The sequence below is a fragment of the Mus caroli genome, unplaced genomic scaffold (assembly GCF_978045245.1).
Source record: "Mus caroli unplaced genomic scaffold, Mus_caroli_1 scaffold_4, whole genome shotgun sequence".
Taxonomy (NCBI): domain Eukaryota; kingdom Metazoa; phylum Chordata; class Mammalia; order Rodentia; family Muridae; genus Mus; species Mus caroli.
This window is the reverse complement of record NW_028227259.1, coordinates 129,167,897-129,443,182: the sequence shown is the minus strand read 5'-3', so window position 1 is coordinate 129,443,182 and position 275,286 is coordinate 129,167,897. Positions and strand designations below refer to the sequence as shown.

At 53.5% G+C, this 275,286-nt stretch overlaps 2 protein-coding genes across 19 annotated transcripts in view; one reads left to right on the top strand and one right to left on the bottom strand.

The window, feature by feature from the left end:
- The first annotated feature begins 99,429 nt into the window (after positions 1–99,429).
- On the top strand, positions 99,430–262,336 carry Ncor2 (nuclear receptor corepressor 2). 18 transcript variants are annotated; one of them, XM_085837191.1, is made up of 49 exons: positions 99,430–99,642; positions 125,049–125,094; positions 153,878–154,088; positions 159,164–159,291; positions 159,977–160,154; positions 168,976–169,155; positions 172,751–172,858; positions 176,508–176,564; positions 181,364–181,416; positions 187,745–187,811; positions 191,533–191,705; positions 192,503–192,596; positions 194,369–194,547; positions 198,288–198,342; positions 200,150–200,248; positions 210,233–210,378; positions 211,365–211,537; positions 213,348–213,410; positions 223,464–223,606; positions 228,261–228,408; positions 229,927–229,980; positions 230,790–231,384; positions 236,502–236,622; positions 237,375–237,546; positions 240,316–240,480; positions 241,373–241,509; positions 241,949–242,054; positions 242,163–242,267; positions 242,411–242,508; positions 243,202–243,352; positions 244,825–244,965; positions 245,200–245,280; positions 245,643–245,938; positions 246,896–247,250; positions 248,360–248,581; positions 249,023–249,277; positions 249,985–250,134; positions 250,241–250,372; positions 250,456–250,642; positions 252,224–252,753; positions 253,658–253,810; positions 253,899–254,044; positions 254,256–254,449; positions 255,221–255,370; positions 255,906–256,051; positions 256,624–256,677; positions 259,433–259,660; positions 260,494–260,673; positions 261,142–262,336. In XM_085837191.1, the coding sequence occupies exons 3-49, from the start codon at positions 153,984–153,986 to the stop codon at positions 261,321–261,323; spliced, it is 7,635 nt and encodes a 2,544-aa protein (XP_085693317.1). In that variant the 5' UTR covers positions 99,430–99,642; positions 125,049–125,094; positions 153,878–153,983; the 3' UTR covers positions 261,324–262,336. The 18 variants fall into 18 exon arrangements, with proteins under 18 accessions (XP_085693317.1, XP_085693320.1, XP_085693313.1 ...); XM_085837194.1 differs by having other exon boundaries at positions 172,745–172,858; positions 237,378–237,546; positions 252,224–252,639; XM_085837187.1 differs by having other exon boundaries at positions 172,745–172,858; positions 237,378–237,546.
- A 4,545-nt stretch (positions 262,337–266,881) lies between these two features.
- Rflna (refilin A) overlaps positions 266,882–275,286 on the bottom strand; it is an 8,997-nt gene continuing 592 nt past the window's right edge. Inside the window, exons 2-3 of the mRNA XM_021163980.2 lie at positions 268,935–269,044; positions 266,882–268,136 (exon numbers count right to left, since the gene is read on the bottom strand). Coding sequence (XP_021019639.1) covers positions 267,803–268,136; positions 268,935–269,044 — 444 coding nt within the window. The 3' untranslated portion in view covers positions 266,882–267,802. The remainder of the gene's footprint in view (positions 268,137–268,934; positions 269,045–275,286) is intronic.

Genomic DNA, 275,286 nt, shown 5'->3' with positions numbered 1-275,286 from the left:
CTAATGCTGGGGTGACGGGCACACCCCCACCATAGCCAGATTTCTTTTTTCCAAGACAGGATTTCTCTGTGTATCCTTAGCTGTCTTGGAACTCACTCTGTAGGCCAGGCTGGCCTTGAACTCACAAACCCACCTGCCTCTGCCTCTGCCTCTGCCTCCTTAAGTGCTGGGATTAAAGGCATGCACCACTAGGCTCAGATTGTATTATTTCTAGGACTGAGAATAACCAGCCTTTCTGGGCTACCCAGGTTGGTTGTAAACTTCTGGGCTCAAGGAATCCTCTGGTCTTAGCCTTCTGCATGGCTGGGACCAGAGACCTCTGTGCCTGTGACTTTCCTGAGCTAGTGTCTGCCCTTGCTTCTACTGCACCACAGACAGAGGACAGGGGGACTCAGAGGCAGACATTCCTGATCCAGAGTCTGGAGGCTCAAGAGGGTTGGGGCAGGCTGGCTAGGGTTCTGGGGACATTCCTCCCCTGTCCTGCAGATGCCTGTGCCCTACTTGGCTTTTATGGGTGTGTGGAAACTCAACCCTGGCCTGGGGCCTCCCTCCACCTTAGTCATTTCTTAGTGTTTCCCCGCAAACAGAGCCCCATGGAATCGGATCAGGTCTTTCACTGGGTATGAGACTAAACACACTCAGCCCGTAACAGTGACGGGCTCTCACTCTTGTCACTAAGTCCCGTGCAACTTCATCAGCCCATCATGTTTTGCTGACAGCAGACACTGTCTCAGCTGACCTTTTCTACCACACATATTTTTTTAAAGATAAATATTTATTTATTATTAGTAAGTACACTGTAGCTGTCTTCAGACACACCAGAAGAGGGCGTCAGATCTCATTACAGATGGTTGTGAGCCACCATGAGGTTGCTGGGATTTGAACTCAGGACCTTCAGAAGAGCAGTCAGTGCTCTTACCCACTGAGCCATCTCTCCAGTCCCTGCCACATGTATTTTACATAGTTTCCTTGCACTCAGAGTTGGCGAATGCATGCGCTTCTGTGAGTTTGAATGCATGGTCCTATCTGAGCACCCGCTGCTCCAAGTGTGTACACAGAACAGGGACTGGAGCTGGGGTCAATGGCAGACTAAAGTGCACCTAAAGTGCAAGGAGCTTTGGGTTGGATCCCCAGCATCAAATGAACTGGGGGCAAAAGTGTGAGGGAGAGGCAGGAAGATCAGAAGTTCAAGGTCATCTTGCTCTACACAGTGAGTTCAAAACCAGCCTGGAGCTACATAAGACATAAGGAGGAGGGGAAGGAGGAGGAGGCGGAGGCGGATTTGGTAGCAAAAAACCTTTAATCCCACCCCTCAGAAGGCAGAGGATCTCTGAGTTTGAGGCTAACCTGGTTTATACAGTAAGGTACAGGCCAGCTAGGACTATGTAGTGGGATTCTGTGGAAGGAGGAGGAGGCAGAGGCAGCAGCCCGATGGTGGTGGTGCTCTTTTAATCTCAGTCTTGGGAGGCAGAGGTAGGTGGATCTCTTGAGTTCAAGGCCAGCCTGACCTACAGAGTTCCAGGATGGCCAGGGTTACACAGAGAAACCCTGTCTCAGAAACAAAACAACAGGGGCTGGCAAGATGGCTCGGCGGTTAAGAGCTGAGGTCCTGAGTTCAAAGCAAGCAGAGGTCCTAAATTGAATTCCCAGCAACCACATGATGGCTCACAACCACCTGAACAGCTACAGTGTACTCATATACATTAAATAAATTAATTTAATCAAATAAACAAAACAACAACAAGAAGCTAAACTTGGGGTTCAGATTCCACTTCCCCAGCGCTACCTCCCAGCTTTATCTACACACTGACCTTCCTCTCAGTGTGTAACATTTGGCAGCCGGCAAGCTTTGTCTGTTCCAAATATTCTCAGAAAGAACCAGGCAGTGGGGAGCCTGTCCAGTTGGCTGCAGGGGCTCCTCCCCTGCCGAGCAGCGTGCAGGGATCGGATGGCTGCCACTGGTTGTCAGCCGTCAGTCATCCGGGATATTTTTACCCTGTGGGCTGACACGCCCACTGATCTCTCCACATTTATAGTAACCCAATTGCAAAAGCTGGTTGCCCAATCTGCAGCCTTCTGGGGACCAGTGTGGGAAGGTTCCCCGACCCGGGGTGTGTGTGTGTGTGTGTGTGTGTAAGAGAGGTCTGTGCTGTGCGGAGGCCCCAAAGCCCCAAAAGTCTAGACCTAGGAAACAGCTGCTTACAGCGCCCCCTGCTGGATCTTGGGGAAGGATCCTTTTTGGTTTGGTATGGCCTGCCTCAGTGTGTGTGTGTGTGTGTGTGTGTGTGTGTGTGTGTGTCCAGAGATCCTCCTCTTCACCCTTCCTCTCCTTCTCTCCAGGCTGGGATTACAAGCACAAATTATCATGCCTGGCTTTCTTATGATATTAGGACTTGAACTCAGGTCTTTCTGCCCATTTTCCCGTTATTAACTGAGCTATTTCTTCAGCCCCTCCTTTTTTGTTTTTTTGTTTTTGTTGTTGTTTGTTTGTTTTGTTTTGTTTTGTTTTGTTTTGTTTTGTTTTGTTTTTGAGGCAGGATTCCTCTGTGTAGCCTGGCCATCTTGGAACTCACACTGTAGACCAGGCTGGCCTTGAAATCAGAGATCTGCCTCCTGAGTGCAGGAATTCAAGGCATGCGCCCACATCTGACTTCAAGAATTAAATTATCAAAGAGGAAGCCATGTGTCTGTGAGATTCTGGACTTGTCTGGCCAGCGATATTCTATGAAAACCATGTGACACATGGCCCTTAGACCTGCAGGCCCTTCAGTGTCCCATCACTCCTAGTTCTTGGAGGATGCTCTCTGTACCCTGTCACCACCTCCTATGCAGCCAGTGGAGGGTGTGTCACCTCTGATCATCTCCAACCTCAACTAGGCCTCACTCTCATCAGCCCCTCTACCATAGCTCAATCCTAGCCTCCTCTGGGAAGCACCCCCTATGATGGTAAATTATAACTGTCAACTTGACACAGCATGGACTCAAGAAGAAAGGCTGAGGGAGAGAATCCCTCAGAGAGAGATTACACGTGGGGGCCCCTGTGTGGGTATTTGCCTTGATCATTAATTGAAGTGGGAAGACTCACCCTCAGTGTGGGGCAGCACCATTTCCTAGGCCCCGTCCTGACCTGTGTACGAGTGAAGAAAGCTAGCTAAGCATGAGCCAGCAGGCAGCATGCGTGTGTCTGTTTCCTCTCTGCTCCTGACTGTGGATGCGATGTGACTCACTACCTGAGTTCCTGTCAGGAATGGTGACCTCAAACTGTAAGTGAAATGTCCCTTGTTTCTCTGTGGTGCTGTCACCACAGCAATAGAAATGACACTAGGACCACCCCCCCATAACTGCTCCCTCAAGCTTCCCTCCTCAACACCCCTGGAGAGCTTTTGTACCCCAGTCAATGCCAGGTCGCTTTGAATAGTTGAGATCCTAACTCTGGTTGTTGGAGCATGCACACACACACACACACACACACACACACACACACACCAGCCTGGCATTGTGATGGAAACTCTGGTCTGTGGCCCAGAAGCATGTCCAACTTCTCAGGAAATATCTGCCCAACACCTGCTGCGTGCTTGGCACCAGGGTCCTGGGGTGGGGTGCAGGTGGAGGCGCCCAACCGACACCCTTCCTCTCAGATGGCTTTGCTATCCTGCTGCTTCTTGCAAGGGGCATGGCTGAGTCACAGACCTTAGCATCCTCCACCCATTTAAGACAGTACACCTGAGAGAGGCAGAGACAGGGGCTTCAGGAATTCAAGGAATAAATGAGCTATATAGCAAGGTAGAGGCCAGCCTGGGCTACATGAGACTCTTGTCAGATAAACCAAAATGAAGCCAGAGATTATAAGTTCTAGGACAGCCTGGGCTGAAGGTGAAGCCCTAACTCAAAAAAAAAAAAAAAAAAAAAAAGCAATGAGCAAAAGCCAGAATCTCTGCAGGGGGCAGAGCAGCCAAGGAGGTGGGTGGAACCTCTATATTCATGTTCACTTCACTGTCCTGCTTTGATGTCCCTGGGACATTTGGACTGTCTAACAGGCCGTTCCTGGCTCTCACATATAGCCTGAGCCTTCTGTTCTTCCCGTAACTACCCAGGAGTCTTTCTGGGATATCATCTGCCACAGCTTGTCCTTTAAGCACGCCCTTCAAGCTTTTCACAACGCCCTCAATCCTCATCCTGGGCCTACAGGACCGACTTCTGGGTAATTCCAGGATTGACCACTAGAGGGCGATTTGCACACGTCGGATGCCCAGTGGCGCCTGTAAGGGCTGGCCAGTGTCCCGTTATTCTTGGGATGTGTCAAATCCGATTTTAACTGTCCACGGGCTGGTTTGGGAATGGCTAAACTTGAGCAATTTTATTTTGTGAGTGTTCCAGAGAGCCTCTCCCACGCCAGAAAAATGTCTTTCTTAATCTTTAGCATTTGAGAAGGTCTTAACACTAAGTGGCTTGCTAAGGAGCCCTAAGCTAAAACCCAGGGCTCATGATTAAGACTCTGAACTATGAACAACAGGCATCTGTGTTGCTAACCTCTGTCCCACTTGCTGGGCTGCCTTGGAGCAATTCCCTACATCTCTGAGCTTGCCTTGCTATTGGCAGCTCATGGAAGGGAGCGAATATTAGATTACTGCCATGCAAAACCTCTGGCAGCCTCTGTGAAGCTAGAACAGGAGATGCATGGCGGTGCAGAACTCAACAGGGTGAGGCAGGACAACCATGAAATTGAGGCCAACCTGGATTACATAGCAATTATTTATTTACAAAATAAATAAGAAATAAAAATGGGTGTGTGTGCAATCTCTCCGGAGATGGGACTACAATAAAAACGCTTGGATGCCCAGCTCCCAGAAAGCAACTATTAGGCACCTGCTGTATGCGGAGCACTTTTCACCCTGAGAAGGTGCTTAGGTTCTCTCATTCAGCAAGTGTCCGGGTGGCCACCATGTGCCCAATGCTTTTCTGTGTGTTGGGATCGTGTTGGGCTGGGTTCCCTAGAAGGAGAATGGGAGGCAGAGGCTGGTGGCTAAGGGATGTCCCTGGGTAGAGAGAATAAGCCCAATAACTAAGGGCAGCTGTGCAGTAAAGGCTGTCTATGGGACAGAAGAATAACAACCGGGAGCGGGGAGTAGCTTGAAGCAGCTGCAGGTACAGACAATGGCCACCAGGGGTCGCTGTGGTTCCAGTCACTAGAGTGCCTGGAAGCAGACAGAACCCGCAGCTACTCCAGGCTTCTGTGGCAGTTTTAAGACCAAGGAACATCTACTTTTTGAGTCTTTAGACATGTTAAGCGTGAAAAGCAAGCAAACAAACAAACAAAAATGTAACAAACCCGGGCTGCTTAAGATACACTGTTGAATATGTTTGTATTTAAAAGGCTATCCCCACTTTTCCTCTCTCTGACTCTTTTCTCTCCCCTCTCCCCACCCCACTCTCTCTACATGTTCCCGCCGGCCTCTTCCCTTCCCCCTCCTCCCTTCTCAATCCCCCTTCCCATGCCCCTCTTCCCATGCCCCCAAATAAACTCTATATTATACATTTTTAAAGGCTATCTCCAGTTCCCATATACAAATGCTGTATCATGTTGCCAAGTCATGGGGCTTGCAGACAATGTCTATGGAAATAACAACAGTTCTTTAGCCCAGGAAGCCAGGCACAGGGTTGGGGCATTCATATGCATCTCCAAAGTAGGTCCGGGGCTCAGGTTGCACAGCTGTCTTTGGGATAATTATGAAATAACGGTTATTGGGTTATTGGGATCTATGTCCTTGGGAAATATGAAATGGCAGATCCTGGGGGCCGGAGAAACAGCTCAGAAGTGAAGACCACTTTGGTGTTCTTGCAGAAGACTGCAGTTCAGTTCCCAGTACACATATCGGCTCACAACCACCCGTAACTGCAGAGCCAGGGTGGTCTGGCGCTCTCTCCTGGCCTTTGTGGGTATTGCACACATGTGTGCACACATTCACAGACAGACAGACACATACGCATACACATAATTTTTAAAATAAAATCAAAATGGCAGGTTCCAGCCATTACCTACCCAGCAAAGACCAAAGCTGGGCTCTGGCTTCTACATCCCTGAGATGTTGTCATTACTTGAATATTTGCTGTGTACTAGACAAATGGTACCACGTTGACCATTTGTGTTCAGTATTTGTGACCTGAGAAAGCGCTGATGTCATCATTCCCCTCGTTTTTACAATGAGGAAGCTGAGGCACAGAGAGATGACGTCATAGCCCACGACCTCCTGGTTGATAGGGAAACAGGTTTGCACCTCAGCGGCTAGGCCAGCTCATGAGTGCTGCCCACTGTTCCTCTCTGTGCAGCACCCAAGGACTGCCCACTGTGCTGGTGACTCCAAAAAGAGCATCTCAACCCAGGTCAGGAAGTGTGACCAGTGCCAAGGGGCCCTGGGAGGCCTGGGGAGGAAGGGAGGTCACGGGCTCAGGCCCCAAACTGCATCTGTGTAGAACAGGGGCTCTGAACCTTCCTAGTGCTATGACCCTTTAATACAGTTCCTTAAGTTGTAGCGACCCCCAGCCACAAAGTTATCTTAGGTGGTACTTCATAACTGTAATTTTGCTGCTGTTATGAACCACAATGGAAATACTTTCGGAGATAGAGGTTTGCCAAAGGGGTCTCAACCCACAGGTTGAGAACTGCTGGTCTAGAAGGAGCTCCATGTATCTAGCCAGGCTGCTTTGGTGAGGGCTCCAGTTCAGGATTGTCCCCAGACAGGTGGTACACGCTGGGTGAAACGAGGAAGAGTCACATGTCTAAAAATAGTGCCTGTCTCCCAGAGCCTGTCTGTCACAGGACAGAGTGGAGCAGCAAGGAGGTGGGAAGGATTCTTTGGAATTTGGGGGTTAGGTATACAGGTATACAGGGGAGCTGCCCCACTCTGAGGTTTGGCAGCAAAGCTGGGCTGGAGAGCTGAGGTACTGGGGCTACACGTGGCACCATCCTGGAGTCAGGTTTGCGCCATCCAGTGCTGTGCTTTTGCAGGAAGCATCTTCTATGTAGGAAGTGGAAGGAGCTTTGCAACGTGATACCCATTTCTCTCATTTACTACCTTAGGACATGGGTCTCTGCCCCTCTTCCACCACCCTGCTTTTACCCTATCCATACCCCTGCCCTGAGACCACATCACCCTCCACAGACGGATAGGAAAGACTTAGTGTGGAGAAGGACTTGTAAGCTGATACACACAGCACACACAGTGCTCCCTCTGGTCTCCTTCTGTGGCTATGGCTACCATCTGCCCTCTGCTGGGCCACAGGAATGTCTTCTGTTGGAGGGGCAGGGACTCCGTCACGGGCCTCTCTGACCCAGCTTTGTATGGCTCTTGGCCCTGTGGTCTCAGACTGTGGGCAGCAGCTGTTTGGGGGCAGGACATGGTTTCCTCCTGACATCAGCTTTGGCAAGGGAGCAGGCAGGGGTGGGAGGCCAGCCCTGTGGCAGCAGGCTGGATGCATTGTAGCTCTATGACCATACCGTGCCCACGTATAATTCACAGGAAAGCCACTTCCTGCCCCACCCACCCCAAGGTCCAGATGAGGGTGGGCGAGAGGGATTTTGGATGGACATTTCGCTCATGGCAATTGGAAATGGTTTTCAGATGTATCACGGAATGTGGAACAAACCCAGGCAAACTTCCCTGCAATCCCATAAATCACCAGCAGATGGCGCTATTGGCCACACGCCAGGATTCTGGCATCCTGGATTGCTCAATGGTTAGAACTTGAACCTGGGACTGAAGTAGAAACTCTCAGGCCAAAGGCTACACACTGCAGGTGGTTTACAGCAGGCAGATGGGAAAGGCATGCCTGGGCCAGATGCTGGCCAGAGAGGGTAGCTGCAAGAAGCAAATGAGGTTCTAGGTAATGGTACCTCCTTCCTACCAGTACCTAATTCAGAGAAGCATGTTGGTCTCTGAGTTCAAGCCTGGACTACGATCCCTCACAGAATTAATTTCCTGGAAGAAAAAAAAAATCAATGCTTGTCCCTCGGTGCCAGACATTAAAGTCCTCAGGATTGGTGGTGGCGGGCTGTTTTGACAGGGATGAGAATGGAGACACCCAAGAGACTGCTGGAAGCTCAGTCAAGATGCCTCATTTCCTGACACCCGCGTCGCTGAGCACACTGTCATTGAGTCAGGACACGCAGCCACCCGCCCCTGCAGCCATTCATCCCTCCCCACCCCCACCCTCCCACAATTCATTTGCGAGCCCCACGGTGCGCAGCTCGGCTCGTGGCGGCTGCGGCGGCAGAGCAGAAACCCCAAATGATCTATTTATGGGGCCGTCCTTCCGTGTTGCTTGCATATTGTAATTAAGAGATAATGTCAGTGGAATAGAACGTTGTCACCCAGTAACGGCCTCCCGCCGCCTCGGAAATGTCACGGCAAAGTCACAGATATATCAAGCGTAAAACTGACGTTTGTTTTCAGAGCAGGGAACGCGGATCCTGGGACAGCGATACAGCTGCGGCTTCATTTCTGTCTTGGGGGTGATGAATGCTAGTGGATGGTCGGGCCCACAGGAGGAGGGGTTCTTGTCTGCTGCGGAGACCAACTGGGGCTGTGCTTTGCTTGACAGATGGAGGATAAGGCTGCCCTCTGGGTCCCATAATCTGCTGTAGCCACCAAGGTGGCCCGGGTGCCCTGGCTCCCGGCTGGGCAGTGTGTTTTCTGCAGCCCAAGCTGGCTGCCAGCTGGCCGGGTTCCCCTTCCTGTCACCATGTTGTCTCTGGAGAGCTAAGCTGCTGCTGGGGTGGCTTGTCCTTGGACAACCTCAGTTTCCGAGTCACTCCCCCAGAGCCACAAGGGCCTTAGGAGAAGGACAGCAGTGACTTTGTGACTGTGGAGTGGCCTGGTGGGACCACTCCCCTGGCTGATGGTGTATCTGACATAGCCCAGACCCCAACACATCTTTTTGTTTGTTTATTTATTTATTTATTTATTATATGTGAGTACACTGTAACTGTTGTTAGACACTCCAGAAGAGGGCGTCAGATCTCCTGATGGATGGTTGTGAGCCACCATGTGGTTACTGGGATTTGAACTCAGGACCTTTGGAAGAACAGTCAGTGCTCTTAACCGCTGAACCATCTCTCCAGCCTTCCCCATTGTCCACACCCTTGCACATCAACCTGCTAGCTCTGTCCCCACAGCCCCTGCCAGTCAGACCTTCAACCCATCCCTTATTCTTGGGACTTCCATCCATTTCCCCATACACCCCCTCCAGGCTGGCCTCCCTGATTCTACTGTGGCCACTCCTCTTAAGCACCCATGAAAAGTCTCTCCAAAAGACTCAACCCCCATAGTCATCGTCGTGACTCCCCCTACCCCCACTCCCACTCCTCTCCCTCCTTTTTTGCACTGCTGGGTATGGAACCCAGGGCCTTGTGCACGCTAGGTAACCACTCTGCCGGTGATGGACCCATGGGGACCAGGGTGGTGGCGGAGCAGAGTGCAGAGTGATTGCTTCCTGGGTGTCGGAATAGCTGAATGAAGGAACGGCGGACAGTGACAACTGTATCATCTGTGTCTGTCACTGACTGGCAAGCGGCACCATAGAACAAGTTGCCTCAGATCCCAGTGACCGAGATATATTTAGCTCCTGCTTCTGCAGGCCAGCAAGGGAGGCTGGGATTGCCCAGAGGGTTCTCTGTCTCAGATGGGATCAAGCATAGGTCTTCAGAGTGCTCTGAGGCCAGATGCACCTTATTAAAGGGGGACTGAGCGTTTTCCAGCCTGAGGGCTTTTAACGGTCATGAGCCTGATACACACCGGGCTGGGGGGTGGGGGTCAGCTCTGTAGTGCGAGCAGACTTAAACTGTAAGCATTAAGTGGCTCCTGCCACTGAGTCTCCAGTATGGTACTTACCAAGCAGCTGCCCTGGGCCCTGCCATGGGTACTGGGAAGAGCATGCAGTGTACGGAGCAGCCATGTTCCCATGAGGTCACATTTGAGCAAGGAGGACCGCCTTATGGTGTAGTCTAGGTGTGTGGCATGCATGCCCAGTGGCTACATTCTTGCCCAGTTCAGGTATTGACTGAGTCAACATAAGAGTGGTTACAGGGCTTGGGGGGTGGCTCAGCAGTGGCAGCCTGCTACGGACCCAACTCTTTTCCCATAACATGGTGAGCTTCCCACCCCATTATCTAGGGGTACAGTCTGGATACAGGAGCAATGAGTGCTATGTTTGTGTGGCCCTTAAGAGACCCTGTATAGTTTCACCTGTGTCACAGTATGCAATATACACACCATGGGCCCATGCACATATCCTTGGGGGATGAGAGGCAAGTGACAAAGCCAGCCTGGCCAGAGAGAGATGGTGATGGTGATGGTGATGATGATGAGGGATGGTTCGGGCCACTATTTGTGGGGCTCTTTTGTTACGCAGCACTTTGAGGGAGTAGCTGACTGATACAACCTGTGGCTTGGTAAATGCTCTCAGTGGTCCCATTTTACAGTGAAGAGATCTGTGGCCTAAATCCATGAGAAAGGTGACCAAAAGCCCTCAGGTGGAACCCAGCCACACTGACAGGGCTCTGACCCAGGCAAGGCCTCATACTTACTCCATGGCTGGATACAGGGTGCCACCACCTCACACCCATGCACTAAAAGTGGAAGAGAGAGGCCGTCCAGCCTTGTTTTAGGGGTGCTGAAACTGCTGTGTTCATCTGCCCAGCCTCTAAGGGACCTCATAGAGTCCCCACCTGCATCACAGCTCACAGGACACACACACCCCGGCCTCAGCGTCTGTCTGAGGGATAAGAAGCTGGTAGAGATGGGGGGGATTGGGGGGGAAGAAGAGAACTGTCACCAGCAACAGACCTCAGCCCGAGGCACACCACAGAAGCTCTGTAATCCTCTGCAAAGTCCCCCTGGCCATGCAGAGCTCCCGGCCTCCCACGCTCGCTCCACGGCTTGGAGAAGATCATATGTGATTTATTCCTGGCGCCGGCGCCGTGAGGTACTCTGCCGGAACAATGAGTTACGAGGCCATTTATCTTGTTGGCAGCTTCTGATAAAACGGGCAGTCTGGACAGACGGGGCCGTTAACGCACGCGGCAGCCGAGCTGATCATTTAGAGAGCTGGAGACCTTGAAACTGACGTTGATTGAAGGGGTTTGCAAGCCAGGAGTTTGCGGGCTTGGGTTGAGGGGAGACCCCCCACCTCTGGGGGAGAAATGTGGTGTCACATTGCATGGCTCTAGTTGTCCCCGCAGACTTTCTGAGTGTGACTTCATACAAGCTAGGTCTCAGCCTTGCATCCTACCCTGTGTATTAGTCAGCGCCAGTGGGAGAAAGGCTGTGGTAACAAAGAGTTCCACGGTTAATGGCTAGAAAGCAGCAAGGTCACAGTTCACTTGAGTTCTCCGTGTGCTGTGGTCACCTGGGGTTGACTTGAATCATGTCCCTCTCTCTACAACCCAGACTGACTTTGGCATTATTCTGTGGGCTGCTGGCTGAGCCTAGAGAGAGGCTGTGTCTTCAGCAGCTCACACTCATAATTGTGTGTGTGTGTGTGTGTGTATGTCCATGTATGTGTGTGTGCATGTGCTATGTGTGGGATATGTATGTATGTGTACCTGTGTTTAGGTGTATGTATGTTAGTGTGTGTGTATGTGTGTATGTATGTGTATACATATGTGTATGGTATATATGGTATATATGTGTATGATATGTGTATCTATGTGTATGCACTAGTCTGTATATTTGTGTATGTATGTATATATGTATGTATATGTATATATGTGTATGTATGTGAGTGTGTATATGTGTGCATATCTGTATGTTTGTATATGTATATATGTACATGTATGTGTGTGAGTGTATATATGCATGTGAATATGTGTCTATGTGTGTATATCTGTGTATTTATAAATGTATATGCATATATGTATGTGTATGTACATATGTGATTCTGTATATGTGTATATGCATATGTGTGTATGTTGTATGTAATGTGAGGGTGTGTAAGTATCTGTGTATGTGTATATGTATGTGTATGTGTATATGTATGTATATGCATATGTATGTGTTTGTGTCTGTATATATGTGTGCATATATGTGAATATGTATGTACATGTATATATATATATGAGTATGTATGTGTATGTGCATATGTATGTGCACATGAATGTGTACGTATGTGTATGTACATATGTATATATGTATGTTGTGTATGTGCATGTATACATGTGTGTGTGGTGTGAATGGAGACACTGTGTGTCTTTCTCAATCACGCTCCACCTTTTTTTTTAAGATTTATTTATTATTATACATAAGTACACTGTAACTGTCTTCAGACACACCAGAAGAGGGCGTTAGATCTCATTACAGATGGTGGTGAGCCATCATGTGATTGCTGGGATTTAAACTCAGGACCTTTGGAAGAGCAGTCAATGCTCTTACCCACTGAGCCATCTCGCCAGCCCACCACTTTATTTTTTTGAGACAGGGTCTCTCATTGAACCTGGAGCTTGCTGATTCAGCTAGACTGGCAGCCAGCAAATCCCAAGAGCCACCTGTCTCTGTCCCCAGCACTGGAGCTGCACATACACGCCTGGCTCTTTACATGGGTTCTAGAGATCCGAACTTAGGTCCTCAGGGTTGCATGAGACACTTCATTACTGACTGAAAGGTGTCCCCAGCCCTCCTCACAATTTTCCTGAGCACCTACTGTGTGCTGGAACTCTATTAGGTCCAGTCTGATCAATGGCTCAGCCCAAGTCTGATGGGGCAAACAGTGGTATCACTCTTTCTGGTTTTGTGTCTGTGTGTCTGTGTGTGTTGCTAGGGTGAAGCCCATGGCTTTGTGCTTACCAGGCCAGCACTGTGCCACTAAGCTAGCCATGTCTCTAAGCACATGGTGCCAGTGTTCTTGTGGGGCTCCTTTCGCCAACTCCTATCTATAAGTCTTTGCTGGTCAGTCTCATGGCCATGCCTGACCTGTGCCAGTGTGGGCCAGGGGAAGTCCTAGTAGGTGGCTGTCAGCTGGCAAACCAACAGTTGCTAAGAGAGAACCCATCTCTCCCGAGCTGCCTCCCAGCCAGGGCTAATCCATTCATCTGGCTTTGTCACGTCCCTCCATCTGCTGGGGAGAGAGCCAAGCCAGGCATGAAGAGCTGAGAGCCTGGGGCTTCTTATCCAGCTGTACACCCAGCATCGTCCCCAGTGCCTGGCACACAGCAAGGCTCGATATAAGGTGCTGTGACTGTCAATGACTCACATTTGCCTGGAGACCTTCGGCAGTGTGATACTGAGCCAGACAGGACTCCTGACAAAGTGCTCACTGACTGTCAGGCTCCGTGTCAGACTCCTCCCACTACAGACCATGCTTGGGAAGATGCTTACACCTTTACCCAAAGGCCCCTCCCCTCCCTCTCCCCCGTCCTGCTTCTGCATCCGGTCCTCTCTCTCTCCTCTCCTCACAGATGGCACTCAACCATATCTTGAGTTTTGTTTCTTTTCGCCAGACAGAGATTTGAAGTTTCTAAAAGACAACATCCCTATATCTGCATCCTGTTTCTTTGACAGGTTCAGTGGCTGGGGCAAAGAACCCCTGGTTAAAGCAAACAAGTTTATTTCCCTATGGGGCAGCTAGACCAGGGACAGTGGCAGATCTGTCCTGCTGTTGTTTGGGGACCTGGGTGCCTCTAGGTGACACTTCTGTCATCTCTGGGATGAAGTCATTCCCCATAGAGTGGAAGCAACCTAGGATGGGGGAGATGAGGTAACAGGGTTTGTTCGTGGAGGAGGTTGCACCCAGCAGGGGCTAGAGACAGGTCTGTCTGTGTCTGGGTGTCACCAGTGTCCCCCACCCCACCCTGATGGCCAGCATAGCTGGGCTCCCAAGGAACTGGGACTGATTCCAGGTTGGATCCAAAAAGCAGGAAAGATTGCCACATCCCAGGGATAGAGGAGGGGCTGGGTGGGAGGCAGGCCTGGAGACTCATGTGCTGGGGGTGGGGGTGGGGGAGAGAACTAGAATATGTCCCCAAGGCTACTGGACAGGCAATTGGTTCTATGGTTCGGACCCCAGGCATCTCAGGGAACCCAGAGACCAACAGTGTTCCTGGGATATTTGATGTGGACTTCTGATGTGTAGGAATGCCCAAACCAAGGCTGAAGCCGAATTGTCCTCCACTCTAGAGGACGCAGGTCTGTGATTGGTGCTGTCAGTGGGAAAAAATGCAAATCAGGCCTGGGTTTGTGGTCTACAAGTATACCTAAAGCCTTGATAGCCAGCTTTATTGTATGAGGCATCAGGGGTTCAGAGAGGTCAAGTCACTGCCCTGTAGGCACACAGTATGGTCGTTCTAAATAAAACTGGGATTTGGAACAGGCCTGTGTGTTCAGCTGACTGATGCCAGGGAAATGCTGCTGGATGTGTGGTCCTTGCTTTGTGCACGTATATGGAGAGGCTGGACACAAGGTCAGAAGGAGAACCAGGGTGATGGAGAGTTCTGGATGGCCAAGGAGACGGATGACTGTGAGTATCAATTACATAGGCCTGCCAGCCAGTTTACGAGGTCTGTCAGAGCAGGTCAGCAGAATTTTCTGGAAAGTTCTAGATGTCTCTTAAGGGCTTCTCTAGAAGTCTCTAGAAGGGCTCTCGTCTGCCCATGGGTATTTCAGAAGCAAGGATCTTGTTTCCTAAATCCGACGGTCTACACAGGGCTGGGCTGGAAGCAGCAGCTGAGTTCCTGGAGATACCTGCCTGGGACACAGAGGGTAAAGGGACACAGGGAAGCCATTTAGCCCATGTGAGCCACGTGGGCCAGGCCAGTCATTTACCTCCCTGAGCCTTGGCACCCTCCCTCGACTTGAGGGTAGTGGGGACCACAGTACTGCAGGGTTACTTCAGAGAGAGATAGAGGAGGGAAGGGGGGAGGAGGAGGAAGAGGAGGAGGAGGAAGAGGAGGACGACGACGACCATCATCAAGACTCAGTCTGGCCGGGCAGTGGTAGCGCATGCCTTTAATCCCAGCCCTTGGGAGACAGAGGCAGGCAGATTTCTGGGTTCAAGGCCAGCCTGGTCTACAGAGTGAGTTCCAGAACAGCCTGGGCTGCACAGAGAAACCCTGTCTCAAAAAACAACAACAACAACAAAAAAAAAAAACAAAAAAAAAAACAAAAGACTCAGCCTGACCTGCATGCATTTTCCTGCAAAAGTCAATTTGAAGTCACCCTCAAAGAGAAGCCAGTGGCTCCCTGCCATGTGCCCCCTGTTCATGGTAGCACCGGTCCTCCGCTGTCCCCATGGAGCCTCACAAAGGGCTAGTTCACACATCTCTGGCTTGTGCAACATGGGATGTGCACCCTTCACTTCCCACCGTGGTAGAGTTTACCCATTCAGTAGCAGCCGTTGTACTCCGAGGGTGGCACCCAGCCATTCATTCTGCAGGAGCAGGACTTGAGGCTGTTTGGACTTTGGGCTCTCGTGTACTGCGTGGCTGTATTTCTCTAGAGACCACCGACTTATAGGTTTGGATCATTCTTCCTTTGCGACACTACCCTGCCCAGCTCTGGTGTCCCCAGCAATCCCTGGTGGGAATGTTGTCTCTGGCTGAGCCTCAGTGGCCCAGAGTGAAACCTAGGGGCTTTGGAGGACACTGCACAGAGAACCCTGCTAGAGAGGCAGGGAACACACAGCTCCGTGCTAAAGTTAGCGTCCCCAGATGGGCAGCAGCGTCCCCTGGGGACATGTTAGCGGTGCTCGTGGGCCCTGCATGACTCTGACCCTGGGATTCCCTCAGCCCTCCAAGGGGCTCTGAACACACTCAGCGTGAAGCTGTGCACTCACACTTAGCACGGCCTGAGGTCAAAGCGGCAATGGGGAGCCATGCCTCTGCCCCAGAGGAGAGATCAGTCATGTTAAACCAAGGAAAATGCACTGCAGTGGTGGGGCACGCCTTTAATCTCAGCATTTGGAAGGCAGAGGTAGGTGGATCTATGAGTTTGAGGCCAGCCTGATCTACAGAGTAAGTTCCAGGACAAGCAGGGCTACTCAGAGAAACCCTGTCTTAAGGGGAAAAATGCAAAGAGGGAGAGGAGAAGAAGAAAGAACAAAAGGAAAACCCACAAAACCCCGGGCTCCCGTCCATAAGCTTCCCACCCTCAGCTGACTCCCTTTAATCTTGAAATTTAGGGTTGGAGGAGGAAGGGGTGTCTGATGAGCTGGACAGACTGCCTGCTGACTCTGCCACTGACACCCATCCTACAGATGGGCAAACTGAGTCTGTGGATGCTAGGAAACCATTCAAGTTTCTCAGGGAGTAGAGTGGAGTCCCGCGTCTGGGCCCTCCTTTCCTTGCTCCCTGTAAGGCTGGCACAGAGCCGTCAGCTGTTAAGTTCAAAGCTTCCCACTTTACCCCTCCATGACTGTAGTCATGTATGTTGTGGTTCTGGCTGGTACAGGATTCTTGTCTTGAGGAGTCCCCATTTGTCCCTTCACCCTGCGATGGCCAATGGTACCCGGCAGGTAAGGCTGAGCCCTGCACAGGTATTCCTCCCCCTTATCCACCCTCCCTCCCAGCTACCAGCCAGGAGCCCGATACCCAGGGTGTGTCCTGCAATCTGGGTACAAGATCTCTACCTTTTTCTGGGGACAGGACAGGGAGACCAACTCTGCTCAGCAAAAGGAGGCCAGGATCTAACTCTAAAAGAGGTTAGCGCTTGCTCCATGCCCACCACAGCCTACCCTGGCCCCTTCACCCTAGATTCTTATAGATGAGGAAGATAACGTACAGAGAAGTCTGGAGATTGACCCGGGGTCACACAGCTTAAAAGACAGGGAGCCAGACTCTAACCCCTCTTCCTCTAGGCTGAGCTTTCAAGTCACCAGGCTCTACTTCCCATGGGTGTGGCTGAATCTGGGCTGCACCAAGCACCTCAAGGTGGTTTCAGGTGTTTCTCATGGTCCCTCGGGCCAGCCAACTGGGGCGGGTGACTCTCAGCCACACCTAGCCTGGGCCAAGGAATGCCAAGGCCCCGTAGCTCTTGGTCGTTCTGAAAAAACAGCAGATTGTGTTTTGCCTCCTGGGGAGGAGACAGGAGCCCAGTCACCCATATACAATGGCCGCTCTATCTGGGCAAGCGAGGCCAGGCAGAGCTGCGGGTCATGGTGTCCCTGGCACATCCAGGAGCTGGCCTGGGCTGACCTGCCTTTCTCTTACTGTGGCCCCGCCTCCCTAGGGTCTGGGAGTTCCTTTCCCAAGGTATCACTCTAAAGTATCCTGGAGCCTCTTGGTTCACAGAACTGTGCCCTCCACTGAAAGCTGGGGTCTTGAAAAGAGTCAGCCACCCATCCGGCTGCCTACCCACCCCATCTATCCATCCATCCCTCCACCCATCCACCAATCCACCCATCCATCTATTCATGCATCCATCCACCCACCTATTCATCCATTCATTTATCTATTCATCTATCTATCCATCCACCTATCCATCCACCTATCCACCCACCCATCCATCTACCTATCTATCTACTCATCATTTACCTATCCATCCATGCATCATCCATCCATCCATCCATCCATCCATCTATCCATCCATACATACATACATACATACATACATCTATCCATCCATCCATCCATACATACATACATACATACATACATCTACCCATCCACTCACCCACCCATCCATCCATTCATTCATCTATCCATCTACCCACCCACCCACCCATCCACCCATCCATCCAGCCAGCCAGCCAGCCAGCCAGCTATCCATCCATCTACCTTTCCTTCCCTCCATCCTTCCTTTCACCTACCTGAGAATCAAAACAAGCCAGAACTAAGCACGGAGACCCATGTCTGTAGTCCTGGCATGCACGAGGCTAAGGCGGGAGGATTATCCATCAAGATACTGTCTCAGAAAAACCAAAATATAAATAAAACAAACAACAAAGCAGAGGAGATGGAGAGAGGGAGTCCTACTGGTACCTGTGACCTGCTGACTGCCTGGATCCAGACAGACCCCAAACTGGAGAACGCCATCCAGGCGCTCAGGGACATGAGCCAGCGAAGAGATCTTGTCAATGGGGAGGAGGCCTTCCCTCTCCTTCGTTCCATAAGACAGTTTGCACACTCTCCCGGTGGACGCTGTGCCTGTGGACACTGCCCATGAACACTCTGCATGTAGACCGGGCAAGATGAATTTTTTGCTTTCATAATTGCTGGTAAGGAGTTGGGACTGAGAGGGTCCATCCTGGGCTTCCTTCTGTCTGTGTGGGGACATTTGTCTTTCTGCTGACTGGGGAGTTCTTCTGTGGAGAGGAGAGACAGTCACTGGGTTCCTGACTGCTTCCTCCCATTCAGAAAGTAGAAGTGAGCTGGAATCAGCACACTTCTCCTGTGGAGGCCCTGTCGAGACAGCGGGTGCTTGAGGTCGGGTCACAAGGTATCTGTTGTATGTTCTGCATTTATGGTTTGTTTTTTCTGTATTGGGTTTTGAAACAGGCTCTCGGGCTGGCGAGATGGCTCAGTGGGTAAGGGCACTGACTGCTCTTCCGGAGGTGCTGAGTTCAAATCCCAACAACCACATGGTGGCTCACAACCACTCGTAATGAGATCTGATGCCCTCTTCTGGTGTGTCTGAAGACAGCTACAGTGTACTCGTGTATAATAATAAATAAATCTTTTGGCTGGAGCGAGCAGGAAGTGGTGAGCAGAGTTGACTGGGGTGAGCAGAGGTCCTAAAAAATTCAATTTCCAGCAACCACAGGAAGGCTCACAACCAACTGTACAGCTACAGTGTACTCACATACATAAAATAAATAAATAAATCTAAAACAAAACAAAACAAAAAAACAGGTTCTCGCTGTGACCCGGGCTGGTCTTGAGTTCCCAATCCTCCTGCCTCAGCACTTCACCAGGCTGTTTGTGTGTTTTGTTTTAACATCTCTTCTGTAAGGTAAACAGTCTTAGTTTGCATTTCTGCTCCTGCCATGCCCTCCCCCCCTGCCCCCCAAGATCTGGCCCTTACTGGGCTGCCCATCCTTTGATGGTTGTTGTGTTTTTTCTATCACTGGAATGAAGTCACCTGCCTGGGCTATCCTGGGGATAGAGGGAATGAAAAGATCCCATCTAAGGGCCTTCCTTTTTTGCTGTCCCCCATATCACAGTTATTGACAACCATGACTGCTTTGACTACATCCATGCATCTGTCTCCCTACTTCAGAATACAGCTACTCAAAGAAGGTGTGTGTGTGTGTGTGTGTGTGTGTGTGTGTGTCTGTGTATCTGTGTGTCTGTGTGTCTGTGTGTGTCTGTATGTTTCAATGGAACCTGGGGTTCTATGGGAGATCTGATGACAGCCACCTGGGGCCAAGCACAGATGTGCAGGCAGGCCTTGGCACAGGGCAGATGCCAGCACCCAGCTGGGCGAGCAGAGTCACTCTCAGGCTGTGACTTGAATCACACACCAGGGAGGAGGGAGGTCCCTGTCCCCAGAGGTATAGAAGCAGAAGCCACCCACCGACCCCTGGGATCAGCTTGCTGTTCTGGAACCTTCTGCTGAGGGCAGGTCTTCCCCCAGTAGGGTCCAGCTTCCTTGGCTATCCTGAGCCTACCCTTGTACTCACTGACTGAACCCTGAGACCCAATTCCAAGAGCTATAGACTGTGTGTGAGAGCCAGGATCCTCCAAGAGCCTGGGCTACCCATGTTTGTATGTTTGTTTTATTTTGTTTTTCTGAGTCAGGGTTTTTCTGTAGTAGAGTCTTGGCAATCCTAGAACTTTCTTTCTGTAGACAAAGCTAGCCTCAAACTCAGACATCCATCTGCCTCTGCCTCCTAAGTGCTGGAATTAAAGGTATGTGCCATTACCACCTGGCTACCGCCCACATTCAGTATAGCATAGGACCGTCTGGAAGACAGGGGCCACTTAGCCATCTATCCACTTCCAACCCATGCATCTACCTACCACCCATCAACAAATGTATGTTTCAGCCGGGCGTGGTGGCGCACGTCTTTAATCCCAGCACTTGGGAGGCAGAGGCAGGCGGATTTCTGAGTTCGAGGCCAGCCTGGTCTACAAAGTGAGCTCCAGGACAGCCAGAGCTATAAAGAGAAACCCTGTCTCGAAAAACCAAAAAAAAAAAAAAAAAAAAAAAAAAAAAAAACAAAAAACAAAACAAAACAAAAAAAAACAAATGTATGTTTCAAATATTTTTTATTACAATGTTGTTTTTATGTATATTTTTATGTGTATTTTATGTGTATGGGTATTTTACCTTCAAATCTAAGAACTATGTGCTTGCAGAGTTCATGGAAGCCAGAAGTGGTTGTTGGATCCCCTGGGAAAGGAGTTACACAGATGGTCGTGAGTCACTGTGTGGGTGGGTACAGGGAACTGAACTTGAGTTCTCTGCAAGACCAGCCAGTGAGTTCTCTTAACTGCAGAGCCATCTTTCCAACCTCTAAGGTATGTGCATGTGTGTGGTTGTGTGTGTGTGTGTGTGTGTGTGTGTGTGTGTGTACATGTGAGTGCAGTACCAATAGAGGCCAAAAGGGGGCGATAGATTCCCTTGAGCTAGGCTACAGGCAGTTTCGAGCTGCTCATCATGGGTGCGAGGAACCAGACTCAGATCCTCTGCAAGATCAGTACCCATAATTAACTGAAAAGCTACTTCTCCAGCCCTCTGTGTTTTCTTGCTGTTTTGTTTTTCTACTTTCAAAGCAGGGTCTGGCTATGTACACAAGACTGGCCTCAAACTTGTGATCCCCCTGCCTTGACTCCTGAGTGCTGGGATGACAAGGGTGTGCCACTTCACCTGACTTGGAAGGAGGCTACTAGAATCCCATGTCATCTGAGCTGCTGTCAGAGAGGCTTGAGGATCTGGGAGGGGGAGTCTGCTATTCTATTCCAATAAGGAGAAACTGAGGCACAAGAAATATTCAGCGCCTGAGGTTGCCTACACAGCTATTTGTTTCCGTGTTGAGGATGATGGCAGATGGAGGTGACCACACCCGCAGGAGCCTGGACACGGGAGGGAAGGCCACTGGGGCTGGAGCATCTTAGGATGAGTATGTGGCCCTTGGGGACAGCTCTGTCGTGTCACTGCTGCCTAAGTTTCTCCTTTATGAAACCTAAGGCTTTTGGTGACAGTGAAATAGACATCGAAGTAGCCCATGGTAAAGAATGAAGTGTCTGCCCATGATGCCCGAAGCTCCACCCACAATACTCGAAGCTCCGCCCACACCCTCAGGATTCCTCTGCAGAATTACCATAGGACTGGCTTGCCATTTCTGCCCAGTTTCCCTCCATGACGGGAGGAAAGGCACGCGCAGAGGACGCCTATGCATCGCGCCAGTGCCTCCGGGGTGGGATGGTGCCATCTTGCCACTATAGAGTGCTGCTCCTGTGTGTTCACAGATGACAAAGGAGGTGTGAGAACAGTGGGTGACCAGTCTCTGCTTGTCTCAGGTGGCAGGTGGCAGGTGGTGGCAGGTGACAAAAGCAAAGCCTGCTGCGGGCTGTGTCTACACCAGCCCTACAGGAGTCTTGTTGACTGAGGTAACAAGCAGGCTGTGTCGGGAGGGGTCTCCCCTCTGTCTCCTCCCACTGCGAAGCCCTCCCCACAGCCCGCAGCTGTGGGAAAACGCAGATTCTGCCTTTTCCTGAGCAAGACCCCAGTGACTTTCTACAGAGGATCTGCTTCCTGCCCTGAGATGACTCAGACAGATTCACTGGGGTGGAGGGAGGTGTGTGTGGAGAGGGGGGAGCCGCAGCTGCCGTCCTGAATTAATCTGGAAGTGCTGGCTCAGGATGTAGAGTTGTTGCTCTTCTTCAAGGTCATGACCTGTCCACTCTCTCCTGGGCTTCTCTTCTCCTTTGAGGAACCTCTACCTGAAGAAGCCAACCACCCCCCCACCCCCTCCCCCGCCCCAGAGGTGTCTGTAGTGGCCTCTGTCCCCCTGTCCTGGTAACAGCAGTTAGAGGGAATGGGGAGGGGAGGGGTGTCTCTTCAGTTGTTCAACAGTAAATTATTCAATCAACAAACTTCCCCACTCATCTGTTCCTAAGGGAGGGGTCAAGTTGGTGCTTGTGGGAAGAAGTAAAATAAAGACATTGACTTCTCCATCAAGAGAATTCCAGCCTCCCAGGAGACCTGCTTACAGATAAAGAAAGCAAAACCCTTTAGCCAGTTCTGGCCAAAGGGAATTGTATAATCATCATGTCATGTGACTCAAAAATTGAAGTCCATACTTTCAGGTAAGGCTTGATCCAGGCACTCAAAACATTTTCCGGGAACTGGGGAGGAGACAGCCCGATCCAATAAAGCTCTTGCTATGCACGCATAGGCCTTGAGTTCAGTAGCCAGTGTCTACCTAAGAAGCCAGGAGTGGCAACACATGTGGGGTGCGGGGCGGAGACAGAAGGGTCCGTGGGACTCACAAGCATGGAGACAATCGGTGAGAGACACCGCCTCAAAAGATAAGGTGAAAATAGCACATGATGGCGCACGCCTTTAATCTCAGCACTGGGGAGGCAGAGGCAGGCGGATCTCTGTGAGTTCAAGGCCAGTCTGGTCTACAAAGCAAGTTCCAGAAAGCATCAGATCTTTAGCAGGGAGGGAGGTCCATGGGGAGTACCCCAGTCCTTATCTAGCCTCTTGGCTTTGAGCTGTGTGACCTTTGGTGGATGGAGCAACCTCTCTGGTCGTCCTTTTCTCACCAGTGTGTGTGTGTGTGTGGGGGGGGAGGGGAATCAGTCAGTAGTCCCCGCCGTTACCTCTTCCTGGACTGGGACCATCCTTGACTGTGGCAAGCGCTGACTTTGAACTGGTCCTGACCTGTTTCCCCTGCTCTAAGCTGAGGAGCCTGGTGGGGCTGGCAGAACTCCCTGCCTTGAGTTGGTTCAGAGAAAGGCTCTCCCTTCTCTGGGTGTGAAATGAAATCTTTCCTGATGACTCCTCTGACTTCAAAGGACAGGGTGTGACCTTCTGGGCTGGGACCTTCTGGGCTGGGCTTCCCACAGTCAGAAAGCCTTGATAGCGGGCCAAGGAGGCTGGCTTCTCCCTTCCGCTTGGCTTGGAGGAGGCCAGGCAGCCTTCTTGCACCAGAGGCTTCTATCGGAGCCCCTCTGTCAGGTCCCAGAAACAAAACTTGCTGTCAACCCCCACCCTCACCCCAGCCCACCCGTCCTCAGCACATCCTCCTGTCTTCCCAGAGACAGCCCGCTTCTGTGTTCGATGCATTTAGTTCTCATTGTATATAAACGTGTGGTCAGAAGTAAGCAAGAGGGTGTCCACCATGGTCCTCCCCTCTCCTGCCTGTAAGTATCCTGGAGTGCCAGGATGTTGGGTGTTCTAGGCCAACTGGCCACGCCCAGCTCCAGCCCTGGATGCCCCCCGGGTGCTAGTGCTCCTCCATCGTTGGCTATCTCGGTCTGCCAGCACCGCTGGAGAGGCACAGCATACTGTGAGGAGCAGTGTACACACTTGGCTGGTCCCTAGGAAGAGCCCGCCTCCTCCTGCTCCATTTGACTCGGAATTCAAGCCCTCGAGCCCTGAAGGTGTGTACCACAAATCCCCAGATAATATTCTTGCTGGCCTGGCCCCTGCTTGTAGACTTGGCCCACTGTCCAGCTCATTCTAATACTTACTGGGATGTTCCCACAGAAGGAAACAGGAAAACGCTTTTTCTTCAAGGTTTGTTTTTATTTTGTGTGGGAGTGATTTGTTTGCGGTCTGTGCACCACGTGATGCATTACGGGCAAAGGCCAGCAGAGGGCGCTGTATCCACCCCCCCACCCCACCCCCTCCCGCCCCAGAACTGGAGTTACACATGGTTGTGAGCCAGCATGTGGGTGCTCAGAATTAAGCCTGGACCTCCTGAAAGGCAGCCAGTGTTCTTAACCACTGAACCATTTCTCCAGCTCCACAGTAACAGACTAAGTAACTGAAGCCAGCTGCAAAGAGAACATGCTGAATCACGAATGCACAGGGTCGCCGGGAAGTGGTGGCGCACGCCTTTAATCCCAGCACTCGGGAGGCAGAGGCAGGTAGATTTCTGAGTTCGAGGCTAGCCTGGTCTACAGAGTGAGTTCCAGGACAACCAAGGCTATACAGAGAAACCCTGTCTCGAAAAACCAAAACCAAAACCAAAAAAAAAAAAAAAAGAATGCACAGGGTCAGGATAGGAGGCTTGGAGCAGAACTGAAAACCCTGCAGTGTACCATGGTCACCTGATCCGTCTCCAAGACCTTACAGGTCTCCCTCCTGCTTCCCCTGCCCTGCTTCCTGAAGCTAACACAGAGTCCTGCTTCAGGTTCTTTGCACTGACTGTGCCTTCTGCCTAGGGACTCACATCCTTAAAACCAGATGTGACTCCAGAATGCATTGCTGCCTTCCAGCCTTGGCCCAAATGTTACTTTTCCAAGAGACCTAAGAAGACCCCTTCCATACCCTTCACACTATGTGCATGTGGGGTATATCTGAACATATCCCCAAGATGGGTGAGCCTCAACTATTACACAGGACTGAGGGTGTCACTGAAAGGAAGAGAGGGTTTTTTTTAAAGAATGTTTGAGGCCCTGAGTTCACACCCTAGCCTTAGGAGAGAGAGAGAGAGAGAGAGAGAGAGAGAGAGAGAGAAATGATGAAGATCAAATAAAGACCTGCATGGTTCCATTGACATGAATAATTATATATAATCATATAAATTGTCTGCTTGCAACTGTATCAATAAAGGTCCCAGCCACCAACCACATGTGGATAGAACCCTTGAACTCCGGCTACAAAACAGAGTAAAAGAATTTTAGGTGTTGCATTGTTTTAATGAACTTCAGTCAAAGAGGCTGAGTGTGATGGCTCATATAGCGTCTCAGAACGCTGAGGCAGGAGGATGGCCATGAATTCAAGGGCAGTCAGGACTACGGAGCAAGATGCTATTACCTACCAACCGCCTCTCCCCATTAAGATTAAATCAAAAGATGTTTTTGGTGATGTGGACGGGAATACTGACAGTAAAGGATGTTTGGGATCTGGGTCCCAGGGAAGTGTCCATCTCTGTAGGATAGTTCGGCACTATGTTAAGTTGTGTGTGTGCACATGGGTATAGAGATCAGAGCTGAAGCCGGTGTCTTCCTCTGTATCATTCATTCATTCATTCATTTACTGTATGCATGTACCATGGGACACACGGAAAGATCTAAGGACAACTCTTAGACAATCGTTCTCTTCCTCCATCACGTGGATCTCAAAGGATTACCAAGCTCTTCTGCAAGCACCTTCACCCAGAGAGCCATCTCTCCAGCCCTGACCTTATTTTTTGAGATAGTGTCTCTCGCAGAACCTAGAACTCACCAGCTCTGCTAGGCTGGCTGGCGAGCAAGCTGCTGAGGTCTGCCATCCACCACCTCCTGGCACTGGGTTCATAATCCTATAAACACCTGATGATTCTGGGCCCATCAGGGCTGTGGGACCTGGGACCTGCGGTTTCTGTTGGCTATGAGGGTAGCTATGGGCAGCTTTTACATACAGATCCCAAAATCTCAATATGGATAAACGCTTGTGAATATCCCAGGGACAGACAGGTTTGTTTGTTTATTTATTTATAATGATTTCTTTCTTTCTTTTTCTTTTTTTTTTTTTTTTTGGTTTTTTTTTTTTCGAGACAGGGTTTCTCTGTATAGCCCTGGCTATCCTGGAACTCACTTTGTAGACCAGGCTGGCCTCGAACTCAGAAATCCGCCTGCCTCTGCCTCCCGAGTGCTGGGATTAAAGGCGTGCGCCACCAACGCCCGGCTCTTTCTTCTTTTTAAGTATAGAATAGAGTTTATTAAGTGCATGGGGAAGAGACTTAAGAGGGTAGTAGAAGCAGAGACGTAGAGGAGTAGAGGCCGGCCATGAGCACATGGAGAGAGAAGGGGGGAAGGTGGAGGGGACAGAGCAAGTGCAAGAAGGCAAGAGGGCAAGAGTGATTTATTTCTTTTTATTTTATGCGCATTGGTGTTTTGCCTGCGTGTGTTTCTATCTGCACGAGGGTGTTAGGTACACTGGAACTCGGTTTACAGACAGTTTTGAGCTGCCATTCGGATGCTGGGAATTGAACTTGGGTCCTCTGGACGAGCAGCCAGGGTCTTAACTACTGAGTCATCTCTCCAGCCCCCAGGGGACAGTTCATGGGCGGATCCGACTCAGACAGTAACTAATGGGGTTGAATTGGATTATAATGAATTTGAAATTATTTACACCTGCTGTCTGTCTAGTCCTATGTCTTGACAAGGCAGCTGGTTTGTTTTAATCCTGCCCAGGTCTGTGATATGACCTCTGCGAACACGGCTCACAGGCAGATCTACCTGGCAGCCTTTCTCTATCACCTCCCCCTCCGACCTCGCCGGATTCTTTGTGTGCTGAGCCTGTTATCCAAAGTCCCCAGCCACAGGAGGTCACCGACAGCCAAGTTACGTCCACTCTTTGCTCTTTAACTGCTCATAGCTGACTGGGCATGTGTCCTCCTGCCGGCTGAGGGCAACTGAAGGTCAGATGCACCAGGAGGGACCTGCAGTGTTCTTGCTTAGGAAACATGATCAATAAAGCATGAACCAGCCAGCTTCCCTGGTGCAGATGCCACCCAATGGGACAAAGAATCGAACTAGGATGTTGGTGACATCTCTGGGCTCCATGGCTGCTTAAATTTGTTTAAAAAACAAATAAACAAACAAACTGTGGTTTGCCACAATAGAGACAACAGGAAATGGCCACTTGAGTTGTCTGTAAACACCCAGTTCTATGGATGGTGTGTGCCTCGCCATTGAGGTACAGCTGTCTCTGCAGGCTGCTTCCAGAATCTTCATCCTCCTAGTTCAATGGCTTAAAGCCTCAGGCAAGGGGGTTCCTGGAGAAAGAAGTTAAGAGAGGAGCATGGGAGAGGCCAGGAGCCCAGTATGGATCAAAACCTAGAAGCTGAGACTGAAGAGATGGCCCAGTGGTTCAGAGCACTGGATGCTCTTCCAGAGGTCCTGGGGTCAGTTTCCAGCACCCACATCGCCCTCTTCTGTCTGCATTGGGAAATGCATGCACATGGTGCACATACCTACATGCAAGCAAACACTCATATACACAAAATACAAGTCTTCAGAGAAGCTAGAGTCAGATGGGCAGCTCCTGGAGGAGCTGGAGGAGCTGGGCTGGCAGTGCAGGATGCACAGGACAGGGTTTCTCTGTGTATCCCTAGCTATCCTGGAACCCACTCTGTAGACTAGGCTGGTTTCGAACTTAGAGATCTCCTTGCCTCTGCCTCCCAAGTGCTGGGATTAAAGGCGTGCACCACCACCATCCAACAACCATGCTAGAGCCACCGACCAGGGACCAAACAAAGCAGCAATCTGCTCCTTCTGGGTCCAGCCTGGTTTTAGATGGCCGGTCATGACTGGCCGGGGACTTTGCAGACACACTGACATTCTCAGAGATTTTTTTTTTTTTTTAAAGTTCAACAGGAACACTGAGTAAGCTGAAGATGGAGAACAGCGAGCTGTCTTCTGTCTCTGGTCTGTGTTAGCATTGTATCTACACCGAGCCAGGCAGTGTGTTTGTTTGGGGAAAGACACGAGACACTCTCCCCACCCAAGGACTGGTCCTGCTCATCTGCCAAGAACCACAAGGCCTTGTGAGTCAACCAAGTATTTTGACTTCAACCTGAGCCAGGTTCCTGTCTATAGAATGGGTCAAGCATGATCCTCAGTCTTTGGGGCTCTCCTAGGTCAGGGGAGCCCCCTGTGCACATGGACTCAGTGGGTACAAAGGCATCTTTAGGGAAGCAGGGATGGTTTTGGTGAACCAGGGCTTAGCTGAGGCTTCCATGAGGTATCTGACTCTAAGCCTGGACATCTCCTGGGCTCCCACGTCTAGGAACCTCTTATGGCTCCAACCCCAGGACATCAAAATGTGGCTGTTGAGAGATGGGTCTGTTATGGTTTGGGCCTGCTTCCTACAGGCTTGTGCGTTGGACTCTCCCCACCCCCACTCCCTCAGTTGGGGGTACTACTGTGAGAGGCTGTGGAACCTTGGGGACCTGTGGTCTAGTTGACTCAGTGGTTCTCTGTGGGCAGGTCTTGGTTTTCTTCCCTTCTGGTTACAGCCAGAGCTCTGTGTCATGATTCACTAAGGTGAGAGAAGCCGTATACACTCCTGCCACTCCAGACAAAGCCACTCGCTGTAGCAGTCCCTTCCATGATGGGCATGAGCCAAAAACAAAACTCCCCCTCCTGCTATGCTGTGCACCCGGCTGCAGACCACACAGCTTCTCCCTCATCTTGAGCTCAGTCAGAAGGTATGTTTTGCTTCCATAACAAATGACCCCTAAATCTTAGCTCTTGATAGACAGAGCAGTGACTGTTGTTAAGGGACGCATCGGGGCGAGAAGACAGCTCCTCGGGCAGCATGTCATTGTGAGGCAGGTAGTTCAGATCCCCGGGACCCAGGTAAAAGCCTGACATGTGTGCTGGCAGCTCCCCTGTATAATCCCAGCAGTCAGAGGTAGAGCTGCGTGTTTTTCAGAGCAAGCTCTGGGATCCGTGAGCTCTGGGTTCAAATTGGAGATCCTATCTCAACATATTCAATACAGAGCAATGGAAGAAGGCGCCCGTGTCAGCATCTGTATATCACATGCTTATACACACGCACACTATACACCCAATCACACACACACACAAACACACATACACACACACACACACACGTACAGCATGTGAACCTGACTAAATCTTATACTGCCTCTCCCCCACCCCCACCCCACCCCTAACTCCAGTCTTGCTTCATAGCTCAGACTAGCCTCAAACCTACAACCTTCCTGCCTTCGCCTCCCAAGTGCTGGGATTATAGGCATGACTCACCATACCCAACCATACCCATTCTTTTCTTTTCTTTCTTCTTTTTTTTTCTTTCTTTTTTTTTTTTTTTTTTTGGTTTTTTTGAGACAGGGTTTCTCTGCATAGCCCTGGCTGTCCTGGAACTCACTTTGTAGACCAGGCTGGCCTCAAACTCAGAAATCCGCCTGCCTCTGCCTCCCGAGTGCAGGGATTAAAGGCGTGCGCCACCACGCCAGGCTCATACCCATTCTTAAAATGGTAACCACCTCTGTTCTGAGAATCAGAAGGGAGTGGTTCATCTCAGCATCTTTAGTAATTGTTATCCTTACCTACTGTGGGATAAAGAAAGAAACCCAGAGAGGCCAGGTACTTTGCTCCAGGGACCTGCAACAATGACATCTTCCTCATGTCCTCAAGAAAACCTTCACTTGCTGACTGTGGTGGCACATACCTTTAAGCCCAGGATTCAGGAAGCAGAGATAGGAGATGGAACTCAGAGTTCCAAGCCTGGTGTGCAGAGCAAGTTCCAAGTCAGCCAGGGCTACATGTTTCAAAATAAAACAGAAACAACCTTCATCTCTCCTTTTACTCTAAATAAATTTGGGACACACACACACACACACAACCCACATGAACACAAGCCAGTATGCTCGCGCCCTGAGTGCACCACCCTGCTTGCACACAAGATGGTAATTTGGGGCAGGAGGGGCCTAGGGGCCTCTCTTATTCCCTCTTAGGGACTGAGATCACTGTGGCTTCCTGTCCCGTGTTGTGATTCATGGCGCGTCTAAGGTGCCCGCCACAGCATGAGCTCATCCAAATCCTGTCTATTGTCTGAGCCGCTCCAGGAGACACATCTGAGGCTGGGGATCACAGTGGCTGATTTATGACGCCAGCCTCCCCACGGCGTAAGGCAGAGGCAGAGCTGCTGAGCTCAGAGAAAGATCGGGTTGGCTTGCCTAATCCCCAGAGGAGCCGGAGCGCCCGAGGCGAGCTGAGATGAGCAAAGGTTCTGGATTCTCCAGGCAGACAGCGCATCCTGTTTCCTGCAGCGGGGGTCCCAGGAGGGAACTGAACGCTGCCGCCGTGGGGTGGCAGATGGCTCACGGCATCTTGAACTTGCCGCTGCTGGAGATGGGCCTCAGGCCCCCTTCTTGGCATCTCACATCTCTGCCAAGCTGAACCATCTGTCTATGCCGGACTAAGGACTCAGGGTCACCCCTGGCTGCTTCTCCCTCCCCGCTCCCCTCCAGCCTGTTCTGTAACCATTTCATTAGCGAAGACCACAGTTCCTGGTTCCAGCAACCTTTGTTGCCTGGACCCCGTGCACTAATCCAGTCCTCTGGGTTTCCAGTGGCCACGCCTCCCCCTACCAGCTTCATCTCTCAAGCAGCAGCAGTCTGTTAAATCTGTTACAGCCCAAAGCATCTACTCTCCTGGGACTCCCACCTTCCTTAGAGCGAAGATCCCGGTTGCCCTCCCCTCATGCCAGTGGCGCCCTTCCTCGCACACCAGTGACACCCCACCCCACCCCACACACACGGGTGACCCCTTTTGCCCTTCACATCTGCCTTCCTGATGGCTTCCACCGGTATTTGGAGACAGCCCTGCCTCCAGACCTCTGCCTAGGCTGCTCCACTCCCCGAGCTGCTCCTGGCTGGTGCTCACCTCTTTGCAAGTGCAGGCAAAATCAGATCTGCTGCTGCTGGCAGCTGGAGGTCCCTGGGTGCCCCCCTCCAGCCCCTGACTCTGCATTTTTCCAGGCTGGTTCAGGATTGTGGCCTGTCACCAGCTCAGAACTGACACACAGCAGGGTCTCTCTGACTGTACCAAATGTGGGCACTTACATCCATAGTGGGCCAGGCACCGGGAGAGACTCAGATCCCAGCAGACAGCAGATACAAGGTACAATTGAGCACTGGGGTCAGGAAGGCGGCTGGCCCCCTGGTGTGGCCTTCTATTTGGCCAAGACTGGGATCCAGGAAGTGGAACCAGAATGCTTCCTAACTGGCTCCAAATCAGCTCCCCAGCCAGGGCTCAGGAGATGCTCAGTCAGCTTCCGAACTTACCTGAGCCTCAGATCACACAGGACTGTCATATTTTGCTCTGAGGATGGAGATGAGGCCAGGCTGGGAGTAGAGAAGACCCACTTGTCTTCTATTCCCCTGTGAGGCCTCTGTGCCCAGGGCTGATAGCTGCTATGACTGAGTTGAGGCTCAGCCTGAGAGCCCTGGCCTTCCTGCTTCCTAGCCTTCTGTCTCTATGAGCAAGTCTCTGACCACAGGACCTTTGCACCTGCTGGACTTGATTTGTAGCCTTCTTCCTTTCCCCTCTCCCCCCCACCGCCCGCACACATACCTCCCCACCCCTGCTGCCACACATATTGGGTCCCTTGGGAGCCTCCCGCTCCCTCGGCTTGGCTGCCTCCCTGCTGTGGGTCCCCGATGCTCTGAAAAAAGAAAATCTATTTAAGACACGAAGAAACGGGGGAGAGAAGGGAGTTGTGCCACAAGCTGTGACACACAGAGACTCAGCTAAGAAGCAGCCAGCCCCCCAGATGGCAAGAGGCCCCGTGGGAGGCAGCTGCAGCTGTCACATGCAGATGGGAGGCGGGACACTGGGTGCCAGGGCTGAGGGAGGGGTGGAGCAGGGACTCAGCAGTAGAGCTGCTGATGAGGGAGATGAAACCCTCCTGGCAGGGGGTGGCAGGGGTGATTTCACAGAACAATGGCTGTCCCATAAACAGCACATGCACACACACATACACGTGCACACATAGGTACACACACATACATAAACATGCACACGTGCACATGTGAACACACATAAACACACACACACACAAACGCGCTCGCACATGCATGCACAAACACTCCAGCCAGTCTGACTTCTGATGGGCAGGCTCAGGTGCAGGGCAGGCTCTAGAGCAAGAGAGGACCAGCCTGGGGCTTCATTCTATTCCTTTTTCCCAGAAAGTCTGTCCTGGGAAAACCACTCTCTCGGTGCTGCCTCTAGAGCTGTGGATCTGTCAGAGGTTATCTTTTTTCCTGGTGCTGAAGATCAAAGGCTTAGGCTAAGCAGAGGCCCTACCACTGAGCTATGGTTTCTTCTTCTTCTTCTTCTTCTTCTTCTTCTTCTTCTTCTTCTTCTTCTTCTTCTTCTTCTTCTTCTTCTTCTTCTTCTTCTTTTCTTCTCCTTCTCCTTCTCCTTCTCCTTCTCCTTCTCCTTCTCCTCCTCCTCCTCCTCCTCCTCCTCCTCCTCCTCCTCCTCCTCCTCCTCCTCCTCCTCCTCCTCCTCCTCCTCCTCCTCCTCCTCCTCCTCCTCCTCCTTCTTCTTCTTCTTCTTCTTCTTCTTCTTCTTCTTCTTCTTCTTCTCCTTCCTTGTGTATAGGTGTTTTGCCTGAATGAATCTTTTGCTATGAGTATGTAGTGCCCACAGGTCAAGAGAGGGAGTCTGACCCCTTGGGTTTAGAATTACAGATGGTTGTGAGCTATCAGGTGGATGCTGGGACTCAAACCCAGGCCGTCTGTGAGAGCATCCAGGGGTCCTCATCACTAAGCCGTCTCTCCAATCTTTGGTTGTTTTACTTATTTTTTTTTTATTTTTTTGGTTTTTCGAGACTGGGTTTCTCTGTGTAGCCCTGGCTGTCTTGGAACTCACTCTGTAGACCAGGCTGGCCTTGAACTCAGAAATCTGCCTGCCTCTGCCTCCCAAGTGCTGGGATTAAAGGCATGCGCCACCACTGCCCGGCTACTACACTTTATTTTAAGGAAAGGTCTCACTAAGTTGACCAGGCTGCCCTGAACTCACTGTGTAGCCTAGGCTGGCCTAGAATTGGTCCTCCTGCCTCAGTCTCCCAAGCAGCTAGAATGTTGTCCTACGTCACTAGGGTGGGCCCTGGCTATTTCTCCTGATTGTGTGCATATGATGTGTATATGGGGGTGGGTTGCATGTATGCCATGTGGAGGTCAGATGACAACTTTGTGTGGGGAGATTCTCTTCCTCCACCTACTCATGGGTTCTAAGGATCAAACTGAGGTCTCGGGGCTCTCCTGGCAGGTGCTTTCACCCAGCACCCATCGGCTGTGATTTTTAAAGCATGCAGCAGGGACGTCCCTTCAAGGTAGAATGTAGGAGCTTTGAGAGTTGCTAACATCTCAGGTCGAGGCCGAAAACTGACATGGTCCTTAAGAAAACATACAGCTCGGGCTGGTGAGATGGCTCAGTGGGTAAGAGCACCCGACTGCTCTTCCGAAGGTCCAGAGTTCAAATCCCAGCAACCACATGGTGGCTCACAACCATCCGTAACGAGATCTGGCGCCCTCTTCTGGAGTGTCTGAAGACAGCTACAGTGTACTTACATATAATAAATAAATCTTTAAAAAAAAAAAAAAAGAAAAGAAAAATAAAACATACAGCTCTTACTGAGGGCCTGAGTTCAGGTCCCAGCAACCACATTGGACTTCAGCTCCAGGGGATCTGATTCGTTTGAGGTTTTGCACACACACACACACACACACACACACACACAAATACACACATATACACATACACATATATGCACACACATAATTCTTATACACATACATATACATGTACACATATATGCACACACACATACATACTTACACACATATGTACACATGCACATATACCCACATATGTACACATAGACACATATACATACACACACTTCCTTTTTTTTTTTTTTTTTTTTTGGTTTTTCAAGACTGGGTTTCTCTGTATAGCCCTGGCTGTCCTGGAACTCACTTTGTAGACCAGGCTTGCCTTGAACTCAGAAATCCGCCTGCCTCTGCCTCCCAAGTGCCAGGATTAAAGGCATGCGCCACCACATCCGGTTCCTTAAATCTTTAATTTAAAAAATCCTGTGCCACAGAGAGTTCACCAGACCCACATTCTGCTGGGTGAAGATGTGGGGGTGAGGCACAGGACACTGCCCTCATTTTTCCTCCTTGTATCCCCTCTGCACTGGTTTAACATCCATGGTGGCTCACTGCGGCCTGACTCTTTTTTTTGTTTGTTTGTTTGTTTTGTTTTTCAAGACAGGGTTTCTTTTTTTTTTTTTTTTGGTTTTTCGAGTCAGGGTTTCTCTGTGTAGCCCTGGCTGTCCTGGAACTCACTCTGTAGACCAGGCTGGCCTCGAACTCAGAAATCCGCCTACTTCTGCCTCCCAAGTGCTGGGATTAAAGGTGTGCACCACCACCGCCCGGCGCGGCCTGACTCTTGTTGGCCCAGCCTGGCATAGTATGGCTCACCAGGGCCTGGCTCTAGGCCACCAGGTGTCCTTGCCAGGAGAACATCCGATCTGGGAGCAAATGGTGGGAGAGTCAGGCCTAGCACATTCCTGCCCTGGGGCCCCAGTCACCGCAGATGAACCTCACCCTTTTAATGCTAAACATCACCTGTCCCAGAGGGACGCTTGACCCCAAGAGCCACTTACCAGCCACTTGGTCAAAAGGCCACACACAGATGCTGTCAGGCTAAGGTGGGAGGACCAGGAAGGTGTGGGTGAAAGAAAGCCCAGGGTCCTGGTGGTGGCAGCAGACAGAAATGTCTGAAGCAGTGGCCCCCCCAGATTCCATGCACCAACCACCCTCTCTACTGAGGACAGTACTGGACCCAAACTTGAAACCTCAATGGGCCTGGCCGGCTCAGCGTGAACCAGTTTTTGGATCCCTGTGTGGCCTTTGCCTCTGTCTGGAGTGGAGCCTGCCAGGCAGGCTTCAGAGGCGCACAGCCCCAGAGCTCCCCTCCCCCTCCCCTGCAGTCAGACTCCACCGTGTCATCCAGCAGGAGGCAGGGCACACCAGAGAGAGAGAGAGAGAGAGAGAGAGAGAGAGAGAGAGAGAGAGAGAGAGAGAGAGAGAGAGAGAGCACGAGCGTGAGAGAGAGCTAGCTTGTGTGGGGTCACTCACCTCTCCACAGGGAACTTCTGGGGCCTTTCCTCCTGTCCTGTGTTATTCCCTTCCCTCTCCATCTCAGCCCTGCCACTGCAACCCAGGGGAGTGGGACTCAGAGAGGGCAGCAGCTGGACCGAGATCACACAGCAAGGTGAGGTGACACACTGAGTCCTTGAGGGGCAGGGCATAGGACCCTGGGTGATGACAAGATGGGTCAGGCAAGGCCAATGGCCAGGCAGACATCTCTGGGCTCAGGCCAAGAGAATGGTCACCATGAGCCCTTCAGCTGTGCCCACGTGGGAGACATGGGTCTGACTAGCATGGTGGGGTTGATTGAAGTCCCTTCCAGTGTCCCATGGACAAGGGGCCCTGGAGGAGGGGTCCTAGAGAGGTCTGTAGCAGTCTCACCCGGCAGTGTCTGTGTTACACACTACACAAACACAACTTCTGTTTCTTTCCTTTCTTTTCTTTTCTTCTTCTTTCCTCTCTTTCTCTCTCTCTCTCTCTCTCTCTCTCTCCATTTCTTCCTTCCTTCCTTTCTTTCTTTCTTTTTTTTTTTGGGTTTTCGAGACAGGGTTTCTCTGTGTAGCCCTGGCTGTCCTGGAACTCACTCTGTAGCCCAGGCTGGCCTTGAACTCAGAAATCCGCCTGCCTCTGCCTCCCGAGTGCTGGGATTAAAGGTGTGCGCCACCATGTCCGGCTCCTTCCTTCCTTTCTTTTTCTTTCTTTCTTTCTCTCCCTTTCTTCCTTCCTTTCTCTTTTCTTTCCTTTCCTTCTTTCTTTCTTTCTTTCTTTCTTTCTTTCTTTCTTTCTTTCTTTCTTTCTTTCTTTCTTCCTTCCTTTCTTTCTCTTTTCTTTCTTTCTTTCTTTCTTTCTTTCTTTCTTTCCTTCTTTCTTTCTCTTTCTTTCTTTCTTTCTTTCTTTCTTTCTTTCTTTCTTTCTTTCTTTCTTTCTTTCTTTCTTTCTTTCTTTCTTTCTTTCTTTCTGAGACAGAGTTTCTCTGTGTAACCCTGGCTGTCCTGGAACTTGCTTCTTAGACCAGGCTGATCTCAAACTCCCAGATCTGCCTGCCTCTGCCTCCTGAATACTGGGATTCAAGGCATGCGCCGCCACCACCAGGCTTACAAAAGCAGCTTCTAAAGAGGCCACCAGAGGAGACCCCACTCCTTTGCTTGCCCACTCACTTTGCAAGAAGAATGTCTTCAGGTGGGAGTAGGGCCCGGCACGTGGTGATACTCCCCTCCCCCAGGAAGCTGGTGTCATAGTGACACACTGAATACCCCAGGGGGCCGCCTGCATTGGGATGGCCACAGTAGCTGTTCCAGAGAAGAGATGCTCTCAGAGCTCACCTGGCCCAGCATGCCCCTGCAGGTCCTGTTGCCATGGTAGCTAGCAGTCCCAGCTTGAGAATCCTATAGTCTCTGCCTGTGTTGAGGACAACCTGCTGAGGTTTGGTCTTTTGCTTGGATCGTAATGCTAAATACTGGGCCCCAAGGTCCAACTGCCCCTGGGGACAAGAGAGTCAGTATGGTATGTACCCAAGTGACATACCTAAGGGACACTATGTAACCTTGCTCCCCTCAAGTTACTCCTCATTGGTAAATAAAGATGCCTACAGCCAATAGCTGGGCAGAAGAGAGGTAGGCGGGGCTCTTGGGTTGCTAGGCTTGGGGTCTGAGGAGAACCAGAAGGGGGAGGAGAGGGGGAGAGAGGAGGAGATGCCATGGGTTAGGTGAGTTGTGAATACATGGCCATGAGGGCTGGCCAGTTGGAGCTAAGAGCTGCCCAGATGGAACGTGGCAAATTATAACTTGGGGTGTTTGATGGGGAAATAGATTCTAGTAGCTTGGAGGGTGGCTATCTGCCCAGCTCTAGTGCTGATTAAGGCTTATTAAAAATATAAAGGTTGTGTGTCTTTTATCTGGGAACCGAATGATCAAAGGCGGGGTAGGAAACCCTGTTTGAGATTAAATATTTACAACAACAATCCCTTCACTCCTCTTTCTCTTCCAGCTCTGGCTCTCTCCATCCACCCGCTCCTGTCAGAGCATCCTTCCCCCGGGGGGGATCAAGGACCGGCCAAGGTGAGCTGGCCACTGGGTACCACTCGACCTGAGGTCAGTCAGTGATGAAAGCTGAGCTACAGTGGGAGAGAGGCAGCTGCTGTTTGCCGCCTGAAGTAGGAAGACAACCTTTTGCCACTGACAGAAACCTCAACGTGCAGGAGCAGAGATCAGATCATAGTAACTAGTAAGTAATAACTTAGGGTTATCGAAAGTAGATACTAGGGCTGGTGAGATGGCTCAGTGGGTAAGAGCACCCGACTGCTCTTCCGAAGGTCCAGAGTTCAAATTCCAGCAACCACATGGTGGCTCACAACCATCCGCAACGAGATCTGGCGCCCTCTTCTGGAGTGTCTGAAGACAGCTACAGTGTACTTACATATAATAAATAAATAAATCTTTAAAAAAAAAAAAAGAAAGTAGATACTAATAGCAAGGAGGGTAGGCAGCTGCCCAGCTATGGTGCTGCCTAAGGCATATTTAAAAAGATAAAGGCTGCATGTGTCTTTCATCTGGGAACATAAATGGTCTAGGGTAGGAAGAAGCCCTAGGCCGGGATTTTTAATATTCGTGATGACAGTGCGGTCTCAGCATCCCTTGCTCTTCCCACATTCTACAGTTGTCTGGCTTTAGGCACTTCTTGAACCACTATTTCATTGGCATCAGTGTCTGCCTGTATCGACCTTGTGTTACTCCAGGGTCATCTGGGGCTACTGTGTGGTGGTGCTTTGGAGCCCAAGTCAACCCTTAGCAACACAGATGTGCCAAGCTAGGGACAGCATGTAGAGGCCAATTTCTTCTTTACAATACGGAGGTTGCCGAATACACAATATGAAACTGTCCGTGTCTGTCCTTCATTTCCCTCATCAGGAAGACCATGCATGGAAGCCAACTTTACACAGGAGGAAATGCAGCCTGACACATCCGAAAAAAGCTAGCTCCCATGAGTACCCGAGGCTACCCGAGGCTAGCCATTCCTTCCTATCCTCAGATTCTGAGAAAATAAGCTTCTGGCTGTGCATAGAGTGGGGAACCCATGCTCCCCTAACCCCTCCTGTTGTGATAGCCCAACCCAGGACTCCAGTACGAACAGTTCTCTGTAGACAGTGAGCCATCTGGCTCGCTGGTTCTCCTTCATCCCCACTGGTCCCCCACCTGCCAGCTGTGCTATTGGCCACTCGGTGGTGATGTATATTTAACAAGGGCTCAGAATCAAATTAATTCAGATTCGTTAATAAACGGCAACCCCCATCTTCCTCTCGGGCATGCTAAATCCGTGCCTGTTGGCTTTCATTTGTTGCTGCTGTGGTCCTTTACCACTGATGAAATTATGAAAAGGTTACTAGTGAAATTTCCCAGATTAGATTAGGCTTGAATGTATTAATACAGTTCTTTCCCACTGTCCCTGGAGAGAGCCGGGCAGAGAGGGCCTGTGGGATTTGAGCAACAGGGGGCCACCCAGAGCCCAGGTTCACCCTGCCACTCTTCAAATAAGTTCTTTTGGGGGATGGGGTATGCGCTGATTGAGCACTAACTGTATGTACAACCCTGGTTGTGAAAGTTCGTATTGAGTCAACAGGGCCAGGCTGGGTCATAGGAGGAAGTAACGTCCAAGTTTAGCATCAATAGCGTTTGGATGTCCTAGTAAACCCAGAGCCTGGTCTGAAGGAGGGGTCTTATGCAAATCAGTTTGACCTTTGATGGTGTTCCTGAGGGAGAGGCCCATCTCCAAGCCTCACAGGAAGTTGGTAATGGATGGCCTAAGGCCAGGCAGAAGACAGAAGCCTAGTCAAAGCCCACCCTGGGGCCAGCCAAGGGACACCAGTAGCCGAGGGGGCTCTCCTCTCTGCTGAGGTCACTCCATGGCTGCCAACACCATCATTCTGAAACCCGTGGCCTTCCCCCTGACACTCCTTAGCAGTAGATGAGGATTCCACAGGGGTCTCTGCCCCTCCTTCAGAGCCCAGCACTGCGCTAGACCGAGACCTGAGCCTGGGCTAGTGTAAATGGTTCTTCCACTATGACCGGTCAGAGTGTGGGGTGCAGGCTCCAGTGTCTCTGAGAGGGACTCCTGGGGTTTGTTCCCCAGCCTTTGTGACCACCCAGAGAATGTCACACAAGTGACCCCAGATGGGGAGCATCTTTGCCTTGTGAAGCCCTACTCAGATCAGCTGGGCTCAGCAGAGTCAGGTTGCCAGACTAGCTTCGCCATGGCCTGGCCTGGAGGGCATGACAGTCCCCATGGGTAACCTCTCTGTTAGGACTCACCACACACAGCCATTCCCTCCTCAAACCCTGCTCCCCCACCCCCAGCCCCTGACTGAGAAGACAGGGACATCAGGAACGAACCTGTGTTGTTTCCTACTTTCAGAATTAAGCCCAGTGGTAGTTGCCACGCCTGGGAAGCTCACACAAGAGGACTTGACCCTGGCCTAAGGAGATCTCTCAGTTGGTGAAGGACCTGAGTTCAACCCCCAGAACCTGTGTAAGAAGAGCAGGGTTTGGCAATGCACCCCAGAATCTCAGCATCTGGGGAGGCAGAGACAGGAGGATCCCTGAAGCTGGCTAAATGTGAGAGTACCAGGCCAGTGAGAAGAGACCCTGCCTCAATAAGGAGCATGCGTAGTACACACCTTATCCCAGCACACCGGAAGCAGGGGCAGGGGCAGAGAGGCAGAGGAGGCAGAGGAGGCAGAGGAGGCAGAGAGGCAGAGAGGCAGAGAGAGAGGTAGAGAGGCAGAAAGGCCGAGAGAGAGGTAAAGAGGCAGAGACAAAGAGGCAGAGGCAGAGGCAAAGAGGTAGAGGCAAAGAGGTAGAGGCAGAGGCAGAGGCAGAGGCAGAGGCAGAGGCAGAGGCAGAGGCAGAGGCAGAGGCAGAGGCAGAGGCAGAGGCAGAGGCAGAGGCAGAGGCAGAGGCAGAGGCAGAGGCAGAGGAAGCAGGCAGAGCTTCCTGTGTTCAAGACCAGCCTGGTCTACATAGCAAGTTCCAGGCCAGCTAGTGATACTCTGTTTCAAAATCAAAGGTGACCTGGGCTCAATTCCTGGAGTCCACAAAAGGGGTAGGAGAAAACCTCTTCAGTAGATTTGCCCTCTGACTTCACACACACAGTTCAGGGAAGGAGCCAAAGGAGAAACCCACTTTTGATATCTGTGATCGCCTCAAAACAAAACAAAAACCCGATGGTGGTAGAGCATACCTTTAATATCAGCACTGAAGAGACAGAAGCACGCAGATCTCTGTGAGTTTGTGGCCAGCCTGGTCTACAGAGGCAGTTCCAGGACAACCAGAACTATACAGAGAAATCCTATCTCAAAGAGAGAGAAACAGAGACAAAGACAGAGAGACAGAGAGAGAGAGACAGAGACACAGAGAGAGAAAGAAGAAAAAGATAGAAACAAAAAAGAGGAAGGGCCAACAGCGGGGAGGAGCAGGAGGAGGATAGGTAAGGTAGCCGTAGGGACAAGGGACAATTGAACCCTAGCCAGGTAAACTTCTGTGAGATGTTTGGATGAAGGAAAGCTGAGGTGATGCAGACACAGGATGTCCAAGTTTGCCAGGTGTCCCCCACTTGTCCCTACCCATGCCTGCCCTCCAGCCCACTCTGACTGTCCCGGAACTCCTCCCGGGAGGAGGAGGAGAGAGTGTTTACCCTGCCCACGCAGAGTGGTTTTCTCCTTTTCATCATCGACTACGGATCCTGGAGAGCGTCAAGTCCTGGTAGTGTGAGGGCTGTACTGGCTCCAAACCTGCCAGGGGTTCCACAATCCCAGGCCTGTGTGAAAACAGCCTGGTAGGGCTCCCAGGGTGGGTGGGGCTCTCAGGGTGGGTGGGGCTCCCAGGGTGGGTGTGGCTCCCAGGGTGGGCGGGGATATGGCAGCTCCCAGAAAGTTTCACTGTATCCCATCTCAGCCCCGATAACCTCCATTCCCCAGCCTCTCAGTTAGCTTAGGGACAGGGATCTGTGACGGCTGGGCTTTCCCACTGTTTACCCATGGTTAACCTTTTAATTTCTTTTTTAAATTTTATAAGCATTGATTGGTGTTTTGCCTGCTTTTATGTCTGTATGAGGGAGTCAGATCCCCTGGAACTGGAGTTACAGACAGTTGTCAGCTACTGTGTGGGTGCTCCGAATTGAACCTAGGTCCTTTGGAAGAGCAGCCAGTGCTCTTAACCACTGAGCTATCTCTACAGCCCCAGTTAAACTTTCATCTTTATTTTATATGTATGAGTATTTGCCTGCATGTATATATGTGTACCACATGCCTGCCTTACCTTCAGAGGCCAGAAGAGGGCATCATATTCCCAGAAACTGGACTTACAGACAGCTGTGAGCTGCCATGTGAGTGCTGGGAATTGAACCCCAGACTCTCTGTAAAAGCAACCACTGTTCTTAATGGCTGAGCCATCACTCCAGCCCTATAGGTGAACTTCAAATAAAACCAAGGTTGTAGTTTGTGAGAGACAACTGATCTCGGGGGGGGGGCATCAAACAGTTTGGGGCTGTGACAGGGTCTACAAGTCACCAGCACACCTGTGTCTGCCTTCATCTGTACTTACAGGGTCAGCAGAACACAGTGAGGGAAAGAGTTGCAGGTTAGCTCACTTGTTGCTTCTGGTACAAGGTCCCGTTGCTGTCTGTGTGGGAAGTTCCAATCCAATCTCCAAAGTCTCGTTAACCTCTTTCTACTTTGTAAAATCTGGGGGACCCCTGTGAGTCTCCTTGAACCCTGCAGGGGAAACTTCAAGTGGGCATAGAAAGAGAATTTATCCTTGGGCTCTCTGGGTCTGGTGGCTGGTGGGGTTACTGTGATGAAGTCCTTGATTTGGCCTCTTGGCTGCAGTCCCTGGCTCGAAGGCTGGCCTGGAACCTGGGGTCCTCTTTCCCCAGCTTCCTGAATGGCTAGGTAGGTAGATCTCTGTTCACTGCCTAGCAGTTCCCTACAGGGGATGAGGCTGTGACAAATAGTGGCTGAGTAGCTGGTATGATGTCACATGTCTCTACTCCTGGCACTAAGGAGGCACAGACTGGTGATCTCTGTGAGTTTGAGGCCAGTGTGGACTATATAGTGAGTTCCAGGACAGCCAGAGCTATGTAGAAAGACCCTGCCTCAAAACAAACAAACAACCTCCCCCCTGCCCCACCCCCCAAAAATTGCTGAGTGAACGGTGTTCTCAATGTGCACCAGCCTCCCTGGATAGCCCTGCAAGTTACTAGGGCCTCTCATCCTGTTAAGGCCACTTCCTGTCTTCCTGCTTATCTCTGCTTTGGAGTGGCTGCAGGCTAGGCGTCCTCACGGTGGTACACTGCAGGAGTACCTCGGTATCAGCTAGTCAGAAACACTGAGTCCAGCTGACTGGTCTGGCAGGCACCGGCTTGCGTTGACACAGTTCCTTCTCTGAAGAAACCTACTGTCTAGCCACAGCCATAGTGTGAGGTCAACCCAGTACGGACAATGGCTTTTCCATTCCTGTGTAGATAGAGTCCCCTGGGCAAACTTCCCCACCCTGTATGGAGAAGACAGCAGGGAATTGGGACAGGATTGCATGCAATGTCTGAGAGGAGTAGCAAGAATCCCGTGCTCCTCCATGCCTCCTCCCCACCATGCCTCCTCTTCCTTACCCAGGCTGTCCTGGAACTCACTCTGTAGACCAGGCTGGCCTCGAACTCAGAAATCCACCTGCTTCTGCCTCCCAAGAGCTGGGATTAAAGGTGTGCACCACCATCGCCCGGCTTCTGACACCCTTTTATGGCTCCCATGGGGAGTGCACATAAATGGTGTATAGACATACATGTATCATATACATAAAACATTGTTTTTCTTAAAAAGGAGGCTAGCAATATAACTCATTTGGTAGAGCACTTGCCTAGGATGTGTGACAACTTGGGTTCTGTTCCTAGTTCTGGAAGAGGGAGGGGGAGGGGGAAGAGGGAGAGGGAAAGGGAGGAGAGGGAGGAGAGGGAGGGAGAGGGGGTGGGGGAGGGGAGGGGTGGGGGAGAGGGAGAGGGAGGAGAGGGAGAGGGAGGAGAGGGAGAGGGAGGAGAGGGAGAGGGAGGGGGGGAGAGGGAGAGGGGGAGGGGGAGAGAGAGGGAGAGGGAGAGGGAGAGGGAGGAGAGGGAGGAGGGAGGAGGGGGAGAGGGAGAGGGAGAGGGAGAGGGAGAGGGAGCAGAGGGAGAGGGAGGGAGAGGGGGAGGGGAGGGGGAGGGGAGGGGGAGGGGAGGGGGAGGGGAGGGGGAGGGGAGGGGGAGGGGGAGAGGGAGAGGGAGATGGAAAGGGAAAGGGAGGAGAGGGAGGGAGAGGAGGTGGGGGAGGGGAGGGGAAGAGGGAGGAGAGGGAGGAGAGGGAGGGGAGAGGGAGAGGGAGAGGGAGAGGGAGAGGGAGAGGGAGAGGGAGAGGGAGAGGGAGAGGGAGAGGGAGAGGGAGAGGGAGAGGGAGAGGGAGAGGGAGAGGGAGAGGGAGAGGGAGAGGGAGAGGGAGAGAGACACTAAGACAACCGGAGAAGATCCTCAGGCCCAGCCAGCTGCCTTGTCAGGTCTAATAAGAAGAGTGGCTGGTTCTGACACAAGGACCTTGGACTCACTCATTTATAAGAACTACCAGCTCAAGTAGGAATTCCTGAGCCTGGAGAGTTGGCTCAGAAGTTAAGAGCACTGGTTGTTCTTGTAGAAGCTCTGGGTTTGGTTCCTAGCTCACTGCCAGCTGTGACTCCAGCTCCAGGGGGATCTGGCTCCCTCTTATGGCCTCTGAGGACACTGCACTCACAGATGCATATTAACTCAGGCCGAGGCACAGCCATAAAACGAATGAAGAAAACAAATTCTATGTGGGGATTCCTGTGAACAAGAAGGTTGGTGTGCCTGGTCCACTGTGATCCCACCTCACCCACACATCCTTCCTGAATCCTAAACTCCTAATTCTGTTGACACTTCACAGGGCCCTATGTAAGCTCTTTCCTCAGCCTCTGTAAGTAGGGGCTGACCTGTGGCACTGCTCCTGCTAGGATGAAAAAGACAGTATTGGGGCTGGAGAGATGGCTCAGTAGTTAAGAGCACCGACTGCTCTTCCAGAGGTCCTGAGTTCAATTCCCAGCAACCACATGGTTGCTCACAACCATCTGTAATGGAATCGATGCCCTATTCTGATGTGTCAGAAGACAGCTATAGTGTATTCATATATGTATTTTTTTTCTTTAAAAAAATATAAAGAAGCCAGGCGTGGTGGCACACGCCTTTAATCCCAGGACTCGGGAGGCAGAGGCAGGCAGATTTCTGAGTTCGAGGCCAACCTGGTCTACAAAGTGAGTTCCAGGACAGCCAGAGTTATACAGAGAAACCCTGTCTCAAAAAAAAAAAAAAGAAAAGAAAAGAAAAGAAAGAAAGAAAAAGAAAAAGAAAAAGAAAAAGAAAAAGAAAAAGAAAAAGAAAAAGGAAAAGGAAAAGGAAAAGGAAAAGAAAGAAAAAGAAAAAGAAAAAGAAAAAGAAAAAGAAAGAGAAAGAGAAAAAGAAAAAGAAAAAGAAAAAGAAAAAGAAAAAGAAAAAGAAAAAGAAAAAGAAAAAGAAAAAGAAAAAGAAAAAGAAAAAGAAAAAGAAAAAGAAAAAGAAAAAGAAAAAGAAAAAGAAAGAGGGTGTTACTGGGTGGAGCTCTGGAGAAAGTGCCTTGCCTGGGATATCCATGCATTGCTAGTTAGTGTAGCAACCTTGTAACAGTAGGGAGTTAGAAGAATGAAAATGGGTAGGGTCGGAGGTGGGGGCTGGGTGCCTACATTTTTCACTCCACCCCGTGAAGGGAGACCTGATCAGTCCTTGGTGGTTGCCAGCTGCCTCTGCTCGTGACTGTGGGTGACCTCGTGGAAGGCCCTGTATAAAACGGCCACCAAGTCCCTCCTTGATTTCTAGACCCAGAAAATAGTAAGCAGTGATCGCTTTGACAGCTGCTGGAGAAGGGGATTTCTGTTTCCTTCTTCTTGCCTGTAGGGCAAGAGTGGAGATGGTTTGCCAGCAATGGGCTGTCAATGACTCACATGGTCAAGAATAGTAGTCTGGTCTCCCTGCTTGGGAGTGTGGCTGTCGTGGATCAGGCAGAGTCACCTGTGAGCTGTGTTATACCTCCTATAAGAAGCCTAGGCCCAGCAGGGCATGGTGGTGCACACCTTTAGTTCCGGCACTTGAGAGGCAGAGGCAGAGGCAGGTGGATCTCTGTGGATTTGAGGCCAGCTTGCCATGTAGAAAGACCTTGTCTCGGATTTAAAAAGAAGAAGAGGAAGAGGAAGAGAAGGAGAAGAAGAAAGAAGGAAGGAAGGAAGGAAGGAAGGAAGGAAGGAAGGAAGGAAGGAAGGAAGAAAGAGTCTGACTTTTCCCACTAAGTACCTTTCTGTCCCCTTGTGCCTACTTTATTGCTGTGGAACTGAGCTGCCTGGGTTCAAATCTCAGACGGGGTGTTTCCTAGCCATGTGCGCTGGCTAGTTTTATGTCAGCTCAGCCCAAGCTAGGGTGCTTTGGAAAGAGGTAACCTCAATTGCGGAAATGCCCCCCCCACACACACACACCAGACTAGCCTGGGGCAAACCTGTGGTGCATTTTCTTAATTAGTAATTGATGCACGAGTGCCCAGTCCACTGTGGGTGGTACTTCCCCTACGAAGGTGGTCTTGGGATATATAAGCAAACAGACTGAGCAAGTCAGGAGAGAGACAGAGACAGAGACAGGGACAGGGACAGGGACATACAGAGAGACAGAGACAGAGACCACACTAGCACTAATAAGCAGCATCCCTCCTTGGCTTCTGAATCGGCTTCTGCCTCCAGGTTCCTGCCCTGACTTCCCTCAGTGACAAGAGTGTGTGACCCAAGGGATTAAGGCACTGCATGGCCTTGGAGAAGTTACTGAAGCACCCTGTTGCCCACAGCAAGCCTATCCGCATCCCTTTACAGATGGATGGATGTGGACTGGCAAGGCAGGAGGCCAACCGCCAGCTGGACCTCGGTAAGCCACAGCTTACGCCTCCCTCTTCTCTCTCCTCTGCTGAAACTGACCACAGTCACATTGCCCTGGCTTTGGTGGACCTCAGGTCCCTGGGGGGGGGATGGGATGGGGATGGGGAGTTCAGCCCTCTGAGGTGGCACCTGTGCCTCCTGGAGCCGGGGCCATGGGAGGACAGTATGGAGGCTGACTATGGAAGGGAAACTCCACCCACATCCACACGTGGCTCTGCTCAGCAGTGAAGGGAGCTGCAGACCCCTTTAAGGGGGCAGAGGCTGTTCTATCAATGGAGATACCCTTTCTCATGAGAGTCACTTAGGAAACGGCACAGCTTGGTTCATGTTGACTTTGCGCCCAGCTAAGTGAGCCTCCGCCACCGAATAGACAGGCTGTGTCCCCTGATTCACCCTGGACAAGGCTCTGGGTGGGACTGGCCTTAGCGATGTAGGCACACCACGGGGGTACTAAGGGCTGCCCTGTGAATTTCCATCTCGTGGTTCAGGGAGGGGTCACAGGGCTGTAAGAGGTTGCATGTTCAGAGCCCTTGTGTGTGAAGCAGACCCACTCCACCATGCCACTGGTAGGGGACTTTTGGAGTTAGAATGCTCTGAACTTCAGGGCTAGGACATGATGCACTCTCTGGGCCACACAGTGTAGGGTTTATCCCTGGGCTTGTGGATGTCAGGGCACTAGAGGCCTCTCTGCCCAGAACTAGGTGTGCCCAGCTTTCCCAGGTGTGCTCAGACAACACACACACAGACTGGACTGTACGCAGAAAGGAATTGTCCGCTGAGAATTTGGGATGTTGGGAATGGACCGTTCTGCCTCAGTGGGTGCTCCGGACTTCAACCAGAACAAACAGCAAAGAATAAAGTCGCCATGTTCACCTGGCTCAACGGGTGACCCAGGAGAAAACTGGGCCGAGGAACAAAATACAGAAAGAGAGGAAAACACAACAAAACAAAATAACAACAAAACTCAAACAAACAAAAACAACTTGTAAATGAGACAGAGCCAGGGATGGTGGCACATGCCTTTGATTTCAACAGAAACAGGTGAATTTCTGCGAGTTGAAGGCTAGCCTCATCTATGTATAGTGAGTTCCAGGTTAGCCAGGGCTACAGAGTGAAACCCTGTTTGAAAACCAACTGTTGAGACAGAAATTCCCCCCACCTATGGTTGCCTGTGGTGTAGAGGTGACTGGCTGTGACCCTGTGCCACCATTGGCTGGCTCTGTTCCCCTAGCAGCCTCAGTTTGTCAGTCTGTGTGATGGGCACAGAGGGTGACGGTCTTGGAGGTATGTGGGCTATCCCTAGGACTTGGTTCCTTGATGATTGCAGCCTTGTTGGCTGTGGCTGAGTGGGAGGTGGGAACAGAACCTTTGAGATTTTTCTGGAATTTTCCTCAGCCACTCATATGGGTATCATGACACATTTTTCTTTTTTTTTTTTTTAACAAGGAGGAAAACGAAAATGAATCTTATCCTGTTTGTGGGCTAATGCCCAGGGAGTTTGGAAGGCCTGGCTTATGACTCCCTGGGGACCACGTGGTGACTGTAGTAAGTTCAGGTGGGCAGAACAATGCCAAGGCTACCAGGTGAAGGCCCAGGCCTGGCAGGGGACACAGAAGGCCAGGAAGGGCAGCCTGCTTCCATTCCCAGCCCTCCTCTCCCCCACTGTCTGTCCATCTTAGGATAGGGGCTTCTAGACTAGCCGGCAAGATGTGAGGCCCGAGAGGCTCTAGGGATGCTCCGGAAACAGGTTCATCTGGACAATTCCACAGCAGGGCAGAGCTGACCCGGGAGGCCTCTGGCCTTGAGCGTAGCTGGGTAGGAGTGGGGACGTTTGTTGACCATCTACAGTCCTCAGGGCTCAGGCCGTGAGGGCAGGTAGTAGAGAAACAAGTGAGTCCTTGGTAATCCAGTCACTTGGGAGTTAGGTGGCCACAAGCCCCATGTGCCTAGTGTCCCCATGAGACAGAAAGAGACAAGAAGAGATGCCACAGAGGGCAGAGGCAGAGAGTGGCTTGACGAAGCTGTCAGCCAAGAGCTGTCTGAGCAACTAGAGTTTCCTCTCGGCCACTTCTTACCCATGAACCTCTGCTAGATTCTACTCTCCCAGCATGCAACACTCTAAACCAAAAGACAAGGCACAGACATACTCAGTGGTAAAGCCAGGGCGAGGGCAGTGTCTTGCTGAGACCCTGATTAGGAATCTCTTCAGGTGTACTCAGCCTCCACTTCACCAGCAACGAAGGTTTAAGAGACAGTCTCCTAATGGCCCAGCCCATCCTTCATTGATCATCCTGGCTCACCCTATTCCCAATCTCTCAGTACCACCCAGGTCAAGCTGGTTAGGAGAACAGCCAGCTTAGCTAAAGTTGTGGGCTAGGCAAGCCACGGTCTCCTGTGAAAACTGTGTAGCTCTGCCTTTGGGCCTGGAAGAAGCCAATGACAATATGTAAAAAGGATATGACTGTGTATCATAAATTTTTATGAACAGACCCAGGCTTGGGGCCAATTTTAGCCAGCAAACTTTTAACTTGTTGAGCCTTGGTCTCAGCCAAGGTGACTCAAGTCTAGCCAATGAGAAAAGCTTCCCTAGGAAGTTGTGGGGTATTTACTCCCTCTTAAAAAGAAGCAGGTGCTGGAGAGATGGCTCAGGGGTTAAGAGCACTAGCTGCTCTTACAGAGGATTCAGGTTTAGTTCTCAGCATGCTCACAGCTGCCTGCAACTCTGGCTTCCGAGGATCTAGTGCCCTCTTCTGGACTCTGTGGGTACTACATACACATGGTGCACAACCTCATGTAAGTATACACATACACATAAAAATAATTAACACTTTTAAAGAGAGAAAAACAGTACTGGGGAGTTGGCGCAGAGGGTTAGTGCCTGCCATACTAGCGTGAAGACCTGAGTTCAACCCTCAGAACCTATGTAAGAAGGCAGGCATGGTCACATACCTGTGATCTCAGCACTGGACAGGAGAAAACGACTCCTGGCCAGCTACATGAGTGATCTCCAGGCCAATGAGAGAGCCTGTCAAAGGAGGTGAAAAATCTCCTGAGGATGGCATCCGAGGTTGTCCTCTGACCTCCACACACCTGCATACAAGCCAGCGTGCATATAGACATGCATTGTGCGTACAATGTCCTTGTGAACCCCAGCTTCCAGTAATAATTTAAGAAGAAATTTGAGGAAGTGGCTGTCCTACGTTGGGCTATATTTTTGTCCTGTAGAAATGAGTTGACCAGATGAAAGACCCTGGTCCTAAACCCACTGTTCAGCTGTGCCCCCCAGCAACTCCACTGTGGGCTTATTATCATAGGAGTGAAGATGCTTGATGGGCTAGTGGAATGGCTCAGCAGATGAAGGGGCTTGCCACCAAGCCTGATGACCTGAGTTCAGTTCCTAGGACCCATATAGTGGAAAGAAAAAACTGACACCTACAACTTGTACACACACACACACACACACACACACACACACACACACACGTGCTAAGCACCCCACACCCCAGCTGTTTCAGGAGCACAATGATTTAGAAATCAACTTCTTGCCCCGAGTCTCAGGGGGACTCTGGTCAAACCGCTAGCGCTCCATGGGCAGAAACAAGGTCCAGCGCACTGGCTAGGCAAGTTGGCTGTGAACTTCAAAGCAGGTAAGGCTTGGGCCAGGCTGTGCTTTGCACCTCTCCTGTCCCCCTGATACCAAGATGTTACCTCCTTCTGCAATGCTCTTACATGGCAAACATCTGATCTTATGCTCAGGCTGCGAAAGTTTTGGGCACGTGTGCATGTGTGCGTGCCCACGCACGCACGCATGCACACATGCACACACCCATCAGTTCCTGGGGTCAGGGCAATTGATTCTCTCCCTTTTGGCTGAGAGATCAAGTGTTGATCTTCCAAGGTTCCAAGAAACTGACACTCCTAGCTCCCTAGCCTGATGCAGAATCTACAGCCAGGGGTTGAGTAAGTCCTTTTTCCTTCCTTCCCCAAATCCCAGCCTCATGATGCGAGGCAAGCCGTTCAGCTTCCTGAACTTCAGCCTTTCCACCTCTGTCATGAATCTGCGTGAGTGTTAGCAGTCCACCACTCCGCCAGTTGAGTACCTCACACACCAGCTGGTTAGGCAAGGGGTCTTGACCTGGTTTTGCCCTGGGCTTGGCCGGGTATCCATGGGGACCCCCAGATGACCCCTGGAACGGGGAAAAAGGGAGAGGTTTCTCCAGAGCCCTGACCCTGCCGTCCCCAGAGAGGAAGGATGTGGCCCACGCACAGGGAGCCGGCCTAGCCCCGTCACCATGGCAGCAGTCTCCCGAGTGTGTGCCAGCTGCCCATGGAACTGCAGCTCCACCCGCTTCCCCGTGAGAGCCGCCACGGTGGCTGGGCGTTATGCCCATGTCAGCCTCCTGCCTCACAGCTGGGAATGCTTGCTGGCCTCAGGCACACAGTGGGCCATTAAAATCTAGATGGTACCATTCAACGGCATTCAGAGCTGCCCTGGCAGGTTATCATGCAAGCTCCCACAGGCTGACCCTCTTTCCTGGGTCCTTTGTCCCTTCCGGGTGCAGGCCTCAGTTAGCCCTGCCATCTTCTAGCTGATAGAGCCTTGGGCATGGGGTTTTCTTTCTTAGAAGGTGTTTTAAATTTTTATTTATTATTTATGTTTATGGGTCTTTTGCCTGCATGTATATTGTGTGCCATTTGCATGTTTTACCTTGATGCATGTATGTGCACCAAATAAATACGTGGAAGAGGCCATTGGGTCCCCTGGAACTGGAGTTACAGATGACAGTGAGACAGGTGTGGGTGCTGGGAACTGAACTCAGATCCCCTGCAAGAACAGCCAAGTGCTCTTAACCACTGAGCCACCTCCTCAGCCTCCTTGGGGGAATGTGGTAACCATGAGATGGGGTGGTAGGGTTGCCAAGAACACTGTAGGATGTCTAGGCCTCTGCCTGTCTTTGGGACACGTGGTAGCCCAGGCTGGACCACCTGCTATGTACCAGAGCTGATGTTAAACGGTTTGGAGAATCTCCTCAGTGTGGTTCTCCTGCCTCAATCTGGGTCACAGGTAAGGAAGGTGAGGCCCAGGCAGTTACATTCCCACTCTGAGCAAGGCACCTATCTGCTCTCCAATCCTGTTCTCTGTTGTTTCACAGAGGCCCGTGAATAACAGCCAGCTTTTCTAAGCAGGCCTTGATTAGGTGCCTACTGAATTCAGGCATCATACTGACCACTTAGGTACAGGGGGTTACATCAAGGCAGAGGCAGGTCCCCAGGAAGCAGGAGAAAGCTGAGATCCCAGAGGCTACCCCATGGCCAACTCTATGGAGAATCCTGGTTCTGGAATGGGGTGACAGGGGCTTGAGCTCATTTGCAATCCTCTTCCCTGTGACAAACAGGACACAAGCAGCCTCTGCCTAAGGCTGGGAGCTATGTTCCCCTGGCTTCTCCTTCCAGCCCATTGATGGATACTGGGTCAAGTTCACACAAGTTCAGCTTCACCCTCTGTGACCTCCTTTATATGCCCCTCTCCAGATGGTGCAGGCCCCTCCCAGAGAGAATCCTAGCAATGCCTAAGATCAGAGGTCATCCTTGGATCTCTGCCGACTTCCAGTTTCCACAGGCCTTGGATCTTGCTGGCCTTCAGGCCCTGCTGACCTCAGGCTGCCACTACTGGCCTGGGGGCCCTGCAGCTCTTCAGCCTCCCGATGGCCTTGGGTTCCCACTGACCTCAGGTCCCTGCTGACCACAGGTCCCTGCTGACCTTGGGGTTCCACTGGCCTCTAGTCCTCACAGTCCTGTTCTGTGTACTGTGTTGTGGGTTCTGCAGGCTCCAGTGCCATTGAGCTGGGGCTTGTCTTCCCAAAGAGACAGCCCAGATCTGTGTTTAGGGTCGTGAACACAGGTAAACAGACAGATATAGATAGATAAAGATATATAGATTTATAGGCTTGTGTGCACATATGCATACACATATATATGCAGATACTCAGTCACCACCACTGACCCTTGCAGCCAGGCAGTGCCACCATGCACCTGATTTGTGTCCCTCTGACCTCATTCTCATGTGTCTCTGCTCGGATGCTCCTGTCTCTAAGACTTGGGGACTCCTGGGAAGAGGGCACTCTGTGAGCTACCAGCTTCCTTCCTAACCTACAGTGGAGCAGAGCCACTGAAGAATACCTCCAAAGAACAAAAAGATTCCTCCTTCGTTGTCTCTGCCTTCCTCACCCAGGCCCCTCCCCCACCCCTAGAAATGGGGACCCTGGCTCACCATCACTGCCATCAGAACTGCAGGCACCCCACCGCCACCACCCCGCCCTGGCTCTGTGAAGTTGGAGCATCCCCTCAGAACGTTCCACTTTCAAAGTGCTTCCTTGGTGCTAAATAATTAATTCTCACCACGTTCCCAGGTGAGGGAATAAATAAATGTCGTTCGTGTGGGGTGACTAGAGGCACCAGAAATCGAGGCTGGCAGCTCCAGGTGCCTGCAGAGGGGTCAACCAGGGACACAGCTGAATAAGAAGATGAAGCCCCTGTCACCCCCCCTCCCTTCCCCCATCAGGGTGTCAGAGACAGAGGCAGAGCAAGGCTAAGGGACAACCCAGGGCTGAATGGATACCAAGCCAAGTGGGGACAGATGGGTCAGGTCCCTTCCCCTCATATGAGAGCCCCCTCCAGGTCTGGGAGCCATTGTCATGAGAAGCTGCTCACGGCTCCTGGCCACCAGGCCCCTCTCCCTGGCTCCCTCAGGAGCTGCCCAGCTCTTGTTTCTGCCCAGCTTTTCTCCCTCAGCCCAGGTAGGCCCTGGGTATGTCCTTTGCTAGAAAGTTCTTCCTCAGCCAACTCCATAGTGGGTTCCCCACTCCTTCTGGGACCTGCTTCCTTATCGCCCCTTGGGGTGTCCTCCTTGCCTTCCCCTCTGAGAGGACCACACAGTGAGGCTTCCCACACCCTCCACAGGTCCTTTTACCTCTGATCACCTGACCTGGGTCACGTATCTGTTGCCACCCCCACCTGACATTAGTTCTCTGTGAAGGTTTAACCAGGACTGGTATCTGGCATCCAGGAGGTATGTAGAAAATGGTTGTTTCCGTCTCTTCTCCATCTCTAGCAGCCAGAAATGTATCTGGTACATAGTAGGTGATCAGTCACCATGTGCCTGACAGATGTCGCCATAACCTAGAACTTGAAATACAGTTTGCATCTAACATATTTACTTTGGGTGTAACCCAGTCCTCAGCTCCTAGAGCAGTGCTGGCATACAGTTGGCACTCAATAGGTGCATTTATTTATTCTTGTTGCACCTCTCATACCCAGCACTTAATAGGCAATGGCTGCTTACTGAATGAACATTCAATAGAGGAATAGCCTGCCCACCCCATCTCACCCCCAAGCCCAGAACGGTTCAGAATGGAGGTGCTACAATGTGGCAAGAAGTGGGTCTGTCAAGAAAACCAGACCCAGCCTGACTGGCCGTGTCTTGCTGTCTCTCTGGAGAACTGTCCCCTCCTGCCATGGCTAGTTTGCCTGCTATTCAACACCTGATTCCAGCATGCACTCGAGCCTGGAGCAGCCTTGCTTACTCTGTGGGGATCAAGGGTGGAGGTGAGGAGAGAGGAGGAGGAAGAGGAGGGGGAGGAAGAAGGAGGGTATAGAGGGAGGAGCAGGGAGGGAAGGAAGGAGAGCGCAGATGGTCAGCCATCTGGCTACTCAGGAGTGGGCCGGCAGCAGTCGCCACCAGTCCACACCATGCTGATGTCATTTGCTCAGCTGGGCCAAACAGGGGTTACAGGGAGAGGATGATCCTGAGGCTCCACTGAGACCTGTGGTTGCTGGCTCCCAAGGCTCCATTGAGACCTGTGGTTGCTGGCTCCCCGGGGGTCTGCATTTGGAATGATGCCTGGTAGCACGTGATAAGGTATCAATGCTCCAAGGTCATCCCAGAGTTAAGGGTACCAATTGGCATCCCAGAATTCAATGGAGCTATGGTGCACAGCTGGAGGCTGGGCAAGGGAGGACACAAGCCTGTCTGCGCACACAGGCACATGAACATTGGAGCGGGAGGCCAAGAGGGTACAGAGGGGACAAAGGGTTTCAGCTTCCTCAAGTTCAGTTGATACCATTTTCTATTTATTGCTGCAGACACAGATCATATGGGGACATGTGTGTCCAAGGGGGGTCACGGGATTTCACATGGATATCTAAGTGTCTGTGTGTAGACATGGAATGTGCATGGGTGTGTTAGATCCCAGACTGGTGGTATAGACCTGAGTCCCGGCATGTTATACCTACTTATGAACCACCATTCAGTTGCTGGGAATTGAACTCAGAACCCCCGAGCCATCTCTCCAGCAGCCCAAGGAACTGTATTAAAGGATCGAAGCATTGGGAAGGTTGAAAGCCCGCTGCTTTGTGGGGAGAGAGAAGGCAGGAATTTGTAAAGCTGAGCACGGGGTCACAGGGACAAGGTCAGATCTGTCTGCACAGCTAGCAGGGGCTTGGGGGTGGAGCTCTATGCTGATGTCCCAAGGCTGAGTGTGGGCACCGTGAGCTTAGCACCCCTAGCTAGCTGTGTGTTTCATTACCCCTTCAGAGGACCCCATTACCTGCACCCTCTCCCCATTCACATGACACCATCTCCTCTCCAGGCAGCTCGCTCTGAGCAGCTGGCCTACAGGGTTTAGGGGGCCCTAGCCTGAGTCAGGGATGCTGGACAGGGCTGAGAATGGTGACTGCCCTCTATCTTTCCCCAGTCTCCTTTGGAAGTACCTATGGGCCTCTGGCTAGTAGATTCTACTCCCAAGGTAATGGCCACATCGCAGATGACAAGTTCCCTCCGTCTGGCAGCAGGAGCTGAGATGGCTCAGTAAGGAATGTCTGTCCCCCAACCCCCACCCCAGCATGCGGGCCACACTGTCCCTGGACAGTGCTAGCCACAGAGCACAACGGGTTGGGGGGGGGGAGGGCAGCGGGTTGGCAGGGAATGGTTAGCTGGGTAACAGTCATGCTGGGTGATGTCATGCTGGGTGACGGCAAGCTGGGTGGTGTCAGAGGACTTGCCTAGCTAGGGCTCTTCTTTCCTGCCATGTCAGCAGTTGCTTTGGAGTTGGTCTTCTCCATCTCCCCTCTTCTGTTGCTGAAAGTGAGCCTCTGGAAAGCTGATGGTAGCTGGTGTTGAATGGCTGACCTGTCAGACTGGCTTCAGCCAGCCAGTTCTTGAACTGTAGTGGCAGGCTGTCTTAAGAGTTTCATGAGTGCCAGGCGTGGTGGTCTCGAAAAAACCTTAAAAAAAAAAAAAAAAAGGAAAAACTAAAAAAAAAAAAAAAAAGAAAAAAGAAAAAGAAAGAAAAGAAAATGAGTTTCACGAGTAAAGCAACTTTTTTTAAATATTTATTTATTTATTTATTTATTTATTTATTTATTTATTTATTTATTTATTTTGGTTTTTCGAGACAGGGTTTCTCTGTGTAGCCCTGGCTGTCCTGGAACTCACTCTGTAGACCAGGCTGGCCTCAAAGTCAGAAATCCGCCTGCCTCTGCCTCCCAAGTGCTGGGATTAAAGGCGTGCGCCACCACCCCCCGGCTTAAAAAAAATCTTTTAAAGATTTATTTATTCATATGTGTAGTATATTTTTTATATGTGAGTACACTGTCACTGTCTTCAGACACACCAGAAGAGGGCATCTGATCCATTACAGATGGTTATGGGCCACCATGTGGTTGCTGAGAATTGAACTCAGGAGCTCTGGAAGAGCAATCAGTGCTTATTAGTGCTGAGCCATCTCTCCAGCCCCCAAGGCAACTCTTACAAACATTGAATTGGGGCTGGCTTACAGTTTCAGAGGTCCAGTGCATGATCATCATGGTGGGAAACATGACATCATGCAGCCAGATTTGGCGAGGGAGGAGCCAAGAGTCCTCCATCTCGATCTCAGGCACCCAGGAGGAGGCTCTGGTTCCTGGGCAGAGCTTGAGCATAGGAGACCTCAAAGCCTGCCTACACAGTGTCACACTCCAACAAGGCCACACTTGCTCCAATAAGGCCACCCCTTCTAATGGTGACACTCCCTATAGCCAAGCATTTAAACACAGGAATCTATGGGGGCCATTCCTATTCAGACATCCCCACGGGCCTACGTTTGCTAGAGCTGGGGTCACTCAACCCACACATCTCTGGTGGATAGTGCTAGCTGCCAGAGAGAACCTCACCTGGGCAGAGGCCACCACATGTGACTTGAGCTTCAAAAGCCAATGTCCCAAGAGGTAGGCAAGCTATGTCATCTCTGCAAGGGAGATCTAGGAGTGACAGGGCACCTCTCTTGATGTGGCCTCAGTCCTCTTCTGTCATCTCCCCCTGCTGGGCTTCTGTCCTGGTGGGGTTGAAGAGACCACTTGCAAAGTGAGGTCCAAGTAGACTTGGAATAATGGTCTGTTAGGTGTGCCTGAGGACACCGTTGAGACATTGGACCTGATAAAGAAATGGCAGGGTGCAATGCCTAGCATAGCAGCAATTTGCACATGCACACACACACAGGCACACACACACACACACACACACACACACACACACAGAGGCTTAATTTTAATATGTCCTAAGCAGCTCAATGCAATGGCTGGCCACTTCCAAACCTCCCCACGGCTAACGCACTCTCCCCTCTGATATTCCTGAATTATTTCTTACTATAATTTATATTTCATCTCTGCTACACCAGACACAGTCAGGGGAGTGGCCTCTGGGGCCACACTTCCCTGATTCTCGAATGGCTGGTTCTCTGACTTCCACAGTCCTCATGCTTGCATCCTGTTCCTTTCCTGGCATGGCGATTCTAAAAACTCTTCCTCTCTCCTGCTCCTTTGCCCAGGAAATCTAAAGTCTCCCCTCTGTCTTCCTGCCCAGCTATTATTGCTGGCAACTTTATTTAAACAATCAAAGCCAACGAGCGGCAGGGACCCTCAGTGTCTTACAGGCAGACATGCCAGGTCCTGTGTAATTTAGGGAGCGAAATGAACACAAATAGCATTAGAACCAATCCACAACAGCCTAGAGGGGTGGCACCTTAGCATCTGTACTGGGCCCTGTGTTTAATGAGCCTGCTACTCTGTCCTTTAAACTGTTAGAAAGCAGAGGCAGGCAGATCTCTGTTGAGTTGGAGACCAGCCTGTTCTACACAGCGAGTTCCAGGCCAGCTGAGGCTACAAAGAGAGACCACCCCCCCACCCCCCCACCCCCCCACCCCCCCACCCCCCCACCCCCCCACCCCCCCACCCCCCCACCCCCCACCCCGGCTCATAAAACAAAGAAGCAGGTTGGACACCCAGTGAGAATTATGCTGGAGTGTGACTGTGATGGTTTGAATAAGAATGGCTCATAGGTTTGAATACTTGGTTTCCAGTTGGTGGAACTGTTTGGGAAGGATTAGGAGGTGTGGCCTTGGTGGAGGAGGTGTGTCCCTGGCAGTGTATTTCAAAAGCCCAAGTCATTCTTAGATTCGTTCTCTCTCTCTCTCCCCTGCCCTCCCTGTTTCCCTCTCTCCCTCTGGATGAAGACATAGAACTCTCAGCTCCTCCTGCGCCATGCTTGCCTGGATACTGCCATGCTCCCACCTTGATGATAATGGACTGAACCTCTGAACCTGTAAGCCAGCCCCAATTAAATGTTGTTTTTTTATAAGACTTGCCTTGGTCATAGTGTCTGTTCACAGCAGTAAAACCCTAACTAATACACCCTCCTTCTTTCCCTCCCTGCCTGTGGTTGTCTCAAAATGTAAGCTCTCAGCCACTGCTCCAGCACCATGCCTGCCTGCTGTCATCTTCCTTGCAATGATGATTTTGGATTCTAACCTTCTGGAACTGTGAGCATTTTTTAATTGTTTTTTTGTTTTTTGTTTTTTCTGTTTTTGTTTTTGCTTTTTGAAACTTTGAGTCAAAACCTCCCTATCCTCTAGTTCCAACTGTCCTAGAAATTACTGTGTAGACTCATGGAGATCCATCTGCCTCTGCCTCCCGAGTGCTAATATTAGAGACAAGCACCACCTCACCTGGCAAATGCTTTCTTGGATAAATTGCCTTGGTCATGGAGTTGTGTTATGGCAATAGAGAAGAAGTTAAACAGAGGCTAGGGATGGGCTATCTTTGTTGCTGTGTCATTTTCACTATGTCGATATACCACAGTGTACCTGTGACCAGACATGGTGACCTTTCCCAGCATCCCCTTGTTAAAATTTTAATGGATGCCACTTTGTTCTAACTAACATGATCTGGGGTTGGAGAGACAGCTCAGTGGTTCAGGGTGCCTACTGCTCTCCCAGAGGTCCCAAAAAAACCACATGGTGGCTAACAACCATCTATAATGAGATCTGATGTTCCCTCTGGCATGCAGGCATACATGCATGCAGACAGAGCACTTATATCCATTAAATAAATGAATGAATGAATGAATGAATGAATGAATGAATAAATAAATAAATAAATAAATAGCATGAACTGACATAGCATTCATGAGCTGAGTGGTTAAAATTTGTCTAGCACACATTAAAAGAAATACACAATTATTAAACAATGCAAATATGCGACAAGACCAGTTCCGGTCCTCTCACCCCTACACAAGGCTCACTTTGCCCTCCATCCCAACCCTGTGGTGATCAGATGAGAAAGTCAGAATGTTGCTTAGGGTTGTCCATGGGCAGAGAGGACCAGACTGCCTTCCTGTCCCTCCTTGGCTTCAAGAGCCCCCGCCCTTGCCTGGCCCAGCCCCAACCACTGGAAGAGACACTGGGCTCAATTCATCCAGTCTTCAGAGCACTTCTGTGTGCAGCAGGGCCCCAGAGCCTCAGCCAAGACCTTGACAGGAACACACTGGGCCCTTGTGAAGGCCACTACTGCTTGGGCCAAGGTGGCCATCTGCCAGGGAAGAAGGCTCAGTTTGGCTGCTGAATATGGCATATGGGGGCTGCTTCACTCCTGGAAGTAAAGTGGGAGGAGACCTCACATCAGGACCTCAGTGAAGGTAGAAGCTACCAAGATACCATCCAGCACCATGGTCAGTCTCTCAGACACTACACACTACAGCTGATTTTCCTTTCTTCATGGGCCCTCTGTGGCTTCTTCCCACCCAGCGTTTGGCTGTTGCCCGGCCCCTCAAGACCTATTTCGGCTTCTAGTGAGCCCATGTTCACGCCCACATCACTGTGCAGAAGAGAAATCTCTGTCTGATAATCCTGATGTCCTCCTAAAAATAGGAAGCTTTAACCTAGTCACACACACAGACAGAGTGCATCAAGAACATGAAGGTAGAAAGCAGGATGCTGTGTCTACAAGCCAAGGGATACTTAACACGGCCAGCGCTCTCCAGAAGTCAAGAAGAGGTCCAGAGCACATTCATATGAGGAGTTCACCCTGCTGACCCCCTGACCACGGACACCTGGCTCCAGAGCTGTGAAAGTAAATTCACCCAGTTTAACCCACCCAGCCTGTGGGACTTTATGATGGTGGTCAGAGGAAACAAACACATCCAACTTCCAAGTCTTAGGGGCACTTACAGAAAAGACAGTCTAGCACTGTGGTCTCCGTGTCTGTCACAGAGTGTCTCACGTCATCAAGGGGGGCTCACTGGCTCCTAGTTGCAGGGTTGCCAATCAGTGGCTTAAACAGAGAGAAAGAAACTCAGCTAAAAAAACCATATGCTCTGGGCTGGAGAGATGGCTCATTGGTTAAGAGTACTGACTGCTCTTCCAGAGGTCCGCAGTTCAATTATGAGCCACATCATGGTGGCCCACAACCATCTGTGATGGGATTCAGATGCCCTCTTCTGGTGTGCATTAAGACAGCTACAGTGTACTCGTATATATAAAAAGAAATAATTCTTTAGAAAAAAAACCATATGCTCATATTAATAGGAATGGGGAAATCAGATGACAAACTACAGTGCTTTTGTTATGGAAAATATATTCAGCTAACTTCCTTAGCTCGATAAAGAAGATCTACAAAGATCTCCTGGTTGGTACCTCACTCATGATGAAGTGATCTTGCTCCCTAAAGATCATGAAAGAGACATAAAGGACATTGTCTTAGTTGGGGTTTCTATTCCTGTACAAACATCATGACCAAGAAGCAAGTTGGAGAGGAAAGGGTTTATTCAGCTTATACTTTCCACATTGCTGTTCATCACCAAAGGAAGTCAGGACTGGAATTCAAGCAGGTCAGGAAGCAGGAACGGATGCAGAAGCCATGAAGGGATGTTACTTACTGGCTTGCTTCCCCTGGCTTGCTCAGCTTGCTTTCTTGATGCATTTTTTTTTAATTTATTTATTATATGTAAGTACACTGTAGCTGTCTTCAGACACTCCAGAAGAGGGCGCCAGATCTCGTTGCGGATGGTTGTGAGCCACCATGTGGTTGCTGGGATTTGAACTCTGGACCTTCAGAAGAGCAGTCGGGTGCTCTTACCCTCTGAGCCATCTCACCAGCCCTCAGCTTGCTTTCTTATAGAACCCAAGACTACCAACCCAGGGATGGCACCTCCCACAATGGGCCCTCCCTTTTTGATCACCAACTGAGAAAATGCCCCACGGCTTGATCTCATGGAGGCATTTCCTCAACTGAAGCTCCTTCCTCAGTGATAACTCCAGTCTGTGTCAAGTTGACACACAAAACCAGCCAGTATAGATACTCTCTATCCCTATCAGAGTCACCATAGAAGTCCCAGCTAATGCAGTGTGACCAGTGAGAAGACACCCAACAACTGACAAAAGCCACAGTTAAAGAAGGGTTTGTTCTGGCTCAGAGTTGAGGGTGCAGTGGGAAGGCATAGTGGACAGGAATGTCTGGGGGTGGTCACATTGTGGCCACAGTCAGGGACAGAGAGGTGAATGCCAGCATAGGGCGTGCACCACCGTGCCCGGCTTATAGGGTATTTTTAAAGATGATTTACTTTATGTATGTGGGTATACTGTCACTGTCTTCAGACCAGAAGAGGGCATCGGATCCTGTTACAGATGGTTGTGAGCCACCATGTGGTTGCTGGGATTTGAACTGAGGACCTTTGGAAGAGCAGTCAGTGCTCTTAACCGCTGAGCCATCTCGCCAGTGCCTCATAGGCTGTTTTTCTTGCTAGAACTTTCTCTATCCACCCCTGGCCCAGTTGCCATTGGCCAACCTGTGCTTCTCCTGGGTGTTGGGTCTTTGGAGTGTCTCCTGATCCCTGTGTTTCCACCAGCATGTCTTTTCTAGGCTTGTGTAGGGCCACACACTGTCTCCATCATAGCCCAGGGCTTGCAAGACACCCAGCCCTTTGTCCCCTCCTGGGTCTTAGCCACATTCATGAGCAGAGAGATCCCACCTTAGCCTCTGCTGCATCAAGCTCCTACCACATCACGGGTGCTGAGAAAATAGACTCAAATGAGAACATGAGAACAGTGAAACTCAACACAGGGCAAGGGAGGGACCATGGTCTTGGGACCTTTGGGCATCGGCAGGACCATCCGCAGGGGAGGGGCACAGTACGGACACATGATCCAGTGTCCACTCTGGGAAAGGTCTCCTCCCAGGCAGGTGTCAGAGAAGTCACACTCCCCAGAGCTGGTGATGTGGACCTGGAGTCCAGATAGGAGGTGGTTGAGGATATGCTGGGTGCCATTTGACATGACTGGGTGCAGTGGTGAGGCATTGTGGGTAATCCGCCTGAAGGCTGAGGTACATTTTTGGAGGGTGTTGATACGTGTGGGTGGCGTTGGAGCAGTCAATGTGGGGGACAAAAAGCAAATGAAGGGATGGGGTCCTGAGAACTACAGGGATGGAGCTGGAGGGACCCAGGGGTCATGGAGGAATGCAGGTTGCAGGAAGGCCACTAGATGTTGAAGGACCAAGCTTGAAATGGGGCTCTGGCCCTGGCTTATCCTGATTTCTGTTTGGCTTCCCAGAATGCCCTGGGCCTCCTGCAAGGGCCACTGGTAACTGTCACTTACCACTGGGACACCCCTGTCCTTACAAGATCATGGACATTGTAAACCTACTGGTAGATGGCATGTAAAAGATGGCCAGAAGCCTTTTGTGGGCTTGAGACACGGGAAGGTGTGACTGGCAAGTGTAGACATCACTCCAGGCCCTTCTAAGCTCCCCAGCCACCCATGGGTCACAGCACACAGTCAGCCTCTTAGCCAGGTATCTATCACACTTGACAGGACATGAGAATGCTGGAGCCCATAGAGCGCCATTCCATTTTGGCTGTGTGTCCCTGGGGCAAGTGCTTGCTCACTCTGTGCCTCTGTATTTCCTGGTCAATGAAGTGGGTTCTGTAAGAGCCCTTGGCTCTGAGGGTTGTTTGTGCCCTAAGAACCCAGCCTTTTATTTGACAATTAAGGAGCTTGCTGTAGCCAACTCCCTGTACCCAATACTGAAATGACATGTGGTAGTCGGTTTCCTAAGCCTAGGTAACTCTTGGCCTTGGACCCGCAGCCTCATCTCTCACACTTGTCCTGTCTATCTATGTCGTCTTGCATAGCAGTATGGGAGGTTTTCAGCTAGCTGCGAGCAAAGGCATTTCCAGTTGAGTGGACTGAATATGTCTGCTCCCTGCCATCAGGATAGAAACTGGCTCTCCCCCACAAGCACTGGAGAGGCCCAGGAGGCTGCCTCTCAGGAGGGGGGACCAGCTGACTCCAAAGGCACAGGCAGGTCACCTCCCCACAGGCACAGAGGACACGTCCCAGTGTCTTGTCACAGTGCTAGGGGGCCCATTAATTACAGGGCCATTAAGCGCCCGCTCCTTGTAGACTCCCATCGCTGCAGCTGTCTGAGGCCCAGCACCAGGGTGGGGGAACCCTGTGTCCTTGTTATTAGCCGCTGCAGCCAGCCACCAGGTTATAGAGACTTTTAATTTCATCGTGGCCATTCATCCGTGTTCCCTTCTAAATCATGTTAATGGAGGATTAAAAATATGTAAGCTTAAATTAGTGAGACTCTTATCGCCTTCATAAATATCTTAAATCAATAGTCAGGCTTAATTGTAGTTGGGCACCCGGACTGGGCTGGGGGAGGGGCAGGAGAAGATGAGGCTACCCACCAGCCAGCCATTCTTCCCTTGTGGTCCAGGTCTGGCCTGGTTCCCTAGGTGCATCCCCATAGCAACAGACATTACTGACACATATTCGGTGTCCGGCACAGTTCTGGGTGCTTGGTATACATGATCTCACTTAACTCTCACAAATCCTGTGATATAGTTGTGAGAGCCACTTTATAAATGATGCTTGGGGCTCAGGGGAGATGGCCGGGTCAGGAAAGTGTCACACAAACAGGAGGAACTGAGTTTGATACCTCAGACCCTAGGTAAGAAGTTCCAGGTGTCGATATACCCATTTATAATCCCAGCACTGGGGAGGCAGAGACTGGTAGATCAGATCCCTAGGGGCCAGCCAGCCTAGCCTAACTGGGGAGCCCCAGGTCCCAGTGAAAGACCCTATCTCTCAAAAAGCAAGGTACAAGAGCAGTAGTGTCAAGAGAGAGGGATCAGTGGTTAAGTGCATTTATTGTTCTTTCAGAGGACGTGGGTTCAGTTCCCAGCTCCCACATGGCAGCTCACAATCTTCTGTAACTCCAGTCCCTGGGGACACCTGTTGTCCTCTTTTGGCCTCTATGGCCTCTGTATTCACGTGGTGCACATACAAGCAAGCAAAACACCCATACACAGAAAGTATTAAAATAATTTTTAAGCTGTTCCTACCCCAGGACCTTTGCTCTCGCTGTATGAGTATTCCTGCCTGCTGGACCCCTCAATGTCCTCTCTTTCTCTCTCGCTCTCCCTCCCCCTACCCCTTCTTCTCCCTCTTTCCCTTCTCTAAAGTTCTACTATATAGCCCAGGCTGGCCTGGAACTCAACTATGGATAGACCAGGTTAGCCTCAAATTCAGAAAGTGCTAGGATTAAAGGTAGCCTTGGGGTAGCCACACCCTCTCCAAAGCCACTGCCTTTCCCCATCAATATCTGGAATCATCCTTAATAAAAGGTTAAGGGGCTGGTGAGATGGTTCAGTGGGTAAGAGCACAGACTGCTCTTCCAAAGATACTGAGTTCAAATCCCAGAAACCACATGGTGGCTCACAACCACCCATAATGAGATCTGATACCCTCTTCTGGTGCGTTTGAAGACAGCTACAGTGAACTTATACTAATAAATAAATCTTTGAAAAAAAATAAAAGGCTAAGATCTGTGAGGGGATGGTCCTCAAATTACCACAGAATCCTACTTTAAAAGAGAGACCCAAGTAAGGTGTCTGCCCTACAAACTCCAGTTGGGAAGAGTTCAACTCAGGACCTTGATACAGAAGCTGCAATCCCAGAGGGCTCCATGGAGGAGAAGCCATGATCCTCTCAGTTCACCTCTTTGGGGCTCCAAGTGATCCCTTTATTCCCAAACTCTCCTGAGAGCCCCAGTCCCCCTTCTCCAAGCCCAAACTGTGTCTCCAAGCTCATGGTCTCCGCCCAGTGCGGACTAGAACAATCTCTTCAAGAATGCCCATGGTCGGGGCTGGTGAGATGGCTCAGTGGGTAAGAGCACCCGACTGCTCTTCCAAAGGTCCAGAGTTCAAATCCCAGCAACCACATGGTGGCTCACAACCATCCGCAACGAGACCTGGCGCCCTCTTCTGGAGTGTCTGAAGATAGCTACAGTGTACTTACATATAATAAATAAATAAAATCTTTAAAAAAAAAAAAAAAAAAAAAGAATGCCCATGGTCAAGGTCAGGGCCCCTCGCCTGGGGAAGGTAAGAGTCTGGGCCAAGCCATCTGTCTGAGAACAATTAGAGATAACTGAGCCAGCTCATCGGGCTCAGGTCACAGGGGGATGGAGCTGTGGGGGTGAGAAGTCCCAGAAGGTTCCCGGTTGAATAAGCCTTCCTGTGTGGGGGCCAAGAAAAACCTGCCGAGTGGGAGCAGGATCCCGGAGCAGGAGGAAGCTTGCCCAGAGGCTCCACCAGGCAGGCAGGCAGGCCTGGCAAAGACGGGGTGGGGGTGGGGGGCTCTGACGCAGGCAGGCGGGCGGGCGAGCCTCACAAAGCAGTCTCAGCTGCCGAAGCGTGGGACCATCTGGCGAGGGCTGGCGGCGGAGCAGCGTGTTTGCGCAGTGTTGGGCTTCCTTTCTACAAACACGCCACACACTGTGAGGGGGTGGCTGGCGGCCACCTGGGTGAGGGGAGTTGGTGGGCGAGGGCCCTTCCCAAGCTGGGGAGGAAAGAGGCCCCATGGGATGCGGACCTCTTTGAACAGACATCTTCTCCCGCCAGGCTTTGCTGTGAGCCTCCTGCTCCGATCTGTGCCCCTGTGCTTCGGAGTCCTCTCTCCCCTCCAAGGGAGCAGTAGCTTTCTGGCCAACCTTGACTACTTATCCACATAAGGTTCAGCTCTCTGACTCGTTTTTTCTTTGTGTTAATTTGAATAAGTTACATGTATTGAATAAGTACAGCTAGAGCTGTGTACTCTGTGTCTTTTAGAAAAAGAACTATCCAGAAGGTCTGGGCAGCAGCCCAGCAGGCCAGGGCCAAGGTCAGCTGGAGCTGGGCGGAAGTGGCTGCCCCTGCAGCCAGGTGATGGCTTTGTGCCCGTTTTTCTGCTCACTGGTTCGACATTCAAGGGAGAGCTACCCACTACCCCACTGGTTCCCGTCAGCCTGAGGTATTCTAGGGATATGGGGCTCCTGATGCAAAATTGGGACAGTCCCAGGCATGCATGGGTAGACCTGTCCAGTGGCCCTATTTGAGATAGTAAGGGTAAATACGATTCATATCAGATTCCCAGCATCCCACAAGAGGGGCGACTGGTGACAGACAGGCGGGAACAGGTATGGTTGGATCAAACTGCATGGTGAGATTATGGCTTATCCCAGGAAGACCATCTTCACCCTCAGAGTGGGGGAGGTAGCACAGTCCAAGGTCAGAGTGTGGCCAGGCAGGGACATCCCACATCCTGTGGGGACAGAGCTGACAGAGTAACCCATGGCCCAGGACAACAAATGCACCTCAGCCTTCTAACAGGGACAGCAGGTGGTACACCTGGATGTGAAATCTCAAGCCAGGACCCTCTGATGACAGCCAAAAAGCCACACGGTGGATGACATTCCCCATTAGAGAGCCAGGATGAGGACCGGCAAAGAGGCTAGCCTCTGGGGAAGTCTGTGTTCTTGAGAAGCTGGTAGAGGCCAGAAGAGGACATCTGATCCCCTGGAACTGCAGTTACAGATGGTTGTGAGCCATCCATCATGTGGGTTGCTGAGAACCGAATCTGGATCCTCTGCAAGAGCAAGTGCTTTTAACTTGTGAGGCATCTCACTGACCCATGGGTAGCTAGCTATTTTGGAGTTTCTAAGCATAGTATGATAGCAGTCAACTAGAGAGGATAGGAAGTTCAAGGCCAGCCTGGTCTACATAGCGAGACTCTTGAAACAACTCTGTATCCAGAACAAAGCTCTACTCAGATCTGCCATCTCCCTGAGTAGAACGGACACCTCACTCACCCTGCCTACATCTGTTAGTGCCAAGGGCCGGTGAAGCCAAGCATGGTCTGGTATCTGTCTTACTCCTCTGTAACTCAGACACGGCTCACAGGCAGTTCTGGGCCAGCATCTGAGCCTCGGGGCTTGGTTTCCTCATCGGTAAGATAAAGACTGTCACAGCTCCCAAGATGTCTGGGAGAACATCAGGCACCTTCCCAGGATAGATTAGAACACAGCGGGCAGCAGCCAGAGGGAGAGGCCAGAACAAACAGAGTCAGACATCCGGCCCTGTGGATCTAGGGACATTGATTTGTCCTCCTGCAACCCTGGGTGACCAGAAGTACAGTGACCTGACAGCTGCCAACGTGAAACTAAGATCTGGCCTCCCAGCCTCTCCTTAGGGATCAGTCACAGAGGCATAGAGTGTTTATATGGCTGGATTTAGTCACCTGGATCCTCTTGGTCTCAGAGTCTGCTCTGGAGGTCAAACCCATAAAAGTGCCACCAGGGTCCCCAGGCAAACAGAAGCAGGTCTTCAGCTGTAAACTGTCTGGTGAGGCCACATCTCAGGCAGAAAAAAGACATCCTAACAACTTGATGTCATCACCCAGAACTGGTCAGGAGCCATCTTTCCTTTAGCCTATGTGGGCTGTGGCAGCCTGGGCCTGTATAGTGAGCCCTTGGCATGTCCACTAAAGGATGATCCTGCAATTGCCCCAGGATCACCTAGTGTTGGGTTCCATGGTTACAACATCAGCCGGTGCTTCCAAGGTACAGAGCCTCAAGGATGACGACTGTACTTCCCTGGCTTCTGTAAATCTCCTGGAAACCCAGAGGGGACACTGCAGTAGTTGAGATGACACGGAATTCTGTAACATGTCTTGTGATAGCCTCCAGGACGTGGAGACACGTTAGTGTGAGATTTTTTTCCATCTGCTCTTAGAGCCTAACAGGTAGGGAGCAGTAATGTTTGTTGAGTGAATAATCAATTGTAAATCCTTTCTTGACCCCTTAGGCTAGTAGATGGTGAGAGTAAGATAAAGCATGTGGTTCCTGACTGACAAGAAGGAGGGACACAGAAATATCTAGGACATGTCCAGCATCTCTGCCAGCTAGCACCGGGCCAAGTGAGTGATCCCCCTTAGGCCTCAGGGCCATTTTTTTTTTTAAAACAATTATTTATTTTATGTATATAAGTACACTGTAGCTGTCTTCAGACAGACCAGAAGAGGGCGTCAGATCTCATTACGGATGGTTGTGAGCCACCATGTGGTTGCTGGGATTTGAACTCTGGACCTTCGGAAGAGCAGTCGGGTACTCTTAGCCACTGAGCCATCTCACCAGCCCCTCAGGGCCATTTTTGTCTGCGCTTGTGGCCTCTGGTGGCAACAGATGATAGGAGGGCTGGTGAGGTGACAAGAAGCTTTGGTGACAGTGATGAATGATAATGGCAGGCATCAAGGGTGATTGTCACCAGGGGTGGCTCATGCCTGCAATCACAGCACTGAAGGAACTGAGGCCAAAGGATCATTGGTTCAATGTCATCTTTGGCTACATAGTGAGTTCAAGGCCAGCCTGGGCTATATGACTTTCTCCCTAGCCCATCCCCACCCCACCCTCACTCTCTCTCTCTCTTTGGGTTTTCAAGACAGTTTTTGGGTTTTCTCTGTGTAGCCTTGACTGTCCTGGAACTCCCTCTGTAAACCAGGCTGGTCTCAAACTCAGAGACCCACCAGCCTCTGCTTCCCCAGTGCTGAGATTAAAGGCATGCACCACCACCCAACACTATATGTGCCTGACTTAAAAATAATAATAACAGCTGGACACACGCCTTTAATTCCAGCACTGGCAGGCGGATTTCTGAGTTCGAGGCCAGCCTGGTCTATAAAGTGAGTTCCAGGACAGCCAGGGCTATACAGAGAAATAATAATAATTATAACAACAACAACAACAAAGATCTGGGGAGGGATGAAATGATGGTGTGCCCAGCTTTGGGAAAGGAGAAGGGGTAGGGGAGGGGGGAACAGTGCTGAATCCGGTAGTTGAGGAGGGGTAGACACAATCTTCCAGGTACTTCCAGAAGAAGCCAGCTCTGTCCTTGAATTGGCCCCCACAGGACCTCCACGAGATTTCAGATCTCTGGGACTGTAAAGTCCACTGTCCTGAGCCCTCGAGCTATGGTGGTCATTCTGAAGCCTACAGAGTCTACTGTGGCAGGTGGGATCAAAGCTACCTGCAGAAAGCCCTGAGTAGCCCCAGAGGGCAGAGCCTCCAACCTCAGTCCAGGAGGGTGGGTACCAGGGATGAGGCTGCTAGCCTGTCCTGTACCCAAAATCCACTCTACCAGAGGCCAGAGTGGAACCTCAGACACATCCCTGTCACCACCTCAGGGGATACAGAGCAGGCACAATGAGGGATGGGTATGGACTCTGGGCGTTTTCCAAAGGAACCCTGTCCACCTTGCCCTTGAGCACTGTTTCTAACTCAAGGCTGTGGGACAGGTTAGGAAGGTGATGCTGGCCTGCAGTCAGTGAGCTGGGTTGGGGTTCCCCTGGCCAGCTGGGCCTGCCCCTGTCCCCATGACCAGAAGGCACCAAAGGAGAAGTGCTATAGGCAGGCTCTACCTAATGAGCCTCCTGTGAGCCATAGAGTCCCACACACAGGTAGTGGGTTCCTCAGGGTTGAAGCAAAGGATGAGGGGATGTCAGTAAAACAGAGACACACAGGGCTCCAATCCCTGTCATCAGACACCGGGATCTCTCCTCCCACCACTAGAGGTTGAGGCAGCCATTGAGTTCTACCTTGGCTCTTCCCAATCTTCTCCATCAGCTACTATGGTCTAGCCCATGCTAATCCCACGGTAGAAGATTCTGTTCTGCCGGGCAGTGGTGGCGCACACCTTTAATCCCAGCACTTGGGAGGCAGAGGCAGGCGGATCTCTGAGTTTGAGGCCAGCCTGGTCTACAGAGTGAGTTCCAGAACAGACAGGGCTACACAGAGAAACCCTGCAAAAAAAACAAAAACAAAAACAAAAACAAAACCCCTGTCTCAAAAACAAACAAAAAAAGAAGATTCTGTTCCTTGCTTTCCTGGCTGCCTTGTCTCTTTCTGTTGTAATAAAACTCCATCTACTGAGTGACATTTCCCAAAGTCTAGAGCATGAACTCCTGGGATCAAGGTATGGTACAAGGAATTCCCTCCCTCCCTTCCTTCCTTCCTTTCTTCCTTCCTTCCTTCCTTCCTTCCTTCCTTCCTTCCTTCCTTTCTTTCTTTCTTTCTTTCTTTCTTTCTTTCTTTCTTTCTTTCTTTCTTTCTTTCTTTCTTGTTGTTGTTGTTGTTTGGTTTTTGGGGTTTTTTGGGATTAAAGGCATGCGCCACAACTGCCCAGCTTTCCTCCTCTTCTTCTTTTTCTTCTTCTTCTTCTTCTTCTTCTTCTTCTTCTTCTTCTTCTTCTTCTTCTTCTTCCTCTTCCTCTTCCTCTTCCTCTTCCTCTTCTTTTTCCTCCTCCCCCTCCCCCCCTCCTCCTCCTTACTATTATTATTTTAAGACAGAGTCTCACCAGCCCTGACAGATCTGGAACGCTCGATGTAGACCAGACTCAAAATCCCAGGGATCCACCAGCCGCTGCCTCCTGAGCTCCAGGATTAAGGGTAATTTATTTGGTGAGGAGCCTCTTCCTGCCTTGGGGATGGCTCCCCCTCCATTCGTGTTTCCTGGAGAGTGAAGGGGCTCTGTCTTTTTCTCTTCCTGGGCTTGCGGGAGTGTGTGTTGTGGGGGACGACATGGCCCCTTCATGAGACTTGCTGGCTTGTACAGTTCTAGACCTAGCCCCTAGTGCTCCACGCCGGCTTCTTTGCTTTCTACCTTGGAACTTCCGGCCTGGTAGGTGGACTTCAGGACACACCCTAAGAGTCAGCCAGGTTCAAATCCCAGTTTAACCGGGTTCACAAGGTAACAGATACATCAGTCATCGCCGAGGATGGCACCATCTTGGATGCTTCCTCCCCGTGGAGCATTCACGGACTCCCTAATTGCATCTGACTAGGAACACCAAACAGAAACCTCCAGCTAAGCTGCCCGCAGCCACAAGTTGATACAGAATTCACTGCTGCAGGAAGAACTGGAGGCCAGGAGGCACCCAGGTGAAGTTGTGGTTCTGGGATTCAGATGCTCCAGGCCGTGCCACATGGTTTACAAGCCACCAAGTCCTACCAGTGCCAGGAGCTGTTGGAGCTGTGCAGACAGTCTCCAGGCTACTGTTAGTGCGGCCACCCCCTCTCCCTCCATCTCACCGCCCCGAGCCTGTGCCTGCTCGACCAGTCTTCACAGGAGAGCTTGCCTCGCTGTGACCCATCTCCCTCCAGGACTGCCAATCAAGGAGCCACCCTCCAATCAGAGATGAGCACAAGCCAGCCACACTGTCCTATGCCAGACTTTGAATGTTAAAGGGAATGAAGAAACAGATAGGAGATGCTGCACAGGGTTTGGTACCTTTGTATGTCCTATACCCCCTTCCCAAATCTTATCTATTTATGTATTTTTAAATTATTATTATTATATTTTTATTTTTCACGACATTATTGATTCAGTGCGCGCACACACACACATGCTTGTAGAGGTCAAAGAGCAAAGAGGGGATCGGCCTCTCTGGCCATGTGGGTCCCAGAATTCAGGTGGTCAGGTTTGGTGGCAGGAAGGTTTCCCCCATAAGCCTGCTTGCCACCCCACCCCACCCCCTAGCTTGCATTTTGGACCCAGTTTCTTTACCTCTCAGTTTCCCACCTCTGATTGGCACGAGCAGTTTCTGACAGTTTTTTTTTTAATTACAAGGCTATCTAAAACTCCCTTTTTTTCTTATTTAATTTATGAATATACTGTAGCTGACAGACACACCAGAAGAGGGCATCGAATCCCATTCCAGATGGTTGTGAGCCACCATGTGGTTGCTGGGGATTGAACTCAGAACCTCTGGAAGAGCAGTCAGTGCTCTTAACTGCTGAGCCATCTCTCCAGCCCTTCTGACAGGTTTTGCGTTGTAATCCCACAGATTGATTTCTGCTAGGCATACACTCGGTGCTCAATATATAGATGTTGAAGAGCAGTAGAGAAAAGGTGCTGAGGGAGGAATCAGGCACTGAGCACAGGGTAGGGCTGTGGGCAAGAGCAGATTTCTAGAGTTCTACAAGGCAAAACTAGAAACCTTGGCACCCTATGGAGCACCTGGAAGCCTTGGTGGTGGACTGCCTTCCTCACACCCAATCGCTGGGCGCTGGCTGCTGAGAAATGCTCTTTTCCCCTTAGATTTTGCTGGCGCCAATACTGCTGATCGCTGTATAGACTGCTGTGCCCACCTCTGCGACAGTGGGGACTTTGATTTTAATCCCTTCCATACTGGACCTCAGTTTCCATACAGTAAATGAAGAGGATCCATAGGTCTGGGTGTGTACCCAGGCTCTGGGGAGTGTATAGTATAAGTGTGTGTAAGTAGGTCTGGGTGTGTACACAGGTCTATGTATCTTAGTGTGTGCATGGGTCTGTGTGTGTTCATGAGTCTGTGTGTGCACAAGTCTAGAGTGGGTACCTAGACTCTGGGGAGTGTATAGTATAGGCGTCAAGTGTACAGGGTCAAGTGTGTACATAGGTCTGGGTGTGTGCACAGGTCTGTGTATGTTTGTCCATATTAATGTGTGCATGGGTCTATGCGTGTGCACGAGTCTGTGTGTGCACAGGTCTAGAGTGGGTACACAGGTTTATATGGAAGGTGTTTGCCATGAAAGAGCATCTTGGCAGTAGGGGCCAAAGAATGCCACAAAAATCACACCACCCTACAGACCTCATGCGAGAGATTCATTGGGGGAAGGAGGGATGCAAAATGGCTGCCTCTTAGCCAGGACAGAAACAGAAATGGCAGGCCAGTCCTTGATGGCAGGCTTTATAGGGGATATGAACATGTGCATATGGGAAATACAGCATGGGTTGCTGTGTGCACAGGTCTGAGTGTGTGCACAGGTCTGAGTGTGTGCACAGGTCTGGGTGTGTGCACAGGTCTGGGTGTGTGCACAGGTCTGGGTGTGTGTACAGGTCTGGGTGTGTGCACAGGTCTGAGTGTGTGCACAGATCTGAGTGTGTGCACAGGTCTGGGTATGTGCACAGGTCTGAGTGTGTGCACAGATCTGTAGTATATACACAGGCCTGTGTGTATGTACAGGTTCAGATATGTGCACAGGTGTGGAGTGTGTGCACACATCTAGGTGTGTGAATGGGCCTGAGTGTATATACAGGTTTGGGTGTGTACACTGGTCTGAGTATGTATATATAGGTCTGGAGTGTATGCACAGGCCTGGTATCTATGGATGTATGTGTGTGTGTACCCGGGTGTGGATGTGTGTGTGTATCCTGTGGTCACATTGGTGTGACCCCTGGGCCTCCCCACCCCCTGCTTCTCTGCTGATACACACAGACCAACCTGTCCGTTCCTAAGATCTCTCAGGTACGATGAACATACCAGCTTCTGCCTTCCTCTCCAGGAGGTGACTGCTTGGTGAACTCTCAATCCCACTGGCAGAAATACGGAGTCTTGTCAAATAAGGGACCTTTGTGGGTATGGACATATCAGTGCTGGAGAAGAGATGGACAGGCACATACTGGAAAGGTGCCCTGCCTGTCTACACTCCAGCATGCTCAGGGAGGGAGAATCCTTTCGTTTATTCACATCTGAGAGGCCATTGGCTGGGCAATCTCTCATAAGAAATCATTACAAATGCACATTTATGGGTGTCAGCTGTCTCATTTGCCTCCTGTGCTAGATGAGGAAATGGGCAAACAGAGAGGGGAAGCCACCATGCTGAAGACACACAGCAGGCAGCAGGTCTAGCACCAGGCTGACCAAAGCTGAGTTAGATTTCATGGGGGAGGGAGGCATAGGCATAGGTGGAGGACCTCCGTGGGAAGATGGTTGTTACATGCTAAGCTCTTGGTTAGGCAAGCACTCCTGTGGTCCCCAGCTACCTCCTGGTGGGCAGCCAGCCCTGGGCAGGCAAGGGGCGGAGCTGTGGGTGGGCACCCCTCCCCCTGGCTGCCTGTTCATCTAATCTTGCTTGTTCCAGTTCCGTCAAGTAAGTCATTATAATTTTATGCTTTTTAGATGAATATTTTTACGCAAGGGCGCAGTAATTATCTTGGCTGGGAGTTTAATGATTCCAGACTCCGTTGAAAGAAAGTTTCCTCATAAATCAATTCTCTCTCTTCTCTCTCTCTCTCCTCTCTCTCTCCTCTCCACCCCCCTCCCCTTTTTCTGTATACAGAGTCCCACTCAGCTTCTCAGACTGGCTTTGAACTCACTCTGCAGCTTGTAATTGAACTGTACCTTGAACTTGTAATCCTCTTGCCTCAACCACCAAATGTCTGGGATCCTTGTGGTCATTTGGAAAGGCTGATCCAGCCATCTACACACCTTCTGCCAGAAGCAGAAGCCAGCACCAGCAGCCCCAGGGTCCCCCAGTCAGACCATGCTTCCTAGAGCCTGAGCCTCACTCTGTCCACCCTGGGGGTCTCTCCAGAATGTGCCTGTCTTTCAGGCTGAGCCCCACCCCCACCCCACCCCACACTGGTTATTCCACGGTTGATGTGCTGAGTGGACGGAAGGAACTGGCTGGTGACCCACGGGTCATGGGCGTCAGGTGCTCTAGCCAAGTACATGACTGCCATTTGATGAGAGGATGTTTAATACAGCCATATTTGCAGCTGGAAGAGTCAGGATTTCTGGCCTCATCCGATGGCAGATTTGTTTTTTGGTTTGTTTGTTTGTTTTGTTTTTTGTTTTTCGAGACAGGGATTCTCTGTGTAGCCCTGGCTGTCCTGGAACTCACTTTGTAGACCAGTCTGGCCTCGAACTCAGAAATCTACCTGCCTCTGCCTCCTGAGTGCTGGGATTATGCGCACACGCGCGCATGCTTGCAATACGACAACATTCATATGGAGGTCAGGGGACAACCTGCAGGAGTCTATTCTCCCCTTTCACTGTGTAGGTCCCAGGGATCAAACTCAGATCTTCAGGCTTAGCCGAAAGCCCCTTTACCCTCTGAGCCATCTCGCCAGCCCCAGGTGCTTGTAGTTCAGAAACAAATGTCACGCCAGTCTCTGCCCCACATGGCAGGCAAGTGCCAAGTGGAGAGACTCCATTCCTCATGGTCATTGAGGCTTCCGGCTGCTGCTGGCCTCTGGCCTCACCAGGCCCTAGGGGTTCACTGCAGCTGGTGGAAAGAAAGGGATATTATGGAAGGCCAGAAAAATGATTGGCTGTACCATCTAACGTATTTTTTGCTGGCTTTTAAGATGGAGTAATGTTCTGGTTGCTTCTCTGGTCATCCTTCCACCCTGAGGAACAGCTGTCTCAGGCTCGGATTGGCCATGGCTGGGGGGTAAAGGAATTCTAGGGTTAAAGGGCTTTGGTAAGAAACGATGTCCAGGGCTGGTGAGATGGCTCAGCAGGTAAGAGCACCCAACTGCTCTTCCAAAGGTCCTTAGTTCAAATCCCAGCAACCACATGGTGGCTCACAACCATCCGTAACAAGATCTGACGCCCTCTTCTGGTGTGTATGAGGACAGCTACAGTGTACTTACATGTAATAAATAAATAAATCTTTAAAAAAAAAAAAAAAGAAAGAAACGATGTCCAGCCGTGCAGTATGATGGGAATGTAAGAGAATGTAACAGAGCGCACCTTAACTCTAAGTGCTCACCCTTTGATGTACACCCAGGATAAACAGAGCTGCTTCATCACAACAGAAAACTAAACACAGGCAAAGGTCCATCAGAGGATGACCAAATAAACACACTGTTGGGTAACCACACCGTGGAATACCACTCACCAGGGAAAAAGAATGAAGGAGTACACCCGTGAAAAGGAATACTATTCATCCATGAGAAAGAATAAAGGAAGAAATCTATAAGGCATTATGTTGGTGAGTGGGGTGATGTACACCCGTGATTGCCACACTCAGGAGGCTGAGGCAGGAGGATTGCCAAGTTGGAGGACAGACAGGGTGACATAGTGATCCCCTGTCACAAAATACCAAAAATAGGAGTGTGCCAAGATGGCTCAGTTGTTAAGAGCATTTGTTGCTCTATCAGAGGGCTGTGTTTCTGCTCCCAGCGCCTTTAAGTCAGGTTCCAGGGGATCTGATGCCCTCTTCTGGTCTTCTTGGGTAATGCATACATGTGGTGCACATACAGACAGGCAAAACACTCATCCACATCAAATAAAAATAAATGCACTTTGGTGGGACACACTTTTAATCCTAGCACTCTGGAGGCAGAGGCAGGCAGATCTCTGAGTTTAAGGGCAGCCTGGTCTACAGAGTGAGTTCTAGGACATCCAGGGCTACACAGAGAAACCCTATCTATAAAAAAAAATTTTTTTTTTAAAATAAGAATTAACTAATCTTTAAAGTAAATACTCAGAATATGCTATTATGCTAAATTGGGAGCTGGTCAGTCCTCCAGTAAATGGGACAGGCTGCTGAGAGCTTTGTGGACCTGCGTTCTTTTAACTGTTCTTCTCATTATGTCAAAGACTCCAGCATCACTAAGAGCAGCCCCGAAGGAGGCTGCAGCCATCAGAACACCATGACAGTGCGCTCACCCGCTGCAGTGAGGCCAGGAACGTGAGTCACCCTCAAAGAGGAAGGGCAAGGTTGAAGGGAAGATGATACATTCCCTAGCAGACTGTGGTGTCAGCTCTAAGAGGTACCATCTGCTAGGAGCCAAGACACTCCCGAACCTTCTTCCCAGAAAGCCTACATCTCCCCCCTTGAGACTTAGGACCAGCAGGTGGCTCAGGGATGCCTCTGCCAAATAACTGCCCTTGGATGGTCCAGCAAATTACCACTTCCCAGGAGGAGCGGCAGCGCTTCAGCACTAACCATTGCTCTAGCCTGCCCTCCAGCATGTCTGGGGCTTGATGGTCAGTCAGCCTCGCTGAACCTGTGACTCCAGGCCAATGAGAGAAGAGACTCTCTCACGAAGCAAAACAAAAACAACGTGGAAATCTCCTGAGGAACAACTCCCAAGGTTGATCTCTAGGCTGCGTGTGTGTATGTATACACAAACATCTCTGTGACACGCACACACACAAAGAAATTCGCACATACACACAAAAAATGGATGTTACCCAGTGTCCAGCAATTGGAGACTGCCAGTTGTGACAGAGACTCAGCTGTGAAATGGACTGGCGTGCCAATGTGAGCCACGACCTGAGTCAGCCTCGGAGACCTCGTGCTTTGTGACTGACAAAGGCAGAAGGCCGCGTGCCCAGAACTGGCAGATCCACAGAGAAGACACGGGAGAGTGGCTCTCAGAGGCTGCGGAACTGGCAACAGGATGGTCTGAAAGACACGTCACTTCCCTGCCGAGTGGAGAGAACGTTCTGGCGATGCGGGGAAGCTCTAAGAACTCTGCGTCACTAGCTGAAGAAGGTGGGAAGCCGGCAGAAGTGGTGCTAGCCTCTTTTGATCCCGGCACTTGGGAGGTGGATGCAGGGGGAGCAAGAGTTCAAGGTCATCCTTGGCTGCAGAGTGAGTTCAAGGCTAGCCTGGGCTACGGGAGACCCTGTCTCAGTAGCAACAGACAAATCAAAGAACCACGGTACAAAGGATGCCTCTGACACTTACAGACCACAATGACCTGCCCTCAATGGCTCCCAACTCCTAGGTTCTGAGGGGACTACCTTGCTCCTCTTGTCCCTTCATTGATGCCAGGCTCACTTCAGAGGGGCTGGGAGGAGGCTGGGCACTTGTGGGCTCTAGCGTCTCCTCCACCAGCCCCCCACCTGCTGCCGGAAGAACAGAGCACAGGCTGCCTCCCTGCAGCTGTCTCCCCCCCACCCCGCCCCCCAGCAAACTGAGGGCTGCGACACCACATTCCTGCTGAAGCCTGTGGGTGTCTCCTGACTCCCCCCTTTTGTGCACAGACACTTCTCCGGGTAATGTCCCGTTGCCATGGCGAGAGGTGCCCTGTTCTATCAGAGCGACAGTCACCACCTAGCTGGGACTGGAGCCAGCTCAGCCCAAGGGCAGATTAATTCTGCCGCCACAGTCTGGCTCTGAGCCTCAGGGGACTCAGCTGCCAGCCACCTAGCTGCTCCTGAGGAGGAGCTGTGCAGAGTGGGGGCATGTGGGGTCCCCTTGGAGCCATCCCTGGAGTATTCTGGGTTGGAGGCGGTCCAGCTGACATTTTTTCCTCCTGTGCTCTGTGTATGAGCTACTACGTAACCTTGAGCCGCCTTGCCGTTATTTTAAATAGGAACACCTGAAACGTGCCTTTCACCTTTGTGTCAGGGGCCAGGGCCAGGGGCAAGCTCCTTGTTCTGGACATCAAAGGAAGGGACATGGGAACTTTGTTGTGGAGCCAGGACAGGACGTCCTGGTGAGGGGTGAGGATGATGGACAGCCTCAGGGATGCTGGGGAAGATTCTGTGGAGATAACCTGGAGAAGCCCTGAGGACAAGCCAGCCAGCAAGGAAGCAGGTGTGTGCAAACGCCCTGGGACAGGACTTGCTCAGTGTGTTCAGGGAGTTGGAAGGCAGATGTGAGCAGCTGGCCCTGCAAGTCCCGGAGGTCAGTGACCCCCATGGGTCTTAGAAGAGCAAAGGGTAAAAGAGGAAAGTATTCTGGAAGCTCTGCCTTGCATTTAGCAGGTAGCTCTTGCCCCTGGTGTGACACCCTCCAGTTGTCAAGAACTAGGTGACAGAGGGTACCACACCCCAGCCTGAGGCTTCCGCCTAGGAAACACTGGAAGCAAACTCTCTTGCTTACAGAAAAGCTTTTGGCTGTGAGTCTTAGGCCAGAGGACTGGACACAGCTCTGTGTGCTGGCACGGGCTCTCTGACAATCGCATGCGTCCATTTCTGTCTTTGCCAAATGGGGACCATAACGGGCCTAGGTTCCAAGATGGTGGGGCTTACAGTGGACAGCTTGCACGAATCCTTGGCTCTACCCACAGCCACACTAGCCATCCCAATATGATCTCCGTGACTGAAGAATGTGAAAGTGGGGACCTGGCCAAGTGACCAGTGGGAGCCCCGAGACCTGGACACAGTGTTGAAGTGGAACATAGCCAGGGCTCCATCACCATAATAGAATTTCCTAGGAGAAAGGAGGTCCCCAAGGCAGCCCCCTTGTGCCCTGTCACCTGCCAGACCGTATTCTGATTCAAGAAAGCTGGTGGCCACCGGGTGGTGGTGGTACACGCCTTTAATCCCAGCACTTGGGAGGCAGAGACAGGTGGATTTCTGAGTTCGAAACTAGCCTGTTCTACACAGTGAGTTCCAGGACAGCCAGGACTATACAGAGAAACCCTGTCTCGAAAAAAAACAAAAAAAAAAAAAAAAAAGAAAGAAAGAAAGAAAGAAAGCTGGTGGCCAAGTGTCCCTTGTGGAGGATCTTGCACCAGCCAGCCTGAGTAGCTACCAGTGGTGACTGAAGCAATATGGAAGCCAAAAGAGAGTGAGTGGGAAGGAGATGACATTCAGGGGGCAGAGACGCTCTGGGGTCCCATGAGCCTTATTTTCTGGAGCCCAGGCAGGCTCCACAGTCACATGGCATGGGGGGTGACACCACCTGGCATATGTCCCAACAGCCTGCCCCTTGCTCTATTTATGCAGGGGTGGGTCTCCCTGCTCTCCAGCAGGAAGTTGACTTGGCTGAGGTGACCTTTCTTGACCCTTTCAAGTGGCAACCTGTGGAGCCACTGGGCAAAATATTTCCCCAGTTGTACCCCACCAAAAAGGGGTGCAGAGGGCCACCCTTGGTCCCCCCCTCTCTCTCACACACACACACATTGATCCCACCAGAACCAGTTACCTCTGCCCACTCCCACCCCCAGGGCCACCAGAAACAAGGAAGGCCACATTGTAGGATTGCCCAAGGCAAAATGGAGGCTAAATAGCCCAAGGACACCTGGGATTGAGAAATCTAGGGGAACTGGAGTAAGGAGTCCTGTCCTTTGGTGTGAAGCCCTCCACTGATTCATGGAAATGGTGGGAACTGGGTCTAAGGCATGAACAGGCTGGTGCTGGGAGGTGTCTAGGGTCCCCATGGACAATCCTGTAAGTTCTCTATGTCTGAAACTTCTCAAACACAAATGTTACACACAAATGCAACGTAAATGATAAACATAAAATGCAATGAATAAACTAATAAAAGGTTTTTGGAGCTGGAGGAATGGCTCAGTGGTTGCGGGCATATTGCTCTTCCAGAGGACCCAAGTTCAGTTCCCAGCACCACGGCAAGGAGCTTATAGTTCCTATAACTCCAGCTCCAGGGGACCTGGCGCCCTCTCCTGACCTCCAATGGGCATTGCACTCATGTGGAACACATGCCCATATCCAGACATACATATACTTTGTTGTTGTTGTTGTTGTTGTTCAAGACAGAGTTTCTCTGTGTAGCCCTGGCTGTGCTGGAACTCACTCTGTAGTCCAAGCTGGCCTCTAACTCAGAGATCCGCCTGCCTCTGCCTCCCAAGTGCTGGGATTAAAGGTGTGTGCCCCCACTGCTCCCACTAAAAGGTTCTATTTTAAAGAAACACAGTTTTAGGGCTGGGACTGTGGCTCAGTTGGTACGAGGCTTACCTAGCACACTTGAAGCTCTGGGAGCCATCCCCAGTGTTGCATAAACTGGATGTGGTGACTTGTGTCTGTAATCCTAGTACGCAGGAAACAGAAGTTCAAAGTCACCCTCAGATGAAGTATGAATTTGAGACTATCCTGGTATAGGAGACCCAGTCTCTAAATGATTGAAAAGGACATCCTTTAAAAATTATTATCACTGTTTTTAATCAAGACAGGGTCTCACTATGTAGTACTGGCTATCCTGGAACTCACTATGTAGACCAGGCTGCTCACAAACTGGAGGGTTTGTACCGCTGCTGGGAAGTGGCTGGCACAGCGGTCTAAGGGAGACCAGTGACAGAGTGCTATATTAGTCCCCAGCAAGAGAGGGCAGCATAGGTACCAAGGTGCACTGTGATAAGCTGAAGTCCAAGGTTACTGGCTGGGCCACAGTCTAAGAGGCAGGGAACCCTCGGTGTTATCAAAGCACCACCCTAACCTAACCCTGATTCCTCTGCAGAACGGCTGCTGGGCACAGCTTCTTGGGGGCTTCCGTCAGGAGGAGGGCAGGCTGTAGTCACAACATCAGGGCCTTGGCCGGCCAGTGGTGGCGCACGCCTTTAATCCCAGCCCTTGGGAGGCAGGGGCAGGCAGATTTCTGAGTCCGAGGTCAGTCTGGTCTACAGAGTGAGTTCCAAGACAGCTAGGGCTACACAGAGAACCTATCTTAAAAAAACCAAAACTAACCAACCAACCAAACAAACAAACAAAAATCCATCAGGACCTTGTGTGGAGACCCATCCCTGGGCCCTCCGGAAGCGTCAGGAACCCCACTCCGTATTTCACACAGTATGCAGGGCCCAGTGGGACCTGATAAATGGACTGTGTCCAAAAAGCCAATCAAGTGGCAGGATGGCAGTAAGAGAGCACTAAGGAGAAAGGCTCTCAACCTGTCCCCTTAGCTCCCATGCCCAGGAGCCAAAACAAAGCAGAACAAAGAAATCAAAGCAGGGGCTGGAGGGATGGGCCAGTGGCTTAAAGGGTGCTTGATGCTCTATTAGAGAAGAGTTCAGGTCTCAGGGACAATGTCAGGCAGCTTCAGCCGCAAGTGCCGGGGTGACAGGTGTGCCTCATCAAAGCCCACCGTAGCTTTTTTTTTGAGTTGCATGTTTTTGTCGGACCAACAGGCAACAAAATGTTTTGGATGTTGTTTAAGCCTGTTGAATGTGGAATCCGGGAAGGAGGAAGAATCCCACCCCCACCCCGCACCTCCATCAACCCATGCCTTGGGTCAGGTCGGCCTGCTGGATGGCTCTGTAATGGAATTAGGGAAAACAGCAAAAAAAAAAAAAAAAAAAAAAAAAAAAAAAAAAGACAAGCCTTAACGATACCATGTCTTGGAGAACATCGAGGCAGTGAACTGTCACCAACGGGGTTATTTCTTATCCCAGGGAATAATAATGCCTATAGCGGGAAGAAAAGGCAAAGACAGAAGCTCAGCGGTGGAGAGAAAGCTCAGATGGGAACTCCAGCTGCCTCGGTTTCCCCAAATGGCTTCTGCTGGATTAGTGTGAATCCTTGATTTGATGATATATTCCTTTTAAAAAAATACTATTTTTCTATTTTATGTATATGGTTTGGTTTTTTTTGTTTGTTTGTTTGTTTTTTGTTTTTTTTTTGCATGTATATATGTGTACCTGCCTGTATGTCTGGGTACCAGGTGCTCAGGAAGGCCAGAGGAGAGCATCAGATCCCCTGGAACTGGAATTATAGATGGTTGTGAGCTGCCATGTGGGTGCTGGGGACTGAACCTGGGTCCTTTGCAAGAGTAGCCTGTGCCTCTAACCACTGAGCCACCTCTCCAGCCCCTGGGGATGATTTTCTGTCTCCTTCTGTCTGCTCCTTGATACTTGGTCTTTGCTTGCTAGGCACTTAATAAACTCACTCAGCCTCACACAAAACACAGCTGTTGTAGATCATTCTCAGAAGCGTGCAGAGCGCGCCTGTGCGCACGTATTCTGTGATATGCCCAGCATGTCCTAGCCAAAGCGAGCCGACCTGTGCCTGCTGCTGGAGACAGAAACCAGGGCTGGGGAATCGGGAAGGAAGGCCTTTGGATCTGTGGGGTGTTTGATCTCATGCACATGTCGCTGCAAGGAAGCAGACAGCTCCCAGGTGAATTGAAAAGGAATCCGAGAGAGACAGGGAATACAGCGAGCTGGCAGGCAGTCCTTGGGGAATGAGGAGGTTGTGTTCAGTTGTTGAGGTAGAGTGCCAGGCTCAGCCTTTGCACGGAGGACAAATACCCTTTCTGTCCCAGGAGAGGGTCTGTTCAGAAGGAGGACTGAACCCAGGAGCAGTCCGGAAACTTCACTAGGACACAGTGGAGTCCAAAATGGGTCAGGACTCGATTTTATTTTATTTTATTTTACTTTTGTTTTCTGTGTGGGGTGTGTGCCCCACATGCATGCCTGGTGCCCACAGAGGATGTTTGCTTCCCTGCAACTGTTAAGGATGGTCATGAGCCATCATATGGGTGCTGGGAACTAAACTCAGGTCCTTTGCAAAAGCAGCCGGTGCTCTTAGCCTCTGAACCACCTCTCCAGCCCCTAAAAAAATAAAAAATAAAAAAATAAAAAATTTTTTTTTTGAGGCAGGATCTCCTGTAACCCAGGCTGGCCTCCAACTCACATTGTAAACAAGGATGATATTGAATTGCAAATCCTCTCCAACCCTTGAGATTATAGGTATGCCCCACCATGCCCAGTTTGGTACTGGGCATGGAACTCAATGCTTCATACATGATAGGCAAAGCACTCTACCAAATGAACCAACTCCTAGCCCCCTTTATTTACAAAAGAGTAAACAGTGTGAATCCTGGGAGCCCAGCAGGGAGGGAGTGGCTGATGGCAGGAACAGGGTGTGGCCAGATGGCTCCTGGCTCTTTAGAAGAAAATACAGATGGTTCAGGACTAGCTTTCTGGTGACTCTATTTCCTGTCTTACTGGAGACCACCCTGATGGCCCAGATGGCTGCTGAGGACCCAGGCTGAACTGTTCTCCATTGTTGCTACGGAAACTGTCACCTAACCTTTAGTGAGATGCCCTGGGTTTCCTGTACCAGCCCATTCTGGCCAAGTCATTCCCCCACACACAGGTTTTTAGGTAATTTCCATTTGTAAAATTACTCAGCGTTATCTTAATAATCTGCATTAGTCAACAGACTTCTGGCCAGAGAAAGAAACTCCATTCCAGTAGCCGTCAGCTAAGGGGACAGTTTCAGGAATGGCTGGATCTGGGTGTTTGCTTGCACTCTGGAGAGAGAAAGGGAAGGACAGGGAGAACAACTGTGACTGATGCAGGATTTCCTCAGGGTGAGCAGAGATGGAGCTACTGGCTCTAAGACAATCTCCTGCCGCTGTGGCAACCTGAGCTTGAAGGGAGCTCTAACCTCTGGGTTGATGGCTGATTGGTACCGTCACTCAACCAGAGTTATCCTCTCTAGAGAGCATACTTTGAGATTGTGCAGGGGCTGAGGCATCTTGGGGACAACGAGATGCTCTTTATTAGGCAAGGAGAGGTGGTCCTAGACAGGACAAGCCATGACTCTAATCCACTTATGGTTAGTTATGCAAATATATTGGGAGAGAGAGTAGGTCCTGATGAGTCGGGGAGTTAACCAGAATGCTTTGTATATATATTGTTATCTCCCCACAACTGACTCCAAAAACCAAGTAAAACAGCAGTTCTCAACCTATGGATGGAGACCCCTTTGGGAGCCCACGCATCAGATATTTACATTACAATGCATAATGGTAGCAAAATTATAGTTACGGCTATGAGGTAGCAACGAAATAACTTTACGGTTGGAGGCTTCATCACAAGAGGAACTGTATTAAAGGGCCACAGCGTTAGTTAGGAAGGTTGAGGACCACTGGGCAGGGAAGGGTGCTCTGGACAATCCGCTGGTGGTGTGACGTCACTTCTGGACCACCCAAGGGGATCCTATGAGGAGGCCCCATATGTCCTGAGACTCTGGTATCCATCCGTACAAGGTTCAAAGTAGCAGCTGTGAGGGGTTGGGGGAGGGGAAACACGTTGTGGGAGATGGTTTCTGGAAGTTTACTATGTAGCTCCTGACAGAAGCCTCTGGCCTTTTGTCTGCAAGCCGAGAGGTCTCCTGGGCGCAGTAGAGGCCGGAGCAGGCATTTATATCTGCAACTTTAGAATAGCCAACTCCCGGGTGTAACTCCTTTGACAAGATTGCAAGGAATTAAAGATAGATTTGGAATCCCTGGACGACGGTGCTTGAATCGATTAGTGATGCCTGCTCCGGGAGTGGCGGATGATAAGCGTACACCTTATGCCAATATTTGCTGAGATGTTTCCACATCCTATCAAAGCTTTCAAGAAGGAGACATCAGAGCCCACCCAGTGACTGAGGACACAGGCGCTATCAGGAACTGGAGGAAACCAAAGGTAGCCTCTGTCCCAGCTCCTCCCTCTGCACATGAGCATTAACTGTGCTCAGTTTTCCAGCCCCCACCTCGGGAGTGATAACGATGGGGATGCTGAGTTTTCCCGGTGCCTCAAACACCTTCAATACGCCTCCCACGCCCACGCCCACACATAGTGGCTCCCGGGCAGCGGATGTTTCTCTTTCAAGTTGCTACATTTTGAAAGCTTTCTGTTGAAATCCAGTAGGGATTCAGAAAAAAAATGCGCAGGCCTTCCTTCCTAAGGAAAATTTTGATTGTGTGCATACACGGGGAAGTCAGAGGACAAGCGGCTGGTTCTCCTTTTACCTCGTGGGCTCTGCGGATCAAACTCAGGTGGTCAGGCCTGGCAGCAAGCACCTTTACCCATTGAGCCATCTTACACGCCTCCAGTTTTTGGTTCTCTTTTTGTTGAGACCGACTCTCACATGGCAGCCAGGGCTGGCGTTGAACTCAGTATGTACCCCAAGCTGGTGTCGAACTTGCCATCCTTCTGCCTCAGTACTGGGGATACAGGTATGGACCACCACCCCTAGATGGGAATTTTAATAAAACAACCACATCCAGGGTAGCCAACCCAACTTCAACCAGTTGTACCAGTCCAGCCCCAGTTTTCACCCCAGAATCCCCCTATTTAATCACTGGCCTCCCAAAACCCTTTGATACTCAGTTCCCACTGGGGTCCGTTGTACCTGACTTGGGACTTTAACAGAACCCTCTGAGCTGTGTGCCTCTGCGTCTGGTCGCAAGCACGTCCCTATGACTTGTTCTGTTGTCTTGCTGTATAGGATGCCTTGGCAAATGATGACAGCAGGCTTCTGGGTGCCTGGGTCCATTGTGGACAGGCATCTGAGAAGGATCTACACGTGGGTAACCTAAACTTTCTGTGGCTTTTTCCTCTGTCTGCTTTTCTTTCTCTTCTCTTCTTTGCTTTTTGGTTTATTGAGACAGGGTTTCTCTTTGTGTCGCCCCGGCTGTCCTGGAACTTGTTCTGTAGACCAGGCTGACCCCACACTGGGAGATTTGGGCCTGCATCACCACCACCCAGCTCTCCCTGCTTTTTTTTTCTTCTAAGCAAAGGAACCTATTTCTCAAGGGATTCTACCAGAATGGAGATTGTGGTCACAGAGTAGACGTGAGGTCACGCAGAATGAATGGAACTTTTCTCTTCTCTTCTCTTCTCTTCTCTTCTCTTCTCTTCTCTTCTCTTCTCTTCTCTTCTCTTCTTTTTTTCTTTTCTTTTTCTTCTTCTTCTTCTTCTTCTTCTTCTTCTTCTTCTTCTTCTTCTTCTTCTTCTTCTTCTTCTTCTTCTTCTTCTTCTTCTTCTTCTTCTTCTTCTTTTTTTTTTCCTGAGACAGGGTTTCTCTGTGTAGCCCTGGCTGTCCTGGAACTCACTCTGTAGACCAGGCTGGCCTCAAACTCAGAAATCCACCTGCCTCCGCCTCCCAAGTGCTGGGATTAGAGGCATGTGCCACCACTGCCAGGAGGATGGAATTTTCTAAGGTGGCCCAAAGACCTTATACTGTGACTTGTATGAATGACCCTGTGAGTATACATGCATGTGTGTGTATGTGTACATGTGTGTAGCATGTGTGCATGCATGTATGGGGCACATGATGCTGGGGATTCACCAGGCTTCACAGGTACTAAATGAGTGTTCTATCTCTGAGTTGAGATGCCTCAGAGGTTAAAAGCAACTCTAGAATTCTGCTTCCTACTCCTACCACAGCTGAAGGTTTCACAGGAACAAATGGGCCCCGCTCCATCTGGCCCAGGCTTCTCTCACTGCTGCATCTCAGCAGGCTCTCGTCTCAGAGTGCAGCGCAGGGCGCAGAGTGGTAGCGGTGATGGTGGTGGTGGAGGCTGTGTCTCCTGTCACCTTCCCACCCCCACCCACATGCACAGCCACCTCCTCGCCATCCTGAGACCTTTAGTTCTCACGGTAGTGGCCTCCCTCCAACCTTCCCCACTAGGTGATCTGCAGGGACAATGGACCGGACCGCAGAGCCTGCTGGGATGGAAACCTGCCAGCTCCCTGCTGCACACAGGGAGAGGCAGGCTGGCAGTATACACTCAATACCCCGAAGCTCCTGGCTCTGCCTCAAGACCCTTGCACTTTCCCCTTTACCTGAAATGCCTTTTTGTGGCTCTCCCGGGGCTGCTGCTTTCTTCATTGAAGGTTTGTGTGTCCTTGGCATCTCCCCAAAGAGGGAAGGTGTTCTTGGATGGGTCTCATTCTTTCCTGTGTGCACACGTGTGTGCAGGCCTGACCTGAGGATCACTTCCGGCGTGCTTCTTCATGTGCCTTGAACTTAGTTTGGAGACAGAGCCTCCCACCGGCTTGGAACTTGCCAGAGTAACTTGGTTGTGGGAGGGGTGCCCGTGGGCCTCGGGGGTCTGTTTGTCTCTCACAGGGGATCAATGTGCCAACACGCACAGCATCTGATTGCATGAGACCTGGGGATCAAACTTAGGGCCTTATGCTTATACACAGCAAGCGCTTTACATACAAGGCCATCTCCCACACCCGCCATTGCACACTAATTTCTTCATGTAACACCCCTTACTAGATAGGAGGTCCCATAAGTGCTCTCAGCAGAGCCCTAAGTCTGCTTGGCCTCTGCTCTGTCCTCCACATGAGGATCTCTGAGCCTCAGTTTCTCCCTTTACATCCTACACGCCTTGTAATCCCCATTAAGAGCTACGGATGAACCTTAGTGCTAGGTGGAGCTGAGCCTAATGTAACAGTCAGCTACAAAGTTGCTGCTGTGTAACAAGTAGCCACAGCATCTCTAAGCTCCATAGCTTATTGCAACCCGTTGAGGAAGCCATGGGATCAAGTAGCATGGTGGCTGCAGCCACAGGAGATCCCTGTAGAGTGCTCCTGACTTGCAGAGGGACACCTCCAAGCTGTGATTCAGGTGTCCCTTACCTCCCTGGCTCTTTCATGGCTTGGGGCAGGTGGTGGATGAGTACCACGGACAGAGTTGAGCAGACCCAGCAGGAGAGAAACCACCCTACCCTGCCAGTCATCCCATCTCCTGTGGAGACACCTGGCTATGAGGAAGTCTGGGAAGGACAGCCGGGTCCTGTCCATAAAGGATGAGGAAAGGCCTTGGCTCCTTACATAATGTGGCCTCAGGGATGCTGGCCCAACACCTGCCTCAGAGTGAACCTTGCTTAATCTCAGGAGAGCCTGGATGAAAGCTAAAAGCCTGAAGGCGTCCTGTTTGGTTAAGTCCAGACCTGCCCTGGCCTGTTGGCCACTGGCCCAGGCAATGGACTGGCAGGGCTGTGGAATCTGCAGGTGCTGGGTGTGGGGTCCGCAGATCCGCTGTCAGAGTCACCCTATCAGGGGAAGCAGGCTGGATCGGGGAGCAAGTAGGCATGGTCACCAGACTTCAGTTGCCTGGTCCACCTCATACCTGCATGAGCAGTGGGGAAGGGGCTGCTCATTCTTTTCTACGGGGAAAGCCAAGGCAAGGCTCAGAGCTGTACCTGGCCTGAGGGGATCAGTACTTTGTCCCGTGATCTCCTGCTGTGCCTGCCTCAGTTTACCCTGTAGCCTCAGGATAAAATGCTAGAGGTTGGATCCCAGGATAGCCTTGAGGGGAGGGGCTATAGCTTAGGGGTAGAGGTGGAGTTGGGGGGTGTCTCTCAAGCCTGAGATCAAGGGTCATACTGGGACCTTCAGAGGCCATCCTTCCTAACAGATGTAATTTAGTACCAGGAAGCCATGGCTCCCTGTCTTGGGGACATCTTCAAGGCCTAACTCCAGTGTCCTCAGAATCTGACCTTAAACATAAGAGGCACAAACGCCGCAAGGCCTTTTGTGAGCAAGTCTGTGCGTCGTACCATGCCTGCTGGTTGCATACGTCAGCCCTGTTCTGTGTGGCAGGGGACACGTAATGATTCATCTAGACACTCGGGATAAGCGGCTGGCCTGAAGAACCTGCACTCCCTCCCTCAAGCCCCACCTCCAGCAGGTGGCGCTGTTGAGAGGCTGTAGGAGCCAGAGGGCGGGGCCTAGCTTAAGGCAGTGGGTAGGGGTGGTAGTAGAGGAGTAGGGGTGTGTGTGTGTGTGTGTGTGTGTGTGTGTGTGTGTGTGTCTCCCTGTATCCCGCATCCCCTCTGAGCTTTCCGTCGACCATAATGAGAGCAACCTTCTTCTCCACACATCCCTATCGCCATGACCTCTGCTCAAGTGACCCCAGTTTGACCCCTCGGAAACCCTGAGTCAAAAGGATTAATCCGAGCCGGGCGTGGTGGCGCACGCCTTTAATCCCAGCACTTGGGAGGCAGAGGCAGGCGGATTTCTGAGTTCGAGGCCAACCTGGTCTACAGAGTGAGTTCCAGGACAGCCAGGACTACACAGAGAAACCCTGTCTCGAAAAACCAAAAAAAAAAAAAAAAAAAAAGGATTAATCCTTCTAGTAAGCTGTTCCTTCTAAGAAACCTGACCCAGAAGTGTACATTCTTTTTGTTTGTTCGTTTGTTTTGTTTCGGTTCATTTTGTTTCGAGACAGGGTTTCTCTGTGTATCCCTGGCAATCCTGGAACTCACTCTGTAGACCAGGCTGGCCTGGAACTCACAGCCATCCAACCTGCCCTCTGCCTCCCAAGGCGTGTGCCACAAGCGCCCTGCTGAAGTTTACATTTCTTACGTTGGTCTGTTGACTCATTCACTCAGTAACCCTTACATCAGCACTAACTCTTTGCCACGTGCTGTTCCGGGTCCTGGAGACTGAGTCCTAGACAAGACACACCAGATCCATATTCCCACAGAATTCACATGCATATCATGTATACATGTACCAGGGGGGACAGATACTCCACAACAGATGCTCTGTCAGGAGGTGCCCAGACCTTTGGCCAAACATCATTTTTGGTAATGATTCAAGATGTACCCACTCTTGAGTGAATGCAGAGAGTGAGTCAAACCAGTGGATGCTCTCCAGTGTGGGCGGAGCTCTCCCGGATTAGCAGAGAAGGCTTGAGAAGAAAGAGCTCAGAGGAAGTTCCTTGCCTGGCTGCCTGAAAGCCAGGTCAGCAGGTGTCCCCTTCCCTGTGCGGCTGAATTGGAAGCAGAGCGTCTCTTGGGCTTCCAGGCTTTGGATGGAGGCACATGGCAGCTGTCCTGGGTCTTAGCTCCAGACTCCGAGGGAACCAGCTTCCTGGGCCTCCAGTGGGCAAACTGCTGACCCTGGGTTTTTTTTGTATCCTTGATGACTGTTAGCCAGGTCCTAAGACTCTATCCATCAACCGCCTATCTACTGATCTATCTATCACCACTTATATATAATCTTGCTATATCTTCTATCATTCAATTTTTTTATCTACCTGTCTCTATCTATCTATCTATCTATCTATCTATCTATCTATCTATCTATCTATCACCTATCTATCATCAATCTACCATCTATCTCTATTTCTCTGTCTGTCTGTCTGACTTAGGATTTCTATTGCTGTGAAGAAACACCATGACCACAGCAACTCTTCTAAAGGAAATGATTTAGCTATGGCTGGCGTACCTGGTTTAGTTCATTATCTTGCTGGCAGGAAGCATGGCGGCACACAGGCAGATGTGGTGCTGGAGAGGGAGCTGAGAGTTCTATATCTGGAGTGTGGGGGGCGGGGGGAGGAAGCGACTGTGAGCCACTGAGCCAGGGCTTGAGCTTCTGAGCCCACCCCCTAGTGACAAACTTCCTTCAACAAAGCTGCCCCTGCCCCTACTACAACAACAAACTCCACACCACCTAATAGCACCACTTTCTATGGGCCAAGCATTCAAACACATAAGCTTGTGTTTATGGGGTTCATTCCTATTCAAACCATTGGTCTATCTATCTATCTATCTATCTATCTATCTATCTATCTATCTACCTATCTATCTATCTTTCTATCTATTATCATCGTTCTATCTCCTGTATATCTATCTATCATTATCTATCTATCTATCTATCTATCTATCTATCTAACTATCTATCAATCATCTGTCTTCTCTAGTCATATCACATGCCCTATTGCTTCTGTGACTTTGGATGAGACCCCTGACTATACAAGGGTGACAAGACATACGGAACATGAAAGGTGGGGGAGGGGGCGCTGGGGGAAGGGCAAGTTTTTTCAAGTGCACTCAGGAAGTGAAGAGCAATAGCAATAGCCTATACAAGGCAGTCCTGAGTACCAGAGATGCTCCTCATAGATCCTAAGGCCAAGGTGGGTGTGCCAGAGTAAGTGAGATGGCAGACTTGGGGATGAATTGTAGGCCCTGGCTTGTCTCCCTGCCTAGTCCTTTTCTCTCCTGGGTATCCTTATCGCTCTCTTTGTATCTGACACAACCTGAGAAGTTCTGTCTGGCCCTGGGGTGGCAGGTACCATGATAAGAGGGTCTGGGTGGCTGCATCCTCTGACTGTTATAGCTGGCACTGGTATGCTGCCACCTCAGGGAAGTTGGAGCCCTGTCCCCTGGATCTAATGTCATGCTTCCTGTGGCTCTGGAGTGCCATGTAGCTGTTTGCTAATGGTAACTGCTTATGGACTTGTGGAGGTTTAATTGAGAGTGGTCCTATAGGCTTTTAGGTTTGAATGCTTAGTCCCAGCTAGTGGAACTATATAGGAAGGTTTAGGAGGTGTGGCCTTGTTGGAGGAGGTGTGTCACTGGAGGGAACACTAAATTTTCCAAAATTCACCCCGTTTTTCAGGCAACTCCCCCTGCCTCATGATTTGTCTCAAGATAAGGGCTTATAGCTAATGCTCTTGCATTATGTCTGTCTGCCTGCTGCCACACCCCCTCCACAGCAGTCATGGGTTTACCTTCTGAAACTGTAAGCAAGATCTGAATAAACCCTTTCTTCTATAAGTTGCCTGGGTCATTGTCTTAGTGAGGGTTTTACTGCTGTGAACAGACACCATGACTAACGCAAGTCTTATAAAGGGCAACGTTTAATTGGGGTTGGCTTACAGGTTCAGAGGTTCAGTCCATTATCATCAAGGCAGGAGCATGGCAGCATCCAGACAGGCCTGGTGCAGGAGGAGCTAAGAGTTCTACATCTGAAGACGGCTAGTGGAAGACTGGTTTCTAGGTAGCTAGGACTAGGGTATTAAGGCCCACTCCCGCCAGGCAGTGGTGGTGCACGCCTTTAATCCCAGCACTTGGGAGGCAGAGGCAGGCAGATTTCTGAGTTCCAGGCTAGCTTGATCTACAGAGTGAGTTCCAGGACAGCCAGAGCTACACAGAGAAACCCTGTCTCGGACCCCCCCCCCCCCAAATAATAAAATAAAATAAAAGCCCACTCCCACAGTGACACACCCACTCCAACAAGGCCACACCCACTCCAACAAGGCCACACCTCCAAATAGTGCCACTCCCAGTTTCTCAGGTCAGCAATAAAAAAGTAACCAAGCTGCTGCTTCTCGGCTGGGTGACATTGAGGTGCAGGTGCTTTCCACATCTGTAAGGCGATGACGGCAGGCAGGAGTTCCATCTTCAGATTCCCTGCAGGCTCAGCGACAGTTTGCCATTTAATTCCCATGGTAACCTGTACGATTTAGACCAGAGGGGTTGAAGGACTTCCATCAGAAGTTGATCAGCTAGCAGTCTACTTGTGGGTCTGGGTGCCCAGCCACCACAGCACACAGCTCCCTAGACTAATAACCTCTGTAAGGTGCCTAGCTAGAAAGGTCTGGATGGGGACCCTGATCTTCCTAGTTTAGAAGAGAATGCCAGGCAGAATCTGCAGCCCAGCACGTCTCATCCCTACCCCCTGCCATCATCTTAAACATCAAATCCTTAGCAAGACCCCCTAAGTCTCCCACTCTTTCCCCTTTTTTTGAGACAGGGTTTCTCTGTGTAGCTTTAGCTTACCTGGAACTCACTGTGTAGACCAGGCTGACCTCAGACTCCAAGATCTGCCTGTCTCTGCCTCTCTAGTGTTCTGGGTGTGCTTGACTCAGTCATCTGGAGCCCTAGGCAGTTTGCCTGGAGGCAGCTTTCACTTGTGTTTTGTCTCTGCACTTGCTTCTGGCCCTCCTCCATGCTCTAAGGCTAAGCGGCCTCCAATGGATCTTCCAGACACACGCCCGGTGCTGAGGAAGCTGCGGCCCCACAGAGGCATGAAGCCACCCTCTCTCAGTGAGGCCTGTTGTTAGCCATGAACCAGGATCAGAGCGTGTCCTCAAGGAATACCCTGGATGGGTGGCTGGAAGGGCCTCCCCTCAGAAACCTCAGGCTCGGGAACCTGGAGAACTGATCCAGTGGTTTTCAAAGGGCCAGGCAACAGTGGGATGATAGGTGGGGCTAGGGGAGTGCCCACCACTGTGGTATCTCTTCCTGGGTTTACCAGAGGGTGAGTTCCTTGTGGGGGAGTTGGGACAGCTTCATTTCTATTGTCGGAATGGCAGGAGGAAATCTCAGCTGGGGGCCAAACCCAGATGTGTGCCCCTTGGAATCTGGGTCCTATACATCCAGGATTGTTTCTTGTTGCATAGTCTAGCCCCTCTATGGGATGTGACCTTCCCTCAGCTTGTGTGAGCTTTTAGGTTCTTGAGACATCTGGAGGGTCCTGCTGAGCCACAGGACAGGCAGGCTCGAAGTCTCCAGATCCTTTTTTCCCCACAAGACAGAGTTTTTCTGTGTAGACCAGGCTGGCCTTAAACAAAGAGATCTACCTGTCTCTGCCTCCTCTGTGCTGGGACTAAAGGCGTGTGCCACCACTGCCCTCCAGGTCCTTAAAGAGACTACCATACCTTAAAGAGCCAGCCAGCAGAGACTAGAAGGGGGCTATCCAAGGGCATGTCCTGCTTAACCTCTGGACTCTGATTTGGTCTTGGCCTGGACCCCACCTCTGGCTGGCTCTTCTGTAGGTGTCTAGGCTGAACTGCTTTGAGCCCCAAGGCGAGTGTAACCAGTCAGGGCCTTTGGAAGTTTGGGGTGGGGGAGGGGTTTTCCCACCAACTGTTGAAAGCTGCCTTCCCAGCCCAGTGGGGAGGCTAGGCCACCCAGGGGCTCATTCCGGACATTCTCCAGGAGGCTGAGAAGCAGGGAATGTGGTACAAAGATGCAAGGGGAGCCTGCTTCAAGCAGCAGGCTCCAGATCCCAGCAATCTCACACAGTGTGCTCAAAACCAGATGTCCCGGCTGGGAGAGAGGAAAAAAAAAAGGGATTTTCATGACCCATCGTCAAAAATTCCACATGGGATACAGTAGAAGCCAAAGTGTCCCTCCCTCCAGCCCTGTTCCCAGGCCCCACACCCTTCTCTGCTCTTGTCTCCTCCCCCACCTCTACCCCATCTCTGCCACCCCCAAGCACCACAGACCCTGATATCCAAGAGAACCAAGCCAACGGTTAGGCGCATGGTCCTTGCAGCTGTCCGGGAATCGGTTTCTCCTGTGACCTTCCCTATGACAACTCTGACCTCACAGCTCTTCCACCCACCCTTCTCCCACAGCCTCTCTGTTGTTCCTGGGCTACCCCAGGGCCTTTGCACGGGCTGCCCTTGCAGCCTGTTCCCTTTTGGCCTTTGGCAGTATGCACTGTACCTTCCTCTGGCTCCCACCCTTCTGCATGCTTCTCTGCCTTCTTGATACCTTTTTTTTTTTTCCTCTTCCATTTTCTCAAGAGCACCTACCACCTAGCCGGGCTCCAGGTATATTTACTTCTACTTAAATATGCATTTGGGGCCGGGATGTAATTCTGTGGAAGGCTGTTTGCCTTTGGCATTCAAAGTCCTGGGTTCAAGAAACAAAACAAGCTGGGCAGTGGTGGCGCAGTTTTTAATCCCAGCATTTAGGAGGCAGAGGCAGGCGGATTTCTGAATTCGAGGCCAGCCTGGTCTACAGAGTGAGTTCCGGGACAGCCAGGGCTACACAGAGAACCCTGTCTCGAAAAATAAAAAACAGAAAGAAAGAAAACAAAAAAACCAAAAGAACACCTGCTCATCCTCCCAGCAAGGGCACAGCACACAGTAGGTGCCTCGGGCTAGTAAAAATCCTTGTAGAAGTGCCCCGACGTAGACCGGCACTTACAGACAGGATTATCTAGCTGTGATTTGCACGCTCCGCATGGGGTGTTTGCGTTAGACCTCAGAGACCTGGCATGTGGCCGGGCTCCTGCTGTTCCAGGAGCCTGCAGCTGAGACAGCTCCTGCGTCCTCTGGCCTCCGGCCATTAACAGCCAAGGACCACAGCGTTGCGGTCCTCGTGGTTCCCTGCTCAGCCCCTTCTGAAATGCTTGGCAGTGCCACAAATAAAGTCCAGACAGACGCGGAAGCGGGTGACTCTGCAGTTTCTTGTGGTGAAGCGGGTGGAGGGTGGAAGGCTGGGGGCTCCAAACCACATCCTCGGAGATGCTCTTGCATAGCTTGGAGAGGGAAGGATGGATCACCTTATGGCCGTGAGATTCCCCCCCCCCCCCATAGTAGCTCCGGCTAAGGCTACAGTCACTATACCCTGCCCGGTACACAGCAAGTACCTCCTCCGTACAGTAATGAAGGAAACTACCGCTTTCTTTCCCATTTGCTGATGCCTGTGTTTGGGGGTGGGGCTTGGGGGCGGGCAGGTACGTCAGTCATTTGGTTTGCTTAACTGGTGAGATGAAGGAGGTTGCCCTCAGGCTTGGGTCAGGTGTGGGCTAGGCAGCAGGCTTCTGGGATTGGATTTGCTTGTCTGGGGTTGTCTGATCCTATCGGGCCCGAGGACTTCCAGCTTGCTAGCTCCGTTGGAATTTTCTACAGACACAGTTCTGTGTGAGTGAGAGACTTGCCCCCCCGCCCCCCGGGGGCCTTTCGGCATCTTTCATTGTAGACAGTGTGCCACAGGCCCTTTGCACGTGCTGTGATGTCCAGATCTGGTCTTTGGGATGGCTGGGCAGGGCTCTCATTTTCTCAGGTGCGTTCGGAGCCTGTCATGCTGGCTTCTCCAGATTTGCCCCGGAGAACCACAGGTTTAATTTGCCAGCTTGGCGGCCTAGAATGGTTAACTTGAGTGGGTCACTGGAGGAACAGGCTATTGCCTGAGGGGACTTCACCTGCCCAGAGGGTGAAATGAAGGACAATTAGAAGCCATCATGAAATAAAGACACCAGAGAGAAAGTTCTGGAAAACTCAAGTTTGTATCCTCTGGATTCCCAATATGCATGAGTTTGAGCATTTCTTGGTCTCCAGTCTGCTTATTTCTTTATTTGTGTATTTATTTTTTTCCCTTGAACTTTCTTTTTTCTTTTTTTTTAGGGCAGGTTTTTCCGACTAGCTCTGGACTCTCTATCTCCCAGCCTCAGCCTCCAGAGTGGTGGGGTGACAGACAGGCTTGTACCATTCAGCAGGGCTCTCAGGCCATCTTTGTTGAGTGTCTGGTACGCACCCTGAATGCAGCCAGCTGGGAGCTGAACAGGTACAATCTGTACTCCGGCTGACAATATCTAAGCCATAAACGCCTACGTTCTGAACTTCAGCTGGGGAAGGAAGAGGGAAAAAAGTAGGCCTCACTCTGGGGCTTGCTTATAGATAGGAGGTTGGCGAAGGGCTTCTGAAGGGGGTGATGGCAGAGGGTGGGGCTAACCTTAGAAGATTGGGGGGTTTGGCTGAGGGACCACCACATGTAAATGAACTCAATTAATTTGCCAAGCTCTTAGGAAGGAATGATCGACTGATTAAAGGATAAAGATGAAGCCGGGCGTGATGGTGCACGCCTTTAATCCCAGCACTTGGGAGGCAGAGGCAGGCGAATTTCTGAGTTTGAGGCCAGCCTGGTCTACAGAGTAAGTTCCAGGACAGCCAACGCCACACAGAGAAACCCTGTCTTGAAAAACCAAAAAAAAAAAAAAAAAAAAAAAGGATAGAGATGGATTTATTTACCTAGAATGATTTTTGTTATTATGTTGGGGATTGAAGGTAGGGCCTAACATGCTGGGCAAGCACTCTATCACTGAGCTACAAGCACTCTATCACTGAGCTACAAGCACTCTATCACTGAGCTACAAGCACTCTACATCCCTAGTCCTCTTCTATTTCTAATTTAAGACAGGGTCTCTCCAAGTTTCCTAGATTGGCCTTGAGTTTACTCTGAGGCCCAGGCTGCCTGCAACTTGTAATCCTCCTGCCTCCTCCAAGTAGTTGGGGTGACAAGTGTGTATTACCAGGCTAGGTTCTTACTTGTATTCTTTTCTTTTTCTTTTATTTTTACGTGCTTTGGTGTTTTGCCTGTGTGTCTGTCTGTGTTGAAGGCACCAGATTTCTTGGAACTGGAGTTACAGACAGTTGTGTGTGGGACCGTGTCACAGAGTTGTGAGCCACCATGTGGGTGCTGGGAATTGAACCTGGGTCCTCTGGAAGAACAGCCAGTGCTTTTAACAGCTGAGCCATCTCTCCAGCCCCTTATTTTACTTTTTAAAAAGTATTTGGCGTGGGCCTGGAGAGATGGCTCAGCCGTTAAGAGCACTGAAGTTCAGTTCCCAGCAACCACATGGTGGCTCACGACCATCTGTAATGAGATCCCATGCCCTCTTCTGTGTGTCTAAAGACAGCAACAGTGTAATCACATAAATAAATAAATAAATCTAAAAAAGCTAATTGGGCCTTCGAATATGTCTGTGTACAATGGGTGTGCCTGGTCCTTACAGAGGCCAGAGAGTTTGTTGACTTCCCCTGGAACTGGAATTACAGATGGTCTTGAGCCACCATTTGGGTGCTGGGACTTGAACCTGGGTCCATCTGGAAGATTATCCAGTGCTCTGGACCACTAAACTATCTCTCCTGCCCTTACTTTGTAATTTGTTTTTGAGATAGAGTCTCATGAATTCAATGCCCCAAGCTGGGCTTGGAACCCTGATTTTGGGGTGAAAGTGACCTTGAACTCCTGATCATCCAGCCTGCACTTCTAGGGAAGTGCCTACCCTACTGAACCACAGTTAAAGCCCCTACTTCTTGTGTGCCTGGGACATTACTAGGCTGGATACACTGCAGAGTATCTTTGAGCCGCTTCTGGATTTCAGGCTCTTCAGCAGTTATTTAAACTTGCCTTGCTATCAGCTGTCCTTAGATCTCCAAGGCTCCTTACCCCCAAGAGCCCAGTAGCAAACAAGGTGTGGTGTGTTATGAGGGAAGTAATTCTTTTTTTTTTTTTTTTGGTTTTTTGAGACAGGGTTTCTCTGTGTATCCCTGGCTGTCCTGGAACTCACTTTGTAGAGCAGGCTGGCCTCGAACTCAGAAATCCACCTGCCTCTGCCTCCTAAGTGCTGGGACTAAAGTCGTGCGCCACCAAGCCCCGGCTGGCTGGGAAGTAACTCTTGAGGTACCAGTGTGTGAGGATGGTGTAGGTCCAGCTTAGCTGATGTTTCTTGCTGCCAGTCTGTCTACAGCCTGTGAGGGAGCACCCATTAGAAATTTGTGGCCGGGGGATTTGGGCAGGGCAGGTTATTTCTCGGGTCTAGGTCTACTCTTGGGTCATGTGGAATTGACACTGGACTCGGCCACCACTTTGGGATGAAGCTCCAGGGTCATCGTGGGGAGTGTCTGTCCTTTCCTGTGGCTCAGGAGCACAGGGCTGCGCAGTTTATAACAGGAGACTGAGAAAGAAGCCAGCCAGTCTTTAGTGCGATGCTTTCTTCTGGCCTCAGTGGCTTTGCCTTACAGAGACTTGGGTGGAGGAGCTGCCAAGGCTTCCATGTGACCATGGTCTTTGTCTGAAAGCGTAGCATACCTGATGGCGGCTGGCTACCCCCCCCCCCCCCCCGCCCACGCCGCCAGTGACTGAGGTTGGCAAAAGCCTGGAGTCAGAAGACACCCCAACTCTTTCTCCATAAGAGAGAAATCTGAACCTATGCAAATGAGGGAGTGTCCCTACGTGACTCCAGAGGACCAGTAGGCAGGCTGGAGAGGGAGGCTAGCCTTGTCTCTTCCCTCCCCTAGGACTATCTAGCCGGCCTTCTGCAGGTCTGGTTTTGAGCCCTCACATTGCCAGCCGGACAGCCGAAGAGTGGGTGCAAAGCCATGGGTGTGTGCCCCTGACCTCTGACTCCAGTTCCAAAGGGCACCCGCCCACTCGTACACTTCCTTTTTTTTTCCACTCTTGGACTCGGTTCCCCCTCCACCATCTGCCCCTCGCCCGGACTCAAAGCTCAGGGGTGGGGAGAGGGAACCGGCGGCATGGGTGCAGGAACCCCAGTACCCCTGAGGAAGAGGCCCTTGCCCTGGCAACCGCACTCCCGCCGCAGCCATCCATCCCCCCCCTCCCGCTCCCTAGGGGTTCTCTTGTTGGCAGAACCGAATCTGCTGAGACTTCACTCCAAAAAAGGAAAGTTAAATTAAAAAAAAAAAAATCAAACTCTCCAACGCGTCTAGGGAAAGCAGAAGAGGAGGGAGGCGGCGGCTGCAGGGCTGGGTTCCCTTGCTTGGCTGCTGTTAAAGATTTAAGGCAGAGAGGGCCCACTATGGAGCGTGTGAATGAGTCCTACTGCTAGTGGGCAAGCTCCTACTGGGGTTGAGTGGTCCTGATTGGGTGTCCAAGACTGGACCATGGGCTCAGAACGTAGCCTAGGCACGTGTCCTGGAAAATTCCCTTTGGCTGTCCATTTGAGATATCAGGGGGCCCGGGTGACAGGGCTGCGTAGCGCGACTCGCGTGGGCCTCTCCAGGATCTCATATTGCAGTCCCTGAACCAGCTCGTCACTGGTTGTGGTCCGCAGAGCCTTTCCCCAATCTCCCAGGCGAGGCCCAGCGCGTCGCTGAGCATCTGCATGCGACTCTGAGGGCTCCGTGGGTGGCCCTCCCGGGGCGTCGTCTCCGCATCCCCTGGACACTCCTGAGTTATAATTTAATAGCTGAAACGCGATTCCCGTGAAGTCTCTGGGGTTCGCGGAGGAGGAGGGGGCGGGGAGGCATTTGCTCCGCCTTCTTCGGGCGAAAAAACGCAGCTCGGGGTGCGCGCACGGCGGCGGGGTGCGTCGGCCTGGAAGGCGTGCATGCGGGCCCTTTAAGGCGGCAGGGGCGGGCTTCCACGAGGCCCCGCCCCTCGCTCCGCCCCTCGCCGCCAGGAGCGGAGCCGCGGGCAGCGCAGGCCGGGCCGCGCCGCATCCCCGTCCCCGCGCCAGCCGCCCGCGCCCGCCATGCGCGCCCCGCAGCGGCCCGCGCGCCCGGGCCCCGCGTCGTAGCGCGGCGGGCGGAGACCGTAGGCTCTCAGCCCGGACCCGCCGCGTCCTCGAGCCCGATCGGCGCCGTAGCCCGGCGCCAGCGCCCGGTGCCGCCGCCGGCGAGGTGAGTCGGGCCGAGTGCGCGGAGGGCGGCGGGGAGCGGGTGGCTTCCGGGCCGGGGCGGCGCACGCGGCGGAGTTGGCGCCCCCGAGGGGACGGGCGGCGCGGCAGGGAGCGCGCGGGGGCGCGGGAACTTCGGGAACTCTCGGGACCTTGCAGGGCGGTGCAGGCCGCGACCCTGGCACCCGGGACCCTGAAGGATGGAACAGGCCAAGACTTAGGGACCTGCGGGGTGGAGCAGGCCGAGAATCGGGGACCTTGCGGGATGGAACAGGCCGAGAACCGGGGACCCTCCAGGCGGTACAGGCCAGGAACCGGGTACCTCCTGGGTGGCGCAGCCTGAAGACCTGAAGGACCATGTAGGGTGGCACAACCTGAGGACTGGTAGCCCTGCAGGGAGATGCAGGCCGGGACCTGGGATCCTCTGGGATAAAGTAGCCCCGGACCTGGGACTCTTTAGGGTGGTAGAAGCCAGGACCCGGGGACCTTCTGAGATGGCACGAGCTAAGACTCGGGAACCCTGCAGGGAGATGCAGGTCAGGACCCGAGAGCTCTGCTTGCAGTTTAGGCCAGGACCCGGCTACCCTGTGGTATGTTTTGAAGGCCAGGCCCCGGGGATCTTGCAGCAGGGTGGCGCAGCCTGAGTATTGACTGATGTACTCTTGTTTTGGAGAGGGCCCGGACTCGTGGACCCTCTGTTGTGGCGCAGCTTGAGGACCGGGATTCTCAGGGGTGGGTGGCGCAGCTCTAGGACTTGGGACTCCCTCCGGGCTGCTTCCCCCGGCGACTCTGGGGTGGCACAGGCCAGGATCTGAGACCCTCGGGGGTGGCGCATTCTGGGGACCCAAGGACCCCGTGGGCGGCCGCGCCCCCCCTCCGGTGACGCGGCACCGCCTCCTGTACCCTCCCCCTGGCAGTGCGGATACTTCGGATGCCACTAGTTTGGGAAGTTGCAGATCCGAGCCTAGCGGGGCAGCCGGGAGCCCCTGCACCCCCAGACGCGCGTGGGAGCAGCCTCCCCTCCCGACCTTGAGGGAGGAGAGCAGGGCGGGCGTCCAGACAGGCGGTCCCTCGGGCCTCTAGAGCTGGAGGCGCCCAGCAGTGGCGGCTGAATAATCTTTACATTGTAGCTTTATTCGCACAGCTAGGTCCATCCGGCGGCGTGCGCGCGCGCCCTCCCCGAGAGTCTGGTGCAGGCAGCGGGGGCGGATCCGTTCGTTCTCAGCCTCCTCCCTTCCTCTCCTTCTCCTCCCCCCTGTTGGTGAGAACTGATTTTATTACAATTACGGTTTTTTTCCTCCCTCTTTGCAGATTTGGTGGAGGGATGTGTGAGAGGGGAGGTAGGAGTGGAAGGCATAGGATCCTTGGGGGGGCCTTGTGGGCAGTGTTAGGGTGGCCTTGGCTTTGCCCTTTTGAATCCAGCACTGGTCCCTGCGGCTGCTTTGATGAAAGGGGCTCTGAGGCCAGGCGCGTGTAGGGGGTGCATCTCAGGCCACTGCTGGAGACTTCGTGGGTGGCCTCTTTTTCTTTTTTAATTGTAGAGGAGGGGGCAGAATAGTCAGGGAGGCGAGGTGGCTAGAGGCCTAAGCGGTCTGGTTGGTTCTGTAGCTCAGCTCCTGGGTTCGAATCTTTGGTGGCTGACTGATGGGGAGTTGGTGGGGGGGCAGATGACTTCACCTGCCTGTGGTTATGGGCTTCTTTTCTGCAGAGTGAGGGTGAAAACAGTTCCCTGGTCTGGGGCGCTTCTGTGAACCAAGTCTGTGCAGAGGGTCCTTGGATAGGTTACTATGGCTACTGTTATTTCCGGATTCTCATCCTTGCTCTGTCGTCGTCGTATTGGGGAAACCCACGAGAGAGTGTCTGCTCCACCTTTGGGAGCAGGGAGGGTCTGATGGAGGAGGCAGGATGGAGAAGGGCCAGGCCTCAGCCCATTGAGCACAGGCAAACACGGAGTTGGCAGCCAGCTGAGCTGCAGAGAGTGGTGGAGGGGGTGGTGAGGGCATTTCGGGTACTGCCTAGCTTCCCTGCACTCCATGTCCCTGTTCGGAAATTTACCGCTGTTTCTTTGGGGCGCCAGGGGAGCCTGCGGTGTTCGAGTCCAGACGTGGGGGTGGGAGTGAGTGGCCAGACCTAGCCTCTTCCCACGGAGCTATTTACGCTTGCCTGGGAATCGATACTATTGATAAACTCATGTCGGTGGTAATGTGGCTGTCAGGCCCGGGTGAGGGATGGAGACCCCCTCCTGGGGCTGTGCTCCCCCCTCCCCCCCATGAGGGTTCATGGCTTAATCCCTTCTTTTCTCCCAGAGAATACTTGGGCTACCTCCCAAAGGTTTCCCAGCTCTGCAAACAGGAACTGAGCTGCAATACAGCTGGATCTAGAATTGTTCTGGGCCAGCAGGTGCTTGCCACTCTACAGCCCCCCCTCTCCACAGGGACCCCGGATTCCTGGCTGGAAATGAACTCGTTATTTCTGGCTGGGTCCCACCCCAAACTGGTGGGGGGAGAACCACCCCTGTGTTAACCGCTGAAGATGGGGGTGGCACCTCCTCACCACCCAGTTAAAAGGGGAGATTGATCCAGTGGGAGCTTCACACAGGCATATATCACCAGGGGCTGGCTCTGTTTTTTTTTTTTTTTCCTCTTGTCTGCGTTCTCTGTCTCTCTCTCTGTCTCTCTCTCTCTCTCTCTCTTTCTCTGTTCTGTTTCCGTTCATGTCTCCAATACCATATAGCAGCCTCCCCAGGTGATACCTCGGGGACAGTTTCCTGCAAGGGTGGCAGCTTTCTGGAGCTAGTGATTCCCACTTAAGGTGCCCAGGGGATGGATGAGTGAGTGAGTGTGTGTGTGTGTGTGTGTGTTAGGCAGGCAGGCAGGCAGTTAGCTGTCTGGGGAAGGCAGGGCTACACAAAGCCAAGTGGAGTGGGTAGCTTAGAAGACCCACCTCTTTAGGGAGGAAGAGAAGCTTGGGAAGGGTCAGGTGAGCATCTTTAGGGGAGGCTGATGGTTAGGAAATCCACTTTATGGCACGCCAGGTGAATCTGCATCTGCATTGCAGTAGCAAACCGGTGACATCCAGGAAAAACAAAAAACCAAAAAAACCAAAAAATGCTGACTGTGTGCTATCATTCAGAAAGCACTTACTGTGTGTGTGCCGACCTCAGAAAGCATTCAACTGTGTGTGTGCCAGCATTCAGAAAGTGCCTTTGTGTGTGCACCAAGCATCTACTGGTCTGTTCTGAGGTGGGCTATGGGGACGTACGTGACTGTCCTATTTTATAGATGGTGTCACAGAGGCCCTGGGAGGTTTTGGTGACTGGCCTTGGAAGCTGGGTCAAACGCCTGGGTTGTTTCTCCGATCACACAGCACGACAGCCTTGGCTGCAAGGAAGGGATCAGGAACTGACCTTCCTCTTGGGGTTGGCACCTGCCCATCTTTGCAGGGCTATGGGGGAGGGCAGCTCAGAGACTGGGAACTTGTTCTCCCAGGGTTTGGAGAGGGGGCGGTGCCAGCGGAAGGCTGGCATTTCTTTGAAGTCTCATTTTATCTCAAAACACTCATGCAAATTTTTGGCATCTGCCTTGGCGACAGTGCTGTGTTTATTTTGAAATGAAAACAGGGGTTTGAATTATTTAGCATGGTGTCTAACAGGGCATAACGCTGGAAGCGGGAGCCCTGAAGCCTGGAGTGCCCTGCTCCTGTCTCCCCGGGGAATCTGGCTGGGGACACATAAACCTGTGGTTGGAGAGGCCCTTGCTTAGCCTTTGCTCCTGAGAGCCACACAGGTCAGAGGGGCAGTTGGCCCAAGGTCACAGCAGGACTGTGTGCCCATGATGGCAGTGAGTGGAAGAGAGATTTCTCCTGGTGACACCTCTGTGTTAGAGCAGAGTGCAGCCACTGCACATTGCCTTGCTCATGGACCCTTGGCTGGTCATGACCTTTTGGTTCATAGATGCCACAAGAATCATGGAAGCACAGCAGGGGACCAAGCGCCTGATCCACTCTGTCTGAGCTGGTGGTTGATTTAGCATCAAAGACTAAGGTCTTCTGGGTCACAAGCAGTGTGCCCAGGCTGGTAACCTCTAAACAGGACTTGTGGGCCTCACCTGTCAAGTTGGAACCTTGCCCTGCCCCGCTCGGACCCCTTGGGGGCTTGGTCCTCAGAACCCACAGCATCAAGTTGTTGGGTACTGGGGAGGTTACCTAACCCCTCTCTCTGAGCCTTAGTTTGTTCATCTGTGAGATGGGGCCACCTGCTGCCACTGCTGCTTGGGCTCTTAGCATCATGTGGGTCACACAAGTCCACGTGTGGCTTCGAATCTGCTGTCACCATATGTAGGTAGCTTCCCCATTGGAGGGCAAAGACCTGACAGAAGAGTTTGTCACGGGGACTCATGTGTCCTTGCATTTGCTCTGGGTGGTCAGACTGGATATGTTTCTCTAGTCTTTTTTTCCTTTTTTTTTTTTTTAATTTTTTTTTTGAAGTACTGGGGTTCAACTATGGCCTTGGGTACCACTGAGTTCTACACCCCTAGTCTGGAATCCTCCCTCCTGAAGGCTGCCAAGTGGGCTCTCCAAGTGACTGACTAGCCTAGTCTCTTCCCTTGACCCCAGGGTGGAGGCTGAGGGCTCCTCCCCTCTCCCTGGTTGGTGACTCTCAGCTGTTTCGCTCTGCTCTGGGAACTGAAGTTTCCCCTTCCACCTGTAATCAACCTGCCTGTAATCAATAGCAGCTTGGAGGATTGGGAATGGGCTGAAGGATAAAGGTGGGGAATAGGGCCTTCTGGTGTGTTTGGGGGTTCCCCTCCCTCTGTAACCCTGACAGTTGGGTGTTTTGGAAAGACCAGACTGTGACCTCCTGTGTTCCTCCTCTTTCCCATGGTGTCCCGAGCGAGCGTCAAGCTCCTGGGTAGGTGGCTTTATTTAATGTTAGTTCGCTTAAACAGCTTTAGCGGCTGCCTGGTTGCCCCGGTGCACCGTGGCTTTGGATGTAGGAGCAAAGTTGGCACCGAGCTTCATAGTCCTCCTATTCCGTGGGCTTTCCATGCTCCATGCTATCCTGAAAGGTCTACCTGTCCTGGGCATGGCTCCATACTCCCCTGGTTCCCAGGCCCTCTGCCCTATGGCTTTGGTATCCACCTCATGACCTCATTTTCCCACCAACCTCTGATGCTGTATGCGAAGCCCCTAGGGAGTTAGTAGCAGTGGGACCGCTCTAAAGCATCTTCTGCTTTGAGCCTTTGCTGCGAGTGAGGGTGCTAACCCGGCCTGGAAACATTGTAACTATTGCTCTCCGGTGGATCCAGGGCCTCGTGCACGCTGGCTGGGGCAAGTTCTCTCTCAACTGAGCCACATGCCAAGTCTTCTACTTTGACCTTTTATTGATGAAACAGGCTCTCACAGAGTTGCCCAGGCTGGTCTTGAATTCGGAGTCCTTTCTGCCTCAACCTCCAGAGTAGCTGAGAAAAAATCTGCTGAATGTAATCATTTAATTACTAGAGAAGTGAGAAGCCCGGGGGCGGGGCGGGGGTAGGGTGGGGTGGGGTGGGGAAGCAGTGGAGCCCCAGCCCCGTGGGCAGTGTGGCTAGAGAGTCTGACACCCTGGCAGGTGGTGATGTCTGTGCACAGACTTGGACCATAGCTGTGAGTCTGGCAGCCCTGCAAGGCCAAAGATACCCCCACTCCTTGTTCCCCCTTTTCCCAGGCTTAGCAGGCAGCTGGTGTGAGCCATGTATAGGTGGCTCTTTTTGCACTGGGTGGCACATGTTGACATAGTAGCTGCTGATTCAGCTGGGTCCCTGGTGTGTTTGCATTTCCCTGGTCCCCTGGGGAGGACCTGCCTCCTATAAGCGAAACTTCCTTCCTTTGCTATGAATTAATATCCTGTGGACACCTTTCTCTTTTTATAATCCTTTCTCTTTTTATAATGTTTCTCTTTTGGTGGGGGTGCAGGCCGGAAGGGTCTTTTTCTTGGTGTTCTATTGCTGTGTAGAGACACCATGTCCCAAGACACCTCTCATGAAAGAAAGCGTTTGATTTGGGGCTTGGGGCTTGCTTCCAGTTTCGAAGGTTAGTTGCGGATCATCATAGTAGGGACTGGAACACTAGCGGGAAGCTTTGCGTCCTGGTTCTGTATGCAACAGGCAGAGAAGAGAGGAGAGAGAGACTGACCCACGGTGGGCCTTTGAAATCTCAAAGCTCACTCCCAGTGACATACTTCCTCCAACAAGGCCATGCCTCTCAGTTCTTCCCAGACAGTTCCACTAATTGGGAGCAAGCCTTTAACCATATGAGCTTATGGGGTGCCATTCTTATTGAAACCAACCACAAGGTCTCACTCAGTCTGTAGCCTAGGCTGGCCCGGAACTCTCCTGTCTCCTGTCGTGTGAGTGCTGGGTGGACAGGTATGTGTCACCACAGCTGGCTACCTGTTCACACAGAGCTGTTGTTCACACAAAAAGGTCTACAGCAACAAGAACGAGTGCTTTCTGAACTGCAGAGGGCTCCGGGCTTCCTAGAAAGGCACTTTCATAAAAATGAAGCTGGTGTGTATAGGAAGGAGGGAAGACAGCAGGGAATGTGGAGGTGGGTACCTCTTGGCAGCTCCCTAGGGTTCCAATCCCAAGGCAGCCAGGCAGGATGTGTGCAGGCGCTCTGAGCGTGAGCTCTTCCCTGTGTCCCTGGGGTCCCGTCGTGTATGTGATTCTATTGCACACTGATTGCCGTGTCTTTGTCCATAGTGGTCTGTGTTCTGGTACACGGTAGACTTACTCCAGGGTTCTTAAGGTGCCATTCAGGGCTTGCTTCGTGCGCCCGGGCTGATGTGATCCGCCCCCCCCCCCCCAGGGTGTTCCTTCTGCTTCTCACTATGTAACCTTGGCTGATCTTGAATTCAGAGGTCTGCCTCTTTAGTACTGGGATTAAGGGTGCCGGCCCTTATGCCTGGCCTGCATTTAAAAAACAAAACAAAACAAAACAAAACGATTCTATGAAATACAGCCTTCAGGGCCCATACATGTGCTGGATCTGGCTCCGAAAGTCCCGTCTACACAGGCAGAGCAGAGCGTGTTGGCAGGAGGTCCCCAAGAAAAAAGGTCTCCCACTTTGACCTTTTTTGTAGCCTATGTAGGTTTTTGTACCTGATGACAGAGACCTTGTGCGGGGCCCTGGAGTTCATGTTGAGTGTTCTCAAGACCCCTGCTTCTGGCTTGAGCCAGTGACTGTACTGACTGTTGTATTCAGTGGGAAGGCGAGGTGGCTGACTTTGGGCACAGTCCATCTGTTTCTTAAATACTGGCGCCTTGTGTTGAGTACCGAGTAGTTTCTGGGTGATTTGATGTCTTTCAGCATTCTCACTAGCTTTCTGTCCCGTTTTCCTTTGCTGGCTTAGGAGCTCTGCAAGTCTACATGAGTCTGTGCTAGGGTTTTTTTGTTTTTTTCCTCCCCATGTCACCCTGGGTCAAGATTTCTTTGTCTTGGCTCTTGGCATTGATTTTATCTTATCATGGGGATTCTCAAGAATTACCTCAGTGCTGAGGTCCAGGAGGGAGGTGCTGTGTCTTGTGTCCCCTGTGTGCGGTGGTGGTAGGGAGGGTGCTCTTCCCACCCATGTTTCCTGGGGGAAACTGAGGCTGACTGGGGTGTGGCTTAACAAGATCAACTTTGAGCACCTGTGGACACCTGTCTGCCTCTGGCGATGATTAACAGAATGACTGGGGGGGGGGGCGTGTTCTAAAGCCCAGAGAAGAATGTGCCCTGGGGTGGTGGGATGTCACCTCTTGGTGGCTGGGGAACCCTGGAGCTCTGCCCCGGACCCTCTCTGCGTCCTCTGACCCACTTAGGTAGCACTGGATTGGGAAGGGAGATGGGTGAGAGCCCCAGGGAGCTCAGATTAGGGCTGGGAATGGTGTGGGGCTGTCTGTGGGTGGGGGAGGGGTGTGGGGGGGACCCAGCATCCAGGTGGTTTGGCCTAGATGGGTCCCATGGTCAATCTCTCTTGGGAAAGTAGCGCTGGGGTAGGTCTCTTGGCCTGAGTGGCTTCCTGGGTGAATTGTTCCTTGGCAGGTGGCCCTGGGTCAGTGTCTACTGTGCCAGGTGGCCAGAGGATCAGTCTGTGTCCCCTTTCGCCTTCCCCCTCAGGCCGGTTGTTCTGTTGTCCTGGGGCTGGTGGCTGGGCCCACCTTCGTCTTTGGGTGCATTTGGTTTTCTGTGGCTCATGTGTGCATTGGCCCCTTGAGGAAGTCTATCCAAGCCTAGATCTGGACAAGTCTGTGTGGCTGGCGGGGGGCTTAGAGCAGAGGGGTGACCTTGCAGGGTGTGGTGGGGTAAAAGGAGCCAGGGGGCTTATCCTGTAGACTGACCCAGCTGCTCCAGGCCCAGGCTCATGCATGAACCAGTGGCATTGGACTCCCCCCTCCCCCACCTCCCCAGCTGTCTTCAAGGATGACAGCTTCCCTAGATCTGAGCTGGCTGAGAGAAAGACAGGGATCCCCTTGTTTGAGTCTGGGCTTTTGCTTACTGTGGAGCTCAGGTGGGCACTGGCTTGTACTAGCTTCCCTCATACCCCTTCTTTTGCCCTGAAGCCTGCTGTCACCTAGCTCAAAGCTCTTCCCTTGAGGCAGAGGAACATGAGGCGGACCCCACAGGTTCTCCCCACCTCCTTAATATTTGTCTTGCTCACTTCTTTGGACGCTTGGTCTTCGGCTGCTTACCCTTGTGGGTAGAACCTGCATTCCGGTTCCGGTAGGTGACAGGGCTGGCGTTTGCTCTGTGGTCTTGTGTATTGAGGTTCTCTATTGGGGGCTTTAAGTCTTAGGTCTCAGAGGCTCGGCCTACAGATGTCTCATGCCCCTCTGTCTTCATGCCGGCCTCTACAGGGCTTACTGAGTCACTCTGAGAGAAGCCCTGTGTGGCCTGGTATCTCCATGGCCGTAGCAATCTGCCTGGCACTCATTGGGCTAATGGTGCCAGCCTGCTGTGGGAGAGCTAAGTTGGCTTTGGGATAGTGGCTCCTGGATGGTCCCTACTGAGCCTTTGTGTCTTCGACTTAACCTGGCACACCTTTGCTGTCTCCACCTGTTTTCTATGCCTGGACCAGGCCCTGGCCTTGTTTGGTCAGTGTCACCTTCCTATTGAAGTTCTCCTTCAGGGGACCCTAGGATGTGTGACCTTCGGTGGTGAGAAGTTACTGTGGTCATCAGTATTTAGGCTGAAGTCACGCTGCAGTGGCATGTCCCCTGAATGTAGCGGTGTCCTCTTAGGAGGGGCTGACATGATGGACAGAGGCAGAGGCGGGCCTGCCACGGAATGCAAGCCACTGGGAACATGGAAGGGTAAGGATGAGAAGGACTCAGCCCTGCCCTTGAGTTTGGACTTCCGGCTCCAAAAGCATCAAAAGTTGTGAGCCACTTCTTGCCAGAGTCACTCTGGGAAGTAGATTGTTTCTCAGCAGTGGCCCAGTCACCCACACCGTAGGAGACCTTTAAAACGCCAGTCACGCTGAGTGCAGTGGTGCATGCTGGAAATCTGCACTGGAAAGCTGAGGCAGAAGGATCAGAAATTCCAAGGTCCGTCTGGGTTGCGTGATGACGTCCTGCTTAAACATGCATGCAAGCACCCACCCACCCGTGGCTGGTGAGGTGGCCCAGCAGGTAAAGGAGCCTGGTGACCTGAGCTTGATTCCTAGAACCCACGGAGATGTGGAAGAAGAGAACTCACTCCACAGAACTGTCCTTAGGCTTAAACATGCATGCTGTGCCCACGCCCCTCACAAAAAGACAAAAAAGCAAAATAACTCGGGCTGGGGACATGGCTTCATCAGTTGTATTTGCCATGTGAGCAGGGGGACCTGAGTTGAGCCCCTAGGACCTGTATAAAAAGCTGGCATGGACACGTGAGCCTCCAGTGGTTCTCAACCTGTGAGTCATGACCCCTTTGGGGGCCTGAATGCTCCTCTGGGGGGGTGGGGTTGGTTACCAACGGAAAACACAGATATTGAAGTTATGACTCATCACAGTAACAGATTACTGTTACGTAGCAATGAAATAATTTTACTGGGGTAGGGGTCCACTACAACATGAGGTATTAAAGGGGCACAGCCTAAGCAAGGTTGAAAACCACTGCTCTAATCTCAGTGTTTGGGAGGCAGAGCCAGGGTTCCTGGGACTTGCTGGTCAGCCAGCCTAACCTGATTGGAAGGGCCCGTGCCATGGTGTGAGGACGCCCCCTTCAAAAAACAAAAACCAGGGTTAGACAGGATCTGACCAGCGCTTGAGATGTCCTCTGACCTCCACTGGCCTGTGTACACATTCACCCACACTTAGACAAAACTGAGTCAGATCGAGCCAGCTGGCCCAGCCGCAGAGCCAGGCCTGGTTGGCAAAGGCCTGTGTAGCTGCTCACTGACCCCGCTCCCATGCTTCCTCTGTGCCTGCCATATTGACCTTGGCTGCTCCTCCTCCTGTGTTCTTCCACCCCAGGGCCTTTGCACACTCTCTCCGCCTGAGGTGCTTCCCGCTGGGGCATCTCTACCTTTGCTTCCACATTGCCTGACCCGAGGGCTCTTTCCTGGTTTGTCAGTACCTAACACCTTCGCCTGGCTGAGTGAGGGTGTAATGTGCTAGGCCTTCGTCTATGCTGTTCTCTACAGTAGGAGGCTGTCTCGTTGTAGTCTGTCACCCCAGCTACACCTCAAGTTCTTGAATGGTGAGGCTCTATGGTGGGTATGGGGTACCTGCCCTGGTACTGCCAGGGATCTGAGTCTCCCATCAGTCTTCATGTCTGAACCTTTGTCTGAACTGCAGTGCCCCAGACCAGGCACACTCTTCCTCTGAGGCTGTGACTGCTCTGGGCTGCTGTGCAGCAGGCCTAGGTACTGACGAGTCTCAGCGTCTGGATTTGTCAAGCAGGCAGCTAGCTGCCTTCAACTGTATGGCATGCACGTGGGTGGATGTTGTCCTTGCATTCACTGGCCTGCCCCTGCCTGGCCCTTGTGTGCACACTGGTGTGACAGCTGTGGGTATCCTGTGCCAGAGGTCCACTCTGCCCTAGTGTCAGAGCTGTTTGGGGATTTTAGTACCCTACTGTGCCTGTCCTGGGCTGGCCCTTCTAAGCCTTGGTCACCAGAGTCCCCAGTTGCCCATTTTTCATATAGGAAAACTGAGGCACATAGTAGTGTTACTGTTACGCCCCATTCTGGGTGGCAGGTGGCCTGGGCAGGAACTTGTCTGTCCTTGAGGTCCTTACCTTTGACTGGCTGGAAACAGTCGCCGCCCTCATGTGTCTCTGGTCACTGCAGCTTGTTCCTTCAGGGCCACCCTCCAAGGCTGTGTCCACAGCTTTGGCTGGCTCTGTAGAGTGGGAGGCTGACCCCTACTATCTTGGCTTCTCCTTGCCAGTTATAAATAGCAGCTGCAGCATTGACAGGAAGCTGCATTCCCCCATTGTATCCCCCACCCCACCCCACCCTACTGTGTCCCTGGCACCTATTGTCCTTGTCACAGCTTGGTGGGAACACACCAAGGCAGTCAGTACTGCAGGTTTGCTGTGTGACCTTCAGGTCTGTGTTGCCCTCTCTGTGCCTTGAGTCCCTTGTCTGGGCATCTAGGGGCTGGAAGAGGACTTCTGGGGGTTTGGGAAGCATTGAGGTGTGTATAGCCAGGAGCAAGGTGCTGGCAAGGGGCGGGGCATTGTTGATCTCGGGCAAAGGAAGCTGATAAGTTACTGCTTTGGGAGGGTCTTGGGCACCAGAGGGCCAGCACTTTCTCTGTTTTCTGGCCAGAAGGTGACAGAAATGGCTTTGAAACAGGAATGTTTCACAGGGCCCTGGGTCAACTTGACCGGCTGTTGTCATTCTGTCGTTTTGATACTGCCATGGGGTCCCTGGTTCCCTGGTGGTCCAAGGGCTGGTGTATCTTTGGGCGGCTGTGAGACCCCACCTCCCCTGGCTCACAGCCTCTCCAGTCCTCATTCCTGTCTGCTACTCGTTCTGGAAGCCCCACACGCGCCTCACCCCGCTGTCCAGCTATATATACATTGCAGACTTTTGTGACCTGGTGACACCTGGAGGCTCTGTTGGTGCTTGTATTGTTCTTGGCCTCAGCTATGCAGATGGGGGTGAGGAGAAGTCCAGGTCTCCATAGGGAGGAACTTCCTGTGCCCCTGATCAGCCTCATGACTGGACCGAAAAACAACCCCCCAAATCTCCAAGAGTTAGTTAGTCAAGAATGCAGATTGCTAGTTAATTTGTTAACCTAGGGGGAGGTCTGCAGTGATGGTCTCTACCTGAATCATATTCTCATAAAAGGCCAGACTGTGTGCCTTGGGATGGGCCTATGTCATAGGAGAGACAGAGCCAGGCATGCCCTGTGTGCTTTGTGGGAACAGAGAGGCTGAGTTACTTGGACCCCAAAATTAGGTGCTAGAGCTCAGAGTCCATGGGTGTGGCCCTGGGAGTTCCCCTGAGGCTCTAAGGTACTTGTTTTGGAGTCCTTTAAAGGGGAACAACAGCCCCCAAATGATGCTGAGTTTTGGAAGCTGTATGCTTTGTTAAAGGACCAAGGGGAGCCAAGACTGGAGATGAGACTTAGGGTGAGAGTCAGCTGGAGCCAGGTGACTGTTGGGGGGATCTCACCAATGTGTGCACAGGGTCTTCATGACAAAGAGGCCGGAGACTGGGGCTGGAGGAGGTGAGGAGCAGTGTCCTTGTCCCTGGCTACAGGGAGGTCCAGCTCGGCTACGCGGTGTCTTCTTGCTTGGCTCTTGTGTTTCTTATCCTCAGATGGAGGGTGGAGATGGTTTTGACCGTTGCCTGGTCATGTCCCTTGTTACAACCAAAGAAGCAGCTCGCTCAGAGCCATGCTCACCTAGAGCTGGGGACACAGCCACAGAGATGGTGGTTGTCTCAGACCCAGGACATCAGTGGTCGTTATGTCCTGGGATTTGGGGAACCGGATGTGGAACAACAGGAGAGAATTACATCTTGCTAGGGACTCCTCCTCCATTGGCAAGGAGTCTGGTGAAGCCAGGGAGGCTGAAGGAGGCAGGAAGGTCTGTGGTCCCATGTCCTCTCTTTGTTTTTTATTCCTTCAAAGCTAGTGTAACTGTTCCTAGCGGATGGCCCGGGAACAGTGTGACCCTAGCTTATCCCGTGACAGACTACAGTTGGTTCTCCAGGATGCACTGGCTCCCCCAGCCGTGGCCTTGTCTCCAAGGGGCAGGTGCCCTGGGTTCTCTGCTGTAGGCAGTGCCCAGAGGCCAACTCCCCAGCTGCAGAGAAAGGCGGAAATTGCCGGCTCCTGTCCCAAGGCCTCTGGGCCCGTGGCCAGGAACTGGAGCAGCAATTAAATGAAATGAGATCCTTCCATGCAAGTGTCATGTCTCGTGTGTGTGTGTGTGTGTGTGTGTGTGTGTGTGTGTGTGTGTGTGTGTGTGTGTATGTGTGTGTGTGTGTGTGTGTGTGTATGTGTTTGTGTGTGTGTTGGGTGCAGAGGCTGCAGGGCAGAAGTGGGTTGTGTCTATCAGCCTGGATCAGGAGGCAAGGAGATATACAGAGCTATGTTGGTTAAGATCACAGGACACTGCCTTTAGGTTCCTTCACTGCAGGCCAGCCAGGTGGGGTGCAGGCTTTTCCGCCCACATCTTTCTGCTTCCTCTGGCCTGTGTGTTTCCCTGCTGGGCTGGTCCCTATCATGTCCTCCTGGCCGAGTTCACAGGTCTCTGTCATTCTGCGGGAGGCAAGCTGCAGCCTGCTGTCACTGTGAGCCATGCGGTCCTGCCAGTTTGTAGGTCAGCAGTGGGCGAACGGTGACAGCTTTATGTGTCACCCAGCCTAGAGTTTCCCATGCTCAGGAAGATAGGCTTCAGACCCCAGGGGCACTCTAGGAATCCTGCAACCCCCCTCCCCCCTCCTACCACCATCTATATATCCTTGACATGTTTAAATCACGCTGCCTCAGTTTCCCTATGTATAAAACAGGATGAGGCAGTGTTCCTCTTCTTGGCTTCTTTGTGGAACTAGGAGATTTAGAACCAAGCCACTGCCTATATGTAGCAGTTGTCCCCATCCTTAGACCTGCAGCAAGACCCGTGTCTTGTGGGTTGGTGTCATTTCTTGAGTAGTGTCTGTCGCAGAGGCTGTTTCTTGGGATCATGATGGGAAGGGACCATTAAATCTTCCCAGCATGCACTGGGGAGCAAAAAAAAAAAAAAGGTGTGGGGCCCTCCCTGAAGGTGCCTGCCTCTGTGGAGGAGGCCATTCTGCCAAGGCATGCCTTTGTCAGGCAGGGCGTGAACCTTGGCAGCTGTCTGACAGAGGGAGAGCTGCCTTGCTTCTGATAATGTCTCCTGTAGGTAGGGAACTTAGAAACAGACCATCTGAGCATAGCATATGAGTTCAGCCTCTTAGAGGGAACTTGTGTTTTTCGGGGACTGGGAAGGGGATGCTCTATCGCAAACCTTTTCCTTAACGTTTTGAGGCAGCGTCTCATGTAGCCTAGGTGAGCTTAGGCTGGGCACTGCTCACATTCCTGGGATGGGCATTTTGGGTCCTTCATCTGAATATTTAGTTCTGCTCACTGGTGCCTGAGCAACCCCTGTCCTGCCCCTTTGTGACAGGCAGCAGTACCTACAGACTTTGCCCAGTGTCTATGGGGCGTACTCCTCCCATGGCTCTTTGTATCTTTCAGGGCAGGGAAGCCACACACGGCCGAATCTACTGGTGTCCAATCTGTGTAGGTTCTGTGTTTTCAGTGTGTGTCAGCCAATGCAGATGCCCTCTCTCCCTGCTCTCTTGGCATCTCAGTGTGTGTGTGTGTGTGTGTGGGCATGGATTATTCTGAGGGGGGCAGGTAGTTTAGTGAGAAGCAGTCAGCCTGGGTCCTGTGTCCCCCCCCCCAGGCCCCAGTATCATATTCACAGAAGAGCCGTGGGCAGCTTTGGGATTCAGGTGAGTGATCTTGCCCAGGATATGGAGTCTGGGATGGCATTTGGCCCCTCTGCACCAGCAGGCATCAGAAGTCCTTCTCTGCAGGCTCTGGGAGCCTCTCTGCACAGAGCCCTACGGGGATTAAGTGGGTTCATTTGATCGAGACCGTGAACTTGAGCAGGCAGCTTATCTCCTTTGAGATAAAAGCTGGGTAGGCCCTGAGCCACCTGGCCTGCGGAGGGAGTGCGGGATTTTATCCTCCCTTCTGCTAGCCCTGTGAGGGGCCTGGGGCTTCCTTGCCAGCATCCGGGACTTTTCACTGTGAACTAAGGCTATAGCTGTGTTCAGCTAAGGAAGCTTACATTGTATCTACCTATATACTCGGTTCTTGTGTCCCCATGTTTTGACTGAAGACCTGAGGTCCAGGGAGGTTAGTGGACTTGGCCAGTGTGTGTACCCGGCAGCCCAGCCTTTGACGGTCGGTGTTTGGAAGTTTTGGTGCAAAGTGGGAGTGGCTGGGCACAGAGTTCAGGGAAGGGAAGCTGTGTGCTTTGTTGCTAAAGGGCTTCTGACTTCAGTGCCTGCTCTGCAGGATAGCTTTAATGGCCAGGTCATTCAAAGCTTGTGTGGCGTGGGGACTTGGATGGTGTGGGACTCTCCTGGGCAAAGCTACAACCATTTCTACCAGTTTCTAGGAGATCTAGGGTCAGGGTATTGCCATGGAGACTCCACTGCTGTGTCTCTCACGGGTAAAAGGAGTGATGAGACCACCACTGTAGGTTGAGACTGCAGCCAAACTACACACACTGTGGGTGGAGAATATTTTTCTATTCTATCTCAGTCACTGCAAAGGTCAGGCCCTAAATTAGAAGCCAGCCCAGGTCTCCTGGCCTGGAGCAGTCCTGCCAGAGGATGATGAGGGACTCCAGGCTTTTTTTAACCTCTGGGTCCCGCCCCCCCCCCTGCCCCCCACTCATACTGCCTCACCCACCTAGAAGCCTTTCCCTAGAGACAGGCGACATCATTATAGGCGCTAGGCTTGCTTTATGACTTTGCATGACCAAAGCAATCCTTATAAAGACAGCATTTAATTGGGGGTGGCTTACAGGTTCAGAGGTTCAGTCCATTATTATCAGGGGGAAAGCATGGCAGCATCCAGGCAGGTATGGTGCAGGAGGAGCTGAGAGTTCTACGACTTCATCTGAAGGCTGCTAGCAGAATACTAACTTCCAGGCAGCTAGGATGAGAGTCTTAAAGCCCATACCCACAGTGACATACCCACTCTAACAAGGCCACACCCACTCCAACTGGGACACACCTTGAGCCCCCCCCCCCCCCCCCCCCCCCGCAGGGTTTCTCTGTGTAGCCCTGGTTGTCCTGGAACTTACTCTGTAGATCAAGCTGGCCTTGAACTCAGAAATCCAGCTGCCTCTGCCTCCCAAGTGCTAGGATTAAAGGTGAGCGCCACTACCGCCCTGCTGGGCCACACCTTCTAATCCTGCCACTCCCTGAGCCAGGCATATACAAGTCATCACACAGTTTCTCACTGGGGCCTGGGCTGTCAGATGTAGGCTAGGCTGGCCAGCCAGGGAGGCTCAGATGTTTCTCCCTCCCATCCCACCATTGGTGAGGCTACAGGTGCAAGCCAGCACACCTGCCCTCAGGGGGTGGGGGTCCAAATTCAGGTCTGCACACTTCAGAAGTCAGCGCTTTGCCCACAGAGCCATCTTCCCTGCCCCTCACTGTTACTTAAAGCACATTTCCTTTTCTCATTTGAAAACGTAATTATGCGAGTGGAAAGGTGGCTTAGCAGTTGAAAGCACTGTCTGCTCTTCCTGAGGACCTAGGCATGGTTTCCAGCACTCACATGGCAGCCCACAGTCACCTCTTAACTCCAGTTGCAGCAGATCTGATACCTTCTTCTGACCTGTTGGCACCGTATGCCTGTGATGTACCCATCTATGTTCTTGTAGGCAGAGCACGCAAACACACAAACCGAATGTAAATAAATCTTTTAAAAAAAAAAAAAAACGATGTCATTAACCTGGCCACACAATCCAATATTACTCAGCTACAAAACAGAGTGAAACACCACATCCTCTACCTCTAGGAACTCGACCCAGAGTGACCTGGAATGAAAGAGGGAGCACCGGAGGGAAGGCATGTGTGAGCTGGGGGTGGAGGCATCCGCATCCGTTAAAGTCCGATCCCTGGAGAACAGAGGAGCGGTGGGGAGGGGACTCAGAAGACTTAAGTGCTGTGGACGCGGTCACTTTAGGGCAGCAGAATAGTCTGGAGCTACGTAGCAGTGGTTGTCCAGCCTTGGGTGTACCAAACACCATTGATTTGTTTACTTTGTAATGACTATTCCATACATTTTTGTCTCAATAAATACATGTAAAAACTAATGAAGGTTTTGTTCGTTTGTTTTAATTTTTAAGTGAGCATTTATTAGAGGGGCTGGAGAGAGAGATGCTTAGCGGTTCAGTGCATTTGTTGCTCTTGCAGAGGACTCGGGTTCAAATCCCAGCACCCACATAGTGGGTCATTTCAGCCATCTGTAGCTTCAATTGGAAGGACCCAATACCCTCTTTTGGTTTCCACAGATATTGTCACACACAGCGGTACACAGACCTACGTGCGGGCAAAACACCCGTAAACAGATATTTTGAAAATTACCTTTATTTTATTTATTGTGTCTGTTGGGAGAGTGAGGCATACACATAGGCCATGGTGTGTATGTGGAAGACAGAGGACACGTGCGGGAATCAGTTCTTAAAGCTATGTGGGTCCCAGGGTTGAAGCCCAGTCCTCAGCCTTGGTGGCAAGTGCAGTAACCTCAAGCTTAAGGTTTTATTTTATGTATGAGTACACTGTAGCTGTCTTCAGACACAACAGAAGAGGACATTGGATTTCATAACAGAAGGTTTCATAACAGAAGCCACCATGTGGTTGCTGGGAATTGAACTCAGGACCTCAGGAAAAAAGAGTCAGTGCTCGTAACTGCTGAGCCATCTCTCCAACCCACATTTTCTTTATTAATCTACCTGACTCGGCACCTTGTAGCCTTGTGGTTTAGTGGCACTGTAAGATGAGAGACAGGATGTCAGGCCAGCCAGAAAATGGTAGCGGTAGAATTTGAGTTTGAGCCTCACCCTCTCCTAAGATTAAGAATTGATTCCAGATTGTAAGGCTCCAGGCCCATCTTGCTGGCCAGGGATGAGCTTGACGGGCTGTCCTTGTGATGGGCAGGCTTCCTCGCTTGTGCCTGGGATCTGGAGTCCCTTGGACCTGACACACAGCCTCCCAGTGGGTCTGGGAGAGTCACAGCCCAAAGCAGAAACCTAACTGGACCAGGCTGTACATCGTTCCTGGTCACTCCTGGAATGCAGAGTGCTGGGCCTCTCTTTCCCCTTAGCCCATGTGACCTTGGCTTCCAGACACATGCTGAGCCTCTAGGAATAGTGTCTCCCCCACCTTGGCCTCCTTGAGCCTCAGTTTCTCTGATTGTATGATCAGCCCAAGAGAGAGTCTGGGATCAACATCTCAGAACACAGAGCGGCAAAGCTGTGGTGTGGTATGGAGGGTGGAGGGGTGCTGAGATGTTACCTCATTTGGTAGTGTGGACGCATGGAGGTGACTCAGGGTAGGCCCAGCTTGCAGTGAGAACAGGGCAGAGCGTGCCGAGCCAGTCTCTTAGGGCTGATCCTTACTGCAGGGATATGGAGGAACTTTCCCCCGGATCTGCACTGGGCACTGTGAGGTAGACAACCGTGGCAGGCAGTGTCAGCTCACACAGGGGACTTTGTGAATGGGGAGTAGGAAGGGTCTGCCTCCCACATGACCCCTTCCATGCCAGCTGCCTCTTCTATCTCTGGTTTCGAGACTCTTGACTGTCCCCTGAGCCCCAGGTGACAGATCTCTTTAATCCGCCTCTTGACCCAGGCAATTAATTGCATTCTGGAGATCGATCGTGGCCCTGATCTCTGCCGCAGCCCCTGGCCCAGCACATTCAGCCTCTAGTAGCCTGTTCCTCTTCCATGGGCTGAGACTGGGGCCCTCTGCAGGAAGCCTGACTTTGCCTAGGCACTGGAATGAGCCTCCTAGAGCAAGCTTGGTGGGGATTGTTGGCCGTTTTCCGACCCAGGTCTGTGAGCAGTCATGCTATGTCCTCTCTGCAGATGGGCCCCAAGGGCAGCACCCCCAATCTGCTCTCCTGGTCTCTGTCCCACCTTGTTCCCCAGGCCAGGAATACACAGAGACAGCTGGGAAGGTTAAGTCCTCTGTGTGGGGCCTTGGCCCTTTTTCCTGTGTCGTTCCCCCTCACCCGGCGTGGAACGTGGTAAAATGTGCTGGCCATGTAGTAGCTTAGTGGTAGGGTGCTTGCTCTGACATGCCTGGGGGCCTAGGTTCTTCTACCCTACCCCTAGCTGCTCGGAAAAACAAAACTAGTAACAATAGTAGTAATAATACCAGAGCGGCACTTGTTGGGAGTGAAGGTTTGCATGGGGCTGGACCCATGTGCGTGATGGCTGACGGACAGGTGGATAGCAGATGGCGTCTCGGGTTGCCTGGGCCTCTGTGGGCTCCCGGCCCGGTTTGTCCTGGCCTGGCCCTGTGCTTGGCTGTGAGCCAGACTGCCTCTGACCACAGAGAGGCCCTTTCCCTGGGAAGGCGGTCGATGCGGCTTCATCCTGGCCTCGGCCTCTAATTGCTCCCTCTGGTTCTGCCTTGTGTAGATGGTCCCTCCCCTCCTCCCCACCCCATCCCCATCCTGTTCTGGGTGAGAAGCTAGATGGCTCGTCAGAGCAGCCACGTGTATAGGTGGAGGGCCAGGTTCCCAAGTCCCTAGTGAGGATGGAATATCGCTCCCCATCCCCCAGTTCTCCCTGTCCCTGTGGTTCTGGGGCTGGGGGTTTTTAATCCATTTGTGGAGTCAGGAAGACTGGCACTTTCCTCATAGGGTTGAGGAGACATTACAGTGGCTGGTACAAAGCCCACATGGTGGCTCTGGGTATTGTTCCCATGATGTCAGCTCCTCCCCCTGCTCGCCACCCCCCCCCCCCATCACTGTACCCAGACTGAAGGGGCCTGATGTCTTGGGGAGCAGGCAGGTGCACTTGGGGGGCAGCTCTGCTTTCAGTTTCCCTCCTGACCTTGTGATTCTCTTGGTGTCCCCTCACTCTTGTCACTAAGGCCCTGTCATGCGGTGTCCCCTCCACCCCATCCCACCCTTGTGCTACCAGCCCTCTTGGCCTTGGTTTCACAGCCCCTGCCCTGCTCCTGGGAGGGCTGCAGGGGTGAGGCGGCTGCTATCCGCCTCCTGCCGTGGCCGTGGCAGCCGAGCTGCTGGAGCTGAGACCTTGGTGGCCTCCCTGTGATTGCTTCTCTGCAGCTTCAAGGAGAGCCGCTGAGGGCGGGCGTCTCGGCTGTCACTTGAGAAGGAAAATAAAATGTCCCCGCGGCTTCTAAATGGAAGGGCGGTGGAGCGGCCTCCTTTGCTTGACTGTCTCAGTTGTTGGCTCCCACAGTGACACAGGCCCCTGGGGGACAGGGTAGGCTTCCTGTTTACCTGGTGTGGAAAGATGTACCCGGCCTGGCTATCCTGGGAGGGTGGGGGAATCCCCCAGGTCCCACAGAGCTTTGGGGATCTGGCCACTCCAGCTTTGGGCAGCTGGGCTGTGTTAGTCCAAGTCCTCAGACAGCCATTTATATAGGATTGGCATGGGGTTGGGACGGGGTGTGGTGTGTGCACGTTGAGGGCCGGACTAGATCTGTGTCTAGTTAAGGGCTTCTCTAGAATATTGCCTCTCTTGATGTTCCTGCAGTTGGTTTCGTGGTTATATAGAGCTGTGGGGAGTTCATGTAGGGGAAGATAGCTCCCGGTGAGCAGTGTTACTTCTCCAGGTATCTGTTGGGGGCTGTGTGGAAGTGGTGGAGGGTTCTAAGTGGGAACTGAATGCCAGCTGCCTTGCTCCAGACACAGGGGCAATGGTGGCCTGTTTTGGAGTGTGGGCTGCAGGGCAGGGTCTGGGTCTTCCTTGTGATTGGGTTCCAAGGTCTCTGCCCATCCATACTTCTTTTACCTGGGGACCAAGGGTCATCTGTTCTATGGAGGGAAATGACTGCTAGCCAGGAGGAGGTTGGCAGGAAATGGACATTTGTGCCGTGTGCCCCCTGAGGTCGTCACCAGTAGATAGTTTCTGTCATCTGTCCTGGGCATAGGAACTGGGTGGCACAGGCCTGGCATGGCTGGGCCCTTGAGGAGCACAGAGCTAGGTTTGGCTCCTGTAGCAGGCGCATGCCTTAGGTCCAGAGACTGTTTAGCTCTTTCTGTGGAAGGGGACAGATGGGGTCTTGAGAGGGCTCTGCTTCAGGTCCAGAGACTGCCCTGGGTCTGCAGGCTAGCCCTGTCACCTCATGCCTGTAACCCCTAAAAGTGAGAGCAGGTTGGTGCTCCTTGTCCCCTTGTGCCACGCCTTCTGCAGGCCCTGCAGAAGCTCCTGACCCGGGCCTTCATAGCTAGCTGGTCCTTGGTCTTGAGCCCCTTACTGCAGCCCCTCCCCCATTGCAGGATCGCTGAGAGTTCCTAGGGCTGCTTCTCCTGGTGGCCTGTGGGGGGTGTGGCTGTGTCATGTCAGTCTAAGGTCTGACCTTTCTGTGTTTATGGCCACATGTCTCTGTCTCTCTGTCTCTGTCTCTCTCTCAATCTGGCCTGGAGTTAGGGGTTCAGTCCCTTTTGGATGGCCTATTGTTCTCAGGGACAACCTCTTGTCCTCCTGTAACTTGTTTCTGAGCTGGGCCAGGGGACAATCGGGTAGTTCCCCAGAGGAGAAAGAGGTTGGTGGTTGTCACATTCCTAGGAAGGCAGGGATGGGATGAGGGGGCGGGGAGCAAGTTGGAGGTTCAGCCAGTGGGTCTTCCTTTGAAGACAGCGCTGCCTGAGGCCTGGGAGAGGTGCCTTGGAAAGTGTCCCCTCCCCCCAGCTGTGTTGCTGGGAACTGCCTTCTAAACCTCAGGGGCAGGAGGGGCCCTTGGAGCTTCCTCCCGGCCCAGGAGGGGGGGGCTGGGAAGGAGGGGCACCGCACACCCAGTGTGTCCGCTGAGTAGGGAACTGGCAAGGGAGCACTGGGTGAAAGGAGCCGTGGATGTGCAGGCACAGCTTGCCAAGTGTGCACAGGGGATGGGCGGGGCAGGATGGAGGCGTGTGCATGCGTGCCACATGTGTGCTTCTGAGCAGAGTGCCTGTGAAGGGGAACCAGAGTGGCTGCAAGCCAAACAGGCCAACAGCATGTGTGTGTGCGTGTGTGTGTGTGTGTGTGTGTGTGTGTGTGTGTGTGTGACATTACTGATGGTGGAGGGAATGAGTGAGAGCAAGGGAGAGTGCTGGAGGCTTGCCGTGTGTGTGCACTTGAGCAGACAGGAACCCAGGGAGTGCTCCCTGTGGCAGGAGAGTGCTCCCCATGGCAGGAGGGCAAGGCCACCTGCTAGGAGTATTGCACATGGGAACCAGCTGTTGTCTGTCTGTCTGGGTTGTGTGAGTGTGTGCTCATGTATGTATGTGTGTGTGTGCATGCACGCACGTGTAAGCCTGTCATCTCTTTGGTTATGATAAAGCACTTATACTAAAATCAACTTGTAGAAGAAAGAGTTTATTTCTACTTAAACTTTTTGGATCACAGTCCATCACTGAGGGAAATCAGGACAATAATTCAATCAGGAACTGAAGCAAAATCCACAAGAAATGCTGCTTGCTGGGTCTCACTTGGTCTTGCTTGTCTAGCTTAGCTTTCTTAGACTGTCCAGGCTCAACTGCCTAGGGAATGGTGCCACCCACTGTGTGCCCGGCCTACCCACATCAGGCTTTAGTCAGGGCAGTCTCTCACAAACATGGCCACAGGCCAGTCTGATAGAAGCAATTCTTCACTAGAGGTTACTTCTTGTAGGTGATTCTAGGATGTGTCACATTGACAATAAAACGTAGGACAAGGCCTGTGTATGAGCTGCACCCATCCTAGTGCCTCAGTAGCCCTGGGCCCAGGTTCTACTGTATGGGGGAGGGTATGTGTGTGTGTGTGTGTGTGTGTGTGTGTGTAGGCTCCCTGGTCGTCCAGCTTCAGCCTCCTACCTGAGAAGCTGCGCTAGCCACCACAGGTAACTGTCAGCACTAAATGAGGGGCTGGGGTTACCAGGCCACCCCTTTGTCTCTTTTCTGAGCTGCCCACAGGCCTGCTCCTAGCCCATGGTGGGTAGAGTTGCTCTAGCCCTCTGTTGGCTTTGTGGGGATCCATGTGAGATGCCCTCCTTCGGGTCCTTCAGGGTCACCCATCTGCTGTCTGCTTGGTGGCATTCCCTGTTGTCCCCTATACCTTGTGTGGTTCTCACCCCTTCTAACTGTTCTCCAGTGGCATGGGACCTTGTTCTTCCCCAGCCAAGCTCTGACTGAAGGCCTTGCTGCTCAGGCTGAATCCCACCAGATGTCCCTGCGTGGGTGGCCATGCCTGCTCTGTCCAGTGCCTTGCATGGGACACCAACTATCCCTATGTCTCCTATGTGTGTTCCTGCCAGTTTCTGCCAGCATGGCAGTCTTCTCCCTTAGCAGTTCTGCGGAAACTCCCTAAGTGGGGAACACCTCCCTCAGGCCTGACTGCTGTTCATCACAAGTGGCCCCTACTGATCGCGTACGCACCCAGGCACTGCATTGAAGAAGTCCCAGGCAGTGAGGGTCTGAGGGGATGATGGCCTTGTTTCCCAGCTGACCTCCCAGGGTAGGGCCCAGGGAGGGAGGGCACCCGCCTTCAAGGACTGGAGTTGCCTGACCCATCACAGACAAGCTGCAGGTGGCTGGCTGCCGAAGCTTCCGGGAGCCATGCCCGTCCTCCCCACTCCAGCTTCCCACAGGGCCTGTCTCTGGAGTTGCTGCAGATGGCAGGACCCAGTGCCAAGCCCTGGGGCATCATGGCAAACAAAGGCATAAGGAGGACACAGGGCAGAAAGAAGCAACTGCACAGTCTCCTGTGAGTCGCCGGCAGCTGCCCCTTCAAGCCTGGGGTTTAAGGGGCCTGCCAGGGCAGGCAGTGTGGGAGTGTAGGGCTCGGAGCTGGGCTGCCAGCTCTGGATTGAGTCTTGGCAGTGCCAGCCAGCAGTCACGGGAGCACGCAGGATGCACGTTCATACTCCTTATATACTCAATACTGGCATGTCTATGAGGTTGAGGTTGTTTCTACCACTGTGAACATTTCAGAGATGTGACATGAACAGAGAGGGGTGGCTTCTGGCTTCCAAATTGCACAGCTGGGCCCCTGGGCTGCTGTGCCTAAGCATGCCACACCTCCACCTTCTTCCTTGGTCTCTTATCTTTGGGGTTCTAACATGGTTTGGGGCTGAGATGTTGGTGCATTGGGAAGTGTCTTGGAGATGGCTTTGGGGTTCAGCTTGTTTCTCAGGGAGGACCGAGTAAGGTCAGGAGGTACGCTGTCCACTGCGCTTTGTCTCCAGCACATCATTGTTTTGCCACACAGTAAAGAACGAATGGATGTTGAGTGGAGGTTGTAGGGTTGTAGTTTTAGCCTTTGGGGAGGCTGAGGCAGGAGGATTATGAGCCTCTCTGAGCATGAGCCTGTGGGTGCAGGTCACACAGCAGACACCTACTTGGTTGTGTACAGATTCCATCATGTTTGCTTCGGCAGCGCCTGTGAGTTCCAGTTGCTTCTGGTACACTTGACATTGTCTCTTAATTTCAGCCACCCTGACGGGCAGTTGTTGTGGCTCCAGACTTAATCTGCACTCTGGAAGTGTTGCCCTGGGCCAATCAATGGCCATTGTCCCCTTTGGGGCGTTACTGTGCTGCATTTCAGATCCAGGTTCTCTGCTGCCTCCAGCTTTGCATGGTGACTTGGCTAAGGACTTTTGTGTCTTTTGACTTGACAGCACCAGGGAACTGAACCTAAGGCCCCCATACATGCTGGGCAGGGGTTCTGCCACTTCGCCACCCTACCACCCTCACCCTTCTTTTTACATTTTATTTTTAGACAGGATGTCATGAAGTTGCTCAGGCTGACCTTGAGCTCTGTGTAGTTGGCTGGCCTTGAACTCATGATCTTTCTGCCTCAGCCCCCTGTGTCTGTGGTATGACATCCCTGTGTTACCAGGCACTCTTAGGGAGTTGGGAGTCTAGGTGGTAAATGGACCTGCCTGACAGGTGCCGATTCACTTGCTTGGTTTTGGGGTCCTAGGGGGAGTTGGCTGAGGCAGAGTCATGGTCATGTGGTCTTCTAAGGTGGTCCCTGTCTGGGTGTGGGCTTCTTGGACCCGAATGGGGTTGAGGTTGAAAACTCTGTCCCTTCATAATGCACGAGTTTGGGTTGCCTGAGCCTCGGTCTACCGCTCTGTGATGTGTGTTAAGGTGCCTCCCTCATGGGGGTCACTGTGGGAAGTCCTTGTCCATATGAGAAGCTGCAATAAGACCTCCATTTTCCCCCCCACAGTGCTCCTGAGTCTTTGAGGAACACAGCCTCGTGGTGGAAGTTCGTGGTAGGTTCATCTCTTATTTCTACTTGCTGTCTTGGGTGTGTGTGGGGGTCCATGCTGCTTGGATCTTTGGAAGGTGGTGCGGAGTGTTGGGGAGGCAGAGGCTGTCTGGCAGGCGTGGAGTGGTGCTTGTTACCTCAGAGTTGCCTAGGCATGGCGGGGAGCAGCTGGGGACTGTGACTCCTCCTCCCCGCCCCCTTCCCTCCACGATCTTGGGAGAGTTCTTTATCTATTAATGGGTTAGTTGTTTGTCATTTCCTTTCTTTTGTGGTAGTGGGGATAAAATCTAAACCTCCCAGGCGCTAGACAAGCACTAACCACTGAGCCACGCCTCCAGCTTTTGTCTCTGTCTCTGTCTCTCTTTTATATTGAGACAGGGTCTCACTTAAGTTGCCCTGGATGGTCTCGAACTACTTCATAGATCCGGTTAGGCTTTGAGCTTGAGTTCCTCCTGCCACTGGGACGACAGGCCTGTCTCCTTGAACTCTTGACTTCTTTCTGAAGCACCTACTGTGTGTAGGTTGAGCAGTAGGTGACTGAGAGAGCATGCCAACAAGCTGGAACAAGTGTCCTGTCCTCAGTGAGCACACAGCCAGCAGTTGGCAAGCCTGATGTGAGGGACCGTTGAGTGAAGCATGAGGCCAGCCGAGAACAGTTACGGATACGTGTGCAAGATGAGGCATAGCTTCATATGGAGTCTCGTGGAAAAATGGCATTTGAGGATGGAGTGATGGCTCAGTGGTGCTCTTTTGGAGGACCTGGCCAACTTTGTTTCCTAGACCCTCAGGGCAGCTCAACACCATTGCTAGCTCTAGTTCCAGGGGCACCTGACTCCTTCTTCAGGCTTCCACACACACCAGTCACACATGTGGTATAGACACAGACATGCAGGCAAATACACATACACGGAAAATAAAGAAGATGGCGTTGGATTGAGGTCAGAGAAGGTTGGTGTGTGTGTGTGTGTGGGGGGGGGAGGGCTATCTAGGCAGAGGGCACACACACCTCTGCAAAGGTCCAGTCTTCCACGGGCTAGCTGGCTGGGACTCCTCTCTTTGTTTTGAGCCCCAATAGTCAGGAGGGGAGGAATGTGTAAATACTCCCCACTCTCCCCACCCCCCCCAGCCCTGGCCAGCGGGGCTGTGGTTCTCTCCTCTCTTCTTCCAGGCTGGCACTGAACTTATGGTTCTTTTGATTCCGCTGTCTGTGTGCAATTTGATGTGTGTGCCACCGCACCCGGTCTGTGTGGTATGGAGGGCGAACACTGCATGCTAGGCAAACACTCCACCAAACGGAGACACTTCTTGTAGCCATAGGCTGTGGTTTCATCTGAGGCGGGAAGGGGGTGGGTAGGAGTCTGTGGGGGTGGGGCTGCCCACTGGGTCTTTGAGAGTGGAAAGAACTGCTTGGTTGCTGGCCCCCCCCACCCCCATCCATCCGCATCTCGCCTAATGGGGAGCCACCTCAGCCTGACTTATCTGCCTGTCACGCCAGTGGCCCACCCGAGGACGATAAAAGGGCTTTTTGTCTGCAAGCACTTAGCTTCCTCCACTGGGGCGATCCATCATGCCTGTGGGAAGAGGGAAGCAGACAGAGGGGGAGGGCCGGGAGCCAGGGACCCAGGCAGCTCCTCAGCCAAGACAAGGCTGTCTGGGAACAGCAGGAACAGACTGGGGATGCCCTGAGCCCCATCCCCTTGGGCAGAGGGCCACAAGGCCTTTTGGAGATCCTTGTGCCTTGGGAAAGTCCGCTGGGGGAGAGGGAACAGAAGTCTGTGTAACAAGCCGGTCACCTGCACACACCCTCAGGTCCCTGACCACTTTGTGGGATGACCTTATTTGATCTCCAGAGCACTCCGAAAGTGCCATGTCACTGTCCCCGAATTACAGATTCGGGCAGTGAGGCTGGGAAGTGACATGAGGTCCCCACACCGCTCTGCACTGATGAGGGCTTGGGGTTCTGTGGTGGGCCCAGCCATGTTGTTCTGACCTTGCAGTGGGAAGAGGGGGCTCTGGGCTTTTCTAGGGGAGGGCCACTGGAGTTTTAGGCTTGGGTGGGAGGTGGTGTTTACCTGAGCCCCAGCTGAGAGATGTGCTGGAAGATAGAGAGAGGCTGGTAATGGGGGGGGGGAGGCTGGTTTGGGAACAGAGTGGTCAAAGAGTGTGGTCAAGATAGGCAGGTGAGTGCCCAGGGCTCAGTGGGCAGATTTGGGGCTCTGGTCAGCAAGGGAGGCTCACACTCTGGGCTCTGTTTCCCACCTGGAGAACAGCTTGGGTTTTGTCCTCTAACCCTGGCTGTAAATACCACGGTTAGGCAGAGCACAAGATCCCCGCCCCCCTTTTCTCTGGGTCAGGATCCTTCATCCTTTGGCTCCTTCCCAGCTCTGAGTGCTGAGCCTGGCCAGACTCCTGCCTTCCTTCCCTGCCCTGCCCTCCTCTCCCCTCCCCTCCCCTCCGCCTCTGCCCTCCCTCCCCTCCTTTTCCCTTCTTCCCCCAGGGCCACCCTCAAATGACAGCAATTAATGGTGCCTGTGATGGCGGAGTGTGACAGCTGAGCTGCCTGCCTGCAGCTGCCCTGCTAATCGGGCCCGGGGGACCCCCCCTCCTGCTAGTTCTATGCACGCCTCCCCTTTGCTCACTGGGGCTCAAGGGCCAGCCAGCAGTGGGCCCGTGGGAGGTGGCAGGGTTACCCCAACCCTGCAGCTTCTCCTGCTGGCCGTCCTCTTCTGTCATCAGGGCGATTGTTGCCTGACCTTGTTGTCCTCCGGTGAGTGTGGCTGGGGCAGAGGGCACCCCAGGTGCCCACCGCCCTCCCATGTCCTGTTCCAGGTCTGATGCTGGCCTGATGTGACCCTCAGGGTGAGCCGGGAGCCTTTCTCACAGGCTTCTATGCTTCCTGTCGCCTGAGAGGGAGAGAGAAGTTTCCCGTGGAATCAGACCTTTGTCCTGCCTTAGATGGACATCACTCAGACTCCCTGGCTTCATCCTGGGGGACCTGGAGGCATCTACTTAGTCCTGCCTGTTGCCTTTGCCAGGGTTAAGGATCCCAGCATATTCTGCCCACACTGGGCTTTGTCCTTCCATCATTTCGAGGTGGCAATAATAGGGTTCCTGCTGTATACCAGGACCTGCAGCCAGTGCATTCACCTTGGTTTATTTTAAGGCTTAAAAATATCTTGATATTACTTGTGAGTGTGTGTGTGTGTCCAGTTAGAGGACAGCTTGTGGGAGTCAGTTCTCTTTTTCCCAGGATCGAAATCGGGTGGTCAGGCTTTTGCCGCAAGCTCCTTTCCTCTCTGATACATTTTGCCAGCTCCATTTCCTGGTGTTTTGTTTGTTTTATTTTTTTGGAGATAGAGTTTCTCTGTGTGACAAGCCACGGCTGTCCTGGAACAGCATAGTCTATAGACCAGGCTGGCCTTGAACTCTCAGAGATCCACCTGCCTCTGCCTCCTGAGTGCTGGGATTGAAGGCTTGAACCACACCAGGCCAGTATCGTTTTCTGGTTTTTCTTTTTTTTTTTTCTTTTTTTGGATTTTCGAGACCGGGTTTCTCTGTATAGCCCTGGCTGTCCTGGAACTCACTCTGTAGACCAGGCTGGCCTCGAACTCAGAAATCCGCCTGCCTCTGCCTCCCGAGTGCTGGGATTAAAGGCGTGCGCCACCACGCCCGGCTTGTTTTCTGGTTTTTCTAACCTTGCTTTTGTAGAGCAAATGAGGGAGAGGAGCAAAAGTCACTTGATAGAAATGACTTAGTAAGAAAGGCACAAATGTGACTTTGAGTCAGACCAGTCCTACCTGGTGCTCTTACATCAGGAGAATCCAGAATCCTCATGGAGAAGTTGGGAAATGAAGTGGGCACGCGCATGCATACACACACACACACACACACACACACACACACACATGTAAATACGCATTCTTGCACAGAGTGTGCCTAGCTTCGTTCCTCACACGTGTTGATTCTGGTCTGCTCTTGTTTCTCACACTTTCTGCTCCCGTTCTCTTCTTGCCAAGGGTGGTTCCATCTTGTAGTGTCCAGCCGCTCGCTGATCTGGCCCTCCCAGCCGTGGCTCGAAGAAAGCTCCCTTGGACCATTCCTTGCTGCTTGAGTCTCTGTGAATGTGGTTCTGTTTCTCCTGGGTGCATTTCTTGTTGGAGTGGGTTGCGAGGTGTGTGGTAAGTGTGGAGGAGCCATTGGGCTGTTGGACGAAGCACTGTCTCACTTTGTTCCCACCAGCAGGGTATGGGCTTGCGGCTGTAGCTCTGTTTCTGCGCCTGCACTTGAGACTGTCGGGTCTGCTCCATTGGCCACCCGAGTGAGTTCTGTCGTGTTTTCGATGACACTTCAACATTGGCTGCGTTTTGATTCCCTGTCTGGCCAGCTGGTGGAAAGCTTGGATGGGTGAGACAGTCACGCACCTGCCAGCACTGGCTCTGTCGTTTCTTTGTAGTCCCAGGCGATGACTTAAGTTTTTCTTGTCTCACAACATAGACCAGGGCCGTGGTGTGTTGTTGAGTAGTGGCTTCCAGGGTTACCAAGCGGTGGCTGTTCTGAACATTTCCAGTTAACAGAGGAGTAAACTGAGGCATAGAGAGTCCAGGTGATTTCTCCCACAGGAGAATAATTGGCAGTCAGAACTACAGCTTGCACACTTTCTCCTCTGTGTCAGAAAGTTCTGACTCCGGGTGTTACAAGGATGCGTTTGCTGAGCTGAGCTGAGCTGAGCTGAGCTGAGCTGGAGGGTCGTGCCAAGAATTGATGGCCAGGCAGGGCCAGAACTCAGCCTTCCCTCCGGGGTTTCCTTTGCTTCAGAGCCAAGGGTGTGGAGGAGAGCCCGGGCCTCCGGGTGAAGCCCTGTCCTCTGGCACCCAGTACTGTGAAGTGAGTGTCAAGCCGTGGTCTGCCAAGGGGCTGCCCTCATCGAGCCTGTTATCTTGAGGAAAATCACAGAAGAGTTCTGGGGAGCTGTTGTGGGGCAAGGTAGGGGCCGGCTACTCAGAAGCCCAGGAAAGGATGGTGGTGGGCAGAGGAGGGCCTCCCCGCCCTTTACAACACCCCCCTTCCTTGCCTGAGGGGGTGTCGGCTAAGACGACTTTTCAGGGGAAGAAGGCCCGTAAATCAAATAAGCAATCCCGTAAATAAATAAGTAATGAAGTTAGTGGGGTGCCTAATTACATCAGAGTCGTAATTACGGATGGATGCCTGCCCGATAATTGTTACTTGTTTTTATTCTTTGGCTCCGACATGTGTCTCCTCCAGGCAGAGGAGGCGCTGTTTCGGGGCCTTTGTGGGCCTGGTGGTTGTGTATGTGGGTGCCACCACCGTCCATCTGCACAGGGTTGTGTGCTCGGTTGGACTTGGCTTTGTCCCATGGTCGGCTCTGAAGTCACCAGGAGTGGAGACAATGACAGGCATGATAGTAGCAACAGGGTTTTAATAGCACCCACAGTGCAGTTAATGATAGCTTATTTAACCTCCAAACCCTCTCCAGTGCTATCATCATCCCCTCTTTATGCATGAGACACAGGCTCAGAGAGGTTTAGTACCTCCCCTGAAGTCACGCAGCTCATAAGCCTGGGTCCTTCCCGCCTCAGCCTTCTAGGTTATCCTGTGTGGGGCATCCTAGGTACGTTCCTTGCATTGAGTGGCAGTGGAAGCAATTCCTGTCTTCACTGTCTTGATCCCACAGTGAAGTTATTCTGAGCTGTGGATGGCCTTGCATCCCACTAAGGACAAAGCTAGCTAGCTTCGGGTCTCCTCCCTCTGATAGGCATCATCGCGCCATTCTACAGAGACAGGAGGCCAGGGGCAGGGGAGGAAGTCCAGAGTGGGCACCCACTGCTGGCGGATGCTAGGGCCAGGGCTCTGGGATTCTGATTCCTTACAACTCCCTGGTGTAAGAGCAGAGCTGGAGGTGGGGTGGAGCTGGAGCCCGTGATGGTAACAGGACAGGGTGGAGAATGACATGACTGTGCCCCGGGTCGGTTGGAGGTGACTCAGCCATGTGGCGTTGGGGTGCCTTTCACACGAGGAACCAGAATCTGGGTTTGTCATGGGCTTTCCCCTGACTTCAGGAATTCACTTGCATTTGAGCATGTGAAGGGCCAGAGCATTGGACAGGTCGCCACTGTGAATGCCCTGAGGGACTATCGGACTCCCAAGTGTCAGAGAGGCTGATGAGGCCCAAAAGGTGTGGATGAGGCATGAACCCTAGGTTAGGGCCACCTAGGGCTCCTGAGGTCAGGGGCCGGTGCACAGAGGTCATACTAGGCACCCGAGGGAAGTAACCGATGGGTGCTCAGAGTGGAAAGTCCCAAAGAGGACATGTTGAGGCACAGCTGAACCAGCTGGGTCCAGGAGTACAGACACCGCCTTAGGGTAGCTGCCGCTGGCTTAGCTCTCTTTCCTTCTGTGGTGCTCGCCCTTACCAACAGCTCACTCCTGCCACCCCAGGGGAAGGAGAGGCACCCAGGGCCCAGGAGGGTGCGACTTCCTTACCTGTCTTCTCCCCAGTGAATTCTTTAACACCTTTCTTCCTCTGCAGGGAGAGGTGGCTAAGGGTGGTAGTCGAGGTGTGTTCAGGGGTGTCCCAGACTCAGGAAGCCAGGCAGTGAGCCTAGGCCTGGGACTGGGGTTGAGCACACTGCCAGATGCTCCGAGCAAAGGTAGCTGGACAGCAGCATTTACGTGAAGTCAGAAAACTGCAGCCATGTGGGCCAGAGCCTTCTTGTTGGGGTAAGCTGTCTCCTCTTCTTCCTCTTCTTCCTCTTCCTCCTCCTCCTTTTTTTTTTTTTTTTTTAATATGACCTGTGACTTTTATCTCAAAGTATCTTTTTTTTCTCCCCTTGTGATCTGGGCAAATGTCTCATGGAATGTTCCAGAAAGTTCCAAGTCTGGAGAAGACATGTCTGGCACCTCTGCAGATGCTGTTTGAGAAAGTCAGGGCCCAGGGTTACATACAGTCTCTGCTTCTGAATGGTCATGCAGGTGCAGCAGGGCCTGGGGAAACACCAAAGGACAGCGACTCCAGTGGCTAGTGACTCTGCCGTTTTGCTCCAGGGGCAGGTCTGTCTTCTGCTGACAGTCTCAGTTTTTCCATCTGTGACATGGGGGATAGCTGTGCCTTTCGGGATCTTGTGAGGTATCATGGTGCTTGTATAGACTTCAGTCTGGTGCTTGGCATTTTGGGGGTGTGATGTTCTTGTCTGGTCGAGTCCTTGTGGGAATGTTGGGTGCCTCATCTATCTGTCACGGCTGGCTGGGTGTGGATTTTCAGGACCTGGGGCAGTGGCTACTGCCTTCCATAGCTTTGGCTGTGGCTGCTGCCGCGGGAGGCCTAGTTGGCTGGTAGTGCTGTTGCAGAGGATGGCCCCTTTGGGCATAGGGTGGTGCACCACAGCCTTGGTGTCCTACTGTGCTATGGGCACTGGACCAAGTATTATTCTAGTGCAGTGTGGGAAGTCTCCTGTGCCAGCGGCAGGGAACAGAGATGAGGGGAACCTTCCCTCCTGGGGTAGAACTGGGTACCTCATGCCTCTCTGGAAGGGATTTGGCTCTATGGTCTTTCTTGCTGGATCTGGCAGGCAGTGGGCAGTAATATGGGCCTGGTGACTTTTGTTTGGCTTGGTAGTGGTGTTCCTGTTTGGTTTCCTTGGGCCTAGGGGGAGGGGTGGAGGAGGGGAGGGAGAGAGGGCTATAGCTCAGTTGAGCCATGAGATGTGATCTTTGGGTAGACTGTCTTGGACCACCCCAAATTGTGATGGACACAATATAGTGTTGAATGCCCTGAGGTTCCAAGGAGACACTCTGTGGGCTGGAGCATGGGTGGCCAATGGCTTCCACAGCTGAGGGACATCAGGTACAAGGACTAAAGGGTCTGAGTGCCCTTGACACACCTGGGGAGGGAGTGTGGCCCTACATAGCCTGATTTTAGACCTCCTTTAGCTCCTATCTCAACCCCCCCTCCCCCTTAGTAGCTGGTCAGTCATTGTGGCCACAGGGTTTTACTTTAACTTCACATATGTTGGAAGACTCTGACTGCTGCTGTATGCACAATGCTCCATGTACACGTTTCTTGAATGTTCAGCAGCTCTAGTCCTGGGGGCCAGGAGTCTGGGGCGTGGGGTGTCTTGCTGAGACCCAGCCCTCAGTTGCTTTGGTGTGGGGTTGTCTTAGTCAGGGTTTCTATTCCTGGACAAAACATCATGACCAAGAAGCAAGTTGGGGAGGAAAGGGTTTATTCAGCTTACACTTCCACATTGCTGTTCATCACCAAGGATGTCAGGACTGGAACTCAAGCAGGTCAGAAAGCAGGAGCTGATGCAGAGGCCATGGAGGGATGTTCTTTATTGGCTTGCTTCCCCTGGCTTGCTCAGCCTGTCCCCCCCCCCGCCCCCCCCAATTTCTCTGTATAGCCCTGGCTGTCCTGGAACTCACTTTGTAGACCAGGCTGGCCTTGAACTCAGAAATCCACCTGCCTCTGCCTCCCGAGTGCTGGGATTAAAGGCATGCACCACCATGTCCAGCTTAGCCTGCTCTCTTATAGAACCAAGACTACCAACCCAGAGATGGCACCACCCAAAAGGGGCCCTCCCTGCTTGATCACTAATTGAGAAAAGCCTTGCAGCTGAATTTCATGGAGGCATTTCCTCAACTGAAGCTCCTTTCTCTGTGATAACGCCAGCCTGTGTCAAGTTGACACAAAACTAGCTAGTACAGTGGTACTCCACACCTCTGATACTTGGTTATTATTCAGGTAGAGATTAGAGCTAGGGTTAACCCTAACCCTAGATTTACTTTTGTTGTTGTTTTAAGACTGAGTTTTACTGTGTGTCTCAGATTGGCCTGAACTCAAAGCGGTGCTAAGATTATGTTTGCTGACATGTCAGGTGAAATTAACCTTTAACTTTTGTTTCCCCTTTGAGATAGAGTCTGGTTCTGTTTCTCGGGCTGCTATTAAGCACAACTCGCTGTATCCTAGACTGGCCTCGAGCTTGTGGGATCCTTCTGCCGCAGCTTTAGCTAGGGTTACAGCGTGCACCACCCCACCTAACGAGAGGAAACATTTTCAGTGAGTGACCAGTGTGTCAGTTCTGAGCACCGAGAATTGTTTGTTTCTTTTTTTAAGCTTTTTTGTTTTTCAGATTTATTTAACTATTTTATGTATTATTTACCTATTTTATGTATTAGGTACCTATTTTATGTATATGAGTACACTGTAGCTGACTTCAGACACACCAGAAGAGGGCATCAGTTCCCATTACAGATGGTTGTGAGCCACCATGTGGTTGCTGGGAATTGAACTCAGGACCTCTGGAAGAGCAGTCAGTGTTGAGCCATCTCTTCAGCCTTGAGAATTGTGTCTTGATCATCTCTGTCTTGTCAACTCCGAACTGCTTGTCACCCTGATCTCTCTGGGGCTCATCGCCATTGCGTCCAGTCCCAGGTCCCGTGGCTGCCCTGTCCCTGTGTAGACTCTCAGATAGGACCTTGCTGTGTTGTGTGTCTTGTTTCTCGTTGTGCAGCTTTGGGGTGCTCTTCTCTGAGGTTCCCGCATATATTGTCCTACATTTCTTTCTTTTTTTTTTTTTTTTTTTTTTTTTTGCCGAGACAGGGTTTCTCTGTATAGCCCTGGCTGTCCCGGAACTCACTTTGTAGACCAGGCTGGCCTCAAACTCAGAAATCTGCCTGCCTCTGCCTCCCGAGTGCTGGGATTAAAGGCCTGTGCCACCATGCTCGGCTTGTCCTTTATTTCTTTTCACTGTGTGGTTATACTTCACTTTGTGGTGATGTGGCCATAGAATGTCTTAGAGTGTCTTTGCAGCTAGGGAAACGGAGGCTAGCATGGCCACTGTGCATGGGGTCCAGGCTCGGGGAAGGGAGGTGGAAGGAGTGTGGGCAGTTCCTTGCTCTCTCCTGTGTTTAGCTCCCTACCCCGCTGCCTGGCCAGGAGCCTTGCTTGGGGAGTATGTATGTTGGGTTGGCCATAGTCTCTGAGGCTCCAGATCTCCTCTCTGTTCTTGGCTGGCCGTGTCACCATCCACAGGCAGTTTGCCTGCATCCAGTCTCCTCTTTGGTTCCTATTGACTTGGCTCTCAGCCTGTAACCTCGACTTGACCACCATCACCATCGTTTCCCGCCACGTGGAGCTGCATGGAGTAGCCAGCTTGCTTGGGAATGGTGTGTGTGTGTGTGTGGGGGGTGGGGGTGGGGGTGGGGTGTTGCTGGCCCAGGATGATGGTGTTTTGTGAAATGCTCTGTGTGTAGTTGCTTCTGGCTTTTGGTGATACATGATCATTAAGTCACTTACTGAACACTAAGTTGCCTGGTATCTTATGAGAAGACAGAGCTGTGGGCATTACTGCAAAAAGGAATATGACCGGGTGATCAGCCTGTCCCTCACTGTGATCTGACCCAGTGGGCTTTGAAACTGTACTTGTGGGTTAACCTTTGGGAAAGGCACGGTTCTCCTGCAGCCTCAGCTGGAACAAATGCAGGGCAGAAAATGGGGGAACACCCCTGACCACAGCTTCCTGGTGGCATTTGGATGGTGTGGATATGGCTTAGTTCTGGGTTTCAGTCTCCTGGTACACAGTGAGAGCCAGGGATAGGGGGACTATCCCGTGGTTACATCTTGGCTGAAAAGATGGGCTTTAGTTGCCCCATTGTTTAATGCCTCAGTTTCCCCTACCTGTAAAAGATGGCTGCAGGGTGCATGCCCCACCTTTGCCAGTGGGGTTGGGGTGACCGAAGCCTCTGGAAGCCCTTCTTGGGTTATGGACATCACAGAGCAGTCAGGAGGGATGTCCGGGTCTTTTGGACTGCAAGAGCTTAGCTGTCTCCTTGGTGTTCTCCCTGTGGCTGTCTGTCTTTCCATAACCCTCAGTGGCCACAGGCTTTTGCTCTGTGTTAATCTGCTTTAGTCTTGAGCTGACAGGTGGTGGCGGCAGTGGCTTCATTTTCGTTGTCGTCATCATCGTTGTCATCATCGTTGTTGTTGTAGTATGCGAGTTATTGATTTTACAGTATTCTTTTTTTAAGTCTTTTTATTTATTTTCATTTCATGTGTATTGGCGCTTTGCCTCCATGCGTGTCTTTATGCCTGTGTGAGGGTGTCAGATACTCTGGAACTGGACTTACAGTTGCGAGCCGCCACGTGGGTGCTGGGAGTTGAACCCAGGTCCCGTGCAAGCACAGCCAGTTTTCTCAACTGCTGAGATGATTCTCTAGCCCCGACTGGTGGCTTCTTGCTGGTTGTGGCACTGTGGGTACCGCCATGACCCTGGTTCAAACCCAGGGCAGTCCTTTTCTAGGACTGCTTCCTTTGGGTCACATAACTTCCTCCTAGGCTCACAGTGGAAAGTGGGGTGTCACTTTCTATCCTGCTCTAGGGATGGCTTTACCCCGGGCACCCTGCTTGGCGTGGTTGTGGTTGAGCTGTTGGACATAACATTGCTGGTCATCTTCAGCCTGATGACGGGATTGTGGCTGTGATTGAAGCCCCTGTTGGGGCCTGTCTCCTCTTCCTTTCATCCTCTTGGCTCCTCTCTGGCCTCATCTTTCCATCTTCCAGACCTTCCTTATTTCCATTCTGGCCCCACATTTGGCTGTGTGTATGGCCTGGGGTTCCTGCTTAGGGGGCAGGGCGTAAAGCTTGCATCATGTTGGCCTGACTCCTGGGTACTGAAGTGGAAGCTATTTGAGACCCTAACAGAGTGGTTCTCAACATGTGGGTAAAAACCTTTCCACAGGGGTCGCCCAAGACCGTGGGAAAACACAGATATTTACGTTATGATGCGTAACAGCAGCAAAAGTAATTTTATGGTTGGGGGTTCACCATAACATGAGGGACTGTATTAAGAGACTGCAGCATCAGGGGGACCACTGCCCCAACACCTCAGGGCTGTGGCCCAGAGCCCCACAGCTGCAGAGCCAGCCTGCCTTGGGAAAGATGCACAGCCCACACCCAGAGGAGGTCGGGCTGGATGTGAGTCACCCAGCAAGTCACAGCCAGTGCTGACGCCTGCCCAAGCATCTGGCCAACTCTTCTGGCCTCTGTGTGAGTTCGGCTCTGCCTTTTTGTGGGCCTGTCACCAAGATGACCGGAGCCCTGAGCCCCAGGCCCGGTTTCCTTTAGTTGGGATCGGAAGGCCGGGAAGGTCGGGACGGACAGGAGCATTTTCCTCTAGCCATCTGGCCCTGCAGGACTGGAGGACGCCAGGGCTGGCTGGCTGGGAGGAAATGGTTAAAGGAGGGGCTGTGGCTGGCCCAGGTCCCTCTGCCAGCAGCAAGGAGGGAGAGGGCTTCTCAAAAGCTATAAAAAGGCCTCGCAGTGTTGAGCCCCAGTGGCTGGAAGCCCGCCAGGGTTACCATGGCAATGAGGAATTAGTCCCGACTGCCAAGGCTGCTAGCAGCTCGGTACTTTTGGCTCTGGAACAAGAGTGGACTTATGTAATTCCGTGTTTATAGGCCTGGGTGGCGGACGCAGAGCTGGGCCTGAGTCTTGGTGGTGGCCCACAGTGGGTCACACCACCCTGCAGGGTATCCCTGACACGCCTCTGGTGCCCTGATTTTGGGGGACATTAGGACAGAAGCCTGCGGCCTAGCAGGCTGCTGGTCCCCACCAGGGCCTCCCCAGCCGGGGTGGGAGCCCAAGTCTCGCGGGAAGGGGTGCGGCTGCTGTGTGGGGCCGCCCCTTGCCCGCTTGGTCTGGAGGGAGGATGGCCCTGTCGCTGGCCAAGGGCTGGCCCCTAGACGCCTGTGGGTCGGGCCTCGGATACAGGGCATGCTGACCTGGGCTGGCTCACTGCCGGCCCTCGCTTGCCGCGTGGGGCAGTTCCTGCAAGTTGTGTGGAGCCCACTCAGGCTGTTGCTGGCCATGCACTGGTAAGAGAAGTTGCCTGGCTGGGGGTGCCCACATCCCCAGACCCTAGGGATGGTGTCACAGAGCAGAGGGCTATGATTTGCAGGATGTGGGCAAAGGACACTGCCTGGGGACGACCCCTGGAATTGCCTGCAAGGTCCCCCAGCCCCGTCTGAGGTATGGTGGCCCTGGTTCCTGCGGGCCCCCGTTAGCCAGCTGGGGTGTCTGGAGAGGCCCAAGACAGGATGTGTCTCAGGGTCCTGTGCATGGGACAGTAGGTTATCTTATCGGGAAAAGTTGTTGATATCCGGAAGACGTGAGGCACTGGGTGCTGGCTGGTGGCCTTGGGAGGGGATGTATGGTACAGACATTGTGCTTGCCTTGAGCATGCCTACCCAGTGCTTGGTGGGATAGTAGGACAGGATGTATGGTACAGACATTGTGCTTGCCTTGAGCATGCCTACCCAGTGCTTGGTGGGATAGTAGGACAGGATGTATGGTACAGACATTGTGCTTGCCTTGAGCATGCCTACTCAGTGCTTGGTGGGATAGTAGGACAGTGTAGGTCGGGACGTGGGGTGACTGGATCAGAGTGTGGGGACTTGGGAGCTTGGGCTGGGGGGGGGGAGCCAGGTGCAGGCATTGTGGGCCCAGCCTGCCTCCTCGTTGAAGTGGAGCTTGGCTCAGCGCCCTGTCTGGTTTGAAATGAGGGCCACCGGCCCAGGCTTGCCCAGGGCCTTGGCAGCGCGAGAGGGGTAAACATTGGAAAGTTGGAAAGGCTTTGGGAGCTCACAGCAGCAGCCTGCGGCAGCAAGCCCAGGGCAGAGGATGGACTTCTCCAGGCCTGGGGGTGGGGGGTGCTGCTGGGATGCAGCTTCCAAGGATCCCCAAGTTCAGGCTGTTGTGGGGGCTCCAGAAGACACGGCTCATTTGCCTCAGACCCTGGTTGTACATCCAGTTCCGTTTCCAATTCTGTAGCTTTCAGTGTGCCCCCTTAGCTCTTACTCTTATTTCCCTAAGTGTAGAAAGGAGTGACAGAGCCCCACAGGAGTTGGGGTAATAGGAGGAGGAATAGCAGAGGAGTAGGCTCTGGGGCAGGATTCAAGTTAGATGACTCTGACAAGCCACTTCCTGTTTTGGAGTCTCAGTCTTCCCATCTGGCAAGTGGGCATGTAGCAAGTCATGTGGTCTAAAGGACCCGATGACACAGTTCTCTGGCACAGGGTGGGTTTGTGGTACTGACTAGGGTTGTGGTTGCTGGTGAGGATGACAGTGACAACAGCAGGCTTACCTGGGCCAACGGTGGGTACGTGCCATCTTGGAGTTAACAGTGTTCATGGAGTTGTGGGGGTGGGGGGTCAGACGGAAGTTCAAGGCATAGCCCGAGCCTTGTAGGACATACCACCTTAGTCAAGCCCTGGAACTCCCCAGCATCCAGGTGTGCCTTGAGGGAGCAATGGGAGCCCCAGGGGCTACAGTGCTGGGTGGTGTTCAGGGGTAGACCCCATAAGTAATCTTCCCAGTCCCCCTTGCTTTGCAGAAACTCGAACCCTGGGCTGGTGCAGGCCTTCACCTGGCCTCCCTTGCAAGCCCATTGTCCCATTTCCCCTGAGTGTGCGTGGGTCCTTGGTACTGCCCAGCATGGCTTGGGGGTTGGGCCAGGATGGGAGGTCCTGTGTTCTGCTGAAGGTGGCAATGCTTCTGTGTTTGTAAGTGACACCGAGTGCTGCTTCTGCTGGCTCGGAGCCCCTCGTGTCTGGCCAGCAGTAGCCATCTGACGGCTCCTTTTCTCGTCTAGGCCACCATGCTAGCTGCCCACTGCCAGTCGTCCTGGGACTCCCCAGCCCCCAGGAAGGGCCCCTGAGTTGGGGCCTGTACATGCCCCTACTGTTCGGAGGCCTTGTGTCTGCTTGGAGGGTGTTGGCTGGGTAGAGGCTGCCTCTGTCCCATGGGGAGTTTGGGTGATGTCCCTGCTACTGAGAAGCCTGCATGGAAGCCCAGAGCAAGGTTGGGTGTGGGATGGAGAAGCTGTGGCAGCTGAGGTCATTGAACCTACATGTGCGCATGTCCATGCTCGGATGCATGCACATGTATATGCGTACACGCTCATGTTCACAGCAAGTATTTGAAGGTGTGACTACGGCTGGTGGGGTCAGTGTCCTTTCTCTGGCTCTGATCTTGAGAAACTGAGCTCTTGATGATTCAAGTGCATGCCACTGGGGGCACCTCTGAAGGGCACACAGGATCGTGGGACTTGCAGTGGCATCCCCAAGGGCAGCTTCACAAGTTTCCATGTACCTTGAAATAAGTGCGGAGGAAGGACCATGGCTCCCAAGAGCGGCTGTTCTGAGTTTGTGACTTGAGGTGCCTTGTAGGCTGGGTGATTTGACTCAGCCCCCAGAGCTTCCATATCTTCATCTGTAGGATGGGGTGAGGGGTCAGCACCTTGTGGGGCGTGTGTGCAGTAGTCACCTGCACTGAGCGCTTATTAAAAGGGTTTTATCATACTTAGTGGGCATGGTGGATGCTCCTTTAGTCCCACTACTGGGAAGGCAGAGGCAGGCGGATCTCCGAGTTCAGGACTAGCCTGGTCTACAGAGTGAGTTCCAGGACAGCCAGGGCTACACAGAGAAACCCTGTCTGGAAAAACAACAAAAAAGTTGTATCATGTCGTTGTTGGGGCATTGGTTATCTCCTCCTCCCACCATGGCTGTCTTAGGGGTAGAATTCTGGGTGTCAGGCTTGGTCGTAGAGGTCCTTACCCACTCCGCCATTTTTCCAGCCATAGGCTGAATGTTTTCACACTGTGCCCTGTCGTCAGATAGTGTGGCGGGCTGCTGTGGTCACCACCTGTTAGTCAGTGTGATTGCTTGCGATGGCCTCTCTCTGAGGTCAGCGTGATCGTGTGGTTCGCTTGCCACCCAGTCGGTGTGATTGTCATGGTTTATCTGTTCCGTCAGTGGTGTGCACATTCAGACGTGGCCGGATCACTGTGGCCTGTTCTGTCGTTGGCTGAGTCTTCATGGCTGGTGGGCTTTATTGTTGGTGGGATCATCATACTTTGCCCGCTCTCTTGTTGGCGTGGTCTCCATGGTTCGCCAGTTCCACAACTGGCATGACCTTTGAGGTTCACTAGCTATGTCGTTGGCGTGGTCTCCATGGTCTGTCTACTCCTGTCTTTGGCCTGTGGTCTCCGAGGTTCATCTGCTCTGTTGTTGGCCTTAGGTGTGAACAGTGTCTCTCAGGAGCTGCTGGTTGTAGGTGGAAACTCCTCTGAGGCTTGGGCAGAGTCGGCGTGGGGCCACCAGGCATGCTTTTTTTTTTTTTTTTTTTTGGTTTTTCGAGACAGGGTTTCTCTTTATAGCTCTGGCTGTCCTGGAGCTCACTTTGTAGACCAGGCTGGCCTCGAACTCAGAAATCCGCCTGCCTCTGCCTCCCGAGTGCTGGGATTAAAGGCGTGCGCCACCACGCCCGGCCCAGGCATGCTATTGAGCTTGCTACTCTTGATACCTGTGTGGTTCTGTCTTAGGTAGGGTTTCTAGTAAGCCACCACAACCAGTTTGGCTCATAGATCCCCAAATCAAAATCCCTGGGGGAAGGAGGCAGGAACCCGGAGGCAGGAACTTAGTTAAGCAGGGGTCATGAAGGAACGCTGCTTCCTGGCTTGCTCTAGATGGCTCGCTCACTCAGTCTGCTTTCACAGACAACTCAGGGTGAATCGCTGCCTAGTGTTGGCATCGCCCACAGTGGGCATGGCCCTCTCAAATCAATCAGGGATCAAGAAACTGTCCCTCGGACTTGTCTCTAGGCCAGTTCGATGGGGGCATTTTCTCAGTTGAGGTTCCCTCTTCCCAGGTGACACTAGGTTATGTCAAGTTGACAAAACGAACCCCAGAATTGCGTAGGTTACATGTGCGCCGCAGGGTTGGGATGGGGATTCAGGGCTATGCTCTGAGGGACTTCTGTAAATGTGCCCAAGCGCTGGGTGAGAAGGGTGTTAGGGAAGGAAGGAAGGGTTTGTCTCAGCTTGCAGTTTTTAATGGGTTCAGTCCATGATGGTGGGGGAGCTGAGACAGCTGGTCACTGTATCACAGTTCACACTCAGAAAGCAGAGGGCAGACAGGAAGTGGTGCCTAGCTGGAAAACCTCAGGGCTTCCCCCCTGCCCCCCAGCCAGGTCCCATCCCCTAAACGCTCGAGCACCTAGGACCGAGTGTTCAGACACAGGAGCCGTTTCCCACTCAGATCCTGGCGGCCATCCTGTGGAGTGGTGCAGGCTTGTTTCCGGGGCAGAGGACGCAGGGTCCTCTACCTCCTTGGGCACAGGATAGAGAGGCAGGGAGGGGGTGTGGAGAGTGCTCTAGCCTCATGAGCTTGTGAGCTGTTGTTACTTGGAGACTTCAGACTGTCAGGATCTTTGAACTTGGTGCCATCTGCCTTCCTTGAGATGGGAGGGAAGGGTCCCTCCCACTCCAGTGGCCCTTGAGAGGCTGAGATGTGCCTCTGTGCTTGACTGGTCCTGGGTGTTTGTCCCCACTGGGGATTTGGTGGTATCTATCTGTCTAAGTCCTTGAGTCTCTCTGAGCTCTTTGTTACCTAGACTGGTGCTTCTGAGCTGCAGCCTTCCCTTCTCAGTGCTGGGAGCTGTTTATCCACTATCGAGGTGCTAACAGGTGAGGGTCATGCTGGGTGCCGGCCTGGGCAGGACTGGTCTGTTCCAGCTGCAGCCTCACTTGGTGGAGAGGTTCAGGCCACTGCCCAGAGCAGCTTCTGTTGCAAGGACACCACCAGTCCTTTCTATGGCCTCATCACCGCACAAAAGCTCCGCCCTCCTGATGCCATCCATCATTTGGCTTATGAGTGTCAGTATAAGAGCTAGGGGGTCCCAGATGTTCTACCTGTGCCCTGACAGTTAACTCAGCTGTGCCTGCAGCATCTGCACACAGCTTCTTGGGAATTGTCACTTGGTGTCTAGAGGCAGTACCCCAGGCTTGTTCCTAGACTGAGGGGCTTGGCTTAGAGTGGTGTGTGTGTGCGTGTATGGATAGATGTATATGTGTGTGGTGTATGTGTAGAGTGTATATTGGTGTATGTATATACATGTGTTTGTGTGTGGTATATGTGTACAGTGGGTGTGTGTGTGTATATATATATATATATATATATATATATATATATATGATGTGTGTATGTATGTGTAGGGTATGTGTATATGTATGTGTGAGGTATGAGTTTGGGTATTTATATGTGTAGAGTGTGTGTATGTGTGTGTGTGATGCATGCATGAATGTATGTGGTGTGTGTGTGTGTCTTGTATGTAGAGGCAGGACCCTGCTTCTTCAAACTGGCTGGACTGATGACCTGTGGCACTCACTGTGGGAAACCGGGGCATCCTTTGTGTTCACTGGGTGCCCAGCTCCTGGGAGAAGTCATGGAGATGGGGTTGGAAAGGAGGGGTCTTTATTTAGGTGTGGGTGTAATGGCCAGTTTTGCCTGGGGCAGAGGCTATGAGCATTCACCCTTCTCACTTGACTCTAGAATCATCCTGTCCTGTAAGGGGGTTAAGTAGCTAGCTCCCCAAAAGACACAGAAAGATCCAGTAGACAGCGTGAAGGGGATAGTTTCTGTGTCAGTCCGCCTTCAGGGCGCTGGTGCTTAGGGGATTATCCCGCTTCCTCCCCAGAAGGCCATGCTCTTCTCCTTGGCTCAGGGTAGCCCCGAGCAGCTCTAGGAGGCCCACTTCCCAGGCACAGCTTTCTCCTTGGCGCAGACACTTCCCAGGCTGCCCGCCCTGTTCTGGAAGACCGGGGGTGGCTTCTCCTGCCACTTGGAGCCAAGCATTCAGAAGACCCGCCCCCTGCCTCCAGGCCTGCTTTGACAATGCGCCCTTTGTCCCGTGGTCCAGCCTCCTCTCAGCTCCCAGCAGAGTGCCCCGGCCTATGATGTCATGCCCCTTTCAGCCAGGTCCCAGGCGGGTGGCCAGGGTGGAGGCCAGCAGACTAGGAGCCACTAACCTGCTCCTTACTATGACTGGGCTGCCCTGAACCCTTCAAGGTCAGGGTCAATGTTCCCTCTTTTGTGAGTGTGTGAGTGTGTGTGTGTGAGAGTGTGTATGTGTGAGTATGAGAGAGAGAGACAGACAGACAGACAGACACACACACACACACAGAGAGAGAGAGAGAGAGATCCCATTTACAGAGGAACACACAGGTCCCAGCTGGGTCCTTGGCTTTGCCTTATTCTCTCCTCTCCCGAGCCTCCTTCAGCCTCTTCGCCTGTGAGTGGATGAGTCACAGAGCTGGCTTCTCCCAAGAGCCTTGGGTGTGAGACCCTGGCTTCCTGCCAATCAGAGGGGCCTCTGGGCCAGGACCATGCCCCTAGGTGTCCCTGCGTGTGGCTTCATGCTTGGCCTCTCTGGCTACGTGGAGACTCTACAGGGCCTAGCCGTGGGCTTGAGGGAGCCTTAGACTCAGATCGGGTTTAATTTAGAGCACACAGGGGTCTGCTCAAGTCTGGCTACCCCAGATCCTGTGACAGCATTTAGAAATTAGGTCTTTGCAGGGTGACTGCATATAGAATCACCGTGCATTTCCTGGGTGGCCGCCATCCCTGTACAGTGCCATGATAATCAGGAGAGAGTCTCAGGAAGGGGGCAGAATGGGCCAACATAGCCATAGTGAGGACCCCTGGACTTGCTGAGGGTGGAAGAGGCTTTCAATCTGCCCCGGAACCCTGGGAACAGCCCACCAGGCCTTCATAGCTGAGGCAGAATTCATTTCTGTGTTTTGAAGGACCTACCTTGTGGTTTTTATAGCAATTTAGGGAAGACTTGGCCTGGAACGAAGTACCTGGGGTAGGCTCACTTGAGCTCGCCACCTGCCTGCTGTGTGACTTTGGACACTTTACTCAGCCTCGCTGCACCTCTCTCTGCACCTGTACAGTGTTTCTGATGGGATCTCAGGCCAGGCTGTCAGATGACTGGTTAGGACGCCAGCAGAACCTGATGAGAGTCAGACACAGGGTTGGCCACCAAGATGGCAGGAGCTGTTCACGTTGGTCTGTCTCCATGGCGACCACTTAGGCCCTGAGATGGAAACAGTATTGCCCTGTAGAAAGAGTCTCTTCCTCCATCGTGTCACATGGAGCTGTGGCAGGCACACAGATGGAGAATAAAAGCAGAGAGGCCTGTAGGATGTCTTCTTGCCCACCTTCACCAGGGGCTGGGTGGTCCTGGAACTTGCCATTGTAGACCATGCTGGTCGTGAATGCAGAGATCCTCCTGCTTCTGCCCCCTAGTGCTGGGATTAAAGGTATGTGGTACCATGACTGGCTTACCTCTTTCTATATTCTAGAAAACTGAGCTCCCATCAAGGTAGAGGAGGGTTATGGTGAAGGAAGGTGTGTGGCCCTGCTCATCAGCTCTGGGCTCCTCACCCACAGTCAGCAATCCCTTTGCAGAGAGGCTTCCCTGTTCTCGCAGAATCTATGTGGAGGCTTCAGTTTCTGCCAAGTATGTCCGCCGCCAAGGACTGACCCAGATCTGCAAGATCTGTGAGAAGCAGGCACTGTCTGCGAGGCTCATGTCCCTGTTAGAGCCACCAATGGTGAGGAGTCTGGCACGCCTGCTTTGGTTCCCGCCACAGTGCTCATTTGACAACCTCCTCCTTGCTCTGTTTTGTACACAAGAAGAGGGACCTGGAGGCTGGAGATCTGAGCCAAGGGACCTTAGAGGTGTCTCAGGACACAACTCGCTCAGGTCTCCCCACGGCAATGAGAGGACTCTCTGTTCTTCTTACATTTAGTACAGAAGTTCCAGGTGACTGATCAGAGCTTCAGGCCCAGTTGGATCCAGGCGCTTGGTCTTTTCTATTTAGAAGTCAGCCCCATGCGGGAGGTCTCGCTGCTCCTGACATGCCCACAGAATCAATGCAGGTGCCCAGTAATATGACACCTACCTGTGATCCCTCCTGTGGGCAGGAGGATCAGAAGTTCAAGGTCTCCTTCAGCTACATAGTGAATTTGAGGCCCGCTTCTTGAGCTGGGAGGGTGCTGTGGGTATTAGCCAGGGAGACTGGAGTATGCTCAGAGGAGACTGGGCCCACTGCTGTCTGACTCCACAGGGTGTAGAAAGAGCCGGTGTAGACCCCGAACCAGCCTGAAGTTTATGGACGGATGGCTCACTGGGCTGCACACCTTGTCACCAGGGCACTGGGCCTAGCATGAGTGTTTTGCTTGTCGTAGACATTGCTGTCATGTGGGGTACTGCCAGAGGCTTGCAAAGCTGCCCCAGAGGCTTGCAAAGCTGGCTGGCAGAAGGTACACATGGGTCTATCTTGGGCCCCTGAGCGGCAGACTGGGTTACTGGGTAGTGATCTCTTTTTCAAAGACCACACTGAGAGATGTCTCCAAGTGGAACTGGCTTTCTGGCTTTGCCTTCCTAGCTGCTTTGCTGAGATCCAGTCCAGCTCCTCGGTCTGTGCTGTTCATAGTCTTGCCTGGTTTGCATGCTGTGGGGCCCTGGTGGCTCCTCTTTTGTCTCCCGTCTAGGCCCTCTTCCCTATATCCTTGGTGATCTGGCCCTGTCCATTCTGGGATCCTGCATGGGCAAAGTTCCTGGAACTGCCTCTGGGTCCTCGGGTATCTGGGTGCTTACTGTCCTTGGCTCCTGGCCACAGGGTCTCCAGATTCTTCATGGTTGTCTGATGTCAGATCTCTTATTGATCATTGCTGAGTTGCTGGGCCATCACTGGTGACTGTGTATGTGCCCTGACCATGCTGATCCTTTGGTGGCCACAGATTTCTCTGCTGGTTAGCAGGGAAGATCAGGTAGGTAGCGCTGTAGCTGCCCCGAGCTGGCTGGGACAGGGAACCTGCATTGCAGAGGTCCTAAGACTGGACAGCTAGTGACCTGCAATTTTTGAATGCAGAGACACATCCACATGTGGCGGTCTGCTATTCGTTCAGGCCATCAGTGATCTCTCCTAGATTCCACTAGGAGCATCCTGAGGACTGTGTGTAGGGAGGGCCACACAGGGACACATCCAGTGGCTAGGCAGGCAAATGTGTGGTTGCGTGGACAGGTGGGCAAGTGGGGCTCTGGTCCAGTCTGGCTTGTAGGGTCTCATGGTTTGCACGAAACTAGAGGTTCCGGAAAGCTCTTCCCAGCTTAGGCCCACGGTGAGCTGGTGGATTGCAACCCGGCCGATTATGAGGCATTTCTAGACAGGCCCAGCTAGCCTCGGGTTTTGTGGGTTGAGGTGGGTTGAGGAGGGGCTTTACACTCATTATTCTGGGCATGGAGTCTCTGGGGCCCATAGGGAGTTCCATCAAGGGGCCTCCTGCAGGAGGCATGAGTGTTCGTGCCTGCGTGTGTGTCTGCCCGCATTGTGATAATTACCTCAGTGTTTTGAATTGCATGGCGTCTAAGTGTTGGATGTTTTCTCAGTGTGCAGCTGATCTCCGGAGCCTTCTGACCTGTGAAATTCTGCCCTGAGACTCCCTCTTCCCTATTCTAGCCGACACTGTTTGTCTCTGACCACCTGCTTGTGTGTCACCTGGGCTCCGAGTCTCTCTTGTGCAGAGGGAGATGAAGGACCTAAGCCTGGCTGCCCAGGGTGGCTAGGCCAGAGGGTGAGGAGCTGGGGAGGAGTGGGCAGAACCTGATGTGGGGACCAGAGAACTGCATGGCCAGGCGTCACCAGCTGTGGTTCAGCCTCTCCTTTCCCCAGTTTAAAGTTAAGTAGTAGGCTGGGAGACTCTTCAGTCAGTAAAGTGCTCGCCGCCGCACATCCATGAGACCCCGAATTCCATCCCTAGAGCCCAAGGAGAAAAGCCAGGCAGAATGGCCTGTGTTTGTAATCCCAGTTCCAGGGAGGTAGAGACAGCCAGCCTAGCTTCTCAGGGAATTCCAGGTCCCAGAGAGAGGTCCTGTCTCAAAATATAGGGTGGTTGTGTCCTAAGGGGTAATACCCAAATTTGATCTCTAAATACTATGTGTGCAGGCGTGCGCCCTCATGTGTACACACACACACACACACACACACACACACACACACAAATTAAGCACAAAGAAAGCCATAGGGAAGAAGTGACTCTGATTTGGCAGGAGCTAGTGGCTGGCTGCAGCCCAGGGGACACCCGTGTGGCTAAGTCCCAGAACCTGTGGCTCATGCTTAGTCAGAGTTCTTCAGTGCCTCGGTGGCCAAGGCCTATGTATGGATGCTGTATGATCTTGGGCACAGGAGCACCTCTCTCCCGTGCTGTGGTTTCCCCATCTGTTGAGTGGTTCAGGTATGCTTGGTGTCAGGCTCACAGCCTTCAGCCACAGCAGACACCGTGAACAGGGCCCATGATGGAGACCCAACTGCTGTGCGGTAGGAAGGGGGATCCTGTGAGGGCCTCATGGAGGCTAGAGGGCTTGGAGCCCTTCCCCTGGGACAGTGCCTTTCGAGAGGTAAAGACTGGCCTGCAGCTTCCCCGTGAAGCCTCCTGCCTGAAGCACAGAGAAGTCTGTATTCTGCTCAAGGGTGCACAGCAGGGGAAGGGGTAGAGTTGTCCAGCCATTTGGGACAGTAACTTATGTGGCTCTGAAAGGGGATCTCTCTCTAGGATTGGGTGGCTCTTGATGGCATCATGTCTACTTGGTGACCAAGAAACTGTGACTTGACTTTCAGTCTCCATTGCTTTGACCATGTGCTTATCCCAGCCTGGGGGAGGGGTGCTGGGGAGGAGGAGCCTGTGTGGTGGAAAGGTGATGTGGGGTACAGGGTTGGAGGCCTTTAAGATTGTCCCCCAGTGTCTAAGTTTGTTCAGAAGCCTCAGAAACTATAGAGAAGACATTGCCAGAGGACAGACTACTCATGTGGCGGTATGGTGTTCCTGGCAACTTCCGGCTCCCACAAAAACACAGGAGCAGCGGGGGGTGGAGGGTGGGGGTGGGGGGTGGGGGTGGATCTGTTCAGCAGAGTGTGTGACCAGTGTGGTTCCTGTCCACAAGGCTTTAGGTGTCTCTGGGAACTGGGCTATAATGTCCTCCTGGGATCCTCTGCCCAGGGAACTTAGCATTCTGGGTTCTGAAGCCTGAGCAGGGTCCCTGGGCCCCGTGGTGGATATGAGCTCTGGCTGCTTCTGACGGCCACACACATTCTAATTCTGGGATACCCCTGTCATCTCCCACTCTCCTATCAGTTTGATGGCAGTGGGTGCTGTGTTTCCAGGATGTTGTAAGCTAGTGCTGCAGACAGCATGCCGGATGGCTGTCACCCCAGTTTCTCTTTATTCCACCTCCCTTGTCTAAGCTAGGCCACTGGCTGTGTCTCAGAGTGCCACATACTGCCTGCAGTCCCAGAAGGAGGTTGCTGCCATGGGGCAGAGACATGGGTGGGCCCTTTCACTGTGGCTGCCTTCCTTTGCCGGCCACGGTCCTTTGCTGAGAGTCTGTTGTGCTAGCCAGGAGAAGGAAATGGGCAAGGGATAGGGCAGGCATGTCACCTAAGGTATGTGATGGACAGGAATGGCCTTGGAGGATGTCCAGGCCAGAGGCCGTGACTGTAGCAATGCACACCCTGGGTTCAGCTAGTCCCCACCCCTGCAGAGTGACATGGTTCCACGGTTTCACTGTTCCACGGAGGCGGTCTTGTTAAGATTGCCATCTGAGAGCTTCTTGCCTTCTGGGCTTCTCCTTTGGCGCTGCCTAGACAGGTTCCTCCTGGCAGACCGTGCAGCCAGGACCCTGCTGTCCCCAGGCTGCCGCCACTCCACCATGGGGTGTGTGAAGATGTCCCTCCCTGTTGCAAGCGTGTGAGGCTTCTGTCTGGCTCCTACCCGATGCGCTGCCATCTGCTCTCTTCCCTTCCCAGTTGCTGTCGCCCCGTCCCACAGTCTGTCTCTAGTTTGGACGTTTATAGTGGTTCATCCGCCAGCTGTGCTACCCATGGCAAAACACAGACGCCATACTGTCCCTCTGTCACCTTCTGGGGCTCCCCACTGCTCCTGAAACAGAATCTCTTTGAGTTCACCGTGGTCTGTGGGGCCTTGAGTGTGACCTCCTTCTGCCTAATTCAGTGATGTTCTCAGACATAGACCGTCTAGTCTCGCCCCTGGGCTTTTGCCGGGATGATGCTCTCTGCCTGGGACACTCTGCTTCCTTGTTCCCATAACTGTTATAAAGCCTGTCTGTTGTGCCGGGCCCGGGTAACCACCCTTTGCCTTTCTGACCTGTGCTGTGCCCCATGTGGACATTTGTGTAAGTTGGTCACACACTGTGTTGTTTTAAATTTTTGGCTCCCTTTACTCAGTGCGACATCCCTGGAGCCATCTAGTGTGATGTATGTCAGTAACCCCTGTTTTTTTTTTTTTTTTTTTCCTTCCCATTTGGCTAAGGAGCATTCTCATTGAGTGGGCAGAGCAGGCTGCTGGGCGTTTCCACCTTATGACTGTTGGGAATGGGGTCGTTCTCAACACACAGGCATGTCTGCATGACTCTTTGAGTTCTTTGGGCTCCTGGGAGATCTTCAGAAACTCTGTATTTCGTGTGTTGAGGACCTGCCAACTTGTTGTCCTAGTTTGTATTTGTTTTCCAAGCTGGCTCCAAATGAGGCTGAGGGTAGGAGATATGAAAAGTGGGTTGGATATAAACTCATAGGGATGGGAGTGGCCACCTGTGGGGGTGTGTGGTCTCCCCATGGGGGTGTGGTCTCCCCATGGGGGTGTGGTCACTCATTGGAAAGGGGTCACCCATGAGGGTGGGGTCACTCATGGGGGTGAGGTCATAGAGTCTCTGGCTTTAGGGCTACCCTGCACATGGGGATGCTGGAAAGGACTTGGTAGGGTGACCTTGGACCATGCAGCTCCTGTGTTCCTAGGGGATGCTGTGTGAATCCTGGGCCAGCTGGGCTGGGCTAAGGTACGAGGTTCTCCAGAGATGGCCTACAGAGGTATCCTCTCTGCCTCCCCTACATTTCCACTGGCCAAGAGGAAGGCATTGTGAATGATTACCACCTTCCGGCCTTCCTGTGTATCCCCAAAATCAAGTAGTGGTTTTGAGGCTATCTGCAGGTGTTGCATGGCGCTGGTGACCCAGGACAGTCAACCTTGGGGTGGGGTTGCACTGAGGGTGCTGTGGACTTGAGGTGTGGTGTAGACCTGTTTACCCCAGCCCCACCCAAGGCAGCAGCTTGTCCTGATCAGGCACAGGACAGCTGCCATGCTGGCCTCCACACACTCTGTGTTCATAAGTGTCATGTGACATGTCTCATTTTGGTGCGAGGTAGTTTTTGTGAGCCAGAGTTCTTGGTAGCAAGTAACAGAAAGTCAGCCAAGGCCGCCAGAGCAAAGCCACGCCTGCCCAGGGTCCTCGGGGATTGCTGTCTACTGGCTTCGCCGGCTGAGTTACCTGCTTATCCCTGTCTTTCTGCCCCAGGCTCACTTGTGGTTGGTGATGGTATCCATGCAGCTGGTGTGGAGAATACTCGGGCTTACTGCAAACTGGGGGTACACTGTGCTCTGGCCCCGTGAGTGCACACTTTACCTGGGGTGTGAGATCTTCTTGTGTACAATTAGCAGTTGGTTTTTTGTTTGTTTGTTTGTTTGTTTGTTTTTGTTTTGCCTTTTTGGTTTTTTTTTGAGACAGGATTGTACTGTGTATTCCTGGCTATCCAGGGACTCACTCTGTAGACCAGGCTGGCCTTGAACTCGGAAATCTGCCTGCCTCTGCCTCTCAAGTGCTGGGATTAAAGGCACTTGACACCACTGCCCAGTGTTTTTTTTTTTTTTTTTAACATTTTAAACTGGGAATTTAGCCCAGGACTTCACAAATGCTAGGCAAATGCTGTATTACTGAGCCATGCCCCTGCCCGACCTGCCACTGGGATTGTAGGCAGAAGTACTACCACTGAGCCGTATCCCCAGCCCTTTTCACTCCTCCCTCCCTCCCTCCCTCCCTCCCTCCCTCCCTCCCTCCCTCCCTCCCTCCCTTATTTCCTTCCTCCCTTCCTCCCTTCTTCCTCCCCTCCTCCCCTCCCTCTTTGTTTCTTTTTCTTTTTTCCCAAGACAGGCTTTCTCTGGGTAGCCCTGGCTGTTCTAGAACTCACAACTCACTTTGTAGGCCAGGCAGGCCTCGAACTCAGAGAGATCCTCTTACCTCTGCCTCCTGAGTGCTGGGGTTAAAGGCCTGCGCCACCATGCCTGGCTTCTTTTCACTTTTCAAGATAGGGTCTCACTTAGTTTCTCTTGCTGACTTTGGATTTGCAATCCTCCTGTCTCAGCCTGCTTAGAAGATGAATGAACAGGTCTGTGCACAGTGCTTGCCTGTGTCGCCTTCTGACCCTTCTGCTTTGTGTGCCCCCGGATCTCTGTGTGCCAGAGTTTGGTGTTGCTGCCACACGGGAGGAAACATCTCAAAGGTGTGACCTGGGAGAGGAATGTGTGTGTGTATGCACATGCATATACATGGGAATATTTAGGAAGTACATTGGTGGCATCTTGTTGACCCTGAGGGGTAGGAACAGTGCCACCTATATGTTGGAAATGAGACAGCTAAGTTTCTGAGAAGGGGACCGTACTCCCTGAAGCTGTGGTTCTTGGCATGGTTCTTGGTCCAGTGTTCTTGTGTTCATAAGTGTCATGTGACATGTCCTTTTGATGATAGGTTCTGTGTGAGCCAGAGTTCTTGGTAACAAGTAACAAAAAGCCAGTCAGGGCCATCAGAGCAAAGCCACGCTTGTGCAGAGTGCTCAGGGGTGGCTGTCCACTGCGTTCTCAGGTTGACTTACCTGCTCATACCTCAGCCAGTCACCACCTCCCCTTCCTGACCGTCTTATTGGCCATGCCTGGTCACATGGCCCTTCTTGGGGCCTGGGATGGAATGTCAGGTGCACACTGGTAGGTTAAGTAGGGACCGAACGCATATAGTCAGGACCTCCAGCTTAGGAAGGGATTGGATCTGTAGTCTTCTCCTCTCCCTGCTTCATTTCCCTGCATAAGATATGTCACAGGCCATCTGTGGCTTGCTTGGAGGACAATTGTTACCAGTTAGCCCAAGAGGAAGGGCTGGGGTTAAATTACAGGAGCTAGGGGTCTGACCAGCCTCCTCATCCTCATGTACCATTGCTTGGGATACAGCTCCAGCCTCAGCTCTGGGTGTAATGTGGAAAGGGAGGGCCTTTCAGGAAAGAGAAAAAGGACCATAGGGCTGTCTCAGACTTCCCGCTGGGGCCTCCCTGGCTCCTGCAGTCTCTCTGTTCCCATTCTTGAGAGCACTGACTATTGTTGTAGCTTGTCTTATATTAGTCATGGAGGTTCCTGCCTGGAAGGTGGCCTTTATCTATCCTGGACCTGTTTTGTTGCCCAGGATGGATTTGTTGTCCAGGATGCTTGTGTCTGGTTCAGGCCGTCCCTAGTGTGGCCCTAGGCATCCTGTTCCCCGACTCCCAGTGGCAGCAGGCCAGTCTCCTCTGTGTCCTTTCCATATCATGAATCGGTCTCTAGCTGAGGACGAAAGAGCAGCCAGGCAGCCTTGCTTTAGCAACTGTGTCGCTCTGTGACCCATAGAGGGTCACTGCCATGTACCACTCTGCTAGCACACAGCCCAGGGACAGGCCCAGCAGCTGTGAACTGGAGCTGCCAGGGGCTTTTGAAGAACTTTGCCCTGGAGATCTGGAAAGTCCCAGCTATGGGATGAACTGGCCGACCAAGGTGGGTGTGGGAGCCTTGCGGATGGCTGTGGGTACGGTGTCCACGCCGAGGCTCCCAAGCCTGCTGGTTGAGGCCTGTTGAGTAGGGAGATGGCTTGTGGAGGCTAGGCACAGTGCTTTGGCATTGGGCTGTCCTTGAGCGGAGGCTGAGGCAGGAGGAAGGACTAGGCCGCAGTGGCTGTGGACCAGCTGCCTCCTGTTCAATTTGTTTTTTTTCTCTTCTCTCCACAGGCACCTGTGACGAGGTCACCTGCCAGCAGATGACCGAGACCAGCCCTTAGTCCTAGGTGTGGTCAAGAGTGTATTGGGCTCCAAAGCCTACCTGGACCCTACCACCATGTCAGGATCCACACAGCCTGTGGCACAGACATGGCGGGCTGCTGAGCCCCGCTACCCACCCCATGGCATCTCCTACCCGGTGCAGATAGCCCGGCCCCACACGGTAAGGGGCATGTCTGCTCAGTACCACTTCCGCTATTGCAGTGCATCTTCTGAAGCCAGGCCACTGCGGCCAGTGCTGATTTGGTCTCAGTGGGGACACTGGTGGCAGCCAGGTGTGGTGATGGAGGCCGGTAATCCCAGGATTGAAGTGGTGAAGGCAGGAGGGTTTCGATTTTGAGACCAGCCTAGCTGGCTACATAGCAAGTCTTATTTTAGTGTGGGAAGGTGGAGGCTGAGGCTAGGCTGTGTGGACACGCTGCTTATATCTTGTGGACTTGGCAAGTACAATAGAGCACCCATGGTGTCCCCTCCCCCCACCCACCCATTTCCGCCATGTTTGGGACTGGGGAGCTTTTGGGGAGGGAGACTGAGGTCGCACTTCTTCCTAACCCTCAAGATCTTTGTGCCTATTTCTCTGTAAGACTCTGAGCCCCAGAGCAGTGTCCACCTCTGCCAGGGTTCTGTTCTTGCTCATCTCGTACTGCTAGAGCGAGCAGACTGGGTTTTTATTGTTGCCTGTTGTATACTCTTTCTGGGTTGTGGAGTGAAGGGGTGTGATGTGAGATGGAGCAGCCACAGCTGGATGGGAGTGCACGTGCGTGCGTGTGAGCAGGAGAGAATGTATGTCTAGGCTTGTGTCTGTCTCTCCTGGGTAGCATGGTCCATTTCTGTGTGGGACGTGTTTCTACTTGTGAGTCAAGAGTGCTTTCTCATGAGCCCCAGAGCCTGACCTTAGGGTACCCAGCTGTATACTCTCAGTGTGTGGAGCAGCTGAGACCTGGAGGGAGAAGACAGGCCCTACCATTGGCCTGGGGCAGCCAGTGTTGGGGTTCTATATTCCCTAGCTCCCAGCCTTTACACCACCACACAGCAACCATGATGCACTGGGTGACAACCAAGCCAGCAGCAAGGACATCTACTCTCCAGACTGGCGGAGACGGGCCATTTACTGTTGGAGGGCCTCTCAGTTCTGTCACCTATAAAGCAGGGATGACAGCAACACCCACAAGAAGGCCTATGCATGTCCCCATGTGGCTATCTGCAGTCACCATAACTTGGTGACTGTTAAAGCCATTTCCTGATGGTCCCTGCCTGGGGTTCTATCATCTTTTTGCCCTCCCCTCCCCTCCTCCCCTTCCCTATCCCAGTCCCCCCAGGCAGATGTCTATGGCTTCTTCCCCTTCATTCATATTGCTCATCCACCCAGCCTCTGGCTGCTGTGTGTCCTTCCCTCGTTCCTGAATTCTTGATCTTTGCCCCATTTGTGTCCTCTCCCCAGTATTTGGGGTCACTGGCTGACCCTAGGCACCGCCCACTCTCCTGCTGGGTCATTGGTGACGCAGGATGCTGCTGGCCCAGACCCAGTAGTTACTGATCCTGTGGCCTGATGGGATAGCTTACAGTTTGGAACATGTCTGTCCCCTGGTGGGGACTTGCTTGCTCTTTGGCCTCTATTCATCCCCAGGGTCTGTGGAGGTTTCTCTTTGGGAGTCTGTTGAGGCCTCATTACTTTTCTGTGCTGGCTTGGTGAAGCCTGGCATATGGAGCCCCTGGTTCTTTTCAGCCTTCCCCATAACCCCGCCCCAACCCTGCCCCACAGCCCCTCCTCCACCCTCTCCCCCAGGCTCTTCCAATAGCCCCGACCTTCCTGCAGCCTGCCCTCTCAGCCCACCCTCATTTCCCCAGACTTCCCCAAGACCCTTCCCAGTCCCCCCACCCCCACTATACCCCATCTCTTTCCTGTAGCCCAAGGATAAGCAGAGAGGACCAGCTCAGCCTGTGGTGTCCTGGGCCTGGGGAACATGATGGGCCACTTTTTTTTTTTTTTTAAAGATTTATTTATTATTATATGAGCTGTCTTCAGACTTGCCAGAAGTGGGCGTCAGATCTCATTACTTGTGGTTGTGAGCCACCACGTGGTTGCTGGGATTTGAACTCCAGACCTTCGGAAGAGCTGTCTTAATCCGCCGAGCCATCTCACCAGCTCCTAGGGTCTGGGCCACTTCATACTCTAGCAGGTCTATCTTCCCAGAAGCTCCGCCCTCTCAGTCAAGTGAGCAGCTTATCAAATGGCTGGGGTTCTGCTGAGGTGACATCGTGACGTGATCACTTGAGACGTGAGCCGGTTTTTGTGTGATGTGACAATAGGGATGGCAAGTATAGAGACCCCCCCCCCCCCTACAGCACCAGGCTGTCAATGTCCTCGTGTCACCAGGGGTAACATGCTGCCTGTCAGCACCAGTCTTCGCTCCCCAGACCCTCCGGTGTGTCTCCCTCCCCTGCCTGCATGCTGCTGGCAGTGGGGTGCAGGAGCCACGTACCCGCAGGTCAGTGCCTGGCAAGGTGTGTGTCAGGGACGCCTAACAAAGTTGCCTGTGCCTAACCTTGGCCTTGGGCCTAGCTGGCTGACTCTTGGTTGTGGGATGGACCTGTGGGCTGGTGTCCAGTTGGTCACAAACTCTGCTCTGCCACCCAGGGCTCAGCCTGCTCCTGTCTAATGGCACTGGATGCTGGCTGGGGCTGATGTCCTGGGTGTGTGGGCACATCGTGGGGTCCTGCGCCCACCTGCTGTATACTGTCTTAGGGTCCTCATCTGTCTGTCCGTCCATTCATTTAACTCTCTGGCTCAGTCAATGACCTGTTTGCTCATTCATCCACTCATTAGTGGATTCACTCGTCCATTTGCTCAACAAATGCAGATTAGGTTTGTCACATGCCAGTTTCCCGGCCTTGGGGACCGAGCTGTGAAGGCAGAGATGTCCCCTCTCTGGGGAAGCCGATATTCTCTTGGGGTACAGTGGAACAAAGATGGGGCTAGAGGAGGCCATATTTAAGTGGAGAGACAAATACTGATGGTGGAGCTGGGACCCGAGAAGATGGACAGTGAGTGCTTGGTGTCTGGATGCGCAGCGCCCCGGAAAGCCCTGACCTGAGGCTCTGTTGGAATGAACATACTGTTCAGGGGTGACTGTGACTCTGGGGTTCACAGGGGAGGGGTCGGCTGAACTCCGCCTCCATATGATCTTGTGTGGCTCTTTACGTCTTAGACTCGTGCTGGGGTACAGTGTTTCTTTGTTTCTTGGGGCTCCCCACTTGTTCTGTTTGTAGTGGAAATATCCAGGGGCTGGGGTGGGCCTCTACCCCTGAGTCAGGTGTTATAATCAGCCACAGGGCAGGCTGGAAGCCCGTGTCGTGTGACTGTCTCCGTTCCCTGTGGAGGGGCCGATTGAGCCTCACCTGTACAATTCTTGCTGTGTGACCAGGAAGAGCTGTTCTTGCTCCTCATTCTCTTGATGTTCAGATCGTCCATGATATCCTCCTGCTGGAGCTGCTTTTTGTGTGTGTGTGTGTGTGGGGGGGGTTGTCACATTAGTCAGCTTGTGCAGAGGGCTTGGTTGCGGCGACCTGACTATGGGATCATTTCTCTTGATGTCATCCTTGCAGGGCCATCCTGGTATCCTTGTCCTTCTCCTGGGTCCTCTTTTACAAAGTCTTGATTGCCCGCTCCTTCCCTTGCAGTTTGGTCTCTGAGGTTTTCCAGTTGCTCGCCGTCTAGGGTCAGGATCCTGGCTGCCCCCCACCCCCACCCCCTCAGCACATATGACTGCTACCATTGATTCTTTGCAGTGAGAACTGCATTAAGACACAGAGCCCGGGGCTGGAGAGAGGCCTCTGCTCAGTTAAGAGCCTGTGCTGCTCTTTCAGAGGATCTGAGCTTGGTGTCAAGCACTCATAATGCACAGCTGCTTCTGACTCCAGGGGATCCAATGTCCTCATGTTCTCTCTGGCTTACGTGGGCACTGCACACATAAGACATACACACAGACACATAATTAAAGATAAAATGAAATCTACAACAAAATAAAAAGGGCTAAAAAGGAGAGGAAAATATGCCAAAGGAAAACTAAGTGACCTATATAGTTCATGCTGCCCACAGCCATACCCGAGTCAGACATTACTAATCGATTGCCGTGCATGTAAGCAAGCATCCAGGCTGACAGAACAGATTGATTGGTCTGGCACAAGGTGGAAACCTGTCTTGGTTTTCTTATTAGAGATGGTGTGCACACTGACTCTCTCCTCTCCCACTTCCCTCATTTTCCCCCAGCGATAAAGTGATCTTGGCCCTGGTGAAAAATGTAAGAAGGCTTTATGCAGGGGTTTGTGGGATCCAGGTTAAGGCTGAGGATGTAGTGGGCAGTGAGGGCACCCGGTACCGCAATGAGACTTCAAGGTTGGGGAATTTATCACCTATGTTGACTCCCCGGCACTCTTGCTGCAAGGGTAGGCTAAGGTTGAGGTCTCCTTTATGGACCGTGACGACCCAGGTGTGATCAGTAATCACATCGTTGTTCAAAGGGGGAGGGTGTAGCCTGCCTCTGCCTCTCCCCCTTCCCACACTTCATAAATGAAGCTAGCTGTTTTTCTCATGGTGGGGGGGCACCTGAACAGCTGCTTGGCTGGGACCTGCGTTTACATAGCTCCATCTGCCCTGGCTACATAGTGCCCACTCCCACCCCCCTTTCCTGTCTGAGCCTGACTCTTCACCGGGATACCTGTCCAAGAATACTTGGGTCTCTATTGAAGGCGGATACATTTCTGCTCCGTGGGCCACTCCATGCTCAGCAGTGCCCTGCGAGGGCAGCTCCCAGCCCCGTGTCTGTAGACAGGGCCTGGGAGAGGTGATCCGTTCTCTCAAAACCTGCAGCTGGGTGGTGTGGGCGGCGGTGAAGGTGGGATAGGCAAGCCGACCCTCTAGCCTGTAGCCTTAGGGGGCTTGTGCTTAGACCCACTGCCCTTTCAGGTGCACTAGCTGGAGAGTGAGGCAATACAGGAACACCACAGGTCCCAGAGAAGCCCGTGTGGAGGTGTAGAGTCCAGTATTGTGGTTTATTATGCTCTTCTACCCCCAGCAGGATCTTGTAGCTAGACAGGGCTCTAAGCATGGTGGAAACATGGTGGTGGCAATTGTAGCTTGAGGATGTAGGCTGGGAACCCATCTGAGCCTCTTGGTGCAGGGTGGCAAGGAAGTTGTCATTGTTCCTGCGCTTGCTCACTGTTCCCTTTCTTCTACAGGACGTGGGGCTGCTCGAGTACCAACACCATCCCCGTGACTACACCTCACACCTGTCACCCGGTTCCATCATCCAGCCACAGAGGAGGCGGCCTTCACTGCTGTCAGAGTTCCAGCCTGGGAGTGAACGGTGAGGAGAAGTTGTGATGTCTTAGTCTAGGCTGTGGTGTCTCTGAGGTAGATACCGAGGCTTTTTGGTGGGTAAAGCTGCAGGGGTCCAGACTTTAGCCCTTCCTAGTGTCACTTATTTCTGGTGGCATCCTAGGGCCATGACAAGGCCGTGCTTTCCCAGGAGCAGGGACTTGTAGGCAGAGGAGGCAGCTATGACCATCTACCCAAGGTTGAGGAGAATGGTTAAGAGCAGAAGGCTCACACCTCTCTGCCTGCTGGCTAGATCAGGTTTAACAGCAGGAGTGCTGTGATCAGCTAGTGATGTCTGCCCAGGGAGGGTGAGAAGGAATAGTGTTGTGTATGCTGTTCTGTGCATACACCTCAGGGTGTTTCTCAAGCCTGTACTTTAAAACCCCCAGGGGTTTGTTAAAATGTAGAGTCTTGGTCAGTAGCAGTGCAATGGGCTTACGGTTTGCATTTCTGGTTAGCTCAAGAGGGTCTGTGGGGTCTTCAGGCTGCAATGAGTGGTTCAGGCTGGGTAGTCACAACAAGGCCTCATGAGACAGAAGCATGTCCCCTCCTGTCGGGGAAGACAGAGGAACCTTCTAACAAGGCTCCTCATGAGAACCTGGCTAGGTGGACACCTGGAGTCTTGGTCCCAAGCTTCTGTCTCCTATGTGATGTGCGTCCCTGGCCTCTCACAGGTCTCAGGAGCTCCACCTGCGCCCTGAGTCCCGCACGTTCCTGCCTGAGCTGGGCAAGCCCGACATAGAATTCACCGAGAGCAAGCGCCCGCGCCTGGAGCTACTACCCGATACCCTGCTGCGCCCGTCACCCCTGCTGGCCACTGGGCAGCCAAGTGGGTCTGAAGACCTTACCAAGGTATACCCCAGCCAGGCCCGTGGGCTCTATTTATTGCTGCTGCTGCCACTGCTGCTATGGGCAGGAAAGGGCCTGGGGGCAGAGGCAGGGAAAGGCTGGATGGAAGGAGGGAGGGCAGCTCTGGCGTGGGTATGAGGGTGGGACTGAGCACTGGAACTGCCACCAGGTAAGGAGAGAGGGCGTGGGTGATGGAAAGAAGTGGAAAGGTATCTCTAGGTGGCAGGGAGTGTACAGACCCTGTGGCGGGACGTAGTGTGTGGCTGTTATCACTGGCTGGTGTGACTGGGAAGTGCAGAGTAAGGGTGTCCTGCAAAGCCTTGGAGTGGGGGTGGGGCTGGGCTGTACAGGTGACAGCTTGTGTGGAACAGTGGCTTGCAACTCCTCAGGCTTCATGTAGCAGACTGCACAACCAGGGCAGCCCCATGTTTGAGCAAGTGTTCAGGAAGGCGATCCTAGAGTCCCTTCAGATGAGACAGAATGGATGGCACGGTGCCTGGCATGTCAGAGTCTAGAGTTGAGGGCCTCAGGAAGACTGACAGACAGATCTGCTGCTGCCCAGGTCTGAGAGGCTCCTTGGGTGCCAGGTAGGCTGGATGGGTCTATGTCTGTAGCCATGTAGGCCTGAGGAGCCCCAGAGCAGTGTCAGGCCAAGCCCTGTTTCCACGGAGGCTATCATTTGCCTTGTCTTGGATTAGTCCCATGTGTTCACACACCCTGGTGTACTAGAGAATGAACTAGGGGCCTTGTCTACCCTAGGACAGTCCTCTGCCACCAAGCTGTATCTTTAGACCTCTTTTAATATATGTATGTGTGTATGTATGTATGTATGTATGTGTGTGTGTGTGTGTGTGTACACACATATTACTTTTTTCCCCTAAATAGGGTCTTGCTAAATTGATCAGGCTGGCCTTGAATGTACTCTGTAGTCTGGGCAGGCCTTGACATCAAAGCCTTGCATATAGTTCTGCACAGCTCTGATGACAGGCTAGGTAGGACTCCGAGCCAGGCTTGCTCTAAGCCTTCGGTCTGTTCTCTAGCTCTCCCTTTGTTCCAGCTGTGCTGTCCCAGGCTCGGGCCTCTCTGAGCCCAGCTTGCTCCTTGTTAGTCAGTAGCAGACCGACCTTAAGTGACCCAGGCTATCTGGAAAGAGGGTTTGGCTGTGAGCCTTGAATACACACCTTCAGGCTGGACCAGGTGACAAGACCAGACTCTGGTCTCCATAGGAGAGTAAAGATGTTGGCATGAGTTCTGGAATGTTCTTGGCGTGTTAGAGTTATAGGAGTCCAGCCCATTCCCAGTGCAGTCTGTTCACCTCTGTCAGACAGGTGACCTAAGGCTGGCGCCAGGATATCAGGGGACAATACGGCCTTGTTTCCTGGACATTGATTGGGGTATCCTCATTCCCTGTCCCAGACGATCCCTGGGAAATAGGTCAGTTCCAGAGTGACACGTCACCCAGCTCTGTCTGGCAGCTCACTCTCCTCTACTGCTCCAGGACCCCTCCCCCTTTCTCTTCTACCCACTTAGCCCATGAGCCAGCACCCATATGCTGTCCTGTAGACGCCTGGCCTAGCCACTGCCTACCCTGGGTCGGCCTCAGTTGCCCCAGGCCACCGTCACTCACCTGGACTGTGGCAGTGACCTCTCATCTTCCCTGCCACTCTCCCTTCACCGCTGGGTCATGTGGAGACGTCTTTGGTCCTAAACTTCCTTGCTCAGGCATGAAAGTCTAGCTCCTTTTCAAGTGTTTGGCCATCAGGTCTGGTGTGATGGGGCACTGATGTCATCTCTCCATACCACCAGTCCCCCGTGTATCTTTGTGGCCTCTTAAACCTGGCCTGGCCCCACCCCTAGGCCCTGAGACTGCTGGTATGCACCTGGTTGTCCTCTGTTCCCTCAGACGCTTGCTGGACTGATGGCAGTGGGTACCCAAGGCTGGCTGGTGGGATGTCGTGAAGTCTTGGCAGGGTACCCTGCTGACCACGCTGGGTCTGGACTTGGCCCAGGTGTGGCCACTGGGCTGTCCTCCTGCACTGCTGGGTGATCTGTTCCCTCTGTCTTCTGGTCTCCGGTATCACCTTCTTGCTCAAGTGTTACTCCTTTCTCCCCATCATCCCTTTTGCCCTGTACTCGTCCCTTCTCCCTCCTCCCCTCTCCTACCATCTCTCTGCATTGTCTTCTTCTAGCTCCAGTTATCTTTGTCTCCACCTCTCCCCCCAGCTGCCCATTCCAGTCACCATCTATCTTCCCTGCTTGGTTGCCATAAACCTCCTAACAGCTTCCCCATCCATCCATCTGGCCTCATCTGTCTGTCCATTCATTTGTGCTGTCCATCTATCCCCTGCCCCACTCCTGGGTCCTGTGACTGGTGCACCAGGATGGTCATTTCCTGGCTGGCTGGGGACAACTATCTCTGCGCGTTCAGACTAGGTGACTGCCATGCCTTAATTCTGTCAGGAAGCTGAGCGTGACATCTGTTCACTGTCTGGGGAACTAGGGACCAGGCTTGAGATGGGAGAGTGACCACTCAAGACAGTGGGGTGGGGTTTTCCTCCAGCCTGTACTGCAAGAGGATGAGTCAAATGTCTGCAGGCTAGGTGGGGGCCAGTATGGGGTGGGCAGCAATGAGGAGGCATAACCAGGAAGGCCACAAGGATGATGGGCTAATACCAAGTATACACCTCACAGTCTGTCATGCTAAGGTCTTCCCAGAACCGTGGAGGCAACCAAGGACATCCCTGTTTGGAGCTTTGGTTGAGAGCTAAAAGTAGGGGGGTGGGGTTCAGGTAGGCAACTCCTTCGGGAGGCTCTTCCCTGCCCTGGATCCCCTGCTATCCTGAGCTTCTTTCCCTGCTTCTTAGAAGGCAGGAGAGGCTGTGCGTGGTAAGCCTTCATCCGTGGGTAGTAGATGGGTGGGTGTCTCAGGACCAGCTCTGTTCTGGGTTTTGTATCTCTGTAGGAATCTGTCAGCCTCTGCTGTCACTAGCCGCTTGCCAGAGAGCCCCAGATCTATCTAGCCTGTGGCTCTGCTGAGGGTTTTGTCCTCGAAGTCACCACTGAAGCCACCTGGGGCTCAGGTGTTCCTGGCACCGTGTATTAGTTAGGGATTGCCATTGCTGTGATGAAACGCCATGACCAAAGGCAACTTGGGGAGGAAAGGGTTCATCTGGTATTTTGGTCCATATCACCGTTCATTAAGGAAGGAAGTCAGGACAGGAACTCAAACAGGGCAGGAACTTGGAGGCAGGAGCTGATGCAGAGGCCATGGATGAATGTTGCTTTCTGGCTGGGTCCTCCCCCAGCATCACTAATTAAGAAAGAGCTAGACACACAAGGCTTGCCTACAGCTCTATCTTACGGAAGCATTTTTTTCAATTGAGGTTCTCTCTTCTCAGATAACTATAGCTTAAGTTGGTGGATAATAAAGTTAGCCAGCCGGGCGGTGGTGGCGCACGCCTTTAATCCCAGCACTCGGGAGGCAGAAGCAGGCAGATTTCTGAGTTCGAGAAACCCTGTCTCGGAAAACCAAAAAAAAAAAGTTAGCCAGCCCAACTGATCCCTTGTCAACTTGACATAAGCACATCACTGTTCAGCCATAACCTTTCTTTTCTTGTTCTTCCCCAAGATTACACATTAATCCTCTTAAAATATCAGTCTTGAGCTGGAGAGATGGCTCAGTGGTTAAGAGCGCACTGTCTGCTCTTCTAGAGGTCCTGAGTTCAATTCCCAGCAACCACATGGTGGCTCACAACCATCAGTAATTAGATCCAATGCCCTCTTCTGGTGTGTCTGAAGACAGCTACAATGTACTCACATACATAAAATAAATAAATCTTTAAAAAAAAAAAGTATATCAGTCTTTTAAAATTCAAAATCTCTATAAAACTCAAATTTCATTTTTTTTTAAGTTTAAAGTTTCTCAACTGTGGGCTCATGTAAAATAAAAAAATGAGTTAAATAATTTCTTTCAAGAGGGCACAGTCACAGTCAGATGAAAGAAAAAGCCAACTCAGAGTGTGGGATCTACTCTGGGCTCCTCTGAGGAAGGGCCTGTCTTCTCAGCTCTGGCAGGCTCCACTCCCTGCTGCTGCTGTTTGTGGGGTTAACCCATGGTACTGGCATTTCCAAAACGCTGGGGTCTTCTGCTGCCGCTGGGCCGCACTCTTCACCAGTAGCCTCTCCTGAGCTCACTTCATGGTACCAAGTCTCAGCTTCTCTGCATGAACCCTTCAGTCCCGGCCCTTCCGCTGCCACTGAGGCTGCACCTTCACCAATGACCTCTCCTCTCACAGTGCCTAACCCCAGCTTCCCGCCTTCATGACCACTTCATGTCTTTAAAACCAGTACGACCTGGGTGACTCTTACCTTTCCAAGTTTGGCTTGAGAGCAAGGTACAGCGCTGGCTGCCTCTGGACCATAACTAGCGGCTGTGAACTGGGTCTCAGGAAACACTCGTTAGAAGATTTCCTCTTAGTGATGCAGCTCTGTTCTTAGTCACCACTGATGCCTTTCTTACCTCCAGGTGACCAGCATCAATTGTCCCAGTAAAGCAAAGGTTGCCCTTTAGTGGCGCTGGTCTCTTGTTAAATCATGGCTGACTCTTCAGTCCCGGCTAAACAGACACCACAGTCTTAATTCAAAATAGCAAATACGTAATAGCCCCGATAGACTTAATGTAGCACTCAGAATTCCTTCCAGAACGCCAGACCTCCGTCATTGGCATTTCTCAGTGTTGTTTTCTTCCATATTTCCACAGAATAACTCACTGAACTTTTAAACACTCGATGGGTTTTCTTGTCCAGAGTTCTGAAATCCTTCCAAAATCCCTCCCACCCTCACCACCAAAACAACAACAACAACAACAACAACAACACGGTCAGGTCTGTCACAGCACCGTCGCAGAATTCTCATACCAATATCTGTGATAGTTGGGGTTACGTTTGCTGTGATAAACCACCATGACCAAAATAACTTGGAGAGGAAATTTGGGTTTATTTTATTTGGCTTATGTGTCTAATCACTGTTCATCATCAAAGGAGTCAGCACAGGAACAAACAGGGCAGGAAGCTGGAGGCAGGAGCTGATGCAAAGGCCATGGAGGGATGCTGTTTACTGGCTTTCTCACCATGGCTTGCTCAGCTTGCTTTCTTATAGGACCCAGGACCACCAGTCCAGGGATGGCTCCACCCACAAATGCTCTAGACCCTCCCCCATCAATCCCCAGTTAAGAAAATGCTCCACAGGCTTGCTGACATTCTGATCTTTTGGAGAGGCATTTCCTCTGTCCAGGCTCTTTCCTCAGATGGCTATAACTTATATCAAGTTGACAAGCAGCACACACACACACACACACACACACACACACACACACACCCCTTTAGGGTCTCTGCCTTGTTTCTCTGTCTCTCATTCTGTTTCTGCTGGATTGTATGGCTCTGTTTCTGACTGTCTGTCCCTCACTGTCTCAGCCTCTCGCCTTCCCACCATCTGTCCCTTTCTCCCCTGCCTGGGCCCCGTCTGGGCTGGAGCCAGGCTCCAGGGGGACTGGGTGGGTGAGGAGGGAATGCATACAGCTCTGAGCAACTGAGCAACCGTGGGTTGTGAGGAGTCCAACTGGAGGCAGGAGCAGGAAAGTTTCTGCCCCCCCCCCCCCCCAACATTTGGCAGTACCCTCCTGCTCGGGCTGCCCAGTGCCTTGGCTGTTCATTTGTTTTTGGGGGACTTCTCTTGAAAGGTTCTTGGGCAGTTGGGGCCTGGGACAGCAGCTTAAGCACAGCCCCTGAACTCTGGTGCCTATAATGAAATCCAGGTTTGGTGGCTTCTGGCTGAGCTCAGCCCTGGTGGCCGACATCACCATGGCCCATGCTGCTTCTTGGAGTGCTTGAAAGACAGCATGTGTGACTCTGGGAACCCCCCACCTCTACCCCTCACAGGTCCCCAATCCTTGGCTCTGCTGATCCAGCCACTTCTGCCATTCCTCTAGCTCTGGCCTGGAAGCTGCCGCTGTGGCTGCTGGCCACAGGCCTCTACAGGAACTGGAAGAGCTCAGCCTTGGTTCCCATTCCCAGGCCTTTTGTGACAGGTCTTTATGTCAGAAATGGAGCATTTCTTACTGCTGCCTTGGAGCTTTCTGCCTAGGCACAGGACTGCAGAAAGTGACTGACTCAGTGGAGTCTGACTAGTTAGCTGGAATGAATTGTCTAGCTGACTGACTGACTGGATTGGAGGAGAACCTGACTGACTGACTGTTTGACTGACTGACTGACTGAGAGAGAACCTGATTTACTGACTGAGACTGAGGAGAGCCTGACTGACTGACTGACTGACTGACTGACTGACTGACTGACTGACTGACTGGGGGAGAACCTGACTGACTGACTGACAGATGGACAGACAAGTATCTGACTGGCTAAGAGAGTCTAAGGAGAGAACTAAATTACTGCCTGGTTTCTGGTTGGGCTTAGGGTTTGTCTGTCCTCAGGCTTGGGACCTATAGAAGGAGGGGGTCATCTGCAAGCAAAGTCACCTGCCACTTAGAGGCTAGCCTGTCAGGTGTCCCCAGTGTATCTTGGCATGCCAGACGCCATCTCTCCTGCCATTGGCTCGCTATCTATGAAGCCAGTAGCAGGACAGTCAGGAGTCAGGGTTTCATCCCCCTGGAAAGTGTTCCTCCATCTGTGAGGGAGCCGTTTGTCTGGCTCCCCCCAGCCCTGCAGTCTGTTGTGGGTGGATTCCCCCTGTCTGGATGTTTCTGTGATTGTGTTTCACTGCCTTTGTTCTTCTTGTGTCTTACTATGTGGGAGCATGTGCATCAGAAAGGGGACCTGCTGTATGTTTGTACACTGTGGGGGTTCTGGCTCGGGTGGGTCATATGCGTGGTCCTGAGGATGAAGCACCATGAAAGACAGCCTGATCTAGCTGGTCCAGGAAGTGGGGCTCAGCCACATGGAGTGGCTGGTGTTGCCAGCTGCATTTTCTTTGCTGTCCCAGACTTGGAGACGGAGCCTTCTGTAGGTGACATGGTTTTGGAGCCCATCCTGGACTGTAAGAAGTCTGGTCCATGGTTTCAGGTTGCCCGGTCCCACTGCTGACACCCTTATTCCAAATCCGTTTCTCCCTTTTCTGCTTTTGGGGAGCAGAGCAGAAGGGACAATATGATCTTTGGGCTCAGGGGTTTTTCCTCAGTGCCACCTTCTGTTTGGAGATGGATACTGAGAGTTTCCTGGGGGATTCTGTTGGGAGGAGAGCCTGGAGTCCCCAGTGTAGCACCTATGGTTTAGATGATAGCATGAAGCCGGGGCAAAGTACTGGGCTGAGAGTAGACAGGGAGAGCGAAGGGGACAAGTGGAAGTTGTGGGCTCTTCTAGTGGCACTAGTGGCAAGAGTGATGGGGGTGGGGGTAGGTGGGGGCACCTGGCTGCCCAGGCTGCAGTTGTTCCTAGGAATAAAGCATCCTGTGTCCTTAGAGTGCAGCTGTGTGGGGGTGGGGAGCAGCCGCCGACTCTGCCTGGCCATGGCTGCCAGCAGCTGCTGTCTTGGCCCAGAGGGAGCAGGGTGGGGCTGACCTAGCCAGGGACCAGGGTAGGGACAGACCTTCCTTGACAGTGCTATTCAGTGATAACGGTGTGTCAGATGTTTTGGATGCACCTAGGCTCACAAGCCACTGTGGAGGTGAGACTATTCCTGTCTCCTCTCACCCCTACCTCCCATTGTAAAGATAGGGATACTGAGGCAGGCAGCACCTCCAAGTACCATCTGTGGTCACGGAACTGGGTGTTGCAGAGTGGGGCTGGGATTGGAGCCCAGGGCTATCTAGATGAGAACTGGGTTGTTTTCCTAACCTCTTTGTTGCCGGAGCATCCCAGTGCAGCCTGGGTGGTCCCTGACTAGAGAACAGAGAGAACCATGAAGCAGCCAGGTGCCGGGCCATGTGGGAGATGTACAGGCAGCCTCAGGGCATAGCAGCCTGCTGAAGCTGACAAATGCCCATCCATGAGAAAGAGCCCTGTGTAGTGGTGCAGAACTGTCATCCCGGTATGTGGGAGACTGAGACAGGAGGACCTGTCAAGGAGACCCTGGGCAACATAGGGAGAGATGGCTTGCCACCAGGATCACTTACAGAAGACATAGGTCTGGGTCCCAGCGTCCACTTGCCTTGCAACTGTCGTAACCCCAGTTCCAGGGCTTCTTGACCCTGCTCTTTTGACCTCTAAAGGGACTAGGTATTCATTTGGTGCAGATACATATGTGTAGGCAAAACACTCATAAATCTTTAAAAGGTTGAAAGTAACAAATGGCTTGGGCAATAGATCTGTGGTGGAGCGCTCACTTAGCAGGCATAAGGGTTCCATCTCTTCGCTCTGCAAAAACAGAAGAAAGAGAGGCCCAGTGACCCCATGGCTCCTGTGTGTTGTGACAGGTGTGTTTTTTGAAAAGCTGACTGCTCCAGTTCAGGGTCTGCAGCCTGCTTGCATAGGCCATCACGGGCATAGGCCATCACGCACATGTGGCGGGCATATGTGGCTGAGCTATCAGGCTGGGGTCACTGTGGGAGTCTTATTTCTGTTCCCAGGAAATAGAGGTGTAGCCAGAAGGAGGCAGTAAGGACTGTCATTACTGCCTGGCGGCCTCCTGGATTTTGTCTTCAGAGAACACAGCCATGGGAAGAGTGGCTGTGACCAGGCAGGATCCATGCGTGGCAGTGCCATCCTGGGGATGCTCAGGGTATGAAGCTGGTGTGCTGCGGCCTGAAGTCACGGCTGGAGCACAAGTGCCCGGCTAACTTGGGTGTCCTCACGTTCTCTGCTCTGTCCAACCACAGGACCGTAGCCTGGCAGGCAAGCTGGAGCCTGTGTCACCTCCCAGTCCCCCGCACGCTGACCCTGAGCTAGAGCTGGCGCCGTCTCGACTGTCCAAGGAGGAGCTGATCCAGAACATGGACCGCGTGGACCGTGAGATCACCATGGTGGAGCAGCAGATCTCCAAGCTGAAGAAGAAGCAGGTGAGTAGCGAGGGTGGGAGGGCAGGAGACCGGCCCCACGTCCTCAGGTGCCTGGAGCCACACAAGTTCCTGGTGGCTGGTGTGTGTGTGTGTGTGTTTAATGTTTTGCTTCTGGAAGCCTCTGGGCCGGGCACATCAGGCTCATACATCTGCATTGTCAACAGAGAGTCCTGAGCTTCAGGGGACCAAGGCTTCCTGGGAGAGGCACCATGAGCTGTCCAGGGCAGAGAAAGCCTTTGGTTGTTCTTGCATGAGAAGCTGAATGTGGAGCTGGGAGCTGGGCACTGAGGGCTTCCAAGGTGGTGGCCCAGAATCCCAGAGTGAGGCTGGACCCTGGTGCGGTCAGATTGGCCATGCCAGACCAGTGGAGCTCTCACATCTCCAGTCCTCCAGGCCTGGCTTGGGGGCTGGGCTGGAGCCACCGTTACATGCATGGATGTTCATCAAGTTTGGAGGCCAAGTGACTTGAGCTGTTGTTATTAGTTTTCTTTTTCTCCTTTTCTTTTTTTTCTCTTAACCTAAATTTCTTTTTTGAATGTCACCTTAAAAAAGAATATATATATATATATATATATATATATATATATACATATATATATATATACATATATACACACACACACACATATACACACACATACATATATACATACACATATATATAAAAGTATAAAAATAAAATTATATAATAATATAAAAATAAATGAATGAGAGAGATGGTTCGGTGGTTAAGGACATGTATTGTTCTTGCAGACTACCCAGGTTCAGTTCCCATCACTCACATCTGACAGCTTACAACTCCTTGTACCTCCACGTCCAGGGGACGGCCCTAACCTCATGCACATGCACATATGCAGATGTACACACATGTATGCGATGTAAATATGTTGTAATAATAAAAATATTTTTGAGAAAATAAAATACACTTACTCTTTTGCGTGTGCGCATGTGGATACTCCCTTTGTAGGAGTTGGTTCTCTCCAGCTTTGTGCTTTGTCAGCCTGTGGTGGGTTAAAACCCCCCCCCCCTTTTTTTAAGACAGGGTTTCTCTGTGTAGCCCTGGTTGTCCTAGAACTCACTCTTTAGACCAGGCTGACTTTGAACTCAAAAAGCTCTGCCTGCCTCTGCCTCCCAAATGTTGGTACTAAAGGTGTGCGCCAGCACTACTTGGCTCAGCACCCCCTTTTTTGGGAGGTGGAGTGGGGAAAGACAGGGTCTTTCAGGCCTTGGCTGGCCTGAACCTCACTAGCAGGCTGGCCTTGAACTCACAGAGATCCTCTTGCTTCTGACCTGTGAGTGCTGGGGTTAAAGGCATGCACCACTACCATGCCTGCTCGGCGCCTTTAAATACATTTAGAAAGTTTGATATGTGTGTCTTGTGTGTTTGGGTGTGTACGTGTGTGTTCAGGTGCCTTAGAGGTGGAGTTACAGGTGGTTGTGAGTTGTCCAGCGTGGGCGCTGAGAACCCAACCCAGGGCCTTTGCAAGAGCAGTCCATACACACCCATAACCACTGACCTGTGTCTCTCCGCACGCTCCTCATCCCCACAAAACTAGAATTCCCAAGTGTAAATGAATCATTTTAGAGTCTGCAGTTCACTGGCAGTAGACCGAATCATACGGCTTCCACTTCCTCTGCTGTCCCAATGGACGCAGAGCTATTAAGCGATGCCCTATCTCCTAGCCCAGAGTCACCTCTGTGACAGTCTGTGGATCTGCTTTCTGGACACCTCATGTACACGGACTCACATCCATTTGCCTTTTCATGTCTCTGCCTTGTGTGCTCAGCATAAGGAACTTTTAGGATTCACAGGGCATAGTCGAACCTCTTCATGGAGAAGTGGTATTCGGCCATGTGGCTGTGGTATGCCTTCTTGTGTGCTTGAGTGACTGTTCCTGGTTCTCCTGCCCCTCACCCTCTCTGCTCATGAGGGCTGCTGCTCTTCCAGGCGACTGTGCTGGCGTGGGGCTCATCACTGACTGTGTAGCCTGTGGTTGAGGGGTTGTGTGAAGCCGGGCTCCTTACAGCTCTGTGCTCACCAGGACTGTTGTGCAGTGTGGTTTTGGATCTTCCAGTCACCTTTATGGGAGTGTGGGTGACTGCCAGGTCACACTGAGGAAGATGCTGAGGGTCAGAGAGGCGCAGTGACTCTAGAACCCTGAGCGATGGAACAAAAGTCTGACTTCAGGCTGAGAGGTGTGCTGTCTGGTCAGGGCTGTAGCCAAGATATTCTTCGTTCTCACTCCTGGGGAGGGTCTTCACCCTTTCTACTCCTTAGGCTTCCTGGTTTTTTGTTTTTATTTATTTTTTTTGGCTGATCAGTGAGAGCTGCCACCAGGGGTCACTGCAGGACCAAGGCAGCTTGGCTCATCTGGCCTCAGTGCTGATTGTTCCTGCCTCATCATCTCCCCATTCCTGGCCATAAAACTCTGTTCCTGTGTGACCGAACATGCTCGCGGAATGCACATAGTAAGCAGAGAGGACCGCAGAATGGACCGTGCGCTGATCGCACTCATGGCGCCCTCTGTAGGTCACATTAGGCATTGGCTTCCCGTGGAGTCTTGAATTCTTTGCTCTTGGCTCCTGACTTTGGAGTAGAGCGGACAGCAGCAGCAGGAAGGGATGCCAGATAGGAGGAGATGGATGAGGGGTCCAGTGTGAAGACACAGGCATGTGCTGCTGTTGATGATGATGATGATGATGATGATGCTAGTGATGCTGGTGATGGTGAAAGTTGAGATGGTAAAATGGATGTGATGGATGGTGATAGTGATAGTGATGGGTACGAGGGTGGTGGTGGTACTGCTGCTGCTGGTGTTTGTTAGGATGGTGATAGATGCAATGGTAATGGAGGTAGTGGTGGTAGTGGTCATTGGTGATGGGGATGAGGCGGGGGTGGGGTGTTTTAATGATGATGCTAATATCAATGGTGGTAATGACGTTGATGGTCAGTGATGGTGGTGGTAGGATGGTAATGATGGTGGTAGGATGGTGATGGTGGTGTTCATGATAGTAATGAAGGTGATAGTGGCAGCGATGGGTGGTGATGGTGGTGATGATCTGATGGTAGTGATTGGGTGCTGTTGCTGATTGTGGTAATGGTGATGGTGGTAATGGTCTTGGCTGTGGTAATGGTGGCAATGATGGTGTTGATCATGGTGATGGTGAAGATGATTGTGATTCTGATGCTGGTGGAAAGCTTTGTCTGTCACCAGTCTTTCTTCCTTTCTGCCTCTCCCAGCCCTCTCCACGTAGCTCCTGGTTTAGTCCTCAGAAGATTAGGGACTCTTTGTTTCCAGGGAAAGGAGTAGGAAGTTCAGAGACACTGAGTAACTTCTCAACAGGCTGTGTGGGTGTACGGGTCAGAAGTGTAGCACTCTGGGTTGAGGCCTTCATTCTGTGCTTGTAGCTTCTCTTGGAGCCTGGAGGCCCAGCCACCAGGGATCCCTGCCAAGCAGGGCATCGAGTCTCCGGGTGACTCATAGGAAATGGCGATCAGCCTGACTTCCTGTGTGTGGCTACGGGCAAGTGGGGGGAACAGTGCCTCAGCTTCCGGCCTTCACCGCTCATGTTCTCCCCTTTCCCGCAGCAACAGTTGGAGGAGGAGGCCGCCAAGCCGCCCGAACCCGAGAAGCCCGTGTCGCCACCACCCATAGAATCAAAGCACCGCAGCCTGGTCCAGATCATCTATGACGAGAACCGGGTACGGCCCGCGGGAGCAAGTCACCTTGAACCATGAGTTCCCTATCACCGTGTAGGCTGGCGAGTGGGTGGGGAGGGGTGGCCCATGGGCCATGCATATTGTTGGCATTGGCCTCAGGCTGGAGGAGAGCGAGGGGGCCTGCTGGCCACTGAGATGCACTGTCACCTCATATCTGCCTAGCAGATCCAGTGACACGCTTGGTGATATCACTATTAATACTGGCAGGTGACTGCCTGGCTGGTCCTAGGAAGGTGTGCATCGTAGGCGTTTCTATCTCACACCTGGAGATACAGACCCAGAGACGGGGAGTGCTCAGTCACGCAGCCAGGGTGCGGGAACTGTGGGATTTGAACTGGGCTCGTGAGCTGCAGGCAGGGCCTGATTCTTGGCCTTGGCTTCTGCTCCCACAGTCCCCTCAAGCTTGTGTGAGCTGTGACAGTCTGGTACCCGGTGGGTGGGAGGGAAGTTCCCATCTCTCCTCTCTCATTGGCTGATTCCACAAGGAGCTTTGGGCTTTTGAGCTTTTGACTGCCTGGATTCTCTTTGAGTGAGAAACCAAAGCCCAGAGGGGAATGTGGGCCAGCCAAGGCTTGTGCCTCAGGTTCCATAGCTTAGGATGTAAGTAGGTGTTCTTTATTGCTTAGGGAAGATACTGGGGCTCAGAGAGGGCAGGAGACCTGCGTGAGATTGCACAGCAGGTTAGATTTGGGGCTGGGACTCAGAAGGAAGATTGAACTTGCTTGACGGTGGCGGAGGTGGTCAGAGGAGTATGGCTCTTTAGCCACGGTGGACATTTGTTCCCAAGGCTGCCTTTATCTTGCTCTTTGTTCTGCTGTCCCTCTTTAAGGGAGGTCCCTCTGCTCTTTCTCTCTACTCTGATGTCCTCCTACCCCCGGCCTTGTGCTAGCTAAGGCCTGTATCACAGCCTTAGGAGGTGCTCACTCGGAGTTGGTAGGAGGGCCCATGCTTGTCCCTCTGCCTGCATGGAGCCTGGAGCAGGCTCCCCAGCTTTCCCTGAAGAACAACGGCAGAGCCTAGCATTCCCTGTGATCAATAGGATTACATTTTAATCCCCCTTCCTTCCCACGAAGAGGCAGGACAGGGGCTTGCCTCCAATTTTCCTGTGGTCAGGCAGCCCAAGGCCTCATGCATCTGGAACACATCTGTCCTCAAGGCCAGCGAGTGGCTTTTCCACCTCCCGGGGCTTCTGTGGGCATCACAGATGCAGGCGGGTGCAGCAGTTAGAGGAGGGGCATGTCACAGTCAGGGAGGAAAGTAGGGACTAGCATGGGCAAGAGGGGGACTGGGTGTTGGGAGGGGCCACGGCTTTGATCTTCAGAGCATGCTCTGCCTGTCACACCTTGTCACAGACATAGCTGTGTGTGTATATGTGACAAGTAGAGGGGTGGAGTGGGCCCATAGGTCACCACACATTTATAGGCCGTACACTTAGGTCTACTTAGCACATGTGTAGCTCTGTGTGCACACCCTGGGCTCATGGACACGTGTGTGCACTCTGAGAGTGTTGATCTAGATGCTAGGTCTTGCCTGTGACATTGGGACATTGTGCAGTATGTGGTAGTGGCTGAGACTTGCTGGCCCCACTGGCCCCAGGGTCTCTGGCTGTGTGGCTGTGGATCCTGCAAAATGCCAGGGACCTCCTGACTTCTTCCTTGTTCTCTGGGCACGCTACCTGGGGGCATCAGAAAATGGTGTCCCTCTTGTTCTGCCTATCTCATCTCCAGGGCTGGACCTTTGTGCTCATAGTCAAGGCTGGTCTCCAGAGCTGGTCTGCTCGCCTTGGTTGTGTGTCCCTGTGACCTCTGACCTTTGTTCACAGATTGAAGCTGCCCTACTAGACCTCCAAGCTGCCCTGCTCACCCTTGGGCAAGGCTGGCTTAGCTCTAATGAGTATGTACCAGCATCTCCAGTAAGCTGGCCTTGTCTTCACATAAGGATGATAGATAATAGTGTTTGGGAACCTGTTGTATGTGACAGCCAAGTCTGCTGTCTGCCAGTGTGTTGTGGGAAGTGACAGAGCCAGGCTGAGAGGTGACCTGGGGTCAGGCTGTAAGTCCATTAAGAGCCCTGAGGTCCTGTCCTGGAGTGGGTGTGAGGGACTCAGTTAGGCTTGGGTGACACTGCTGCCTTGTCCCCAGTGTCCTCATCACATAGGTGAGCTATGTCCCTGGGGTCACCTTCCCGTGGCTCCTAGACACAATGGTCAGTTGAGGGTGGTCTGGAGGCTTTGGGGAAGTTGAGCCCTCTCTGGGGAGGAAGGTGGGTGGAGCCTGGCAGGTAACTGGGACAGTGGCAGGGCAGAAGTGCCAGGATGTGGCTGGACCTATGGCATCTGGGAGCAGCAGGGTCCGCATAGCAAGGCCCCAGCCATCTTAGCTGGGGGATGGGCAGCTTCAGCTTCTAGGGTGGCAGAAGACAGCGAGGGAGGGGGGTGTGTGGGAGTTGGGGCGGGGAGTGGTATGAGAGCAAGCAGGTCTGCAGCAGTCACCGAGGATGCCACATTTCTTGATGTGTCCCCAGTTCCCAAGGAGCAACAGCAGACTCCAGCACATCCTTACACAAGCTGTGGGTCTGGCCACTAGTGGGTGTGGCTTTCAGGGCATAGGGTCCTAGTAACCCCTCCCCCTCCCCCCAGATCCAGATCTCTGCTCCAGCTGTGTAAGCACAGCACAGTCCCTGGTGACCCCGCCCCGCTGTGTCAAGTGCCACCCCCTTTGCCTAAGCACAAAGCTGGTGTTGATTCTCAGAGCTGTCACACACACACACCAAGATACTGTCGCTGAGTCGATGTGACTGGCTCAGTGGCACCTCCTCCACCCCCACCAAGCTTGTGCCCCGACCACACCCTGAGGCCGCTGGTCTCAGGGTCTCAGCTCTGCACAGAAGATCTCAGAGTGGACCTTAGCACAAGGCAGAAGCTGCTCTACTTGCAAGCTTGAGCCCTTCCCATGTCTGGTCCGGGTGGGTTGAGATTGTCTGCCCCTAGGAAGCTCTGCAGTGCCATAGCTCTCAGGTGATGACGGTGACTTCAGTGGACCCCTGAGTTTTCTTCAGCATCTGCTGTCTGATATAAGGATTCAGGCTTTGCCAGGGTTCTGCTTCTGTGCACCTCCCCATCCTAATCCCTGTTCCCCCCTTCACTCCTTGCTTCCTGTGAGTCGGCCCCGGTGGTCCCAGTCTGGGCAGCCAGCCAGCAGAGGCACAATGTTGTCTTCATGTGTTGGTCTGAGAGGAGAGATCCAGCCTATTGAGGGTTGCCCCCCACAGCCGTGGGGCCCTCTGCAGCACGCCTCTGTTTTCCTTAATGAGGCCTGGTGTGTGAAGGGAGGGGATAGAGGCCAGAAATAGTCACTTTATTGTCAGATGGGATCCTCGAAGGCTCTGGTGTCCCCTTCCTCTGCTCTGGCTCCGAGGTCAGCAGACACCAGAGGCGTCCACGCTTGGCAGAAGCTATAGCCTGGTTAGCCGTGGTCAGATCCCTCCCTAGGGCCAACCTGGGAGCGACTGGGGGCTCCTGCAGGGTTGTCTGGGGTTCTCCCTGCAGATTGGGCTTTACCCTCATTCCGAGATGCTGATTCCAGTCTGCTCAAAGCCCTTGTTTAATTCCATTCTCCTCTTTGCCCCACAGAAGAAAGCTGAAGCCGCACACCGGATCCTGGAAGGCCTGGGGCCCCAGGTGGAACTGGTGAGCCAGGCGTGACTGGGCGGGGTGGGAGGAGTGGGGTGGAGGATTGGGGTCGGGCAGCAGGTGTTGGGGGAGTGGGAGGGAGGGAGGAGGAAGTCATCTACTGCCCAGCACTGTCCCCAAGGGGAGGCAGGAAGCAGTACCTCCTGATAAGGGCGCTGGCAGATAACTCTTGAGTGGCAGCTGGGCAGTGAGCCTGTCCCTGCCTCTGGAGCCCGAAGGCCGCTCGCCATGTTGGCTCTGCATGAGAGTCCTGCCCACTCCGCTGTCTGAGCCTGATGGCCCAGAAACCCTCAGGAGGACTCTTGATGTCTTCAGCCCAGCTGCCTGCCGTGGTGGGAAGGGTGGCCATGACTGTCATGATTGTTATCATCATCGCTCTGCTCGTCTCCAGTGTGTCATAGCAGGGTGGGAAAGCAGCCCCGGCCTTGGGATCTGCTGGACTGGATGAGGCAGAAGGGCACCTCACCCCCTCAAACCTGCACCTGATGGTATAGCCTTGGATCATATCAGCCACAGGTGGCAGGTGTAGCTGGCCGTTGGGGCACAGGGTCGGGGGTGTGTGTAAGCACCCTTGGGGTGTGAACAAGAGTCCTGGGCACTGCATGCTTGCTGAAGACTGTAGGGCCAGGTCTGTGGTATCTGTGGTATACGCTGACACAGTCTTGTCCCTAGAGAACCTAGGGTGGACAGATGGGAGCTGGGCTCCTCTGCTGCCTGTGGTGGGCTCTATGTGGCCCCTTCCTACACCTGGGAGCTAGGCAGGGCTGCTGTGCCGCCACCAGGTCTCTCTCTCTCTCTTCCTTCACTACTGAGCTGTACCATCTGCTGCATAGTTCATTATTCCAGATCTGTGTGATACTAGGGTCCAAAGGAGTCCTGTGTCACTGTCCTTGTCCTTCTGGCCATTTCTCTGAGTGGAGCCATGTAGTGCATAGTCTTTTGTTCTCTCTGACTCTTTCCCCTTCACCCCGCCCCCAGCATTGGTGCTTTATTTAGGTTCTCCTACACCATGATCTGTGTTGGTGCTTTATCCCTTTTCAGGGCTGCATCATATTCCACTGTCTCTGGACTGCATTTTATTTCTCTGTGTTCAGTTGATGACACTGGGTGGCTTTTTGCTTTTGTCCCCTGATAATAAAGCCACGCCACAAGCGTAGGAATGAGCAGCATTTGTGTCTCTTGAGTCTACACTTAGGAGTAGAATTGCTGTCTCTGGTGTTGGTTTTTTTTGTTTTTTTGTTTTTTGTTTTTCCCCCTGCATCTACAAGTTCCTGGCTAGTTTCTTTCTTTTTTTTTTTTTTTGGTTTTTCGAGACAGGGTTTCTCTGTGTGGCCTCAGCTGTCCTGGAGCTCACTTTGTAGACCAGGCTGGCCTCAAACTCAGAAATCCGCCTGCCTCTGCCTCCCAAGTGCTGGGATTAAAGGCATGCGCCACCACGCCCGGCTCCTGGCTGGTTTCTAAGGTGGCTGCACCATTGTATAGTCCCATTAGTGTCTTGCCTCTGTTTCTCCCTCTGCCATCCTGTCCAGATTCAAGGAGTTTGTGTGTGTGTGTGTGTGTGTGTGTGTGTATGTGTATTTGTGTGGTGTGTGTGTGTGTGTTCGTGTGTGTGACTTTTTTGCCCTTGGGAAGAAGGTAACTGTCTGTTGATTGAGGAGCTCATGGCAGCTTCTCCCTAGAGATTTTGTCTAACCCGGGGCTTTGGAGGCATCAATGGCCTAAGAACGGGGTGTGTGTGTGGAGGGGGAGGGTAGGGGGTGTCACCTGCTGCTGACAGGCACTTGCTGTGCAAGGTCTTTGGGTGTTGCCACCTTCCTCACGTTCTGAAAGAGACTCCAAAGGGTAGTGCCCTGCCCAGCACCACACAGAGAGAGATGAAGGAAGAAGTGTGCCAGCCTGTGAGTGTAGCCAGGTCTTCCCAGGGCTTCTGTGCGTAGGGCTAACGTTGTACTGCCTCTTCCTAGATACTGCTGATCTGGGCTTTGGTCATTGAGCCACCATGAATTCTGGTGCTGTGATACAACACTTGGATCAAAAGCAACTTTGGGAAGGAATGGGTTTATTTTAGTTTATATGGGAAGTCTGGGTGGGGACTTGGGCAGAAACTTGAAGCAGAAATAATGCAGGAACACTTCTTTGCTTTCTCACAAGTTCATTCTTAGCTTCATCATACAACCCAGGACCGCTTGCCTAGGGAATGGTGCTGCCTACAGTAGGCTGGGCCCTTCTGCATCAATGAACAGATAAGCCCCACCCCTACTCCCACCCCACCCCACCCCCAAAAGGGGGAAAAATCCCCCCATGCCCTAGGACAATTTTCTTTAGGTAACTTCTCAATTTGGCCTTTTCTCTCAGGTGACCCTAGGCAGTCAGGTTGACAATGAAAGAGAAGTAGGAAAGTGAGGAGTCTCACCTCCTCAGTTACTGAGTATTTGGGAGCCTTGGCATAGCAACGACAAAGTAGTGACCATTTTGCCCTGTGTTCTCCAGAGGGAGGTAGAAGCTTCAGGGATTTCGCCCTGGGGGGGGGGCATCCTGTGGCTCAGTGTGACCTAGGAGGGCCCTGTACTGGGCAGGGACCAGGCTGGCCAGGTGGGAGGCAGTACAGCTCTGAGTCACTTGCTTCCTTCCTGCTCTGAGGTGTCATTCTGAGAGTTCAGTGTCCCCGTGGGCTGGGTTGGTCACTCCAAAAGCTGGCTTGCCGCCTGCCATTCTGAAGGGCACCCACACCCACGGCTGTCAAGGGCTCCAATTTGCAGCTCTAGCCACTTGTCTTTAATGGAGAGGGCAGCTTTGCCCCCATTGCAGGAGAATGCAAGCCACCAGGTGTCTTTGTCCCTTCCCAGGATCAGTCCCCTGCCCCTGCCAGATGGCCTCAGGGTGTTACCCGGGTGCTGAGCCTGGGGGCTCCCCTGGGTGGCTTCCCTCTAAGGTACAGCAGTGCCCCTCAATGTCTAGGACTACAGCTTCCTCCTTACTCCCCAGGAGGCAGGTTGGGGTCTGTCTGCTGCTGCCCCCTTGGGTGTGGGCGTTCCCTTTGCTCTCCCATGCTGGGAGTATGTTCTGCTCCTGCCCCATGCTGGTGGTCAGTGGACTTGAGTGAGCCTCCACCCCTTCCTGCCCCAGTTGGGCTGTTCTCCATCTTTAATAGCAAACAATGGCAAACAGTCAGCACATCTAGAATGTTCTGGGCTATTTGCACATCCTATGAGGCGGGCCCTCTGCCCTGCACCCGTTTTCTAGGTGAGGAAATCCAGACTTAGGTGTCACCGGAGCCCGAGTCCTTGAGCGGTGCCCATCCACGTTGGCATTTTTTTATTGGCATCTGGGGAAACACAAAGGGTCGAGGTGCGGCTGCCCTGGGTATCAGGAAGCTGCACTCCTGAGGCCTTACAGCATCCTTCAGCAGTGTCGGACCCCTCCTTTCCTCTGGTCAGTTATGCATCAAGTCTGGCTGCGGGTTCTCTTGTTGCCCTATGCCTTCTTCCTCATCTCTGCTAGGGATGCTTCCCTGTTTCAGGCTCTGAGCCCACAGGAGGCACTGACCTATGGTCTTTTATCATCAGGAGAGCAGTTGAGCCTGGCTGTCTGAGCCCCTGGTGCATTGCCATAAGGTGCAAAAACTGGTGTCTCTGATGCTGGCCTGGCTGCAGGTGACCTGCCTTGTATCTGAGTAGGGGACCTAATGGGGAAAGGATGCTGGCACGATTCCCACACTGGTCCAAGAGTTGTGTCTGCCACCTGTAGAAATTTTCCCCTTAGAGCCTTTTGTGTCTCTCCCCTACCCAGAGACCAAGGACATCATGAGATTCGGGCGGTGTGAGTGCACAGGAAGGAAAGGGCTCAGAAAGGAGGCAGGCACGGGATGCAGCCAGGGGATGCAGAGTCCTCATGGGGTGGAGTTTAGGCCATGGATGGGTTTGGCAATCAGCCTCGAGCTTCCCATCTGTGTAGTGGTAGCGACTGCCACACGAGTGACCACTCTAATAAAGCTGCAGCCGCAGAGTGCTAAACACCTGCACGCTTGTCTCCGGAACGCATCAGAGACCTCTGGGAGGTAGTGGGTAGGTTTCTGTTCTACCTGTGGCCGCTTCATGTCCCTCAGGTAGGCTGTGTAGGGTCCATATCTTGGACAGAGGAAGTCATGGCATAGGAGGATACAGCACTGGTCTAGCCTCTGACATGTGATGGGTCCCATGACTGCTCACTGTGCTTGCTTCGCTCTGAAACTCATTCTCCCATGTATGTAGGACCTGGCTTCTGGTTCCCTGCAGAGGGAGCCTTGTAGTGTCTTCAGCCCTAGGCCAGCTTCCTCTGTCCAGAGCAGAGGCCTTGGTGGTCTCTTGTAGGCCAGTGGGGGGGCAGGGGGGGGAAGGTCACTTCTTGGCAGTTGTAACTGGGCTCTGCAGAAGCTGTGTGTAGGTGCCTGCCACCTATTGCCCTCAGCTTCTATTTCTTGATTTGTTTGGGTCTCTGTGGTTCAGGGAAAGATGCCTTGGTAGCACTAGGGCTGTAGGTTTCCATGGTGATATAGATGCCAAACCAACCCTAAGCATTTTGCAGATAAACTACTTTGCTTAGGGTCAAGGCCAGGCCTGGTGTCCTGCTTCTCCCTGTGTTCTCCGTCACTCTCCCAGCTATACATCTGATTATTCAACCAGTGGTCAGCTACTGGTGACAGGGCTGCAGGGCCTGAGGCTGAGGGTGCTTGGTCTGGGTTCTTGCTGGTGACACTTGCCCACCACACCCTGTCACCCGTCCCATCCATCTCTAACATGTTTCTTCTTCCTCTGCAGCCTCTGTACAACCAGCCGTCTGACACACGCCAGTACCATGAAAACATCAAAATGTGAGTCACTGCTCTGGTGTACCAGCCCAGTCCTAGGGACCAGGAGACCAGTGGGAAATCTGGGTGGAAGTCCCCAGCTGCATCAAGCCCGCGCTGGGCTTAAAGCAGGCCTGGAGCAGAGGGAGTGGCACCTTGCAGCTTGGGTACAGAGACTGGAAGCAAGAGGCCATGGTGTGAAGAGACAGGCTGTGCAGGGCACAGCCAGCTCCAGTACTCTTAGCTGTGGACTGCTGTGGGCCACACACTTGGTATCTGAGGTGGCTCAAAGCGCTAACCCAGAGGCTTCACGAGCTGTGTCCCAGTGATGGGTCATTTCCGAGGTGGAGGTTGGGAGGAGTTAATGTCCCTTTGGTTCCATACAGTGGGGTTCAGCAGGGATGTCAGGCTGGACTGGTGTCTGATAACTGGCACCCTTAAGCTGGCGGGGGTATGTGGAATGGCTGTAAGGTAGCTGCTAGCTTCCTGGGATTTTCGAATAGCAGTAGTTCCTGTCAGTGGGCTGTGGAGGAGACAACTAACATCCAGAAACCAAAAAGTGGGAGGGGCCTGAAGCACACTGTAGTGTATTAGGTGGGGGAGAACTGGAGGCAAGGGTCTTAGGGATCCAGCTCTGAGTGGTCAAGTGTGCAAAGATCCTGGCTGGTGGCATTGGAGCATGGGCTGGTGACCTCAGTAGGTGGTGATACAGTGATCTGGGTAGTGTCCTGGAAGCTAGTGTCCCCCTTGGTTCTCAAGTGTCACAAATGTCTCAGGAGGCCTCTGGCTTTTGGAGTTGTGTGATGTCCCACCCTGGCTACCTCCTGTGTCCCCTGGAATATCTTTCCTAGCTAACCTTGAGGACCCTGTACTAGCAGTCAGTATTGGGTCCAGCTGCTGCCATAGGCTATGGCCCCATCACCACCCTGGACTTGAGTCTTTCTGCTTCTCTGTGTGGGGCATGCCCAGCTGGCCCTGATCCCCATGGGGAGATGAGTTACAGGAGAGGGATGGATGATGACAGCTCATTATAGGGGCTTGTCACAGTTGCTTTGTGGGGAGGGGCTTGTGCCACCAGGCCAGGTTACTGGGACATTCATTTACTTATTCATTAGCTCATTTACTCCCTCATTCATTCATGCGTTCATCCACTCATTCATTCATTCATCCACTCTTTCATTCATTCACTTGCTGCTGTTGCCAGATCCTATCCTCACCCCGTGGAGTCAGGACAGAACGAAGGCTTATTTCCTGTTTGGGTTGACAAGCAGCCGAGAAAAGGAAGGGGTTCAGTAAGGGAGAAAATCTGCTCTCCCGGGGCCGCCAGCCCTGGCCTTCACGTCGTGACACTCCTTGAGTGGCCTTCATGTTGTGACCTTGTCCTTGGGTGGCTTTCATGTCGTGACACTCCTTGGGTGGGCTTCTTCAGTGTGTTGGAACCAACAAGGTCTCATTGGATGGCTTTGGCTAGCCTGGAGCCTTCTGAGTGCCGGGATTCCAGGATGTGCTGTCACAGCCAGTCTGACGTAGCTGACGACCGTACAGCAGGCTGAGGATTTTGTACAGCGTTTATTGCTTAGAGTGAGTGATGTTTGTAGGGCGAGTCATGGGATATTTCAGCCTATAGAAACAGTCATGGATCTAAGCCAAAGAGATATGTGCCCCAGACAGCTTAGGTGGTGACATTAGCCATAGCTAAGCTGTGACCAGTGTCACCTGTGTTGACCAAGGCTGGACTTGGAATGGATCTCTTAGATGCTGAATCTGTCTGGGCGTGATGGCATAGGCTGTGGGCCCAGTGCTCTGGGGGCTGAAGTAAGAGGTTGGTGAGTAAAAGATGTAGCCAGGGCTACAAAATAACACTAGCCTTAAAAGTAACTAACTAAACAGTAAATACCAGGACCCCGAAAGCTTTAAAAATAAGCAAGCAAGTGAAGACAGAAGAAAGGAAAGAGGTGGGGTATGCTCTGGTCTTGAGCCTGTGCCAGTTGTGGTGACTCTCCAGGTGCAGGATTCTAGCTATCAAGTCATAAATATGGCTCTGAGGGAGTGACCTTTCATACGTCAACAGCTAGCTTTCTGTTTAGTAAGTCCATCTGTGCGCGCAGCGTGAGCTACATCATGCCTAGAGAGTGCTGGGCCTTGCTGTCAGCACCATTAACAAACATCACGGCCACCGTTGCCCACTTCAGCATTACACTGATAAATCCAGTCTTTCACTGCGGATGCATCTCGAGAGGAGAGTAAATGGAGTTGTAGGAGAGAGGGGGAGAGGGAGTCTGGCTAGAGACCGGGGCAGGATGTGCTGGGAGAAGCCGGAGCAGCTGTCGGGCTGTGTGGAGCATCCCAGGCAGATGGGACCAGCAGTGCAAAGGCCCTGGGGCCGTGCTGAGCTGCATGAGATTGCAGACTGTTGCAGCCACAGGCAGGATCTGTCAGGCCCAGGAGGGTGTTGCTTGTCCTTCCGGCTTGGTCACCGTCTGCAAAGATGCGGCCTTTATTGTGGGACGTGCTCTGCTGCAAGTTTATCTTCAAGTTCACTCTGATGGCCACTGGGAGAAAGGTCCTGGGACACCGTGTGTGGGAAAGCCCTGAAGAGTTATGGGCCGTGAGGTATGGAAGGTCAGGGTGTAGGGTCTAGGGTTCCCAGCCCAGGGCTGGTAGTATGTGGTAAGTCAAAGCTGCCTCTTGACGGGTGCCATCACTCCCTGGGGACCAAGAGAGCTCAGCTGTGGCCACTGGCTCTATCAGCAGCTCCTGACCCCATTCCTGCTTTGCAAGTGTGGCCTGCAGATGAGTCTGAGGGACAGAGAAGCCCAGTGCTGGGACACAGCGGCCCTGACAACAGTTTAGCAGCTTTTGGATAGAGCTTGTATACAGTTTACCCTTTTAAAGTCTGTCTGGTGGATTTTTCATGGTCACTTAGGTGTGAACTGCTCAGCCTGGGCTCCTTCAGCACAGCATCAGGGAATTTTGTGTCTTTTCGTTTCTTCCGAAGGGTCAAGGACTCTCTCATCTTCTCTGTGGCCTTCTGTGTTTCAGATATTTCTCATGGATGGGGGCTGGGCTTTCCCAGTGGCTCATAGTCCTGGAGTAGGTACAGTGGGCAGGGCGGGGTGCAGAGACCAGGCTCTGAAAGTGTGGATAGCTTCCTCTGGTCTGAGGCTAGCCCCAAAGGGATGCTAGGTGGCATGCCCTATGACACAATGACACTCAGGTCCTGGAAGCTGCTTGGTAGGCAGGGTCTGTGTGACCTAGGTGAAGTGTCAGGAGCTCCAGGCCTCCAGGGTGGATGGAGTCCTTGCAGATGCCTGGGGGCCTTTGGGGTTACTGCCTAATTGGGTGAAAAAGATTCAGAATGGTCAGCCTCCTAAGGGTTGGGGGTCACCCGGGGAAACAGAATTCCCTAAAGGTAGAGCCAGGACCTCTGGAGTCATGTGAGAGACTCAGCTCTGATAAAATGGACTGAGTAGTGTTAGGCTGGGGTGTGCCTGTAATCCCAGCCAGACAAACAGACAAACCCCCGCATAAAACTAACAGTGTCCTCAGAGCTGCTGATGGAGGTAGTGAGTGGCCCATCACTGGGAGGTATGCAAGTCAAGAGCCTTTGGTTAGACGTGTGGCAGGCGGGAGATCAGTTGCCTCCTGCCACATGTCAAACCAAAGACTCTTGACTGGGAGGTATGCAAGCTCTACACTGTGTGCACGTTGCGAAACAGGGTCTCTCCACCACCTGTAAGGTGGGGCTAGCCCTGGAACCACCAAGGGCTCACTGTGTTAACACCCCCTCAGCTGACGTCTGTACCCGACATGTGAGGGAGGTGCTTGGGGAATTTGTTGTTCTAGTCCCTAAGCACGGAGACAGTTATCCTTCATTCCTTTGTTCACCGCACACACGTCTCTGTGTGTCTGGTCTGCACCAGGCACTGTCTGTCCCTGGGAGATAGCAGTGAACGAGTCCCCACTTGCAGTGGGGAGATGGCAAGCTCAGTACTCACATGGAGTGTGACAGCTGTGACAAGGACAGTGAGATTGATCTGGGGGGTGGGGGGAGCTCCACCACCCAGGGAGCAGAGCCGTCACCAGCTCCTTGGCTGTCTGCTGTAATTGCTGAGAGGTGGGAAGTGTCCTTTCCCCGGGGACCTGGCCCCTGTCATTTTAATTTCTCTGCCTTCGTGCCTGGCCATGACTTTCAAGTTAATTTCATGCTTGGCTTCCTGGTGTGGGTGATTTCAGACCTGTGGAGGTCACCTGTGCGACGCTGCTCGTCTCCCCCGCCTTGCTCTGGAAAGTGTCAGGAGTAGCTGAGGTTCTGCCAGGGCACCTGCCACCTGGGCTGGGAGCCTGCCCTGACCCCGCCACACAGGAAAGGCAGCCCCAAGGGCATGCTGGAGGAGAGAGGTGTGGGAGTGTCCAGATTCTGTAGGACCGTCAGTAGCATCCATGCCTGGATGGCAGATAAGTCTCAGAGCTTAGTAAGATGGGGCTGGACAGCCACTACCCCGCCCGGGTCTCTGCCAGCTCGTAGCCTTGGTCCTCGAGTGTCTCAGGCTCAGAAGGAGGCATCTCTCTTCCTGGTGTCCTAGACCCTTTCAGGATGGGCAGGAAGCAGGTTACTGGGAACATGTCTCTGGCCTTGCCCTGGAGGTTCAGAGGTGCCAAGTAATTTCTCCAGGGTCACATAGCCAAGCCCGCAAGAGATTCAATCCATACCTCTCTGCGTCCCTGACGACCTCAGACAGTATTGCTTCTCCCGCCAGCAGGCCAGGCTGGTCCCCTTTGCTGCAGTAGCCTCGGCCTTTCTGACACCCTGTATTGCTTCTCCCACCAGCAGGCCAGGCTGGTCCCCTTTGCTGCAGCTTGGCCTTTCTGACACCGTTTGCAGCTTGAACAGACATGGGTGGGGTTCCATCTAATTGTGCCCTGGTACAGTTGGGGTCAGACCCTTCCTGACCCTCATCTCATCCCGCCAAGCCCTGGAGCCCAGCCCCCCTCCACTGCCTTTCTTTGAGTCTATGTTTGTCATTGCTGGCGGGCCAGCTGATTTCCTGGGCTGCTCATGCAAGGTCTCCCTCTGTCTCTCCAGCCAAGTTCCTGTATTTTGTAAGGCAGTACACTAGGGTTGGTGGTAGCTCCCCATCTTCCAGTAGGAGGCTGCTGCATTCCCCTTCTCCCTCTTCCCCTCCCCTCTTCTCCCTCTCTTCTCTTGCTCTCCCTCAGCCTGGAATCTCCTCAGACTCCGTATATAGTGCAGAATAACTAAACTTCAGATTCTTCTGCCTCTGTCTCCCGCTGTGGTGTGGACGGCATTTTCACGTGGTGCTAAGGCTTGAACCTAGGGCTTTGTGCTTGGTAGGCCAGCAACTCTGCATCTCCACCAAGCCACATCTGAGGTCACAGGCATGGGGCATCCAGGCCTTCACTCCAGGGCAACTCCTCGAAGTGGGAGCTCTTGGTGGATTAGGGATCTATGGGGAAGTTGGGGCTCCCTCACCTAAAAAGTGATGCAGCTGTGAGTCCAGCTTAGAGAGGGCAAGTTCAGGGGTATGATGGGCCCCAAGGCCTGTCTGTCTGTGTCTCCTACAAGACCCAGAGGTCATTTGCAGCGCCTGGTTGAGTGTATTAGGGCTGTGGGGAGTAGGGATGCACCGGGTCTCTGTTGCTCAGGACTGGGGTGGATGGAGCCCTGTATCCCGATTCTGCTGTGCCCTGGCCTCAGGATTTCTGTTCCTTCTCTGCAGTCTGAACTTTGTCCTGTCTGCCTGTGTCTTTTTTCTACCCTCCACCTCCATTTTCCAAATCTTTGTCCATTCTGAGGTAAATCTCTATTCTCGTCTCTCCCCCTCCCTTTTCCTTCTCCCAGTTTCTCCCTCCTGCCCCCTCTGACCCTGTTCCTCTCCCCATGTCTCCAACCTTTTTTTTTCTCGCTTCCTCTCTGACTCCCCCACCGCTTGCCTCGGTAGTCCTTGCAGGGTCTCTTGGGGCCTGTGTGGCCAAGCTGACACAGTGGAGCTTGGCTGTGTACCCAAGCTGGAGACCCCTCAATGCCTTTAGCTACTCGTAGGACAGGGTCCCCAGGCCATAGCCGTTGAGATTTGCCTCTAGGTAGCAAGGGTGGGCCTTTGTTGGTTGGTATCCAAGGCTGTGACTCGGGGGGATGTGAATGATGCAGGCTTTCAAGTGTGGGAGCTCTAGGGATGGTGGGTTGGGGGTACTGGAAACTCTGAGGGGCAATGTAGACTCTGGGGAAAGTAGGGGGAGTGGGCTCCCTTCTGACTAAGGGCCAGTGCCGATCAGCCTGAACTCCTGCTGAGAGCTGGCCATCTCCGACGCCCCTGTGTGTACCCCCCAGAAACCAGGCGATGCGGAAGAAGCTGATCTTGTACTTTAAGCGGAGGAACCACGCGCGCAAGCAGTGGGTGAGTCCCATTCCATCCTTTCCGTGACATAGCATAAACAAGCGGTGACATAGTCTAATCTGGTCTCCTCCATATGATGTGCAAGCAGTGGGTGAGTCCTGTCCCATCCCCTCCATACTGTGTGCAAGCTATGGGTAGGGCTCATCCCTGACCTGTCCCCTCCCTCATGCCTTAGGAAAGCAGTGAGTGGGTCCCCTTCTGTTCCTTCACCACACATGGGCAAGCAGTGGATGAGTCCTGCTTCCATTCTGCTCTTCTCTGAGTCCCCAACCCTATCCCCTCTCCTCCATTGGTGCAGTAGATGAGGCCCTGTGTCCCCATGGTCACCCAAGAGTCAGGGCCTCTTCAGCACATGCTGTCCAGGCTCAGAGGTCCCCGTCCACTCTGCAGTTGGGGATGGGTGTCTGTGTCATGAGAGAATGCTGTCGATGAGCCACAGAGGGGGCAGCTACTCTGGTGGTTGGGGCTCCTGACCCCCTTTCCCAGTCCTCTGGAGCGGGGAGCCACTGAAGCCAAGAAGGGTGTCCTAAGGGCACCCTTAAATGCCCCTCATGCCCACAGAGGTTTTAGAGAGTGACAGAAACTGGGAGTGCCCCGAGAAATGAGCCTTCCCCTCCCCTAGCCAGGCCTAGGCTCTGGAAAATGGTACCATTGGAAAGGAGCAAGGCCCCTGGCATATGGTGGTCAGTGCTAATCCTACTTCTTGAAGTTGGGTGATGGGTGCAAGGGACCCCCAAGCAGTTGCACTTTGACCCACAGAGATCCAGGGCTAAGGGATGGAGGGCAGGTAGGTACATGCCATGTCGCCTTAGCTGCCACGGTTGGGAGTGACACCCTACCATCATGCCTACTTACATAGTGCTGGAACTGTGTGGCTGGTTTGATTAGGCCTTCCCTCTGTGTCTTCCTTTCCTGGGCTCTGCATGCAGGCTCTGCTTAGCCTCGATCCCATATCAACTCAGAACCAGGGTCAGGCTTTGGCTGGAGGTGATGTCATTTATTCCACTCAAGCCCGGGGCTGCTGGGAAACACCGTGTGTGGGGGACTGGGGGTGGGGGTGGGGGTGGGGTCTGTGAAGTCAAGATGGCAGGTCTTCTGCACTCTTCCTGGGCTGTCAGATGTGGCTGCACGGTGCTCCCCACCTCATTCCTCGGGCTGACCTGATACTTGCCTGGCGACTCAGCGGTGCCTAGAGCCTGCGTGTGTACAGTAAACAGAAGGCAGCAGCTAAGTGCTGCTTGTGTGGAAGTGGAACAACACTTGAGTTGAATGAGTTGTGGGTGAAGAGACAGGGAGTCCCCCAGTCATAGGTCCTCAGCTGCAGTCACCAAGTGCCCACTGCCACTGTGCATGTGGCTCCTGGCATTGGGATTCGGGAACCGAGTTCAAGGCTCAACTTCCCACCACAGTTGTTTCCTCTTCCCTCGGTGGGCATGGTCCCAGGAGGTGGTTGTGTTTTCCAGCCGTATATTTCAGGCAGGGAAGCTGAGGCCAAGAGGTTAGCCCATTGGTCCCATGTTCCACAGAGGAGAATTGGCGACGTCTGGATTGGCACCAGGGCTGCCTTGTTCCTTAGTCTTGGGTAAGCAAATCTTGCCCCGAGTAGTTCGGGTACAAGGTGAGGTACCAGATGAGCTCAGGAGGGGAAGGTGGCTGAGGCAGTGGAGGAGGAATGGCCCTGCTGAGATACAAGGAGGGAGAAAGGGCAGGCAAGTTGTGTACAGATCTTTGCTCACAGAGGAGCACCACGTGCATTTATGTCAAATCTGCCCTTAGTATGGGATGCGGTGTGCGATGGTCTGCAGGAAAAGGTGATAGCAGCAGGAGAGCGCCCTCGCTCTAAGATCAGGCGGGTCAGCGCCAGGATCACCATACGCAGACCACAGGGCCTCAGGCCCCTGCTGCTGGTGGGTGAGGAGAAGGCGGGCGTCGTGGTACCCTCAACACCCTAAAATCCAGTCCTGCTACCCCATCGTGTCACCCCTAGATGTCACCCACAGCTTGCCCCGAGCTTCTGCCCTCAGCCGGATCTGCCATCCCAAGTCAGAGGTCCTTGGGGCTCTGCAGCCTAGGCAGTTCACCTTGGGGAGGGAAAGAGAGAGAGTCTCCATGCTGCAGCAGGAGGAAGAGACACGAAGTGCTCAAGAGTGCCGCTCTGTTTTCTCAGTTTCCAGCAAGACCTCTCCTTCGGGCTCAGCTTGGCCACCCTGCTCTGTCTTCATTCAGACCCCAGGGCTGAGGCCATTCCCTGGGAGCCCTTGGTGCTACCCAGAGAGAAGCCTGCCTCACTTCTTTCTGCGGGGCCAAGTGTGCTGGAGACCAGTCAGCCATGTTCCTACCCAGCACAGGCCGACAGACAGAGATGTCTGCCTCCTCCCCTGGCCAGGCCCCCTCTCTCCCTGTGAGCAACATCCCACTGTCTTTAGACAGTGGTTGTCAACGGATCCTAGCTCCACTGTGGGCCAGGTGCACACACCTCCCCAGTAGATGGGACAGACTGCAGCAGGCCACACTGTGGTTTGACCTAGTCAGAGACTGTCCCGTCTCAGACAGTACCACACCTCCCCCTCTGGAGCTGTTTGTTGGGCCTTTGTGCTGTTGCCTGGGGCTATGGAGCATGTGGGACGTTTCTGAGGTCTTGGGACCCTGTTGCTTGTCTGCAAGGTCTGGGACAGTCCCAGCCCTCAGCTGGCAACTGACGTTAGCTGGTGTCCTCTGCTGTCTCTGGCCTCTGGTCTCTGAGTGTTCTCTTTCTTCTCCCTGGTCCTCTGGGTGGGAGCCAAGAGGCCTAGACTGGACTGGTGGAGTGTGTTGTGGGGCCCCCTACCCGTAGCCCCCCATCTTCCCTCAGCTGGAGTCCGATACTCTGGGGGCTGTTGTTCAAGACACAGACACAGGGAGCTCCGGGTCAGAGGTTAAGTACACTGTGGCAGGTTTCAGGGCCCAGAACATATCCAAGGTGTTATATGACCGAGTCTCCTGTCCTGTGGCTGATAGAGGCATGGTTTTTGAAATGATCCCCTTGGATATACACAGGGCATGTGTCTATGCTTTGGGCCAGTTGGGAGATAAACAGCAGGCAGCTTGGTGGTTAAATGGGGAGGGGGACTTCCTTATCTTGCAGAAGAGGGCAGAACCTTCCTTTCCAATGTCTGCTAGGTTTTGGACTCTTAGATTTGGGGAGTGTGGCTGCACCAGAGACCAGGGATAAGGAACTGCCGAGAAAGCGGATACTCCCTGGGGACATCTTTTCTGGGCCACAAGAGCTCTATAGAGCCATGCTGCCCAGGACAACTTCCTGCAAGTGGTGGGGCCTGGCCTGATCTCCCGTGCAGTGTCCCGCAGTGTCGGTGGTAACGGGTGTAAACACAGGGCATGAGCCCCGGCCTATTGGATCAGGGCTGTTTCTCATTTGCTTGTGTGAGTGAGGGGTAACTTGATGCAGCTGAGTCAGAGGAGGCCCCTGCAGAGGAAGTCTGGCTCTGAAGAAGTAGTCAGTCATATCCCATGGGGCACCTGTGGCTTCCCAGGGGCCGGCAGCTCTGTGACTCTGTGTGTGTGTGTATCTGTGTGTGTGTGTGTGTGTGTGTGTGTGTGTGTGTGTGTGTGTGTGTGTGTCTGTGTGTCTGCCCCCATCTTCCACCTGTCCATGTGAGTGCAGTGGTCAGTATCCGGCCCTCACCAGCATGCCGCCTTCTGGCCATGCCCCCCCCAATCACAGGAACAGCGCTTCTGCCAGCGCTATGACCAGCTCATGGAGGCGTGGGAGAAGAAGGTAGAGCGCATAGAGAACAATCCTCGGAGGAGGGCCAAGGAGAGCAAGGTGAGGGAGTACTACGAGAAACAGTTCCCGGAGATCCGCAAGCAGCGGGAGTTGCAGGAGCGCATGCAGAGGTAAGGGCACAGCCACTGCGGAGGACTGTGCGTGCAGGGGTGAGAGGGTGTGGGCCTGGGGGCAGGGGATGAGCCTATATAAGAAAACAGTGCGTATAGAGGGGAATGCTGTGCTGGTTCCCATGGGCCCCTGGTGGCCTCTGCCACAACAGAGTGCCCTCATAGGGCTTCATACTCACAGCTAGGGACGGACCCTCAGCACCTGTGGGGCCCAGAGCCATCACCCTTCCTGTCCTCACTGCTCCTACCCCATACCTGCTAAAGCTGCCGAGTGAGACTCTGCTGGGGTGGGAGCGGTGGCAGCAGCGGTGGCGGTGGTGGCGGTGGTAGTATTGTGAGGGTGGCTGTGAGGTGGGTGCCTGTCCTCATTGTGGCCATGAGGGCAGAAACCTAGGCAGGGTCTCTTCAACAAATGAGGCTGGTTGGGTGTGGTCATCTGCACTCTAGGCTTCTCAGGCTTGTCTCACTGACCTACCTACTCAGCAGCCTTGGGTTCTAGGGCTGACCTGAGGCCCAGAAACCTGCTCCTGGTCCTCGGGCTGGAGGCAGCATGGAGCTCCTGCTGGGTCTCTTTTGTCTTTTGTTCATGGGAGATGGGCTACCATCTTATAGCCTTGGGAGCTGACATTCCTGGGTGGCTCTCCAAACTCCCTGGGCTCCTAGCCTGTGGTCAGTTGTGAAGGTGGGAGGCTCGGCCCTGATCTCACCCTCCCCATTCACCCGTACATACCCTCTAGAATGTTCTACCTCATGGTCTGTAGGACGGCTGGTTCTGACTGTGTCCCTCTGGTTTCCAGCAGGGTGGGCCAGCGTGGCAGTGGGCTCTCCATGTCGGCTGCCCGCAGTGAGCATGAGGTTTCTGAGATCATTGATGGCTTGTCTGAGCAGGAGGTAAGTCAACAGTGCTGTTGCCTCTGCATGTCCCTCTCCCTGTCCCTTACACATACTTCTTGCCACAGTGCTCAGGTGCCAGCAAGAAGGGATCCAGAGACTGCTGATGTGTCAGATGCAATGTGGGCATGCCAGCAATAAGTGACTGCGCCTATCCCCCAAAGGGCAGAGTTGACAGGGATGCCAGCAAACCGTGGAGGGCAGCCTGACAGGACATAGTTGGGGAACGTTCTCTGATCTGAACAGTCTCTAGTGCCCAAAGGGACATCGGGAAGCTGGGTTGTGGGACAGGGATAAGTGCCCCTCACTCTTCTCCTGCTGCCATGGTTCAGGGTGTCTGTTGAGCTTGGCGGAACTCTTAGGGGAGTCTGTGGGTGAGAGCGGGTGGGCCCAGCTGAGGACTGTCCCAAGGAGCAGCCTTCTGGCTCATTGCCCCCTCGGTCCTCCCTGGGTACCCAGTGGTAATCTTGGTGACCCCAGCTATGGTCACCATCACAGAGAAGGCCAGGAAGCAGAACAGGTGCTTGTCCCCAGTGAGGGACCATTCTGCTCTCTGGGCCAGGTGTACTATAATGACATTTGTCCCCATGGCTGGCACCACAGTCACCCAGAACACCATGTACCAGGACCCTTGCTTCTTTCCTGGTGGCTCTGCTCTTGGTAGAGGTGGCCATAGAACCCATGTCCCCTCTGAGCCCATTGAGGCTGTTTACGTGGAGACTGAAGATGGGATACTGGACAGCAGCTGGTGACACTTCTGTGGCTGTGGAGTGACTATTTAAGCTGTTCTCCAAGCTGAGTCCTGGTCCTCGTAGCACTGGCCATGGACCAGGCGTGGCTGTTTAAGTGGTCTCCTTGTATACACTGACAGCCCCGTGCACCCAGCAGCCTTAGCAGCTCGGGGCCTGCACCCCACTGCAGTGCCTGGCCTTGCAGGGACATCCTCTTGCCAGAGTTCTGCTGGAAAACCTCTCCTCCTCTTGTGGACAGAAAGCAGAACTCAAAAATCCACAAGCGATAACTACGGGGCCATCCTTGCTGGCGGGCATGTGGCTGGGGTCAACCCCTGTCTCACCAATGTGGATACAGATGTGGCTTTCATTTCCTCTGGAAGCAGGGAGACAGTGGTCCTGTCCACCCACACATTGGACCCTTCCCTAGGTCCTAACCACACAAGAGTATTGTGGCTGCCACCTCTTGAGGAAGCCATTGCCAGAACAAAGCTGGAGACAGAGCCAGAACCAGAGGGTGCTGGGCAGGAGACACTTGGAAAGTCCATAGCATCTTCCCAACATGGACGGGCGAGGCAGCCACAGAAGGAAGGGCAGGGCCGGCCAAGTCCCCAGGGGATGATAGAAAAGCCAGGGTATAAGGTCTGGACTAGAAAGTGACCAGGTCCTCTGCATACCTTGTGCTGCCCCCTGGATTTCTGGCCCCAAGCCAGACAGACATGTGCCATCCCGAGAGTGTGTGGAGCCAGGCTAGGCTGTGCCCTGTCCCTGTTGTCACAGTGTTTTATTACACTGCCTTTGTGGGGGTGAGATTCATGGCCTCTCCTGCTGCAGATAAGGCCTCATGCTGTGCACTAAATTTATAGCTCTTACTTTCCTTAACCGCCCCACACCCCTAAATCCTCGCCAGTGCCAGCCACTGCTGCCTTTTAATTCCTCATCCCTCCCCGCAAAGAGAATGTCCAAGGGCCAGGGTACCCGCTCTTCACCTGCCAGGCCCTGAGCTTGCCCTCTGACCCCCGACCCTGTGCTCTGTTGCAGAACCTGGAGAAGCAGATGCGCCAGCTGGCCGTGATCCCACCCATGTTGTACGACGCAGACCAGCAGAGGATCAAGTTCATCAACATGAATGGACTCATGGACGACCCCATGAAGGTCTACAAGGACCGTCAGGTTACCAACATGTGGAGCGAGCAGGAGAGGGACACCTTCCGTGAGAAGTGAGAAGTGGGGTTGCCTGGGATCCTTGCCTGCATCTTCTCTGTTCCCACACTCTAGTCCCAGGGACACTCTGTCCAGAACTCTCCCTGCTCTGGTGGTACCGGGGGCAGGGGCGGGGTCCTCGGCCTCTATCTCCATGGGAGTCATTTGTTTCCTCATAGGTAATAGATGGATCTCCTTGTCCACCTTAGCATTCACTCAGCCAGACAGTTCCTGCCACATAGGCTTAGTGAGGGGGAGATGCCTAACAGGGACCCAGAGCTGCATATGGTGGAGGCCGGGTACAGCTGGCTAGCTAGGATGGAGAAGCCATGTGGGGAAGCCAGGGCTTCAGTGATCAGGAACAGGCTGAGGTCCTTAGGAGGTGAAGCTCAGTTGCGTGTGGTGGCCACGCCTTTAATCCCAGCACTAGGGAGGCTGAGCCAGGGGCATCTCTTCAACTACCAGCCCAGCTTGATCTACACAGTGAGACCCTGCTTCAAAAAGTGGGTCTCCCGGAGGCCCCTCCAGGACAGTTTGGGGGGGGGACAAGTCTGTAGCTTCTGGGTGGAAGAAAGACCATTGCAGCCCAGGGTGAGGACCTGAGGTATGGTCTGTCTCCAGGTAGAAAGAGACATCCCCCATTTTGGGGAAACTCCAGAAGAGGTGGTGGTATAGACGTCACGATAATATTCGTATGTATGTTATTTGGAGCAGTACTCTGTAAACACTTCACCTAGAAGCAGAACCCCTTCCTCAGAGAGGACCAGGACCTCTGAGAGACTGGACAGTAGACATTGAAGCTGGGACAGGAGCCGGCATATTGCCCAGGAGGGTCTGCGGAGAGGGAGGTTTGTGCGCCTCAGGCCTCCAGTGAGCAGAGTAGTTGACCTGTTTTCCCTCTGAAGAGACCCTTGTCTGCCCCAGAACTTTTCCAGATGTCTGCTGGGGCAACAGTTGTTCAGGGTCAGGCTGTACCTGCCCTTGGAAGGATGCTGTACAACAGGCTGGCCCCATCCCAGATCACAGACAAAGCTTGGTGGCTCTATGGGGCTTGGGCACAAGCAACAGTCTTCAAAGTAGCTTTTGGCTATGGTAACACACACACATACACACATACACACATATACACACACACACACACGCACGCACACACACACACACACACACACATCCTCTGAGTCTCATATCCCCAGCACAGCACAGATAGTGGGAGACATACCATACCCCGAGGAGCAGCTCCTATGGGCAGCTCGGGTCAGGGGCTCCATCCTTTATCTCTTTGTGGCCTGTATCTAGGACTCTTGCATCTAAGGCTCCTGTTCTCTGTCTGGTGTGTTTTCTGACCTGACTCAAGATAGTGGTCCTAAGGTGGCTGAGGCTCTGTGCCCTGGTTCCCTGGTGGCCTGCTGTTTTAATGGGTGAACACTTAGGGGTGCTTTCAGTGGCTGGACCTTCCTAGGAAAGTCTCTTTGCTCTTCAGACCCAGTGATTTGCTCTGATAATTCCATAGCTGACAACCCGATGACCAGATGTCTACTGGTGCCTCTTCTGTCTATGCAAGACACAGCCACATTATATTGGTCTTTGAAGGATGATGGTCTGTCTCCCTGGAGGGCTTTCTTGCCAAGGTGCTGATGGCATCTAGACTGACCGGAGAATGGTGCAGATGTCACCCACAGACATCTCAGGTGCCTCATTTTCCTCCTGTGTAAAGCAGGCAGAGCTATATAGTATTCTTCTTGGGCCTGTGGCAGCTCCAAAGCAAAACAGCTCAGCATAGGTCCGGCTCTTGTGGGAAGCAGTCTGGTACTGCTGGCAGCCACTCCTGCCCCAACAGGAGAAGCTAGGACACCCCGTCTCTTCTGTAAAAAGGTGATGATTTGCATAAGACCTGGGTGTCCTCCATTCTTATCTTAGGGTCAGTCACAATACCAGATTTAATGGAAGTTCACATGAGCAGCCATTACTCAGAATGTTTTAGGGGGCACTAACTCAGGAAGGCCAAATATGGTTTGTACAGGCCCAGGTGGTACATGTGTGTGCGCGCACATGCGTGTGTGTGTGTGTGAATGTGTAAAACTTTCGTTGTTTGTCTTTTTTTGAGGGGAGGGGGTAGTGGTTGCTACTTTATTTTCTAGCGTCTCATAGCTCAGGATAGCCTCAGGCTCATTATATAGCCACGGCTGGTCTTGAACCCTCCTGCCTCAGCCTCCCCAATGCTAGGATCATAGACATAAGCCACCATGACCTGCCCATGTTACTATTTTTTATATATATTAGGCAGGGCTTTTTTTATGTAGCACAGACTTGTCTTTGAACTCTGAAACTTCTTGCCTCAGCCTCATAGTTCTGGTCATCTAGGCGTGTATTGCTATGGTTGACTTCTTTTAGGAGCCTTACTGGCCTGTGATCAGTTGAACCTTAGATGTACAACCCTATACACGCATCCTCAGCAGCAGCATGAAGTGCCCAGGCCAGGATGAACGCAGGACCTTGTGTGGGCCTATCTCTTGATACCTCTGAGCCTCTTGTTTTAGTTCTCAGATGAGTTCTCGCTAAATTGCCCTGCTTGATTTGAAATTCACTGTACCCCAGGCTGGCTGTCCACCCTGCCCAGTTACAAGTTGTATCATCAGACCTGGCTCGGCCTGTCTCCAGTGAACTGTGGTGGGAAGAGGGACAGGGGCCCTGCAGTGTCTTAACTTAGGTTCCTGATGTCCTGGGACCCATCACTGCCTAGGGAAATGCTATAGAAGGGATGGGGCGGGGCAAGAGTAGTACCCTAGGCTTGCCTGCTATCTGGGTGGGCGGGGCCCTGGAAGGATAGCCACCATCCTGCAGATCTGCTACCTCTGCTTCCTTGGGAAGAGTTTAGAGGCTCTTCCGGATTCCCCAGTGTCTGGCGGGGAGAACGGGAGGGGCCTTTGGCCTTCTGCCCAGCCACCTGGAGGCCAGGCGGGGGCAGCCCAACACAGACTACACACTGGTGGGAACTGGACCGGTACTGCTGGCAGCCATTTCTTACCCCCACCCCCACCCCCACCTACCCTGGGACATACTAGGGTGGTGGCAATTCATTGGAGACAGAGGGCAGGCCCAATGACGCCACCCAGCACCCTTAGGGTGTGAGCAGGCCTTGACCCTATCCCCACCCCCACAGCTGCCTGGCCCTGACATTTCAGCTGGCTGGCTTTCCCAGTAATGCTTGGGCTTCGCAGGAAGCTGGTGGCTTGGTGCCAATTCCCGCCACCCCCTGCGGCTCCAGCCACTTTTGGCTTTTCCTGGGCATCCGAGGTTCCGCTCCAGCACTCGGGAGGCCTCAGTGCCTGGCTTGTCCAACCTCGCCCAGGCAAGCTTAGCTTGGCATAGGCTGGGCCTGGCCAGGCCGAGCCAGGCTGAGCCAGGCCCAGCTTCTTAGACCCGGCTGGGGAGAGAGACAAAAGCATATCTGGGGAGGTGGAGGGACCCCACTGGCAAGCTGAATGCCGTGTCCTCATTTTTCCTGGAAGCCTGCGGCAAGACAAACAAATGTATTTTCAAAGGCATTACAGCCAGTGAGTCACTCGGAGGAACGCCCTGGACCCTGGTCCCTGCCCCGAAGCCCTTCCCACGCCCTGAAGATCTGCTAGTGGGGCGGCGCCCGCCAAGCCAGGCTGGGGTGGCAGGCACTGGGCACTCTGAGCTCTTGGTTGTCCCGTAGGGCTTCCCTCAGCCTCAGCCTGGCCTCAGCATTGGCCTGTCTTTCTCTTCCCCCCAGGTTTATGCAGCACCCTAAGAACTTTGGCCTGATTGCCTCATTCCTGGAGAGAAAGGTGAGTGCCATCTCTGGCTGGCAGAGCCGGGCGCTAAACTGGCTTGCCATCCACTCCCTAGGGCCGATGTCTGGGCTGGGTGGAGCGCTTGCCCCTCCTCTGTCTCTCTGGCCAGCTCCATCCTTTTTCCTGCCTCCACCTCCTTCCTCAGGGGGAAAGCCAGGCAGGCCCCACCCTGGATGGGGAGGAGCTTCAAGGCTTCAGGCCCAGGCCACCCAGGAAAGCTGTAGGGACTGGCATCACACAGCCATTTGCCCAGCACACTGGGTTGGGCGCCGGTTCTAAGAGTTTTGCCACGTTCCAACTGAGGCCTTGTGTCCAGGAATGGCCTGCATCCAGGTCTGTGTGTGGAGTAATCTCCTGGGCCCTTGTCATGGGTAATATGGGTTTTCTGACAACACTAGATACCACTCACTACTTCCGGTGTGTGGCTAACACGTCTATCATTCTGAACAAACCTTCATGCAGAATTGATATTTGAACCCAACCTGTTCCCTAAACCAGAGCCTGAAAGTACTCTCCTCTGGCTCTGCCTCTTGTCGGTAAGGAGTCACATTGTCCCCAGAGGGCAGTTAGCTTGCTTTCACTTACATACCAGGCTAGCCTACAGTACATGAACAACCCGTGGTGGACAGGTGGCAGGGTTGGCTGTGTGCTGGAGTTGGTGTCTAGACCCTCAACAGTGAGTGGGATGTCCAGCCTGGCTGGGCCCCTGCCCTGAGTCTGCCCAGGGATGCTGGCAGCTGTTGGGAGGTGGGACCCGGGATCTAGACAGCCGTTTTCAAAGACCGTGATCATTCCTCACTGTTCCGGTGGGCTGATACGGTGTGGAGAGATGGGACCCTCTGGGATCTGGGACCTGAAGAGCCAGTGTTGGGAACCAGTTATAAATAGCCTACCTGTGTGGTGATGCCAAGCGTCCTGATGGGTGTGGGTGACTCAGTAGTCCTGGGTTTAAGGCTAGGGCTCCACAGAGCCAGGAGGACTCTGAAATTGGTGGTTGAGTAAGGCTGCGGGGAGGGAGGAGTGGAGTCTGAGGGCGAGAGGCGCTCAGAGAGGGTGTAGATGAGACAGGTCAGAGCTTCTAGGACACAGGTGGCTGCTAAGGCCACATCACCTTCCTGGGCTGGCTGGCACACAGTTCCTCCGGTGGGTCATGGGTGTGGGCGAGGGTTGGCTTGGCGGAACCCCATGGAAATAGTGTTTGCTCATGGCATACTCCAGGAGTGGCCTGATGTGTAGGCAGCTGGGGTCTGTCCCACCCCACAGTTCTCATGGTCCTGGGCTTGGCACTAGGTCAAACGTGGCTGGCATGGACATCTCAGACACGGTTGCCACTGCAGGTGTCTATTGAAGCTTCTTGTCCATGACACTTACATTCTGGGAGAGGTTGTTCAGGATCCTGGATGTTGGGGAAGGAGCCCAAAGCCATGGGTGGCAAAGGCTGGGCTTGCGTCACTCTGAGTACCCGTGACTTTGTTCTCCACGGGAGCTGAGCGGCTGTGATGTCATCACTGCTACTTACAGTTGCAAGGACAGGGTCTGTGTTGATAGCCTGTGACTCTACCGCCTGTCTCTCCATGCCAGGCTCTGTCCTGTGTGTGGCTCATTCAGAATCACTCACTTGACCAGCACAGTCTGTTCCTGCATGTCACACGCAAGCTGCTGGGTATTCAGAGAAGTTAGATTTTTCCCAGGGCAACCCAGCTTGTCATCAGAGGAACTAGGATTTGAACTCTGGCCTCTGCCTCCTACTATGAATCCTCTCACCCCATACACCCCTCAGAGTCTTCTCTCTGCCCCGCAGACGGTAGCTGAGTGTGTCCTCTATTACTACCTGACCAAGAAGAATGAAAATTACAAGAGCTTGGTGAGGCGGAGCTATCGGCGCCGTGGCAAGAGCCAGGTAAGATGTGGTGTGTCGCTGCTTGGCTTTGGGGACCTGGTCCCTGCCCTTGAGGGACACTTGCTGGGTGGTCAGTATCCTTGATGATTGGTGTCATACAGTTCTACTGTTAGGGCCCCCTCTATAGCATCTGACCTGCAGTGGGTGTTTGCAGAGGTGAGGACAACAGCCACTTCTGCCTTAGCTAGGATGTCCCCAGTTCAGAGTTGGCCAGTCCATAGTCCTTACTGTTAAAAGGCCACATGTCAGAGCTGGAGGGAGAGCTCAGCAATTAAAGAGCATTGGCTGCTCTTACAGAGGACCCAAATTTGATTCTCAGCACCCACACGGTGGCTCATAACCATCTGTAACTCCAGTCCGAGGGGATCCAGTATCCTCCTCTGTTCGCAATGGTATCAAGTATACACACGGAGCAGAGAATACCCATACACAAAAGTGGTAGCCTATTTTCAAAGTAAAGACTGCCCAGGACAATCTGGGGAGTTCCACTAAGCTTTCCTGACTGCCCCTTCACTAGTGGATACGTGCAGGGAGATGTGGCCAGCACTCGCTACGTCTGTGTCATGCCTTGGTGTCTAGAGTGAGCCTAGAGTGCCAGCCACTGGCGCATTGAAGTTCTGCTCTCTTCCTGCTGTGTAAATAAAGCTTTATTGGCACAGAGCCACTACTGCACAGCCTGCAGCCTGCAGCATCACCGTTCACCTTTAGCAAAAGCTGGCTGATCTTGGAAAGATGTTAAGAAAATGCAGGCACTGCACAGAAGCCAGGGATTCAGGGGCGTGGCCTTTGGGGGGTGGGGAGAGGTTATGTGGTGTTCACTAGATTGGCAAAGGTCAGGCCTCATTGCGAATTGAGTTGAAGCATCATGGACAGGGACTGCTATCCCACAGAACAGGCGTTTTCTGGCCCACTTACGCAAAGTGCAGATCGGGAGGTCAAGTCTGCAGAGACAGGCAAGGCACCCCAGTAAACAATGCCCCACAAGTTAGTAAGTAAAGTGCCTGCTATGTGATGAGCGAGAGAACCTGAATTCCATCCCTAGAGCCACACACTCATAATCCCAGGGGAAGAGAGGTGGAGACGGGACACTCTGTCTTGCTGGCCAGTCAGCCTGTTAATCGACAAGCTGTAGCCCCTAGAGAGACGCAGTCTCCAAATACAAGGTGAACGGCTCCTGAAGAACAAAACCTGAAGCTGACCTCTGGCTCTCCGTACACACGTGCACACAGGCACAGATAACACATGCATGTGCGCATGCCCTGGGAAACACCCAGGGCCCAGTCTGTGTCCACTCTGGACTTGAAAGATGGCTGGATTTGGTCTGGGGCTGTGGTTTTCTAGCTCATTTTATGCGCCCACAGTGAGCTGGCTAGCTTATGGTTCTGACAGATGTGTGACTCCGCAGTGTTGGGGCACAGAGCAGTGGGCATGCTAGAGGTTTGGCTGGGGCATCCAGGAATTTTCTAGGCAGACAGACAAAAGGTCAATTTGACACCTGTTGGAAAGTGTGATGAAGCTGGGAGGCGTGGTTTACGGAAACATGGGGCCCTGTGTAAATCTCTGCACCTAGCCCTGTAGGGATAAGTGGGGGGATGCTGCTACCTGCCGAAGTGACGGTTGGTTAATGATGGTGATGATGATGATGGTGGCAGTGATGATGGTTCTGGTAATAATGCTGGTGATCATAGTCTTTGGTGATGATGGTTGATAATGGTGGTGGTAATAATGTTGGTGTTTGTTTGGTTTGGTTTGGTTTTTCATGACAGGGTTTCTCTGTGTAGTCCTCCCTTCCTGTCCTGGAACTCACTCTGTAGACCAGGATAGCCTTGAATTCAGAGTGCATTACTGCTGCCCAGCCTGATGGCCATGTTGGTGATGCCAGTGACTGTCTTAGTGACTTTTCTGCCCCTGAGATAAAATACCATTGCCTAAGCAACTTACAGAAGAATGAATTTACGTGGGCTTCCCATTCTTCTCAAGAGTTAAGAGTCCAGTCCCGGCAAGGAGGCTTGGCAGCCAGTGGCAGGTGTGGAACAGGAGCAGGAGCGTTCATATCTAGAACCACAGCCTCCAAGCAGGGAGAACAAACTAGGGGTAGCAGTTGGTTCTTAAACCTCAGAGCTCGCCTCTGGAGACAAAACTTCCTCCAATAAAGCCACACCTCCTAAGCCTCCCCAAACAGAGCCACCAGTTAAGAGTAGCCATGTCTCATGCCCGTGAAGGTGAAGCAGGGCTCTTGGTGAGTCCCTTTCTACATAAGAGAGCTGGGATCATAACTAGCTAAAGGAGCATCCACAGGGTCAGACTCACTCCCTAGGCTGTGCGAGCTGAGGGAGGACGATTGCTCTGCTGGGATTGTTGGGTAGTGGGAGCCTACCTGAGATCTCTGCTCAGCTGCACTGCCGCTGGGCCTCATGGGAGGCACTGCTTGCTGGGCCTCTACTCTTAGGACGGTTTGCCAGGTTTGTGCTGTGGTGACATGCCCCAAAACAGGGCTGAGGGTGGAAAGCGGATCCTACTGAGGGTATCCTTTGAGACAAAGCAAGGCCCAGCCTCACCCAGTTTGGCTCTGTCCATTTGCTCCTTCTGACTGCTCCTCTTTCCTGGAGGAGGCGTGCCTGTCCCCAGCAGCTGGTAGGGCCGGCTCTCTACCCGTGTGCTATTTTGGTCTCTCCCTTTGTTCCTCATCCCCTGCTCGGGGTGGCCCCTGTTTGTAGATGGCTCTGGTGTCTGTGGTCTCAGTGTGGCTCCTGTGGCTCCTGGCCACACTGTTGCTTAGAAAAGCCACAAGTGGCCATTCTGCTTCTCAGCACACCAGGTGCCACTCAGAGGGCTCCTCGAGAGATGCCTGTTTGGTGCTAGATGTGTGTGCACATCTGGGAATGTATTGAGCGCTTCCTGCATGCTGTGATTGGAGAACCATTGTAGGTGGGGTCCGTGTGTAACAGTTCAGAAAGACACTGGGCATCCCAGGAAGTCATCCCTACTCTCAGACTCACGAGGGAAGAGTTGCAAGGTAGACACCAGGTAGTACTTCCTGCGTGCTTAAGGTCCCAGCTGTTCTCCTCGGGCTCTGCATCTTGCATGCCACCTCAGAGCAGCTGTGCCTCCTGAACTGGCTGCCTCCTTGCCCAGCCCAGAGACTGGGGCCTCCTCTACTCTCAATTCTGCCTTGATGGGATTGAACCAAGAGAGGAGCAGAGGCAGAGAGCTGACCCTAAGGACACCTGGGCATTTAGTGCTTAGCTCTCCCTGCATGCACTGGGATGGGCATCGGTGGAGATTTGGACTTCCAGGTTAACCCCCCTCCGGTTGCTAGCGTGTCCGGCCCAAGACTCTTTGGTTCTTCAGAACTTGCTGTTAGTGGAGTGACCCCAAGAAAGTCAACCCTGGGTCCAGCACCCAAACAAGCAGGGTGTGGGAAGGGGAGGGGAGCTTCAGACACCCTTAGGGCTCTTTCTGGAGTGTCCCTAAAAAGGTTGAGATGGCCATGGACAGGTCTCTTGGACGTGTCTCCTGTGTGTGACAGGTCTGTGTCCTCCACCTGCCCTGAGGCATCCAAGCTGGCCTGGCCCTCGGTTAGCCACTTCTGCCCTCTCTGTCCCCCACCTGCCCTGTGTCAGAGTGCTTGTTCAGGGGTCACATTTAAAAAAAAAACCGCAGAGGTTATAAGCCCCTCATGACAGTCATTGGGTGTCAGTGGCGGCCACTAGTGTCCTGCCTCATCTCTCAGCCCACCCGGCCAAGAAAGAGTGAGGCTTTCCCCAACCTCAGCTGCCCGTGGGTGAGGAGTATAGCTGGCCGTGTGGAGTGGTAGACTTACCTGCTGCTTAGCTATCAGGCCAGCTCCCATTCTAGAAGCTTCTCTGGCCTTTGCCTACGGTGAGGCAGGCTCAAGCATAGGCTCTGGGGACAGTGACCTCCTGAACTGGTTCTTAGGAATGGGTTCAGGACCATGTTCTGGCGCCTTTCCCCAAGCTGTCCCATTGGCTAATGGGCCCGACTGGACGTCAGTCTGATGACAACTCCTGGTCCCTAGCCCAGATCCGCCCCAAGAAGAATCATGGGCTGTGGTGCCTGCCACACAGGGTGACATTCTAAGCCCAGCCTGTAGAGATGCCCAGCCATGACCAGTTGGCAGATGCTGTGGCACTCCTGTGGTGGAGAGGGATCTGTGACCAAGCAGGTGTGTCCCTGAGGGTAGACTAGAGCTTTTTCCTGTAGAAGCAGGACATGAGCAGGAAAACTCTGTCCTGGACTCCTGACCTCTGGACCAGCCCCTTTTGCTGAGGGGGAAGTCTGTGGAGGAGGTTCTTCATCCTCACTGATGTCAGCCCTCACATCCTGGCCCTTGGTGTTCTGTCGGCTGCCCCCTGACCTTCTTCTGTCACACTGCTCTTCCTGGCCTCGGCCACACATGCTGCTCAGACTCTCTGCCGTGGGTAGCTTCTGCTTTTTCCTTTTTCTCTGTGTGGCCCTGTCTCTTCTCTGTTTCTGCCGTGTGTGTGTGTGTGTGTGTGTGTGTGTGTGTGTGTGTCCGTCCGTCCGTCTGTATTTGTCTCTCTAACCCTGTGTCACCTCCTTTTTGTTCCTGTCTCACCTCTTCACCCACCTTCCCTGTGTCTGCCTGTCTGTCCGTCTGTCTGCTGGACTGCCTTCTTAGCTCTCTTTTCTCTGTGACCCCATGTCACCTCTTTGTCCCCAACTTACCTCTTTATCTACTTTCTCTCCCTCATCTTACTACTTTGCTCTGGTTGCTTGCCAAGGGACAGCTGACCTTGTTCCCAGGCAGGGCCCAGATTACCTGCTCAGGAGCCGTGTGACCAGGAGGCCCCGGGCAGCACCAGACAGACTTGGGCAGTGTATGGCTATCACTCTCCCTTGAGGACTAGCTAGGTACCCCTTGCCTGTGAGGTAACCAGAGACTGATGGTCGGAAGCTGTGTGTCACACTAAGCCACAGTGCCCTGGCTAGGCCATTTGGTTGTTGGTCATCAGTGAGGGGGTGTGCTGTGCCTCAGACCTTAGTAGTAAGGCTCCAGCATAAGGTTCGAAACTTCTTGGCTGCAGTCCATAGCGGGCTGGCTGGCTGCTTTACTGAGGATGTTCTCTGCATGGTAGACCTGTGCCGATTTAGGGCCAGCTGAGAAGGCATCTCCGGTTCTCCGTCTGGCTCCACGCTGAGTGGGGAATCTCCTCAGAGGCCCTCCTCCAGGTCCCAGGTCTGTTAGACATGCCTTGTGGGACCCTACTCAGGGCTGGCAGCTGGGGAGGGAGCCCAGGAGGCAGGAGAGGCTGGACCCTACGGCTGGAAGGAGCTGCATCACTTCCGTGGGAAACGAGAAAGGTTCAAGACTGGGCCAGGATACACAGCACAGGGGACCCAGCTCCCCCAACCACCCAAACTGCCTTAAGGTGGGAAGTGTGGGTGCTGCTGGACATAGTCTATCACTTTCCTGAGACAGACATCACCCCGGTGCTCCTAAAAGCTACTTACTGCTAACTAGATCAGTAGCACTGGGAGCCGCCGGTCAGCAAAGGCTCAGCAAAGGTCAGCATGGCTTCACTGTGAACGAGACAACTGAGGTCCCTGGACAGCCACTTGTGGAGGACTGCTGAAGTCCTGGGGGCCATGTGACCAAGAGTAGCTTTCAGGGCTTTGACCCCTTGAAGGAACAGATGAGCAATAAGAAGGAACTGACCAGGCAAAAGGCACAGCAGGTGCAAAGGTCAGAGGAAGGGACCCTTCAGTCGCCTCTATCTGAGGGCAGGAGGGAGGCAGGAGCAAGCTAACATGTGGAGGTTGGTCCAGCCTGGATGTCCCGTGTACTTATTCTGGAGGCAGGGCAAGGGGTGTGTGTGTGTGTGTGTGTGTGTGTGTGTGTGTGTGTGAGAGAGAGAGAGAGAGAGAGAGAAAGAGAGAGAGAGAGAGAGAAGGAGAGGGAGAGGGAGAGAGCGTGCGTATGAGCAACCTTCCATATCACCATCAACTAAGAAAATAGACCACGGGCTCGCCCACAAACTGATGAGGGTATTTTCTCAGCGGAGATTCCCTCTACATAAATGACTCTAGCTTATGTCAGTGTGACATTAAAATAGCCAGCACACCTGCTGAGCCCCCCCAGCCCCCCAGTTGAGGATTTAAAATGGGGCCTTGGGATTAGTGGTGCAGCTCAGGGGTACGACCCTTGGCTAGCTTGTGCCAAAGCCAAGGGCTCAGTCCCAAGTTCTGTGAATTAATAAGTAGACAAGCCATTGGCCACCATGAACGGACTTCTGGGCGCGTGTCCCACGGTACTCAGTAGAAGTGTCTCCACACCAGAGCAGCTCGGGAAAGCTCCATCATTTAATGCTGGGAGCCACCATGGTGTGTATGAAGTGCCACTACTGTCATGTAAATTCTTACTCCTGCCAACTCTGACTCAGGCCTCAGGGTTGCTGAAGCACATACTATATCCTGTTCCTGCTCCACCATCAAGCAATGGGAATGACTTCACAGTATAGGCTGCCTGGACCACTGTGGCCATGCAGCTGCCCCTTGGAGAGGCACCACATGACTCAGCCCCTGATGTCTGTTTAAAAGCTAATCTCTGGCCTGGCATGGTGGCACACACCTTTAGTCCCAGCACCTAGGCAGCAAAGGCAGGAAGTTCTCTTTGGGTTTGAGGCCGATCTGGATTATATATTGAGCTCCAGGCTAACCAGGGTGGCATAGTGAGACCCTCCTTACCTCACAACAACAAAAAGCCCTGCTCTCTGTTAATGACAGTGTGCCCATGCTTTATGGTTGGCTCTTGTTGTTCCACACTCTCAGGGAACTCCAACACACCTCTGCTGAGGGCTGAGCCTGCATCCCTTGCTATGTGTCTCTGGGAGAGATAGATGGCAAGCTCAGAGCAGGCATGAAGCCGTACCACCGGCTGCAGGCTGTGTTGCTCCACTCTGACCCCCAGCCCTGTTGGCCTCCACTCAGCCAACCTCTCCCCTTCTCCATACAGGAAGCTCTTGCGACTCACTTGTGGGGTGTTTGGTTTGTTGGTCCTTGGTAGTACAGTGTTTATTGAATGAGCGAGTGTCTGCGTGTATTAGTCAGGGTGGCTGTGCACTCTCAGGTTCTCCTTTGTTTATTTAAGTTTGGGATGGAATCCAGAGGCTCCCCAATCCCTTCCCTTGATCTTGTCCTCCACAGAGCCCTGAAGACCCAGTGCAGGGGCTGGGTCCTACCGGGCCTGCTTCCTCTTCCGGAGGGTCTCGGTGACTCAGGGCCACACAGGGCCATTTTGTGCCTTTTGAAGGTTCTCTTAGGGTTTTATTGCTGTGAAGCGACTCATGACCAAAGCAACTTTTATAAGGGTCAACATTTAATTAGAGGTGGCTTACCATTTCAGAGGCTCAGTCCATTATCATCATGGCAGGAGCATGGGAGCGTCGAGGCAGGCTGGTGCTCTAAAAGGATCTGAGTGTTCAACATCTTGATCTGAAGGCAGCCAAGAGGAGAGTCTGGATCACCCTGGCCAGACTTGAGCACATATACGAGTCCTCAGAGCCCCGCCTTCGCAGTGACACACTTCCTTTAACGAGGCCACGCCTCCTAATAGTGCCACTTCCCATGGGCCACGCACATTCAGACCACCACAAAGGTTTTACCTTTGCCCTCCCTCTGCACCTCAGTCCTGACAACGTCAGCTTCAGAACACGTGTCAGGTTGTTCTCTATGCTTCTGGGGGTCTCGGTGCCCCTGTAAACAAGAGTTTGTTTAGGGTAGGGATGGCAGTTCTGCAAACTCGGAGGAACCAAGAGTCCCTGAGGAGGCTATCTTTGGGGTTCCATCTGGCTGCAGGCTCTGCTAGGAAATGCTGTGTAGCCTTAGATGGATCGCTTTACCTCTCTGTATCTTGTTCTCATCTATGGAACAGTGTAATGTCAGGGTTGTTGGGAGGAGCAAGAAGCTGGACCTGTGATGTGACAGCAGTCTCATCCCATACATGTCGTCAACTGACACTGGGCCTTATTACCGTGGGCTTCCGAAAGGAAAAATGGGTCCTAGCAGAAAGAACAGATACCTGAAGCTCCCTGTGGATCCTTTCAGGGTGTTCCTAGTGCTGTGATCTGGGGGTGGGGGACGTACATGGTCACCTTGCCCGTAACTGATGAGTTGTCACTGGATACTGCACATGTGGGAGTCATGGGGAGGGTGGCATTCTGCTTCTCGTGGCTCTCCAGGCTGGGGCTGGTGTGTGTGTGTGTTTCCCTGAATCCTTCCTGCCATGGAATATAGAAACCCTGCTGGTTTCTCACTGTGGTCTGAGGACCTTAGCAGCAGACTTGCAAGGGGCTAGGTAAACATGTGGAGCCTCGGGTTAGCCTAGAGTCAGCCTATGGCCAAACTCTACCTCCCACTTGCCTTTGTAAATCAAGCTTTATTGGCATGTGGCCATTCCCATTTGCTCACACAGTGGCAGAGCCAAGCCAGGTGCCTTGGAACCTACAGGCTGTCCAGCCTGAAGTCCTTTAGATAAGAACTTGCCAGCCAGACTGCAATGTGCTGGAACAACCTGGGAATTTATTTTTATTCAGATGGTTTAGAGACAGGATCTTACCATGTAGCCCTGGCCAGCCTTTTTAAAATTTGCTGCAGTCTTCCTGCCTCTCCGTTCCAGGTGTTGGGGTGCTGGGGTCACATGTGTGTACCACTACTTGTGACTAAGCTGGGACATTAAAAATATTGATGCTGCCCCCAGCCTGGGATCACAGTGGCCTTGGCACAGTTGGGGTCTGGCAGCCTTTGGCCATCAGGAAGCACAGCTGCCCAGGAGGCTACGACAAGCTTGAAATTCCCAGGTATGGCTGGCCAGTGCTACCAGCCAGATGTGCAGATGGGGATTTGCCAGCCTGAAGTGGTTGGTCACAGGAACCCCCCAGTACCTGCTTCAAGTCTCCCGGGAGCCAGGAGTGGCCAAACATATGGGGTCATTCAGGCCAAGGCACTGTTAGGCAGAAAAGTGACTCGCTGGCCAGGGTAGCCTACGGGGCAACCTGCTGTCACCCCTGTCCACAGAGGCTCAGCCTGGGGTGCAGAGACACCATGTGGTTCATGCCATGGGCAGCCAGATCTGAGTCCCCAACTCAGCCCTATATGTAGAGGTGGGAGACACAGCCAAGTGTCTTGGATACAATGCCCCAGCACAGGACAGCTGTGAAGTACAGGCTAATTCCTCCTGTACCGCCTTCCATCTCCTTGAGTTCTGACCCCCACTTTCTATGGCCCATCTTGGGACACTGTTGAACTGACAGGAAACTCCTTCAATGTCAGGTTCAGGGGGCTCTGTCTGCCAGAATGAGGCTTCGCCCCTGGGCTGTATGGAGTGTTAGAATCTGAAGGGAAGGGCCCAGTCTGGCTGACAGACATCTGGTACCCAGCCGAGGAGCCAGCAGCCATGCATGGCTGCCCTGGCCCCTCCCCTTACAGAACACAGGATTCTTGGGAGCTGGAGAGGCGTGACCCTGAGGATCCTGAGTGCACAACAGTGTTGCCTTAAGAGGCCACAGTGGCTGGACAAGTCAGGTTCTTGCTCTGTGTACCAGTATGCCATGGTGTCCCTGTCTGTTCCCAGTGTAGCCTAGTCCTATAAAAGACAAGGCCCTAGAGCCATTGTGCATCAATGGTTTTCTGCCAGGAAGGAACAATGGAGGGAAAGAGTTTCCCTACACACTCATGCACACGCACGGGCGCGCGCGCACACACACACACACACACACACACGGGCTTTCTGCAGATGTTACTCTTACTCCACTGGGCTCAGGGGAGATGGCAGAACTCAAACCCCTGTGCCCGAGTGTGGTGCTTTTCTGGCTTCACTCTGCCTCCAACCTCTCCCACCTGGCTGGCTCCCCAGTTGCCCTGGCCTCTGCGTTCACCGTCCCTCCCTTCCCCAGCTTCACCTGTCTCCTGTTTTCCCTCTTGCCTCTGCTTCCTGGGCTGTAGCAACAGCAGCAGCAGCAACAACAGCAGCAGCAGCAGCAGATGGCACGGAGCAGCCAGGAGGAGAAGGAGGAGAAGGAGAAGGAGAAGGAGGCGGACAAGGAGGAGGAGAAGCAGGATGCGGAGAACGAGAAGGAAGAACTCAGCAAGTAAGGCCTGGCAGCTGCGTGGTGCACACCTGGGCCCCTGGGGAACAGAGCCTGGCGCCAGTTTGGAGCCCCAGTCGGTTCTCCCAGGCCTTTCCTCCCGGAAGCCTCAGCCCCCACTCCCTCCATCCCCCACCCTCTCTGCACACCCCCGCTCCTCCACCCCCTACCCCCCCCCCAAGACCTAGGAGACTGATTGCTCATTTGAGCCCTGCTCCAGGACTCATAAATCCAGACAGCCACTTTGGCACTCAGCCTTGCCTCCCCTCCAAGGCCCCTGAGGTCCACGAGGGAGAGAGGGCTGAAGGGCCTCGGGAGGGCAACATGGATGCAAGCATCTGGCAGCCCCCGCCTTCATCCTCAGCCCCATCAGCACCAACCCCCCTAGCCAGTGGGAGAAGGTGGAGGGGCCGCAGGTGCTGGGCTGGGCCTGTGCAGAGCACAGAGTCTCCTTCCCTGTCTCCACGGCTCCCGCCGGCATCTTTCAGGAAGATGAATGAGTGACAGAGGCGATAAATCTGCCCCAGTCACTTCTGAGGAGCCAGGTCCCCAGGTCATGTGCACCCCCACTGCTGGGCTGAGCTGCGATTCCCCATGCCTGCAGTCCTAAATACCCTGAGCAAATTGCTCTGTAGGGGTGCAGAATTAAGTCCCCTGTGGCTAGTACAGGGGGCCATAGAGTCCCAAAGGCCTCTAGCTGGGCTCCCTGTTTGTATGGTGATGGTGTCAGCATCTCTTGAGGCCCCACTGGTGACAGGTGGAGTCAGATGACTTCACATCTTTCCCTTCCCACCCACCCCTGGATGGGCTCCCGCCGCCTTTCAGGGTTAAGGTACTATGGTAGGGCCTGCCTGCTCATAGCACCCTTTTGGCCAGCTGCAGCTCTTTCCTCTCTGCAGCTGTGATGGAGCGACCCACAGGTCTCCCCCAGTGGTCTTAGGGTTTCCATCCCCAGCTGATCCATCCCGGTGTCCCTTTCGTGACCTCAGGGAGAAGACAGACGACACTTCTGGTGAGGACAACGATGAGAAAGAGGCTGTGGCCTCCAAAGGCCGCAAAACTGCCAATAGCCAAGGCCGCCGCAAAGGCCGTATCACGCGCTCCATGGCCAACGAGGCCAACCATGAGGAGACAGCCACCCCGCAGCAAAGTTCAGAGCTGGGTGAGCAGGCTGGAGACTGTGGGGGGGAGGGGCTGGAATATAGGGAGATTGTTTCTTGCTAGGATTCCGTGAAGTTGGAGTGAACTGCCCGTAGCTGAGGACCTGGGCCTCTGTCTGTGGAGTGTAGATAAAGTATTTGGCTAACTGCGCTCATTGTGACCCAGAGCGCCCTCTCTTTGCCTCGGCATCTGCACGTGCACAGAGAGAAATTATACACCTAACAAGAATATAAAGAGATTCAAGGAACCTTGAACCTGGGTGCAGGCCGAGCTGAGGACTGGGAAGAGGCTATGAATCCGCCTCTCCCCAACCCAGCCCCATTTGTTGTTTTAAATCAGAAGATTGGGCCGTGTGGACATTTGGGATGGTGATGAACTGGGTTAAGTCACCTAGTAGAAGGATAGTTCTGAGATGGTCTTTTCACCTTTGTGGGTTTTGGTTTCCCTTGCCTTCTCTGGGTAAAAAAGTAAGCCAGTAGGGTGATCTGAGCTGCAGTTCCAAGGGCAGCCACCAGGGGCAGCAGTGCACACTCATCCTGTGCAGTGGGTCATCTTGGCTGCTTGTGTCTCTTCCCAGGTTCCATTTCTCTAGTGGATCTGCAGTAGACTTTCACTCTTCTTGGGACTGGCTTGGGCTTTATGTATGAGCTGCTGGGGGCAGTGTAGCTTACCTCAAGTTATGATATAATTGGGATTTGAACTCAGCTCCGCTGACCACAAATCCTATGTGGGTTTTGTGGGTGTGTGTCAGCTGGCACTTGATGGCAGAGTGCCAGCAGGCCTGTGTGGCACACCTCATGTGTAAGACAGTCCCATGGCTGTGGCTTGCAAAGCCTCCCACGGAGGTGTCCGTGGAAGGACAGGGGACTCTGAGATCCAGGAGACAGCCGGGGCTTGGCAGCAGGAAGGGACACAGGCCACACCGTGCCTGTCACAGTTCTCAGCACACCCCTGTCAGGGACTCACAGCTGGGCTACAGGCAGCAGGTCACCTGGGGAGCAGTCAGAGTGTGGTGTGTCATCCAGACAAGGCTGCCTCTGCCCACCCTGTGCCTGGCTGTGTCCCTTCTGAAGGGCCTTGTTGTCCTCGGGCGAGCTAGGGAGACTGTAATAGTCACCAGCACCAAAGGAGGCCTAGCCATGGTGATGTCACTCACGAGCCATGAGCAAGTGCCGAGGAGCCATTTTTTGAGGGTCATGGTAGGAGACGGGCTATGTGCGATTAGAGCAGAGGTTCTCAACCTTCCTAAGGCCTCAACCCTTTAATACAGTTCCTCTTGTTGTGGTGAAAACCCCCCAACCATAAAGTTAGTTTGTTGATACTACATAACTAATTTTGCTATTGTTATCAACTGTAATACAAATATTTGATATGTTGCCCCTATGGGGGTCACGCACAACCCACAGGTTGAAAACCACTGATCTAGAGGGTCGCCTCCAAGGAGGTGTGAAATGGCCCGCTCTGCACAATGGAGTCCCTGCCCATGATTCTTTCTTTACATTTGTGACCGTGTCCCTAGGTGGGCTACCTCTTCCTGGCAAAGTGCAAGTAGAAACAGGCCATGACCCAGACCCTGGCCACCTGTTTCCTTGTCTGCGAATGGAGATACCAGATCCTCTCAGCATAGTGGGCTGTGGTGCTGTCTGTGAGAACATTGTGTGTGTGTGTGTGTGGGGGGGTGTTCTGTACACAGCTACTGGCCCCTGGGCACGGGGCATCAGGCACTGTGGTAAGGGGTGGCTGGCCAGCTCAGAGCAGACTGTAGGGGAAGCACTCTATGGAACGCCTACCAATGCCCATCTTCTTTGCAGCTTCCATGGAGATGAACGAGAGTTCTCGCTGGACTGAGGAAGAGATGGAGACAGCAAAGAAAGGTAAGGCACCGTGATGGTGTGCAGTATGCCGTGTTTGTTTGTCCCCGGCACTGGGATGCCTGGCTCGCGAAGCTGCTGGTGCATCTGGCCAGGAGCAGGGGCTCTTCAGAGCCTCAGTTGAACCTGCCAGAGAACAAGTCTCTTCCTTGAGTGTTGGCCTGTACCTGAACTCAGAATGGCTCAGGAGCCTGTGGTTTGAGTGTGCGAGGAGCTACCTCAACTGGTCCCTGAGGACAGTGGCCAAGGTGCTTGGTGGACAGTCCCCTGGCCATCGAGGCTGGCCACAAGGTCAGTGGCACAGGAGGGAGGGCTTCCTGTCTTCACACCTGCGTGTGGCTCTTACATGGGGTCTCCAAGGTCCCCACGCTGGTGCAGGCTTGTGCTCTGCAAACATTTGGAATTGGTTGCCTAGCTTTTGGTGGTGGTGTGTTCCACAGTAGACCAGGTAGCAGTCATAATAGTTGTCTACATCACAAGGCCAAGACTATAGATTTTCAAAATCAGGGAGTCGTTAGCTGTAACATGTGACTGGGCTAGGCCATCCACACCCTGAGGATGACATCTCACTGCCAACATCCTGCTGGCTAGACAGGACCCCTTCCCCAGCATCTCTCTGAGCCCTGACCTTTGAGGGGATGCCTCCTGGGGCCCTGGTAACATTAGCATGACCTGCCTCGAAACCACACTCATTATGCCTGAGGCCTTCACTCTCCAGCTTGGTGACCTATCTCTGAGCCTCAGTTTACCCATCTCTAAGTTAGGAGTGCTGAATGGCTACAAGGAGTTGAAGCCACCTTAGGATGAGTGGCTTTCACTGAGGGTGGTCCCAGAGCTAGCGATTGTGAACGTCTGTCCCTACCTCTCCCATGTCCCTGAGAGAAACAAAGCCACCTGCTCACTTGAGTGTGGTATTGCAGTGGGCTCCTGCCTTAGTTGCCACCTGATCCTTCTCTGAGATGTAGCTCCCATTTCTGCCCCCCTGTTATGGACGAGTCGTCCAGGCTGAAGGCCTCCCAAAGCTCCAGAGGCGATGCCCAGTCCTCTTGACTTCCATCGTTTACACTCTGCTCAGGCCCTGCCCCTGCCCCTGCCCCTGCCCCTGCCCCTGCCCCTGCCCCTCAGCTGTGGCTGCTCTGCCCAGGCTGCGGTGTGCGTGGTGGGAACTGGTGGTTTTTATTAGGAGCTCTAACACACCTGCCACCACTGCCACCTGCGGCTCTGGTCTTCAGACCTGCTCCTCCCTCCTCTCGAGGGGTTTGCCGAGGGTCTAATGCACTCAGCAGGAGTGTCCTATACCACCTGAGAACAGCCACCAACCTGGAGGGTCCTTTAAGCACTTCTGCTTCTCCACCTGGATGTGTGTCTTTCTTGCCTGTGCCCTCTTTCACCCAAGAGTGGGCTTGGCCTGGGGGCTGGGCCGTCGCTCAAGAAGGACAGTAGAGATATCTGTTCACAGGGCTCTGAGACTGTGTCTCCAGCCGGCTTGGTGCAGTGTGCTGTCACCCCAGAGGGTCTGTGTTGTTCTTTGTTTTGTGTGTGTCTACATTGTGGTTTGTGGTATGAATTCTAAAAAGTCTTTACGTAATGGTCTGATTCCCATGGTTTAATCTCCGCAAAGTCTGTATAACAGACTTGACCACTGAAAGGCTGTCTGTTAACCTGGGCATCATGGGGCATGACTATAATCCCAGCGCTTGTAAGGCAGAGGCAGGGGGATCATAAGTGTCACAGTGAGAACAGTATCATGTGTTCATAGCAAGTGAGAAGCCAGGATGGGCTACCTGAGACCCTGTCTCAAACAAACAAACAAACAATACAAAAAACCCCATTCACCTACATTTACCCACAGTTGTGTGCTACAAGCTTCCACACCCTAGATGGAAATCCTGTACCCATTATCGGTCCCTCCTGCCCATCAGTCCAAGGGCGAGGCAGCACTAATGGACTTCCGGTCTGTGGCTAGAAGTCATTTTGCCCTGACACTTACAGGAATGATGCCTGCTGCCACACCAGTCCTTACGCCTGGCTGCACTCACTTAGTGCTGTTTTCAGGGTTGTTCGTGTATCCATGAGGGCTGCAGGGCTACATGAGCCACGTGAAGTGCCACCCCTCCAGGCCCCCACTTCCACCCCAACACACACACATTACTTGTGGGCTCACCTGGAAACAGAGTGGTGGGTTATTCCTACCGTGGGCTCTGCGTGTTTCTGTGGAGATCATGTGACCCCTTTGCTTTTATCCACACGTGGGTCCTGGGGTCTCAGCATCCTGACTGCAAAGTGCCCATGGAAAGCATCCATCTTTGCCCATCCCCTAAAGCTCTTGCAGCCCCTCGAGCATCCTCCTGCCTTCACTAGCCCAGAGCTGTTGCCAGACACCAGGAGGCTGCTCTCTCTCTCCATTTTGGAAGGGCAGATCGTGGTGGGAGGGGAGTGGAATGACTCACCAGCTGGGATGGAGCGCCCTGATGCCACTGTCCCAAGGTTAGGGCCTATAGGGAGGGCTGGGAGCTCGTCCCCACTGATCCTGGGGGCCCGTGTGCACCGGCCCTGCTCAGTGACATTTGAAATAGCGCCGTGAGCGCTGGCGCGGGCTGCTGCTGTGAATTACAGCAATCTGGACAATTATGGCTGCTCGCGGTGGCTGCTGATGGCTGTTCCGGAGGCGGGGGCGGGGAGGCAGGTGCGCACAGCCCGTGGTAGCTCCTTTTCCACAGCCTGTGGGGGTGAGAGGCTAAGAATGTTCCCGAGCACCCTGCCGAGAGAGTGCTGACAACTCAGAGAGGAAAATGACCCCAGCCAAGCTGTGTACCAGGCAGATGGTACTCACCCATCCTTGGTCCAATGCGGGGTAGCAGCCCACAGAGAAGCAGGCCCTCAGGGAACCCCAGGCAGGTAAGCAACCAGGTGTCCCCAGAGCCACCAGAGCATCCTCCTTAGCCCAGCTGTGAAGGACAGCTGTAGAAGCATGCAGCCCCCAGAGCAGCCCAGTTGGATTTCCTGCGTGTGTGGTCTAGACCAGTCACTTTCTTCATCTATATAACTGGTCACTGGCTTCAGCATAATAGGAAAATTTTTCTCTACCTTGCCCAGGAAGCTAGAGGTGCAAAGTTGAAGTGTGGGCAGGACCACGTTCCTTCCAAGGCTCCAGGGGCACCTACATCCCACCTCTGGTGGTGGTCTCATGCTTCTGGCCTCCTTCCTGTCATGGTCTTACCCCACCCCCACGCCCACCCCCACCCCCTCCCCTGTTCATTAGGATTTCCCTTTTCCTTCTCTTCTCTTTTCTTTTCTCTTCTTTTTCTTTTTGTTATTCTTTTCTTTTTTCCTTTCCTTTCCTTTCCTTCCAAGACTGGGTGGGTCTCTTTGTAGCTTTTTTTTTTTTTTTTTGAGACAGGGATTCTCTGTGTAGCTCTGGCTGTCCTGGAACTCACTTTGTAGACCAGGCTGGCCTCGAACTCAGAAATCCACCTGCCTCTGCCTTCCAAGTGCTGGGATTAAAGGTGTGCGCTACCACACCCAGCTCTTTGTAGCTTTGAACTTGAAAAGTGCCCGCCTCTGCCTCCTGAGTGCTGTGATTTAAGATAGGTCCCACCACACCTAGCCCCAGAGTCCTTCTTAGTTGGCCCACCCCAGCAGATTGACCATTCTGGTCCATTGTACAGTCTGTCCCTGTGCATAACTTCTGGGTAGACATAAAACTTGAGTTGGGACTATTGCCCAGCTCAGCGACATCCAAGTGGCTTTTTGCTCAGTATTCAATAATTAGTCAATAGCTGACCTTGACGTCCTGATGCCTTAGGCATTTGGGTACCTTGCCCCAGCCCCGTCACTGCTGCAGCTCCTGGTCTCATGGTGGCCTCCCCATTTCAGCCTCATTGTCATTTTCTCTGTAGAAAGGGCAGGGAGGTCTGCCTTCCAGGTTCATCAACAGGATAGGAGCCAAATGTTTGCAGTACTTAGTATACAGGTGGGTGCTCAGGTGCAGACTGCAGGGCAGCTCACAGGCTGGATTGGAGTCCCAACTCCGCCTCCTTTGGACTCTGCCCTGAGTGGGTACCTATAGCATGGGCTGATCCTTGCCTGTGTGCTAAGGGGTGGGATGCAGGGGCATGACCTGCCAAGATGTTGCTCAGCCACAAGTGAAACAAGCTTACTGTGGAGGCCAATGCTTTACACCTCTGGCCTGCTTTGAGGCAACTGCTATTATGCAGATAAGGAAAGAGGCCCAGAGATATATGGAATGAGCTACCCAAGGTCGAGTAGCTGTGATGTGAGGGGTCTGGGATTGGAACCTGGGCTCTTGAGTTGCAAAACAGGATGTAGTAGTGAGGGGATTAAATTGGTTGGTCTCTAGGCTACTGCTTTAAGTAATAAAGGCAGGGCAACCAGTGGGGCAGATAGCCCTTGTGAGGGACAGTGCGCTCAAGTGAGACATTAGAAACCCAGACAGTGCGGGTGCGAGAGGCAGAGGTGGAGAGGCCACAGTGGCATCGGTGACAAAGGTGGGATTTCAAAGGGATGGAAGGGACCTGGAGTTGGATTCTGGCTACCTGATGGCCCAAGATCTTTGATCTTTCTCTGTGTGGTATGTGTATGCTTAGGGGGCAGTGCTGTTTTCCTGGGCTCACACTCGGGTGGGGCCTGAGCCTGAACTGGAAGCTGCCTCCTTAGGGACCTGGCCCCTGCCTGCCTTAGGACAAAGATTACAGTTGGGGCATAGAGGAGTGTTGGGGACCTATAGGGTTGGGCCAAAAGCCCCAAGTTCCCTAAGGGGAGATTAGCCTGACCCTAAGGAATCCTGACCCTGGGCAGAGCCAGTGGTTGGAGGGTAGTGGCTTAGACCAGGGTCCTTTGGATGTCTCCAGCGATGGAATGTCTGCTCAGTAGACACACTCTCCCTTGAGAGCCCTGCCGGCCACTGGATGTGGTCTGGTTGAGTACCTAGGCCGGGTGGGGAGGCTTAGCCACTGTTCTGTTAGAGTTGATGCTGTCCCCATTGCCAGGTCAAGCTGACCTTTCCAAGAGCGCACCCACCGTGTGCCTCATTGGGGACCCTGCACACAGCAGTGAAGTAGGCTGGCCAGGTGAGTAGTGTGGCCAGCCAGTGACCAGTGCACTGAGTTCAGGGGCCATGAGCGCCAGGCTCTATCCAAGTGAGGAGATGACGAGAGGGCGTGGAGATCCCCGTAGGCAGGATGGAGATGGTCCTAGAGGAGCGTCTGGAGAGTTTTGGCCTCTTGTGTTGTGATGATTCCCAGGGAGAAAACAGGGCTCTTGTATGGATTGAGGTATGGCCAGACGTGGGTCTGGCTCTGGATTCTTGTCCCTAATCAATGCCCTAAAGGAGATGTTGGATCCCTCCTTTCCTCACTCTAGGCCAGCATCTGACTCTTGCTAGGGAAGGAGAGGTAGTGAATGACCCTTGTGACCCCAGTTTCCACGTGCAGCATGTTTCTACTTTGCCCATGAGAAGGTGGCATGGTTGGGGAGTATGGCTCAGTGATGTAGCCAGCCAAGGGTCTGGGAGACAGGACATTCTGACGCTGCAGACCAGGCTGCCTGTGGCTCAGTAGGTGGGCAGCTGGCCTTAGGGCAAGCCCTGATGACTTTGTCTGACGTAGTTTGAAGTACCTCCATTGTACCGGTGATTGGCAAGTACAGAGATGCTGAGGTCTGAAGTGTTTCCGGAGAAGGTGGCCAAGGCAGGTTCAAGGGTGAGGTCATCTGTGATGACCTCACAGGGCTCCTTGTGCCCCCCATGGGATACTGTCGGTCTCTGGTCCACTTGTACTGAATGATCCAACACTTAATGAACTCAGTGAACACATCCATCACTTAAGTCCAGAGCAGGCTCAACATTTCTTAAGGAAGGAGGATGTGACTAGAGGACTCGGGACAGGGAGGGCACGTTTCTCTGACTTCTTGCTCTGGGAAGGTTTTCTTTTGCAAGGGAGTCTAAGAAAGCTGCTTCGAGGGTGGAGGTTGGGGTGGGGTGCCCTCCTAAGCTTCTCCCTGAGGGGGATCTGGGAGCCCCAGACAGTGGGAGAGCCAGTTCTCCCATGTGTTAAATCAGAGGCTTACATACTTGCTGAGCTCAGACCCCTGTGGAGGGGATTAGGGGCTGGAACAGTCACAGCCTCTGAGCCACTGGAGTGTTTCATGGGTCCCAGGTAGAGCATGAAAAAGGGTCACCTTTGGCCACCATTTCATCGGGCTCTTTCAGCTCTCTGCCAGCTTCAGGCCCCCTGCCTTGACTTCCTGTCTTGGCCAATTTCACTTCCTAAGTAGCTGCCTCTGAAATTCCTTCCTTAGAAATTAGTGGGGTGGAAGAACCCAAGACCGCAAGGCAGGCTGGCAAAACTGTTGCACGGAGCAGAGCACACAGGCCCAACACTCCCAGGACAGACACTCAGGGGATCTTCATGGATCCCAGCCTCTGACACTCAGGTGTCTAGAGCTCCTTTTTGAGAGAGCCATTTGCAGCTCAATCAAAACCCATGAGTGTGGAAAAAAGAGCTGGTCTTTGGGGAGTAGATGTTATGGAGATGAGAGGCCACTCTACCCCCATCCCCAGAACCAGCCACAGGGCCCAAAATGCTCCTTGGGCAGATGTCCTGGGGCCTTCTCTGGGGTTGGGAGCAATAGAGCTGTCTGTTCTCTGTAGCTCTCCAGCCTTAGGAGCTTTGGGGTGTCCTTCCAGGAGCACCCTGACATTTTCACAGGGGGTATGCTTGCATAGGCCCCCTTTGGAGTTCCCTGTGGAGCACGGTGGGATTCTGTGGGAACGACCTGTGTCCTCAGCAGGATTAGGAATCTCTCTGCCAGCTGGCTGGGATACAGGGAAGCGCCATCTTTCTGTCCCTGTCCCCTGGACTTCTAGAACAGAATGGAAGGGCAAGGGCTAGAGGGAAGAGTTGGTTCTAGAAGTCAACCTGACCGGATGCTGCTCTAGGAGGCTGCTTAGTTGTCTTGGCCTCCCGGGAGCCCTTGGGACCTTGCAGCAGGTGTTCTCAGAGAATAGAGGATGTATTAGGTAACCAGGGTCCCCAGACCCTTGGCCAGACCTCTGGGAGTCCCATACCCCTTCCCCCCAAATGGTTGTGGTGTTGGAGTACTCCTAAGTACATCCCAAGTTCCCCACCCTCCACCCTCATAGAAAGCCTTGGCCACCCACAGCCCTCAGATAGGTCCAGGCTTTGGGGGCCTGTGAGGAAGGGGGGGGGTGCGACCGCAGGTGGAACCGGCTGGCTGGCGGGAGGGCTGGCTGGCGGGCGGGCGGAAGAGGCTGCTTGCTCCCTGCCTGCCGGGGGTGGGAGCTCTGTTTTTCTGGATCCCTCAGTCTGTTCTTACCGCTGCTGACGCTGCCACGGATGGGGAGAGAGGGAGGGAGCCTGTGCCAGTTGGCCCGCCCAGCCGAACCTGGGCCTGTGCCCGGCCCCCGCCCGCCCCCGCCCGCCGCGTCTGGAGGTCACATTCAGTCCTGACGCGGCTCGTTGGGTCAGGCAGCAAGAAGAGCCGCGCGGAGCCCTGGGTCCCACAGCCCAGCCGTTTAGGGACACGGCTGCCTGGCCCTGTCTTGCCTGGGGCTTTTGGATTTCTTGTGGCTTGGTGGGTCTGGGGGCTCCGGGACAGCACCCTCACCAAGTGTCCTCCCTGAGACACTGGTGCCTGGAAGATCTGTGGACGCCGCGTGCGCACTGGTGACGCCTGGCACAGAGAAACCCAGCACACAGAACTGACAACTTCCCGCTGCTGCCGTAGCCCTCGCTCCCCTCCCAAGCAGGAAGGGCACTGCTCTGTTCTCTGGGGCAGCTGGTAGCTTCAGCCGGAGGAGTCCTGGGGCTACCCCCAGTGCCTGCTTTTGCCTTCTCGGCTCCTGAGGATGTGAACAGAGGTAGAATTGGGGGATACCAGCAAAAAGCCCTAAGGAGCCTTTCGGGCACAGCCTCCTAATCACCGCTCCGCTCCCTGGAGCATCCTTCCAGCCGGATGTTTCCGGAAAACTTGGCCGAGGGGGAGACGCAGATGAGAGGATGTGAGTGGTCCCCAGCTGGGGCTGGGGCTGGAGGGTGGGGTTGGCTGGTGACAGGGACTTCGATGGGGCTATAGGAAATTTCAGCTGCACATGTAGTGGTGGTGGGGTCTTGGAATTTTGGACCCGTGGCCTGGCGCTCCTTCTTGTCTTTCTAGGGTGCAGCCAAGATCCCCTGGAAGGAGGCTGTACTTAGTCTTAGCTCCTAGCGTGGCTGGGGCATTCTTAGCGGGGCTTCCCCGGGGTGGACAGAACAGCTGGGGTGTCTCTACAACACGGGATATGAAGTGCTCCTGTGCACAACACCCCAATGTAAGGTTCCTAGAACAAGAGTAGAGGAAGCTCCTGTCTCCCCAGGGCTGTGTGGTACACTCTGGGAAGGGCCTCCCCGACAGCTCTGCCCAGTGCTCTTCCCTGACCACACGTGTTCGGGAACAGCTGAGCGTCATCCCCGCCACCCTGACAGTTCCTAGCTTCCATAGTCTGAGTTAGTTGGGAGACCCAGCTGTTCCAACTCCCTATTGACTTAACTGAATTTGGAAATGTCTGTTCCCCTGGGGTCGGGCCACCCTCCCCTCCCAAGTCTTCATGCACCCCACCCCCAACAGCTCCAAATGGAGACCTGCCCTGGGGTTCCGGGCCTGCGATCCCTCGGCCTGACGTGTTTGTTGGGCCCTCTTGGACCGCACTCGGGTAATATAAATAAACGCAGCCCCAGCCGCCAGGTTCTGGAAGTGGCAGCTGCTGCTGGCGCGGGTGGAGGGAAAGGTCAGGGGCTGAGTTACACTTGATCCTGAGCCCTGGCCCTCCCTGCCTCCTGTCCTTGAGGAGCCCTGAGAAGCTGCTCTGGAGCCACGTGGCTCTTGTGGTCACTGTAGGCCAGCAGGTGGCCTGGCTGTCCCGCACCTCCCCCAAACCATGGCGCTCCCCCCCCACCCCCACCCAATGCTGCTACTATGGGAAGCTGAGGCTTCAGACCCACTCCTGAGCTGGGTGAGGTGGGTGAGAAATCTTCAAGAATTCCAGTCTTGACCAGGGTGTGGGGGAGGGGCAAGACAGGCTGACTCAAATCCATGTAGACCTAGGGGGTCACTTGCTGGTGTGTTGGGGGTTTTATTGTTTCCTTTGTTTGTAGTAAGCCACCAACTGGGGTTTGAATGAGGGGGTGGGTGAGAGGGGGTGGGTGAGAGGGGGTGGGGCCCCCTTCCCTACTCCCCTCCCCTCCCCTGCTCCCCTCCCCTCCCCTCCCCTTCCCTCCCTGCCTCCTGTAGTTACAGCCTCTTGTTCTGCTTTGACTTGTGTAGAAGAACATGATTTGAAGCCTGGTGGTAGGAAATGGGACTTAGCCTTGTCACAAGTGGCTTTGAAGCTCCGCTGGCCTCCTAACCTCCATTCCCAGGGGCCGGTTTCTGGCACTGCCATGGGAAAGTGGCCAGCTTTGCCTTCAAGGGAGCTGGGGCCCATTGAAGGTTGCTGAGGGTCCACAGCCTTCTAGTCTAGCCCAGGGTTTGTGGCTTCAGAGCTTGTGAGCCATGAGGTCTGTGGCCTTGGGGAGGGGTTGAGGGGGGCCTCCGCAGATCTGAAGATTGTCCCACCATGTGGTCTCAAGCTGTGACTTGAGACAGGTCCACCCGTGACTGCTAAGCACCAGGTGGGCCCTGAGTCTGGTGTGGCTCTTGAGGTGTGGGGGCCCCAAGCTCACCCTGCTCCCCTCCCCGGCTTGGCCTTGCTCCGACCTCAGCTCTTCCAGGGCTCATTCCCCTTCACCTATGGTGAGACCGGAAAGCGGGCTTGTTCTCCTGAGGCCTCACTGCAGCTGTGCAGTGTCAGAGCTGGGCCACCACAGCTCCCGCCCAACTAGGGAGGGAAGGATGGGGGGGGGCTGTCTTCTGCCCCCTAGAATCTTAACCGTGGCCTCGCTTGGGGCCATGTCTGTTACTGTTTGTTTCCTGGTCCCTCCCTGACTGTGCCCCCTTGACTTTGGATGGTAGTGAACCCTCATCTGCCTCCACCTGCAGGCCTCCTGGAACATGGGAGGAACTGGTCAGCCATTGCCCGCATGGTGGGCTCCAAGACCGTGTCCCAGTGTAAGAACTTCTACTTCAACTACAAGAAGAGGCAGAACCTGGACGAAATCCTTCAGCAGCACAAGCTAAAGATGGTAAGTCTGGCCAGAACGCGGTGGCCGTGTCCACTGGGAACTGGGGCCAGCCAGGCCTCCCACAGCCTAGCTCATGTGGCCCCTGGCTGCCTGGCATCTACATGGGGAGGGATGGGTGGGCTGGGCCCTGACTCAGCCAGGAATTCGACCTGGAGGTCCTAAGTGAGCAGCTTCGCTTCTGCCTGGCTGCCCTTTTGAACGGTCGGGCTACAGGGACAGGGAATGAGGGTCCCAAAAGACAGAGGCTGGAGGAAGACTTGGGGCCCACACCGACAGCTGTGAATATCTCTGAGCAGGGTCTCTTTTACACCTGTGGCCAGGAGGGCCACTGGAGCCACTGCACTGCCTTCCCATGATCCTCCCCACCCCCATCTTAATGTCATCAGCCTTTTAGGGCTGGGGAAACTGAGGCCCAGGGAAGCTTTTCAGCCACCTAAGTGGGTGTATGAACTCAGAGCCGAGTAGCTCTACCACCTCTCCAATCTTCCACCGTGGTCTGAGGCTTGTGGAGGACACCTTGAGGCCCATTGTTCCCTGGCTTTAAAGTTGTGTGGGCTCCTGTGCAGTGAAAGATGTGTTTCTCTTTCCTGAGCCTCGAGGCCCAGCGGCAGGGCACATAGCAGCATAGGGCGCACAGCAGCACAGGGTGCGGTAGAGCATGGTCCAGCAGTCAGAGACACAGCATTGCATCCTTAGGGCTCCTCTCAAGCCCCCTGTGGAATCCAGGGGCGCCCTTGTCAGCCCACCCTCCTGCCCCAGCTATTTCTTACAGCTTGTGTCCCCCCGAGCATATGACTGCCCAACTCTCCATGTCTCCAGGGAACTGCTCCCTCTGCTCTCAACGACCCCCGGTGGGACAGTGGACCCAAGGACATAGTCATCTAAGAGGGGCCAGGTCTGAGCTTGTGGTCTGAACACCATGTGACCTTGACCAGCTTCTCCCTACTGAGCCATTTCTTTAGCTAGAAAGTGGGTGGAGGGGACAGTGACACTGGACAGGAAGGAGGTGCCCGTGATACCCCTGTCACTGATGTCATAGCTACCTATCCCATGTCCTCTAGGTACCTGAAGCCCTTACGGTCACTATGCAGCAATTACCAAGGGGCTGTCTGCTGATAGGTGTAGGGGTGTGTGTGTGTATGTGTGTCTAGGCTGTGCCACTTACAGGCTGTGTGGCTTTTTAGCCAAGAGACTTATTCCCTCTGTGCCTCAGTTTCTCTGCCTGTGAAATGGGAAGGATAACAGCTCCTCCCAAGTGACATGGCAGTGCTTGAAAAGGGGACACTAGGCAATTCGCCAGCTCCCCACCAGCTAAAGCCAGAGGTGCTAATGGCAGAGGGCTCAGGGTCTTTGGGGTGTGGTATGTCTATCCCAGATGATAGATGGATGCAAGCCTGCATGCATGGAGTCCCTCCAAAGGACACAGGGCTCTGCCTGGTGGGAGTGTGCTCTGGCCCTGCAGCTTGTGCTCAGAGCGCACAGCCTGGCCTCTGGGCCTCAGTTCCCACCTGCTTCCGGAGTGTATGGGGAGCAGGTGCCTTCCACTGAGGAAAGTCCAGTGTCTGGCCCAGGTCACAGAGTAGGACAGAGTTTGTGTATAGTAGGCAGAGGCGTGGTTGGAGTGTCTGGAGGAGCTTGCTACTTAGTGGGATATGGGAATCATGGTGAGCTATTGCGCTGAGGTGACTCTGGTCTGAATGGGATGGAGGCAGACTGCCCAGGAAAGGGGACCCCTGCCCCGTTCTTAGCTTTGTCATTCAGGTGGCTGCCCTGGCGGAGGCCTGTAGAGGAGGTGGGCTGATTCTCTCCCCAGGCAACCTCAAGAGCTGGCTGGTCCTGAGGATCATGATAAGAGCAGTGAGCAGAGGTGGAGGCCCCTCAAGTGTAGAGCGAGCACCGTGTTGTGTGAGTGTGTGAGCTGGCCTCTCTGGCAGCCCCTGACCTGGGCTGTCTGTTCTCACCCACTCGGCATCAGGCTGCCACTATAAAGAGGGTAGGCCAAGCTGCACTGAGGATGCTTGAGCCCGGAGGATCAGGAGTTCAGGGCCAGCCTAGGCTACAGGACCGTGTCTGTATGACAAGAACTAAGAGGGTCACTTCTGTTCTCTGAATCCTGAAGCAGTGGCTAGGGCCTTTGGCTTGCTGGCCTGGCCCCGTCTGAAAGCAGGAAGGCATGCCACCCTCAGCCACCCAGGGAGCAGGGGAGGCAGGAGGTCAGTGGGTGTCCCTGCCGCTCATCCCAGGCCTGGCCTGCACATGGCTGCTGGAGACTCATCAGAAACCGGGAGCTTGGGCGGAGCCTGCATGTCGCAGGTTATGTAACATTTGGCAGCCTTGTCTTCTCTGAGGTCTCCCTCCCCCTCCGTGTGGCCGAAGGCTGCCCTTCTGTCTGTGTCCTGGCCCTCAGGGCTTGGCCTCCAGGTTGCTTAGTGTGTCATCCGGACCCGGGCCCTGCCGGCCTTGCTTCCTTCTGCTGTCTTCTCTCTGTGGCTGCTGGGAGACGCTCCAGGCAGGGCTGTATTTGAACTCTGGCAGGCGGGCCTCCTTGACTCTGTGCTTTGTCTCTCTGAGTCGTCGGTGTCATCCTCTCTGGTGTCGGCTCATTTGTGGAATGACGTGGTTATGGAGTGCGTGGTGGCTCTACTCCAGCTATGGGAGGGAGGCAGTTGGAGCAGGCAGAGGTCCCAGTTGACAAGGAGTAAGTCTCGTCAAGATGCTGTAACTCGCATAACTTCCAGCTTGTGGCCCCAGAGGTGCGGAGACAGAGATGCAGAGAGAGTGAGGGTTTTTGCAGGGCATTGGTTAATCCCCCAGGGAAATCAGAGAGGGCCTCTGGGGAGATGACGTTGAAGGAAGTGAGTGTTCGCTATCTGGGGGAAGGGTGTTGAGGCAGGGAACAGCCTGTGTAAAGTCCCTGGGGCTGGCGTAGGGCCTGGAGAAGCAGACTTAGACTATGCAGAGTGCAGGACTAGTTAGTGATCTGGAGCTGATGTCAAGTGTTAGGGGCTGCCTGGAGTGGTGATGGCTGTGTGGCAGGGTAGCTGTGTGTACGTGTGACTTGATGCCTTGCAGATTGCTGGTGTGCAGTAGGTGCTTAGGAAATGCCATCTGTGATGTGAGTTCATATCTCCAAAACAGCGCTTACACACGCCTACCAGCCCTTTGGCGCTGGGGCTATACAGGGCTGGGTGTCCCATAGGCTCGAGAAACACAGGGTGTGCTCTGTCGTCTGTCCATGACTCTGCCAGGCTGATGGGACACATCACAGAGTTTCCTGTGAGTGTCCTTGCAACCTGCTGCCTAGTTCCTGTTGCTAAAGATAGATGAAGGAAGGGGATCCCCAGCCCCATGCCACAGCATCCTCGCACCCGCAGACTGGAGCCTGGGCCTCTTGGGAGGTGCCAAGACCAGACCCTGTGTGGGCGGGGGTGGCAAGTCAAATGTCCACGAGGTCTGTGTATACTTAGAACAAGCCTGTGGTCTAGCGTTGGCAATAGAGACAGTGATGGACGGACAGGCATGCATCTGCCTTTTGTTCTGTGTCCCAGGATCCTGGGACAATGGACACAGCAAGCCTCAGAGCATGGTCCTGCTGTTTACAGGACAGAATGTCACCAGTCAGGTGTAGCAGAGCTATGGTCTGTCACCAGCTTCTGACCTTGGGGGTATTTTTCTAACCTATGACCCCCGCTGCCATCTTCCATCTTCCCCTGAAAGAGCTCCTCAGTTGCAGCGTCTCCACCCACCACACCCCTTCCCTCCTGGCCTGTGCTCCGCTCGGACAGCTCTGTGGATGTTACCAGACCAGCACGGAGGGCATCAGCTGAGATATGAGGGCGCCTGGACCACATCCTCTCCCTCATACTAGACCAGGCTTAACCCAGGCTACATCGTTTCAAGACTAGTGCATGTCCTGACTGCTGCATCGAATCCCAAGCTTAGGGAAGCCTCGGCTGCTTTGGGCTTCAACCCAGCTCAGTGGGAGGGACACGGAAGTCCAGCTGGGGGAGGGTTTTGAATGCTTCTGTGCTGGGAGGGTGATGCTAGGCCCTGAGTGTGGGGAGTAGAGGTGGTTTGAGGGAAAAGCGAGATGATAGTATGGCTCATCCACACCCTAGGGCCTTTGTAAATAGGCGTCTCTCAGCCAGAGCCTTGCCCGGGTGAGAGAGGCTTACCGCATGTTAGATCATTTTCCCTCTGCACTCAGACAGGGACTCCAGGGTCGATTCCTATAGAATCCTGATCACCCACCCAGCTGACTTGGCCTGTGCCCTTTTTTTTCCCCATTTGATCCCACTGTGGTCCCTGGCCAGTCCCCTGAGTCCAAACTTTAGGGGGGGTGTTGCTGGCTTTGGAGGGTAGTGGCCATGTTATATATCCCTGAGTCTGTATCCACAGCCTCTCCACTTGTGCCCCAAGTGTGCACTGTGACACTGTGGCCTGGCCCAGCCTGCACCCAGGATCCCACTGGGACACACCATGCTATGAAGTGTCTATGATAAAAATAGCTCTGGCCTGCATGGCCACTGCCACGGGCTGAGTGGGAAGGCTGCCTACCCACACAGCCATGCAGCCAAACTCACTGCCCTCGCAGCCGGGACCAGGCCTCAGACATAGGGCGTCCCCAGCCGTGACCACTACTGTCCTGTCCCAGGAGAAGGAGAGGAACGCTCGGAGGAAGAAGAAGAAGACCCCAGCCGCGGCGAGCGAGGAGACAGCCTTCCCACCTGCCACTGAGGACGAAGAGATGGAAGCATCAGGCGCAAGTGCCAATGAGGAAGAGCTGGCAGAGGAGGCAGAAGGTAAGGTCACTGTCATCCTGGGAGGTGGGGATGGAGGGGAGGGGAGTGAACGCGCACGCACAGGCGCGCACACACTGTCCTATGTCTCCATCTTCTAGGCATCCCTGCTTTCCTGGGCCAGGCCTAAGGCTGAGCACAGAGGAGCCCTGACTAGACCGCAGGCTTCTGGCCCCAGCTCCCCATAGTTCGTTCACCTGCTTTCTCCATAGGCCTGGCCTCCATAAGTCGTCTCAGCATCCTCGGCTGGGCCCTAGGCTTTTGGTTGAGACTCCCAGCCACCCCCATGAGCATGGACATAGACAGCATGAAGGGGAAGTGGTGGAGACAGAGCTGCCCACAGGAGAGGGGAGTGACTGTGAGCCCCAGATCCTGGGGAGGGGGATGGTTACACATCTGCTGAGGAGCAGAGAGTCGGGGCTGGCCGAGGCCTCTCACTACCCGAGGATTCTTGGGGCAGCTAACCTCTCCCACCCAAGAGCAATGGGCTAGAAAGGCTGAGGTCCAGGCTAGGGACCACTTGACCTCGGACTTCCTTGTGTGGTAACAGTCATGGCAGCCATATATGGCCTTGACTCTGTCACCACAGGCCGAGGAGGTGGCTGAGGAGTGACTGAGGCATGGTGGAGTCATTCCAGGTCCCTAAGACCTAGTTTGGCAGCTTGGTCATAGCCCTCTGCTCTGTGTCTCTTTGGCGTCCAGGGGAAGGGGCCTGGTGATCTTCCTGTTACTTGATGTCTGGGTCTGTAAAGTGCCTACTGTGTCCAGGCTCTGTGACCGTGCCTGGGGCACATGGGTGCCTGGTGGAATGCCTCAGTGCAGAACTGGGCCTCCAGCCATTCCTTCCCTGCCCAAATGTAGTGCTTAAGGGTCCAGTCACAGTTGTTACAGTCCCTTCATGTCTCTGAGGGCTTCTGGTATAGACATAACTGACAACAAGTCGTAGACACCAACACCCACGATGGGGGCTGGCCTGCTTGTCCACAGGACTTCAGTGGCTTTGGCCTCCTGTGTCCTGTCGTTGGGCTGCAAAGAGGAAGACCAGAGGCCATGGCCCACTTGGTGGCCCAGGCTACGTGATTTCCTCGCCTGTCATTGTGCTTCTTGGGTACCCTGGTCTTGAGGTCTCTGAGGGTCACATGCCCTGTGTGCTTGTGGCCTGCTCCCTGCTGCTGTTACCAATATCTGTTCCGGGAGAGCTTTCATGCTCTGGGCTACAAAGGAACTGAGAAGCTGGGGAAGCTGGGGACTGATTGACAAGGCTGGAAGGCACATTGGTTAGGGCCTCATTGGTTTGTCTCCCTGGCACTCACACACAGCTCTGTTGACCCTGGACACACCTTGGCCTTGCTTTGGGGCGGAGGGGTGGGTGGCCAGGGCCTCCCTTGGGAGCTGAGCGAGTGGGTCTCATGGAAGCCGTCTTGGGTCCCCTGCCCTTGGCGAGCCACACCCCCTCTCCTTTGTACAGAATTTGCTGTACCACCCCAGTTCTGACTCCTCTCTAAACTTTCTTCCTTCCAGCCTCACAGGCCTCCGGGAATGAGGTTCCCAGAGTCGGGGAGTGCAGTGGCCCAGGTAAGAATGTAGCTTTGGCTGAGCTGAGGGGCCAGGGCATAGTGGAGTATCCAAGACCTTACATCCGCATCCCTTGTCCTTGGGTGCTGCTTCTGCCTCTGCTTTTTCCTCCTATGAAGTGTCTATTCCCCGATGCAACTGTGGGCAGCATGCCCTCCCTACCTGCCTTTCCTCTCTTTGGGACCCTTCCCTGTCCCCTGGCCTCAGCCTTGTCTCCAGGTGTCTGGTTTGCAGAAAATGGAGGAACACACACACACACACACACACACACACACACACAGCACCTTAAACCCATGGGAGATGGAGCAGCAGACATACTCCTTCAAGGAGGACTCCGATGCCGTGGCCCTGTTTTGTGCTGTGTTGTCAGCCATATTGTAACGCTTTCATGGTCCCCGGGCCTAAACATGGCTCTCCTGCTCAGCATCTATGGAGGTTTGCTGCCCCATTCTGTGGATGGGGAAACTGAAGCTTGAGAGAAGCCCTGAACTTCCCATGGCAGTACCAAAAGTTGGGCACCGAGCTGAGTGGCGTTCAGACTGTATCTGCAGACCTCCGATGAAAGCCTGTCTTGAGGCTGTCCTTGGATTGACCTTGTAGGGGCACTGGCTACCTAGGGATTCTAGGGGTTGGGTTTGGTCAGTCTGTGGGCTGCGGGAAAGAGAAGCCAAAGTTGCAAGCTATAGGGGCTAGTGAGGGGCAAGGCTCACCGGGAGGTTCATAGCCTGGGTTGTTCTGCTATTCCTTGAGAGCGCTGTCACACCCTGTGTAGTAACTGATCCTCTCCTTTCCTCTTATCCTGCATGTAGCTGCTGCCAACAACAGCTCTGATACTGAGAGTGTCCCATCCCCGCGTTCAGAAGCCACGAAGGACACTGGGCCTAAGCCCACTGGCACTGAAGCATTGCCCGCTGCCACCCAGCCACCTGTTCCTCCTCCAGAAGAACCGGCAGCAGCCCCTGCTGAGCCCTCCCCAGTACCTGATGCTAGTGGCCCACCATCCCCAGAGCCTTCCCCATCACCTGCCGCACCCCCGGCTACTGTGGACAAGGATGAACAAGAAGCACCGGCTGCTCCAGCTCCCCAGACAGAGGATGTCAAGGAGCAGAAGTCTGAGGCCGAGGAGATCGATGTGGGAAAGCCAGAGGAGCCCGAGGCCTCTGAGGAGCCCCCGGAGAGTGTAAAGAGTGACCACAAGGAGGAGACCGAGGAAGAGCCTGAAGACAAAACCAAGGGGACAGAGGCCATTGAAACTGTGTCTGAGGCGCCACTTAAGGTGGAGGAGGCTGGTAGCAAGGCAGCTGTGACCAAGGGTTCCAGCTCAGGTGCCACCCAGGACAGTGACTCCAGTGCCACCTGCAGTGCTGATGAGGTGGACGAACCCGAAGGAGGTGACAAGGGCAGGTGAGAGGCATCGGGCGAGCTTTGGCTCTTGTGTATTCTGCAAACACGGGGGAGCACCCTCCATCTGCCACAACACAGGTGGCCCTGCCTACCATGGAGTCTGTGGCTGGTTTGTAGGGATCAACATGAGACTGAGACCAGAAATCGGGGGTGTCTTAGTTTCTGTTCTATTGCTGTGAATAGATAACATGACCAAGGCAGTTCTTCCAGAAGAAAACATTTAATCCTCGGCTGGCGTACAGTTCCAGAGGTTTAGGCTGTATCATCTGGAGAAGTGGGTGAGAACTTAGCTAATCCTCTTCCATAGGTGAAGAGAGACACAGTGGGGAAGGGAGGGAGGAGGAGAGCTTTGTACACTGATCCTGAGCCTGACTTGGGCTTTTGAAACCTTACAGCCCGCTCCCAGTGACACATTACCTTCTAATCCTTTCAAATAGTGTCACTCCTTGGTGACTAAGCATTCAAATATGTGCTCCCATAGGGACACCCTTCTACCCATTTGAGGCAACCTGGAGCTGAGATCTGGAAGGGCTTCGAAGGTAGCCATAGAAGGCTCCAGGGAGAAATAAATGCTGGTGTCCTCCAGCTGTGACACAGACCAGGTGGTGTGACGTAGCAGCGTAGTTGGAGGTAGAAGGTCCAAATCCAGGTGTCCTGGAGTCACCCATACTCCAGCTTGAAACATCTTTCACTGCTGATGGATGCCTGTAATCCTTGGCTTATAGATTTAGCACTCTGATCTTAGCCTCCATAGGCATTAGGTTCCCCTGTACCTCTATGTTTAAATTCCTGCTTCCTTGAAGGCTAGTCTCTCATGACGACATCAGCATAGCTTCCTGACAAAGTCTCACACACTGGGGCCCAGACTTAGGTCTGGGATGCAGGGATACAGTTCTTCCCTTCTGTGGTGGCAAAGGCCATGGCTAGGAGTGAGCCTGGTGCATGCAGTGGGGACCACTTCATGGGCCCGGCCCTTATATGTATTCCCAGGATGTTAGACATGAAGACTGCTGCCTGCAAGGGCGAGGCCATGGATGAGGGGGTCCCAGTGAGACAGATTGTTGCGGCGATGGCAGTAAAGATGCCAGCTATGGGGCAGTGATTGAGATAATGTCACCCAGGCCCAGACACTGGAGGCCCCTGGAGTGCGGTCACCCCAGCTTATCTCTGAGGTGGTAGCACATTTGTGAACCATTCTGATTGGCACACTCCCTGCCCTAGGGGCACACTGTGTTTTAGGTGAGACCATCTGGGCACTGAAGACCAGGTCTGGAAACCTCTCCCCATCACATCTGGACAGCCCCACCCACCTCTGGGCAGCCACCGATGTTTTGTGATGAGGCAGTGTGCTATGTTTATTTTGACTGCAAACAGCAGAGTCTGTTTTCTCTTCCCTCAAGTCTCTGAAAAATTCCAGCAGAGCAGGGAGGAGACCATGACCTTCAGACCGGCCCACACAGGGCCCTTCCTGCTCCCCCTGGCTCCCCTCTCCCCTCAGGCCTGGTGGATTTGAAATAGATGCTTTGTAGACCTTTCTGTATTCCCCGAGGACTCCGCTGGTAGGGCTCCCATGAAGCAGGTGGACAACAGATGGCCCTGGGTAAGCAGAAGGTGGCCAGCGGGCTTCCGAGGGCCCCCATGTCCCCAGCTTCTTGCCTGATAGGCACAACAGGGGACATAGGGCTCACAGCAGCTTCAGTGCCACCAGGGTCCACAAAGCCACAGGTGTCTCTAATGTGGCCCTTTGGAGTCTGGATGGGTAGAATCGTAGAGCCAGGCGTGGGGTGCCACCCTGAGTACCAGCCCACTCCTCAGACTTCTGTAGACTCTGGTCAGGCTTAGGCCTCTTAGTTCCTTCTCCTGTAGCACTGGCTAGTAGTTTCCCTCCCTCCCTGGTGCTTGCTGGATGTACACCTTCTCGGCTTGCTATCTAGCTTCTAGGCTGGGACTCAGGATACTGTCCCTGCCCTAGGGCATACCTGAGCTCTCAGTGAGCTGTAAGACTTCCTGGGGGAAAGCTGACCACCTTCACCAGCCACACCACCACCACAGGGGCCCAGGGAGAGTAAAGTGAAAAACACCAGCAGGCCCCAGCAGCCTGAGCTGCTTTCTGTAAACCCTGCGTGTTCACAGCCAGCCCTACGGGCCTCTCTAGGAGAACTCTACTGCTCACTGCTGCTGTGCCTGGGCCAGTTCGGCTTGGAGTTGGCAAGGAGGCTTGCAGCCTTACCTCACTTTCAGAGTAGGGCCATGGTGCTTTCTAGTAGATCTGGATCTTGGTACGCTCCCCCACCCCCAACCCCTAGCCCCCATGCCCCACCCCCAACCCCCAAGTTCAGTCTCCACATTGCAAGGGGTAAAGTCGTAGCCACAGAGGTGTTTTGTTAGAACCATGACCCGGGGGCCAGGTACACAGTGTTTGATGCAGCCTGTGCTGGGCTGGAGATGGTTAGATGCAGGAACCAGCAGGGCCCTGATTCCCTGCTGCTCCGGCGCTGGTGAGAAGAAAGGCATATCGCTCATGAGCCATGTGGATGGTATGTGTGACTCGAAGCAGGCAAGCCTTAGGGATGCTTATTGCTCTTAGTGTGGAGAGGAAGCCTGAACACTGGGAGGAGCCAGGGAGGACAAAGGCCCTGGGGCCTCCAAGCTTAGGCCTCTTGAGTTTACGGTTGGTGCTTCTCAAAGGACTGGAGCTGGGAGGCCAGTGACCAGTGGGGTTTTTGTCTTGGGTCCTGTGAAGGCCAGAAATCAACACTTTTTTTTTATTACTGTCTCTAATTGCATGCCTGAGTTTGAGTATGTGCACGTGAGTGCTGGTGTCTGTAGAGGAACGAGGTTCAGGTGGGGTGTCAGCCACCTGGCATGGCTTCTGTCCTCTGTAAGACCAGTGCACCCCTGAGCCACCTTTCCGGTTCCTTTATGTATGCATGTCACATTCTTGTGCCGTGACCACAGAGGCCAGAAGAGGGCATCAGGTCTTCTGGTGTTGAGCCACCTTATGGGTTCTGGGAACCAAACCTGGGTCTCTGCTCTTTACCACAGAGCCATCTCTCTAGCTCTAGGATACCGTTCTAGCTTTAAGCCTGCCTGGAGATAATGGAGAAACCGAGGGACATGGTCCTTGTGGAGAAGGTCTTAGTTCCCAGGCGTGTAACCATCACATATGAGAAATGCGATTTGAATCTCAGCAGAAACGTATTTGCGTATACACAAAAGTCCACTTCTCTATTGCTACACAGATGGGGGTGACGATGCTCCCTGGATTTACTGCAGCAGCGCACCCCGTCCACCTCAGCACACCTTGCCCTTGGTGGCTCTAGAGAGCTGTAACTCACTTGCGTATCACTTAAGGGTGTGCAGTCTTGTGACATCGGGTGTCTTCAGTGTCTCATAGTGTCATTCCAGACCATGCCATCACCCAAGGGGAGACCCCACAGCCTTCCCAGCTGTGTGTACCCACTGATGGGAATGGTCCGATGTCCTGTGAAGGGAGCAGGGCGTGTGGTCCCTGTGTCTGGCCTCAGGGTCAGGGCCCCGTGACTTGGATGGCAGCCCTCTCACCACCTTGTGTGTTCTTTCAGCATCTGTCTATGGGTATCTGTGTGACTCAAGTAGTTGGCTGAGAACACTCACAAGCTGGTTTCTCTGTGTTCTTCATTTCTTCTGAGAATGGTTCAGCTCACTGTAGGGTTTGTGGGGAAGCCTTGTTTTATTTTAGATGTTTCCTATGTGGGATTCACTATGTAGCCCAGATTGGCCTTGAACTTGAGGAATCTTCCTGCCCAGACTCTCCCGCGGTGGAATGACAGGTGCCATGCCACCCCACCCAACCAGGGAGTGATCTTCTGAAGAGTTTTTCAAAGCCTGAGTCGTATTTTATTTCAATTTAAGTTTATCAAAGTTAGTCATAAAAATGGCTAGGGGCAGCCAGGCACGGCAGCACGCGCCTTTAATCCCAGCACTTGGCAGATCTCTGAGGCCAGCCTGGTCTACAAAGTGAGTTCCAGGACAGCCAGGGCTACACAGAGTGGAAAAAAAATGAAACGGAAGGGAGGGAGGGAGGGAGGGAGGGAGGGAGAGAAAAGGCTAAGGCGGGGGGGCAGGACTGGTGGAACACATGAGGTCAGGTGAGGATGGCAGCAAGAACCTCTGCCATTGAGGTGGGACAGGTGGGACAGGAGGGATGGAGAACTCAGGATGGCCTGTTCTTCCTGTCCCACCCCCCACCCCCCCATTGCCTCAGGCAGCTTTAGCAGGCTTCATCCTGTCTGTCTGCTCTCCCTGCCTGGCTGAACATGTGGCAGATGCAGGGCAGCAGGCTGCTACCCGCAGGGCTTGTTGCATGCATACTTTGGCTACAGCAGAGTCTGTGCCCCTCCATCTGCTGAAGGAGGCACACGCTCTTCTGCTGTGTCCCCCGTGGTCCTAGCTGTCAGGAATCCTCACCCCAAAGGCTGAAATGAAGTTTCAGCTTACACGGCTTCACGTGCCTTGAACCAGGATGGTTACGGTTCCCACGGGTACATAGGTCCTAGTGTTTTCTAGGATCTTCCTGAGTGTTTGCCCCTGTCCAAATTCAAGGGCTGTACCCATATCTCATCCCCCATCTCTGAGGTCATGAAAGTTGCCCACCATCCAGGACAGGACTGAGCCCAGAGACATATTTGGGCCCAATACACACGGGCTCCAATTAATAGAGTCATCCTCGCCATCCCAGGGCCCAGCCAGCTCTTGCTCTGGGTTTGAGAGAAAAATAATCTCCAAGGAATCTCTCTCTGTCCCTCCACCCTGATCCGGTTGAGTTTGTGGCCTTCCGGCCACTCCCCGAGGGCCTGCATGGCCCAGGCGCCCAGCTAGGTCTTTTCAGCTGCTGCCTTTGCCCTGAGGCCATCTTGGAGCAGTGGTTTGTGTGGGCCAGAGTAGTGCCTCTACCCAGCAGAGTGTGTTGGCTGGGGCACCTGGACTCTGCTAAGGGCCTCCCTGGCGGGCCCCACCATCCAGGACTTGAAGGAGAAGCCATGGAGGCAGGGCTGCCCCAGCCCCCTCTCCCAGGAAGGCCCTCCAAGAGCCTGTGGCTGATGCTCCAGCCTGACCTGACGCTTGTCCCTCCCCAGGCTGCTGTCACCAAGGCCCAGCCTCCTCACCCCGGCTGGAGATCCCCGGGCCAGTACCTCGCCCCAGAAGCCGCTGGACCTGAAGCAGCTGAAGCAGCGAGCAGCCGCCATCCCCCCTATTGTGAGTGAGCCCTGGATCCGGGCAGCCCACCTTGAACTTGATTTTCCTCTGTGCTCAGCACTGCTGGTTGGAGCTTTGCCTGCGGAGGGAGGCTCTTCCCCAGGCTAGTGGCTCCCAGAGATGGAGATGTGTACACAGGACTGGATAGGCAGTCCTGGGAGGAGTTGGGAGATCGGGAAGGCTGGGCTGAGCAGCCGCTCTCCAGAGGTTCCCCCACACCTCAGACCAGGCAGCTGTGGCCAGCAAGCCCCCAGACCCAAGGACACCTCAGCCAACTAATGTCCAGGTCCTTTCAGGTCTGTCTTTGGGGCCTTTGGGAGCTCGCCATTGTCTAAAGACACTTGGCTGGTTTTAGTCCCCTCAGCCATTTTATTTGAAGATTTAGGTTTTGCCTTTCCATTGAAGGCAGTGAACCGTTCATGGGGGTCCAAACTGGCCTGTCTGTCAGGCTTAAGTGTTGGACATGTGTCTGGCTTCACTTCTAGCTCCCCAAAGCCCACATAGCTGCTACTTCTTACTCCTGATGTGGGGTGTGCTGGGTGGCATAGGGGACCCTAGCACCCGCCTGGCTCTGGGTGTAGGAAACAGGCCCTTCTTTGGCGATGATGACCCCCCTCCCTATATCTGATGTTAAGGCTCTGCCTCCACATGGGGGCCTTAAGTGGGGTGTGGCTGCCTTTTTATACCTGGCTTTCGTACGGGCCACCTCTGACATGGGGCCAGGATGTTCATGCCCGCCCCATGCCCCCCAGCAGGTCACCAAGGTCCATGAGCCCCCCCGGGAGGACACAGTACCCCCAAAGCCAGTTCCCCCTGTGCCTCCACCCACGCAGCACCTACAGCCAGAGGGTGACGTGTCTCAGCAGTCGGGAGGAAGTCCACGTGGCAAGTCCCGCAGCCCAGTGCCTCCTGCCGAGAAAGAGGGTGAGTGTTGGGCACAGAGATGCAGTGGGAGTGAGAGGCAGCCCTCTTCTCTGTTGGGGTTCCTTGGCAGTATGGGACCAGGCTGGGAAGATACATTGTTACGGCAGCAGATGACAGGGCTCAACCACAGCTGCAGAAGAGCCTCTAGCTGGGGGGCTTCTTGAGAAACCAGAGGCAATCTAGTGTTGGGGTGTGGTATGAGTGTGTGTGTGTGTGTGTGTGTATGCGCGCGCGCACGCACGAGTGCGTGCAAACATACATGTAGCCAGCTTCTCTGGTGTGAATCAGGTCCCATGTGATCTTTGGGTTCCCTGAGGGTGCAGTGCAGTCCACTGTCTTAGAACAACAGCAGGACTGACCTGAGCTGGCCGGGCTAGCCTTTCTCTGGCTAACACATGGCCTGCCCACTGTTGACACCTCTTCATTGGCAGCTCAGAGCCTCCTATGCAGGTAGTGGGCAGCACCTGCCAGTGCCCCGTGGTGTTTGCACATGGGTGCTTCTGAGCGATAGGGTTGTCAGAGAGAGAGAACGCACTCACAGCTCCAGTTACATCTAACTCTTAACTTAGTGGGAAACAAGTGGAGTGGGGCGGGTGTAGGGCAGGCACAAGTGGGCTGTGTGTCTGACAAGGATCTGGTGAGGAGAGGAGGTAATGGGGAAAGGCCCTTCAGGGACTGGGAGTGGGGGAGGAGGTCAAAGAGGGAAATGGGGAGGAAATTGTGTAGCTAAGGAGGATAGTAGCTTTGAGTGACAGTTTGCTTTGGGAGGGGCATGTCATCAGATTAGGGTCTTGGGAAAAAAAATCACTGTCTGATTCTTGTTGAGAAAAGGCAGAAGGGAGTAGGGCAGGGGTGGGAGGCGGGCTGAGGTGCTCCTCCCAACAGCTCTAGGGCAGCCTGGACTTGACAGGTGGCCTTGGAAGTGGGAGGAAGGGGAGGCTTGAGTTTGTTCCTGAGGCCAAGCCAGCGGGACATAGGGACATAGTGATGACCTCTGGAGCACCAGGGCAGGGTGTCTTGTTGGAGCTGGGGCTGGTGCATACTACAGTACTACACTAAGGGTGGGCTTTAAGGGGTCAGGTATATAGAACACAGTGTGCTGTGAGAAGCCACCCGGACTCAAGATGACAGCCTGGGATGACAGTTAGGGAAGGGGAAAGGTGCTGGTCAGGCTCTGGTCAGGCAGCTGTGGCTGAGCAGGGCTGGAGCCACCCAGGGCCAGCCAGGTCTTGCTGGGTTGGGCCCTAGGCCCCAGTCTCTGGGAAAAGAGCCAGCAGTCAGTGGTCCCTGAGGCTGGTTCTGGGCCCATCCTTGTGGCCAGTGCTACGTTGTTTCCTAGACTCCTCCCTGGGGAACATTGCACCTGGCTGCAGGCTCTGTCTCTCACGTGGTCTGGCCACAGTTCTGCTCCCCAGGGGACACATGAACCCAGCATGCAGGAAGCCAGCCTTCTCTGTCCTGGCTCCAACAGGGAGCTTCCAGGCCAGGCAGGTCCCTTGGGATCCCCAGGCCCGGCTGGAGGAACAGGTTGTCTGTCCTGGCTCTCAGCCACCTGCCTGCATTGGCTGAGTCTGACCCCATTTCCTTCCAGCCTGAGACTTCCTCTCTGTCCCTAGCTCTCCAGAGCCAAGCTGGATGGGGGCAGCCAAGGTACACGCCGGGCCACCGCACCAGGTGTTTGAACTTCCTGGTTCAGGGCAAGCCCTGTAGGTTGAGAACATGAATACCACTCAGGTTACTTTGGTGGACCACCACCTCTCTGGGGCATGAGTTTAGGGGGAGTTTGGTCTCCCGTAAAGGAGAGATGTGGAGTGTACCACTTGGGCCTCTGCTGGGGCTCCAGCTTTCCTGGAGGACAGCCTAGGACTGTATGGAGGTGATCCGGGAAACCCTTAGCTGTCAGTTTCTGTTCCAAGGTCAGGGCCAGTATCATTCAGGGTTGTGATTCCCCGGAATGTATCCAGCCAAGGCTTGCAGCTCAGAACAGATGGCAGCTAAAGCCAGAGCTTGTGAAGCCTCAGTGAGTGCTGGCCTGTCTCTGGGTGTTCAACACCTGAAAGTCACAGGGGACCTGAGCCTTGTGGCACAGCCATGGGCACAGGCCATGGGCTGCAGCCAGCTGCCTGCGTTCTCAGGTCTCCTCTCCACTCAGCAGCTGGGGCCTCAGTCTTCCCATCTGGAGGGTGAAGGAACAGACTGGCTGTGACATCCGAAACAGTGCTACCTTTTGCTGTTGTTTGTGGCCACATGGGCTCCAATCCAGACATGGCCACATTTGGCAGGTGACCGAAGAGACCTGATCAAACGGGTCTGGTCACTGTCCTCAGTATACCTTAGAGGCTCATCAAGGCCCAGCTGGAGCTCAGCCTAGTGGCCAATATAGTAGATGGTTAGCACACAGACTGCCTCTGCCCCAGGCTCATCTAGAATGACTGCTATAACCACATCCATTGGCAGAGCGTGCAGCCAGGGAGGGCAGCAAGCCTGACCCAGCACTCTTGGTCCTATACACCCAACTGGTGGCATTCTGCGGGGAACCGTGAAGCAAAGATCAGCCCTCTGACACATGGCCCCTGTGGTGCCTGTCCCTGTGGTCTGGCCATGAGCCAGTCCCATACCAAGCAGGTAGCATGGGAACGTAGCAGCACACTTCCACTGACCTGTCCCAGTGCCCCTCTTGTCAGGGTCCTGTCACAGCTTGCCAGTGGTGTTTGAGGGTATGGAGATGGCTGAGCCCTCCCTGACTGCCCACCTTTAACCCTCTTTCAGCAGAGAAACCCGCATTCTTTCCGGCTTTCCCAACTGAGGGCCCAAAGCTACCAACTGAGCCCCCACGCTGGTCATCGGGCCTGCCTTTCCCCATCCCTCCACGGGAGGTGATCAAGACTTCCCCACACGCTGCTGACCCTTCTGCCTTCTCCTACACACCCCCCGGTGAGTGGGCAGCACACCAGTTAGGTCTGTACAGTCGGTGGGCAGCCAACTCTTTGACTGTGGCAGGGCTGCATGGTGCCGATCGGATGAGACCTTGGCTGGAGGTGCGGCCTGCTCACTCCTGTGAAGCTGGGCACCTTCTGAGACTCAGTAAAGCTTCCGCACTACCTGCCCGGCCATAGGCAGCCTTGGGAGGAACTTGAGCTGGAAAGGGGAGGCCAGCATGGGAGGTATTTTCCGCCAGTGACTAAGAGGATGGTCATTAGAGGGAGCAGTGGGCAGTCTTGATTGACAGATAGTGTGAGAGACTGTTTGCGGGGAAGCCACCTAGGTTTTCTATTCTTGATGGTCCTCACCACCACTAAAAGTAATCCAGCCAGGGCCAATGATAACCAGCATCAGCAGTGGCTGGCCCAGGTAGAGCTGACCCCATGGGACAAGTGTACTGAGGGAGCTTGGAGAACAGGGAAAGGCATGCCAGGCAGAAGGAACAGCATAGCCTGTGCGAAGGGCCAGAAGCACCCAGGAGTCGGGACACTCGAGGCACCCGAGCAAGCTGTCACAGCATAACATTTCCACCCAGTGAGACCAGGGATCCCCAGTCACATGTCACTGGAATCCAGGCCGGAGGTGACTCTCCTGAAGGCATAGGGAGGGGATAGTGTGCTGACTCTGGGAAAGGTCCCTTTGGCCCCTGTGAGGAGAACAGGATCTAGGGAGGGAGTGGAAATTGGGGTGCTGGCTTAGAGGCTTGGGTGTGGATCGAGGGGTGGGGGTGGTGACAGTGCAGCTTCAGAGGATCCAGAACTATGGGGTTCCCGTGGAGTGCTCAAGCCACTGAAGCAGAGACGTGTGGAGGAGCCTCCAATAGACACTTCCTGTTTCCTTGCAGGTCACCCGCTGCCTCTGGGCCTCCACGATAGTGCCCGGCCCGTCCTGCCACGTCCCCCCATCTCTAACCCCCCACCCCTCATCTCCTCTGCCAAGCATCCCGGCGTACTTGAGAGGCAGCTGGGTGCCATCTCCCAGGTGAGTACCTCTGGGGCTGGGTCTCCCCATCACAGGGAGCCTTTTTGAGCCATGGGGTGTTTCCAGGGGTGGTACTGGGTGGGAGCCGGCTGGGCTCATCCCTGCGAGTCGGGCCAGCCTACGGGACTACGTGGATCTCAGGCTGTGCATTCCGCTGCCTCAGGCAGGTGACTCAACGTCTGGAGGCCTCAGTTCATCCTCTGTTCAGTGAGAGGGTGGGGAGCTGCAGCTGCTGCAGGCTATCGAGTGTCACGTCATAAGCCCTTGGTCACCTCTGCATCCTACCTGCCCTCAGCACACGGGATGTGAAGCAGTCACACTGTGTCCTTTACGTGGGCACTGGCCTTGGGCGGTTGTTGGCCTGTCCCCCCGTCCTCCGGCAGCTGAGTGGGGCTCTCCCTGTGTCTGAATCTGGTTGTGATCTGTTTCCTTACCCTAGCAGGGGATGTCAGTCCAGCTTCGTGTGCCCCACTCAGAGCATGCCAAGGCCCCCATGGGCCCTCTCACCATGGGGCTACCCCTTGCCGTGGACCCTAAAAAGCTGGGTGAGTTCCCAGAACCCTTTGGTTCCTTACAACTTGGGCTGAGGGGTGGGCAGTCCCTGGTGGGAGGGGCAGCTTGAGACCTCTGTGTATCCTCTCACCCGTCCCTAGCCCCCTTCAGTGGAGTGAAGCAGGAACAGTTGTCCCCTCGGGGTCAGGCTGGGCCACCTGAAAGTCTGGGAGTGCCCACTGCTCAGGAGACCTCTGTGCTGAGAGGTAAGGCTGGCACAGTCACCTTCACTCCTAGAGAGCCTGAAAAGCCCACTTCACAGCTGTCTCCTCATCCTTGAGACACCAAGAAGGACAGTTGGGTGGCTTTCAGACATGGGGTCCTACGAGCTGTGTCTTTTGTCTTCTAGGGACAGCACTGGGCTCCGCCACCAGTGGAAGCATCACCAAGGGCCTCCCCAGTACCCGGGCTGCAGATGGCCCCAGCTACAGAGGCTCTATTACCCACGTAGGTGCTGGGGGCAGGGTGGTACGGGCAGGCATGCCAAGTGGCTTGGGATGGGATGAGAGGACCTCCTGGGAGACTAGAGACAGTGAGCTGAATGGTTGGTCACTGGGCCATGTGGGGGTCAAGCCTAGGGCAATAAAGAGAACAAATGTCCTGTGTCTCTGGCAGTTAGGTGTGGCAGAGACCAACCACAGATAGGGATAGCCAGGCTCATAACCAGACTGTCAGGAGCCACAGGCGATAAAGTGTCTGGACTGAGAAAGTTACCAGGGCCGGGAAGAGGAAAGTGTGACATGTTATTATGGCCGGAAGAAATAGAGGGAGCAGGGGTGGCAGCTGGCTTGACATATCACCAGTCAGGTAGGCATAAGCCAGTGGTGCATGCCAGACTTAGTACCCACTGAGGCAGGAAGGATGGCGAGTCCAGGCAAACCTGAATTGTAGCATGAGAGACCTTGTCTCTATGAAACAGTATGGTAGTATTCTCGATAGCATCTCTGGGAGTCTACAAGTGAGAGGCAGTGTTGGCAGCAGCACTGGCACTCGGAAGCCAGCATGAGAGACATTGACACCAATGCGGAGGGGAGTTACGCATGTGTGGCTGTGCTCTGTGCATGCCTTGCGGGGTGGGGGAGTGGGTGGGGTGTGAGGAGTCACCCACAGATCCAGGTGCCTGCCACTCCACCCCTACAGGGCACGCCCGCAGACGTCCTCTACAAGGGTACCATCAGCAGGATCGTCGGTGAGGACAGCCCAAGTCGACTTGACCGGGCACGAGAGGACACCTTGCCCAAGGGCCATGTCATCTATGAGGGCAAGAAAGGCCACGTCCTGTCCTATGAAGGTGAGGACAGAGGACAGACAACCACGAGGCTCTGGCAGTAGGTGGGGTGGCTATGCCTGTCCTCCCCTTTCTTTCCGTCCCCAGGATGTATTTTCTCAAGACAGACATAGCAAGGCCACTGAGAGCAACCACCTTGCTAGGCTGAGGCTTAGCAAGCAAGCACATAGCAGATAGTACTTCCCTGCCAGCTCGCCCCTGCTGGGAGTGTGTTGGAAACCCCTTGTTGATTAGGAGTCATGAAGACCAGACTGCAACACACGGCCCCAGACAGCCGTTGTGGCGTGTCTCCACTTTGCTGAGAAGGGGCCCTTGGAGTTGGCGTTGTAGCCTAGACAGATTGGGGGCTGGGCCTAGGTTCTGCCTACCTTACTGATAGGGAGGTGGGCACATTTCATGCTCAGGGTCTTTCTATGAGAATACCGTCCTGGCCCTGGTGAGACAAGGCAGCCCTTGTTAGGGGCGAGGCTGTGGGGTCTATAGAGGTCTCTTTAGAACCAGGCAGAGTTGAAGTGATACCAGGACGCAGGCAGGGGAGTGACTTCTGTCCTGCAGTCATACAACCCAGATGAGGCCAGGGCTGGCTTTGGCAGCTTCCCCCTACATAGGCTGGGAAAGCTGGGGGCAGCCTTGAATGCCGTGACAGGGAAGGGCTGTGGCAGAGCCGTGTCACCCTCCTCTCTGGCTAGAAAACGTAGCCAGTGCTACCTAAAAGTTGAGGAACCCATCCCTGGGAAGCACCCCCCAACAACCAGGCACCCTACAAACACTCGCTGCTTCAGGCCTGGGGACTGCCAGCTTCCCTATTCCTTGAGCCCCACAGCCCCCTGGTCCTTGAGGTCACAAGTGACCCCGTGTATCCAGGGGACAAGGGCACCAGCTGCCTTAGGTGCCAGCTGCATGTCCTGGTGACAGCCCCAAAGAGCTAGATTGTAACCTTCCAGCCTGTCTTTGTGGAGATGGGGTGTCCTGTGCATCTCTTCTGGACCCAGTGGGTCTGAGGCAGTTCAGAGTGTCACCCACCATCAGTCCCAGCCCCAGCTGCCAGCCCTTTCTTTACAATATTTCTTTGTATTCTTGTACGTTAGCCAGCATGTCCCAAGTCACCAGGGATAGCAAAGCCACTCTGTCCCTGGCACACGGAGGCACACCTGTAAACTGGCCTCACATGGTCCTTGGACTCCCACTTGTGCACATGCAGAGCTGCAGGAGCTTGTGGGGGCTTCCCTGCCGACTCAGACTGTGTTGACATCTTTAGTGTGCACATACACCTATGGGTACAGACGCATACCCACCCACTTAGAAAGCCCGGGCAGGCATGCCCTGCTCTTTCCGCCAGTTGAGCTGGTTTGAGGGTCCCATCTGTGGGATGGCAGGGCCTCCTTCCAGCTCTGCCTATTGGCAGGCCTAGCACTGTGCCTGTGGTGCCAGCCCCTTGCAGCCGTCCCACATCGTGTGCTTTCTCCGTTTCCCAGGTGGTATGTCCGTGTCACAGTGCTCCAAGGAGGATGGAAGGAGCAGCTCGGGCCCACCCCACGAGACTGCTGCCCCTAAACGTACCTATGACATGATGGAGGGCCGTGTAGGCAGGACTGTCACCTCAGCCAGCATCGAGGGTAAGTGTCCTGCTGTAGCCACTTATCAGGACTGAGCGCTGTCCAGGAACCTCCCAGGCACTCGGGCCAGAATGGAAAGGGAGGTGGCCTCTTGACAAGCTTGACTGCAGAATGGGGCCCAGGGAAGGGGGGCAGGCGCTTTCTTGCTGGGTCTTGCATCATGATGGAAATTGTTAGTGGTAGACCCCAGTCCTCCCGGACACCATATGGTGACACCATTCCTGTTCTCCCCAGGACTCATGGGCCGCGCCATCCCTGAGCAGCACAGCCCCCACCTCAAGGAGCAGCATCACATCCGAGGCTCCATCACGCAAGGTACCTCCCTCACGGTGTGTGGTTCCGCCCCCGGGCCAAGTACCAGCTAAGGGGTTGGAAACAGAGGCTGAGCTTCCCACCCATGGTCTATAGATGGAGTGAATACTTGGCCCCGACTCCAAAGCTTCATGCAAGCACGCCTTGCTAGTGATTGGGAGGGCGTCCAGATTGAATGGAACTTTAGCTCGTGTCTCTGTGGTAAACTGAGCAGTGTGGTTTTACTTAGCATCCTCACGGCATATGAAGAGACAGGCTTAGAAAAGTCAGTTCACATGCCCAGGGTCCCACAGGAAGGGAGGATTTGTGCTGACCCAGACCGAGCCAGGCAAGGCAGTGGACAGCCAATGCTGTGTGCCCGACAGGCATCCCGAGGTCCTATGTGGAGGCACAGGAGGACTACTTACGGCGGGAGGCCAAGCTCTTGAAGCGAGAAGGGACACCACCGCCCCCACCACCACCTCGGGACCTGACTGAGACCTACAAGCCCCGGCCCCTGGACCCTCTGGGTCCCCTGAAGCTGAAGCCGACTCACGAGGGTGTGGTAGCAACTGTAAAGGAGGCAGGTCGCTCTATCCATGAGATCCCAAGAGAGGAGCTGCGCCGCACACCTGAGCTACCCCTGGCACCACGGCCTCTGAAAGAGGGTTCCATCACCCAGGTACGAGAGTGCAGAGGAGGGGGGCATGGGCATGCCTGAGGGGGTGCTAATGCTGCCCTCGTTGCATTGGGTTATAAACTGAGGCCCAGAGACATCAGCAGCTGACCCTGGTCACTGACAGTATTTGTGAAACCCAAGGCTTATGTCCCTAACTCGTCACTTGGCTGCTCCCCACGTCTCCACCTGCATGTATGTGTCAAGCCTAGAGCCACTGTCCCCTAACTTGGTCATAGCTTGATGGGAAAGAGAAAGACAAAACAGCCAGACAAAGGCGCCTAGGGAGGGCTATCCCCTGAGCCAGGGACACACTCAGTGACGGGCCAGAATGATTCTAGAGAATTCTTTTGAAAGCTTAGGTGCCACTCCTCTTATTGGACCCAGGACTTAGAAGGCTAAGTCGGGAAGGTTATAAATTTGAGGCTAACCTAGGCTACAAAGCTGTACTCTAGCTTAATGCCAGTCACCAAAGTTATAACGTTTAATAACAACACAGACATTGAGTAGCAGTTGAGATCTAGGACCTAGCTGTGCTCAGTGTCCCCGGCTTGGATCCCCATGTGATCCTCTCCATGATGTCCAATAATTCCCTTCTCTGTGGTGCCCTCTGAGACCTGACAGGGAATATGTAACTCCAGTCTGGGACCAGAGCCACAGCTGGGGTGGCAGCAGGTGCATCTGGCTATGGAATTCCATAGCATTGCAAGATGGTCCAGTCCCCACTGGGTGAGGAAGGTTGTGTTGACCTGAAGTTAGCCTCACTCTGGAACCTCTAGGCCGGTAGGTGACCCTGGATGTGTAGCCAGACTCAAGTGAGCAGGGTGTCCAGCCTCTGGACATCATGTTCTGCTAGAGGTCTCTGTCCATTTGCCCAAGGGATTAGAGATGCCCCATCCTGTGCAGACATACAGGAAGAGCGGCATCTGGCCAGCCAAATACAGACCTGCACCCTCTCCCCAGGGCACCCCACTCAAGTACGACTCTGGGGCACCCTCCACTGGCACCAAGAAACACGACGTGCGCTCCATCATCGGCAGCCCTGGCCGGCCTTTCCCTGCCCTGCACCCGCTGGACATAATGGCTGACGCCCGGGCACTGGAGCGTGCCTGCTATGAAGAGAGTCTGAAGAGCCGATCAGGGACCAGCAGTGGTGCAGGGGGCTCCATCACACGTGGGGCTCCAGTCGTCGTGCCTGAGCTGGGCAAGCCACGGCAAAGCCCACTGACTTACGAAGACCACGGGGCACCCTTCACCAGTCACCTGCCACGTGGCTCCCCTGTGACCACGAGGGAGCCCACGCCACGCCTTCAGGAAGGTCAGTGGGTGAGACTCCCTCAGGCTGCCAGCTGTGGGGAGGGGACAGCTCAATTCCTACAGGATACTCTGGCCACTGCCTCTTGCCACAGCCAGTCTGTCTCCTGCCCTGCCCCCACACTGCATACAGGGCCCCCTGATAAAGTGGTTTTTAAATAATTCAAGGCTGAGGAGAAGGCTCAGTAGCTGCATAAGCATGAAGACCAGAGTTCAAATCCCCAGCACCCACATAAGCCAGGCACACTCATGCACGTGTGTAATTGTTATGCTTCACGGTGAGACAGAAGGCCAAGACAGGAGAGTCTCCTAAAGGTCACGGGCCATAAGTGGGAGTTAAATGTCCCAGGCATAGTGGAGAGTGAAAACTGACCTTCAAAATTGTCTTGACTTCTCACTACACACCATGGCACATTTCTCCCTTCATTCATGTGCCCACACATACACACAAAAAGATTAAAGTAAAATCGTTCGAATGAAACAGTTATCACTCCGTAGGCTTCATCTTTCCAGTAGCACTGCTGGTCTGAAGCCCCCGCCTGTGACATCACCCCCGAGTTCTGTTTCCCTTTCTGATTCTTTTTACCTCCCTGACTTCCACTCTCCTTCTCTGATCCTTCCCAGCCTTTTCCTGTGCTGGTCCCCTCTTTAGAAGGCTCCACCTTTGGTTCTGTTTCTAGCCAACCCCTGTATACCCCACACCACCCTAATTCAGATGTCAGGGCCACCAGGGGAAGCTATGACCAGTTCCAGCCACATCCTGGCTGGGCTTGTGTTAGGTGTCAGACCTGTGTTTTGATTCATTGTCTCAGGGTGCACTTCCAAAGCATTGAGATCATTTCTCTCTCAAGCCTGTGCGCTTCCTACTTTGTGGTTCATCTCCGACCTGGAGCGAATGGCTTCTTGGGGCTCAGGGTTCTTGCCTGCTTTGTTCTTGGGGTGCTCCAGCCCATGATAAAGTCAGACTGGTGGAGTGAATTCGGAATGGTGACAGGGAGTAAATGGATATTTTCCCAGGGGACCAACAGCAGAGGGGCAAGAGGCCCTGGGGTTTGTGACAGCTCAGCCTGGTGGCCCCACTGAGGCTGAGGCTACTGTGACCTGTCCCTACAGGCAGCCTCCTATCCAGCAAGGCGTCCCAGGACCGGAAGCTGACATCTACACCCCGGGAAATCGCCAAGTCCCCACACAGCACTGTGCCCGAGCACCACCCTCACCCCATCTCCCCCTATGAGCACTTGCTCCGGGGTGTGACTGGTGTGGACCTGTACCGTGGTCACATCCCATTGGCCTTTGACCCCACCTCCATACCCCGAGGGATCCCTCTGGAAGCAGGTAGGTGTCCTGGGCCTGTAGATTTGGGGCTTAATGATTCTACTTCCTTGGGTGGGCTCTTGGGGTCTAGAGAGTTGGGGCTAGGCTTAGTGTTAGCCCAGGGCAGGTTCCAGGGGTGGGCTTGGGATCCTGTCTCTCAGTGGGCTTCTTTTCCTGGAGGATTCATCTGTACCTTGCAGTAAGTGAGGGGCTCCAGTGAGTGCCATGACTTGAGCCTTTTTAAAGGCTCCTTTGTTAGGGTGTCAGGAGCTATATTTTGACGCGTTATATCTGGGAGCATTGACAAACCATTGACAGCAGACACCCCACATGATGAGGGAGCGAGTCTTAAGCTCTGTGTGTGCACTGGGGAGGCATGTGGGTACACAAGGAGAGGAAGCTGAAGTGGGGAGCATGAAGATAAGACATGGGCCACCTGACCCTCCCTCCCTCCCTCCCCAGCAGCCGCAGCCTACTACCTGCCCCGGCACTTGGCCCCCAGCCCCACCTACCCACACCTGTACCCGCCTTACCTCATCCGCGGCTACCCTGACACCGCGGCCCTGGAGAACCGCCAGACCATCATCAATGACTACATCACCTCGCAGCAGATGCACCACAACGCTGCCTCTGCCATGGCCCAGCGTGCTGACATGCTGAGGGGTCTGTCACCGCGAGAGTCCTCGCTGGCCCTCAATTATGCCGCTGGCCCACGAGGTGAGTTGCCCAGGATGTGCCCTCAGCAGAGGTTTGCAGAAGACGAGTGTCTGTGTGCACTGTGTAAGGTGGGAACAGGGGTCACAGTTGCCCGGGTGAACTAGGTGGTGCATGCTGGCTCCTTGGGAGAAGCAGGGTGGTACTGCTTAGATATTTTCACATCTAGCTGCTGTGTACTTAGCAGGCACCTCTAGCTACCATGCATGTTGTTCTGAGACTTTGGTATGAGGCATCTTTTGACATCCAAGAGATCAGAACACAGGCTAGACTGGGTGTTGCATACCTGTTCTCTAAGTATGCAGGAGGTTCAAGGCCAGCCTCAGCTACATAAAGCTTGAGGTGCCAGCCTGGGCTACGGGAGTCCATTTTTAATACAAATGTGTCACCCCCCCCCAAAAAAAAAAAAAAAAAAAAAACAGAAAGGAATGAGTGTGAAGCCTTTTGGAGCACTGACTTCCAGAGCCTGTGAAGAGCCCGGGTCACTTTGTCACAACTGTTGAGCAGCTCTGTGGGTTTCAGAGGGTGATGGCAGTGTTTTGGTTCAAAAGATGTTGGTTGAGAGACACTACCCATCAGAGCCTTGAGAAGGGGGCCTGGGGCCAAGCCTGGTCCTAGGGAGGGGTACAGCAGGTGCAAGGTCTCAGGCCTACACCCTTGGGGACAAGAGGTCAGACCCCTGCAGCTGATACCCCCCCTGACCCCTGCAGGCATTATCGACCTGTCCCAAGTGCCACACCTGCCCGTGCTGGTGCCACCAACGCCAGGCACCCCTGCCACCGCCATCGACCGCCTTGCCTACCTCCCCACCGCGCCCCCACCCTTCAGCAGCCGCCACAGTAGCTCACCGCTATCCCCAGGTGCGCCTGGCAAGTGGGTGGGTGGGTTTGGGCCTCACTCCCGATGCCCTGCAGGTAAGTTCTGGCCCCTTGGCTCTGGCTCACACTCTGGCCCCGGGGTTTCCAGGAGGCCCCACTCACCTAGCTAAACCAACTGCCACATCTTCATCGGAGCGTGAACGGGAACGTGAGCGGGAACGAGACAAGTCCATCCTCACGTCTACCACTACAGTGGAGCATGCACCCATCTGGAGACCTGGTAGGGCACCCCAGACCCCGCCCCACCCCCAGGTCCTCATGGGCCACCTGGGCCTGCCCCCTGACTCGGCGGCCTGTCACCAGGTACGGAGCAGAGCAGCGGGGCTGGGGGCAGCAGCCGCCCCGCCTCCCACACCCACCAGCACTCGCCCATCTCCCCCCGGACCCAGGACGCCTTGCAGCAGAGGCCCAGTGTGCTGCACAACACGAGCATGAAGGGCGTGGTCACCTCCGTGGAACCCGGCACGCCCACGGTCCTGAGGTGGGCCAGGTTGGCACCGGGGGGAACAAGCCTGGGGGGAGGGCACACAGATGGGTTTGCTGAGTGGGAGGGGTGTGTGTGGGTGGACAGATGGGTAGAGAGTTGAACAGATGGCAGCAGGATCAGAAGGTGGGTGAGCAAGTGAGATTACAAGAGAGTGGGTAGATGGGTGGCATGCAGGCAGGTGGAGGATGGCCCAGAGGAGAGGGCACGCAATGAGTAGACAGGGAGATAGAAGCAGGTAGCTGGGCAGATGACAGTAGGCGGATAGAGGATGCTCTGGATAGACAGGTATCAGGGTGAACAAAGAACCCAGGGGGATGGGTGGGGATGGATGGATGGAGAGATGGATGAATGGATGGATAGACAAATGGATAGATGGACTGATGGATGCATATATGAGTAAGTTGATTGGTGGCAGATGAAGGGGTAGATAGATAGACATGGGGCAGATGGGGGGATGGATGGATGAGTTGGAGCAGATAGATAGGTGTAAGTGGATGGATATGTGCCTGGGTGGATGAATGGGTGAATTGGATAGGTGGATGTGTGGACTGATGGACAGGTAAGCAGACACACAGATGAATGGGCAGACACTGGGCAGCTGGATGGCAGTGTATCAGTGGTAGATGGATAGATAAGTAGAGATGGATAGAAAGACACACAGATGAATGGGTAGACACTGGGCAGCAGGATGGTAGTGTATCATCAGTGGTAGACGGATAGATAAGTAGAGATGGATAGAAAGACACACAGATGAATGGGTAGACACTGGGCAGCAGGATGGTAGTGTATCATCAGTGGTAGACGGATAGATAAGTAGAGATGGATAGAAAGACACACAGATGAATGGGTAGACACTGGGCAGCTGGATGGCAGTGTATCAGTGGTAGATGGATAGATAAGTAGAGATGGATAGAAAGGAAGGTGAGAGTGGATGGATGGATATGGATGCGTGTGGATGGATGAGCAGATGAATGGATAGAAGAGTGAATGAATGAATGGATGGACTACAGGTGGTGGATGATGGGGTGGGTGCATGGAGTCAGTTGGTAGTCATTAGTGTATAAGGCCCAGAAGTAACAACTTGAGAGAACAGAACTGGGAGCTTAATGTGAGGCTGCAGGGCTGGTGCTGCCCACAGCGCTGGTGCTGGGATGCCTGCCTTTTGCCTGAAGTCAGTCTCATGCTTCCTGGCTCTCATGCTCCACACTGCTGAGAGGCTCCTCCGCGCTCCTGCCGATTTCTAGGCGTGCCTCCTACCGGCCCTGCTTGAGCCTCCTGCCCTCCCCGCACCAGGCTTCTCTCTGACCCTTGGGAGAGGATAGCCTGCCTCTGTCACTGTCTTCCCAGGAGCTCGGGCACCCTTGCCTTAAGTGCTGTATTCTGATCACCTGGGAGGGTAAGAAGCTTTAGGTGAGAGGGACTGAATGGAGCCGAGCACAGCATAGGAGGGTCAGTCAGGAGGGCACTTGCTCCGGGAGCCTCAGAGAGTGAGAATCTAGACAGGGACTCTCAGTCAGGGACTCTGAAGGTGTGAGGTAGGAAGCCATTGGCCAGCACTGCCTGACTCTCTCCCTGTCCTTGCAGGTCCACCTCCACCTCTTCGCCTGTCCGCCCAGCTGCCACATTCCCACCTGCCACCCACTGCCCACTTGGTGGCACCCTTGAAGGGGTCTACCCTACCCTCATGGAGCCCGTCCTGTTACCCAAGGAGACCTCTCGGGTCGCCCGGCCCGAGCGGCCCTGTGTGGACGCTGGCCATGCCTTCCTCTCCAAACCCCCTGCCCGGGAGCCCGCCTCCTCACCCAGCAAGAGCTCCGAGCCCCGATCCCTAGCACCCCCCAGCTCCAGCCACACAGCCATCGCCCGCACCCCAGCAAAGAGCCTTGCACCCCACCATGCCAGTCCGGACCCGCCGGCGCCCACCTCGGCCTCAGATCTGCACCGAGAAAAGACTCAAAGTAAACCCTTTTCCATCCAGGAATTGGAACTCCGTTCTCTGGGTAAGACCACCCTGACAGCGGCCACGTTCATAGACGCAATAATCACGCGTCAAATTGCTCACGAAAGGGGGCCGCGAGAAGGAGGTTCGCTGGCCAACGACTCCCCTGGCGACGGTAAGACATCCGGCCCGCCGCCTGCCCACCCCATCTGTGGCCTAAAGATATTTTCAGATCTTTGCTTTTAATTTTTCCCCCTTTTTCGGTTGGTTTTGGTATTTTGTTTCGAGCTCGTCATCCTGGTCAGTTGGCACGCTGTGGTGACTCCGCCCACACGGGCCCCTCATCGTTTGCCCATCCTGTCATCATGAGTTTTTTTTTCCTTTTTTCCTTTTTCTTTTTCTTTTTTTTTTTTCCTCCTTTTTTCTTTTTGGATTTTTCACCTTTTTTCCTTTAATGAATGGATCTGTGGTTTGGACTCCGACCGCGCCTCCCATCTCCCGCCACCACCTGCACCTTCGTTTTGGGGAGTGGGGATGCAGGGGCTACCAGCTGACTGCTGCTACTGTTCCTGAAGGAAGTCAAGGCAGGGAGCGAGGGGCGAGACAGGGTGGGGGGGAGGCTGGGTGCCCACCTCTTCCCACACCAGCATAAAGCCCAAAGGGGGAGTGATCAGGGACAGTGGGGCTGGGACAAGGCAGGGCTCGGGACACGGTGTCTGGGGACATGGTGTCACTCAGCTTGAACCCCACACCATCACACCCTGACCCCATGCACACTCAAGCCCCCTCTCCAGTTTCTCCACCACCGCCTCCCCCAGTCTCTCCTCTTCTACCCGAGCCCCACACTGCCCAAGCTACCCGAGCCCCACACTGCCCAAGCCAGACTCCCACAATCCTTTGGGTGTGTCTGTATCCTGATACATGGAAATGTCTGTCACTTGCCATTCCTCCTCTCTGACCACCCCTAGGCTTAGATAATTTCCTTCCATCTTGAGGCCCACACTGTGGAGTAATGGCTCGTCCCAAGCCCCCCCAAGCCCAAGCCCACCCACCTTCTGACCCCAGCTCACCTGTTTCAGGTTACCACAGCGGAGCTGGCTACAGCCCCGATGGGGTGGAGCCCATCAGCCCGGTGAGCTCCCCCAGCCTGACCCACGACAAGGGGCTCTCCAAACCTCTGGAAGAGCTGGAGAAGAGCCACTTAGAAGGGGAGCTGCGGCACAAGCAGCCAGGTAACACCCGGGAGAGTGGCGGGTGGGGAGACTGAGGCACGGCTCCACGCTGTCCCCAGGCCCTGACAAGCTCTGCTCACCTCCTTAGGCCCCATGAAGCTCAGTGCGGAGGCTGCCCACCTCCCACATCTGCGGCCACTGCCCGAGAGCCAGCCCTCATCCAGCCCACTCCTCCAGACTGCCCCAGGCATCAAAGGTCACCAGAGGGTGGTCACCTTGGCTCAGCACATCAGTGTAAGTGCCTATTTCTGGGCCCCCGCCATTGGGGTGGATAGGAGAGTGACGTCCCATAGTCAGACAGATGCTAGCATGCACTAGCCAGTACACTCAGTCCTGTGGCGGCTGTCACCATAAGGTCTGCCCGGGGACACTCACCCAGGAGACCAGTCAGATCAGGGTTCTGCCCTACCCTACACTGAAAGTCCTGACCTGCCCCCTCCCACAGGAGGTCATTACGCAGGACTACACGCGCCACCACCCGCAGCAGCTCAGCGGCCCCCTTCCCGCCCCTCTCTACTCCTTTCCCGGAGCCAGCTGCCCTGTCCTGGATCTTCGCCGCCCACCCAGTGACCTCTACCTCCCACCCCCCGACCATGGCACCCCAGCCCGGGGATCCCCCCACAGTGAAGGGGGCAAAAGGTGAGAATATACTCATGTCTGTGTCAGATGCTTGACTGAAGGACACTGGGGGGTAGGGTGAGCTTGACTGTGTTGGGCTAATGGGAACCTGAGGCTCAGGGATACAGAAGTTCACTAAGCTCCCAGAACCAACACAAAGCATCTAATCAGGAAGGTGGCACACCAAGGCTCCCATATGCCAACTGAGTGTCCTATATATGCCAACTCAGCTAGGGGGTCAGATGTCCCACGCCCATTTAGCAGATAGGAAAACTGAGGCATAGAGAAGTGAGTTACCATCCCATACAATGCACACATACTTACCCTGGCTGGGCCCGAGGCTCAGGGCATGAGAGAAGCTGGGGCCCTACCTAGGCTTAGGAGCGGAGTGAGGCGTCTTGTACGAGTTTGATTTTAGAAGCACGGGTGTAGACAGTGAGGTCCTGGCATGGGTGCCTCAGTGGGGCTCACAACGTGAGTCAGAACACTCTTGAGTAGCCCAGAGTGGTGGCACATACTCTACTCAGGTGAGGGAGCTCTGGCCAGGCTGAGGCAGGAGGATTGTGAACTTCAGGGCAGCCTGGGATGTACAGCCAGAACCCGACTCAAAAATCGACAAAAGCTCACAAGTCTTAGGTTATTTCAGAAGATCCTAGTAGCCCACTGGGGTCTCCATACCTCAGCTGCAGAGTGGCCATTTACAGGGAAATGTGCAGGGCCCCGCTGTGGGCAGTGGGGTATCCTCATCGCTGGGTAGAACTTCACCCTCAGCTAGGATGCTATCTCCATCAGGTCCCCAGAACCCAGCAAAACATCGGTCCTGGGCAGCAGCGAGGATGCCATTGAGCCCGTGTCCCCACCAGAGGGCATGACTGAGCCAGGACATGCTCGGAGCGCTGCGTACCCACTGCTGTATCGGGACGGGGAACAGGGCGAGCCCAGGTACCCATAGCACAAATCCGCACTTAGAGATGGTGGTGTCAGTTCCATGTACACCCAAGGCCTCGGCCCTCCAATATGGAGACCATTAATCCCTCACAGCTCAGCGGGCTGATAGACCTTCAGGGGCCTTCCGTTGCAGCACCCTGTGTCTGGCATCCTGGTGCCTGGTATCCCTGTGTCTGGGATCTCAGCCTGAACCCTGTTTTATCGCTTGCTGCTGATCTGGGAATGAACTAAGTTGACCCAGACTGGATAGGGGTGGACATGGACTTCAGCGAGGGTGTGACCTGCACCTGTCCAGTTCCCTGGGGAGTCTTGTGTCAAATCTAGCAATAAGATGTTCTTTGGGGCAATTCACAGCGTACTTGGGAGGCTCACAAACTTCCCTAAGCCAAGGCTAAGTTCAGATCCCAGCAGGCCTGGGATGGGAACCAGCTGGTCCTTAGCACCTCACGGTAGCTCAAGTGGTGAGCTCCCTGTTGCTAAAGGTCACAGTGCCCAGCCTGCTGACCCTGGTGTCTCATGCTCCCCGCAGGATGGGCTCTAAGTCTCCAGGCAACACCAGCCAGCCGCCAGCCTTCTTCAGTAAGCTGACAGAGAGCAACTCCGCCATGGTGAAGTCGAAGAAGCAGGAGATCAACAAGAAACTCAACACCCACAACCGGAACGAGCCAGAATACAGTAAGGGGAAGCCAGGGCTAGAGCAGGCACCGGGAGGGAGATATACTCTTAAACCTTACCATGGAAGAGCCCGACGTGCTGCCAGTTGGTACTAACTGACAAAGCATATAGCACTTCGGTAATGCCCTGCACACAGTAGGTACACAAGGAAACCTGTAGAGACAGCCCTGTGCTGGGTGCTGAGGAGCACAGCGCACTACTCCAGGTTCATGCCACAGACACAATGCCTTTCACCACAGCTGATGTGGGTGGACAAGGACTCATGTCTTTAGCGCAGGGTCACATGGGCCATATGCTTACAAGAATGCACGGGAAAGCAACACATGACAGCTTTGCACTGTCCCCTCCCCAGGGTGGCCTGGACAGACAGGCAAGGTTCTTCCTTTCTGGAGTATAGAAGCCCTCACAGGTAACAGGCCTAAGGTAGTGACCAACCATCTGAGTAAACCTGGAGCATCAGATGCCTAGTTGTGCCCAGACATTCAACTCGGACTGTACGGGGGACAAGCAGGGGTGCAGATCTCCTAGGACCTGTGAACTCAGCCCTTCCCCACCTTGTTACCCTGCTCTAGATATTGGCCAGCCTGGGACGGAAATCTTCAACATGCCCGCCATCACTGGAGCAGGTAACCCTCCTGTGTGTCCTCATGGTAAACTCCCTTCCCCAGTGCTGACTTGGGGACAAGGAGCCTTAGCCTCTCCCTGGTCTCAGTGGACCCAGAATGACACAGATGGGCAGCCTCCACTGCCTAGGCTCCTCCCTTCGTGAGGAGTTACCAAGGTTTGAGGTCAGGGTCCCTCAAGTGGGTATTAGGTACACCCTGGAAACACTTGCCCAGTTGCTGGGGCTGGGGCACGTCACCAAGTGTGGACCTGAGGGATTGGCCTTGGGGTGCAGAGATTCAGGGTGCCGCAGGCATCTTTCACACTAAAGTCTCTGGCCGTTTTCTAAATCAGATGCAGGCGGTAATGTGAGGGAAAAGTGTCAAACTCACGTGCAGTTTGTGGCAGAAGTCTCAGGCTTTCAGTATGGTGCTTGGGGCTTAGAGCATCCGCTTCCCATGCTTATTATCACGTTGCCCCCTGGGAAAGAAACTGTCGTGGGAACAAATGGGCTCGGTGACTGTGTCACAGGGGAAGCTGTGGGGACTTAATCCAGGCCAGAGGAACAGGCAAGGGTCCCTACTTCCTTATTTGTGTGGAGCCTTGGGCCTAGGGAATAAGGTGGCCAGATTAACCCTTGGGGACATTTCCAGAAGACCACAGGACCTGTAAAGGGGATGGGGTGGGATCCTGGCTGGGACATCCTGGGGCCTTTGCTGAGCCTCAAGCAGAAGGAAACTGACCGAGACAGGAATATGGTTGGAGATGCGTGTTTCTAGAATGTGCTAAATCTTGACATAGGTTTTAGACACCTGGGTGTATATGCATATAGATAGGGTAATACAGTGATTTGTGCTAAAACCTAACTTAGTTGTGTCACACACACACACACACACACACACACACACAGAGACATCCTCAAACATCGCCCCTTAAATGTTAGTTCTCAAAGACATGTTTCCAGGCCTAGCCAGTGGCGTTCAATACCACGCCAAAGGTAGATGAGAGAAAAGTCATAGCTCTGCCCAGTGCCATCAGATCACAAGCTCAACACCATGGAGACAAGGCCCAGGAGCGGTGCTCCATCAGGAAACTCCCCTCTGTCCCCCTTTTCTGTGTTACCTCCTCTCTCTCCCACTTCATTCTGGATGTAGAGGAGTGGTGGGGTGGGGCTTGTTTATTTAAGGTTGAAGTGTGTGTGTGTGTGTGTGTGTGTGTGTGTGTGTGTGTGTGTGTGTGCGCGCGAGTGCATTCACCCCTGTTAGAAGTTCAGCTTTTTCTTGGTAACCTTTGCTTAGCACTGTGGGCACATGACCAGCCCTGGCCCGAGCTTGCCTGAAACCCAAGCCGAGGCTGCCAGCAGTCACCCCAGTACAGGATTATGAAAGTGACTGTCCCTTCCATCCTCAGAAGCCTGGCTAGTTTACAAACCAGAGGCTTGCCAGCCAGCGTGTTTGGCCATGTGGCTTTCACAAGGCTCAGGCAGCCTGGAGGTTCACAGGGCATCAGAGACTGGCCAGTGGCATGGGCTAGGAATCCTGCTGATGACGTTGTCATTGTTTGTGGTTTTGTTGGTGGTGGTGATTTGGGTTTTTTGGGTTTTGTTTTGTTTCATTTGTTTGGTTTGGAGGGTGATTGAGCTTGGCAGTGTTTTGTTCTTTTTTCCATCTGGGTTTGGAGCAGTTTTGTTGATACTTGGGATTGAAGCACTCAACCCAGCAAGTGTCCCGTCCTGTAGTGAGCAACAACACAGCCCTCTTCTCAGAGGGAAGGCCCAGGCTAGCATGAACTGCACTGAACTCCCTCTGTAGACTAAGCTAGTCTCAGAAATAGCTGGGGTTCCAGGCCTGCTAATCAGCCCCAGCATTTACCAGAAGTCCCAGAGCACAATTCGAGTGGTGGGGGGTGGAGAGAAAGAGGGGGAGGAAGGGGAAGGGGGGGGGAGAGAGAGAGAAAGAGAGAGAACACACCAGAGAGGCTTTGCAGAGGCTCAGTGGAGTCTACAAACATCTCCTAAGGCCACTTCGTTGATTTGACCACTCTGTCCTTGTCATGGGGCCGGGCCAGCCAGGGCTGGAGTGACCCTTCACCTGTCCAGTGCTGTCCTGTCCTCGCACGCACATAACTGCATGGCTGTGACCCCCACCCCACCCCTTGTGCCCAGCTCTCTACCTTTTTCTGGCTCCTGTGGGGGAGACATGGGGCAGGGGAGGCAAGCCTAGTTCAGGGGGATCAGGCAGGCTGAGGTCCCTAACCCCTTGAGGAAAAGGGGACAGCAGAGGGGTTCTCTCTCTGGTCACCTTCCTCCCCCACATCCCTTCCTAGAATCTACCCACCAGAAGACCCCAGCTGGACTTCTGTCCCCTGTCCCAGCACCTAGCTCCAGCTTGACTCAATACCACAGACTTCTTCCCTTGCCCGCCCCTTTGGCAATCCACGTGGAGTCAAAATTTAAAAAATAGCCTCAGCTGGGATTGGAGTATAGAATAGGAATAGGGCTGGGACCCTCTAGCCACCCCAGAGCCCCTCCCTGGAACAGCTACGAGCTGCAGGGACAGTCAGGAACCCCATCAGCACCCAACAGAAAGGCGGGCTGGAGGGATGAACGATGCTCGCCAGATGTGTGCTCACTGTGTCTCTCTCTCTCTCCCTCTCTCCCTTTCTCTCTCTTTCTCTCCCTCTCTCTCTCTCCTCCCTCCTCCCTCCTCATTCTATCTCTCGCAACCCTCTGGCTCCCTGGCCCCCGCCCCCCTGTGTGTCTGTCTGTCTCTCTCCCAGGCCTTATGACCTGTAGAAGCCAGGCGGTGCAAGAACACGCCAGCACCAACATGGGGCTAGAGGCCATTATTAGAAAGGCACTCATGGGTAAATATGATCAGTGGGAAGAGCCCCCGCCGCTCGGCGCCAATGCTTTTAACCCTCTGAATGCCAGCGCCAGTCTGCCCGCTGCCGCTATGCCCATAACCACTGCTGACGGACGGAGTGACCACGCACTCACCTCGCCAGGTCTGCAGGCCTGCCCCCCCCCCCCCGCCCGCCCGCCCGCCCGGCTGTGTCCCTCCTTATCCCGGTGTCGTTAATCCTCTCACCTTCCCCCCTCAAGCTTGGGAGCCTGTGACCTTATTTTTGTGCGTGTTTGACATGTAGTTTGCTAATCCAAAGCTGGTCTGACACCCCATGTTGCAGAGGGCGCCCCCCTTTTACCCCCGGCACTGCTGCTTTTCCGTGCTCACATCACTCCCCACATCCTCCCCTGCTGTGTGGACAGGGATGACAGCGGCCAGGCCCACCATACTGTGGCCAGGGCCTCTGGGAAGAGAAGAGTCTAGTGTGGGCATGACCCCTTGAAGGCCAGACAGCACAGCTCCCCACTCTTCCAATGTCCGTCAGCACTTGTTGTTTCCAAGCAGAGACACAAGCAAAGAGGTGCCCTGCTGTCCCTTTCTAGGGTCAGGCCAGCCCCGGTCTGGCGCTCTCAGCAGAGGCCTTCAGTCCGGCACAGTTGAGTGCTGTCTTGGGCAATGCCTGTCATCCAGCCAAGATCCGACATTCCTCAGTGAGGGGTACAGTCCTGCTGGGAACACCTAAGGGAATAGTCATCAACCTCTCATAGTGAATGTTCATTCCTTTCTCCACACCAAGGGCTGGCTCTGGCCATCTGGTAGACCTCTTAGCCTCCTGGCTCAGGGTTTCTCGCACTAGGTTTCTGTCTTGGGGGCCCTAGAAGGCAGGTGGCTCCCCAAGGCAGAATCAGCCCCACTGCCCCTCCTCAGTGCTGGTGTGAGTGTCCCACTGTCAACCCCGTCTGACTCGGCCCCTTCCCACTTTGTCCCCTGCAGGTGGAGGCGGGAAAGCCAAGGTCTCTGGCAGACCTAGCAGCCGAAAAGCCAAGTCGCCAGCACCAGGCCTAGCGTCCGGAGACCGACCCCCTTCTGTCTCCTCAGTACACTCAGAGGGGGACTGCAATCGCCGAACACCACTCACCAACCGTGTGTGGGAGGACCGGCCCTCATCTGCAGGTGGGTATCAGCTAGGAGCAGAGATGTATCCAGGGGTTGGGGAGTTACCTGGGCTACCCAAGAGAGAAGGTCCCTGATCACCACCTAGCAAGGAAGGATATAGGAAGGAACCTATCAGAGGATCCTGTGTAGCTGGCCGGACCTTCCAGGCATGGCTCGTCATACAGGTGGGGCTGGCAGCCTTTCCTGCCAGTCAGGCACTGTAGGATTTTGACAGGACAGTAAAAGGCAGTAGAAGACAGAACAGAGGGAGAAGCAGAAAGCTTTTACTGTAGTCCAGTCAAAAGGTGGTAGGGCTGTCTAGCACAGAGGCAAAGAGAAGAGGCTGGTTTTGAGAAACTCCATAGTTAGAGGTGTCCTGGCCCAAGAGTCCCAGGCTCTGGTTTCTTATGTGGAAGACGGGTCCTGAGGTGGCTACGTGTAGCGGCTTGCAGAGCCTCCTCCAGCACTCTCCCATCTTTCTCGCAGGGTCCACGCCATTCCCCTACAACCCTTTGATTATGAGGCTACAGGCAGGTGTCATGGCCTCCCCGCCCCCACCTGGCCTCGCGGCAGGCAGCGGGCCCCTAGCTGGTCCCCACCACGCCTGGGATGAGGAGCCCAAGCCACTGCTGTGTTCACAGTACGAGACACTCTCGGACAGCGAGTGACCACGGATTGGGGGGGAGCGGTGCCAGGTCCCCGCACAAGGCAGAAGCAGCCCAGCATGGAGCAGACAGCTGCTGACTCCCGAGACTGAGGAAGGAGCCCCTGAGTCTGCCTGCGCGTCCATCTGTCCGTCCGTCCACTCATCTGTTCATCCAGAGCTGGCATCCTGCCTGTCTAAAGCCTTAACTAAGACTCCCGCCCCGGGCTGGCCCTGCGCAGTGACCTTACACTCAGGGGATGTTTACCTGGTGCTCGAGAGGGGAGTGGACAGGAGGGGAGGGACAGTGGGCCAGGAGGGGGGGACAGCAATCGTGTGTCAGTCGCACTCGTGCATCTGGGGCAGCAGGGACCCACCACAGGCTGACCAGGCACCTCCATGCCACCGCCTCGCCCCTTACCGCATTTGGAACCAAAGTCTAAGCTGAACTCGCGCGTGGTCCTGCCCCTCCCTCTGCCCCCAGCCCGCTCGCGCACTGGACAGACAGACGTTCCCAGCTTATCCTGCCCCAATGCTGTCATCATCGCAGTCTCCACAGGCCACCCAGCCCACAAGACTGGGAGCCCATCAGACCAAGTGGGTGCACAAGGGGCCAGGCCTGTCCTGGGGCATGGATGCTTGCAGGAACTGGACCGTTTCCCCGGCCTGTTGCTGCGGCGACAGGAGGGAAGGCACGTGTAAATGGTGTTGGCTTACAGGGTATATTTTTGATACCTTCAATGAGTTAATTCAGACGTCTCACACAAGGAAGGACTCGCCCGTGTTTCTGCCGCTGTGCTTTGGTCTCTACCTTACTGTCTCAGAGGCACGTGCCAGCCAAGGCGGTGGCCCCACCATATGCAGGACTTGGGGGTCAGGGGCTCCGGCACACGGCACTGTGCCCTTCCCCCCACCCCCACCCCCTTCCTTGGGCAGAATGGACTTGATGCGTATTCTGTGGCCGCTCTCTGTGCACGGCGGCATTCTGTCATTTACACATGTTGTTCCAATTAAAAAGCAAATATACTCAAGTGACAACGTTTGTACTCTGCTTCTCACTGGGCAGCAGGCAGCCACAGGAGTCAAGGGGAGTGTTCCTTAAAGTCAGCACTGAGCAGTGAACATTGACCCCAAAGTACAGTGCCACCAGAGGGCATCCTGCATGCACACCTATGAGGAAGCCACCAGGTACTTGTGTTGTCGAGACCTTGCTGGATGTTCACACCTGTGGGGGACCCATTGGTCATTCACACCAGTGATCATCCTACAGGGGTGTTCACACTTGTTGGGGAAGCCAGTGGGTACCTGTATTATACGGTGACCATGTGGAGGTGCTCATACCCATGGAGAAGGGTCCTGGGCATTCACCCCTGTCACAGGAGGGTAGTCATTGCATTCTTCACAGTGACAATGTGTGGACTTACGGGGTGAAGATTACTGTCTCGTAGTAAGCATTGGGGTCCCTGCCTGTGGCTTAGCTTCTCGTGTTCTTTCTTGTGGGTGTAAATTTCCAGCAGTCACACCCACAGTGAGGGTGTCCTGGGGGACTCTTGCTTCTTGCTCTGCACTGTTTTGATCCTACCTGTTGTGTCAGTGGTAAGTATTCTTGGACCTGACCAAAATGGCCACACCTACCTCTTTGGGTTTGATCTAAGAAACTCCAACAGAGCCCTGCTGCCACCTTGGTGCCTGTTGTAGTCAGGGTTCTCTAGAGCAGTGGCTCTCAACCTTTCTGTTCCTGTGACCCTTAAATACAGCTCCTCGCGTGTGGTGACCCCCTGACCATAGATTTATTTTCATTGCTACTTCATAACTGGTTTTGCTACTGTTGTGAATCATAGCATAAATATCTGATATGCAAGATAGTTGATATGTATGACCCCTATGAAAGGGCTGCTCAAGCCTCTAAGGGGTTGCAACTCACAGGTTGAGAACCACTGCTCAGGAATTTGTGTGTGTGTACACATACATACGTGTGTATATGAGTATATATACGTATGTGTATATATGTGTATTCATATATATACATATATATATGTACATAAGTGTATGTGTGTGTATATACATATGTGTATGTGTATAGCAGAATTTATTAAGAATAGGCTTTTAAAAATATGTTTGGTCTGTGTGTGTATCTGCACCACAGTGCATGCCTGGTATCTGCAGAGATCAGACTAGAGACAGGTGCTTGTGAGCCACCAATGTGGGTGCCAGGAACTGAACTCTGGGTCTTCTGGAAGGGCACCCGGTGCTCTTAACCCCCGAACCATCTCTCCAGCTCCTTGAGTGAGCTTTAAAACAGTAACACAGCCAAGCCCCACCCACGGTGCTGAGAACAGCTTGTGTGGTCCTTGGACCTGAATACCTCAGAGTTGTCCCAGAACAGCTTGCCTCTCACTGCAGGGCGATGACCCTTAAGTCACTGACTAAGAGTGCCAATCTGGCACCTGGAAGCTCAGAAGGTTTCTAGAGAGCCCCTGGTCCCCAGGCCACCAGGAAAGCTTAGCCTGGTTGTACCGTCAGCCATGGGGTTGGCAGTGCTATCAACGAGGCAGAGCCCCTCTCAGTGAAAGGGCGAGGTGATCTCCTTCCTGGCAGTCCCCTTGCACCTGGCTGCTGCCTGAAGGTGCTGCCCACAATCCAGGTGTGCCTTCCCACATCAAAGCCTTTGGGACAGCTCTTCAGGTGAGGCTCCCTTACCTCATTTGTGACAGGGTGACATTTAAAACAACTCTCGAAGCAGGGCTGAGAGGGCTTCCAGCCTTTGCACTGAGTCAGTTGATCTGCTCCAGCCTGGGGCCTGGGGCCCCTCTACATCCATCCATACCCGTCTGTACATGTTGTGACACCCCAGCCTGCTGTCCCCAATCTGCCACCTGGCTCCAGAGCTGGTTTGAGAGTTGGTCCGCAAAGGCCTGGGCTGAACTCACTTGGCCTTACCCCGCTGCCAGGTGGCTGGTTTAGTGCCCTCAGAGGCCAGCCATTCAAAGAGAGGGGTGTGGGAAGCAACCAGGCAGGCCCGTACTGGAGTCTTCATCCGGCAGGGTCATACTCTTTCTGCCAAGGTGCCTGCCTTGCACTCATCCTTAGCTCCTAGCCTGGGCAGCCAGGGAGGGATGCCATGACAGAGGGTCCCAAGTCTCCAGAATGAAACCCACCTTGGCTCTGCTGGCATGTGGCTGCTGGGTCTGATAAAGGAAAGGGGATCTGAAGCAGCCATAGGCAGGACTCTGATCATGAAGGCTCTGGTGGAGGTGTGTATCTCCCCAGAACAACCTCCCCAGCCGCCTGGAATATCTGAGCTAGAGTGTGGAGAGACATTTGCATCCTCCAGGGACTCCCAAGCGGCCTGTCTGTCCTGTGAACTGTCGGGAGCAGACATGAGCTGAAACCTGGAGACCACCGGGCAGGTCTGTACCAGGCTGGCATGAATGGGCTCAGCCTGCGTCCAGACTGCAATACAAAAGCCAGCAGCCAGGGGGTGCTGTGGGCCTCATGTTGCACACAGCCAGCTCCACCTGGATGGTCAGGTTGCTTTGCTACACCAGTTCACTGTGTGGTGTCCCTTGGCTGCCACCAGACTGGAGCTGGTCTGAGCTACCCTGTTGTCTCCTCCAGCCGCATCTCTGCCTCTCAGATATGAAACCCATGAGGCCCAGACCATGACAGGGATGTGGAGACAGAGCTTGTGCCTTTGGAGGGTTTCTTCTGTCCCCTAGCTGTAACCAGCCTGTCCTCGCTCCACCTTTAAAATGGAGGCGCATGTGACTTCTCTCACCCTTGCCTCCCAGGAAAACACCTGGCCACACTGGTCCACCCTTCTCTAAGAACACCCAAGCTCGCTCCTCTGAGTCTCTTAATACAGAGAGAGCTAGTCCTGCATCAAGCCACATAGAGCCTGACCCCTTCCCCTTAGGAGAGCTCTGCCCACTGGTCAGATATGCACTGATCCCCTACCTAGGCTTGACTCAGAAACAACACAGACCAGGTCAGTCAAGGAGGACTTCCTAGAAGTGGCAGCCTTCAAAAGACAGGTTGTGGGGGACACAGCCTGTGCTAGACTCTTGAAAGCCAGGGTGGGGACAAGGGATCTATGAGAAAAGGCATGGCTGGCTTTCTAATATTGAAGCAGGTTGGGCTTGCAAAGTGAAAGAGGAGGGTGGAGAGAGAGAGGTCCAAGCCTAGTGTAGACCACTCTACAAGGTGGGTCAGGGAGGCTCAAGGGCAAGGGTTGTGGTAAGAGGCCGTTCAGCGGCCAGTGGAGCTCGGGGGTCTCTCTACCAGCCTTGCCCGTCTGTGGTAGTGGCGGCCACCTCAGCTCTTTCTTGGCTGTGGACAAGCTACATTACAAGGTGTACAGGTTGCATGGAGTTTGAAGGAAGAAAGCCATGAATGGCCCATGTGGAAGGACACACGTCCCTCACCCTTGGCAGCTAGTCCAGGGATCTGAGACATGGCCAACAAAAGAACCTCAGGCAGTGGGGACAGTGTCTCCAGGGAGCTGTGGCTGCCACCAGGATCTCGAGTCCCCACCCCCCCACCACTCCTTTTGGGGATGCTGTGACTGACGAAAGGGTGAGTGAACCAGGGCCAGGTTCTAGACCAAGGTTCTCTGCTGCCCAGGGAGACGGCGAGGTGTCCAGAGGGCCAGGGCACAAGTCTGGCTGATGAGAAAGGACATTGATCGCGTTTACTGCGGGCACGAGTACTACAGATTCTTTCACACGTTTTGCAGCATAAAGCAGCACACGCCAGGCATGGTGGCGCGTGCCTTTAATCCCAGCACACAGGAGGCAGAGGTAGATGGAGCTCTGTGAATTCAAGGCCAGCTTGGTCTACAGAGTGAATTTCAGGACAGCTAAGGCTGATGTCGTAAATCCTGTCTCAAAAATAACAAGAAGGGGTACCTAGGCACCTTGTGATTACTATAAGCCTTACTGCCCTGTGGGCAGGAACCACTCTGGGGATACTACAGGGTCTTTGTGCCTGGTACTGGAGGGCTAGGCAAAAGGTCATTTGACACAAGGCACTCTAGGGCAGGGCAGCTGGGAACATGGCCTTAGGGTGGTGAGCCCCCAAGGATTGGGACTGGATCTGCTCCAACCTGGCACCTCATTCTCCCGATCTCTAGGTCCCCTGGATAACCACAGGACAGGTGAACTGCTGAGGGGTGTACTTGGGGTATACTTGGAGTATACCTGGGGTATGGTGCCTTACCCGCCCCTGCCTTTGTTCCCTCACTGGGGGGCTTTCCCAAGCTCTGCACATTGTAGTTGGCAGCCTGGCGACCCTATATTCTCAAACAGGTAAGAGCCCTTGGAGTGGGAAGCCAGTTGGGCTTATGACTATAGATTGGTGATAGGGCCCTTGCCTGGCACACGGGAGGCTTTTGGGGTGAGAGGCGGGAGGCTGGCATACATGGAAATCTCTAGTTCTTCCTTGTCTCCCAGGAGCAGGGAAGCCAGGCTCCCTCAGATACTAATGCCAGGTGGGAAGAAAGTAGCTCCAGGCATATCCAGCTTCTCCCCCCACCCCCACCCCCAGGGGCATCTCAGAAACAGAGGGCATCCTGGCTGTGCGGGTATATTTTATTAAGATAATTCACTAATTTCTTAAGCTGTTCTTTTAACCAGGGAGCACCTCAGATAAGCTAATAGATGAACAGAAATCTATCAGTCATTTGGGTTCTGTTTGCCCCACAAAGAGTGTCCCTTCCCTCTGGGCTACCACAGCGGCAGTAGGTAGGTTTCTAGCTACTGGACAGTTGAGACAAAGGGACATCTCCACCTCTAAAGTAGACTCGGGGACTCATTTTAGCCTGGGCACCATGGGACAGCACCAGGTTGTGGGAAACTGGTGTAACTGTAGGATCCATCCTAAGCAAGAATGGGAGGCCAAGAAAAACAGACTCCGCTTCTCTTGGGGTTCCGAGCCCTGCTGTAGGCTCAAGTCCAGAGTCAGCCATAGGCAGTTATTGGCCGCGTCCCCTCATTTGCTTTGATGCCTCCCCAGGGCACCTGCCAAAGAGCTTTGAGGCTCAAGAGTTCTAAGCTAGTCGGGAATGTGTCTTGTGGGGCACATGTGGGCCGCCCTGCAGGGCTGTGCCCTGCACAGCAGACAATGTGTTCTGGGTACCCCCAGCCTTTGCCATCTCAGGTCAAGGTAAAGCCAGCTCAGCCCTCCGCACGCACCTGAGGTTCTCAGCTGGAATGAGTGTTTTTTTTAAAATGACCTATTTTGGAAAAGAGCCTCTCCAAGAATGAGGTTGCGAGCCAGGCCATGGCTGAGTGCCCTGTGCTACATAGGGCCGTCTTTGCCTCAAGGGCACACCAGGACATGCTTGGCCCTGCCCTTAAGGCCATAGAGCCTCTAAAGGCTAATGAAAGATGCATTCACAGAATCCTCTAGGCTGGAGCTCGGGCACAGCCAGCCTAACGTGGTGGTAGCCGGGTCATCTTTCCTGAACCTCTCCCATACTCAGGTCCTCCTCAGACACTGGACTCCTCAGAGTACATCGGGACCCCCGGGACCGGGTGCAGGGTCCCCGCACCGCCGCAGCTGCAGGCTGGAGGAGTACCAGTGCCGAGGCTGGCCGAGGCTGCAGTGCAGGGTGGTGCGGAAAGAGCTGCGGGCCAGTTTGGGGAAGATGATGGCGGTGCTCCCGAACCGCAGGGCCCGTGGGCGAGGCTCCAGGGTCAGCTGGCTGCGGTAGCTCCGCCAGGTGCAGTTGGGCGCCGCCACTATGGTCTCACTGTAGGCCGTGACCGTGGGCACTGGAGCGTAGAAGATCTTGTCGCGGAAGTATCTCTCTGAGGCGTAGGTGATCTCAGAGTTGCAGCTGGGGAGGGCAGTAACGAAGGGGGTGAGTTGCCCGCCACCCTCAGTGGCTAGCCTTCTTGACCTTGAATCCCCAGCTGGGGGACTGATGAGATGGCTCAGAGGTTAAGAGCACCGACTATTCTTCCAGAGGTCCTGCGTTCAATTCCCAGCAACCACATGGTGGCTCACAACCATCGGTAATGAGAAACAACAACAACAACAAAAAAAACCTATGGGGCAGAGTGAGCAGGAGACAGGAAGAGGGAAGGGGAGGGATCCCAGCTGGGAGACTAAAGAGTGACACACAGCACAGACCGCTGGACCCTAAATTGGGGGGAGAGACAAGAAAAGATTGATCGGGATGATAGGTTCTTTTGGGTGGTGGCTTTGTGGCAGTGGATTGTGACCATAGAGGAATATGTGAGGTGTTGGAGCATATTTCAGTATTCGGGGACCAACGATGTTAAAAGGTCATGTGGGAGAGCAGAGCGAGTGTGCCCCCCCCATTAAAGTCTACTCCCAACTTTGCCAGAAGAAAGCCTATTGAAAGTCCCCATAGCCCCTCCTGGTAGGTGGGTCCCCCTTCAGAGGGACAAGTCAGTGACATCAGTGCCACTTCCATGGTTTCTGACCTGATACCAAGCAGAGGACACAGCACCAGGGAGTATGAGTTGAGGCCCCAGCTGGCTGGCTGTGCACAGCCAGACATGACCCCCGCCTCCCTCCAGCCAGGTGGGTCCTGTCTTACACCCTGCACCCAGCTCCCCAGCACACTCCCCAAGCTGGGACCCACCCACCTCGCTCTTGGCCTACTTACCGGATTTCATGTGCGGGTTCTGGGTCCACCTCGATGCTCTCCCCAAAGAACACAGGCAGCAACCGTGACCTCATCTCCAGAGCTGGGGGAGTTTGGAAGAGGGAAGGAGCCTAGGAGGAGACATGGCAGAGGCGAAGGGAATATCTATTTGTATATTACCCACAGTACTGAGGATGGGGGTGGGGAAGCAGACAAACGTGTGTACCCACACGCCTGTGCATGACCTTGTGAGGGCAGGACATGACCGTCTTCATGCACCAGCACCCTAGGTGAGATTAATGTAAACTGAGTCAGGTGGAGGCACCTGTCTCCCATGGGACCCCATGCAGCCTCAGGCTCCAGAGACATCAGCGCTGATCCATGCCACCAACCTCCCAGCTGAGGTGCTTACAGAAATTAACACTAGAGTGGCTGTTTGTGGATTGGTGTTTCCCCCAAATGCACCAGGTAAGTCTGCTGGTTAGCTACTGTGCCCTGGGCACAGCACTAGGTCCCATGTGGCCTTAGAGGAGGTAGGGTGTGAACAGGGACGAAGGCTTAATTGTACGCATTTGGATGCATATCCCCTGCCCGCTGCCCCTCTTTGGCTCATGGGCTCAATGTTTTCGCTCAGGCATTAGAATGCTTGCCTACCATGCACTAGGCCCCTACTTCCAGAATCCCATAAACGGGGGCCGGCAAGCCCAGTAGGCAGAAGGTACAATCAGGAGAATTGGAATTCAAGGGCATCTTCAGGTGCATAGAGAGTTCAGGGCCATCCTTGGCTACATGAGAACCTCAAGACAGACCAAGAGGTAAAAAATCGGAACCCAGCACCTCTTGAGGCCGTGTCCTGAGCCTTGACCAACCTGCTGCAGCAGCCCCAATCCAGCTGGAGGTTGTGCAGGACTCTGCCAGACAGACAGACAGTGCAATTCAAGTGGAAGGAGCCAGCTCTCCAAAGGTTGCCACTGGAAAAACAGTACAGCCACCCACAGGGAGGCTGCAGGCCTCACGAGATAGGACAGAGCCCAGGTGTCCACTGGGTTAAGGCCTGGGGCAGGGAGGCTGGACATGTCCCGTTGGATTGGAGGTACAGATACCAAGGGAAGTGGGTGGCAGCCACTAGCTACTCCCTGTAGGAGATTTCTGCATTCCAAACCCTGGCGAAGAGTTGAGAATGTCTCACCCTACAGGCTACAGAGCCCACAGGAAGAGCTCAACTGCATTGGGTAAGAAACAGTTCTCCCACCCAGAGGTTGGGTATCGTTCCATAGTGACCATGGTGGTCACCCAGGCCACATACAGTGTGGGCCACCATAGCTCCAGGCTCTGTCAACACTGGAGTCTTCACATCACCGTATCTGCCTCACTGCGCCTCACTAGGGCACAGAAAATCCCAGGCAGGTGGCCACCCAGGGTTCAGGAGCCCTGTTTTAAGTCTAAAGAGATTCTCCAAGGGGCTGCAGGATGGTTCAGTGGTTAAGGACACTTACTGCTTTTGCAGAAGACCTGGGCTCAGTTCCCAGCATCCATGTGGTAACTTAAACACCTAACTCAAGTTCCAGGGGATGGATGCACCCTGCTGGTCTCTGTGGGTACCATACATGGTACACACACACACACATAAGGTGACTGAGACCTCCAGCTGCGGCTGGCAGAGCCTCGGTGTGCATCCATGACTGCAAGTGTGCCAACTGTGATGCCATCCACACTGGGGGCTGAAGGATGTCCAGTTCCCAGGGATTTCATTGTCCCCCTTGCAGCTCTGGGACATCAAGATAGAGGGGGAGAAAGGTCTGAGGGTACCTACCAATCCTAATGGACTCCCCCTTCCCCACCTGGCCCTGACCCCAGCCTTGCCCTTTCCTGAGTGCAGAGAGCCATGGGCAGCCAGGGCAGCTGACTGGTCAGACAGGGGTGAGGTGGAGATCAGAGCTGGCCTCAGCAGGGCAAAGGGCCGAGGTTCCTTTGAACATAATGAGCCACTCACTGCCCAGTCCAATGATGGTAAACACCGCTCAGTGGCTGGCTGGAGCCGTGGTGCCATGGGGTTTGGCACGCTGGGAAAACCCAAAGCCACAGGGAGCGATAACACAGTATGGCAGAGAGCGAGGTGCCACCCAGAGATCGCCCCACCTGGGGGCGGTCTGGCCTAGCTGAACCAAGACACACAGAAGGGGTACAGCCACAAGGCCAAAACAGTGTCACCTCCTCGGTGATGGAGGGGCACGGCCCCACTGGCTGCTGCTGGAGGGACCCCTGCCACCCCTGCCACCCCCACCCCCAGCCTCATGCACAATGCTACATGGAGACTTTGCAAGGGAGTCAAAGACACCCTTGGCAGCTTCTGGTTTGTTTTAAATGAAGTCTCTCATTCTATAGACCAGGCTGGCCTGGAACTCCCAGCTGTATTCCTGCCTCACCTTCCCAAGTGTTGGAATTAAACCCTGGTTGTTTTTAGCTGCATTTTGAATATGTGTGGGACAGGCTTGGTTGATAAGTCTACCTCGGCCCAGGAGGAAATGAAGCAAGGAGGGACCGTAACAGCCCGAATCCCTGTCCTCCCTGCAGAAGGCAGGGGCTGTTAATGGTGGCAGCTGAGGACCTTAGAAACAGCCACAGAGCTGTGCAATTGGAGGGAGAGGCCACCACGATGGGTCCCCACAGCAAGTCAGAAAGACTGGTGATATTGATGGTCCCCACAAGGACAGTTGAGTCCCGAACCCCATGCTGTGGCTAGAACAGCCATGGGGTCTCTACAGGTGTGAGGTAGCCACTGACTGACTAGTGTCCTAAGACAGGGACATCAGAATAGAGTAAGATGAAGATGGCTGGCGGCAGATATTGCTACTATATCTCAGCACGCCACAGAGTACCCCAATGCCATAGCCAAGGGCTCCCACCAAAAGCCACATCTTGCCACAAGAAACCACAGATGTGTCACTGGACATACGGATTACCACCAGAAGCCAGGGATGGTCTTCGCTAGTCCGGAGGGATCCCAACTCGGGCCTTGCTTGATTCTGGTTTTATGGCCTCCAGATCCACGAGAGAGCGGCCTCTGTTCTAAGCCACTCTGGCACCTTAGAGGCAGCCATCCCAACTGGCCCTATCTGTAGTGCTTTCCCCAGAAGATGGCTGCTTGTGGGGTCCCCAGACTGAAGTTCCACGTGAGGCTCTTCCCAGCAGGTGCCCTAACCATGGGGCCATGGGGCCGGGGTTGTGAGGACCAGCTGGCAATCCACCAGAGACCAAGCCACCACTGAGGTTAAACAGGCCCAGCTGGAAGGAGGCCCTGGCAGATCTGCCTGCCTCCCCAACTCCCTCTGCAAACAGACTCCTCCACCCACCCCGCACACTGGCTCCCTTCCACAGGAGTCCATACAGACACCTCGCCCTGGCCACGGGTCTACTGAGCCTTGTCCTCCAGGCCCCTCCACTGTCCGTCCATCCATCTGCCTGCTCGTTTTTCCTTCAATCTGCCCATCTATCCACTGTCTATCTATCCATCCATCCTTCCTGACTCTGGGCACCAGCCCTCGTAGGAAGTTACCTGGCAACAGCCAGCTATTGCCCAGCTTACTATCGAAGGGGCTTGTTGGGTCCCTCTTACTCTCTGCCCCTTCTCTCCATCCCCCATCCCCTCCCTCTCCACATGTTCCTGGCCAGCCTCCCCCTCTCCTCCCTTCTCAACTCCCGCGCCCTAAATAAACTCTATTCTACACTATACCCATTGTGGCTGGTCCCTCAGGGGGAAGGGATGCCTCAGCATGGGCTCACAGAGCCCTCTTCCCACCTCAACATACTTCTTCACTCCACCAAACATACCCTTGGCTCTTTTTTTGTTTTTATAAAACACATCAGAAGGCCCCCCAAAGTAGTCATATCCACCATGCCCCTCCCTCTCCGCTTGGACCAGGGCCCACCCGGGGGAGGGGGGGGGGAGCCCTTCCTGATAGCCCAGCCTGTCATCAACACCTCTCTATCCTGTCCTGAAGCCAGGTTTTCTTATGAATCAACCAGGAGACCCTGGGGAGGCAGAGTCTAACCCACTCTGCTTCTTGTCACCCCCTGTCATTCAACAGTGAGCCCTGCCCCCACCCCACCCCACCCCCCACACACATAGAAGGGGCTGTGGTCTAAGCAAATACCTAGAGAGCTGCCCTGGTCAGATCCCAAAAGTCATCAGTAGTCCCCTGTGGGCCATAAAACTAGATGAGGAGGGGTGCCCAGGGGTGGGGGCGGGGGCAGTGCCCAAACTGCTTGTCTAGTGCTGGGAGCCTGTTTCTGACACAGACCTGTTCTCAGCCAGCAGGACCTGGCTCCCCGCCATGTCTGCCCCACACACCACAGCTCTGCGATGGAAGTATTGGGGGCGGGGGCACCTGATGTTTATCATCTGGCACAGAAGTCCAACTTGGGAGACCAGGGTGGCAGAGCCAGGGTCAGTCTGCTTTCGACTCAGTCCTGCCTGGATGGCTGAGCATTCTTGGGGTGAAGGCGGCAGGCAAACAGCCCCCATTCCAGCCAATACATCTTGCTCTCCTGGAGCCACGTGGGAGGGCAACACAGGCACACGCACACATAAACACACACACACACACATACACACATACACACACAGCTACTTTCCAGTTACATCTCTGAAAGAGGCTTCTAATTTGGGGGTCCTGGGTGCTCATGGTACTGTTTTGTTTTTTTTTTTTTTTTTAACAAAACAAAAAACAAAGCAGTAGCTTTCAACCTCAGCTTAGCCTAGCAGAGCCTGGCCCAGATTCTCCTCCTCTTCTCTAAGGCTCTGCCACAGGACATTGGCATGTGCCGTCCTCTTAGACTGAGACACGTTTGTCACCCCCCATCTGCCTAAAATCCACTCCCTGATTTACCCTTGGCTTCTGCAGCGTCGTTCCCTGACTGTCTGTAGCAGTCAATCTTACATACATGGTAGCCATTCACTCCTGGCTCCGTGTCACACAGTGAAGGTGACCGTAGCTCCCCACTAGTACGACGGTGCTATGTGAGGACACCAGGGGACACCTGACCACCTTCCAATAGCTTCTTCCAGTTGAAACTGGCTCCCCAAGATGTGGGCAGCCTTCTTTTATCCCACACAGTAGACCAACCAGTGGATTGGCAACTGTCAGCCTGCCTATACCTAGGCCTCAGAGTTAGGGCCTCAGAGGGGACCAGGATGCTGGCGCTTAGATGATACAGTAAGTAGGGAAGAAATGGAACTCAAGAAGGTGGGGACCCTAGTGGGTAGGAACTGGTAGATAGGTAAGTGGGCGGGGCCACAGCTGGGCCCCCAAACCTGAGGAGGGGTTGCCATGGCTACTACCTCCTCTCTTGATGACCTGGACCCTATGGCTACACATTTAATTTCTCTGCTTAAATAATCAAGAAGCCGTTAACGCGCTACACAGTGAAAACCAGGGTAGATTTACATGTACACTGGAGCCAGGTTCCTGGGGTCAATTCTGCTGGGCAGCTTTGGATAACTTCCTAACCATCTCTGTGCCTCGACGGACTCCAGAACATGGGGAACCAAGGCAAGCAAGCATTCACAGACTGTGAGGACTAAACAGAAGTGGGGAGACCCACCCCTGGCTTGAGGGAAATGTCATCTACCAGGTATCGTGGAGTAATAGCCCCCAGGCTTCCCTGCCCAGACAAAGTCACAGACCAGGGCAGTATAGCTCCATAGCTGGCGCCTACTTAGCCAGGAAAGGCAGCAGTAACAGCAGCAGAGCCAGGCTAGGGAGCTGTTCTCACAGCTGCCTCTGGCTGACCCAGAAGGCATGGGAAGTATCCCGAATGCCCTGCAGAAGGCTTCTGGGTCACAAGGAATCGAAGCGACCTTTTCCTGGTGCCTTCTTTCCATCCCCAAAAATGTTCCCTGGAATTTCTTCCCCCTCACATCCATATTGAGGTTCCTAGTTTCCCACCCCCACCCCCACCTAAGAACAGCATTGCTCGCTTATATTAACTTCTAAAGTCCTTGATTGCTCCACCCACCCTCCCAAAAGAGACTCAGAAGTTCAATTCAAGACAGGCTTCAAACTTCCTTGCATGTTTGAGCCACCTGGGGAGATTTAAAGAAAAGTTCTGACAACCACATTGTGCCCTGGATCGGGTCAAATGTCTGGAGGAGGATGCTGGACGTGGCTTGGAGCCTCAAAGGCTTCCAGCACAGCCCCGCAGGCACACCTTGGCGGGAGAGTCCTTAACACACCCGGCAGAGGCCATCAAGCCACAGGGACATGTACAACCTCTGCTCTGTTCCGCCAGTCCTTTCTTCAAGTTGCTCCCTCGGACCCATCGCCAGAGCAACCTGGGCAAAGAGTGTCCAACCCCTAGAGTCCCAGCTCCG

Coding starts and splice junctions, on each gene's coding strand:
- Ncor2 (XM_029477772.2), top strand. CDS start 153,984: ATGTCAGGATCCACACAGCCTGTGGCACAGACATGGCGGGCTGCTGAG. Junction 159,292..159,976: donor TTCCAGCCTGGGAGTGAACG/GTGAGGAGAAGT, acceptor GGCCTCTCACAG/GTCTCAGGAGCTCCACCTGC. Junction 169,156..172,744: donor CCAAGCTGAAGAAGAAGCAG/GTGAGTAGCGAG, acceptor CCTTTCCCGCAG/CAACAGTTGGAGGAGGAGGC.